This window comes from Spodoptera frugiperda, chromosome 15 (assembly GCF_023101765.2).
Source record: "Spodoptera frugiperda isolate SF20-4 chromosome 15, AGI-APGP_CSIRO_Sfru_2.0, whole genome shotgun sequence".
Taxonomy (NCBI): Eukaryota; Metazoa; Arthropoda; class Insecta; order Lepidoptera; family Noctuidae; genus Spodoptera; species Spodoptera frugiperda.
Window position 1 is genome coordinate 7,108,588 of NC_064226.1, and position 288,358 is coordinate 7,396,945.

The 288,358-nt window shown below is 36.5% G+C and overlaps 17 protein-coding genes and 3 long non-coding RNA genes across 49 annotated transcripts; 11 read left to right on the forward strand and 9 right to left on the reverse strand.

Annotated features, from left to right (window-relative positions):
* Window positions 1-15,855: 15,855 nt before the first annotated feature.
* Window positions 15,856-19,878, reverse strand: LOC126911513 (G2/mitotic-specific cyclin-B). Its single transcript, XM_050699029.1, has 7 exons — window positions 19,661-19,878; window positions 19,361-19,572; window positions 19,001-19,142; window positions 18,153-18,575; window positions 17,718-17,840; window positions 17,144-17,364; window positions 15,856-17,021 (listed from the first exon to the last, which is right to left on the reverse strand). The coding sequence occupies exons 1-7, from the start codon at window positions 19,688-19,690 to the stop codon at window positions 16,637-16,639; spliced, it is 1,536 nt and encodes a 511-aa protein (XP_050554986.1). The 5' UTR covers window positions 19,691-19,878; the 3' UTR covers window positions 15,856-16,636.
* Window positions 19,879-20,462: 584 nt separating this feature from the next.
* LOC126911516 (guanylate kinase) lies at window positions 20,463-25,363 on the forward strand. Of its 7 annotated transcripts, XM_050699041.1 has the most exons (6): window positions 20,559-20,726; window positions 20,812-21,079; window positions 21,355-21,578; window positions 22,204-22,311; window positions 23,144-23,165; window positions 24,900-25,363. In XM_050699041.1, exons 2-5 carry the CDS (start codon window positions 20,823-20,825, stop codon window positions 23,149-23,151), a joined length of 597 nt encoding a protein of 198 aa, XP_050554998.1. In that variant the 5' UTR covers window positions 20,559-20,726; window positions 20,812-20,822; the 3' UTR covers window positions 23,152-23,165; window positions 24,900-25,363. The 7 variants fall into 7 exon arrangements, with proteins under 7 accessions (XP_050554994.1, XP_050554993.1, XP_050554995.1 ...); XM_050699037.1 differs by lacking the exons at window positions 23,144-23,165; window positions 24,900-25,363 and adding an exon at window positions 22,570-22,713 and having other exon boundaries at window positions 20,463-20,604; XM_050699036.1 differs by lacking the exons at window positions 23,144-23,165; window positions 24,900-25,363 and adding an exon at window positions 22,570-22,713 and having other exon boundaries at window positions 20,472-20,613.
* A 459-nt stretch (window positions 25,364-25,822) lies between these two features.
* LOC126911514 (uncharacterized) lies at window positions 25,823-27,707 on the reverse strand. The gene is made up of 2 exons (XM_050699030.1): window positions 27,403-27,707; window positions 25,823-27,266 (listed from the first exon to the last, which is right to left on the reverse strand). The coding sequence occupies exons 1-2, from the start codon at window positions 27,529-27,531 to the stop codon at window positions 26,136-26,138; spliced, it is 1,260 nt and encodes a 419-aa protein (XP_050554987.1). The 5' UTR covers window positions 27,532-27,707; the 3' UTR covers window positions 25,823-26,135.
* An 806-nt stretch (window positions 27,708-28,513) lies between these two features.
* Window positions 28,514-37,110, reverse strand: LOC126911515 (uncharacterized). Its single transcript, XM_050699034.1, has 6 exons — window positions 36,871-37,110; window positions 31,312-31,351; window positions 30,312-30,694; window positions 30,020-30,228; window positions 29,741-29,939; window positions 28,514-29,062 (listed from the first exon to the last, which is right to left on the reverse strand). The coding sequence occupies exons 1-6, from the start codon at window positions 36,908-36,910 to the stop codon at window positions 28,851-28,853; spliced, it is 1,083 nt and encodes a 360-aa protein (XP_050554991.1). The 5' UTR covers window positions 36,911-37,110; the 3' UTR covers window positions 28,514-28,850.
* A 320-nt stretch (window positions 37,111-37,430) lies between these two features.
* Window positions 37,431-39,449, reverse strand: LOC118277476 (sperm mitochondrial-associated cysteine-rich protein-like). The gene is made up of 3 exons (XM_050699042.1): window positions 39,291-39,449; window positions 38,507-38,745; window positions 37,431-37,953 (listed from the first exon to the last, which is right to left on the reverse strand). The coding sequence occupies exons 2-3, from the start codon at window positions 38,683-38,685 to the stop codon at window positions 37,758-37,760; spliced, it is 375 nt and encodes a 124-aa protein (XP_050554999.1). The 5' UTR covers window positions 38,686-38,745; window positions 39,291-39,449; the 3' UTR covers window positions 37,431-37,757.
* A 376-nt stretch (window positions 39,450-39,825) lies between these two features.
* LOC118277471 (small proline-rich protein 2H-like) lies at window positions 39,826-40,737 on the reverse strand. The gene is made up of 2 exons (XM_035596287.2): window positions 40,402-40,737; window positions 39,826-40,085 (listed from the first exon to the last, which is right to left on the reverse strand). Exons 1-2 carry the CDS (start codon window positions 40,633-40,635, stop codon window positions 39,891-39,893), a joined length of 429 nt encoding a protein of 142 aa, XP_035452180.1. The 5' UTR covers window positions 40,636-40,737; the 3' UTR covers window positions 39,826-39,890.
* Window positions 40,738-41,005: 268 nt separating this feature from the next.
* LOC118277470 (keratinocyte proline-rich protein-like) lies at window positions 41,006-42,114 on the forward strand. The gene is made up of 3 exons (XM_035596271.2): window positions 41,006-41,478; window positions 41,561-41,866; window positions 41,950-42,114. Exons 1-3 carry the CDS (start codon window positions 41,137-41,139, stop codon window positions 41,995-41,997), a joined length of 696 nt encoding a protein of 231 aa, XP_035452164.1. The 5' UTR covers window positions 41,006-41,136; the 3' UTR covers window positions 41,998-42,114.
* A 1,550-nt stretch (window positions 42,115-43,664) lies between these two features.
* On the reverse strand, window positions 43,665-46,341 carry LOC118274489 (uncharacterized). The gene is made up of 5 exons (XR_004783483.2): window positions 46,175-46,341; window positions 45,658-45,819; window positions 44,936-44,991; window positions 44,180-44,322; window positions 43,665-43,861 (listed from the first exon to the last, which is right to left on the reverse strand). It is a non-coding gene; the product is annotated as an uncharacterized LOC118274489 (long non-coding RNA).
* A 484-nt stretch (window positions 46,342-46,825) lies between these two features.
* LOC118275196 (uncharacterized) lies at window positions 46,826-47,733 on the forward strand. Its single transcript, XR_004783549.2, has 2 exons — window positions 46,826-47,224; window positions 47,389-47,733. It is a non-coding gene; the product is annotated as an uncharacterized LOC118275196 (long non-coding RNA).
* A 2,645-nt stretch (window positions 47,734-50,378) lies between these two features.
* LOC126911481 (uncharacterized) lies at window positions 50,379-51,514 on the forward strand. Its single transcript, XM_050698773.1, has 2 exons — window positions 50,379-50,396; window positions 50,783-51,514. Exons 1-2 carry the CDS (start codon window positions 50,379-50,381, stop codon window positions 51,512-51,514), a joined length of 750 nt encoding a protein of 249 aa, XP_050554730.1.
* A 92-nt stretch (window positions 51,515-51,606) lies between these two features.
* Window positions 51,607-52,398, reverse strand: LOC118276447 (uncharacterized). The gene is made up of 2 exons (XR_004783667.2): window positions 51,908-52,398; window positions 51,607-51,832 (listed from the first exon to the last, which is right to left on the reverse strand). It is a non-coding gene; the product is annotated as an uncharacterized LOC118276447 (long non-coding RNA).
* Window positions 52,399-53,176: 778 nt separating this feature from the next.
* Window positions 53,177-55,426, forward strand: LOC118276435 (uncharacterized). Of its 2 annotated transcripts, XM_035594747.2 has the most exons (4): window positions 53,177-53,621; window positions 53,697-53,751; window positions 54,180-54,600; window positions 55,249-55,426. In XM_035594747.2, coding segments are annotated over exons 1-4 (567 nt in total). In that variant the 5' UTR covers window positions 53,177-53,619; the 3' UTR covers window positions 55,338-55,426. The 2 variants fall into 2 exon arrangements, 1 of the variants encoding a protein (XP_035450640.1); XR_004783666.2 differs by lacking the exons at window positions 54,180-54,600; window positions 55,249-55,426 and adding an exon at window positions 53,829-54,097.
* A 7,111-nt stretch (window positions 55,427-62,537) lies between these two features.
* Window positions 62,538-64,906, forward strand: LOC118274143 (uncharacterized). Its single transcript, XM_050698606.1, has 3 exons — window positions 62,538-62,908; window positions 63,541-63,642; window positions 63,974-64,906. The coding sequence occupies exons 1-3, from the start codon at window positions 62,738-62,740 to the stop codon at window positions 64,133-64,135; spliced, it is 435 nt and encodes a 144-aa protein (XP_050554563.1). The 5' UTR covers window positions 62,538-62,737; the 3' UTR covers window positions 64,136-64,906.
* Window positions 64,907-78,702: 13,796 nt separating this feature from the next.
* On the forward strand, window positions 78,703-116,482 carry LOC118272660 (myosin-IIIb). Of its 5 annotated transcripts, none has more exons than XR_007706015.1 (22): window positions 78,703-78,911; window positions 103,257-103,448; window positions 104,554-104,709; window positions 104,790-105,071; window positions 105,251-105,553; window positions 105,641-105,922; window positions 106,245-106,433; window positions 106,616-106,818; window positions 107,161-107,341; window positions 107,602-107,752; window positions 108,196-108,406; window positions 108,595-108,890; window positions 109,069-109,361; window positions 109,548-109,822; window positions 109,905-110,070; window positions 110,181-110,394; window positions 110,779-110,919; window positions 111,422-111,570; window positions 111,992-112,167; window positions 113,301-113,387; window positions 114,316-114,562; window positions 114,854-115,002. XR_007706015.1 is itself a non-coding variant. In XM_050698875.1 (22 exons), exons 2-22 carry the CDS (start codon window positions 103,284-103,286, stop codon window positions 115,206-115,208), a joined length of 4,383 nt encoding a protein of 1,460 aa, XP_050554832.1. In that variant the 5' UTR covers window positions 78,703-78,911; window positions 103,257-103,283; the 3' UTR covers window positions 115,209-116,482. The 5 variants fall into 5 exon arrangements, 4 of the variants coding, with proteins under 4 accessions (XP_050554832.1, XP_050554833.1, XP_035445225.1 ...); XM_050698875.1 differs by having other exon boundaries at window positions 114,316-114,423; window positions 114,854-116,482; XM_050698876.1 differs by having other exon boundaries at window positions 106,254-106,433; window positions 114,316-114,423; window positions 114,854-116,482.
* Window positions 116,483-116,631: 149 nt separating this feature from the next.
* LOC118274938 (alpha-catulin) lies at window positions 116,632-192,491 on the forward strand. Of its 6 annotated transcripts, none has more exons than XM_035592738.2 (15): window positions 116,632-116,865; window positions 121,866-122,043; window positions 175,621-175,763; window positions 176,852-177,061; window positions 179,978-180,115; window positions 183,261-183,290; window positions 184,174-184,431; window positions 184,499-184,685; window positions 184,823-184,905; window positions 184,996-185,274; window positions 185,408-185,577; window positions 185,664-185,817; window positions 185,890-186,096; window positions 186,621-186,680; window positions 187,868-192,491. In XM_035592738.2, exons 1-15 carry the CDS (start codon window positions 116,647-116,649, stop codon window positions 188,003-188,005), a joined length of 2,454 nt encoding a protein of 817 aa, XP_035448631.2. In that variant the 5' UTR covers window positions 116,632-116,646; the 3' UTR covers window positions 188,006-192,491. The 6 variants fall into 6 exon arrangements, with proteins under 6 accessions (XP_035448631.2, XP_035448640.2, XP_035448674.2 ...); XM_035592747.2 differs by having other exon boundaries at window positions 184,499-184,673; XM_035592781.2 differs by lacking the exon at window positions 186,621-186,680 and adding an exon at window positions 187,065-187,164 and having other exon boundaries at window positions 187,868-188,015.
* A 62-nt stretch (window positions 192,492-192,553) lies between these two features.
* Window positions 192,554-218,645, reverse strand: LOC118274980 (septin-7). Of its 11 annotated transcripts, none has more exons than XM_050698887.1 (12): window positions 218,598-218,645; window positions 200,790-201,116; window positions 200,150-200,309; window positions 199,788-199,998; window positions 199,317-199,572; window positions 199,010-199,205; window positions 198,728-198,896; window positions 197,621-197,662; window positions 196,575-196,653; window positions 195,527-195,747; window positions 195,194-195,234; window positions 192,554-194,130 (listed from the first exon to the last, which is right to left on the reverse strand). In XM_050698887.1, the coding sequence occupies exons 1-12, from the start codon at window positions 218,628-218,630 to the stop codon at window positions 194,090-194,092; spliced, it is 1,776 nt and encodes a 591-aa protein (XP_050554844.1). In that variant the 5' UTR covers window positions 218,631-218,645; the 3' UTR covers window positions 192,554-194,089. The 11 variants fall into 11 exon arrangements, with proteins under 11 accessions (XP_050554844.1, XP_050554841.1, XP_050554835.1 ...); XM_050698884.1 differs by lacking the exon at window positions 218,598-218,645 and adding an exon at window positions 217,437-218,257; XM_050698878.1 differs by lacking the exon at window positions 218,598-218,645 and adding an exon at window positions 212,241-212,801.
* On the forward strand, window positions 217,831-226,814 carry LOC118274990 (regulator of microtubule dynamics protein 1). Of its 2 annotated transcripts, none has more exons than XM_035592825.2 (4): window positions 217,831-217,978; window positions 225,095-225,280; window positions 225,471-225,725; window positions 225,817-226,814. In XM_035592825.2, the coding sequence occupies exons 2-4, from the start codon at window positions 225,146-225,148 to the stop codon at window positions 226,165-226,167; spliced, it is 741 nt and encodes a 246-aa protein (XP_035448718.1). In that variant the 5' UTR covers window positions 217,831-217,978; window positions 225,095-225,145; the 3' UTR covers window positions 226,168-226,814. The 2 variants fall into 2 exon arrangements, with proteins under 2 accessions (XP_035448718.1, XP_035448711.2); XM_035592818.2 differs by lacking the exon at window positions 217,831-217,978 and adding an exon at window positions 224,693-225,003.
* A 1,620-nt stretch (window positions 226,815-228,434) lies between these two features.
* On the forward strand, window positions 228,435-231,157 carry LOC118272372 (uncharacterized). The gene is made up of 3 exons (XM_035588822.2): window positions 228,435-228,695; window positions 228,952-229,753; window positions 229,876-231,157. Exons 1-3 carry the CDS (start codon window positions 228,493-228,495, stop codon window positions 230,101-230,103), a joined length of 1,233 nt encoding a protein of 410 aa, XP_035444715.2. The 5' UTR covers window positions 228,435-228,492; the 3' UTR covers window positions 230,104-231,157.
* Window positions 230,394-237,961, reverse strand: LOC118272381 (phospholipid scramblase 1). 3 transcript variants are annotated; one of them, XM_035588834.2, is made up of 6 exons: window positions 237,794-237,961; window positions 237,035-237,362; window positions 234,796-235,061; window positions 234,080-234,304; window positions 233,769-233,930; window positions 230,394-232,824 (listed from the first exon to the last, which is right to left on the reverse strand). In XM_035588834.2, exons 2-6 carry the CDS (start codon window positions 237,354-237,356, stop codon window positions 232,765-232,767), a joined length of 1,035 nt encoding a protein of 344 aa, XP_035444727.2. In that variant the 5' UTR covers window positions 237,357-237,362; window positions 237,794-237,961; the 3' UTR covers window positions 230,394-232,764. The 3 variants fall into 3 exon arrangements, with proteins under 3 accessions (XP_035444727.2, XP_035444737.2, XP_035444748.1); XM_035588844.2 differs by lacking the exon at window positions 237,794-237,961 and adding an exon at window positions 237,471-237,607; XM_035588855.2 differs by lacking the exons at window positions 237,035-237,362; window positions 237,794-237,961 and adding an exon at window positions 235,342-235,620.
* Window positions 237,962-238,537: 576 nt separating this feature from the next.
* On the forward strand, window positions 238,538-240,152 carry LOC118274275 (ras-related protein Rap-2c). The gene has a single exon (XM_035591727.2). It carries the CDS (start codon window positions 238,884-238,886, stop codon window positions 239,427-239,429), a length of 546 nt encoding a protein of 181 aa, XP_035447620.1. The 5' UTR covers window positions 238,538-238,883; the 3' UTR covers window positions 239,430-240,152.
* The last annotated feature ends 48,206 nt before the right edge of the window (window positions 240,153-288,358 follow it).

Genomic DNA, 288,358 nt, shown 5'->3' on the forward strand with positions numbered 1-288,358 from the left:
ATTTCTCTTTGTATGCTTAAGCATTACAGTATCTTTAATAGTACGCATCGAATTTTGATGAGGTTTTTTTAATAGATAGAATGATTCAAGAGGAAGTTTTCCATGTTTGCATGCATAATATATCACCATTGCACCCATGCGAAGCTGGGGCGGGTCGCTAGTTACTTATAATTGCGGAAGTGTGTGTCTATTTGTTTGTTGGTTTGTCCGTCTCTGACGATAAAATGAAGCGAGCAATTGACGTGATTATTGAAGTGGAGATATTTGAAGGGATGTAAGAGTAACATAGGCCTATAAAACGGTACGTCAAGGATCAAATGGAGGGGAGCCGCGAGTGAAACCGCGCGAGAGTAGCTAGTATTATGTATATGATACGATTTGTAGTTTCCGACTGATCGAAATCAAGAATCCATCTATAAAATTGTTTACGATCTTTCTGATCGAACACCGTCATTGGAGATCGTAAGAAAACTTATGCATCTCATATATATAGAGACGTTTGTTTTTCCGAAGATATAGGGGGATAAAATCATATTCAAATTGTATGCTCCTTCTATGCAAGGTGCTATGTATTTAAATGTACAATTTATAATGTTTTTGAGTACTAGTTTGTCAACGGCTTCACCGGTAGTATAAAAAGTATCCTATCATCCAAGTCAGCTCATACCCTGTCTGTATACCAAATTTCATCAAAATCCGTTCAGTAGTTTCAGCATAATTGACGGACAAACATCCAAACAAACAAACTTTCACGTTTATAATATTAGTGTAGTAGTGTGATTTATTAATTTTCCACGTAACTGTAGTAGTTCATTAATCTAACTAAGCTATCTAGCACTGAATTATTAAACTTCATTAAAACTAAATTATTGCATTGAACTTTATACTTTATAATAGAACGTCATGTTAGAACCTTTGTACATTGTAACTTTAACCGATAACTTGAGTCTTCTGACCCTATGCCCAACGCCCGAGGCACTGGCGCGAAAAGGTGCACAAAGCACCTTCTGATTGGCAGATGACAATCCAAAGATTATTTCGAACATTCTATTGACGTCAAACACTTCGGTTCACAAAACGTTATTTTATTATGAAGTTCAATAAATAAGTATTCTCTAGTAAATCGCTAAAGTTTCAAAGAAGTTGGGAGTGCTTTTGATAGCTTCTATGAATAGTTTTGAATTGAAATCTGTATGTTATTATAATAACATTAGGTGTCTAAGCGGCGTGGGGTGATTTTTTTGAAATATTTTATCTCATTCTTATCTCTTTAAGTACGAATTGCTTACCTCCTACCTACCTATATATCCGGAGCTGCGGACTACCTAGCGGGTTTACCGGGGCTCCGGCTCAATCACAGGAGAAGGAACGGGTTGATTTTTAGTCAGTAAGAGTCTGACACTTTCTATCGCCTCATCCAAGGCGGGAAAAGTCATTGGATGATTTTCCCCCTCACACGGGAAAAAAAAAAAAAAAAAAAAAAAACCTACCTATATATGGAATTTTGACAGTAAAACATACATTTTTTATGTTGTTATTTTTGTTTAACATAAAATAATATGATCCCGATACTGTAACTGAAAATAAGTTCACATCTGAACCCGAAATGTGCAAAGCGATTATTGTAAGATTGAAATCCATTTCACAAATCACGAATACGATACCAAAATCCAAAACTAAAACACAATAAACATAGCAAGCTAGCATTTACTAAAGCATCAGAGAAAATTATCTTCAGTAAGCAGTACCAAGAGCAAGCACTACTACTAAAGCACATCAAAGCTATTCTAAGTACAATAGACAACAATACAGAACATATAACCATCATATTTAAATATTGACAACAAAATCCTTACAATAGCGCACTATAACTTAACTGGACCGCACCACCACACAACAAGGATCTAATCAGGTTATATACTGCAGCAATATTTACCGACAATTTAAATATTGGACACTGTCCAATACACTCAGACACGCGCCGAGATCCGGAACTAAATTAAAATGTATCGTATTTGACGTTTCGTTGACGTTTAGCGAAGAGAGCAGCGCCGCATTGGAGGGTCGTGTTATGTTGGACAGGCTGTAGGCTTGTGGGTAAGTTGCGGACAGCGATGGGAGTCCGAGGGTCCGCTGACACGGCTCTACCCCTGACTAATGCGAGGCATTAATATTCCCGGTAATTAATTGTTTGCATGTCCGCCGAAGAAACGTCCCGTCTCATGAATTTCTCTCGTATAATTTAAATTAACGGACTTAAGCTAGTTCACACGGTCGCGAACAAAAATGATGATCTAACTGTCCTGGAACAATTGTTTGTAATCCGTGAATAAAAGGGGTAAAGTGGTTATTGTGTTTTTGAAATAATGAATGGGTAGCTTTAGTTCTAGTAAATATACTGAGGTCTGTAGATAAAAGCTTTTCTAATGGAAATACACGTTGCAAAATATTTATTTCTAGTTTAGATGACAAAAACTTCATTGTATTCTTCATTCAATCTATAAAGCACTATTTATAAATACTGCAACTTTATAAATACTTTATTTACCAAAGGAATTAGCCAAAAATGTCCAAACGGTAAAACAAGACGATTGAACTTGTAAAACACGATGAAGGTAATTTTGTCCACTCGATGCGGATGTTCGCCCATTGCCCCCGTGGAAGCACCCTCGAGCGGGATGGATCGTAAAATATACGACACTTCAATATGTATGGGTGAAAGCAGCCCGTTTACTGCCCACTTAGAAAAAAAATGCCGGCTTAATTCAGCACGTCATTTTACTTCCCCCTTCTACCATAAATACGGGCGATTCATGCGATTTGATGGCGGAACACTTGAACCGGTAAAGACTCCGAAGGGGTAATTAGCTTTTACCTCTGTTTTTTTTATTTGCAAAATAAAAAGTTATTTACAAATCATTCGATGCGCGTCCGCGATCTCGTCAGCATATTTTCTTTCGTCGTACGATGTTTGCGAAAAGGGGACTCGCGTTTCTATTAACATTAGCATAATTTGAAATGGAAACGTTACGTCTTTGATACTCTCGTTTCTATGTAAATCGTATAATCTTAAAGCTTTTAGTATAACATTAATTCTTGTACCTACTTATTGAACCGCACTAAAGAAATAAAGACCTATGTTCCAGAGGACCTAATAAAAATAAAATGGCGAAGTGATGTGAGCCAACGAGGCGATGTTCCTTTCAATAACACGTTATATTCGGTACACGTCATCGATTTCCTACTCGAGCGGCGATCTGGACAATGAAAGGAAGAAGTGTGGTCCCGAGGCGAGCGGGCACAAAGGAGTACATACCTGTCGTGGAAAAATAGTGGCAGTATGAAAGTCTACATCACACGGACGATCATATGCGGCCTCTATGCGGCCCTTTGGCGCACCGTCCGCAAAAACAGCGATGTAATAAAACTGGATCCTTATTTTTCTGTTCGTTTTCTAACGGTGTTACGTCAACATACGAGGAGCATCGAATATTTGTGGTCAAAATCTGTGAACCAATCTAGCTCCAGTGCTTTTTGATAGTCAATGTGTACTTTTAACCCTGAGTCTTATATCGCTGTGGGTATGTAAAATGACGTCACAATATTTTTATACGACTTAACAGCTTGTACAGTTTAAAAGCTGAAAGTGAGCATTCAATGTTTGTTCACTCGTCCCCTAAGAGCTGTTTTGTGTTCATACTAAATTTACGAGCTACCAGTGAATACTGCGCTCTAGTCAACAATTTGATTTAAAAAACCAACTTAATATGTGTTTAATAATGAGAACTGTTTCTCAAGAAGCACTAATACTCGAATTAGATTATTGCCATAAAAAATAAATTAAATAAAAATCGTTGATTTCCAGACAAAACAGTTCATGATAAAAATTAATTAGATGAGAACAATATTATTACTCTGCCATGTTCTGCCTGCCATAAATGTTCTCAAAAAGTTAAACAAAAAAAAGTCACCCAACTCTGCAACCACAGCCTTATTTTCCTTCTTTTTTTTGTATCGGTGTCTGTGATCGGCATCAGAACTTAAAAGCCTCGATATAAAGCGAAACACACATCCGGCCTCAGGACTATTGTAGTCCGACCTCTTCAGACCTCCTCGAACGATGCCGCGCACTCCTCAACAGAGGTTTTTATTTAGAAAAAAAAAACTTCGGTCAAGAAAGAAGTTTATTAGATTTTAATTAAATTTTTGTTTCATTGGAAAAATTCTAATCTGGTTGCTTCGAGACCGAGTTTTGTGGGCGTAAGATTTATAATATTTTATTGAATGGTTAGACAAGAAACAATCTCCATTTATTTAGGATTAGTACTAATAAAACTCATTCATAATAATATATAACCACTGAAAAAAGTCATTCAAATTGATTGAGATAGTATCCTTATCTGTTGCACAAAAACAATTGTATATTAACTATTAACTTTGAAAAACCTAGATAGAGATTTGATATCTAATAGAAAGTAGATATCTATCAACACAAATTCAAAAAACTTACCTTAGAAATAAAAATAGGAACAAAATATAACCGGCCACGTACCAGCAACTTTTATACATTCTCCGCGTATTAATTAAATACGTCCGAAACGTTTGGTAAGCCACTAATAAAATTCATATTAAAGCACTCACGGGAGAGTTACAATATACATACATACGGTACCTTGTGTCAACCTCAAATATTAACATCGAAAATATTTTACTTTAAAAGCAAACGCTTTTTATTGTTCCAAAAAAGTTGGCAAAGCATGTATACTACGTGTCAATAAACATAACAATCGCTAGACCCTAAACAAATGCCAAATAAACTCAATTAAATAAACATCACATACACTTTGTGCCCATTGAACATGAACTGGCCCGCGTATTTACAAAACTCGACCTCATATGAGTATAAATTCATTTCAAAGGAATTTCTAAACAACCGGATCCCGAGTTCCCAATGGTATTCCAACAAAGCCTGGAAGTTGTAGAGGTATTCCAAATTGTTTACAAAATTCAATCCTAAAGCTTCGAGCCAGATTAAATCTAATTTCAACTTCAAGGTAAGTCTGAAATAAGTCTTCATAAAAGCGGAACCCTTTGATTTAACCCTTCCCGAAGTTGAGCTCGCTGATTGCCCGAAAGTTAGTCTCGCTTGTATATTTCACGTTGTCTTTTTTCGCAGGAGAAAAAACAAATCGAAAACAAGCGAGTAAGTAATGGCTTAAAAGTGACTTCTGGGATCGAGACCGGTGCGTCGCCGATCCGGGGTTTAGCGGGTGCCTTTCGAGACGTCTTAGCGTACCGATTACACGCTGCCACTCGCGTAATCACTTTTCCTTGTTTGTTCTACTGTTTATCCCTCGCTAAACCTGTTTGACACTTTCCGACTGGATATTGACACCCTTGTTGAATTATGTTGCCATTTATGAATGAATAAGGAATCATATTTCAGAACAATTAAAGTTTATATGTAGTGTTCATTTGATAAAGAAATTATTAATTTATTTATCAAATGAACACGACACAACCATACAGTTCGATTTATTAATAAACATTTTTTTTACATAAATCTACTTCTCACTAATAAAATCGACAAGCGTTCGCTTTCGAAAACCCTGGGTTCCGCGCTCCAAATAGGACCCGGAGGAGCGTTCATTTTTGTAACGCTTCATTTGCAACCCAACTTTTAAGTAGTTGAAGCTCGCCCGCTACCTGTTTCCTCAAAACAAATACTAGGTAGGCAGCTTTCTACTCTATCCTCAACTAAATGTTACAGGGGGAAATGTTGCAAACTTGTAAATAAATTGCCAAGTTAAAAATGAGATGAACTGAATACGAAACTAGTTACATGAACTTTTTATGTACAGTTTTACGGTTTAGAATAGAGAGTTGTCTGAGTAAAAGCAATGTAAGGACGGAAGCAATTAATGGTTTTATTAGTTATTGTTTAGCAAAATTAATGAAGTCTTACAATAAATTAAAATAATTATATGTATAGTATTGTATAGACAAGGTTATCTGTACAAGTACACGTTAATTTTATTACAACATTAAGTACACTGTATTTAGAACTAACACCAATCAAATAATTAATCTGTCAACATTTACTAAAACTAACAAGTACATACTTACATAGTGCTACAAAATTTCATTCAACAGTAAGTCAAATATCCGACAAAACATCGCTGCACTATCAAGAAACGCTGAGACGACAATCCAAAGACAATTCCTGGAAAAAAAGAAACAACAATGAACCTAATAACACAGGAACAAAGAAAACTAGCAACATAAATATTTGCGGAGTGTGCTCGTATTTTACAGTTGAACGCGGGCCATGTTCTAAGCATCAGGAGTTATGGATGAAAACCGGTAGTCGACTGCTGGCAGTCCGGAAAAGGAAGGGATTCAGCAATTGACGCGAGAGGCCCCGTCGTGTCGTGTCGAGACTCTGATCATACCACCCCCTGTATTTTTAAAAATATATTGTTATTGACACGGCGTTTATGGGACATCGCTTGAGGAATTCTAATTTTTAAAATTAGATTTTTTTATTCTCATTTTTACAAATTTAAAAGTCATTTTGAAATTAGAATTGATTAATTCCATTTTTGCAAATTAGGATTAATTTATTGTGGTTGTTCTAGAAACATGTCAGGATCGAGTGATTTGTAAAAATATGTCTATAGATAGACTATGTGTCAGTCAAAATTATCCATAGTTTAATTATCGATATTGAGAAAATTATAATAAATGAAGTAGGTACGTTTACGTATATGAGCTAAACAAACTTTTAAATTTTTACCATGCGTAATTAATACAATAATATTTAATTAATCAAAATAACCTTTAAAAATACCTATAACATAAAAACTTCAATTAAAAAAAAAACACTTTTTATTTTCCCGCCACAGATAGGTAAATAATGGCTGGCAACTCGAAACTCGCAATCATGACGCACGGACGGAAGAAAAGTTTATTTATGACAAGTTTATTGCAAGCTAACATCTATTTGATGACACCAACTTGAAAGTAAGTAAACGTAAAAAACTTTAGTAATTTTACTTTCAGACCCTTTCTTATAAAAAAGTATTTTGGACGGAATATAATTTCTTTTGTAACGAACTTACTAAGAATTGTTACTAACTGACAAATTATATTATTTCTTGAAATATCAGTACCCTTAGTACGAGTTTACTTTGCTCTGATTGGCCAGTTCGAATAAACCAACCAATCAGAGCGCCGAACGCGCTCTCGTTTCGATTACTTTAAACGTAAAGCAAATTTATACTAAGGGTACTGTAGTATTACAGTACCCTTAGTAGGAGTTTACTTTACAAACTTTAAACATCTATGTGTTTCAGAAAAATGGAGGCTTTTGGTATTAGTTTTACACCCTGATCATGGTCATATCGGCTAACAGACAAGAAGTCCATTGCTGAACATGGGCCTCCCCCAACGATTTCCAGGTAGACCGGTTGGAAGCAACCTGTACTGAACTAAACACATACTAAAGGTACTGTATCCAGCAGCTCCGTACGAACTTAACTAGGTCGTCGGCCCATCTTGTGGGTGGACACATCCTAATGTTGTAGTCAAACTGATGGTGACTGTGTTAAGTATGTATGATATCCAGTTCACACTGTCCGCAAGACCGAAGACTTAACTTAATAATTGGTTGGTTTATTCGAGCCGGCCAATCAGAGCGCCAAACGCACACTCGTTTCGATTACTTTTAAACGTAAAGCAAACTCATACTAAGTTTTCGGTCAATTGATCCGTGCAGACTCTTACGCATTTTTATCTTAGATAGATGTAAATTTTTATCATAAAACTCAGACGCAGTAAGTAGTTAACCAGTATAGAAAGACATCTCTGTAACAATAGCATTATCCTGAGCCCATGATCGCGGGCATTGAAACTGTTTGCACGTACAACCATAAAGTAAATAATCCTGACAAGTGCGGCTCGACGGCCCGCCTTTACGGTTCCGTAGTTATAAAACTTACTTTGTACGACTAAAGTTTCTCTTATTTTTTATTTTGCTAGAAGACAATGAAAAAAACCGACGAGGAATTAATTAAGTCTAAGGCTCCTGTTAACGGGAAGCACTTACCGTTACCGTTTTTCACGTAGCCAATATCTGTTTTTGTATAGTAACTACCTATTCCTTTTTGCATTATCTATAAAAACAAACATCTTGAATTTTTAATATTTTCTGCTGTTCTGTCTACTAAACAGTACTGATGAATGCAAATACATTTGTAAGACATTTTGTTTCATAACTTTCGATTAAAATCTTGAACTTATTAATGATTTGTACACAATTATTGCAATATTTTAAGTAATACACATAAATGTAGTTGTTATAAAGATCTTTATCTCTTGAAATTATATCTTCCGAATTTAGACCACATACATAATTACCTATGCCAAATAAATACAAGTTCCTAACTCAAATAACCAACACGTTCCTCGTTTTCACAGTACATTTCGGTACCCTAAAAAAACAATGCGGTCGGCTGGCTGTCGTATTGCTCCGTTTTACGCGACGCATTTAGAATCGCTTTCAGTTTAATGTAGGCTTTGCAATGTGCATCGACAATAGGTAATTTTATCGCTCAGGCTTTTGAAAGAATGGTTTTCGAACAATACTTAACTGATTCGGTCTGCCACTTAATGTTATGGCTTAGGCACGTTGATGGCTTCTGGTTAATGTCCTGTTCTGCAGTTGCGTGTGCCAGACAAAAGAATTTTCAATAAGCTATACCTAGTAGGTACATAAAACTTAATAACTTAAGTGCTCGTTGGTCTAGAGGTAAAAGGCTATTGCTGCGATAATATTTGGTGCAATTTGCACGTTCGGTTAAAGTTTTGTCCACTGAATTTACCTGTTGATTTAATTAATTTTAGTATGTACTTACATGAATGGTATAATATGCCTGGTTCAATCTATCGCACCCTTTTCCGTGTAGCTAGTGATAAAATTGATGAACTATTTTGGAGTAACAATCGACTTCTTGTTTAAACATTGTTCAGTAAAAACAGTAACCTATGTTACAAAATAAAGCTCACTGTGAGCTCAATGAATTTAAGTTTTATTATTAGAACTTATAACGGGATATTTACCATGTTTATTCATTTTAGCGAGTGTCCGATATTTCGGCACTGTTTCAAGCGCCATGATCACGGATTAACTGGATTAAGTTTTATTATTTAGATCATATAAGATGTATTCACCAAATCTATTTTTTTAACTTCTCGAAAATTTTATTAGGTATATGTTGACAAGACAATATACCATGACAACGTAAGCAAGGAAAAGGCACAAAAGCTGACCACAGCATCAACTACCGTATTTCAAACGACTTATTTATTATTTCTATAAACAATACCCCTTTCTGACGGTTCTGCTAAAGTCCAAGCGCACCTCCCATCAATAAGGGCCGATAATTTGCCCTCTTATTTTATTTGCAGGGGCCCAGTTACGGTCTTGTTCTGACAGATGGGGCAATCAGCCGGCCCTGGCGATGCTGACGTAGATTTTACACTAAGGTCCCACTGACAAGGGAAAGTTATTTATCACGATGCGAATCCCCTCATCTTGCTTATATGTTAAGCTACATCGGGGTTCCTATACTCATTTTTTAACCATTACTTGTAAACACACATTAGGTATAGTCAAAAAGATCGGATGAAGTAAATCTCGTCCTTAAATAAAAGATAAAAAAAAAAAAAAAAAAAAGTAAATCTCGTAAGCAATTTTAGTCAGAATTAGTAATTATATTAGGTAACATAAACCTATACATTAATTGAATTAACTCTAAAATCCATATTTGTCGTTTTAAGAGAGATAGCCAAAGTAAAACGCATCCGAGTTATAGCTGAACGTGTGGGGTGATGGTTGCTCTACCTTCGCCCTGCACCTGACAAGCTGATTTAAAGCCGCGGCTGCTAATAAAATCAGCCGCCTAATAAGACCACGTACATACCATTTCGTTAGAGCTTCCTATTTCAGCGTGAATTTAAATCGATATTTTTTTAATAGTGTTAATATGAATTGTAAATTTAATTGTACTTAGACAGAGGGGGCATAACTAAATATAATATCATGTTTGTGATCTGGAATATAGTACCGTTTTTGCTTACTGTAACGTGATTTCTTTAAACCTAACTTACTATTGGAAAAAACCAAAGAAATACCTAGCTGATTCTAGAACCTACTAAAATACCTTCATTATCTTACTGCCGCACTCAGAGTAATTTAATGGTTGCTTACGCTTAGTAATTGTTTCCGAACAAAATCGTTACAAAGGAATAGTTTAAGTAATCATTACATGTCTCTAAGTACGGCAAGTTAAACTTATTTACAACTTACACAAGCCAAGTTCACACAACTAATGACCGTGAACGGCTCTCAATATTCACTTAAACCAAGAACATGGTTCTCGAATGTTCGATATCGACACGGCTCGTCACTTGCGAGCCCGGGATCAGACGCACGTCGACAGTTTTCACCCCATTCGGGGCACATTTACGACACCCACTTGCCCGTGGCCCTTCCACAACAAACATTGTACATTGCGATCAAACGTTTTCGTTTCAACCCCGTGATTATTAGGCCCTGTGACTATTGTCAGTATTGTATTATGTGGTGGTTTCTAAGCGTATGAGTTTTACCTTAAGTAAGGATTTCTTGGGTTAAGTTTTGGAGTCTATCTAGTAGTCAGAACTGCTTGCAAAGTTAAGACAGAGCTTAATTCGACTGCACGATTATCGCGGTAGCTGAGCAACCGCCACCGCATAACGTGTAGCGGTTTCGATTCCTGCCCGGAGTAACTCTGTGTGTGATCCTTAAATTGTTTTTTCGGATTTTGGTGTCATGTTCATGTGTATGTGAACTTGTATGTTTGTAAACGCACCTACGACACAGGAGAACATCCTAATGTGGGGCAAAATGTTTCACTTTCATCATCATAAGCTTGATTGATAGTTTCGAGGACTGCAATCACATTAGGTCAGCTGAAATTTAAAGACCACTATACCACGTACTCCAGGATAGAACCTGATCCTTTATCATTGCAGAACATTATCAGATCATCACCTACTAGCTAAGTCATTTCAATGACCAAATATTATTTCTTTAAAGCAACAAAGCAATTTCTATAAAAGCTTGGTAGCAGCATTGTAAATTACATTGAACTCTATCAGCTCGCAAGGACTTTACAAAAACTCCTATTAGCCATAAATTCAAAACGTTTCATTTCGCCGTCGCCACAGTCTATGGCGTGAAATACAGCATAATGCACGCCCACCACATATTTCTATCGCAGAAACAACAAAAGAATAAAAGTTATGGTCTATGTATGTGTCGTATACGCATTATCGCTGTTATAGAAATTATTGCAAATATTAGAACTTTGCTGATTTACCGAAAATTGCATAAGTCGCCGTTGACTAAAATTGCAGTGTAGTGATTGGACTGAGAGTGAAATATTGTCTGATTTAACAATTTTTAAATGCGTAATTACAATGTTTCCGTCGTTTTTATTCTAAACGAACATCAGTTCATGCCTTTTATTGAGTAGGTTTTCTTATTTGACCGGTTAAAATAGTAAATGAATTATCTAATCAAATATGTAATTTAAACAGTCGTTAAAACTTCTTATTTGTTTTTTCTTCGTATTTGGAACTGACGCCATGAAGGCATGAAGGTGTTAGTGGCCAACCGATGCTGGTCCAAACTGTTCCAAATTTAAACTTATAAAATTAATTTCTAACCAAACAGAGACAAGCATTCACAATTCATAGCCATTTAGATCCATGATTAAGATATTAAAACAAAAAGTGTTCTTTTTTTAAATAAACATCGATTTCCGCGATTCTAAAAATTCTTTACGTAAGTACATTCCGATTGAATTTTCAAATGGAAATGAATGAATATCGTAAAATATCGTCGCTAACGTAAATGCTGTTGGTTGCGTTATTTATACCTACGCCGCTTTTGAACGGTACCCCTTTTAACGGCAGTTTTAAGTGCTACCTATGGTCCGACAGGATCGCTGGTCGCAGTAAGTGAACTGCTTTGAGCGACAGACAATGGTCATTTGCATAAAGGGGGTATAGATAGAATAGTGCATATTGGACCTACTCGATGTTTGATGATTGAAAGGAACTTTGAAGAGTTTAAATTAATTTAGGTAAGTATATCGGAAGTGTTTGGAGTTGACTTATGCTGAGTTTCGTCTTAAGCATCTAGTATCCTTTAAAGAGGAGTCAGATGCCACTGATTACTGAAGATTCTTATTTGTATTATCTTCACGTACGCAGAAAATTTAGAGTTATAGATAATTTGTATGTACCTAAATGCTAAAGATTTTAGAGCAAAAACAAAAAAAGAACTCTGAAAATTTTGATAGACAGCAAGCAAGCTTGTGAATGTAGCAAGTTAGCTACCTACCCGATTATGAAAATGTTTATTTTAAAAAAGGAAAATATTCAAATTCGCTAGCGTCTTGTAGCTTGGACTGCCCGCTCAATTTGATGGAAAATGTTGTAAGTACGAATAATACGTGAAGTTGGTAGGTATGTATATGCCTAGCATTGTTGTGGATTTTGTAAATAAACCGAGAGTGAATCGAAGGTATAAAAAACACCGAGGTACCTACATAAGTATTAAGAAAAACCAAAATGAAATACAGTACAACTTTTATAATTATTAGCTTGTCTTCTTAACATCTAACAACAATGTCAGGGTTATTTGGGAAAAATATAATAAAATGTCTGTAACATGTGGGTGTGGAGTCTCGCCACCGCGTCGACGGCGGCGGCACTTCTGCACTTCCAGTCGTGTCCGACAAACTCGTTAAAAGTTGGCGAAACAACGGAAGCACCGTTACTTGGAGACACCGAGACACCGACACACTTGCGACTCGACGTTAAGTAGAAAAGTATAACACGACAATAATATGAAACATTTTGTTGCCAGACAAAACTAACGCCAGGATATTTAAGCTGATATCCACAGTTCAAGAAGTTTGCACTTTTGTATTTTTCATTTTGTTCTTGTGTTGCTTTTGTGTTTAGAGTTTTATGACGGGATACATTATCGCGCAAAGTGGTTTCTTAACACGTAGATTAACACTTACACCACACACTAACGTTTGATCAAACTACTACAAAATGTTTGAAAGGTCCAACCATAGCCACTAGCCAGAAGGGGAAAAATACAGACACTTCAATAATGCCAGACTCTTACCTACTTAATTGTAGATAGTGCTCTACGTTCAATACGCACTTTGTAAAGAAAATATTTTAACGACGCAAATAAATGTGTATTCCAGCAGTAATCTAAAGAACAATAGCGGTTCAGTGTGGTCGTCGTTAAAATTATAAATACCCCCGGCTCACTAACTGCCCCTGTATTCCGTTAAGAGGATTCCCAAAGCTGTAAATTGCGTGCGCGAAATATTTACGAGACAGGCTTTCGCGGCATTACAACGACTATGTGCATACATTTCGCAGCGCGCTTGTTGCAAAAATGCAACAACATGGACCGGCTATTGCATTAACAATCCGCCACCAACTAGATAACTGCGCTGTTTATTGCCCATGACGCTTTAGTGCGAGTTTGCACCAATTGGCACTTACCTTTACGATAAATTCAGTTAATAACTTTACAGGACTATCGCCGGTGAGCAGTGCCGAAACAATTTCAAAAAATCTAGTTCATTTTTCGTGCCATTTCAATGCGCTTTCCGCGTTTCATTAGTTAAATAATAAATTCTTACTAATAAAAGCTAATATCATCTGCATACGCTATTACCAACACACGAACGAACTCGTGAAAGCTTGCAAAAAGAAAATGGTTTGGAATAAAAAAAAACCTTCAGATTTTTCTGTTTTTACACTAGTCTCGCTGCAGCAAGAGTACGGTCAGTGAAAAAAGGTGAAACAAAAACGATTCGGCTAACCGCCAAGCGTTAATAAATTCTTCGAATTTGCGGAGAGAGGGCTGCGCTGCGGAAAACGCTGTGTCCGAGCACGGCCGGCTGTCCGCCAACACTGGCACACAGGACACACCACAGCACTACCATTTAAAAATGCACGTTTCACATTTTACTCCTTTTTGGAATGTGGTATAAACATTCCTTCTTACAAACAAGCCTTAAAAATATTGTTTAATTAAAAAAACAGTAAGTCGGAGGCAAGTAGGTACCCTCCTACATTGTTTAAGCTCACGTTGCTTCTTTTCCGATACCTAGTTACATACATATTTCTAAAATCATTTTACTTTCACTAAATATCAATTTCGATGCGACGAGGCATACCTATTATAATAACGTTCTCAAATTTTGCATCTCTTATGGCTTCTTTGCTTCTCAACTCTCTTTAATCCTAAATATCTTGCCCTCCAGCCAACACTGAGCGCCGTCACTGAGATTTGTTCTATCAGTTTTAAGATAACCAACACCCACTTTCGTAACGCAATAACTCAAAAGCAAGTTTGTAGCATATTTGAAACTTATTAAACAACTGTTTAATGAGCGCTATAAAAAGCTACAATAAACCTTCAGTGTCGAAGCAATCATCTTTAATATCTTCTACTTTACCATTAGAAACTGTCCAACTTTAATGAGACCTGTCAATTTTGTTCCTCTTGCGGCGGCGTCAAAAGATCACAGATTAAGCCCAGGAAATCTGCTCTCATTTCCTATTAAATCAGGGCATCGATTAAATTTAAAACTTCATAAGAATCGTCTTGGATTCACAGAGTATGGAAACAATTTTTAATTAAAATTTTAAGCTGTCAATTCTGTTCAGTTTACTCCGAAATTATTCTATGGATGCAGTTAATCTGCTGTTATCCTTTCCAGGTTATAATGGGTGATTTTTTTGATGTTAGGATTTTCATGCATCAGTATTTGACAGATCACGCGGGATTTCAGACATGGTGTCAAAGAGAAAGATGCTCAGTATGCTTTGACATTTCATCATGAATAGACTTACTAACGAGCAACGCTTGCAAATCATTGAATTTTATTACCAAAATCAGTGTTACTTTACGCCCGATTTATGGTCTACATAATCGACCAAGTGAGCAAACAATTAATGCGATTGTGACCAAGTTTCGCACTCAGTTTACTTTATTGGACATTAAACCAACCACACGAATGCGTACAGTGCATACAGAAGAGAATAGTGAAAAAGTTATTTGCTTCATATAGTTGGTAATAAAGCAAGACGAGTCAGAGACAAAAGGATTTTTATTGAATTGGTTTTTAGTATCTACCATTTATGTGAGCAGGCCTAGCAGTTTGTGTAAGCAAATAGCCTCGATACAACGGGTAATTAAATAAGAAATAGATCTTTCAATAATTTTAATGTTCATTGTAGTTCATAAGCATCTTATTACGCCTTTCGTTATGACGACAATGGTCTTGTTACTTGTCATAAGTGATACAGACATTCTATGATACAGACTACAGTTGTTGAGATAACATCGTTTTTACAACTTTTAGAAAATTCCATTATGGGCGCATTACCTAACATGCAAGTTCAATGCACATAACATCGAGTCAAGGAACAACAAATTGTGGATCACACGAGTTTTGTGGGGGAATCGAACCCGCGACACGTCTTGCCGCCACGCCGGTTGCCCATCTACAGCGCTAACCGTAGTTCCGTTAATTTAGTCACAGGGCATAAAGCTTTGCTTGATTAGAACACTTGATAAGATTTTAATTTCCTATCTGTACAATGCTTTAGGTTTCAATCCAATCATTGTAAGTTAATGAAACTGGGCACAATGTCACATTTTAGAAATTCTGCTATTATTGTCAAACCAAATATTAAAAACCAAAGTATTATAAAGCTCGATTTATTTATCAACAATTACATCATATATTCTAATCACAGGATTATCAAATTACATTCAATCAAAATATTCTATCAATCACAATACAATTATACAAACTTATCTTAAAAATATCAATACAAAGAATTACATGTCCGAAAATTTATATACTGTCATAATCGTGGAAATACAAGTATCTTACTATAGTCCTGTGAATAATTAGAATATATTATTCTAGTATCTTTACATCAGATTAAAATACGGTGATTCGGGTGTATTATTCAATGTCACTTATCAATTTATTGCTTCAATATTGTCAGGCTTGTGGTCTAAAACGAAATAATATTATGCTACGTAAAATCTACATATTTGTTACTTCTGCGTGAAAACCACCATGTTTATAATCAGAATCAAATATAATGAGGAGATTTTACAAATCTCAATAAATTAAAACGTCACAATAATAGCAAGTTACAATGTCTGTTGCTTCTACACCTTACATACACACTTCATTGGCGACGAAGACATACATATAAAACAAGATTACTGTTCAAGATATTGGAAAATATAAATACACATAATTACCTCGTCAACAACATTTAATTAGTCTCATTATTACAAAGTTACGTCTAAAAATTAAACTATATCTAAATTAAAACTAGCAACAAACCAGGTACCTAAAACAAACCTTATATCAAATTCAGTCCGCCGTCACAGAACACTGCTTACAAAACGTAGTCAAAACACGACTTGCCACAATATACTGCGACAATACAATACTAGTATGGCTTAGGAACTCGATGGGATCTTGGCCAGTTCATAGATTGCTTCTCCTCTCAGTTGGTGTAGGCTGGATACTTTAGCTAATGATGTGTCCAAGTACTTGTTATATACAGCCTTATATCTAGAGTTATCTATATTGACGACGATTTTGGCAAGTTTCCTAATGATAGGGTCAATGTGTTCGAGGCTATATCCTGAGTAGTACGACAGTGTTGGTGTCCACACCTCTTCAAGCTTCTTGCCCGACAGCAGGTGCAGAGAGAGGCAGATGGCGGCCGCAGCTAGTTCTGACGGTCTGTAGTGCGCCATTGTATACTCCACAAGGCTGAGGTCTACTAAATATTTGGCTAAATGATGATTTTTGGATGTCCCATGAGCTGCTTTCACAAACCTAAAAAAAGATAAAACTAAGTTAGAACCTCAAAGGCCAGTTACAAAGTTTTCAAGTTAGCTTTAAATTTATTAAACCCAGTCCAATTTTTTTAAGTACAAAGTCTATCCAAAATAACTTACCTCCTCAAGAAGCTAAGTGGAATAGGTCTAGCCAGGCAGAAGCCTAGTTTAGACATGATTTCCCTCTCACACTGGAACACGTCAGCTTTGGTGTACGCGTGGTCAGTCACATACACAAAGTCGCCGACATCAGGAGCGTAGATCTCTTCGTACTTGCTGGCTATGAACATCGCCGTCACGCCGACGAGCTGTAGCTGATTCCGTTGAACGTTTGGTACCGCCTGTAACGTAAAATGGAGTATGAATGTTTGTCACTCTCTCAAGTCAAAACAACTGAAGGGATTGGGATGAAATTTTGAACAGGAGTAGATAATAGATTATACTCTGGAATAACACATAGGCTACTTTTTATTCCACATAAACACGGGCGAAGACGCTGGCAGAAGCTAGTAATAATAATAATGTTTATAAAGCCGCCAACATTGATTAAAATATAATAACATAAGAGCTATGATAAAATTAAATATGTAGTGTCAAATGAAAAACATCCTTTTTTCTATACTGATTTACATTACCTAACAAACTTAATTTAAATTCAGAAATTGTAACAAAGTATTAAGTCAAATTTGTTTACCTGTAAGTATCGGTCAATGATTCCAACAGTCAAGTGGAATGTCTCCAGCACCAGAGAAAACTGCCTCTGTACTTCTACCAGCCAGTCAATAAGAGTTGCCCTCATCTTCCCAGTTATTACAGTCTGGAAGAAAATCACAACAAATTAAGTATTACAAATATAGATGAAATGGTATGTAAATATTAATAATATATATAACTTCTTAAAAAAGCTTGAGTATCTCAATTGGGATGCTGTAATATTATGTCTTGGAGTATAAAATTATCAAGCATACACTCCCTGAATTAGACTTATGATTGCATGATTGCAATTATTATCAGATAGTTACTGAGACTTTTAAAATAGTTAGCCTAGTGAGTAATGAAGTGGGATTAAATCATTTATCTGTTACTGCTGAACATTATACATGTTAATTGAGATACATGGAATACAAACCTGTTTCCTCAAATGGTCTACTTCAATAGGATACTTAATCTCCAACTCAGTCAGATAGTTGTAGATATCCTTAATGTAGATGGACATAAGCAGGGGACTGTTGTTGTCTCCAGCATCAATGTCTTCTATATCCTCAGGCAGTTGCGGGGTATCATTCAAGTCAGAGTTCAATAAGGCCGCATAGCTTTCAACCTTCTTCTTGTCTATGATTGAAGTCTTCTCATAAGCCTCTTCTAATTTCAATTTCCCGAGTGATTCAGTAGATTCCTTGAGAATTGGCTTCAATGCTTTGATTTCTTTGTTTTCCTTTAGCGTTGGCAGCTTGGATGATTTCTTAGCTTCTTGCAACTTCTTAGTTTGAATGTAAATGTTTATTGATTCCTTGACCACAGTTGGTTTGTTCTGGGCGTCTTTCAAGATTGCCTGTGGACACATTTTTAATTTAGAGAAATTAACTTCCGTTAGATACTCAAAAATATATATGAAATAAAACTGAATTATGTCATCTGCTAGTAGCAATAAATAATTAATGTTAGATATTATGTTATCACTGAACAAGTTTTGTTACATGATACAAAAAACAGCGACATTGTATGTTGACATCGACACAATTTTGTCCCAGTCTTACTGATAACTAAAATGGTGCAATATTAGGATAGAATAATATTATTGAATTTAAGACATGTTTCTACATGTACCATAATTTTGAAAAGTGTTAAGTGCAGTGTAATGTTTACCCATAACTTTATTATTTAAAAGTTTATTAATTTGAATCCACTCTATTAATCAATAAACAAGAGATTTTGGAACATAATCTGCAAATAGAATAAAATAAAATGCTAACTTACCCGGTTGCGAGCTGCAGCTCTGACAGCAAGACCAGCAGTGCTTTCCTCACGGCGCAGTGGAGGTCTGGATGACGGCTGCACCACAGGCGCCGCTTTAACAGCCAAACCAGTGTCCACCTTCGACTGAACATGGCTATAATTGCTGAAAAGTAAGAAAAAATTACATCTACCTACTAAAACATAAATTATTTTATTGTTCAAGATAATTAAGAAATACAATGTAATACAACAATAACAACCCAACTCTATGAAAATCAATAGTTCTGGTTTTAAAAATATCGTTACAAATAACACCATGCAGGGCACAATGACCAGCTGATTATAATAATAATATTGTATAGTGGGTAACTGAATTTTTACCTTCTTAGAACAGCCCGATTTAGCGTAGCTTTCTTCTCAAACTCTGCAGCAGCAACAGCAACTTTACCACCGATCTCACGATGAGTTTGAACGTTGGTGTTTATATCCCCCAACGCTCCACGCACAGTCAAACCTTGCTTTTTAGCAGGAATCGCCACATTCGCTTTGCCTTTTATATTAGCATAAATATTTTCCTGGTCCTGGATCTGCGCCTAATAGAAAGAAACCAATAACATTCATTTAAATCAGCATTTGGTTATAAGTTAACAATTAAATAACGACAATTCATTTGATTGGTACCGTTCGGTGTCTTCTCATCTGAATCTCCATTTTAATGTTTTTTCTTGATTAACTTGTCTACAGATTAATAACAAATCCACCAACTGATATTATCCTGGCACAGTCGTTATATTTCACCCAGCTGTGCCACTGTTATCCAAAACTCTTGATATATCAATTTTTGCTACGCTTGCTCAACTCCGCTCAAAAATAACGGCTGATAATTCAAAGACCAAAACAGTTTGCTACTATTGGCTAAAGTTTTCTTAGTTCTGATTGGCTCACAACTACCAACCGGAAGTCATATTGATTACTGATATAATTGATTAATAAATTCAGCAACTTCAGCACAAAATTATTAATTTATTATTCTTATGTTTTAATTAAATTAAACAAAAATTCCATTATATTTCGGTAAAAATGTAATACATCTTTACTGACAAATATACATTTACAATTTGACCAATATCCGTTTTCATTCTGTTTATTGTCTATGCTGGTTCGGATGGTATTCTCAACATGCTTACAAATCTATCAAAGGAACAATTAATCAGAATTCCCATTATTGTATTTTATGTTTATTTAAAATATTAGTCACAGGAATAAATTATATACAATTACAATTTTATCAAGCATAGACATCTATCGTCCTGTTTTTTTTATTATAGCATGAACGTTCCATTCTTCAATTTATCCATAAAAAATGTTGTTATCGTGATAGATTTAGTTTTTTATAATGCATTATATATTGAGATAGCGAAAGTTATTAACTGTAACCATTTAACAATTTATTTATGTCAAATATTCTATTCTTGCTATACGGCTATTGTTTTATTTAATATTGTCGCTATTTTCTTTTCATTTACTTCGTTTCACGCTACTGTGTTTGACTTTTGACAATCAAGTGGACGTCAAAATTTCAGAATTTCAGAACACATAAGTAAAGAACTCGTTGCGCGATAAATGTGAGCATTGTGAGCACAGATTTTGTTCCATTTAACTATTAAATTATAAACGGGTCAATTAGCCATCAAAACCTATTTAAATTCACATTTAGTTAAATTTACCAAGACGATTCTATTCAGATGTAAGATCATCTTTAACATATCCATTCAACATTAACCTATGCGGCTTTTGTAATAATCATTAATTTTATTAAATTTTGTTCTTAGTTTTATCAAGAATGGTGCAGAAAGGTCCTCGTCCTTTGGTGCTGTGCGGACCCTCGGGGTCTGGCAAGAGTACTTTGTTGAAGCGTCTTCTGAAAGAATTCCCGGATAAATTTGGCTTCAGTGTGTCACATACTACAAGGAATCCACGTCCAGGCGAGAAAGATGGTGTGCACTACCACTTTACTACCAAAGAGGAAATGAGCGCGGCTATAGGTCGAGGAGAGTTCATAGAAAACGCCACTTTCAGTGGCAACATGTATGGAACAAGGTAAATTAATTTGTTTTGTGAAGAATCTGAGTTGGCCATGTGCTTGTTGTTTTGGGCGTATTGGCATATTGCCAAAAACGAGGTGTTCTTATTCATAAAGTCATTGTTTTGTTTCATGATTTTTTTGATATTCTGCTATATTTTTTAAATTAATATCATGCTTTAAGTTGCATTCAAACTTGTATGTGTGATGTATAAGTCAGGAGACCATGATCTATGTTTACCCTCATTATATGTGCTTGACCTACTAACCAAAGCTATTTTGAAACTTTCAGTAAACAAGCCGTCAATGATGTGCAATGTAGTGGAAGAATCTGTGTGTTGGATATTGAAATCGAGGGTGTTAAACAAGTGAAGAAAACTGATCTCAACCCACTGCTGGTCTTTGTGATGCCACCTTCCATTGAGGAGTTGGAGAGGCGACTCCGTGCACGCAACACTGAGGAGGAAGAAGCTTTGAAGAAGAGGTTGGATACTGCTCGCAAAGAAATCTTATTTGGTAAGTAAAAGTACATATCATTATAATTCAATAATTAAATTCTATTCAGGAAAGTAAGTGTAGCATACTGAGCTTTGATACTAATACTTATTCAATTCAGCACCTTGAAACACGTAATTTTTAAGTGTTACATTCTGTAGCAGTGTTGATAAAAGATCAATAAAGTGCACCACTCTAATTGGATTTACTTGTTACTGCTACACACTTCTCTTGTTTACATAAGTAGTTATTTGTGTTTTTAACAATAATGCAATATATTGAATAAGACAAAATAAAAATAATTCTAATTTCTCACATAACTAGGTACTGATAAACAATTTTATCAATAACTAGCTACTTCTGTGCGATGTATACCCTCTCTGCTTAGCTCCTTTTGATAGTAGCATGATGTTTGAAAACCCTTAATGTTCCTCGATTAATGGACTATCCAATACAAAAATATTTTTTTCAAATCAAACTAGTAGTTGCGGTAATTAGCACCCTCTAATAATAGTATGAGATTAACAACATATTGTTTTCAAAGAAAATAAATAACAGTTACTTACGCAATTTTTGTTAATATCAACACAGTAATATGTTTACAATGAGTGTTAAAAATATAACAGATCTGATGCAATGATTACAGGTCAGGAGCCAGGAAATTTCCACATCATAATTCTGAATGATAATCTGGACAAGGCATATTCAGAACTGCGTGATTTCATTTCTCAAAACATGGAAGAAAAGGAGCGAGGTATGTTGATTTTGTATAATAATAGTACCTATTCAGAGAGTGTGCATTTTGTCCCCCTTATATGTATAGCTAGATTTCATTATTATTATTAAAATTAAATGTCTCTTGGTAGTTATTTTACGTAAATAGTAGAGATGCGCCGAATGTACGTTCAACTGAATACGGCCGAACATTCAGTCCAAAATGTACCGAACCGAATATTCGACCCAATCATTCGGTTCAATTCTACGATATTAACAGGTTTGTTTACATATACAGAAACTACCTGCCCCTGTCCCAGTCCCGGTCCATGTCCAAATGAGACCCGGGGATCAGAATGACTATGCCCGAAAAATAAGTTTTTAAGTAAAGCAAGTTTCTCAAGCTATGTAGAGTAAATTACACTTTGATCATGACAGTGTATTTTTATATGTAGTTTTTTTTTTATTTACAACTATGATTAATTTTCATTTAATTATACAATTCAGCCAAATCATTTGAATATTATCATATATGCCAAATGTACCGAATACGAAATTCAGCCGAACATTCGGCGTATCTCTAATAAATAGTTACATGTCTGTGTATTTGCCTGTTTATATATCATGTATCTGTGTGTATCATATTAAGAGGATAATGAATGAAATAATAACAAATGGGGTTGACAACACATTCATGGATTATTATCTCTAAGTAAAGTATTTAAAAAAGCAGCAACAGGAAAGAACTCAAATATTTCTACTTTATAGTTTCATGCCAGTACCATTCGCTTATCAAAATTTGTTTCAAAATTTATAAAATATGCTTGATTGTACTCAAATCTACAAGTTGAAACTGTTATCATATTTTTCAGTATGGTGACATTATCAGAAGAGGTAATCAGAAATATTAATTAACTAACAAAGCAAATAGAGTGCTTTATCAATTAACCTCTTCATGAAGTAACCAGATAACATATTACAGATAGGGATACTATCAAATAGTTATGAATTCACATGTAATAGATAGGTATAGAACATTTTTTCATATAGCCAAGTTAAACTGTAATGTAATAACAATCTTTTGTGAAATACTTTATTCATGAAATTGTATATTGAAAGTCTGAGCTTTTAATTATGCTGTAATCACTATTTTATGAATGCAATGCTTTTGATGATTTTTGTTTGCAAATTATTGACTTGTTGATATGCAAAAAAAGTTATTATTTCTTATACTATCTTTATTTTTAACAAAGTTTTGAAGTGAAAGGGTGACCACCAGATAAGTTCCCGCTATTTTAACATTCATAGACTATAACATGTGTTGTGTTGTTTTTTTTTGACGTGTGTTTATAACCCAACTAACATTATTCCTCACAGATGCGGAGGGAGACTCTCAGGCAGACAAGTGAACAATCTGCATGAAGCATGATATTACCCCCCAATGCATAATGAGCATACAATGATATCCTCATTTTATAATATTGTTAAATTGGTGTTAGTTGTGTGTTTAACACTAATATTTGGCCCCAATATACATATTGAAAACAAATCTATAAAAAAAACTACCTCCTATTAAATGTTTAAGTACCCAGTATTGTATTGCCATAAAATGGTGAAGTTTATTCAAAATGATAAGGTGTTTAGAAGTCACATGTTTATCGTGGTTGTTGTTCAAATTTATTAGATGTTATAAATGTTAGATGGCAATCACTTATGGCATATATTTTTACAAATTTTCAACAAAGTTGTGTCTTGATGTGTCTAGACTCATTTTGATTAGTGAGTATAATAATGCATATAATATTTTGATCATAAGAAGCTACAAAAGCTTCACTAAATAAATTAGTAGAATTTTGAAAAAGAATCTTATTGTCTGTAATGTATGTGTATTATTACTATGTGGAATTGCTTTTACAAAGTCCCAAATTTTGCCATCCGCTTTGGATGGGTATGGTACCTAGCTAAAGCCTAGTCTAAGCTTACCATTTAGTTTTGTAAGTGTGTAGTTCAAATTTTAATGTTATTTATGTTAGTGAAACAATTCCATTCTCAAATTTACCCATAAGCATTTATAATAATTATATAATTTTTGTGAATATTTGTAGCTTCATTGACATGATAGCTAGACTTTCTCAACATTCCATAATAAGTCATTTAAAAAATGTAGTCTTGCGATAATTTATTACTTTAATAGACCCACCATCTTTTGTGCCAAATTTTATACAATTTGAGCTATTGTTTTCATTAAAAAAACTATCTTAAAACTAGCGTGCAATTTATTCTATAGATAAGATGTACTTAGAAACTTAGAAAAAGTAAACTTATCAATTATTAAATTCATGTAGTAAAAGGGCAATTATTCTCAGATTTATCGATTAAATTTTAAGTTTCAGAATATTTATAAAACTATTAAGTACATATGACTTAAATGCAATCGAACTTAAAAAATACCTACTTAAGTATGCCTAAAATACTAAAACTTTTTTAACGAGATATACTGCTTCCTACACATGAACTGCTTTATAATGATAATAATTTGGGCTTTACTTATAAGATTGTAACTCCCTGTAAACTGAAATCATTCATGTAAAATGTACAATAATTATATTTTTATATGTTTGCTTATAGCTGTTCTTCGAGGATTCTGAAGAAAAGCAGAGCTGAGAGGTTCTTCTATATTTAAAGATATATATTTTTAGTACTATCGCTAATAAATACTCGTCTATTAGAATATAATATCACCTTGAAATGATGATATACACTTTCTAAGAGCCAGCTTTTTAAAATATTTATTATTTTTTGAATGTATACTTTGAGGAATGCATTCTTATTGTTATATTTTTTTGGGGCTTTTTGTGTAACTACCAAACCATCTCCATATTTTTTGGTGTTCAATTTTAAACCATTCCAAGATACTAGCGTTGCTGTACTGCTATATATGAAATTATTGTGATTTGCATAATTTTGTTATTTATATACCTAACTACTATTTATTCCAAATAATGTGTTGCGTTTGCAATATTCTTATTTAACGCAAATTATATGTGTTAAGTGTTGTGAGAATAGCAATTAAAACTTATTTGAAATCATAATGCATTTTTTATTTTATTGACTGACTTCTAAACAGACGAAGTATTTTTGTCACTGAGAGATGTGTAAGCAGTGTTTAACCCATTTTGATGGTTATGACCACTGAATCTGTCATATTTTTTAAAAAAACGTCGCCCCACTAGGATTTCCTCCTGTGTCGTGGGTGTGTTTACAAACATACAAGTTCACATACACCTCACACCCAGACCCGAAACAACAATTTGTGGATCACACAGTTGTTCCGTGCGGGAATAACCCGTTGCGCGGCAGCCAGTTTCCCAGCCACCGCACCAACCGTGCAGTCATAATGAAATGAAAATGAGTTAAGAAACTGTATCTCAAGACAATATTGTAGCTTCTCTAACATGTGAACTTGGGAACAAATACCATGTCACCTTAATGTGGTGATAATTTTAAATTTATTAGGAAGTGGCTGTTACTTCTAATTTAAAAATAGTTACTATTTTCAATGTCCTAAATATATTTATTTCAAGTCTCAGTATTCTATATCATCACACTTAATTCTAAGAAAAGATAACATTACAAGATATGTTTCTTTTATTGAAGATCAATAATAGTTAATTACTTATTGTAGACAATAGTGTCAAATTTTTCAAACAATATTAACCAATCATGATATCATTTCAAGAAAATTATTCATTTTGAGCAATGTAATAATTCAAAAGTCACATGTCACAATAAACATAATAGTAAATATAAAACAATTTCAAAGTTTAAAGAATATTATACAGCATGCTTGCTGTTGGAATAAGTTCAGAGTACAATGCTGTTGTCCTTGTCCCAGCGATCACGGTGAGAATGAGGCGGGGTGTTCTCACAGTCTCCACTTATTGCTGCAGCTTTAGAGATATTTTTCAAAGAAACACTACTTCCTGCAGGTCCCAAGTTAGGTTGCTTTGACAAACACTTAAGTCGAGGAATATGTGACACTCTCTTAGGAATTTTAGACAATACATTCTTCTGGTTCTTGGGGTCATACAAAGTATTTGCTGATTTAGATCTAGTGTGTCCAACATCAGCTTTGTTCTTCATGCAGGACAATGGAGTCCGGGACCCGCTATTACTGGCAGACTTGGATTTCTTTGGTGTATCACTGAGTTTAGGGGTATCATCTTCATAGATAAGCAGCCCATCATTCTTGTCTGATTTGATACCGGTTTGGCGCAGTTCTACATTTGTATTTTGTAGGACTTTGATCAAAGTATCATCGGACATGGTCTCAACATTTGAGACATCTTCAACTTTAGCAACAACTATAGGAGTCCTCTCAATACCTATTGATGGAGACCTGGGATCATTGTCAAGAATCTGGAATACTGGAACATCAGCATCATCTTCAATGCTATTTATAGTTTCTTCACTATCTTCAAATTTATCTTCATTTTCTACATAATCAAAGTTAGTTTCCAAAAATGTGGGTTTCTGTTGACATTCATTAGATATGTTGCTCTCTATGGCTTCATTAGAAGCTGTGGATGAACCAAGGGGTTCTTCAGCATCTTTAATAGTGTCATCTAATGAAAAGTTATTAAATCCATCACATAAGTTCCGTGTGACCATTAATTCTGGACTCTTTTCACTGGCTTCAGCACAGCTATCACAACTGTCATCATTTTCAGCCCTTAGTACGGGACTGGCACAGTTATCACTTTGCAATCTTAGCAATTTCTTGTCATTAGGAACATCTTCTGTCTTTGAAATTATAATAGGCGTGCGTTCAAAGTCCTGAGTAGGGGATCGCGGGTCGTAGGATTGCAAGTGATTCTTTATAACAGCCGAGAGAATGGGATTATTGTGTATCAATTTTTCTTCGCCATTAGCGTTCTCGAAAGTCTTCCTCAGATCAACGTTTTTAGTAATGTTATGTTTACCGGTAGACTTGTTCTGGAATTGAAAAGGCCAAAGTTAGCTATTTATAAGTATCAGATGTTTGATCACAACAAAAAAAAAATGGAGGGAACTCGCATGTGTTATTTTAAGAATTTCAGATAATACTAAACAATAATGGTAGAATACTTACATGGAGAGGAGTCCGTGTGATTTCTGGTGTCGGAGATCTGGGATCAGAACTATCACCAGTGTTCAACTCCTTTTTTACCGAAGCAACTGTTGGTGCTTCATTACTGGGTTTACTAGTATTGATACCCATTGTTTTAGTAAATAAAGTACTGTAATATATTTAGTGAAGTCCGCTACAATTTTACTAAACCAAAGTAAACATTTTAATCTCGCAATTAAGTCGTTTCGACAAATTACTTCTTTTTTTCTTTGAACAATCCGGTTGACGAACTCAAAACATCTAACGGCCGCAAATGTCACACCACGAATTCTATTTTTAAAAATGTTTCATTCGGAAACAACAAGAATGGGATCAACCGATCATTTCGAAAATTCGGATACATTTGAACTTTTATTATATAATATGATTTGATTATTATTTAGTAAAGTTTATGAACATGTTGAATAATTTTATGTAATAAACTTATTATAATTTATTAAAATACTTCACTACCTTTTTATTTTTAAACTGAATAATTATTTTGATTCTGAACGAAATCATAGTTAATTGTTTGCCAGACTAAAAAATTCTTCATACCGCTAATTTTAGTAAAGTAGTGGTTTTGGTGGTGGTCATAATAAAATTATTAAAGCATTTTGAAAAAGAGGAAAAAAGCTATAACAAATTATTATGCTGTTTTCACAGATTTTGTTATTTTAAGAATTTTACCTGTAATGTTTGTGCACAACTTCAACTTAGAAGAAAAAGTATGCATTAAGTAAAGGTTTGCCTAAAATTACTAATTTTATTTGTAAAATTGTTTTATAGAAGAGTATTTCGGAATCTTTTCTGAAGTTCGGAATGGGAACGTTATTCTAGCGGCGCCACTGTGCTTTAGTTCTGTTCCTCTTTCTTCGCGCGTTCCTTTAAATTTTGATACCCTACTACATTTTGTTTAAGCTTCAGCTTTAGTCTACGTACTGGACCCTGCTGATTATTTGAATACACTTTTTTAATTTAATAAATGTTTGTCTTTTTTTGCTCACTTAAAACAAGGAACTACAAGATTCGATATTTATGTTCGAGTAGATGCGTAAGTTTGGTACCTAAAGCAATTAAAATAAAACAATAATTATAATTTTAAATCATTTATTTTATTAAGTTGGTACTTTTAATGAGTATCACATAAAAATATTTCTACAAGAAACATGTTCATGGTAAAGTAATAAAATTATTCAAAAAAGGTACCTATATAAAATTTATTATTTCTTAATAACATATTCTTAGTTCCATTAATTAAGTAATTACGTAGCTGTATCGAACTTTATACATAGGTAGGTACAATACTAACAATACAAACACTTCACATCATTATTAAATATGGCACGCCCAATATTCAAAGACATATTACTAGTAACCTAACCTACTTAATCTAATCATAAAGTTAAATAATTAAGATTTAATTATTTCTATTTCCCGCGCCTAGGCGAGCATCCTAGATGGTAAGTCCAAGAACCACGTCTGCACACTGCCATAGACCGGCTGGTCCATTTCCAGCCGCGTGCACACCGGACTCGGCAAATGGCGCCATCATTGAGCCCCCAACCATTCGGTGACGTCATACCTTTGCAACTGACTCGACCATGTTCAGGGGGCGGCGGTGGCTGACACCACGTGCGAGCTGCAATGCATAAACACAATATATTTTGTAAACACTGAAATATGACTTAGGTACTGAAGTCGCATTCCTTTCCGCAAAGGAGCGTAAACAATCAGAATTTTCCGCAGCGCCGTCATGTTATGAAATCTATCGTTTATTAGCGGAAAAATGAGCACATAGTCAAGAATAGCAGGAATATGTTACTTACGACTAGGTACCACTTCATTTGTCGTTTTGTCAAATAAATTCGGTTCATATGAACAATATATAGTGGATAGAAAGCTTAAACGTTAACAAATAATGTGGCACAATATCAGATATTATTTTGTTTTTGGCAAGTCTTACAGTAATCCGTACACCTACCTGTACCTGTTTCGAATAAATAATAATTTATCAGAGATACCTACTTACTAAACTAAACGTTTGACTACTTCCTAGATAATATTTTGGCTCATTTTACAACTGAGATTTGCATCTAAACAGTTGCATCCATAATGCCGACTTAATTGTTGCAATATGCAAAGTGCACGTGGTGTGAATCATGGTGATAAAAGAACATCTAAATGTCCCACGGCCTTGCTGTGCGTTGTGACTCGGCGGTAATGTTCATAGTAAAGATATTCCCTTTGTTTTTCTGATGCGTCTGTACAATCTAATTAATTTAATTTAACAAAGTGTGTAAAATGATTAATGACTTACTGTTGCAGACTGGCAAATGTCCCGACCACCTCATGTCGTCACCACATGTTAGTGTCCTTTGTCCTCGTAATTCAGCTTTAGGATCGCGACATGTAAAGTTGCACACTTTATTTTCAGCTCCACAATGAGGCACTAAATACTTGGGTACCGTACAAGATTGTACCAGAACATGTATCTGCATTTTACATGTTTGGAGAATCTGGAACACACAGATTATTACATTTATTAAAAGATGTGAAAATTTATTGTAACGACTTTCATACACAAAAATAAACTGACTTCGTCTTTATGCATGATTCGTCCGACGATCATGTGTGAGCCCTCTTTCAGTAAAGAACCGAATTTAGGCCCGTACATGTGGACGAAACGGACATATCTAGGGGCCTTTCGTCCAGAACATGACAATAGCCTCGGGTGTTGTAACACTGCACGATCAACACCAGGTTTTGTAATCAAGGTTCTGTCAGGAGGACACCGCACGCAGATATCTGAAAGCATTTTCATTTAATTTTTACAAACTGAGACCTTGAAACAAAAGTAATTAGGTATGAAATGTGTTAACAACAAAAACCTTCATAGATGCTATTTTGCTCATTATCTCGCATGCGAATTGGCACCGATCTTCTACGATTGACTTCGTCGGCGCGCACTACTCCCCGTCCGAGGTAGATGGAAGATACTTCATTGCTCAAGTTCTTCCTATTAGTTTCTTTAATATATGCATCAGACTGATAGAAGAGCCGCGGGTCTTCTCTTGGTTGGTACACTTTACCCGCCTTCTCTTCGGTAAGTGGCGCGGTATCGTACCGAAAGTGCACCGACGGCCGTAACTTGGTGAACCGGCTGCTATAATAGTCATAATCATTTCTTCTGTTGTGATCTGTTATTATGGAACGACGACTGTGATAATTTGCTGGTCGATTGTGAAACCCTTCTTTCGGTAAAAGTCGTATTCTGAAAATCGGAGACGATAGTTAATTTTAAACGATGCATGATTTATCACGTGCGTGCGAGGTGTGAGTTTGCTAATGAGGAGTGTAAATAAAAAGTACATTGCTACACCAAGGTTTCAAAATTTTAAATATTTACATGAAGGAAACAGAAGTATTCTCAACAAGAAAACTGGGGCTTGTAATCAGTCCATGGGCTAGGCCTAAGAATTATTATGCTATTCCTAATATCTATTCTTAGGAATCGAATTGATGTAAGGTTATTTGCTATTTCAGGAAGCCCTTGTTAGAGTCTGCGGATTAAATATTTGGGCAGTCATTCATCGATGGTTTAATGTTGGTAATAACTTACAGCTGTTATTACTTCGTAGACCAATTCCGAAGGTTATTAGAAACAATTCTAAAAAAAAAATATTCAAGACTATTTCCAAATCAAAATGTATATCTAGGTATATCGAATATTTTTCGTTCCTGCACCCCAGTGCAAAAATAGTGAGGAGCTACAAACGCAAATGATTTTTTAATATCAAAACAAGTCGATCACATTATGAATGGATCTTATAAAATATTATGGTTCATAGTTTGAGTATAGTGCCAAAATATCTGCGTCAATTCACTAACCTGTTGATGTCTATGTCCGGCTGGCGGGCTCTCAGTGTTCCTAGAAAAAAGTACATAAAATGTTACGACGATTTTATTTACAAACAACTAAATCCAATAAAACCCAGACTTCCTTATTATATACGAAGGAAAACATTTTTAGGAAAATATAAAAATGTTTTCTAGATTATATTGGATTCTTTAAATACGCAGAACTTTAAAGAAAAGATTTAATGTGTAAAAGATATTAGGTACTAAGTAAACAAAGTTTATTTAACAACAAGCTGATGCCGGTAGCTTCGCTTCCGTGAAATTACAGACTTTGTGACTTCATTTTCTAAAATAAAAAGTAGCCTAATTTACTCCATAGTACATCAGCTACCTCCCAGTAAATGTACCGTCAGAATCAGTTCAGCCATTTCAGAGATTAGCCGGAACAAAGAGACAACCAAAAATTTTAAAAAATATATTAATCTACTACATACGAAATAGCGGTTATATCTTACAAACAGACACTCTAATTTTATTTATTAGTCTAGAGTACTAAGTAGCTTGTTTAGACCGATCTGTTATACAAGAGTACATTTACCTACATGTTTTAGTTTACTATGTCATAACGTAAGGGATATGCAGAACTGTACATTACAATGTAACAACACCCATTTTTCATCAGTTATGTTTTGAATCATATTTCTTAGGGATGAGGTCATTGAAATACACCGGGCACAGTTCCAGACTCCATGATAATACTGAATACAGAATTTTCGAAAAATAGAAGATCCCCAGTATTATATTCCCACTGCTGACCGAAGGCCTATCGTCGCATATAGAAAGTTTGAGCATTAATCACCACGCTTGCTCAATGCGGGTTAGCGATTTTAAACTTATAATTTGAAATAGTAAGCCCAGGTTACCTCACGATGTTTTCCTTCACCGTATGTCAGTGGCATCTAAATAATTTTGGAAAGTACATATAACTCTGAAAAAGTCACATTGGTACTTGCCGTGTTAAGTCTAAAACCTCCGGGCCACCATGTCTATACAGCAAGCCGGCACACAATTTTATTTATTAATATTTTATTAGATTTACGCAGATGTCTTAGTTAGTAGGTAATATTAATAATATGTACATATGTAAGACATTTCATCGACAACAAGATGAGATGTGAAGTATCTGGCACTAGTCCCACATTCCAATGCATTTGCAGGTACATATTTGATTTTTGTTTGATATTATTTGTGTAAACATGGATCTGGAATGACGTAGGTACTCGCTGGAGCTAGGAATAAATCACTTCATCATTATGTTGGGACGGCGAAAAGGTGACTTTGGATTAGCAACAAATCGTAACTATTCCACATTAGATATGGTTCGCTGCATGGAGAACTTTCAAACGTTTAGACCGCATTTTTGTTGGAGATGTTCTTCAAAGGTTCCCTTTATTTGACAGGTACTAAAAGTAGTAATAATAAAAGTCCCATTGTAATAGAAAGAGAGGTTGTGAAACGAAACTAATGTATATTCTTTTTATCTATAAGTAGAGAACCTTCTCTCTACTATTGTTCAGTTAGGGAAATCTTGTGGTTGATATTATTATGATTATGCGATGGGTAACACCTGCTGAATGCAGTAAGATTAGTCCTGTGAATAACTCAGCAAAGGATGGGGTCAAGCTTTTCTTCACGTTAACCGTCAGGTCGGTCAGTGGTACAGGCACACTGGCATGACGCATAGCGGAGGATTTCCTTTCAACTGTTTTCTATCGGCAGTTACTTAATAGTTTAAATGCCATTTCGGGAAGTTCAGTATCATCTTTGTTCTCAAACTACAAATTACGCATCTCAACTGACGTCATAAGGATTTATCAAATCGTAAAGCAATATTTGAGACACTGTAATACACGCTTTGTAAGTGGGAGCAATAAATTATATATTAATAGACCACCCGGACTCTGTGTTGAAACTATTGACAGTAGAATAGTGAAGCCGCTATCTATAGGACAGCTTCCAATAATTTATCAAACTATTGAAGATGTGCCGAACAATCCTTTTAAGGTTTGGCAGTTCAGAGATTACGTACATGAATTCGAGGAACTGCTTAAACGGCTGCTGTTCTAGGAGATTGAAATAAGTATAAGCGTTTAAAAGGCTTTCTGTAGCTTTGGCCAAAGTAGGAGTAGAATCGGGGTGGTTTTTAATCAGTCAGTCTGACACTGGCTCTAGCTTCACCCAAGCCAGGAGAAGCCATTGGATGATTATCCCCTTCAAACAAAAGGTTTTAACGATTTAAAATTTTGAAGTTGATGCAGCGGATTGCAGTTTCAATTCAATTAATTCACTAAATTCTTTACAAGAAGGTATTTTCTGTAACCCCGAAATTGTAGACACAGGTCAAATTGTATAAGCTTACTTAACTCGGTACATGCTGGGAACTTAATCTGATGAGGCGCGCGCGGAACGCAACGCGCCGCACGACCCCTAGCCAACCCCTGACAAGGCAGCAGGTATTTTTAATACTTAATTTATTTACTCTTGTCATTGGCAACTAATGCGTTTCATTCTTGTTATTTCCTAGTATTTGTAGTAATTAGCTAATGGCGCCTATACCATGGCGCCTATACCTAAGTACCTGATACTTTAGTTTACCTGTAGGTAATCATAATTCCAACCTAACAGGTAAAGTAGCTGAATACATAACATAGACATAAAGACACTGGACCACTCTAGTCCATAGGCAGTATCATTCTTAATACACACATTAATGTGAACATTACCATTAAAGAACTTCTATAAATGCAAATTGATAAGCTACAGTCAAGTATTAGGAAGCATTTGATACACGTATTTAAATTATAAGTGTATATTATTCCTACGCAATTGCATTCAAATCGTTTGCAAAATGATCCTTATGTACTTACTAAGTATAATTCAGTATTAAGTCGTCATATGAATGTGTTTTATGTTTCTATCTCCTTTGAATGATGTCATGTATAAAATAATAGTTGATGATCTAAAAGTATGATTCTGTTTGTTTTCTGCCTCGTATTTAATTGATCGTAGATATTCTAAGCACTGTGTCTCTACTTGAAGGTATCTTGATCATATTATTATGAAGTGTGGTTGACATTTTCAAGACTTAAAGCTCCACAGGCCAAAAAATAGATGATCCAACTGAATCGTCACTTTTGCCCGATCCGAATCATACGATGGTTGCAAGGCTAATTGATCTACACGACATTTTTTGTGATATTATTTTATATACATACTAGCAACCCGTCCCAGCTTCGCATGGGTGTAATGGTGACATATTAAACATCTCTTGAATCACTACCTATTAAAAAAACCACATCAAATCCGTTGCGTAGTTTTAAAGATTTAAGCATACAAAAGGACATAGGGACAGAGAAAGCGACTTTGTTTTATACCATGTAGTGATTCGGAACCACCGAATTTATTTTCATCGAATGATGTATATAGCTCAATATCGCAAAAAAATGTCTTCTTAGATCAATTAGCCTCCTAATCGTCGAATGGTGTGTTCAGCGATTTGTCGCACATTTTTAATGGAGACTTCCCAACCCAAGAAAAGGTGATGTTTTGTTGCGTTGTCTATCTAATTTCTGCTTTAAGAACTGGCGTTATAAATTGATTTAAGATTCAGCATATCAATTAAAAACAACTTAAAATTGTTATTTAAGGAAGTCTAATTTTGCGTATTGATATAACTTCCATTAGTTGAAAAAGTTCAAGCACGTCGCTATGTCATGTCTAGAAGAGTTTTTACAATTGCTTCAAAAAACTTCAATTCAATCAAAATTACATCTTATTAAAACGAATCATACCGTTCGTTTTTCTTTGATAGTTTGTTTAATTTTGTATAACTATGAAGAGGTTAGTTAGTGGCTCTTATGATGATACAAGTACCTACAATGTCAATTCAGAAACCGACTAGTCATTGGATTAGTCAACACTTTTTGTGCAGTATTTTAATTTAGAGCTGTTAGATCTATTTGTTATTCATATTATATCATTGCCTTGTATGAGTATCATAGGTGGAATTCATTAATTATAAGTACGTTACGTATAATAAATAGTAGTTATCAAAAGAATGCATGTAACTACTCAGAGTTAAATCAGCATCAAGGTATTTGTCTTTATGATTTTCAAAATGTATTGAACTGTATCGTCACACCTTTATCCCCGAAGGAGTAGGCAGGGGTGCACATTACGTAACGTACTTAATGCCATTGTACAATGTAAACCCACTTTTCACTATTTGTGTTATAAAGTCCCATGTAATAGGGGTGAGCCTTTTACCATTATACTGGACAATAATAATTCCAGATTCCGTGCTACTACTGATAAATAAAAAACCCTTAGTGATTTGCCCGATGCGGAAATCGAACCCAAGACCCCTGACCAAACAGTCGTACTTAACCAACGAGACAATGATTTGTGTATTTGAAAAATGATGTATTGACAAACTACCAATAAATATGTCAATCATCATCAGTATATAATTTTAAAAAACACCTTTAAATTAATTCGCTCTTGAAACATATTTGCCTGACGAGGGCACATCAAAAATTATATCAATGACGTTATGCACACACTGTCGACCCAAATTACCATCCTTACTAGCACATAGTGATAATTTATTACGCGTCGCAAATGAATTTATAGTATTTTGCCCTGAACTTGACCAGTCAAACCAGTAGCCATCTTGCGACGGTGATTTCTCATTTTAAAACGTTATCTTCATATTTATTAGGTCAGGGAGACAATTTGTTAGGTAAGATTTATGTCTAGACAAGATTCAGGGGACCTACTCCGGTTCTCAAATCTGAAGTTTCGTTTAATTTTATATATCGTTTAATATAATTACTTGAAATAACGTTTTATTTTTAATTTCGTATCAAAGTTATTTATTTATCTTCATTTCATTCGTTCATTTTTGTCAAAGTACGCAATAAATAGAATTGTAGTATACAATCTGCGAAGTTTCGGACGAAACTTCGTTTTTCTTTAAATTAGAGTAGGCCCACAGTTCTCTCTGCAGTGTTATTAAAAGAAAGGGCAATCAACTGTTTTGTTTTTGAAAAATATAATGTATTTTTTGCATCTTTTGGCTGTGTATTTGATTAATGGTGGATACAATCTTTGATAGTTTGCAGCTTTAATGCAATGATGTATTTATGTTCATGATTTTTAAGTGAAAACAGAGACATGTTTTGCATTCACTGTGACTGTAATGTAGATCATTTTAAATTCTGAGACAAACATGTTATTATCATTTGAGAATTTTCCACACATTCATGTTTGTTTTCTTTTTAATTGAGGACCAAAATATTTATTACGCTATGTGATGAATGATCGATTGATTTATAAATAGCAATCAAAGGGATTGCAGTGTGTGCTTCCGGGTTACGGCGTATGATAAAATATAATATTATGAATCATCTGTTTAATTAAATGTTTTTCTATCAAATATCTATCGATATATGAGGGGTTAGTAGTCACACTCACTTTTAAAATTATAATGCAAAATTTTAAATATTTATAAATAAAAAAAAAACTTACCAATCAAATTAAAAATTAGAAAGATAAACACAATTGACATCTTGAGGCAAACATTCGTGAATCAATTATAAAAAAAAATAACAAAATTTAAAATTGAATAAAATATATCACACAAAAAAAATAATATGCACAAAAATTCGCACGTATGTGTACGACGGTAGTGTTGTAGCCAAAACGCACAAAGGCAAGTGAACGCGAAAAGCGCGCGAAAACCACTAGTGTTGGAAGCTCACCGCGTACGAGAGCGTGGGTGGAGACTCGGAGAGCTCACACATGCCAGAATACTATTAGAAGTTTATAAACAGGTTATTGAAGTTCACAAATCATGTTCTGCATACTTGCGAATTGATATCAATGTCACTGTTACTTTTGTTACGCGAAACTACCGAAATTACATTAGCATCTGCGTTAGTTAGCATAAGAACCAAAAGTTCATAATTACATTGATTTAACCATTAACACGTTTGTTAGATCATGCTTAAATAACCTTTTTGCGAAGTCTGATGTTTTAAAACTGAATCTGGGCCAAACGTTTTAATGTATAAAAATAAAAAGCAGGATTTTTATAATATTTCTTTTATTGGACAATACAGTTTACGATTCACAAATAATGATGACGCCACGATTTCACTACCACGAACTCACAAAAACGAGTGTTTGTGCCTTGTCTCAAAGCTTCGCGACAGCTTTGAGTCAAAGGGACAAAATTATCTTTTCTGAAAACCACACTGCAAATTCTTCTCATAGGTTTTAAAACAACAACAACGTCAATTTCGCGGAGTTTCAAAGATATGCTCGTAAAATGACTAGTTAAAAACTATGATTTTGATAAAATTTACGTCTTTGTTTTAAAACCTTTGTGAAAAACTCATGAACATTGTAGCAGATCAGACGTGTTTATTGCAAGTGTGGTAGCAGCAGGGATGGTACGGTGGGTTGGGGCAGGTGAAGGCTTGGCAGGGTGGTACACAGGGGCAGCACTCGCCAGGGTACCACACTGTGCGCGCGTACCGTCCGCTTGGCCTCGTGCAGGCACCGTGGTTGAAGCAGTGCGCTTTGCAGGGGAAGTCGTAGCAACACGGTCTATAACAATAAAATATGTAGATTTCAGGGATTTGGATATAGGTACCATTAAAATTCTATCCAAACTCAAGAATTTTAGTTGATCGGTTGATCAGATCTAAAGCTGAAACAGTCACAAATATCGATCTCTAAATAACAACTAACCTATTTAACAAATCTTAAACGGGCCATTACAGTAGCACCGTGGTACCGGACTAACTTTGTTTCGGTCAGTTTCAAGATTTCGCACGCTCATTAATATTTGACAGTCTATAATGTTTCAAGGGATTTTCTAGCTCACCTGGTCGTTTAATGAGCGCGGTTATACGTTTTAAACCTGTTTTTAAGATACATGAGATAATACTTAACACTAAACTTGATAATACAGTACAGTAGATACAATCATGAAAATATCGGAACACTGAAGTCCGGCGCGTCCCAGGGACATGAATGACTGTCTTGGATCCCACAACGAAATAAATCAGAAGATATTATTAGGGCAGAAGAAAGAGAAAATGATAGTTTACACTTAAGATATAACATAATATGTACTTGAGTTGTATTGGATGTTTACCTTTCCATTGGAGCGTTACTTGGACAGCCCCAATAGTAACCAGGGCATTCTCTTTGAAAAGGCTGTGGTCTCGGTTGTCCACAACGTGGCCTTTTGTAGTAGATGCTGGGCTCTCCTCGGACGCAGCCGTACCTAGCTGGTGGACGGCAGCATTCAAACCCACGGGGCAGCACTGACATTTTTGTGAATCGTAACCCTGCTCGTTTTGCTTTGCGACTTGCAAAGTTTTCTTGGATTATCTGCAAATGGCAATAAGATTCTTAATTTATACGAATTAGATGCCATGAAACGTAAGACTGATCTAAACAAGTTCTTTGGGTCTTTTGGGACTTTTGAAGTCCTTAGCCCACACAAGAACTATGGATAATTACGTATTTTACAAAGAAAATAAAATACCTTATCCACCGAGTTGGTGGCTAAAAAGTAATATATTTGAAACACTACTTTATACCTAAGTATACCTACGAAGTAATCAAACCATCCTATTTTTCTAGTGCCTCGATGTAAAAATGCGGTCAGTAGTTTCAGCCTACTTTGATATCTGGCTTCAGTATCAGTAGGTAGGTGCTGACTAAGATCTGAATGTTTCACCAGTACAGCGGTACCTACTTAGCGTATATCAGTATCAAACATTATGTATGTATGTATGTATGTGAGATAAGTGTGATGGCGCCATTTGTATCTATTCTCATGACTCATTTGAGACTTTGTTCAGAAGTCAATTTTTGTTCCCATTTAATATTGATCTTTAATATATTAAAGTAATAAAGAAATATATACTCACTGATGCTTTTTATGGGTTATTGTGATAAATTTTTCCAATTTTTTATACTTTTCCAAATTTTTGTTATTTTTGTTATTTACACGATTTTCATAGAAATGGTGACAGTAATGTCAAGTGTTATTTTTTTATTTGGTTTGAATGCAGAAAATTGATCATGTTTGGTTTTTTGCTCTATGATATATTACGATAAATGCCAGTTGTTAATCGATGAGGTATGAGTTCTGTAGTTATCGAAATAATCTTTGGGTGTCGTTTAAGTAAGGAGCTGTAATGCACATCAAACATATTTCATAACAAGGACGTTTAACATGATCGTTTGTTACTGTGCAATAGCATAAATCATATACCTAATCATTATTACTAATGTATTCCAGTTAAGGATTCGAGAGTCATGAGTCAGGAGATTAGTAAAATTAATCGACTTGGCGAGGGCACTGCCGTGCCCCCAGAACTTTCGATTTTTTTTTAAATATATTAATATCTCCCACTCGTTTCATTTATTGTTCAACCAATTGAATAGGAAATAAAACAACAGTTAGGTACAAACATGTTGTATTCTTACACGACAAGGTTCACTTCACACACAGTTTTTTAGCTCCATTACCAAACGGGCATGCATGGTCCACAGCAGCCGCAGCCGCAGACGGGCACTCCTGGGTAGCTGCATCTTTTGGGAGAACATATTCCAGGCTCCGTGCAGCAGTAGCAAGGGCATGGCTTACACCTGTTCGGTCGACAGCAAGGAATCGCCACCGTCTCACAAAGAGGCACTGGCTTCGGCACTGGAGTCATTGGCTAGAAATAAAATGTCATTTTTAAAGTCTAGTCTAGAAATAATATTAAAAAGTTTGAAAGTAAACATTTTGACAGAATGCCAAGAAACATATTTGAGAAGCAAAATGGGAATTAATTTTGACTAAAATCAGATTTCAAGGTTATTTGTGTGGCAGATGAGCAAGGGGCGTAAATAAAAATAGATTCATTAATTTCGGAAGCGTAATGAAGTAATGAGGCAATGAACTGAAACAGATGGTGTAAGGATGAGGAGACTTGAAACCAGAAATGGAATGGTGAATTAACAAGCTATGTAGAGACGACAATTTTGAAGTACCTTATCACACGGAGGGCAGGGTGGAAGACAAGGTAGAACTGGACATGGTGGACAGGGAGTGGGACAGGGCCGCACAGGAGCCGGACACGGAGAACATCCTCCACCAGGACACACAGAACACGGCCTTAGATCATTACACGATGCTACACACGGCTTCGTCGAGTATGGGTAACAAGCACCGCAAGGCTGCCCTGTGCACACGCATGGATCATAGCTGTAAAATGGAGCACTCATTTCGATTTTACACTTTTTATTTTAATTTTAATATATGAAATTGTAACTTAAAATTTCATTCGTCTGTCATGTCAAAATGTGATAGAAATATTTTGTTTCTAGATGTTTTTTTTCTTTGTGGTGGATGTCTTTATGGTTATAGTCCAGAGGAAAGTTTGGAATAAAAAGGTTCAAAAGTTTAATGTTTAAACTAGTGTTTAAACTTTAAAAGCTAAAAACTAAACCAAAATATTATAAATCAAATACATAATTATTGTGCCAGAACTAATATTCTTTCTATATATTTAGATCAATTAAAATCAAAGTACGTACCAATAATCATAGTCTGGCTGGTATATTAATTTGTAGTTTTTGGTTTGGTCAATAACTCTTGACACTGAAAAAAAAAACACTTTGAAGTTTAAAATTATAGTTTGAAGAAAAGTGCTAAAAATAAACTAAAATCAAAAAATTACAAAAAACGTAAATTTTAAGTAATACATTTTATAAAAACTTAAAAAAATGTGCGCGTGCAGCTTTTGCCCGACATGTCCGGCAATTTTGCCATGTGGTACGGGACCGTGCAGGTACTCGTGTCCTCCACCGTGTCCATGCTGTCAGCCATGCTGTCCACCACCAGTGCCATGTACTCCGTGTCCGCCATGCAAGTGCTGCCCAGTCTTCCGACAGTGTCCAGCGCCTGTGATCCCTGACTGTGTGCCACCTATTGTGCCAATATTACCGCCCTGTAGACCTAGGAGATGTCCACCGCCTGAGCCGTGCCCACCTCCTCCGCCTCCACCTGTTTGCTGTCCACCTGTTTTGCCTTGCGCTCCTCCGCCACCACCTTGTGACCCACCTCCGGTATGTTTAATTGGACTATTGGCTACTAAAGTTTATTTTAAGTTTACAGTGAAAGATCTAACATGTTTTTGTTTACATGCAGGTTTGCCCGTGTCCCGAACCAACACCGTGCTATCAGCCAGTGCTGCCGTGCTGTAACCCACAGTGTCCTCCTCCTATAATACCTAAACAGCGTCCTATTTGTCCTCGAGCTCCGCCTTGTCCTTACCCATGTCTTCCAGTGTGTCGAAGCTGTTGTCCGCATTGTGAACTTGACCCGGTGACACGTCGCCGACCATTGATAGTTCATGACAGTGTGTTCCACACTAGAAAGACTGGATTGCCTGCCGAGTGCTTTACAAGGACTTCGCCTAATATACGATATAAAGTGGAAAACTATGTGAGACAGGTATGTGCTTTATATTCTTATGTTATTGTGCATTTTTTTAAATTATTCTTTAAAACTTATGCTGTGTCTGTTTTTTTTTTCAGGGTCCTTACTCGGGTTGTTGGCATCCAGTACCGGTTCCCTTGCGCTAAAGAATATTTTGCTCATATTCAATGTGCCTTGTGATGTGTACCCTGTATCATGTTGAATCGAATCTTAATATTGAAGTGATGTTGGTGATAGTTACGAAATAAAAATTATTATTTTAAGATTTTTGTTTGAAATAATTTAAAAAATATATACTAATTTATGCCCTTTTAGAAATGTAAGATGCCTAATATTATTTTGTTCGATGAATTTTCAAATCTATGCTACAACTGTATTCTATACCTGAGAATGAAAAAAATATATGTAAGCTATTTGTATTTTAGAAAGTCTAAAATAATTGTATTTGAAATATCACATAATAGGACAAGCAGTATTATTTTTCCTATTAGTCAAATTTCTTTCCAAATTCGTTTGTATTTCGTTATAGTTACCTACATGCTCGTTTATGTAACTCAATGATCTAGAATTCACATTTTCAACAAGACTTACCAACATGGTACAGGGAAAATAAAACTCCGTATGACTAGTAGCTTAATTGAATTTATTTTGTTCACATCACTATTATCACTAAAAACTTCAGGTTTCTTCACTTACAGTTACATAATCTGCGTGTTGCAGCTGTATATGTTTATACAAGGATTTACTGCGTAGCATCTTGGGGTTGGACATTTTGTTTTTGTTTCGCACATCATGGGCATACAGGGCCCGCAGATGTTCTGAGCGGGGCAAGAAGCCAGAGGTGCGCTGCAATGTACGTGCCCCATTTTTTTCTGTTTTTTTAGTTATTTTCACTTGAAAATTTTGCTCAGGATGAGTTTGGTAGACCGAATGAAAGCCGCAACTGGTGTGCGCTCACATTTATAACCATCGTAGAGCCTACTAGATTTAGGAGTGAATTATAGATTTTTCAGAAAAATCTAGTTGGTTAAATATTGATACAATGTCGTACCACAAAAAACTACTCAATGAATCATCAATGAATTACACTGGCGTGCAGATTTGTCGATTTATAATAGAGAGAATAAAATAAGCTCTATTGGTTGGTTCTGGTATGAAAGGTACTACTAGTACCTTTTACATTGAATCATCATTCAATGCTATTTGTATCTATTTATTTCTTATGGATCCGTAAAAATCTCCTGTGGTATTGAAGAAATAAGAAAAAAATATTCTATTTTTTAAATTTTATCCCACACTAGGCTTTTCTGCTGTGACGTGGTTCTGTTTACAAACATACTGGTTCACATACACACGACACTCAGACCCGAAACAACAATTTACGGATCACAAAAATGTTTTTCCATACGGGAATCGAATCCGTAGCACGTTGCACGGCAGCCGCCGGTTACCCATCGTACCAACCGTGCAGTCATGTAAATAAATACCGTGATAATATTCTATCTAGTTTGACTGCCAAGCAAGGAGTCTCGGGTGAAATCTCAGGTCAACTAAATATCTATTTACATGTACTAAATGTGAATGTGAATTGGGGGACCAAAGTAGGTACTCTTATAAAATTGAGGAATGTACCACGCCACATCATAAAGAGATGTAAGTTGTTTATGTTTGATATGGATCAATAGTAAGAAAATGTTTTAATAAAGTTCGACTTTCAAACCTATTGCACAACCTGATGCAAAACGAGGGTGCCATGGAAAACAATGTGACAAGACTGACATGTCAAAGCAAAGACAAAAATTAAAACCACACATAAATATAACAATTTTTATTCACACTTTTACGTAATACAACCACTTTATGGTACGTGACGGTACAGAACTTTCACCGGACGAAAAGACTTGAAGTCAAATCCTGACTCAGTCAGCATTTAACGATGACCAATTTGAATGACTGCTTTGTCGAATGCTGCGATCGGTCTTGGCGGCTGGCCCAGCGCTAGTACAGCATCTGTAAACATAAAATTCGTCAGTTTGTTTGACCAAGAGACTTGCTCTTGGTAAATGGAGAAATGTCAAGGTTTTCTTTTCAAGAACGTTTAGCCTCCTTATGCGCTAACGGGCCAACCGCGAGGGTGGACGCAAAGATGGCCGCTCTTCTAATTTACGAATGCAACCGCTATGGCAACTGCGTTATGCGATATGCCAATGGTCAACCGATGGTGCGTAAGGAGGCTTCCATTCCAGTTATTTTCAGTTCAAATATTTTGTAGTGATTTTCTTTTTTTGTTCGGCCTAAGTGAAGCTATTGATATGAAAGTTAGGTGACTTAGTAAGTGATCGCGAGTGCGGTGGTGCGGCACTGGTCACTGGATATGTGCTACTTGACTGTATACTGTGACGAGGGATCCACCGCCGCAGCAGGGTTTGCACGGATGACAACACGGCGCTGGTCGACAGCCGCCACAGCCCCTGGAAAATATAACAGAATTTGACTTTATACAAATATTAAAATTGGCACCTACATCATTGAGTCATTGTTGTCTTTTTTTCTGTGGGGACAAAAGTTGAGGCATTGAAATGTATCAGTGGATCAGTCGTTAATATTCCGATCTTCCAAACGCCTCTCTAGGGTCAGTTGGTCGTTTTAGGGGTAGGTCTCGAGATCTAAGAAGTATAAGAAAGCCAATCCCAGTTTCGATGCACATTGTAAAAAGTCTGGTAGAATTAAAAACTCACTGAATTGCAGACATTACTGATTGCAATCTGTTAATAACACCCATTCGATCACACATTTTTGTGAATTTATAATTTAATATATTTCACGCTGTAAAATTTTGATAAGCCAAATGGATTGATAATTATAATGACTGATTGTCAACGTGACACTACGTAGCATTTAAAAAAGTGACAGTTCCTTTTTCAAAAAAATTTTTTTTGTGTACTTTATTTTGTGCCTGATATTTTTTTAGCAAGAAGTTTCAATACCTGTGTGACTGTCTCATCAAGTTCGAAAATGTATTGTATGTAAATTATTGCGGTTGGGATTGAGAACAATATTAATTGAAATCTTTGCTATATTTACCAATTTATTTAACAAGTGTTGTACGAAGGAGCGCATGTAGGGTAATGTGATTTCACCTGAAAATAAAAACACATTATAATTCTTTCACGAAGTGATGGTTGATTTTACCACTTCTGTACCTATAACCCTGAAAGGCGTTGAAAGAAGTTGTAGGCCGTAACACAAAGCAGATACTGATTAAAAAAATCTGAACTGTGGTTCCTTACACATTAGCTGTTTTATATTACCTATCTAAAAACATCCGGCTAGATGTGTCAGTACAGTACCTACATTGTTTACTAAGCGCGGCTGCAAATTAGTAACGCCTGAACAAATACCACAAATATAATTAAAAACGACTGCCTCGTTGGCCGAGTGGTTGCAAGTACAACGGCCGGGCAAGGGGGTCTCGGGTTCGATTCCCGGGTCGGCCGAAGTATTTCTGGGCTTTTTTCGGTTCTTCGAAAATTTATCACCTTTTTTATGTTAAATGGGCCGACGTTTGGCCGCTATCTCGCCTGATGGTAAGTGATGATGCGGCCTACGGTGGAGCACGTCTGCCCATAAGCAACCTATTCACTCGGGCTTTGAAGACACCCAGGTTATACCCATCATCACAACCTATTACATGGAACTTACTATATAAATTATTAAAAGTGGATGTGCAGTGGCAATCCGTGGCATAATTTGCACCTTTGGGGATAAAAGGCGTGACGGTATAATAATTTAAAAAATATGCATACCGGCCGTTCGTAATTGATGAGTTGGTACCGAACTTTCTTATCCTGGTTGTTGAGCACCATACCGGGCCAGCTGGTAGGTCTGTAGTCAAACGTGCTGTCATGCACGATCAGCGGCCGGCGGACCGTCCAATTGTCCATCCCACAAGGAAGACATGACGGGCCCTGAGATCAAATTATTTAGGACGTAGATGAAGAAAGTGAAAGCTACTTCTTTAAATTTTAAACAGCAGAGACTAAAGTTAGATGGCTTAGGAAACCAGTAATTTGGTAATAAATCGGCTTCTTGGAAAGAAAAATAGCCGATTTACTAAAAAAGCATATTATTTCTGTTGTACTGTATGTCACACCCTGTGAGTGAAATTACCGGAGACAAAGTCCTTCCATCTCCGATATTGGTCTGAATTGGTGTCTGGTGTTGCGGGTGTCCTAGGGCGGCGACTGCTTACCATCCATCTGTTCGTTTGCCCATAAAAATAAGGAACAATACTTAAAAATATACATTTATTATTAAACTTACTCTGATGGGGATGCAGGGGATGTACGTTGGGGGTTCCTTGTAATCCGGCAAACATTGGATTGGGCTGCACATTGTTTTAATTGTATTTAATTTAAATACTTTTATAAAAAAATATTTTTCGTCTTTTCCCTATTTTCTCGTCAAAATGATTGATTTATTTTATAATTTTTATTTTATGACATTTGTTGTCAATTTTAGTTTTTTTTTTCATGCAGTTATTCCAGCCAGGTACATATCGAGTATGAGTAGTTATTAAGCCAAGAACACAGCCAGGTACATATCGAGTATCGAGTATGGTCGCTCTTTACATTAAGCCAAGAACACACTTGCCTAGTAAACTGAGCAGGAGCATTTAAGCTTATAGTATGAATAATGAAAAGCATGCAGAAGTAACGGATCCTACAGTTGCAAGTCTATAATTTATCGTATACATATCATTAAAGTATATCACATACCTAATTATAATAATTTTAGTTAACAATATATAAGCATCAACGTTTAAAAATTAAATCACATATATAAAAGTATATCACATACCTAATTATAATAATTTTAGTTAACAATAAATGACATCTTCTGAAATAACGTCTAAAAATGTAATGGCTACTAATAGACTTGTTTGTATACTATCCAAAACTCGGTCTATTTTCTAAAAGTCCATAATGACCGTTCTGTGCAAACGCAGCTTTATCTACGATTTTTATATAAACCTTTTTACCTCCCCTATTACAGACTGGCCGAATACAAATTTCAAATAAATGTCAAATATTGTGGAATAGAAGTCAATAACGTAAAAAGATGTCAAATCAGGTCAGTTTTTATAAATCTATCGTGTAGTTAACAGTAAACTTAAAAATTAAGAAAAAAAAGTAGAAAATACGCATAAAGTCCTAAAAACAGTATCTTCTAAGAAAAATATTTTACAAATATTTTAAACAGACAATCTTTTGGACTACACAATATTATTATCAATTGATAAAACATCATCACCGACGGTGAAACCTTACCCATTTCCTTTTGCAATAGATAATTTGAACTACTGACGAAAATGTAAGTATTCCATACTTATTACGATTTGTAGGTAGATACAGGTTACTAAGCTCTACAAGAAAGTAGGCTATCAACGGCGATATGTCGCCAAGAAGACTGTCCACAGGACAGTCAACTGCTCGTGAGTTGCTTAGTAATATAAAAACAATACCATTTGAATACAGGTGTGGTGGTTGCGGTGGATGCGGTGGCTGCGGCCCTTGCGGCGGGTGCTGCGGCGGCTGCGGGCCGTGCTGCGGCGGCTGCTGCGGCGGCTGCTGCGGGCCGTGCTGCGGCGGCTGCTGCGGTGGATGCTGCGGCTGCGGCTGTCCAAAGATCACGATCCACACCCGTTGTACGAAGATCTGTTAATTGTGAGGGACTGTGAGCAAACGAGCAACTACGTCAACACTACGATACGACGTCAAGTCGTAGTGTTGGCCGAGTACCGTACTGCGTCTTACTCGTGCCGTCTACACATTTGTGCTGTCAACTCAGTGATGTTCAAATATAATTTGGTTAATTTACAAGTTATTTTATTTTAGAGTAGTAGCTTATAGCTTAATAGCGTAGTAACACGAGATATGAGACGAAGTTGATAGAATTGTCTCGAAATATAGTTCTCTAGTCTCGTATTGCCTATGTGTTAGTGTGTTTTTCCACCAGAGATGTGCTATGCTAAGTTACTGTGAATATGTTTGGCTTCCACCAATCATATTTAATGGTACACATAGCTTAGCACTGTTGGAAACGAGCACCTAGCTGCTCTGACGGACAGACTAACAGACTATTATTATTTTATTTTTCTTTGTTGACTTGTTCGTAATAACTATGTAACATTTATTATAAGCTACCTATACAACTTGTTATAGGATAGGTGCCTCTGGCCTCTGGAGGATAGCGTTTATCAGCTATAGGGTAGGTGCCTCTGGCCTCGGGAGGGAGGATAGCGTTTATCAGCTATAGGATAGGTGTTTCTGGCCTCTGAAGGGTAGCGTTTATCAGCTATAGGATAGGTGCCTCTGGCCTCGGGAGGATAGCGTTTATCAGCTATAGGATAGGTGCCTCTGGCCTCGGGAGGATAGCGTTTATCAGCTATAGGATAGGTGCCTCTGGCCTCGGGAGGATAGCGTTTATCAGCTATAGGATAGGTGCCTCTGGCCTCTTGAGGGCAGCGCTTAGGGCCTATGCACACTATGTTTATTAAACGCGTCGTTGTCGACGCGCGTTTTGGAAACGCACGTCGCCGGCGCGATTTTCTCCTGCTGAGCAGTATGTTGTCGTTTGTATCGATACAAACGCGCGTTTGCATCGCGTGGCTCCCGTCTGTATCGTTTAGGTGCTCCCACACAGCAGTTAAGGCGGGTCCAGACATGTATCATTTTCCCGATCCGATCACCGTATCCGATCACCGTATCCGTATCTGCGTTTGTATCAAGCCCCGTATCAAGTTTTGGACGCCTCCGATTTGCTCCGTATCCGTATCTTCACAATAGTCATGATCGCGTATCAAATTGCTTAGTTCAGTTTCTGCTCTCGATCAAACATGTCGTCGCAGTTGGTTGAAGTGTACGAGAATTTAGCAATTTCATGTGCCTGTTTTATTGTCATTCACAATATTCTAACTTCAAAACCAAAACAGAGACGATGGTGGCAAACGGAATTATTTAGAAACAGATACAGACTTGGAGGAAGAGCTTTGATGAGAGACCTAATGACGCGTCCAGACTGACCCACGTCCGTATCTGTATCACCTTTGATGATCGGACAAAAACCGACATGACATGGGACGGGCCGTATCATAACAGCGTATCGAGATCGCGTATCATGATACGCGTATCATTCCCCGTCCACATATGCGATCATGATACGCGTCGACGATACGGACACGGTGATCGGATCGGGCAAATGATACATGTCTGGACCCGCCTTTATATAACGTTAGAGACTGATTTAACATTTGTGTTTAAACAAATTATAACAGTAATTGTAGAGTATGTTACACGCTATTGCAAATGTTATATTGTTACACATTGTTGTATAACCGCTGTGTGGGAGCACCTTTACAAACGCGCGTCGTCGTTTGTTTAAACACAAATGTTATTGGTAAGGTGCTCGGCCACACAGCAGTTATATATGAAAATGTGGGTGAACTGAGGGACCACACTGGGAATTCGCGAAATTAATGTTCTAGGATTTAGTAGTAGACTTAAAACAATTGTAGAACGAATCTGGGAATTTGTAAACAAATATATTAAAAACTACGACCCATAAAGTGTGGTCCCTCAGTTCTCAAAGACGATCAGCCAGATGTCGGAAAGTATCTTATAAAAGAAGGTTTTGTGAATACAGACATTTACAACAATGTGTAACAATAACATTTGTGTTTAAACAAATTATAACAGTGGTTGTAGAGTATGTTACATGCTGTTATAAATGTTACACAATGTTGTATAACGTTATATAACTGCTGTGTGGGAGCACCTTAACGTTATATAACCGCTGTGTGGGAGCACCTTTATATAACGTAGCTGATAAGCGCTGCCCTCCGAGGCCAGAGGCACCTACAGCTGATAAGCGCTGCCCTCCGAGGCCAGAGGCACCTACAGCTGATAAGCGCTGCCCTCCGAGGCCATAGGCTTGGGAGGATACCTACAGCTGATAAGCGCTGCCCTCCGAGGCCAGAGGCACCTATAGCTAGCTGATAAGCGCTGCCCTCCGAGGCCATAGGCACCTATAGCTGATAAACGCTATCTTCCCGAGGCCATAGGCACCTATAGCTGATAAACGCTATCTTCCCGAGGCCATAGGCACCTATAGCTGATAAGCGCTGCCCTCCGAGGCCAGAGGCACCTATAGCTGATAAGCGCTGCCCTCCGAGGCCATAGGCACCTATAGCTGATAAACGCTGCCCTCCGAGGCCAGAGGCACCTATAGCTAGCTGATAAGCGCTGCCCTCCGAGGCCAGAGGCACCTATAGCTAGCTGATAAGCGCTGCCCTCCGAGGCCAGAGGCACCTATAGCTGATAAGCGCTGCCCTCCGAGGCCAGAGGCACCTATCCTATAGCTGATAAGCGCTGCCCTCCAGAGGCCAGAGGCACCTATCCTATAGCTGATAAGCGCTGCCCTCCGAGCCCAGAGGCACCTATCCTATAGCTGATAAGCGCTAGCGTTTATGCCTCCGAGCCCAGAGGCACCTATAGCTAGCTGATAAGCGCTGCCCTCCGAGCCCAGAGGCACCTATAGCTGATAAGCGCTGCCCTCCGAGCCCAGAGGCACCTATCCTATAGCTGATAAGCGCTGCCCTCCAGAGGCCAGAGGCACCTATCCTATAGCTGATAAGCGCTGCCCTCCAGAGCCCAGAGGCACCTATCCTATAGCTGATAAGCGCTGCCCTCCGAGCCCAGAGGCACCTATCCTATAGCTGATAAGCGCTGCCCTCCAGAGCCCAGAGGCACCTATCCTATAGCTGATAAGCGCTGCCCTCCGAGCCCAGAGGCACCTATCCTATAGCTGATAAGCGCTGCCCTCCGAGCCCAGAGGCACCTATCCTATAGCTGATAAGCGCTGCCCTCCGAGCCCAGAGGCACCTATCCTATAGCTGATAAGCGCTGCCCTCCGAGCCCAGAGGCACCTATAGCTGATAAGCGCTGCCCTCCGAGCCCAGAGGCACCTATAGCTGATAAGCGCTGCCCTCCGAGCCCAGAGGCACCTATAGCTGATAAGCGCTGCCCTCCGAGCCCAGAGGCACCTATAGCTGATAAGCGCTGCCCTCCGAGCCCAGAGGCACCTATAGCTGATAAGCGCTGCCCTCCGAGCCCAGAGGCACCTATAGCTGATAAGCGCTGCCCTCCGAGCCCAGAGGCACCTATAGCTGATAAGCGCTGCCCTCCGAGCCCAGAGGCACCTATAGCTGATAAGCGCTGCCCTCCGAGCCCAGAGGCACCTATAGCTGATAAGCGCTGCCCTCCGAGCCCAGAGGCACCTATAGCTGATAAGCGCTGCCCTCCGAGCCCAGAGGCACCTATAGCTGATAAGCGCTGCCCTCCGAGCCCAGAGGCACCTATAGCTGATAAGCGCTGCCCTCCGAGGCCAGAGGCACCTATAGCTGATAAGCGCTGCCCTCCGAGCCCAGAGGCACCTATAGCTGATAAGCGCTGCCCTCAGAGCCCAGAGGCACCTATAGCTGATAAGCGCTGCCCTCCGAGCCCAGAGGCACCTATAGCTGATAAGCGCTGCCCTCCGAGCCCAGAGGCACCTCTAGCTGATAAGCTCTGCCCTCCGAGGCCAGAGGCACCTATAGCTAGCTGATAAGCTCTGCCCTCCGAGCCCAGAGGCACCTATAGCTGATAAGCGCTGCAGATTATAGGCAGACGCCTAGTAATTTAAATGAAACTAGTTGATACGCTTATTTATAGTAGTTTATTTCCACAAAACGGCACGGATTGACTTCGAAGACAAACATGGAAGGCATTCAAGCGCCGATTTCGACACAGACACCATGGCTTGTCCGCGCGAAATCTCGGGTACGACTAGCAAATCTTCGTGCAGCAAGTGTAGATAGTGATGCATGGGCAACAGCAACCGCCGCAGCAACCGCCGCAGCAACCACCACAAGGTCCGCAACACCTACGGACAAAAATATCGGAATTACAAACAAGCCTCACTGAAGATCCGTATTTTAACCATACGAAATTTACTTACATTTTCTATTGATTGTAAAGAGTACTTTATAGGGCCTAAAACAGGTCAAAATGGACCGGCAAAGTTGTGGAAAGGAACTAGTTTTTTAAAAGTTTTTGGAATAATTAAAGTTTTTTTGGGACTTTTTATTATTGTGTGAATCACGCAAACGATTTGATTGTACTACCCATGTCAACCAGCTTACTTCTACAGAACACCTCGGATTGTGTTTGAATGAAGAATATGGTTTAAAGAATCAATAGAGTTTTTATGTTTGCATCTAAATATGATAGCCAGTATTTCTAATAAGCAGTATTTTTTATTGACAAAAAGTTCGTATATGTATGGTTTTGTAATTTTGTAATCAAGTTGGTCGAGGGCGGATTTTCCAATAATCTTCATTTAACAAAATAAACAAGTATGGACTAATATTTCACATTTTTCATAATTATTTTTCAGTAGATTATAAACTAAATGAAAATATTTAAAAATATAACTGAAACACGAAGAAACTTAGAAAAATGAAGCACAATTTTTGTGGTACCGACAATTTAAATAAATGTCCTGTTAAGTGCGTGGAGTTTGATGGTGAAACTTCGTGTTTTGTATTAGGCGAAGTACCACCAGCTCCAGACAATCCCAGGAACCTTAATATATTTTTTCCATGTTGCTTAAAAGAGCGGTTAGCTGCCAAAACAACAAGCTATAATACATCAAATAAGAAACAAAAAGAGCATGCCTCTACATCAAATAAAATGCAAAATCAAAACATGAAAGTTGTAAATGCTATGCAATGCTCGTCTCTTTCGAAATTGCTGAATAGCGCAAATCAAAATTGTATCCTTTATGTTTTTGATAAAAGTGGATTTAAACAAAATATTGCTTTTACCAAAGCGAATATAGAATGTTCAGATTCAAGCAGAGTGGACAATTTGCTTGAATCTAGACATTCTACACATAATACCGAAAATAAATGGGGAAATTTCCCAGGTAAGACAATAAAGTACCCAAATCAAAATCAAGGAAAATCTCTCCGTCCATGTAAAAGTCGGGAGTTGAGGGGTGGTATTCTTTCTACCGATTGTTTTTGCCTTCGAAGAAATGGATTACAGTACGACTGTCGTAGAACTGGATGTCAGAATAGTCCACTGTGTTCCGCTCTCCCAGGACCACTCTGTGACCCAGCACGAGTGGCATGTCAAACGCATTGTGCCAATCCACACGCCGAAGAGTTGAGCAGTATTTGCAAGCTACGCGGTGGTAATAGAAATTGGTGGAATAACTAAAGTTAAGTTAAAAACTTAAGGAATCAATGTACATTTCGAATGATCTCAAGGAGGGTAGCAATTACTCAGACTGCTGTTTTGTGTGCACTGAACGAACACGTTGGTACTAGAATCTACTCAATATGAATTGACTCTTCAAGAAGTCTGCACGCAACCATGAGGACTTTTTCACAAATTTAGAAATTGGTACTGGTATGAACAGAATATTCAAAAAATTTAAAAAAATCGAAAGACAGACAAAAGAAAAATATATTGACAGACGAATTTTTTACTTCGCCTAGTTTAGATGTAAATTTTATAATAAAAATTTTGTAAATTTTAATAAAACAAAAAGCCAAAATTCTTGTACTAATTTAATGAACTACTAATTATTACAAACTTAAAATACTAAAAATATATAAAAACCCTCCTCCCCGTTGTGCTGTAGGAGAATTATAATCTTTCAAAATGTAAGTACTTTCATTAAAAGGCCTATCTTACTTGAATCCTTATTCAAGTTTGATTCATGACTGTTTTTGTTAAAGGTGTTCTCCGTGTGGCCCTATGGTTTGCTACAAATATGAAGACTGTGGTCCTCCGGTAAGTTAGAATGTAAAGAAATTAAATGTCTAATAAGTATTGGTGATAAGAGATCTAATAGCCATGTCGATGTTCAGCTGCAGTGTCTACCGCGATCTGCGTTCAAGCGTAATGGACTGCAAGATTGCCAGTTCTTCCAGCAGGGCTCAATACGGTACCTGTGCCGGGCAGACTGCTGCTGCCCCAAGCCGTGTCCGCCATGCTGTCCGCCGTGTGTGCGACGCCCACCACCCGGCAAGACCTACGTCACACGCTTCAGTGACTTCGACCTAATATCGCAGTGGTAGTGCTAGAAGGCTTTTCTGCGTCGTCGTCCTCCTCGTCGTCCTCTTGTCTCACAAGTTTCGGTAAATTACTATTCAATCACTCACGGCGGACAGACAGTTTTAATGGTCTAGTAGAGTTACGAATTACTATTCTCTTTTCAGAAAGGCAAACCTTTGAATGATGGTCCTGGCCAGCAAATGGTGGAGGGCGGCGGGCAAAAAAAAAGTGAAACGGAAAATCAGTTGAAGCGAACCAAAAGTCGTGAGTTGCGTGGTGGCATCATGTACTACAGTTGTCATTGTATCAAGCGTAATGGGCTCCAACACGACTGTCGCCGCACTGGATGTGGCGGCGAGCCCGCGTGTCTTGTCTTGCCCGACCCATTGTGTGCGCCTAGCCAGTTGGCTCGTGCTCGTGGCCTCGCCGACCCTGGTGTCCTCGCAGCCCACACTAACCCTCAAGGCAGTAGTGGCGGCTCAGGTGGACCGACAACTTCCAGTTCCCGTGGAAAACGTTTTATTGTCTGCGAATTAAAGGGTATCATTCCCGATGCAGGTGTGGATAGAAACGACGGGAAATGCTGTAAGTGCCCAAACAAATTTATACCTACACAAGCCCCTGTAGGTAGTGGAATGAATCCTCGTACATGCATATGTCCCGGTGGCGCATCTGCAGCACCTAAACAACAAATGCAAACCCCTTCAGCTGGAGTGAAACCGTATGCATGCATTTGTCCCGGAGGCGGTATAGTTAAACCTTTACCAAATCCCCCAAATACTCCAATCACATCTTCATGTCCTTGCAAATGTAAATCTGGTTCTAGTTCACAAAAAATGCAGTCGATTTGTGACTTAGATGAAAAAACACTCAACCAAATATTAGAAAGGTTTGAATCTAAAGAATTGAAATTAGACGATAAAAAGGTAGCAGGATTTAGTGGTCGACAAAACAAAGTCGCTAAACCTGCTGCTAAAGAAGAGTGTACTAGACCTGGGTGTGTACACTGGAAACCACCGCCGCCCTGCGTGTGGGACCTTCCGTGTAAAGCTGACTGTTTCGAAACTCATGCATCAGCGCAGCCTGGTCGCAATCCACTCGCGAGGGGCGGCGGTGGCTTTACTTGTGTGAGAGAATCTAATGATGGACGAGAGTTGGTGTCACAAGGCACACAGAAACAACAACTCCACAATACGACTATAATGAAAATCTTGACACCCGAATGTTGTACAGGTTGCTCTGCGCCAAGAGACGGAGGCGGCATGGCGAGTGGGGGCGCGGCAGCAGCTGGCTTGCCTATGTTGGTGATGAAGCTCTGCTGAACGAGTGTTGTCTTATCCTGACTGATTTCCTGAAAGCTTAAGAAAAAGTGCAAAATAATCCGAAGGCATTAATTAAATGTTTAATTGTACTTGTTCTTTTATTTGAAGGGAAAATAGTTGGAAATCGTAGTTTAATGACAAACATGGAGACTTGATTTTCATCGCTCTTGCTTCTCGACAGGCTTCGCCCTCGTTCCTATAGGATAAAAGTAGCTTATGTATTCCAAACCGTCTCCTTGTTCCAAATTTCATCCTGATTGGGTAACACATACAAACTCCCGAACTTTCGCATTTACCTATATATTAGCAACTAGCTTTTGCCCGCGACTTCGTTCGCGTGGAATAGTGACTTCCGGCAAATTTTTGGTTTTCACCACATAGTTCCCGATGTCCGTAAGGATTGAGGAGCCACATCAGATTTTTAAAATCTGATTTTACCATTATTTAGCAGCAAGGAAGCTGATTTTGCAGCACGAATTCTAGATTTAGCAGCAAGATATATAACTAGATATATTAATGCAAAAGTGGCTCCTCAATCTAAACGTTTAAATTGAGGAGCCACCTATAACTCGTTAAGTAATAGATGAATATTTTTGAAAATTTTGTATCATTTAGCAGCAATTTTGCATATTACCGTCTACAAATTTCGCTTCTGTGGCGCTAAAATGTAAGAAAATACAATACTTTTAGTATGGCTCCTCTATCTAAATTTAACAGGTGAATTTCTACTGGATATGAGCGATCAATTATTATATTCGACATAATGATCATTTAGTAGGTGTTGTGTTTGTTTTTGCAGTATAGGAATAAAATAGTAAAACAGAGTAAATTTTGTAGATGAACGCATTTTCTTTGGCTCCTCAATCCTGACGTTCTAATTATATATGTTTGACTGTACCCACCTGATATGACAACGGAATCTAAAGCCAGAGATACTAGCATTTATAGGCCAGTGCAGATACCTCTAATAAAGGTAAAAAGTAAAAGAAATTTATAGTAGAATGAAACCTATTGGAAATGGAAGAGAATATGCTAAAAATGGAAAAAAATAAAAATTCCACTCCATCCGAGTTCGGGAAGTGGGGGGGAGGGAGGTTTTAAGAGGAAAAATCGGTTTATCGCAATTTTCGGCGAAACTACAAGTCCTATAAAAAAAAGTTCAATGGCAAAGTTGTAGGTAATAAAAAGATCTACAACTTTTGTATTTACACTTTTTTTGTATTACCTCAAAATTTTGTGAAAAATTCAAAAAACTACGATTTCGGTTTTTTTTTGTTATCTTCGACAAAAATATTTATTTTTTACCGAAATTTTGTGAAAACGTGCCTTTATATGTACCAAATACATTGTATTTTTTTGGAATTGAAAAATTAATGTTTTTACCAATTATAGATTAAAAACCGAAAAATTATCCTAATTTTCAATCGAAAATTCACGCGTCAAAATATCAGATTTTTTATAAAGTTTCGTGGGCTTTTTGTTCGTTGAAATCTCTACTTTTCGATAGTGTAAAAAAAATAAACGTGGCTATGGAAAATGTTCTGAAAAAACGCAATAAACTAAAAAAACTCGAATCAAAAAATTTGTTTTTCATCATTATGCACAATTTTGAGCTATTTATTACAATTAACTCATGTAGCGTAAGATTTAATGGTACATTGACAATTAAAAAAAATATATAAATTAAAACATTCTACTATGATTAACAATCAAATAAGTTAATAATGTTTATATTTGATAAGACATCTACAATGTTATAAGAAAAATGTAGAATTTTGTTTTAATTAAATACGTAGATACTTATATATTCTTATTTGAAGATAATTTATAAACCTTTTTTATTTTTTAAGGTGGCACAAACATCCAATCCAATCCAATGACCTCTCTCGCCTTAGGTGAGGCGAGAGGGAGTGTCAGACTCTTACTGACTAAAAACTACCCTGTTCCTAGTCCTGCTTTTCGAGCTGGAGCCCCGGTAAACCCGCTAGGTAGTCCGCAGATCCGGATCAGGCATCAGCCATACTAGACACCATCTGAGGTATTCTGATGGCTCTTTGAGGCGCGCGCGGAACGCGATGCGCGGCATGCACGGGTCTAGTTCTGTTCGGGCGGCGAGCTACCCTTGCTCGCCGTCTACAGACCCGTACTTACGGAGGCCAGAGTACTTTGCGCGATCCCCGACGCCCGGAGTATCTCTCGCGAAGGCTGGGGGGTGAGGAGGTTCGTTCCCTCACGTGCCCCGCCTCCTTCTTTGCTAGCATGACTGCTTCGCAGAAGGAAGAGACGTCATCCCAGTCTCGCTCGCTCCTCCAGAGACACTCCGGGCGTCGGGAATCGCGCGACGATCTTCAGCCACCGTTCACTATCACCTGTTTTTTCAGAACATTTTCCATAGTAACGTTTATTTTTTTTTACTCTATCGAAAAGTAGAGATTTCAACGAACAAAATGCCCACCGAACTTTATAAAAAATCTGATATTTTGACGCGTGAATTTTCGATTGAAAATTAGGATAATTTTTCGGTATTTAATCAATAATTGGTAAAAAAATTAATTTTTCAATTCCAAAAAAATACAATGTATTTGGTACATATAAAGGCACGTTTTCACAAAATTTCGGTAAAAAATAAATATTTTTGTCGAAGATAACAATAAAAAACCGAAATCGTAGTTTTTTGAATTTTTCACAAAATTTTGAGGTAATACAAAAAAAGTGTAAATACAAAAGTTGTAGATCTTTTTATTACCTACAACTTTGCCATTGAACTTTTTTATAGGACTTGTAGTTTCGCCGAAAATTGCGATAAACCGATTTTTCCTCTTAAAACCTCCCTCCCCCCACTTCCCGAACTCGGATGGAGTGGAATTTTTATTTTTTTCCATTTTTAGCGTATTCTCTTCCATTTCTAATAGGTTTCATTCTACTATAAATTTCTTTTGTTTCAAAACCTATCTGCACTGGCCTATTAGCAGAAATGTCTGCTAAATATATCTGCACAGTTCAGCAATGTATTTAATTTAGATTCTGAAAAAAACAATACTTAACTATTTTCTTGTAAATTCAGCGTGTAGGGTGACCACAGTTTGAGGGTATCTACAAATTATTATTTCTCTTACCAACCGACAATAATATTTATTTAACAAAGTGTTCATTAGCAGTGAAGTATTCTCTATCTTCGGAAGAAGATTTTTCTTCTTCTTCACTATCTTACACCGAAAGATGAGATATTGTGTTACGATGATTACGATTCTAAAATTCGTATAAGCACTGATCAACCAATATTCATTCATTCTATAACTTATAGCCACATTGATTGCTAAATAATTAAATCGTAGGTACAATAGATATAACCAGTTATGAAAATATAAATTTAACAAATTACTTATCTTGGTTTCATTTACGAGTATATGGTCACCCTACACGCTGAATTTACAAGAAAATAGTTAAGTATTGTTTTTTTCAGAATCTAAATTAAATACATTGCTGAACTGTGCAGATATATTTAGCAGACATTTCTGCTAAATGCTAGTATCTCTGGCTTTAGATTCCGTTGTCATCTCAGGTGGGTACAGTCAAACATATATAATTAGAACGTCAGGATTGAGGAGCCAAAGAAAATGCGTTCATCTACAAAATTTACTCTGTTTTACTATTTTATTCCTATACTGCAAAAACAAACACAACACCTACTAAATGATCATTATGTCGAATATAATAATTGATCGCTCATATCCAGTAGAAATTCACCTGTTAAATTTAGATAGAGGAGCCATACTAAAAGTATTGTATTTTCTTACATTTTAGCGCCACAGAAGCGAAATTTGTAGACGGTAATATGCAAAATTGCTGCTAAATGATACAAAATTTTCAAAAATATTCATCTATTACTTAACGAGTTATAGGTGGCTCCTCAATTTAAACGTTTAGATTGAGGAGCCACTTTTGCATTAATATATCTAGTTATATATCTTGCTGCTAAATCTAGAATTCGTGCTGCAAAATCAGCTTCCTTGCTGCTAAATAATGGTAAAATCAGATTTTAAAAATCTGATGTGGCTCCTCAATCCTTACGGACATAGTTCCCGATCTCGCGGGATCTCTTCAAAAATGAGATGTGGAAGATATTCCAGGGAACTCTTCAAAAATCAACATAATGAGCTCTGCGTTTGAATTTAATAGATGTATACTCACTTAGGGCATTGAAAAAATATTTTAAAAACGGACTTAAACTAACTAAAACACTAACTAAATAAAAGCTACGAATTACGAAATTATAACAATTAAAAAAGAAACTATATTACAACCTATCCTCTATGCTATAATAACCAAGCTTAAACTAAATAATTTAAAAGAAACGACTTAAATCTAATCTAATTAAAAAAAAAATTAGACTTACAATTTTATTAAAAAAACTAACTACAGTAACTACTAATACTCGATATCAAACTAAACCTACGTTAAATAGTTTAACCAAAAAACCAGGAAAACCCAACAAATAAACTTATTAATTGACAAATACAACGAAACCAATTTAGAATATACGACCACTACAGCAGGACCACTACAGACAAATCGACACCAGCAATTTATACTGCGCTAACTCAAAAAGCGTACTTTACAGTAGAGGCGTTTAAAGGGAAAAATGCGATAACTTTTACATTAATTAAGATACTTTTTTGAAATTTGGTATGCTTAATATTTCATTTATTCATTGTAATATCTCATATTTATATTTTCTTAATTATTTCTATTTTTCAATTTAGCGCAAGTTAGCCGTATATAAACGTAATTCATCAAAAAAAAATTACATCTTATACACGTCTAACTAATGTTAGCGTAGTGTAATACGGGACGTCGTAGTGCATGATCAATCATCTGATGCATATTTCAATATTTTATAAAGAACATGTACTTACTCACAAAAATAATAGTCAACGTACCATTAATAAACTAATTAATACGTTAACACATAAGTATTTACTATGTAAAAGTCGCTAAGTCGTTCATTTTACAGACGAACAAGTATACACACGAACGCACTAAACTACGCTAACTATGAGTTAGCGCAGTGTTGCACAAACTTTGACCAAAGTGATCCCCGCGCACACTCCGCTAATAATAGTTGGCGTAATATAAATCGAGTGATTTCAAAAAGTACCTTTACTTAGCGTTTTATAAGATTTGTAACTTTCTTATTTTTGCATATTTCTTCTCAATTTTTTATGACGTATGTAAACTCACTTTTTAAGCAACTTGGCATAAAAAAGTTTTTTCCAAATTTCGAGTTAGCGTAGTATAAATTGCTGGTGTCGAAATAATCATACGACTGATAATACACTTTTTCTACGATAGTACCGAAGCGCTCGGCCGATACCCAACCAAATGAATGTAACGAAACCATAGCGCGATCTATTTCGATCCCAACGCCATCTATCGAGGATAAAGACAACTTGATTATTTATTTATACTCCGTTCGGGCATTTTCTTTGTACTAAAAGTTTAATTATATTGATATATTTTTTTTCATACCTTTTTACTATTTATTTACTTTTTTTCGATGAATTTTAACAATAACATGAACCGAAGTCGTGTAACGATCGACATAGAATTATCTATACTCCGTTAGAGCATTTTCTTTGTACTAAATGTTTTATTATACTGATATTATTTTTTTCATACCTTTTTACTATTTATTTATTTTTTTCGATAAATTAAAACAATAACATGAACCGAAGTCGTGTAACGATCGACATAGAATTATTTATAAATAATTTATTTCTTATTTTTATTTTTTGATTTTTGAAATAAAAATACATCTATGTCCTTTCTAAGGTTCTAAACTATATCTGTACCAAATTTCAAACAAATCCGTCAAATAGTTGCGGAGATTAATGGTATAAGCATAGAATGTTCGACGTGATTCTTTAATTTGACATAACTTTTTTATTTATGAACCGATTGACATGAAACAAACACTAAATGTAAATTTAAGCATCCCACAATATATTCGTGAAAACCGCATCCAACTCGGATCAGCCGTTTCTGAGATTAGCGCGCACAGACGCGCGCACAGGCGCAAACAGACAAACAGACAAAAAAAAAGTTAATTACATTTTTGGGTTCGACATCGACATAACAATAACCCCTGCTATTTTTTTTATTTTTATTTTCAATGTACAGACAGCACTTTTCTACGATTTTATTATATGTATAGATTTGGTGGTCTCTTGTACCTCTACCATGAGTTTAAAGCAAATAGTATTTGTCGATAGTCATAGTCAAATAGTAAAATTTTTTGTATGTCTTTACAACGCCTCTACCGGTCACCTGTGGAATTAAAAAATTGCCATACATAAAATTTACGCCGTCCTTAGTGACCATTGTCAAATACTACTGCTTCAAAACTCATGGTAGAGGTACTCAGTTTACACGTGGTTAACACACACCTTTTTTGTGGGGAGAAAATCATCCAATTATTTCTCCTGCCTTGAGTGAGACGAGAGAAAATGTCATACTTAAAAACCGCCCCGTTCCTTCTCCTGCTTTGAGCCCCCTTTAACATATAACATTGCTCGTAGCCCTACTGGGCCCAATCCTATGGTGGTCTGGCTCTTTGAGGGGGGCGCGGACACACACATCCTTTAGTCACTAGTGGATAGAAGTATTTTCTTTACTTCAAAAATAAGTAGGTACCTACCTAAAGGTCTGGCGGCCCTGTCTTGGGATCTTAGTCCACTACAAGATTAGATGAGACGCAAGTGGTGAAAAGGAATTTGCTTTGCTAGAATAATCAGGCGCTTAATGAAATGAAAAGCATACTTTTCCATATTATCAATTGCATAAACGCACTTGGTTTAAATTACACAATATAAAATTTATAAGTAATTAACTCCCTTTAGCGTTTGCGCATATGTAAGACGCCCGCTTCTCATGCATGAGGGTAGGCATTGCTGAGTTTCTATACAAGACAAACTAAAATCCGTTGCGTGCGGTGCGTGCGATGCGTACGATGCGGGCCTGTGGACCTTAATGCTCAAACTTTCTCCGTGCGAGAAGAGAAGAGGCCTTTGGTCAGGATCAGGAGTGGCCACTTACAAGCTGAGGATGTGATGTGAAAACAAGGCAGTTTGCAGCAGTGAATAGATACTGCTGGCAGTTCCCGTCGTCACACTTCTTTTTTACATCAAAATAATGATCAAATTCTGAAAGATGTCAATATGACCGTTAAGTTGAAATATAATATAATATAAAATTTAATAATATAATATAGAAATAAACACAAAAAAAAACTCAAATAAAATGTAAAACAACTAGTACTAGAATAATATCCAGTAACTTGCCATCCAGAAAATATGAAGTAAATTCGTAAGATAAGTACGCTTGAATGAAACCTTTTGGCTATGGCGGTGATACCCAAGTTTGTTCGTGGGGTTATGGTCCCCAGTGTGATGTCGAAGGCCAACGTGTTACGTTACTCTTATGGGCTGAGTGACGTGTCAGTGCGGTTCCAAAGCGATTGTTGTCCAGATAGCGGCGGTGATAAGAACCAGGGAGGTCCCACCTTGTACGATGTAAGAATGTTTAAAGTATTACGTGTCTACTGATTTGAAAGTCATTGGCAGGCCTATGTACAGCATTGGACGTCTTGAGATTTAGATGGCGATGATATAACATCCATTTGTTGCCAGTATCCTCAAACTTGGTTGGTTTATTCCAGCCGGTCAGTCAGAGCGCCGAATGAGCTCTCGTTCATTATTACTTTAAGGTAAAACAAACTCATACTAAAGCTACAGTTATGTTAAGAGTGTTATGTGTAGAACGAACCTATTGTCATACACCAGACTCTAGTTCTATATTGATACTTCACAGAGTAACCACGGAGTTTTGTGCTACCTCGTCCCAATAGGAATCCTGACTTTAGAACGAATTAATAGCTTTAGCAGATACTGAGGCATGATCCGGAGTTGCAGACTACCTAGCGGGTTTACCGGAGCTCCGGCTCGAATGGCAGGAGTAGGAACGGAGTGGTTTTTAGACAGAAGAGTCTGACCCTCCCTCTCGCCTCGCCCAAGGCGAGTGAAGTTATTGAATGGTTTTCCTCCCATAAAAAAGATTTTGACTTCCATTTTTAATATTATTTGTAGAGTTTAGTTTAACTGTTTTAAATTAATTTCTGTTTAAATATTTACTTCATCATTTTCAGTGTCGCAAGTTAGGTCACAATCTTTCAACCAATAATGTGTGTCCCGGTTTTGAAACTTTGCGCAACATACCGACTGGAGTCTTCAGGAACACGACAGGAGAGGTATTTTCATCTTATAATGAAGTATCCTATCCTAACTGATAAATATGTGTTTAACAAGCTTCTAAATTCTTAACGTTGCCCTACCTACCTACTGTGTTACGGTGCAAATTAACTGTTTTTCCTTCTTTCTTTTATATAAATGTATTGGGATATTAGTGATTTCAATACGAGAGATAATTTAATAAATTGCTTTTGTTGATTTCCACTTGAAATTTATTTCTCTTAGGTATGTCTTTATACTGTGTACTAAGATAACAATTTCATAGTTTTGTAATTGCTCACAATCACTGGAAGTGAAGCAGATCTATCTTTATTATATCTTATCTTACAGATGCTCGGCCGCAATGCAAGCAAATGCCAATGCTATCAGAATCCAGAATACTTTTCCTTCCATCATATGAGTTTTTATGACCTCAACCTTGGCTTAAGACAATACCGCAAGGCTATACCCAAGACTAGGAGGAAACCTATTGTTTATCGACCACCCTGTTGATCATCATGTTAGCAAATCAATATATCCCTTAAGTCAACCCCTATAAGGTAGTATTTACAATTTTTAATTTTTAGAAGAAATATTTTTACTTTTGATAATGACCATTTACTTCTACTCCACTCTTACGGCATTCTATGTCACATTTCTTCTAGCTCTATTCAGTATACTTACACTCGAAAATGAATCTAGTTCCTAAATGTGAAGACTTAATTTAGATTAAGCCTTTGCATGGGGAAATATGCGAGCTGAGTTTTTGTACTCTAGACTTTAATGTTTAGAGACATAAGGGTCAAAGTGTGCTTAAGCTGTTTAGTATTTTGGCCCTTATGCCTCTAAGATGCAGATTTGAATATTGATTCTAAATTATTTCTTCCAATATCAGTTCTATAAGCATTTTTATGATCTTCATTTTCTTTCTCCCGAAGTTATTCAAGGTTGGTGCTATACGTTGTATTTTTCCATTCTCCTATCTCATATCTATCTACTATCACAGACTCGTAATTTTCTCACACAATCTGTCCATATTCTTTTTAAAAAAATATAAGGAATATAAAAAATAAAGGCTGGATTTCCCCTTTATTCTAATCTTAGTAGAAACACAATTATAGAGATTTCGTTGCCAAAAACATTCTTTTAAAATTAATAATGAATTGAAAATTATTTGAGGAATGTTTGAAGTGACGTGACATTTATTTATTTGTCATTAAGGTCTATTCTCACTTTTCTTGGAAATATTCAATTGTCAGCTAGTTAAAAGATTATTTATAGCACTTATTAGAGGTTTTACAAAGAAATAAGGGCCCAGTCTACGTTCAAAACTTACCCACATTAAATTGTAAAATATTCGAACGTTGGTTGAACCTATTTACTTGGAATCAAAGACTTAAATTGAGAATAGACATGTAACTGTTTATACCATCATACCTAGTGCTTTTTTATAATCAACTTTTTTTAAATCTGTAATTTAATAAATATTTGTAATATTACGAATGTTAATCAACACGTAATTACAAACAAAAAAAAAGTATATTACAAATTGTTAAAAATAAAATTATAGAAGAAGCATATTTTTTGTTTTATTTTTATGATTTTGTAGTGTTTAACCATTCTAATCTAATCAATTCTTCAGAGTCCATACGAGTATACATAGATATATGAATTGTGAACAAAACATCGACCATAAAAACCTCTTCAGAAAAAGCTAAGCACCGTTCTCTACACATACTTGATGACTTAATCACTTTATTTATCATCAATCTTTCGAAACCTAATCTCAGGACTTAATGGAATTCCATCGTTATTTACACGTAATTTGCTTACATTAAGTAAAACAAATAGCGGGAATATGATTTATGTGTGTTAATAAGCATGCTGGTGCAAATTACTGCTCGTTACACACTGCTGCCTTCGAATCTACATACTTGACCGACTACACGAAGAAAAACTTTGATTTTAATATCATGCATCATTTAGCTTGAACTTTGAGAAAATGTTTAGACAAAACAATTTATTATTATTCTAACTAAACAATTTACCTAAGTAAATCTCGAAATTATCTATGAATAAAAAAAAATGTAACTAAAAAATCTAGAGACATCTAGTTTTTCGGGCGGGAAGTTGTTATGTAGCGCTTACTGTCTCCAGCTGTCAACTTTCGAAGGTGCGTGTCGCTATGACCGATAGATGGCTCTGAATGTCACAGTTTTATAAAGTTCCACAGTTTTCCTCCGTGGCGCCACTTTCGGTATGAATATTTTTAATAGGCATGTTTCCTACTAGTCAAATTCAATACTTTTTTCGAAACGTCAAAAACTATATTTTCTATGAACTTTGTATGAAATACTCTATTATGACGTCATCAGATTTTTACGTCAAATAGCAGACTTATTTCTAGAAATGTAGCTAGAAAAAATCGAAAATTAAGTAGTTCATCAAATTTATGAATGAGATTGAGATTATTTTTGAATATTTTATTATATTGAAAAGTTGTAATAATTTATTTTTGACCCAGTCATCATCCCTATTGTGTTTAAATTAAAATTATACTGATAATCATTTTTTTCGTATCGTGGCATGAATAATAACATAACTGAAATATTTTACTACTACTACTTGAGCATTGACTAGGTGACTACCTTAGTACTGTGATAAACTCAGATTGTAATGCCTGAAATGTTGAATACAATGTCATACTGTAGGTACAACACATAATATTATCGTCTGTTGTTTTATTTAATAACATTAGAGAAAAAAACATCATTATAATAACCATTAAAAATAAAATAACAAACACTAAGAATGTGAAACCGAGACTTCATTATGCATAATTGCATGTCGTCTAAACATAAACACCACGTTTCTTTGCACATGGCTTGTTAATTAATATATAAGAAACTGCGAAAGCCATACATACTGCAATCAACAGTTGCCATGAAATACAACGAGGCCACGACATGTGTCAGACAGATCAAAAATGCAAAGGAAATTGATAAAAACGCATTAATTGCACTCAACAATAGTCTGTTTAACAGCACAAACAAGAACAAGTTCACATTATGGGTGTAAAAACATTAAATCATCGGTTATACCAGTTTTTGAGTAGCTCTCACTACGCCGTCGCCAGACGAGCGCGCATTTGTTTGTTCACATAAGTGTGGCACGGACGGTCTGGCATCAAATCGCACCCTTAGATGAAGACTCCGTTAACTCAAAAAGTACCCGTTTTGAGTTAATGGCATTTTCAAATCCTCGTATCGAGTTCCTATACGGACTCACGTAATATAGTATTGTTAGATTTTTGATATATTTTCTTAATGTAGATATATTAGTTTTTCTTTATTTCTGAAACAACTGGTGTTTTGAATTACCGGAGTCTTCATTTAGGGGGGTGCGAAATGTGAACACTTATTCCTACCGTTGCAGCTTAGTGTACAGTTTTCTTTGCTTCCAAGCAAGATTGAAGCATTTTGTCATTTGTAGGCCGTCAGACCACCATAGATTGGGCCCAGTAGGGCTATTGCAAGCAATACCAAGCAACACCACCATCCGGAGTTGCGGTCTACCTAACGGGTTTACCGACTCAAAAAGCAGGAGTAGGAACGGGATAGTTTTTAGTCAGTAAGAGTCTAACACTCCCTCTCGCCTTGCCCAAGGCAAGAGAAGTCATTGGATGATTTTCTCCCCTAAAAAAACGCCGCCTATTGTTTGTGTAGGATGCATGCATTCGTTAAAATGACGCTAACGTGGGTATTTACCCTTATGTGAACAAACAAGTGCGAACATGTCTGGCACCAGCTTTACTGTCATATCGAATCTGTTACAGGTGTAATTAAACCAGTACTCTTTACGCTTCATAAGGCACTCAAAGTTTGCAGCCAGCCTATAATTCATAGCTATCGACAGTTCCCGATGCACCAGTGTTGCAAGGCACGAAACCAGATGCACCGCTCACTATAATGTACCGTATCTAATATCTATGAATTAACATGCAAACGTGTGCGTAATATATTTCAATTACAATGCAACTGTTGTTCTTGTTTATAATTATAAACTCGGATGGTTTAATTTAACTTGCGACATCCTGAAAAAGATGACGTGCGACGTGGTTCAAAAGAACGGTTTCCAAATCATTGAGTAGTTAGCAAAAGTAAATGTTTCGATTTACTGGTCCGACTGAGAAAAACTTGAGGTCCTTGAAGATTAAAAAAATATTCTTATCATTTTATTAATCCGACCCGGAGTTGTGGAATGCCTAGCGCGTACCGGGGCTCTGGCTCGAACAACAGGGAGTAGGTACCTACGGGGCGGTTTTTAGCCAGTAAGAGTCTGACACTGCCTCTCACCTCACCTAAGGCGGGAGCAGCTATTGGATGATTTTCCCCTGTAAAAAAACAGCCTAAAAATAATCTAAGCATTTTATTATTTAATTTTTTTTTTTATTTTGACTACATATTTCTCTTACGAACTACAATTCCCTTTTAAGCTATTAATAGCTTACGAAATCCATTTTATTACAAAAATGCATACTGCTTCAAGATGGAGAATCACAGCTCGACCTACCAAGTAAGAACAATAGTAAGTGCAGTCACGCATCTTACTGACTTTTCCAATTTCCCACAGCCTCGACTTCAAAGTGCGGGAGCTTATCTTATGCCACCTCGCTTGTTCAACTACTGCACATAATGTGTTTATTACTTAACAGCGTTCTACTTAGCCATAATTAGCGCCTTGTACATCATAATGATAGCTGTGTTCAGCAAAACTGTTGATTAAAGCTTTTGGCTTTGTTTGGTAATTGTTGTTTGTGCTTAGGTTCACAGTGGTGTCTTAAAAGAGATTGAGATCTCTATATTTGTTTCGATGTTTTTCTTTAGTCAGATATGTAATGTCTAACCATGCATTCGAAGCTACCCGTTGGAATGAACACCTAGTTTCACTAATGGACAGACTAAAAGATCTTCTTTATTTGTTGACATTTCAAAAATACAAACTTTTTAAATCGATTTAATTGAAATAAATGATTTGACTTTGACTAATTTTAAAATGTATGCTTAGGTGCTTCTTTAAACACATAAATAGATACGACTTCGTCGCATAATAACAGCTCTATGACTTGTCATTTGATTTATGTGATTATCTCACGGCACATTTTTCTAAAAATACTATGTATGTAGATTTAATGGTAAAATTATAAAGCTACGTAGTTTTATTGGTTTACATTATCATTGTTGACTTTTTTTAAGAACGTTTCGTTGTTTCAATGGTGCATAAGAGCAAATGCCGATCTCAAGATCTTTGATCTTGTGGGGGTCTGCGGACGGCGAGCAAGGGTAGCTCGCCGCCCGACCAAAACCAGACCTGTGAGTACCGCACGTCGCGTTATGCGTGCGCCTTATAGAACCAGACCACCACAGATAGGGCCCAATAGGGCTGATGCCTGATCCGGAGCTGGGGACAACGTAACAAGTTAACGGGGCTCCGGCTTAAAGCAGGAGAACCTGCACCGTTAACACTGTGGATAGACGATCAGTTGCAGCATAACTTGTCATTGGTAGGTGCTTCAATTACTTCTTGGAACACCAATGAGTTTGTAAACACACCCACGATACAGGACAATTTCTTGTATGTGCTAACGAGGACTGGAATGACTGGCAAAAAATAATAATATTGCAAGAATAAAAAATGATGTAATTATATTTATCTACGCATTAATCGCGAATAAAAATAAACAAAAAAGCGGTTTACACTGGTTATGTTTTCCGCATATTTCTCCACACACATTCTCATACTGAAGTTGTGTAAATATCAGAGTTCACTAGTTTACTATGTTAAATACTACGCTAATCGATGAATCTATCAATTTGCGGCCATGTTGTTAAATGATGATGTGTAGCACATGGCGCTCATGTGTGCTTCTGTTTACAGAATCAGTCTAATGTTGTTAGTATTTCAGATTTTTGAGCTAGATAATGAAGCAATAGGCCTTTTAACTGGTGGTCTGCTTTATTTTATCGTAGTACGCTTGTCTAAGTTATAATCATCTTCATCTTCGTTAGGGTGCTTTTCCACTAAAGATGTGCTATATAGCTATGCTGCGAAGATGTAATAGCTAAGCTGTGAAACTATGTGACCATTTCCACTGATACTAAGCTATGTAGCTGTGAGAGGAAGATGCGCAGCTCGAGTATGCAATGAATCGATAGTAGGGAAGCCTCCATAGCACGCATCTTTCCATATAAAAATATATCTTAGTTGAACCCGTTTCCACCAGTGCTAAGGCAAACGAAATAACAAAAAATCCACAGCAACGTAGCATAGCACATCTCTTGTGGAAAAGCAGCCTTATTGTTGCACGTGTCCAGTTGTTCTAATTAGCGTGTTTCCATTTATTTTTGAGTACTAGGATAAAATTTATGAATATGATAGTGATGAATATGGTTGAATATGATTGCCCTAAATGATAGTCCAAAGACTTATTGTCTTATTGTTTATCCGTATCTGTGCTTAAATAAAATACGATTACTTCATCAATAATTCTGATTTACTTTATATTATTAAGTATAAATATTTTTTCGATGATAAATTCCCTAAATAGAAAGAGTTTTCCATGACTTATGACATCATGCTTCACGTTTTGTAAACGTGGTTTGGCTGAAAATTGTAATTTTCAAGCTGATAATAAATATTTCTATACAAACGCATCCATCATGCTTATAAATCGCTTTTGATATGAAAATGATACGAGAAAAAAGATATCCGTATCGTCACGCCATTTTTATCCCCGATGGGGTATTAGGCAGAAGTGCACAATACGGCACGTAATGCCACTGTATAATATACACCCACTTTTCCCCATTATTTTGTGGGTGAAGATATCGCAATAAAAATTGTAGATACCAAGAATTAGGTTCTCCAAACTGAAAATAATAAGGTTGGAAATCTATTAAAGAACTTTTTTGAGTTGACGATAATTATTGATGACTAAAATAAAATAGTATACCGTACATAATTAACTATCGGTAGAGAAAACATGAGTAAAGTCTTAGGTATTTTAACTTAAAAAAAATCTTGCTATAGTAACAGAAGCAATTGACGTAGAAACACAAGAAATATTACAAGAAATTCTGTAGTTTTTAAGACATTATTTGCATGGCAACAAATTGCAATTGCAAAACGTGCAAATACCGCAGCGTACGCATGTACTTACACCTGACCGTTTCCAAATACCGTTATTCATTACTTCATACTTCATGTGTTATATCGCAACTGTGCCCAATGAAATAAAATGTATTACGACTTACGAGATAATTCTTCGAAGTAGTAAATAGAACTGTCTGTACAGTCGCAGTTTTTACCAGTTATATGTAATTATTATGTCCCATTGTGAACAAACTTATTGTCAGACATTGGATACAATTTTAAGTTCGAGCTTATCTTCAGACTTCTTGGACGTGACTTATCTCTAAATTATCATACATCGTACTTTACCCGTTCAACAATTTGCTGTAAATCACAAAAAACATTTTACATATTAGACTACCATCTGGTCTCTACACTGGACTGGGAGCTGCTAGTGGGTTACCAGGCCTCCTGTTCAAAACGCAGGAGTAGAAACGGGGTGGTTTTTAGTCAGTAGGAGTCTGACACTCCCTCTTGCCTCGTCCAAAGCGGGAGTAGACGTTGGATGAATTTCCCAATGCAAAAAAGCCTCTACACCAACAGGACTGTCAAAATAATCCAACAATACTTTATCCAATCTAAGAATAAAACCCAAGACTTCACACTCAACTGCGTTGGTAACTATTGAACCAACCACCCAGTCGAAGTCATTTGGACAATGATATAATGTAATAGTAGAGAAATGCTACAACCGACCAACTTCCAAGTCGTGTGTGACAAATGATGGTCATACATGTGTTGTTACCACAAATAACTGTTTATTTGAGACTTACGTGTCTATCATGTAATAATGTGATTATTGTAACAAGCATTTTTGCGCTGTGTTGCTTATTTATTTACTTTTTAAATTATTTTCTTGTTTTGCCTGCAATATTTTATAACGGTGCAAATAAACTGTTTTTCTTTCCTTTATTAGTACCTAAGTAAGTATACATACTACTAGTACCTCAAGAAAATATTTCCTTTTAAGAGTTTGCCATAATCCCCTCCCAGTTGGCAGCCAACTTGGGGATCGCAGTTAGGTCCAGACTTAGAGAGTCATGTAATATTAAGAACTTATTCGAGACCCATCTTTCACTTGCTTATTTCCTTTTTATTACAGTTTAATTATGTAAAGTGGTATTTATTACCAAGTATTAATTGCGAGGTACTATTAAAAGATCAAAAGTTAATCTGTAGAAAATATGGAAAACTTGTAACTTTAAAACTCGTTACTAATTCACTTCAAGTAACTTCATTTGACCTCTACAACCTTTAGGGAAAGCAGAATTTTCGCATTTTGTTGTTGCGATTGTTACTTCTAACGGCGCAGGCGTGGGCGACACGTATGCGCACGAGTCACATCTTGCGATATCCTGTGATATGTGATAGGGTGTGGTGTAGATAATGTTACCTACTTACTTATATAAATGAGGTCAATTGTTTTCTTTGATAACTAAATATAATAGGTAAATCTAATAATAACTTAATTTAGAATGTTTATTTGGGGTAAACATACTCGAAACGTTTTTGAACATGTAACATAAGGACTTGGAAGTCGGTTAATGATTTTCAACTATAGTATAATAGTACATTTTCAAAGATTGACTGTATTCACTTTATTCTAGTAACAACATAGATTCGTCTTCATTATCAGTATCGATCTATTCAAGTCCATTGTATTGCATATAAGTTCTCTAATTAATACTTTATTGAGAGATTCACTAAGATTATGCAATCATGCGTAAATTTTTAATAATTTAATTGTCGTGGAAACACGGTCTGCCTTCAAACCTTTAAGAAAAGAGCGTACTCCTTTTTAAAAGTGCGGCAACGCACCTGTGACTCCTCTGATGTCGCGGGTGTCCATGGGCAGCGCTGCTCGCTTAAAATCAGGCGACCCGCCTGCCCTCAATTCTATAAAAAAATGTGATGTTTTGTATTGCTTACTTTGTTGTGTATTATGCTGTGTTTCTGTTTAGTATACCTATGAAATAAAACAAAAAATAAAATAAATCATCCTTTCAGCAGAGCTAAAGAATCCATTGCTATTATTTTATATGTATGTATCTATCGTAAATGTAAGAGATACCAGTACCTAAGTACATAACATTTCCTAACAATAGAGAGGTGTACCTCCCACTTGACACCACGTCTTGCACGATTGGTGTCGAAAGAAAATATTTCAATCACGCAATACCTATTAAATTGTGATTAAAATTCATAATTGATATCGAACATACTCTTAACCAACATCGTAAATCTCAGATCAATGGTCTCTTTTTGTTGCATGCAAATAATTATACAGAACCCGTATCTTTGTTAAATGATTTTTTTATTTGACGTCGTGCTGTGAAACTCTCTTAAACGCTACTTAAAGAGGAGAGTTAATAACTACTTTGTTGTTTTGTGTAGTAATTCAGTTGGAAATTGTCGTTAATTAGGGTCATTTATAATAACAGTGGTCACTGCTGACTAAGGGCCTCTTCTCGAGGTTTGAGCATTAATCACCACGCTTGCTCAATGCGTGTTGGCGATTTCAAACTTATAATTAGAAATACCTAATAAGCTCAGGTTTCCCCACGATATTTTCCTTCGCCGTTTGTTTAAATAATCTTAGACCATACACACTCGTTTATCATACACACAATATAAATCATCTTATTGATTAGGTAACACTTTGCCGAAGTTCTTTGAAAGTTACTGATATGTAGATATATCTTTTTCGTAAACTAGTGTAAAACTAATTTTCTCTTAACTAACGTCGATGTCCCCGGGAATGGAACGAAAGATCGCTAGTTTGAAACAGCATCATCGATAACATTGTATTAAATGAATTATGTGTACGTACCTACATACGGTGTGTAATTGATTTCTTTCTCAACGGTGCCAGAGGTGTACAAGAAATAACCTATAAAGAAGATGATAGATAGACTCTGGGAAATAGTTTGTAATTAAGCCTACATTAATTATTTTTTGTATAATATTCAGTGTTATCGTGTGAACTATAGGAGGTAGTAGACATTCAGTGCTGACTGTCTATCACAGAAACAAAGAAAAAGGTCTGAATATGGGTCGGCTACATGTTGTCTTATATTTATTTTACAAACGACTTTCAAAGTTGATAATGATACTGCGACTAGGAAATAAAAGACTATAAAAAAAATTGTGGTCTTACAAAGGAACGGAACCAATTTAATAGTTCATAAAAAACTATTTGTAAAACATTTAAGAAAACATACATACGTATTATTTTTACGCGAAACTAATCGAATTCATTCCAAACGTGTCCAAACTTTTACTTTTCACTCAAACAAATGCCGCCAAATTTGGCGTACACATTATTTTCTGTCCTACGTGTAGCTTTTTCACGAATCCTTTTAGTACTTCAACTTAACTAACTTAATCTGCAACTCAATTAGTAATACTTATTAAGTTTGCTAACCAATAAAACGATTTGTTTTTATCTTTAAATTCATCTGCAGCGTCTCTTGCCTTTGTTTTCTACTTCTTTAGTTCGATCTATAGCATTGTTCCTCTATTATTATCATCAAACAGTTCAATAATGCCTAACGGGCTATCTTTAACTTGTCGTGCACACAAAATAAGTTGTTTGCGGTGAAAATTGAACACCGCTTTTATATTGTCGACCAGTTTCTAGTTCAGAGTTTCTATAAAATTGTTACCTGTAGATCAAATTTAACACGGATGGAGCTACAATGTCGTACTCTAGAAATGTCATGGAAATTTTCTTGCCAATGAGAAATTGAGATCACTTGGTTTTGGCTCTACAATGATTGATTCGATCCACGTATAGTTTTTGTTTATTCAAATCGGCGTAAATAAATATTTCTTAGTCGTGATATTGACAAGGGGACCATGACTCATTTTTTTAAATGAACCAAGGCTTGCTATCAAAAAATCAATAGTACTTGTACTAGTGCTTTAGAAGTATTGTACACACGGCTGAACTGAAAGGAGCCGGCGGCGCTGGAGGTCAAGCGGTATGTTCTGTGCAGTTTCGTGCAAAGATCAAGGTGACTTCTCAGATAACATCTCAGCCGCAGGCGACGCAACAAAAACCTTTTTAGTGCTCTTTGTGTGGTTCGGAACTAAAACCACTGCGATACAAATTAAAAACGTACAAAGAACGATGGAAACCAGTTGTAGTGTTTATGTTTCGTTTTGTTTCCCCGCTTAAATGAAATTTTAATATAATGATTCACGCCCTACTGACAGAACACCTGAAATGATGTCATCGGTGATGTAAATTAGTTTGCAACGTATTGCAACACTTCCAGCAGAATCAAAGCGAGTACAACACGATTTAGAACATTTATTGTAACCATATTAAAATGGAATGCGGTTGCATGTTTGAATGGGACGGGAGAAATTTCTGATACAAGTTTAGAAATCTGGTGTAGGGACAAGTACTTGTGTGCCTAGATAAGTTTGCAAATACGCATGATAAGTACTCGTAAAATCTAAATGAGTTCCTTATTGATTTGTAATCCAATTTCTAAACTACATAAGGATATTAGAATGAATCACATCTACGAATGTTAGTTATGTTCCGTTAGTTTGATAGGATGGCGGTACCGAAAAAGGACTTCGGCTTTTGTGCCTGTGTTGCCTTCATGTGCCAAGCCAATTGTAGCGACATTTGCCTCACGACTGCGTTTACTTTGGTAAAGGCAAGATAATATCTAAGTGCCACCGATATTGCGACAGATATTTAGTATGTTTACTACTACGGACATGTTTAAATATCGCAGGAAAATCTAGACCATCGCGAACACGTTTATGGACTCAATGCCTCTTAATACCTTATTAGTAGATATTAGAAGTGGATCTTGTATTATGTAATGCTGTTATTTTAAGCTAGTTTTGCATACAAATGTGAGTTATAAAAGAACCGATACAGGAAGTAGGACTACTTGTTGCTCATTTAAAATTCTAGAATATTTTTAGATATCTAAAAATATAATGGTATATTTTTAGGAGGTGATACGTAACATATGTTATTACGTAATTTTTTTATTGTAGAATGCTTTAGGTCACCTAAAACCATCGTCCGAAATCTACATTTAATGAATATGCAACTTAAATGAATCATGGTAATATGTAAATTGTTGCATAAGACTCGTAAAAAATGGTGTTGCATTTACTGTGTACAATCTGCCTAATCTTTTGGAGATTAAAGTCTCAACGTTATTTACGTATGAATGTCGTTTTTAATTGATAAAAGTAATCAAGGTTTTAGTAGTCCTTTCACAGTGTAACAACCTCCTAAAACCAAATTAAAAAACACTTAAGCTAAATGACTGAAAGAAGATTTACAATACATCACCTTTGCACTCAAAAAAGCGGTCATATGTTCTTAATGATTTATAGATTTAGTTTCGCAACACAACATTAACATCAAACATAAACCTGAATCACATAGTTCCGATTATTCGCTTAAATCGAGTTAACAATCGAGTGTTATTCAATCAAACGATGAATCGATTTGAAACAACAATTTGAATTGAGGACCGTATATTGACACTAGTGCAGTGAGTGGGTCTGAAGTAGGTTATTTGGAAAGTAACATGTTTATTTTAGTTAGATCCAATTGCTGGTGGCTTTGTTTATACGTAAATGTGAATACATTCCCACAGTCATCGTTAATGGTAAACTGTTTGGTACATGACGAGAACTAATGAAAGGATGGAAGATTGGATGTTGATACCAAAATGGGTATTACTCACCGATGTAGTATATTAGTTTTTTTTTTGTTAATCCTATTGTACGTAATGATAATATTAATTAAAAACTAAACACAGGTCCAGAATAGATTCTGTGATCTCATAGCTACTTAGTAATCACTTATCACTATTCACGTCACTCGATCAATCAGATAGACAAGAAATATTTAGGATTAAAATAAAATGCCAGCCTTTTGATGATGTGGCCAAGCACGACTTTCGAGTAAAAGGTCTCGGGGTAGAATCTCGGATTGGTCAAAGTATTATTAGATTTTCGATATGGAATTATATCATAAAGTCTGACATTAGGTGCGGCATAACATATAAAGACTATAAAAGATGAGATTGATGATGATTGAGGTTATTGATTAAGTTGTAATTTAATGTTAATTATAATTAGATGTATTTTTCAAAATCATTTTAGAAGCAGATTGTTTTTTTAATTATGCAAGTACATATGTGTTTTTTTTTTTTTTTTTTTTAAAAAACGTTGCCCCACACTAGGATTTTCTCCTGTGTCGTGGGTGCGTTTACAAACATACAAGTTCACATACACATGACACCCAGACCCGAAACAACAATTTGTGGATCACACAAAGAGTTGCTCCGTGCGGGAATCGAACCCGCTACCCGTTGCGCGGCAGCCAGTTGCCCAGCCACCGCACCAACCGTGCAGTCGACAGTATGATACTTAATTATATGAGACGTCGCGTCGCGTTTAAAATAATATAAAATGATATTTAATGCGTTTTTGCATAATGTAGATAGACGTATTGATATATAATAAGTATAGGTATGTTTTTAAACGCTTTTCTCCACAATTCGTAAGCACTGGAATTAAAACATTTTCTGTATTTGAATGAATGTATTTAAATCCTCATAGCCTTTCTAGAGAAAGTAATACATGTTGAGAATTTAAAAACAGTTTAGCTCTTTAGTGCGTTTCCTTTGACAAACAATTTCTTCTTAAAATTGCGTCATTTCTTTTTATTCCCAAAGGAAGGTGAAGGGATACATATATGTAATATAAGATCTACTTCTCTCACAAAATACCATATGTAATTAGGATTTTGCCTATTGCCCATATACATCGAACACAACTGCAAACTCCGTGCTAAAATTAATAAATTTTTTGACTGTTTGTAGCATCATCCGAGATTAGTCTTGTGATTTATTAGATATTTAAAAGGTGTTAAAGAATTATTATAAAAATATTAATTTTGTCACTTGTCACACCTCTTTTCAATTAATCAATTATACAACTATAATTTCGATATAAATCAGTCATCTTAAAACCACATATTCCGGCAGAACTTGAATTATTATTTCTTATGCAAGTGTTTTATGTGAGTTTAAAAACGATTATTCAAATTAATATTGACGTGATTGAGGTTAAAATCTAGGTTTTATCAATTTACTATTGGACTACTAACATTTCTACAATTAGAATATAGATGCACATAACACAAAATGTTATCTAACATGGAAGGAAATGCAATCTGTATCCATTTTTAAATGCAGTTAAGTGTACAATAAATATAATAAAAATTTAAATAATCCGAAACGAGACACATAAATTAATTTAAACTAGATTAAATTTAATATTCATAAAATAAGTAATAAAGACGATACTTATTCTTTTTTTTAGTTTCCAACGTACAAATCTTGTGGGGAAAGTTCGTGACAATATGTGCAAAGAAACTCTTGGCTGTAATTTTCGCCGTGGACTTACAGCAACAATAATTAGTAGTATTCATTTGACATGGAAACATTATACATTACGTGTTAAGTGCGTCTGTAATAATATTTTAAATAATTTCTCCCATTACAACTCGCTAGTGCTATAGAAGAAAGAAAAGGTACTGTAGTAAAAATGGCGTGTTGTACATTAATAGATTTTCTTTAATATAATAGCCGTTATCGATGTGAATGAACCTTTTTACTTTGATCTAAACGTCCATTTCGTAATCGAGTCACGCATTTAGCACGAATTTCTTATAATTTATCGGAATTGATAAGAAATGGAAGGAAACATCGCGGTTTTTTTGTCGTCATGTTCCCACACAAGTGCAATTTCGGGGTTTGTAAATAAACATGATAATCTTATCTGGTGGTTATCTGTAGTATGCGGGGTGGGGAGGTGGGGGGCGTTCCGTTAGCAGCGACGAAGCCACAGCTGATTTCACATGCGTCTAACCGCGACACCGCGCGCCCGCTGTGCGTTCCTCTCGTGAAAATGCCGGCAACTTAATACTCCGAACAATAAAGTTATAAATAATTCTGAAAGTGAATGTGTTATTGATCTTATATGGACCATTTGTTTACCACATAAGGATACTACGGATTTACCGTGCCGATATTGTTTTTAGCGGGTAAGTGTCGTGTTGTTTACTTATTTGGAAATAATATATTGTCACTCCTTTTTGTTCGAGAAATTGTGTATTGTAAAATATGAAATAAGTTTCACTTAAGATTTCTTTTCCATACAATGTTAAGTGGTTTTTTAGTATTTCTATAATATTTGTTTGTGGAGTTTAAGTTTGTCATAATACCTGCCTAATATTCATAATATTTATAAGTCACATGTAAACAGTGGTCACATGAATTTTAGAAACTGAATTAATAATTACATTTATTAATAGAAATTCATTATGTAAATCACGTTTCAAACAAATCTGTGTGTTATACATAAACATTTCCATAAAAAATAATAAATATTTTGAAAGCTAAATAAAACTGAACCATCGAATTCAATATTTAATGTTATACCAAACAATAAAATAAAACATCGTACTATCAAAGTTTTAATCAAAAAGTCATTACCGTAATAAGTAATTATAGTACTTTTACTTAAGTAATAAAACGTGGAAAACTGTTTTATTTTATTTTATAGGATAAACGCTTAGTCACTTTAACTTTAAGCCCATGATGTGTATGTGCTCACATATTCTCAGATATAGAAAATATCATAAGAAAATAAGACTGACAACGTCGCACACACACACACACACACACTTTTCCCCAGTTATGTTATGTGTCTCATATGTAATAAAGGGTGTTACTCCTTATTCAACAACACTTATAACCTCTCGGCTATCGAGGTACTCGTAATAATATAAAAGTTTTTAACATTATACAATAAATATTTTACTTATATCGATAGGTGATTATGTTAAGCCTACATAATATTCTTAGTTATTATATTATAATATGTTCTGGACATCAAGGTTGCTAACTGAAGAGCTTATAAACATAAACATAATTACATTCCAATAGTATTACACTGTAATCACGATAGTTTCAGTGATTAAATACGATGACGTAATTAAATTAATATATTATCAAAAAATTACATTACATAAAGCAAATATTTTTGATATATTTTAGTACATAATGAGATTTTGAGACAATTATTTTGGCAGACTTAGAACTAGATTTTTTAATTGTTTCTTTTTTGTTATTAATAAGTAGGTAATGATCAGATAGGTCAATATTATCTGCATAATTTTGTCACAAAAAAGTTACATATTTGAATTTTACATGGAAAATGTGCTATTATAAATTGCATGTGCCTATGTATGTAAAAAAAATTGTTTATGTAAATGAAGATGAAGCTTTCCAAAGGTGAAATAATTTTTAATGATTTAGAAGACAGCACTTTAGATAAGAGACTATAAATAGGAAAATAATAATCAACTAAGCGAAATCGACTGAATGCGAAAGTATTGTTAAAAATGTTATAGGGAATTTTGTATTAACACCTATTTACAAAAAGAATTGGTACAACCTACTTTTGGGAGAAACAAATGTGGTTCTGATTTTTTTGTAAAGAGAACAAGAAAATCTTTTTTAGCACGCACAGGAAATTAGTGCTACCTTTTTCGGGTCGGGTCAGGCTGTTTTAGGTTGGCTGTATAAACCAATGAAATGTTCTAACATTTCCAGTCACTCAGTTATTATATAAAACCTCTTTGTGAATATTCATTCCCTTCGTCTTTTACATCCTAAGCGATGATTTCGATGATAAACTCCGTCATTAATTAGATGTTAATGTTCTAACTATTGCAAAATACTCAAAACAAATATTAGATAACCATTTTATACTTTAATTTGCATACTTAGGACTTACATAGGACTGTTTCCTGATAATTAATACAATTGGCATAGAGCAATATTAGGTACAGTTCCACTTTTGTTTTATTAGTGCCTTTACAAAACTCAAGTGTGTATTTTGAATTAAGTTTTGAAATCCTGTTTGAGTTTTATTACACATATACATAGGGTACATATTTATTTGACGTTTTCTTTTTTGTTTTTTAATTATGAATGTTTGCTTTGTTTGGCAAACCTGTTATTATCTATTATTGCTACTTATAAGTACTTTATTGTTGCTTAGGACACTAGCAAATTAAAAAACTAATCGATTTTTTTGTAACACAAATCAATTATCTACTTCTTTTCCTAATTCCACGCTGAATATATTTAATTAAATCATTTAGATTCTTTTGTTAAGGATTTTATAAAGTAGGTAATACCTACAATAGTATTCACATACGAAGAAGGAAGTAAAAACAAAATCTACTTAATATGCTACCAACACGATATTCCTCAATTAATAAAGGAAAAACCAATGTAATTAAAAATAATAAATAGTCAGGTACCTATTATTGAATACCTTCCTTACCTTCCTAACAATAATTGGTATGAACTCTTAACTCAACAAAACACGGAATAAAATAGTATCTAAATACAGAAAGAACAATTTTGTTAATTGTATAAACGGCCATTGCAGCATAATTGTCGGAGTCGAGATGTAAACGTTAACAATAGTTATTAAACGATTGATTGCGGTTTGTTGATAGAAGTACACGACTGTAAGACTTTATAATACAATACTTACTGAGGACTTATTAGTTTGTTTTACGTTTAACGAGATCGAAACGTTACCGCGTTCGGCTCTGATTGGTGTACTCCAATGAACGTACCAATCAGAGGGTTAAGTACGGTTTCGATCTCTTTAAACTTGAAACAAACTCGTACTAGACCCTCCGATGACCTTGACTCGAGTAATAAATAAGAGATAAGTGCAATTTACCGGCTCCTCGACGCTAACACGTATGAGTTGCGTAAACAAATAATTGCCGTTATAAGAACCGCATCGGACTGTAGCAGACGCAGGGTTGCCGATCAACATTCTTCTAATCACTATTGCAATATGCAATCCTAATCACAATAATCGATACATGTGCTACTCGCAACCACCAATTACACTCACTTGTTTGGTAAATATCACCAAGGCATGCACAAAAAATTGCTATCGAAATAAACTTGATTTCAAAATTAGTTCCTGCAAATTGTTGAATTTTAAGAAGTAATAATGATACGCAGTCAATTGCAAAAATAACGTTACATCATTTGCGTAGATTACAAATAAAAATTCTGCAATAGTTACAACAATGCAACCCTGGCGTTCTCTAGATTCTTCTCCGTACATCGCGTTCAGGAGATCAGTAAACTCGAACAAACCGATACAATTGAATGCTCATCCCACTTTTTACGTCTCGCACGTTACCATACGTGGGAGTGTTTTGTATAATAAATCATTGTGCCGTATTCGCATGATTTCATATAAAACAACCACGGTATTGTTCGATCAACTGGTGCATTGGTGCCGGAAACGCAACGAGAGCATTTCATTTGTTCACGATACTATAGAATTTATTGCGTTATTATTGTCAAATGAAGCCACTTACAAACACGGACACAGTTTACTGCAACAGATGTGCTACAAATATACAGTTTGTTGCTTATTTTGTAATGTGGTTTTGTTTAGTGTTTGTTTGATACGACAACCAAAAAGTTTCTAAGTAATTATGGTACTGTTATTTGCAGGAGAAAAGACTTTTATTTAAACGATTTTTTTTTTGTTGTCAATTTGTTGAACAATCGCAGCAGCGAGCATTAGTGACGGCTCGTGGTTAAACGCAGGTGAGATTCTTCCGGATCTAATTGTGAAATGGCGACATCGGCCAACGCTCGCTACGTGCTCGCACTCAATGGGAAACATTTCAATTTGTTTCATATTTTGCTCGGTACAGTCAAGTTATTAATTCGAGTATTGGTCGCGGTCGGAAAGTGTGACGCCGTCGATACGTCACGCCGGTTGTCAATCAGAACGGTCGGAGTGATGCGCTTACAATTGCATGATATCGACCCGGTTCTCGTCAGATTTCACTACAGCTCGACAGATTAAAGCAACAGTTCAATTTGTTCAGTGTCGAAACTTGTGTTGCGCCGGATACTTGGTTAGGACTAAAGTTATAGAGTTTCCGTGTTACCAACATATAAATTCTGGCAAAAGTTTCACGTGCAAAGTACTTTTTGTACATAACATTAAAAGGCTTTTAAGGTACCGACTACTTTCACTTTGTAAGCTAAAATAAGTTTAATAGGCTGTATATTTAGGTGTTAAAATCGGATATTACAGAGACTGAGAATGGGACAAAAAGCGACTTGAAACAATTTATTGCGGAAATGTCGTGGACAAAGCGTTTGGCTTCTTCGAAACTACTCATTTCAGTTCACTGTTTCTTTTTTTGTCTAAACATCGTTCGATTGGAGCTAATCTCCAAATTAACCGTTAAAACCTGACGAGGTCTATCAAAGTCTAACACCACTCATCAGTTCTACAATATGACTAACATGAATTAAAAAACCGTCAGCCTTAGTAGACAGGCTACTACTTTCTTCTCATTAGCACATTCAATAACTTTCTGGATTAAAGATGATTGGCTAGGTTTATAGTTATCAATATGCATTGAAATATTATTATGAGTTATATTAATACCGCGACTTCCCGTACTGAGTACTTATTCACTTGATGAAAATCATAGCTTTCGTAATTGAACTTTTCTATATAAATGAATGTAATAGATGTAAAATTTATGGCTGAAGAAAATATTATAATTTCGCACTCAATGAATATGTCGGTACGCCTTCCTAATACTTTTTAATTGAAATCGAAGTGTTTGCTTTTATTGATAGTCTATACATGTTTGAGATTTATTCACATTTATGAATCAATTTATGTCTGTTCTATTGCTGTTTTTAATTTCAACACTATGTATTTTATTTGACCTACCTCTGTAGTATGTTTTCATTCCAAACTGTTTCCACCTTTGTACCTTCGAGGTGGCCATGGTTGTTAAGCTTAGGTTAAAGTGTATTCATTACGCCTCATGCTGTTGAAAAGCTCCATGCTAGAAGTAGGGCCTGCATTTCGAAACCTCTTTGTTCACGACGTAAAGGGTATCTTCTGAACCAGTTCTCCAATTATATGGGCAAATCTAAATCAAAACCTAAACCATTTACTTAAGTCAAAAAACTGTTTTTCTTTCCAAACATGATCTATTTGCCATTCCATTTACATGACAGGGACAGCAAATTGCTAAAAGCTACCGACAGTCACAAATTACCTACTACCAAAGAATTACGAGAAGAATTAACAGCAATTGGAGTCACCGCCGCCATTGTTGGACAATTGAAATTGATTGCTGATGAACAGTTCAATGAGTAGATCGACTTCAACCTACAGCCACACTAAGCCAAGATTATTTAGGAGATTTCCAACTTTAAAATGAAGGGATAAGGTTGAAAATCTATTGTAAACTTGACAGAATCGGGGAGCTTGATGTGCTGGCGTCTTTGCAATAAGTACATAAGGTACCTCTTAAACGGTTTATGTTCGAACCGCGGAATCACGATCGCTATGGTTTCTAATTTATGGAAATTATCTATAGGCCCATTGTTACCGGTAGTTTTGTGAAGATTTCGATTGAACTCGATCGTGATTATCGAGATAGCATCTCTAGTTATACAATAGTGTTGTTTTCTTTTACCGCAGGCAGTAGATTTTTATCGAGCAATAATGAACTGGTATAGACAACAAAATTGAAATCAAATTATCTATTTCTTCAATGAAACACATCAATTTTCTTACTTCAATAACTAATGATTTATTATTGGAATAATTCCTCTATTATTACGTATCATTTTTGGTAATCTGTTCATTGGCCCAGTCCAGTTGTGTTCTTGAAACACAAGTACATAGTGCTACTTCAGTAATCTCCTTTATTACATTCTATGCATAGTTGTGTTATTTAAATAATAACACGGTACAAGGTATTAAAAATAAAACATTCTTGTGCTTGTGCCGTACAAATTGACATAAATGTAATGAACAATACAATAGAATTACCAGAGCGACTGCAACGTGCATTTTTTCCTAGAATAATACGGAACACTAAGGACATACCACACAGTTTGTTCAAAGAAAATAATACAACATATTCTCTTACAGTTTACATTTTTATCCGTTAGAGGCGCTGCTTACGTTTTGGGCCACGTTTGGCTCTGACTATGCAATCGATAAAATACTCTATTGCCGAAACAAACTAATCAAGCCAATACAAAAATAATAAATTAATCAGTTTTCTTTCACTTCCAATTACTACAGATTCAGAGTTAGAAACTCAATTGATCCGAATCGAACGTTATTTTATGATCGCATAACGGACCTCGACTCCATGTTATTAATGGTTGTGTAACGGTTACAAAAATGGTGATGAGTATGGAATAGATGTAAATTCTTCTATACATACATTCATAAACACTTTTACATCATTTGCAATACCATCTTGGATCATGTAAATGAGGTTTCCAGACCTATTAAGGTCTAAATTACCAGCTCATCTGTATACATATAATCAGAACCGCACTACACCCAGAAGCAATCAACTAGCGGTTACGTTAATATCCATCAGGAAACGATATGTAACACTTCTTATAATTTTCAAAAGATTTCCTTTCTAAAGTTACATAGTTCTACAAAAAACTTCTTTTCAAAGCTGTGCCGAATATTCAAATTAAACAAACAATTTGTTTCCAATCATTTTGTATTTAAGTATGATGTAAGTCTTGCTAACTGTGTTAGGTCTTAACCTATTGTATGACGTAAGATGTGCATCGAAACATTAGGCATACCAGTTTAATGGAATCGAAGCCTAATTGCTGTACTCAGAGACATTTAATGATTACTTAAACTATTCCTTTGCAAGTAACGATTTGCTTCCGAAAACAAATACTACTGGACTGGGTTAAGTAATCATCAAATGATCCGGCATTAAGTTTTTTTTTTTTGGTAGGAAATACAATCTCGTGATAATTTTCTGTTAGACAGAAAATGGCTTTATATGGACTTTCTCTTTCTCTGTTCACATAATGAAGGTTTACCATAGCCTCCATGCTTAGGATTAGGGATTACAGTTAGGGTTTATCAGATAGCATAATAATGTTTAATAGTAATTACTTAATAGTAAGAAAAAAAGGTACACATCGCGAAATCGCCCATATATTTGTAGCAAGTTGTAAACCTACAGTATGCTTGAGTGGTGAACATGCACTAAATGCTTTGGCCACAGAACAATAACGAGACAACAATCGACCGTTGGGAATTGTCATTGAGGCGTTTACGAATCCGGCTAGAGAGTAAAGGGGAACGTTTGTCATTGTCTATTGCTGAATGACAAATCCTCGACTACGAAGCTTTTACATAAAACTCTACACATAATCATGTTTGTTTAGTTAGTTGCGAATTTAATCTGTTGCATAAAAACTGAAAAGTAAAACTTCACTGTTTGTGTATACAGCCTAGTCTTTAAATAGTGTGCAATTCACGCATATGACTTATGTACGAGTATTCTAAGATTGTGCGAATTACCCGAAAAAGTATTGGCTACAAACAGACGTATATTAAACCCAACGTTAAGATTCTTAAACAAATAGGTTAAGCTATGTTGGAGGCGAATCAAATTTATCAAGTGTAAAATGTTCCATTAATTTTTTTCTTAAATTCTTCATAAACCAGTCAAATGGTAATTAAAACATCTACGTCTCGGTTCATCTTTTATGTACTGTTTGTTGTGACTATTAATGGCCATTGACTTTACATTAGTAAGTAAACACATCGAGCTACATAAAACCACTTTATCATAGTCTCGCTTTGTATAATCTTTCCGCGCATTTAACGGTCAGTTTATACTGGTTATGTATACCTTGAGGTGTACAATACTAATTAGTTATGAAATACAATAGAGTGCCTGAGAAAATATGCTAATGATCGGTTATATTTATTACGTATTTACTATTCTCTCACATCTTTAGTTGAATGCTTTTCTACATGTAACTCAATAAAGAAAAGTTTGCAGTTTATTTGAAGGAAAAATAGTAAAATTAGTAAAAAATACGGCTTTTGTAATATTAGTGTTGCTCATTTACATACCTGAACATGGTTTTCGCTTGTTTATGACGTATATTAAAGGCTAGGTAATTGCAAAAATACACGCATTGTGCCGCTAACAATGTTAAATCCTATTTCATAACTTAACTTTAGTTAAGTCTAGTTGCCTAAAACAATAATTATAATAAGACTCTTTGGTCATGAACTTCACGGTAACTAAGTACTATCAATTTGTTAGGTACTATTAATAGTAAATCTAGAATCTAGATCATAACCAATTTACCTATATTGCATAGCTCTCACGACTTTTCATAATGACATCAGCCATGCAACAAAAACTTGATTCATTATCTTTCCTACAAACATTTATGGTAACTTTAGTCTAAGTTTAGCGGTATTGTGGGCGCGAATCAAGTTTCTGGCCATACGGTCTATGCAGGTGGTGCAAATTAAATGGTCTAGCAATTATATTTGACCACCTGACTATACAGTTTGGGCTGATATGACCTAAAAATGGTTTAGTAGTTTAGTATTTCCTCATATTGTGTAAATGCAAGTAATATTAAGGTACTCGTAAGATAGCGTAAATTGTTCTGTAGGTCACAGATTACTTTCCAATAGTAAGATTGATTTTAGGTATGTACCTAATACGTAATTTAATTTTGTGTTGGAATCGATATGTCAAGATTACATAAAAAAATATAGGGCGACTTGGAATAGACCACAAGCTTGTTACATATTATATCATTGCATTGGTTATTTTCATTGTCTTAATAATAATATGTAGGACAGAAGTATATTGTATTGTATACTTTACTGCAAAATGCATACAGTTATGTAACCAATTTTCATTGTCACAGGATCGTCAGTAAACAATAAGTAATATATGTGCGTAGTAAAGAAATGTTTTGAATTCTTCCTTAATTTTCCGTTACAAATAGTTGTAATATACATTTAAGGCCAAGTCGAGCGGGAAGCTAACGCTGCCGTACCACTTTACTGGAACCATTTCGCTGCATTTTCAGACCTCTATTTGAGAATCATAAGATAATACTAGAACGCAGAAATCCGCTCCGTCGAGACATGGCTTTTTTTTTAATTTTATAGAATGTTTTTAATTAATACAAATAATAATATCTATCCCGTATTGCTATTTGTATTTTAACTACACCAATACTTCAATAGTGCCTTCTGTCAATTCTAATAAAAAAAAATCGATTTCTAAAAATAAAAAATATCTATGAGTGCCTAATATTATATTACAAAGCAATCAGTCGGCTTCTTTAAGTGAATTTCTAAACTAATTTTGATATATTACTTACTGTACTTATTTAGCCAATCATATTACAAATTACAAACTTTTTTACTTACACTTTCGCTAAAATTACTGGTTCATGACATAATGGATTCTAATGAAGAGTAATATAGAGTTGGCCAATTATTTATTTACATTCAACACTCGATAGATACTATCAAAATCAGATTAAAACGTTTATGAATAAATAAGCCATTGCTGAATATTAATTAATGGACGATTTCTTACATAACATGGATAAACTGTTACGATTTACATATTTTTAATTAGAAAGTTTAAAAAATGCAGTTTTTGAAAAACAAAGTTTAACTCGATAATCAAATGCGATTTTGTTTTGACCCATGTGCATTTAAAACCAAAATGTATTAAAATAAAATTATGTAATTATCAAAATTATATAAGTAAAACTAAAAATGCACTCGTATTTAAATGAAATTCTTCTCACATAAATTATTTCTTTCAGGAATATAAGCAAAACGCCTGATCATTATTTTTTTAAGCATCATAACCAATACCAATTTTAGTAACCAATTCTACGTAACCTAACGACCTCGGTTATTGATACATGTAATTATGACTAGAAATGATTGACAGATGCACTTTTGAATTCCGAATTATCGAACACCACATAATCGAATATTCAAAACGTTGATGGGTCAAAATTATAAATCATGCTTTTTTTTCTTAATATTCAAAAATGGAAATGCACTTCCTAAAGTGAAAGACGCTGTTTGACTGGTTCCAAAACTGGTCAGGCTGCTTGATGTCTCATTAACACTTTTTTATTTTCGTTTTTTGCAGTGTTATTCACTTGTGTGCCTATGTATGTAGGTGCGTAGCTTGGAGTGTATTAGCTTGGCATATTAACATAATATTGGAAGTAAATATGTGCTTACTACTTTTCTATTGCTTCTTTAATCTAATGACTGTTTACGAGGTCATGAGTGCCAAGGTTTTTTACTAATACGGTTATCACTCCAACGAAATAGAGGTGCTTAAGTGATTAAAGGAGCATGAACTGACCTTTGTGCTACCTCTGGCTGAATGTTAACAGAAGATCGAAAACTGAGCACTTTTCCCTATACTAAAAAACTAACTCATGTGTTAAGTTCAATACTAACTGTCATCATTTCATCACTTTCCCACGTGAATTCCAACTTACCCCAATCTTAAGAGATATAGAAACAACATACTGTTAGGGTTTCCACGTGTTTCATGTTCAAGGCGATGTTGGATTAGCCTTGCTCGTGACATTGCAGACGTGTCCGTCACGTGACAAACGCAGACAACCAATTAAGAAACCTTTCGACTGCATCAAACAGTCGTAAAGCCAATTTCTATAATTTCGTCTGTTTCTTTAGGTACTTGATAAGCTTAACATTTTCACGGCTGTAACCCTGAAAGGTTTAAGTGTGTCCTTATTGTAAAGTCAATGTCAAAGTATTTACCCGCTCAAGAACACTTAGTCGAGGTTATTGAATACTCTGCTAAAAATGACACACCACTGTAACTTCATTGGTTAACAATTATTTCAGTTTCACAAGTGCGATTGTTGGGCAACCCTATTGGGATTCTCAATTTCGAAATAGCGATTTATATCGCAGTCTATAATATGCTAAGTATATGGTAACAGCTCAATTCCCTATACGGAACTTTAATAACATAATTGACGAAAGGTGGATGAACCTTACTGAAGGCGGATTAACGTGTGCAAACATAAATGATGCAATTTCAAAAGCAAAGTAATATACTGTAACTGAAATAATGTACCGCAATATTATAACGATGTTTCCCATCTATGTAGACATAATTTCAAGTTACAAGATCATTATCTGGCCTTGTGCAGAATCTTTACACGGTCGCAATACGTGACAGATGGTTACAGGCTACAGCTCGTCTATTATCGTGCACATTCTACCAAATTCTCTATTAAAAATACATTAGGGTCGTTGTTTATTTCGAAAGCTGCCGGTAACATAGAAATCTTTGACATTTGATCCCCTTTTAAGGTTGTGTTGCTAAAAAAAGAAATCGTCAAATTTATTTGTGTCGTCAAATTCGCTATGGTGTAACTTACAAAAGGGACGTAAAATATTGCTTTTAGGTACGCTGTTTTTGTGATCGCAGCGTTCTAGATTATAACGATTATTTTTTATTTTAGCGTTGGATTTGTGACAAAATTCATCTCGAAGATTATATTTTCCTCTTACCTTTTTTTTTGAAATTGTTTGTGTCGATATAGAAACAAGAATAATCGGAAGTGAAACTTTTAAGAAATGGATTGGTTTTGGAACTTTCCCATAAGTAGTATTGCCTCAAATGGCTCAATTTAATCATTCGCTATAAATGGTGTGGTTGTTGCTTTAGTTCATTGATTTAGTAATAGTATCAACATAATTGTTGAATGTGAACGTACATTTCATAAGATAAAATAATTATTACCTTGGAATTCCGAGATGTAATAATTCTATCCTTCACAATCTTTCTCTTCACTTAAATCTTAGATAGAAACTGAATCAAAGTATTTAATCGGTCACACTACAGATCCGAATCGCTAAAAAAATGTGAACTCTTGTGTCCTTGCTGGTTTAAGCACTATAATAAATTATTTTGTCATTTCAATATAATAATATATCCCAAAATAATCTTACTTTCATTCATTAATTTGACGATATACTTATTTATTAAAATTTTCTAGCTAATTTTAGAGAAGTAAGTATGCTATTTGACGTAAAAAAATATGACGTCATAAGTTGCGATCTCCTACAAAATTCATAGAAAAGTAACGTTTTTGATATTTCGATAAAAGTATTGAATTTGACTAGTAGTAAACTACCGTATTGATTGATAAAGAACAATTTTATTTTTCGAATTCAACATATTATTGACAATGCACGCTTCATTATACATCTGCGTACATTTTAGTACGGTTTAATTAACAGAAACTCTAACAACGGGAAGCGCGGCTCAACGACCACTATTGTGCACATAATGCTTGTAATGGACAATCACACGGTTGATTTGAATGTGACGGAGATAACGATGTACTCCTATTGTACCTACATTGTATCAATTGATCAACAAGTGCAGAATAAATATATAGAATTTGTTCTTTATCAATCAATGGTTGAGTGCTTACAACAAGGACCCAAGGACGATGAACAAGGAGTTCACATTTCCTGGTTGGGTAAAGGAATATTAGATTCTTAAAACTCTCGGTTATAGTAGTGCCTTACCATGGACACTGCAGTTGTTAAAATACTCATAAATATCAATACTGCTGCTTTTAAAATTATTGCCTAATCTCACCTAGAATTTTTATTTTGATTCGATTTCCAAAAGGAGGATGTTCTGCATTCGAATTTCATGTTTTTGTCCCATGTTATAATATAGTATCTATGCACACCGATTACGTCGCGATTTATGATCCGATTTACGTGATCCTTTTGTTCGATGCAGATCTGTAATCAATCGGAAAACAGGTAAAGAATTTGTGCGTATTTATTTATCTGTCATAAAGTCATAATCTTGTCGTGATGCAATCGATTGTGTTCGTACATCCTGATATTGTATGCACATTGAAATAAGCCTTGTTTGGTTTTATCTGTATGTCGTGAGATATGAAAAACATTTTATTTCTTTTACCTACTTTGTTTGGCGCCAATAAGAAAAATGTCTATCCGATTTTTCTTTTTCATTTTTGTGATATTTCCAGCCTATATTAAAAAAAAACACTTTTGTCTTTGAGACACAAAGGGCGTTCTTTTTTTGAAACGTACTTTCTACGTTGCTATTGTACGACCACGTAGGCACGTAGTCATTAAAAAAACTTTAACTTATTTTATACTTTAAAGAACAAAGGAAAGTAAGAGTAAGATTGATTGAGAAAAAACATAAAATTACGATAAGATTGGTGTTGAGGTTTGATAGGAGCCAGTTTAAGGTTGCTGCGGAATGATACACGGAAATATTTTACTTTTCATAAGTTTTTTTTTTCTTTTAATGGCAACTGAGTCTCCAATGTTGTCGACTATACTGCCAGTGTCGAAGTATGTAAAACTGAGTAACAATTTGTTGATGAATGGCATAGAACAAAGACAAAATGAACCCTGTAGGTACTTTTTAATCGTCAACAACTGGGTTACGTTAAATATTTTTTCTTTATGAATCAAGGGAGAAATTCAACATTCAATTCAATGTGTATTTGTAACAAGAAAGTAATGAATGGTACCTATTTAATAATAAACTTACAGTATAAATCATTCAACACTTTCGAGGAAGTATGTAGGTACAGCTAACAATAGTAACTTAAACTTACAATAGTTACCTAAGCATTGCTATGTGCATTGTAATTAATGCCTAATGTTAAAAATGTCATTGTTGTATGTTCATGAAGCGGAAGGAAGCATTAATAACTATTCTTTATTACGAGGATTTCTATCGGTTTCAAATGGTATGTAATACGTCGTTAAAATATTTGCTTTTCGAAAATCAACCCTATTGTTTTGATATAACATTGATGACGTTATTGGTGAACTGTTTCTGACGTAGGCTTTATTATTCTGTGCCATATATGTCTGATTTATTCGTTCAGATGCACAAAATTGGAGCCAATAAAAGTGTTTGAACAATCGGTTGGCTCCGGAACTCGCTTCAGACAATCAGGTCATCAGATCATTGTGTCCAGGATAGGAGGTTTGATGACGACTCGAATGTTGTGAATCATTACTTCTTTCTTTTTACCTTTTTAGAAAACTTAGCTCCAATTTAGAATTTTATCACGTGTCGTCTTGGCGCGTGGGTACGTTCAAATATTCGAATTTCAGATGCACATCTGAATCACACCCGGACTTGTATCAGGAGGTACCAGTTTTTGGAACACAGAGATTTAAACTTACCGCCGTACTCAGAGTCATTTAATGGTTACTTAACCAAGTCCTTAGCGATTGTTTTCGATACAAAATCGTTTCTAAGGAATAGTTTAAGTAATCTTTAAATGTCTCTGAGTGCGGCAGTTAGTAGGTACAACATACTACAACAAAATATTTTTTACTCTAAAGTGGTTTTTATTAAACCCTGTTTAAGGTCAACAATCGATTACCATAAATGTGACCATTCAGGAAGTAAATATGACATCATAAATAGCAAAAAATGTTGCCAAAAACATGTTTATTTATTGTAATTTAAAACTGCAAGGTCGTGGTCATTGAAGCGTTGTATTTAGCGGCGACTAGTGTCTAACTTCCTAAATTTGTCAGTTCTATAGTGCTGTATACAATTTAGTTAATAAATTAGTTGATAATAGACTATCATCCCATTAGTTCATCCATATAAATGTTTTTAATAAAACAGAAACTCCTTGTTTTATAGGAATTAACCATGGTCTGTGATGAAATCAACTGAAAACTGCTAACAAATCTGCAATACCATTAACTTGATAACGTTGTTTGTTTAAGCAAGGATTGCCGTTAATCAATTCAATGACACAGATAATAAAACTTGTACTTTATTGCCATTGTCAAATGCCTACAACTTCATTATACATCAACAAAGCTTATATAATTCAGAGAAACGACGCCGTCTCGAAACACGTTAAGTTACTCATCTTTAAGAATATGTTATATTGATGTGTAGTAGTTTCGCATGTCAATGGCACAGTATCGGCGAGTCCGTGACACCGAACACCGTTACTAATGATCGATGCACAACCGCCACGCTTTAATAGTAATAAGCGTTACTAAGCGATTCTATCCACACGATAAGATAAACCGGCTAAATTAAAATACCACCTTTATCACTACAATAATAACCGACTAGATACAAAAGAAAACAATAAACTATCTCCCGCACTAAACAGCAGTTCACCATTGCTCACGCTTTTGCCTTAATGGCTCATCAAAAGTTAGTGAAGGGTCCATTACAAATCGGCCATTAGTTTCGGAAATAATCGTCTACATAAAGTCAAGTAGCTGCGCAGTTACTGCTTAATGTGCAATAATTTTGGAAACTCCGTAATGTTTTATGAAGTTGAACTTAGGGACTGTAGGCTGTTGAATGGATCTACGCTATTATGATTGTGCGAAAATGATTTTTGAGGTTAACTATGTAGCAATAAAACTACTATGTACCTAGGTTTAGCTACTAATCAATGAGTATACAACTGTTTAAACTCGATTTAAGAATATTCCCCGTATCAAAAATCCGCAATATTTTGAACCGATACAAAACTTTTTGATACCTAAGTGCAAAGTTACTCGTTATTTTCTTTGCACTTTCTACGTGTGAAAAAAAAGTTCCGTGACAAAAATAGTTTGTATACAGCCAATACTGGCTGGAAAGAAAAAAACAAAAGAACAAAAAAATATTTGGCGGCAATTTTGACGCGTAGATAATTAATCATTCAGTTTTCTTTTGTAGAAAAGTTGAACCTGTGCTTTATTTATTTTGATGAATAAAAATAATGTATTTTCATGGACATTGAGGTACGTACAAATAAATCACATAATGTGTATTTTCATACTTTTTTTTATTATTAGTTTTTTTTTCACGTTTCAATATGGTTTAAAATGGAATTGTTATTATTGATTATAACAGGCATTTTATTTACACTTGATATTGCTAGAAAGCGTAGCTTTCTCGTCATGGCTTACAATAAAATAATGTTATTCGATACATCACGTTTGTCAAACTTCCCTTGTCGATATTTTATTGTCAATATTAAAGTGGATTTTCTTGAACGTACTTTTTTTAGACGTACTATTTTTATGTTGTACAATTTAACTACACTGATACGGCACATATACAGTCATTTCTTTTAATTTTTTTTTTTACGAGAAATGTCACGCGTCTTTTGTTGTTGTTCCAAGTTCCATTAATTTTACTTCTAGTCTAAGCTTTGTTCGTGGCATTGTCTGACGATGTATTGCCTCATTATTTATAGGTCTAGATATTGTATTCTAGGTGAGATCCAGTTAGTTTTTTGTGATCTATTGTTTAATATTGTCTTTCTTTCTCTGCCTACTCACGAGACAATAGTGTTGTTTGGAACGGTACCGTCACAATTTCTCAACCGTATCTAATCCGTAGTAAACTTTAATGGTCTATTGAATTTGCTGAGTATCAAAATCAGTAAAGTAATTGGATTTTGTTGACTTTATATAAATCCTATAAAGATCAATATTTATTTAGTTTTTAACAATATTTTGTTATGTATTAAAACTATCACAACCTACATATAGTACGTCATCCAATAAAAACAGTAAACCGCATTATGACCATTTCCTTCTTGTTTAGTAACTGTTTGTGGCAACCTTCTTGTTGGTGGCAAAACACATGTATTCCGATACATATACAAACTTCATGCATCATATTACCGACTCGGTTGTCAAACAAGGAAGTTTGGTAACACGCAGTGTGTATATCGCACGTTACACAAGTACCAATATGATCTCAATTTTGTAATTTTTTACTTGTGAATTTTCGTAAACACGTTATATTAACTTGATAGGTAATTTATCAATATGAAAAATTACTTCGCGCTAAAACTGAATTTATGCAAACGTTTAATAAGAATATAGGAATATTTCATTAATGAGGTTATATAACTTTTTTGGGAGCACATTAAAGGTTCGTGGGCAATAAATTTTGAAGAAGCCAGTAATTAATAAGTTAGTTAATTAGAGAGTTTTAATTTGAAACGGAAACTTGTTCGATTAATTTTAAGTAAAATCGTAATAGGAGATTACATAACTGATGCTTAATAATGAGCTAGATTCTTTGATTGTGCTATAATTCTATTTCAAGAGTATAATACGTAATATGTGTATCATACTTGAATAAACAGGAAAACTAAAATTAATATTTCATCTTAGTTAATCGCTTTCGTTACATAGCATCATCTTATTTTGGTTAGGAATGATATTCTAAAACTGTACAAAATTAGCACCCTTGCCTTGGAACATTGTCACCTTATATTTTGCACGTGTGTCAGCACTTTACAGGTTTGAATTCCAACGTGTGCGTAATGTCCACCGGTCAGACGGTCCGGCCACCGACGGCCGTGGCCAAGCATTATGAGGTTCACTATAATGCCATGAAAGGATTGCATTATGCACATCTACGGCTTCGTTGTACTACAATATTGAATAAACAGAACTAAATCCATTGTCTTACATTTTGTAAGCATCAGTAAAGGTCAGCTTATCTGATGACTTCATATCTAATGTAATTCAATTTGTTCCTAATCTAGAAAGCTAAAATAACAAGTGGAAAAATAATTATTCTACACTATACCGAGATTTCAATAGAACATGAAATGAGATAACCAATTAGTGTAGATTTCTAAAGATCAGCAATGAATTTAGTTGTACGCATTCTTCATCCACGATACCACGCAACCTCCATAGACGCAACACAATCGGCTCAAACAAAATATTAACAAATTTTCTTTAACGCTTTCGCTACAATTACGAGTGTAAAATTGATTACCCTACACTATAAAAGAAATGTCAGTTCACGGCAATGGACTTCACTATCTCGCTGATTGAAGGTAATATTTAAAATTGCCTATCAGCTTACATCGGCCGTTGGACCAAAACTTAATGCTCTTATTCCCGCCACAGAATGGCGGTCATTATTGGCTTGGCACGTCATTATTTTTAACATCTCTTTCACATGCTTGACCATAGAAAATTATTTGTTTTATAGTCGGAGCTTAGTAAATGACTTGTGTCTAATGTAATAGTTATGTTATGCCATTTGCGTAAAAGAGATATGTATCTATTTCACGCTAAACCGTTGATGACAGGAACACAATGTGTCCTAGTTACAGCGTCGTAGATAACTTCAATTTTAATTTAACATGGTGTTTATTGATAATAGTCGTTTCTTTTAATGAACAGATAAGTATGGCAATCTGATGATGTAACGTAGTTCTGATATTCAAAACAGAAAGCATTTTGTAACTTTCTTTTATTCATTTTACAAACAAAACACCATATAAAAAAATATCAAGGTTCCCCTACTGCCGACTTGAAATCAATCCGTTTTATCATCGCAAAAGGATGCCTCCTTACGTATTCTGTGTCTTGCTTCATACCATATCAGATTTAATACCGTTATTGCCGAGGCGTCGATAACAGTTCCGGGCCTATAAAATAAATCTATAGATTTATAAGCACCTACTATTTCGTAACCGTACAAAAACAAATAAATAAAACATTTATTACGAATTAAGTACTTAAGCTATCAAAATAGAAAGTGCTCCGCAACAGGAAATTCAAATGCTATTATTAAAATACAATACCCGCTATTGAACCTGAGAACGTTGAGTCTAAAATAGTCATGTGAACACATTGCCCTCTCATGACTTGGGATCGTTCAACACATACTGAAATTCCTTCTTATTAATTAATGCTTGTAAGGTGCAATTAAAACTGGACTAGATTTAGAAGAGATTGGTAATGTTATTGTTCACATGCAGGAACGAAACCAAACAATGAGTTGAAACACGCGGTCCCCTTCGTCAACGTAATAAGAAACTCGGAAAGCTATGTAATTCAAGTAATTTCCTATTTATTGAATCACATTTACAACTACCCGAGTGCTGCTTCCAATTGTGTGCGGAAATGTAGGAAATAGAAGAAATAAGTGGAAACGTTTTTATTTGAACTATTCAGTTGATTTTACACATTGCACCAATCAATTTTTAAACAACCACACGGTAATACATCACTTCATAATATAAAACAAAGTCGCTTTCTCTGGCCCTATGGCCCTTTGTATGCTTAAATCTTTAAAACTACGCAACAGATTATGATGCGGGTTTTTTAATAGATAGAGTGATTCAAGAGGACGGTTCTATGTGTAATGTATGCATAATACATCACCATTGCATCCATGTGAAGCTGGGGCGGGTTGCTACTACAACATAACTAAGGTTTTCTGTTTGACCATCTACTTAGCTTTATCTTCCAAATCGTTAAAACTAAAATAGTTGTTATAGAGTATAATAGTCATTATTGCCACAAAAAAAAACAAAATAAAAACTTCTAATTAGCTGAAACTTAATGTTCCCCACTCGAACTTAGGTTGCGTGATAGCTCAGTAAAAAAGTTGTATCTATATATTTTGGCACACATTGTTGTTTCAATGGTCTAGTGATTATGTACAATTAAAAATGCGAGTTCTACTTTTTTAATCAATAAAATACAAGTAGCTGAGTATTATACCGATGAACAAAAACTTTTGATATAGAATGACTAAGGTCTTAAAGATAATCTTCAAAAAATCTCAAATTCCTATCTTCTCATTTAGATGATAGAAATTTCAGATTTTCGGACTACGCACTTGTAACGCCTCTGGTGTTTCGGGTGTCCATAGGCGGTGCCGATTGCATCTCCTCCATGACATTGGTGATCCGTGCGCTCATTAACCGATTTATCCTATTATATAAGCTCGTAGAAGCGTCAAATTTGATTGACGGTCAAATTAACAGATTATACTTGGAGCAATAAAAATTTAATTAGTTAATTCTTGTCAGGTTAAGCTATTGTATCGCCTGATACTGTCCTCATTACCTAATGGGGACGTTCAAAAGGAAAATCGTAGGAGTACGTAATGCGTGTCAAAGCAAGTTTCCAACTCCGAGGTTGCGTTTAACGTGACAACTGCGTTATACCATATAATTATCAAAATGAGCCCGTCAGGCCATCGCGACGTTAGTCTTCGTGACAAAAACAATCAGTGAAAGTGTAGATTCAGTCTCGGCCGTCAGTCACAGTGCGCAAGACCTCTTTTTACTTGAAGCATTTTTTTATACTGTGCACATTTATGATGTGTTGTGTTGACTAATTGCAGACATTACGCAGTATGCAGTTATAGATGGATTACCATCAACTACAGATTCGATCTCATCATGATAAATTCGGTTATATAAGCGTTTTTTAATGATCTCGACAGGGCTCTTGTCTTCCACGCGAAATTTGTTCACTGGAATTAAATATAGCCTCTGTTACTCAGGGTCATTCGTTTCTAATGGCCAATGTTTGACTGATAATAAAAAGTAAATCTCATACACGTTAGAATTTAGTCTGAAAATGGATGCGGACAAATTTCGTCTCTTCACTTGTTTCCTTTTAGCTGTTGTATGGGTAGTGTTAACACAAAATAGTAAATTTAAAGGCTAGATGTTAATAATGTTATGCATGTATGTACATAATCTATGTATGTTAAAGAGACGACTGAAAGTTGTCATATCCCAAAGGCCGTTTTTTTAAGGATGGCAAATCATCAAATGACCTCTCCCGCTCTGTTATACCATATAATTATCAAAATGAGCCCGGTGGAATCGGAAGGGAGTGTCAGACTTTTACTGACTAAAACCCACCTCGTTCCTTCAGTTGCCCTTTGCGTTTTGGGCCACGGTATCAGTTTAGCATCCCGCAGCCCCGGCTCAGTTTATCCCGTTTCCCCCCTGGGGTTGACATTTCCATCCCTTCTTAGTGCTCACTTATGTCACTAAAGGAACCTCTGTTCAAAATCTCAGACTCCTATACCGAGCGGTTTCGGCTGTGCGTTAATAAAGGAGTCACCCAATCGCACCCCTAAATCACGATTGGAGGGTAGTTTGAAAAACACTTATAATGTCAAACATATTTACTTGCCTATGTACGTGTTCATGCCAAGTTTCAAGTTTATAAACCCAAGGAATAAGATTTGGCAAATAGTATTAGACGTGATATGAGCCTGTTCGAAAATGGAGGAACTCGTGGATATCACTTAGAAATAGCAAATAAATATCTAATGTCTATTCCTCCAACCAGCGTAGAACCTGAGCGAGCGTTTTCAGCTGCTGCTTATATTGGCAATAAACTACGAAGCAGGCTTGGAAGTGAAACGTTGGATGCTTTGATATTCCTGCGATTGTATTTTCGAAATTCTAATTAGTTTTGTTGTGTTGTCTTTTAAATTTCTTGCAAAAGTATTTTGATTGTTTTGTCAATTTTCGTTTCGTACTGTATTGTGTTGTGATGTGATTAAATTGTGCAACGATATTAATATCATTTTTTTTAAATAACTCAAGTTCTGTTTTCATTTGAGCCCAATTAGAAACCACAAAGTCTAATCTGGATAGCCCCGGGATCCCGGGATTACACATTTAAAATCCCGTAATCCCGGGATTGAAAAACATGCTCGGGATTGTATTCTCTAATTGACGCTAATTATGCTCGTTGTTTACTGAATTTATGAGCTAATTTCATAGAACGTATTATAACGTCATTGGCTGATCTTATTTTGCGGTAATTCTCGTTGATTAATTTATAATTAAAGTATGACAAACTAAATTGATTTCACGTAAAACATCTTGGGTAGTATTTATTTTAATAAGATGCAATATCGGTAGTTTAACTTACGTTAGTTTGCAATGCAAATAAGAACTGTAATACACCAACTATTACAGTTATGAGTTTGCTTTATGTGTTTGTACTTCTTGACATTACCTGATATTAGGTTGAGTGGTGTAAAATAATTCTAAGTCATGCAGTTTAAAGTACCGCGTGATGTCATACTACAGTCATAGCCCATATGCGTAACCATTTATTTGTATTTGGAGAACTCAAAATATTCCTTTATAATACGTCTAAGAGCTCATGAAACTGATAAATATGTTATTTACAATAATGACTGTCCTGTACGTATAGAACTTCAATGCAATAGGTAGGTACCTACTCCTAAGTTAATGATTCAGAATCGAAGAAATACTTGAATTTTGATATGTATGTACTATTATTTATTTACTTACTCAATACTAACACAGTAAACACACTAACACAATTCAAATGAGTCTTATATACCTAACTAGTACAATTTCAACAATGCAGCAATCAATAAAACTACACAAAAGTAAGTATTCAAAGAGGCATAACAAAATTACGACAAATCAGTATAGAATAGGAGTACATCTGTAATACGAGTATCATCTCGAAGATACAGCCAAGTCACTGTTCCGTACAAATTAGCTCAATCGTAAATATTGTTGGTTCTATTCAAATATTGTCGACTCATTTTAGTGGTAATTACGACACCAATACTACAAGGTTGACCAATTTGACACCGCAACTTGTGTACATAAAGGTAATAAGTATGTTATGTTACATCGCAATGTTACCGATATGGCGGCATTATGTGACTGAGTTCCTCAAATCCATTAAAACTATGTTTTGAAAGTTGACATGTAATTGTATAGGTCTATGTAAGAAGTTAGAACCTTTACGGAAACCAATCAATATTATGTCTTAACTTGTATTGAGCTGTAGTATTGAGTATATCTTATAACTTGTTACGGAATCGTGCGATATACAAGAATTAAGTCGTTTATAATAATATAGGTTTCTTCTTATTTTACAGCATTGTTCATTTTTGTTTAATAAACCTTTTTAAACAATTGTTGCATTGTGTAACAACAGTGCTGTGAGATATAACTTGAGCAGTAAATCCTATCATTAAAATAAAAACACACATAGAGACGTTAATCCACCACTTGATAATGTCCCGTTAACCCAATAAATCAACATTGTATGATTATCAAAAAAAAAAAACTTCCATGTACAGCTATTTTTATTTGGGTAAATCCGTCCAACCAATATGTTCGTGATGGAGTAACAAACATCCAATACTTTCACGTGTGTGATGTTTGGTACCAGATTATAATCGTCCTATTATTTATAATCAAATAATTGCTGTGCAAGTTTATTGACAATTGCATATAGCACAACATCCTCCATCGAGCACGCATGATGACCACGCGATGGTGCATGCGGTGGCACATTCAATTCATTAAATGCCTTTCCTTTCCTTTTTCGGAAGCCCCTTAATATTCTTTCGTACTAAGAAATAAACTGTCGTGAATATCCACAATCGTATTGCCTATTCTGCAAACCAAGCAGAAAATGGTGAATAAAGAAACACGTTTATCGCATAATTTCGTCCGTCGTCGACTCGTTAAAATTATCATGAATTAGAATATATTATAATATATTATCCAAGTCCGCATCATCTTTATAGTATTGAGAAATATTACTTATACATTTCACTTTCTACCAGTTTCTACCAAATTTAAATCAATCTATAATAAAAAAAAGTATATAGAAAGCGGCCGTCTGTAATTTACATATAAATATTTCACAATTAAACTGATGAAGATGTTATTATTTTTATTAGAAATCAATAAGTTCCGCGGATGCGTTCGGTTCGGCCGCGGTACAGTTATTTCTTGCCGGATGTTTCAACTGTTTCACGTGCTAATTACTAGATTTTTTATAATTAGTAACGATGCATTTTGTGGCTACTCTATGACTATACAACGATATGAAGTGATTGTGACCACAAACTCTTTATCAACAGTGAGTCACTGCTTACGCATAGGCTAGACGTATCAACATGTTAGTGAGTTATCTATCGCACTCAAATATTTATCTCGCGAAACATTCTATGTGGATTAGGTAATTCAAATTCCTATAGATAAATCCAATTCAACTAAAATAGACTGTATCGTTTTAGTTAAAGTAACTTAAAGTCACTACTATTGCGCTGTTTTAACAGATAATTCTAAAGCAACTAGCGTCCATGCATAACCGAACAGAATTAAAATAGAAGTGGTGTCGACACGTTACATTACTATCGTATAGATCTCTTAAGAAAATGTACTGTAGCGTGTAAATACCTATGTAGATAAAATTAATTTTACGTACTTACACAGGATATTGATGAAACTTTTCGAATTCCCGAACTCGGTTAACTTCGCTTCATTACTCCAGTTAAGAATTTAACGCTGTGTTGCTTCAGTTTGATAACTCTTATCATATCCTGCTTAAAATATATTTATTCAAACGAATAATAATTTTATTAGCCTAACCCAAAATCCTCTCAATGTTACAGAATGAAAAATAGCATCCGTACTACAGATAAATCATATTATTAAATATTTACTGGTATAAATCGTGATATACCAATGTTTTATATGTTTTGTGGCAGTGCATTGATCACGATATGATATTAGAAACTTTGGTATAGGTTTTTATTAAGCTGATCTTTCTTCATTCGCAGATGGTGTCTCAATGTGAGTGCTGAGCCATGCGCAGCGACGTGGCATACCGCGGGCTCTCGCAGCACGTGGAATTAGACCGAGCAGCCGACCCTCGGGACCGGTTCACATTACAGGAACTCATCGGAGAAGGCACTTATGGAGAAGTGTATTGCGCTCGGGATAAGAAGACAGGCAGAAGGGTTGCAGTAAAGGTCAGTAAACCCATTATCATCAGCCCAATTCAGATTTTTAAGCACTAAACTGAACTTGAAGCTAAGCAATCTTTTTGGATGTCATCACCCTTTTTATCCGAAGGGAGTTATTCAAGGAATATATTAAAGCCATATCCATGCAGTTTATCATCACTCCTAGAGTCAATATTTACAAGCGTCTTGACGACAGACAGTTTTTAAGGCCAAGGAAACCGGCTGAGAAATAATTAAAGTAATAAAACGACAAATATGATTGTAATAACCTTGTTCTAGGTCACTTTAAAGATCTAAATATCATTATTATGTCACATTAGGTACCTATTCTAACATGTAGTCTAAAATGTCTCGCCCGCAGTAAATATCTAAGCTACAATGCTGCTAATAGGAAACCTAGACTGGCTGTATCGGTATTAGTCACAATAAAAGTTGTTAACCTTATCTCAGGTTTACACTTGACGCCTGACGTCATTTAGGAGCTATATTGTCGAGAAAACTGCGTACCTGCGATTATTTCCACATGTTATTTTAGTGTGCACGACTAAGGTCAACAACATTTATAGGGCATGCACTCGTAAACTGTTCGCACGGGTGAAATCCGAGAGAAACTGGCTCGCAGTCACTCTAGCCCTACGAGTTTTAGTTTATTAACAATTCAATGTAATGGGTTCCCTGTTAAGGCGCAGTTGTTAAATAAATTTAATTTGAATAAAGATTACTGTAATTTACTGATAAGTGACTGCTCAAAGCGGTACCTCTTTAAATTAAGTAAGTAATTGCTACAATTAAGAAATGCTGGGAAGAAAATTTTATTAACATATTTGTATAAAACATGTAACTACTATACATGAGAATGCTGTGTATACAGAATAGGTCAATGAATTTTTATGGAGGTATTGTTAGCATACGCATGTAATTGATTGCATAGATGTTATCTCAAATGTAGTATTGATGTCAAGGCCGCTGAACAATACATGACATGGCTTGGCTCTGCCGGCACTCGTTTGGAATACAATAACATAACTGGATACCAATTTATGTGGCCAGTATGAATAAATTATTTTTGATTACTTAACGCTCTAATAGTTTCCTTTTTATTGCTTTACAGATATTGGAAAACATCACAGAAAATATTGAGGAAATAGAAGAAGAGTTTCTCGTGTTTCGTGACTTATCAGGTCACCGCAATATCCCGGAGTTTTTCGGGTTGTTTTTGAAACGCGGCGTGTGTCCAGATGACGACCAAATATGGTTTGTCATGGAGGTCGGAATACGTTTTATTTATAGACTGCATATTGTTAGCTTTACGTGGAACATAAATCAATGTGACCTTTATATTTGCAGCTCTGTACCGGCGGTTCGGTGACTGATTTATGCGCGGGAATGCGGGCTCGCGGTAGCAATCTCACCGAACCACAACTCGCGTATGTGTTGCGAGGAACCGTTCGGGCTTTGACACATCTACATGCTCACCGATGTATGCACAGGGACGTTAAAGGGCATAACATTCTTCTTACTGAAGATGGAGAAGTTAAGCTGGTAGATTTCGGAGTGTCATCGCACTTGGCTGCCACAGCAGCCAGGAGAAATACGTCAGTTGGCACTCCTTACTGGATGGCTCCGGAGGTAAAAACCTTTATAACTTTTTCATATGCAATTACACACTAGCTGTTGCCCGTCTGTCCCACATTATGAGAACGATATTCGTGACCCCGAAAACAATACCAGTGACGTTTTGAAAGTAGTGTAATGATCTCGCATTATAGCAACGGTTTAAGGTCACACTCAATTGTTTTTGGTTGCAGGTCATAGCGTGTGAACAACAGCTGGACGAGTCTTATGACTGCCGCTGTGATGTATGGTCGGTGGGCATAACGGCCATAGAACTGGCTGAAGGTGAACCACCACTATCAGGCTTGCACCCGATGCGAGCACTGTTCCAAATACCTCGGAATCCACCGCCATCTTTAGCACATCCGGAAATGTTTTCACCGCAGCTCGTAGACTTCATAGCAGACTGTTTGATAAAAGATATGAACCAGAGACCGTTCGCGAGAGAGCTTTTGGAACATCCTCTACTACTCGCCGTCAGTAGCTTTGAGGATAAGGTATTTACATAAAATTATTTATACCATATTTAAAAAAAACTATTGACATTGATACTTCGATATGACTCATTGGTTTTAATTTTATAGATCCGTAAAGAACTTCAAGCCGAGATAAAACGACAGAGAGCTGAAGGTCGAGGTTCTCGGGCGCCGGAGGCTACGACCAAGAGAGGGAAACTGAAATCACATCGAAAAGCGCGACCAGAGAAAATGTACACTGATGACCTCGCGACATTAGAAGTGTTGACTGAAGACGCTATCGTAGAACAACTACATAAAAGATATACACAAAACCAGATATACACATACATCGGTGATATACTGGTCGCTGTGAACCCATTTACCGACGTGGGAATTTACACCACAAAGGTAATTTTAATGGCGCCAAAAAGTAACCACAACATTAAAAATGTTCTCTTTGGACAGAGCGAAGGTGTTTAACTAATTCGTCCTCACACATTTGGACTTCATTATTAATGTGTGGGTTACTAAGCGGTGCTTTGCTTTGCTGTTTGCGTTAGATAAAATGTAGAACGGGATTTTCTGACACGTCATTTAGATGGTATAACTGATGATGATATCATAACTTTAAGACCTTTAAACTTGAAGAATGTATGAGATCAATACTATTACAAATCCCAGCTTAATTGCTTCCTACCACCTATTATGTGAATTATTCTAATTGTTCTAGACTCAACAGATTTACCAAGGTCGGTGTCGGTCCGACAATCCGCCGCATATCTATGCGGTGGCGGATGCTGCTCATCAGGCTCTGATGCATCAGAAGCTGCACCAAGCCATCGTGATATCTGGAGAAAGTGGCGCGGGGAAGACTGAGTCAGCTAATCTCTTACTCAAACAACTTGTGTTTTTGTCGAAGGTAAGTTATCGATTCGTGTTCGTGAACAAGTTCTTCTTATAAAAACCCAAATACCTAAATATACATTTTTACAATTAGGTGTAAAAGAGCACAATGACAGCACCATTAAAAAGTGTAACGAACTTAATTTAAGTTTAAACTAAATCCACCCAAGTAACAAAATCAATTTTGTACCATTCCAGACCCAAAATCGCAACTTGGAAGAAAAGATCCTCCAAGTGAATCCAATAATGGAGGCCTTCGGCAACGCTCGCACCGGCATCAACGCCAACAGTTCTCGTTTCGGCAAATATCTAGATTTGTCTATGATGAGAGTTGGGCGCATCTCCGGAGCAAGAATATCAGTGTATCTTCTAGAACAATCCAGAGTGGTACATCAAGCATTGTAAGTTTATTTTCATCGTACTTTTTTTCTTCAAATGTAGAACTTTCTACACTGACCCGCAAAACTTCTGAGTATATTGTAAGAGCCAATTGACCTAGATCGATTTCGAGTGTCGATGAGTAATAAGCATTTAAATAAAATCTTGTCAATTGATATCAGTTTGATTGAAGAGGTGTCTTATTACTAATTCAAATCAATGCACGTCTTTTTGAAACGCTGTTACAATTAATAGCTCTTGAATTATTCTCATTAGTTGATACGTTTTCAATTACCTACGTGATTTCAATTGCAACCTCATCGTAATTTAATTTAGGATACATCACTTTTTATTTTATATTTCAGAGGTGAAAGCAATTTCCACGTGTTCTACTACCTATACGATGGGTTGGAGAGTGAAGGTCGATGGAGGAAGTTCTACCTGGATGAGCAGCTAAAGTCCAGACATCGTTATCTGCAGCCTCTGTCCATCGCACACAGGGAACACAACGTCCATCGCTGGAGACAACTCAATCAGGCCTTCAAGGTGACGCAAAACATCTTACCAGTACTTGTACTAAACTTGCACCGTCATCGTCATTACAATGCAATTCTAACAAAGGCGATTATTCCAAAATTTGAATTGCAGTTTGGCGAACCATTACATAAAGATGACCAAATCCATACTGCAATCCGAATTCTGATTTAATTACGTAACTTGACCGATAAATCTAAAATAAAATTACTTTAAAGAAGATCAGAACTCCAAAATATTTAGTAACAGTAGAACATTTCAATGATTTCCAGGTGGTCGGTTTCCAAGAAGAAGAGGTGCTAGTTATCTACAAGATGTTAGCGGCTATCCTTCACCTAGGAGATATAGAATTCGGTGAAACAGCTGGTGAAGACAATACGGATAATAAAGCAACCATCATTGACACCGCACCGCTGCACAGAGGTAAACTAATGACCAGATTACGACTTTATAATGAGGACCGTTTAACTGATGCCCGTACAGATAAAGAATTTTGCTTAAATGCTTATTTTATTGTGTGTCTAGACGCCATTAAAGTCATTGAATATTTTAAATAGAAACTTCTCTTTACATGTTTGGGTAATGTGGCCATGTGAAAATGGTAGTGAGTTACTATTATGGTAATAAAACAAACATCACGCCACGCCAATTTTCAACACACGTTTAAAGAAACATTTGCCAGATGTTGAACTAGTATTTTTTAGATTCATGTCTTTCACACGTCATTTTAGAATCTCGCTGCGTTATTAATCTAATGGTTAACACCCTTTCATTTTATGAGCTATTGATCAGACAATTTTATATTGCTTATTCTTGTGGTAGTAACAATGTAAGATTATTAAACATTGTCATTTACCTGTCCTCAGCCTCCTGTCTCCTTGGAGTAGAAACAGTGGACCTTCGAGAGTGCCTTACAAGTAGCAGCGTGGTGGCACGAGGAGAAACCATCGCAAGACATAGCTCTCCCACTGAAGCCGCAGTTGCAAGGGACGCTACTGCTAGAGGATTGTATGCAAGAGCCTTCGACAGAATCGTTGAAAGGATCAATGCATTGCTATGCCAAAATAGACCTAATGTGTAAGTATTTGACTATACAATTTCTTCTGATAACTTCACGCCTTAATAACTATAAATGTATACTCATGGGCGATTTTTTCGACTAAGTATGTATCTAAATTCCTGTGCTGGCATTACAAGATACACTCTTTATTTTAAAAATAATAACTTTAATGTCGTCGTAATAATTTTTCATTTTTCCGTTCCAGAAACGAACAGCTCTCCATAGGCATTCTGGACATTTTCGGATTTGAGAACTTCAACAACAACTCATTTGAGCAGCTTTGCATTAATATTGCAAACGAACAGATCCAGTATTACTTCAACCAGCATATTTTCACTTGGGAACAGCAGGAGTACATGGCTGAAGGTGTTCCAGTGGACCTGGTGGAGTTTTCTGATAACAGGCCAGTTCTGGACATGCTGTTATCAAGACCTATGGGAATGCTGGCACTTCTTGATGAGGAGAGTCGATTCCCGAGGGCCACTGATAGAAGTCTGATTGGTAAGTGTAAATAAGAACACAATAAAATAAATACAATGGTTTTTAATTTACTTTGTAAAATGAGTTTCTTATTAAATTTGCTTGCTAAAAATAAAATAACGGGTGCCTTTGAGGATTGAATTGATTTAAACTTTTCCGTACTTTAATCTTATTTAATTATAATATTTCTCATTCACAGAAAAGTTCCATAACAATATAAAGAGCAAATACTACGTCCGTCCGAAGTCTGATGCCATTTGCTTCGCCGTCCACCACTTCGCTGGTCGCGTGGTGTACCAAGCCGATGGTTTCTTGGAGAAGAACCGCAACTTCCTTCCTCCTGAGGTCGTTCAGCTCATGAGACAGAGTCAATACGACATCATCAGGTTCCTGTTCCAGTGCCCCATCACAAAGACTGGCAACCTCTATTCTCCACTACAAGGAGATTTGGATTCAAGGAGTTTAGAGAGTCCTACGTCTAGTGAGATTAGGGTAAGTGTGTTCACCATACTTTGATGATTGAGGTAATTTTAAGTAGAATAATTAAATTTTCATGTTTCTAAAGTACGTGGATGGATAAGGATTACTTGAAATAAATCGTGACCTGTGATGTAAATATGAGCACGAGTGTATAGTATTATTATTTCTTATACTAATAAAATAAAATCTTATTTACAGGAGCGCTTCAACAGCCGAGGCCTTGCCTCCCAATCCCGGGCACAGCAGACAGTCTCCACATACTTCAGATACTCCCTGATGGAGCTACTTCAGAAGATGGTGAGCGGAACCCCTCAGTTCGTGAGATGTCTCAAACCGAACGACTCTCGCTCTCCAAAGCATTTCGATTCCGCGAAAATATTGAAACAACTCCGATACACTGGAGTTTTGGAGACAATTAGGATAAGGCAAACTGGATTCTCACACAGGCTTTCGTTTGAAGAGTTCTTAAAGAGGCAAGTATTTTTCCTCAATATTTATAACGATTTATGAATCACGTTCGTGTCAAAAATTAACACTTTATTCTTTTGTATTTAGGTATGCCTTCCTAGCGTTCGGTTATGATGAGGAAGTGAAGCCCAACCGGGATACAAGTAGAATGTTGCTGCTAAGGTTGAAGATGGATGGGTGGGCACTCGGAAAGTCTAAGGTCTTCCTCAAGTACTATCACGTTGAAGTTCTCGCCAGGATTTATGAGGAACAGGTAAAAGGAGATCACATATGCTAACGTTTATTACGATTATATTAACTACATTTTTCTCAATTCCTCTAGCATTCCGATATTTTGTTCTAAAATCTCTTATACATTTTCAGATAAGAAAAATAGTGCTAGTCCAAGCATGTGTCCGGGGCTGGTTGGCCCGGCGTCAGTTCCAAAGACTGAAGGCTCAGATGGCGATATCAGTACTAACGCTACAGAAACACGTGCGAGGCTGGCTCACACGCAAGAGGCTGCAGGAGAGACAGAGACAACTGGCCAGAGAGTTCCAGATGGAGCAAGAGAGCCAGAGGAAACAACATAAGTCTGGTGAGTTGGCAACACAAGTTGTTGAGAAAAAGTGACAGAACAGAGTGCCTAGTTTAAAGAGACAGAAATATCCAACTAATCCTATCCTAATATTATTACAACGATGGTTTAGGCGATGATGGATGGATGAACGTTTGTTTTCATAACGCAAAAAATGTAAACGGGTACTAATGAAATGCACAGAGTATAAGCATAAGAGAAGCTATCTAGTTTCTCTTATATGGCTAAAAAGCTGATAATCTAAAAGAAAATCAAGAAAATTACCTATATAATGTAGTAAATTAACATTCTATAATATCTACAAAAAATTATGACCACATCTTCATAAACAGATTTCTCCTTTAATGCAAACAATTTCTTATATATACTTATTTTCTGTAACAGGTGTCCCTAGCAAGAACAAAGCTATGATGAAGGCGAAAGTGTTGAGACGTATGACGTCAGACGACAGTGACACCAACGAAGCTATGTCCGGGAACAAAGAAAACATCGATACTAATAAAGCTGCCGTTGTTATACAAAGCCGTAAGTATTAGTATATTAATGACTATTACCTACATACTCTGCGCCAAATTGTAACTTACTTAACAATTGGCAACTTGACAAGATATCAGAGAAACAAAATCTGTAACATGCAACAGGCCTTTTAGGAACAGATGCCATTTTAATTTGTCAATATTTTGTTTTTAATCCGAGGGCTTAGTGTGACGACGAGTAATGTCAACGCGATCGAAACGTTAACGCGTTTAGGCCTCTGATTGGTTATTTAATTGGAACGGGTCAATCAGAAAGCCGAATGTCATTAACGTGTCGATTGCGTTAACGTATAACCAACTCACCATAGGTCCTTTCCATATGACTTTCACACCATAAGAGCGTCTTCTATAATACATTTGAAGGCCCGATAAATATTATCAAATTTGAAATTGTTCATTGATTTTGAGCAAAACGATAAAATATTAGAAAAGACAGTTTCTGTGAAGTTTGTTATCCAAAATAAAATCAAATGTTTTATTGTATTTCATAGATTTCCGCGGTTACACAGCGCGTCGCAAGTGGGCGAAGGGTCGCGCGCCGCCGCCCCCGCCGCAGGGCGCTCCGCCCTCGCCGCCGCTACTCATGCAACACTACTCCGCGCAGGAGAGGGCTTCGCAGCTGCAGACATTTGCAGACCAGGTAAACTATCTACTTACCAAACTAAAGTATAATAAGTCAAGCAGATGATTGATAGACCATGTAGAATTATAGATGGTGATGAACTCGCCTGTCAAGCGAGGAGAGATTATGGTAAACACCTTCTATTTAGAGGAGGTTCATAGTCATAGTAAAGCAGTTAGCTGTCACGCGTATAATGTTATCTAATGTGATCTAATATTCATGTAAAGATTATGTTTTGGACAAAACTCTACAAAATTCCATTACAGCAATCAATCTTAATTATTAAATCATAGGAGCTCGCTTTTTAATCTCGTTCAAAAGCAAACATTGGAAGTCAACAACATTGAAATAACTGGTGTTTCTTCTTCATAATATTAGCATAGATAGAAGAACCTGACTTACGATTACTAATCTTATTTATTTAATAACTTTCGACCAGGTGCACGATAAAAACCAAGAAGTACATAAGAATCTAAGACGCAACAAGCCAGGCATCAGACTGGTGGAAGTCCAACGAGCTGACGAGTACAGGCAGCCACCAGGGTTCACACTGGTACCTGCCATCGTGCGAGGACAACCCACCCAGCTCGAGAGAGACGCTAGTAGACTGTCCAGGTAAATACATAAACACTTTAAATAAAAGAGTTCAGGCTTTAATATGTATTAATATACTTCTGTTTCCCGCGACTTCATCCGCGTAGAATAACGATTGACAGATTTTAGGTTTTTCATAAAATAAGTCCGTTATATCGGTTCAGCCATTCTAAGATTTGTTAAAATCCCGAACAAAATCCGATTCAGATAACACTCCAGAAATTAGTCGGAACAAACAAAACACGTTTATCAGACAAAAGATGTTAGATTAAAGTATTACAGATAGTTTACGTTTATCCTAAAGCTGAAATGTCAGTCTTAAATTAATTTTATATCAGTTTATATCGTCAATTATACAATTAAGAATTCGATAACGATATTAACTATCATTAAAATAAAATTACTTACGTCACGATAGCATTCTAAAGACGCTGCACGTCGTAAAGATGAGTACGTAACATTTAAATATCAATTAAAATTAAACATGGGATCGCAATAAAAACGCAATGATAAATATTAATGGGGAAATTAATGGAAAACAAACATTAACGTATGTTTATACAACTTCAGCTATTTAAGAGCCGTCTGCTGAATAAATGGAGATGATTACTGAACATGTTTTTAATTAAGCGAATTTAAGTTCGTTAGTCTCGCTAAAACTCGAGAACGGCTGGACCGATTTGGCTAATTTTGGTCTAGAATTATTTATGGAAGTCCAGGGAAGATTTAAAAGGTGAGAACATAATGTTTGAGGCAGTACAAAAGAGTAAGGTTGCCGGGTTACCTAGTATTTGTATATTAATTTAAAAGCCTTATAAGGAAGATATTATTTCAAGTCACGAATATAAAATGCCATATTACAATCAATATAGACAAATCAGAAGTCAAAAAATGTATATTGACCAAACTAAAGAAGTACCGAAGCATGTATGTGTAAGAGACTCGTGAGCGAGTCACTTTGTTAAATTTATGTGGCCTTATATGCATAAAAATGATTAAGACTAAAAGACGGACAGAAATAAAGACGTCAGTAACCTGTCTTAACGTCCATTATACATATAAATTGTAGAATATATTTTAGTCACTATGAGTCGGCTTAAAATGAAATAATTTGTATACAATTGTTCACGCTTACTCTAATGGAACGGATGCAGTCCGTCGCCCGAGTTCCTCGAGAGTCCCGCTAGGCCTTGGGACGAACCGTTGATATATAAGAAAGAAATTGAGATCAAAAACCCCAGGTTTGTTAATAAACATGCCTTAGTTTTAGTATTCGTTTCATTAGTTTAATCCATTTCATATGAATCATCTGAGACAGATACAGTATGTCCAGTAAATATCACAAAATAATGCAAAGTAAATTAGTTAGACTATTTTAACTTTCATTATAACAGAGTATATTGTCATCGATCCGAAAAATAACATATTTTGATCAAAATAAAAACCATCCCTTATAAGACAAAATAATGAAACGATTAGTCGTAACGAATTTTCTATAGCTTTTCATATGAGGATTTGTCGTATTCTGTCGTCGTTCAATAGATAATCAACTAGTTTTGTACGAACCTTAATAAATTCTTTCATTCATATTGTATTTCATCCGTCTTCGTCCGACATACTCATCTGGTTTTATTATCATCATAAAAATTGTAATCAAATTGTAGTCTTTTCAGTCCGAGTAATGTCTTAGCAAGATACTGTTATAGCTTTTGTGTTAACTATAAAAGTTTACTTGTTTGTGTACATCCGTGTTTGTAAGTTTCACCATTAATCACAAATACAATTTGATAAACAGACTAGACCTAGAAAAATAGAAAGAAACAACAACAATTATTGACTTGCCAGGAAGCACTGTAGCATAGAACTTTGTAGTGTGTTGTGTGTAAATGGCTCTGTCAATGAGGATTTACTTAATAATATCGACGGTTGAAAGTCTATTTGATTTAAGCGACATTTTATTGCGCTATTGAGTTATACATACATATATTCGGAAACAGCGATTTTTTAATGATGCGTAAAACAAATGTGGCTTTGATTAATTAGCTTTTCAACCTTCGATATTGTATTCGTATTTAGAGGTATAGTGAATAGAAAGATAAGATAGTACAAAACCAGTTTAACCTAGTGAATGTAGATGTTCAATTTTAAGTTTTGTACGATTTTCTATAGATACCAACCCACAAGCAACGGTCACGGGTACCAGGACGACAGACATGTGCAGAACAACTGGCAGAGCCAGAACCTGCCGTGCAGCAGACAGTGTGGCGGACTAGTCAGGTACGATCGTTACGACAGGGAACGTCAGGAACCAAGTATGAAGGATTACAGGGAGAGGAACGATGCCAGATTCTGGCCCTGAACTAATCGCTTTCATTCTGTCGCATGCGTCACTCATTGTGGACAGCAGAAACAATGGGTATGGTTCTTGATAGTTGTGTGACTGCTAGACTGTAGTTTACCACCTATTTGTAGTTAGTTCATGTTTGATCCTACAAGGTTTAATAGTAGTTCTTTATGAGATACCACGTAGTAAATTCATTTATAGTGTTTAATTTTCATGAATCAGCAAAAGTTACATCTCATAGTTTTTGTTACATTTTGGGGACTAATAGTCTTGTTACTAGTAAAACTCAAGTCTAGTCGTAGTTCATCATCAGATCATTTTGGTTTTATCTCATTATTAATATAATATTTCTCTTCCCCACAGCAATAAAATCAACGAGTTAGTGCGAAAATCACAGAAATCGGAACCACCACCGCGGCTCGCTTACAACCCCACCTACGATCCGGAGTCCGACTTTAGGAAGATTCTGCGGAACTCACCCGAAATACTCGCCACGCCTATCTTCAGCTCCGACGACGATTATACGGAGGGTCCCTTTAGGTTCAAACAATTGTTACGACCTACTCTAGGTCCCACAGAGAGCCTTCGAAAAAGAAAAGTCCGCAACTCCTCAGGCCAAAGTCCCTGGATGTCGGATAGTTCACAGGACAGTACCAGCTCGAAGCAAGCTCTATGCAAACGCCGTCCACAGATCAGTATGGGAGTCTTCTACAATTGATAGGGTGAAGGCAACTTAGAAAGTTATGAGCAGGCGAGTTCCACCTCTACCTCCTAGAGATAAGGTGCTCCTTCCTAGAAGTTTGACTGTAACAGTCACCGAAGTTTCGCATGGCTTGTTGGAAACATGTTGTATATGATAGTCAAGTAATAGGAATAGTTTCTCTAGCTGTAAGCAATTAGACAATGCAAAGTGTGTAAAGCGTTCTCACAAGTCTTCAGCTCTTCTCAATACTTATATTCTTAAACTTTTTAGTGCGTTTAAGAATCAAATATGGCGGCGGTTACATTGTTGCCGTCTATTTTGAACAATGCTGATTGTGCTTGCCTCACAGCCATAATTTAGTAATATTTAAGAGCACTTAAAATTTATATAGTCTATAAACTTAAAATTATTGGAATTTTGTTCGTACAGCCGACCTAATGAGAACTGTTGTTTGAACTATTTCAAAGAAATGTAAATTCCATATTTTAGTTTATGTTCCTTTCTAAAATACTCAATCATTTTTATTTTCTAAGCCAGTTTCAAATGTTCTGAAATTCTAGTTATTCACCTTGTAAACTGGAATAAATTATATAATTAGAGTTTGACTTGTACCTTTTGTGTGTTCGTATTATAATTATTTCTAAATATATTCCAGTCATTGGTTGAATTCAGTTTGTTAGTGTAAAGGGCCAATTCCTTAGATGAAAGAGGAAATGAATCAATGTCAGTCTTAATTAAATTACAATTTTGAAGTCGCTCTAATCAGTCGAAAATCGATTACATTTAGTTCACTGAGTCAGAGTCAAGTACAGAAATTTACATTTTTGACAGCAAATAAAACATTGTATAACTTTTTTACATTTTCTCCTCACTGTTTAAGCAATTACCAAAGCCCTAAATGTATAATTTTAGTTGTTAAGCTATAACGATCTTACTATGACTTCACTGCGTTAACTTTGTATAATTATTCAATGAATTTTATTGTAACTATCAGATTTGTCTTATAATATTTATCAGTATTATTATATCATATATCTACTCGTCTTTAATACATCATGTATATGGAAAGTAGGATCTCACCGGTAAAGTGATTTTGAATAAAATTACTCATAATTGCCATCACAGTAACAGAGAGTAAAACTATTGAAATGTTATCATAATGTAAAATTATTATTACAGATAAATCATTGACAACCTTTGTGATAATGTGCCAATGATTAATAATAAGTTAATTAGTCGTCTATTTGGGTGGTCAACGATATGAAATAAAGTTTGTGCATCAGTCAAAAGTGTTTTAATTACTTTGTCCTGTGAATGTCCATGCCAAAATCAGGCCATGAACTTTAGATCTACTCACTAAATAGCTACCTTGCCAACTTTTTAAAACCTGCAAATTGCTCATAGAAGCGAACAGTCGTAAAGCAGATTTTTCGTTAGCAAAAGTGTGTGTTAAATGAAAAGCCGCGGCCGTGTGTCGCGCGGGGAGGCGCGGGCGGCTGTGGCGCCACGTGACGGCGCGCGCTCCGCCAATGGCGGCGCCGGCCCGGCGTGCGCGCGCAGCCGCGCAGTCGCGCCCGCGCCAGCCATGGCGGCCACCGGCCTGCCCGACGTCGACCTCTCTCAGATAAAAACGCGCTCCATCGAAAGAACTCTGCTCCCCCTCATCAAGCAGGTATGCAACCACTGCTCCGGCTCTCGGACTGCACTGCCGAAATCAGGCGTCAGGCTACGACGAACGGCGGACGTGTGACGTCTCGCCGTACGGGTTGCGTAGTCGGCGCCCCTCTGACGTATCAGTCGACGGGAACATCGACGATAATTCCCCGCTTTTACGTACGCGACTAAAACCGTACTTTTATTTTCGTAGTAGCTGTAATTTCTATTGCGTCGCCGGTTTGACGTCCGCGATTAGAATTTCCCGCCCACGACAGCAATCTGTTGCGCTACGGCCCGCGCAGCCGCGTCGAGGCATCACCGCGCGGCGGCTGTTTTGAAACAAATGGCTTTGTTTTTGTTAATGAAAAGATAACATAAGTTGTCGATTAAATTTTAAATATACTCGCTTGTCCACGTTTCTTCAAGTTTATCGTTATCAAGTGAAAGTAAAGGATAAGTAGGTAAGTTAAGTCGCGGAGAAAGTTTGTGGGGGCATAGTAAGCACGAGGGGCGGGCGGCCACGTGGACTCGTAGCGGGTGGTGCGCTGTGGGGCGGGCGGGTAGGTGCGATCGATGCGCGCTGGGTCCGTCAGTGCCGCGGCGAACGCGGGCGGAGCGGCGCGGTGCCGCAAGACACAGCGCCACCGAGCACGTGCGCGCGCCCGCGGACTGCGCGCCGCCGAGCGCGCGCCCACCGCCCGCGCGCCACGCGCTCCAAGACATGGACGCGCTCTCCGATGACGATGAGTTTGCGCGCCGTGAGCCTCAGGTACGTGCTCACCGTTGAGCTGGACCCTCAGTGCTGCACAGGCTCCCGCACGACCAGCCTTGCCCAGGCCCTGCAGATGTACAAAGCGCAACAAGTAGTGTGGGCGCGGGGTGGTAAAGAAGCTCGCGTGCAAGAATGACCTTGATCGGAGCTCGCGACGCGCGGGCTCGCCCCGCGTCCCGGCCGATGACAATCAGATCACCTTCCAAAATAAGATTAATTAAATAAATCTCTTAGACTCTTACGTGGTTATGAAGTAGCCTATAAGTGGGCAATAAGTTGTGTTTATCTCATATTTTTATTGTTTTCTTTACTTTCAATGAAGGTCAAGGTTCGTAAGCAAACATTGTTTTTAAACCTATAAAAGCAAGCAAGAGTCGCCTGTCCTAGATGGGGACTATTAAAAATTGAAGGGCCAAAAAAGTTGTGCAGCAAACTTTTAATTGAATTTGGGCTGGTTCTGTATTTTTTATTATTGCCGTAATTAACTGTGACGCATGCGGTTTATTTATTAGAGACACATACTGTCTTTATCATTAGATAATTTTCGTTGTGATTGATGTGAAAAAATAGTAGACATAGTGAAGTTTTCTTTAAAGAGAGATCTGTAATCAACAAATTTACAATCCACTTGGGTCTGATCCGATTAACCTTAGAGCGGGTGGCATCAGCAGCGGGAACACATTGATTTAAATTAAGTTTTCCGTTGCTTATGTAACGCTCCACTGAGTGGAGTTGACATTGTGCTTGTTCGTTCGACTTATCTTGTCCTCGGAGTAATCAACATCAAACAAAGACGTAGCGTCACAACTTAACGTCACTACAATCCCGTGCGTACACACGTACAGGTGGGACTGGTGTACGGTCCGTAATTATCTGCGTTACATAAAAGAAGAATAAATTTTAAGAACCTACCCTTCTCAACTTGAAGCATTGTGTAACGATAATAAATATTAAAAGAAAAACCATCGATGCCAGGTACCGCAAAATACCCCTCCTTTTAATTAGAGGCAAATTAATTCCAGACATATTTACGACTCACAAATTGCTCTCGATATCAGATTTTCTAAAATAAGCAACAACCGAACATTGATTATACAATAAATCTTTAAATTTATTCAGAGGATTGCATGTTTAGGAACTTAAAGCGAATCGTTATGTTTTTACTGCTTTTGTTTATTTTTGCTTTCTTTGTGTAATCGTGCGGGTTTAGTTTAAACAAGATAGTAAGACAATCTAGTAGTCTGCATGCTATGATGGATTACTTATATTTAGATACAACGTTCAAACCATTATTTACATAAGAAAAAGTAAACGTGAATGCCATCGATGTGTTATATCAAATATCTTGCACGTCGTTGAATTCTAAGAAAATTTCCGTTCCCTCGATCTCGGCCATATTTAACTGGATTTAGAAAATCCGTCGGCAGGTATTCTGATTGTGTTAGCATTGTTCCTCCTACACACCGAATCATGTTTTCAAAATAGTCAATCCACTTTTTGTATCATAAATCTTATGTTCATCCTGAGCATTGTTATGATTATATCCTTAAGGTTCATCCTCAGTTAACCTGTTCAGAAAGAAATCATTAAAAGACCTTGAGTTCAAAGCTCCAGACGTACATTTCAATCCAACAACTAGAAAAATACATTGATTAGCTAGACCAGTAGGTTATAATATGGTATAACATCTTTTCACATTAATTTTCTATAACAGCTAGTCCTTGTCGTCAAATTACAGGCAGAAAGTGGCCAGCTATTTACTCGATCACAAAGAAAACCGTACTTATATGAAGGTCTTCATTCCATTATTAATGCAATAACCCACACGTGCCATTTCTCACACAAACAATGTTTGCTGCGGGCAAAATTGCACTTGTATTATCAGACTTTCAGTATAACATATTTTCTTAAAATGAAAATGAGAATTTGGTGAAAATGTATAATTTGTGCCTTTAGAAAAACCTTCTGTCCTTCTACAAAACAATGGGAGTTAGTTGATGGCCCAAATTATTATCATTAACTGAAGTTTCACAGCTTCAGGGGATGGGATCAAAGGAACAGTGTAGCGTCCAATCTAAATTGTCATCTCACCCCTTTATAAGAGGGTTGTAATGGACAACTAAAGGATTATCCAGGCTCTATGGGGCATGGTCAAAGACGTATTGAGGAAAGTATGATCATTACTACGAAGTTCTATTCTATATACTGCTGTGTAAGCAAATATGGAACAAGAAGGCTTATAATAAGTTCAGTGATGGCAAGAAACAGATTGATGATTATAAATATTAATATTATGTGTAGTTTGTATGCAATGATAACAATACTTTTATCTTAAAGATTGGCTACAAACATGATCTCCGAATTAAAAACGATTCTCCTTAGCTTAAATCCAGTGAATCAGAGTATAGTAAAATTGCCATCAAGACCATTTTATTAGTAGTAAAATCTGAAGTTGTAAGAAAAAACTGGCGTAGTAAATACTCAGTAGTAGTGAGTGTTCACGTAACCTCACATTATTTGCAGACGGCCGCAAGTTATGTACGTAGCAAAATTGTTTAGCCTCCATTATATAGAGTGTATTATATGATATTTATACCCAGGAGCCCGCCGCACTGGATGCGGCGACGCGTGGCAAATCAAAAAGTTGCGCGGTTATTTTCCTTATTCAATATGTATCTGACTTTTGGAGTTTTCCTCTCATTAGCTTCTTGGTTAGAGTAACGGAGATCATGATATACGTTAAATAATGTACAAACATAAGTTTCAAACGTTTTTCATCATAACTTGTTTTTTCTTTGTTTCAATAGTTAGGTTTAAACGCAAAGCTAATAAGAAACTGTAACTCAATAGTAAATTACCTTACTGTAATCAAGTCGTTATTTAGCAAACGAACCGGTATATAAAGTGTATGAACAGTTAGTTAATAGTTATAAAACTAACTTACAACTTGTCTAAAAACTAAAAAATGTGTAAGAGTTTTGGTAATAACATTTTACCTAAATTATCACAGCCATGTCGTAATTTCAGGACATATTTTAGATCGTAAAAGTCATCCTACGATGGTACCTAGCTTACTTGTTTATGCTGAAAGCATGCTTTCAGAAACGGTTGTCAGTAACAATAAAAGATAATTTGCATATTTTATATCCAGTACTATACTATGAAAATGTTCATTATTTTACTGTAAAACTTTTCATAGATACGTAAAGATCCCTAGATCTTTATCAACGATATTGTAACCCGAACCAATAATAATAAATAGGAATCCTACGCTTATAACGTAGAAAATAAAAATACAGTCTACTTAGGATAGTCTGGTCTTTCTTAGCTAAACTTGGAATGCTCGATACTTGATACTTTTTCGTAAGAGCGCTTAGAATATCATTGAGTATGTATACTTATATAATATCACATCGGATTTTAGCTTTCATAGCTTTTTGCGGTGCCGGACATCAGCAGTACTTGTTATCAATATCTTATCGATAATGAGCTACACATTTTCTGCATTACGATTACGATAATATTTAACATTTAGATTAGATTAACATCGATTTTTAATATAGGTAGCAAACTAAAAGAAAACTAAACGTGACAACTGACAAATAGCAAAGCAACCCCCATTTTTCTCTCTACCATTTCACACGCGATACTATCGTTTAAAAGAAACGTTAGTTTTCTACTACTGTTTACTGTTTATTCTACTCGCGACTTAGTTTTGCTACAACGAAGCTCTTCTCAGAACTGAATCGCCACTAATTGTCGCCAATTTACCGAAGCAAGTTTACCCCAGTTACGTTGCGGAGTGCTAAGAATATTGTATTTATGCTAAGAGGTCAACCAAGACAAATATACTAAGACCCTATTGTTCTGAATCCGAGAGGACCTTAACTAATTGCTAACTCAATTTTGAATAGGAACTGTGTAACATCAGACTCTATTTACATCGTTTATGGGTAGTGGAAGTAGCTTTGTATATGGGTTGTATTTACTTTAATTATCCCTTCTAATTAATCTTTGTTTCTAAATAATAAGACGTTTTATATATAGGTACTACATAATTATACATTCCTTTAATTAGATTAGATTTGATAGCTTCCAAACATACTTCAAATACCGGTTTCAACGGTTAGATCTATCTAGACATGCACATAGATTTACTACGGAATATATGTAGATTCACTGCTTAAATAGATAAAATTTTACTACCAGCTCAAAATTAAATAACAAAGTTGTATTTATCACAGATCAGCAGTCTGGTGGCGTCGCGCGGCGAGGCATCCGGCGGGGCTGCCGTCCAACGGGTCGGAGCCGCCGTCTGTTGCGCCGTCGAACGGTTCGTGGCCGTCGGCGAGACCATCGCCGATGACAACCCCGACGTGCGACACAGCATGGTGCTCGCCTGCAAGGAGGCACGAGCCGCAGGTCAGTTAAAGATGAAAATCAAGAATATTTGTGTATCAAATGCAAATGAGGTTCTATAACTATTTTGCTGCATTAATACGGTTTAGAATATACTAGAATTAATTATCACTCTCACAATAATTAGCAAACGCCATAATGTACAGTGTTCACGCGAAACAAATATGCAAATAAATCCTCATTTATATTCAAAACTACTAAACTGCGTTAGATTTCCAAATATGTAGATGTTATAACGCATGTCGTAAGCAAATACTACCCCTATAATATTATCGGTGTTTTCCAAGCCGATAGCTTACTCGTATAAATTATTTTTCATGTAACACACCACCACGTAAATAAACTTTACGACACTTATCAAAATACGGAATCTATATTAAAGCAAATATTAACACTGTATAATTTTAACGGAATTAATATGGCGAAGCTATTATAAAATTCAAATTAAATCGTTCTTTCGTTTTATTAACATTCAAAGAGCACATAAATTTTCATGAAAATTGAACAACTTTCGGGATAGTTTTCGTTCACTCGGTGCCATTTTGTCGAAATAGTTTCTTAGCTATTTAATTAAAGCTAAGTCCTTTAATAATGACGTCACCCCACGCCGACAATAAAGTTAAACTTAGGTATACAATCAAGTTGCTAATGTGTTTAAGCTAGGCAAACACCGCAACTAAACTTGAGGCGTCAAATTACTTGGCTATGTACGGTAAACAAACCGTACATTAAATGCTGCTTAATTATAATAATTATTTGTGCAAACATGTCAAGTGCTGTACGCACAAAACCCCAAGAGCCTTACAAAGCTGCGGAAATGTTTAATTTCAGATATTATTTTAATAACGTAAAATATATAAATGGAAAACGGTGGGATTAATTCCACCCTCGCATACAAGCATTCAGAAGGTTTTAATCAAGGCTTGCGTGACCTATAAATCTCTCCGATATCTCTATTGTGTATTTAAGGGGCCGTAATGTATTCGCCTGAATGGGTATGCACAGTTAAACGTTAAGAAATAGTTGGTATGAAGCAATTGAGTCGCTGCGACAAAAAGTGGATTTATGTCGGCTCGCGATTGGCTCCTTAATTTAAAGCTTAACTGCTACATTTCACTCGGGTCGTCCTCCCTTTGTTCCTGGTGACGGGGACGCACGAATTATTTCTGAATAATGAATCTATTTAAACGTTGGGATTTATTGAAATAGTACATTTGTATATATTTTCTCAGCAGAGTCTGACTGAAATGTGTAAGTGTATAACACATACATTATGCTCACTGAAGCACTGAAACGTGGTTGTTTCTTCCATCATGTCATTCCACTACGTACATATTCGAATTTCCTAGATTTTGATAAATACTTTAGACATTAAATGCTAGTCAGCTGGTCTCATTTCAGCTGTAAAAACCATCTAGTACAAATGCTACCAAATTAAATAACAATGTGATTTATGTAACGACTGAAGTCCGCTCTCAATGCATAATATATCCTATTCTATTTAAAATTACGTTCACAATTCCATGTTTCGTTTTTTACTTTTTTGTAGCAAACGTGTCGCAGATAATACGGGGAATCAAGGCTACCCTTTCTAACAGCCCTCATAAATTTGTGTCAACAACCTGACCCGAATTTTAATGCTTGAACGTTATTACCGGTTCCAGCATGCCAACAAACAAAAGATGCAAACAATGTCCGTCCCTAGTCCCTGCCCTTCAGCCTGCGGGAGCACCGATCTATGGGCTTACCACATTAGAGCCAAACGTGCTATTTTCTTAATTAAATGTGATTTACCACCCTGATTCTGACAACAATGAGTATACAATTTCCTATCTATAATTAATCCCAGGATTACATTACTGTGGCTTGTACTACGGACAATAATGCTAGTAGAACGTACAATTTTCACGAGACCACTGAACCGTATCAAAGTCCTCAGGTGGCCCGACTTGATAACAATCGGTGTAACTTCGATATAAATCACTTTCCTTTTATTCCACGTTTTATGGGGTCAGTTTTACGTCTTCTAAATTATTTATGTGCCACTAAAACCTCATTTCGTAAGTGTTTCGTAACATTGTGTTTTGTCAAAACATCCGATTCTAACTGAATATTGGTCAAAGCAGTTTAATGTAATGTAAAGTTACGTAAGGCAAACATATAATTTAAAAATAAACTCATTTATATTTAATGAGAGGGTAGCCACCTCTTAACTCTTTCAACCCAGCTTACCGCACTTCATATATCATGTTTGACACCACTAGAGTGCTGGTTCAAAACAAATGATTCGACACCCTCATTTGCTAAAATTGTTCTCGCGGTTTTTAAGACAAGGGTGCAGACCGCTCGACCGCATTACCTTCAGCGAATACAGAATGGACTACAAAACACACAGTACCTACTGATAAATTACCTTTAGCTGGAGATCCACATGAACGATTTCAATATCCTCTCAAATCCCGAGCCATGGACATTGTATTCAATTCAAATTGATATCACGAAAGTCATCAATCATGGATGCCATTGTAATTCAATCTACCCTTATCATAGCGTTAAATTCCTTAATGATTGCTTTAGGTGCCAGTTAACTTTAGGCTCGTTCATTTTGTCAGTGATATTGTTTAGAAACTGTAATATTCAAAATTAGATGATGCTAAAATGCCCCCGTATTGCTTAAAATTATTTCATAAGTAGTATATCGGAAATATTCCATCCCCCTCAAGCTGGACGTTATTAAACGTTGCTGGAATGACATAATATCAGAGCCCCGAAGCGTTACAGATGAACGGCCATGTAATTACTTACCATTAGGAGCACCATCAAATTTGTAATGGCCCTCCCGTGAACATTTTTCACTAACCGAAAAATGTCGTCCGTTCATTGGGTTTGCCAAGGGCGCGCGCAGTGGGTCAGCTGTAACGAGATTATCCGGGATCGAAACAAATCTAATAAATAACAGGTGTCGACTGTGACCTTCGCCGGCCACTCCCATACTTCGAAGCTAATGGATAGCTGTCCTAATGCTGTTCTTGTCCAGCTATTGTTTACCAAAATGGCTATCACAAATATAAGTTATTTGCTGATCCATCGACACGATTAGCGGGATACCTTTTCATTAACTCTCAAGGATGGAGCGTTGTTTTATTTTAAACTAGCTCTATACTCGCGACTTCGCGTGGTCATTCGTTCACTATTTTTGTGAGAATTTAAACTGTTTGTTTTGCTTTCTCGCGTGCGTAGGAATTTTGTATGGCATTGGTCTACTTTTAAAGATTGTACTGTGATTTCTTTCCTTTATTTACACTTTCGAAAAGTATTGTGAGATTTCTTACCATAAATTAGGTACCAAGAGAATTAGGATCTTAGAAGTTTAGAAACCCAGAACTCAGTGTCGCAACCAATTTCAAAGATATTATTTTATGTTAGGTACGTGCTTAAATATTAATACACAATTTCTGTCAGGCTCGTAATACATATGTCAAATCATATAGTAGGGCGTTAGATGGGGTTACAGTAGAAATTGTGGTGACTAGTCAATTTGTTTCGGGGCTCAGGTGATCTGTAACTAAGGCCGGGGTCCATAAAGGCATAAAATGTATTCTCCTAACTCGTACGACTCGTACCTCACCTTGTTTACGACCTGATAGAAACGAGACCTGTTTTAAAGTGGAACGAAATTCAATTCTGTTCGTGAATTGAAAATGGGTAGATCGGTGGTTGAGGAAAGACAAAGTAGGAAGTTTATTCAGATGTAAAAATTTAGGACAAAATAATTCTAACAAGAATGGTAAAATAGGAGTAAGTATTTAAGTTTAAAACCTAAACACAATTAAAGCTGATATTTCAGATAGTGTAGGTAGAATGTAACGACTTTCGTTTTAATAATAAGTCCAAATTTAATGATAAAGATTTGCAACATTTAATTTCTTTTAACTTAAAACACGTTTGTATTCATAAATCTTTACAATAAATACAAAAATAACGGCACTCTAAATACCGAAAGTCCATACAAAATCTCGACTTAGATAAAAATAAATTTCACCGCAGCGGTTGTTAATGTTGACGGCAATGCACACTTAGATAGCATTAAAGTAAATATTTACGATTCGGTTTCACACCTACCGCGGTGGCTGCATAGTCTGTTGTTATTAAACATTTATATAGAGACTGAGGTTGTGGACCACCCCACCTGGGTTTACACGACAATGGACGGATAATGTACGGACTTATTTTCTCGGTGAAGAAGTTGAAGAGGAGTTCTTGTTCTTGTATTGTTTTCGAAATTGAATGTAGAACACACACTTATAAAATAAGAATATGTTATGTATGTCCAAAAATTGCAACTGGCCACCGTTGGTTAGATAAAATGTGTCACAGAAAACACATTTTATAAAGCTAAATATGATTAAAATCTTAAATCAAATACCAAAGTAATAAATAGAAACCATTTTATACACTTCCTAACTCCACAACGAGGGCATAGAAAAATATTTTATTTATAAACAGAAAGCGTGCACTTACTATATACTTTAGAGCACAAGAACTTTCCGATTCAATGAGCCATCGTCTCGAGCAATTTCAAAGATCTGTTCTCTGCTAGCAATACCCGCTCGTGTTTATAACAATAACCCACTGAACATTACATTTTAAGATTGCTTCAGCAGTTGCATCATGAATACTTGAGATGATTTAAAGCCTTACGTTTTATGACCCGGCTTTGTCTGCCTAATATATTATCCAGAGAAAAGTTTAAAGGATTATCTGACCATTCGTATATCGTATATTCTCTATAGAAAAATTGGGTGGTTCATTAAATATTACGCATCTATCCGTGCATAATAAGGTGTAATACTATGTCTACTATGTCTACTATGTTTATATTGAAAATACTGAAATTGAATGTAATATTCAAACCGGGAGGCCAGTTAACCATCTTCCCAATCCCGATTCTCCAACAACCCTTAAATTCCTAACCCCAAAAAGCCAGCAACACACTTATAACGCCTCAGGTGTTTCGGGCGTCGAAATTGCTTATCATCAGATAATCCATCTAGTCGTATACCGGTTTATACCATAGCCACTACATCCAAAAAACCCAAAAACGTTACATTTTACCTATTTATACACGTTTAGTGAGTTTGCAATCAAACATTAATGGCGTCGTTAAATTTCTTATCACGCCAAGCTTCACAATGAGAGTTCTTTGTTTTACTCATCCTTCAACCTGTATCTGTCCCCTACAGCGGGCACATTGTGTGCATTATTAAACAAATAAATTTCGCTCGTGTTCCACCGTATCTGAGCAAAGCCAATGAACAGGTAATGTGGGGGATATGGGAATATGTTTAGCAATATTTTGCTGTATATAGGTTGATGTTCCCTGCGTGTACCAATCAATAAATTTGTAATAAATTTCATACACATTTTAATTTTTGAAATGGAATTTTTCGGTGATTCACATTTACTTTTTTTATATTTTTTCACATTCACATTAACTGCGTGAAGAGTAAAGCCCTGTAATACTTCTCAATGCCCGCTTTTTCATTTGCAATATTTTCATATTTAATCTCAATTCTGCGTCACGTTCCACATAAAATGAATCAATCTTTACATTCCAACACACGCGTAAAAAGCTACACGCACAATACACCCAGTAAACGCCGACTTCAAAGAAAATTCTCAAGCACCATAACACACATTTATGCAACCTTCGCCTCCCAACCTTTGCACGGTAGATAAAAGAAAGCAATTTCCCTTTTGGCCCTTCATTCCTTTTCTTTTTCAGAACGAACTTAATTCAAATTGGTACCGCCGCTGATGGAATTAATTGGTATTCATTAAAAATTTCCTTCACATCAATAAACTCGTTGAAGAAATCTAAGTATACCAATATTTTTTAATAAAAGATTCAATTCCAAAAGACCGCTTCGTAATATTTGTGAAATAATTTTAATGAAAAATCTTACACAAAATTATATATCCAGCAAGAAGATATTATAATAATTGTATCGAGCTACAGGCACGTCAATGTGCCCTGAACTTGCTTACACGCCTCATAAATTATGCTTCCTCTCGATTATTTTCCACAACGATGCCACTTTAAACAAAAACGATAAGATTACTTAAAACCTTCGACGTCATGATCAGAGAACCGTCAACCCGACGCCTGTTAACAGGATAAAGTGCTTTGAAAGGTTACTTGTTGAAAATATTACAAAACCTTTGAGAATCGACGTTGTAATATTACACAAAGTAGTTAAAAAAAGGAAACAATGCCTCGCCAGAAGGAATATTCAAAGGGTCTTCAAGTGGAAGGACGAGATGACAGGTACGAGTGGCGCCTTTGAAAACAAAAACTTCACAAGAAAAAACATGTAATTACTATCTTGAAAGTACACTGGAGTAATAGACGGTGAGAAAACAAAGTATTTTTTTACAATGAACTAATTAATACATCTTGTTACACAGCAAAATAAAATACCTTTCTCTATGAAAGAAATGTTGCAATTATATTTTTCTGTGTTTAAATTATAAAAGGCCGCAACTAAAACCTCTCGAGAGGAAAGCCACGGTTGCAAGTTAATAAATAAATAACATACTTAAAAGGAATTTCGCTGAGGAGAATGAAGAAATATTCTTTTATTTAAAACATTTTTCTGGGATTTTTCTTTAAGATTGCAATAAAGTACATTTGGTTTTACTGACAAGCAAAAGTTTCTACACAAAGAAATTCGTAGGACGTGAATACCTTTGTAACCTACGCTCACTCACTTTTGTAGAAGTAAAATTATTTAGTTTTAGTTTGACCTTGCATATGAAATACTGTGAGAGTTTTACTATATTCCAACTATCACGTACGTCCATATCTCTGAATTTAGTAAATGTATTTGGTCCGTTTTGCAGCTATTTCATACCGCTACAAACAATCTGTATTGACATTTTGCTAATTATTTTCTCTCCGTCCATGAACAATCCGATACGAATCTGGATACCCTCACATGTACCTGGAATGGAATCGAGAACGCCCGTGGGACGTTTATGACGTTTTTACAGTAGCAGAGAGGCTGTAACGATTACGGCATATAACTGTGTTGTCCCTGATGAATCGTAAAAAGGAAGTTGTGAAAGCTTTATTGGATGGCGGCCCTGCTTACAGCACTTTTAACTTGGAACAGCTAAGTTGGCCAAGAAAACTTTTATATCGCGTTTAACATCATCCTCCCGTCCGGCCTCGTTTAGATACTGTTTTCCACTCAGAGACTCGGAGGTGACTTCAAAGCCTGTGGGAATGTCTCCATGTGACAAGTCCTAACAATGTTTAGCGCGCTCCAGTAACTTCTGAAGGCTTTTAAAATTAAATACAAATTGAGGATGAGTTAAATTACTTTTGACGTCAACGAAAACTTCTTCAGACATTGCATTTCAATTTCATCTTTAATTAATTTTGTTCGTTCACTCGTGAAGCTTCCTAACAAAAATATCATTGTCCTATAAAGTAGATGGGCCGCGACCTCAGCTCTCGTTTCCCTAAGTGTCAAGCGAGTCACTGAACAAAAGTGCGACGAAGTCAACGACGCGTGACTCTCTGATAGAGACGCCCCTAAGACATAACTTTCGCTCTTTTGAAGCACTGAAAACGGTCCTGTCCTTAAAGACAAAAAACACAAAAGTTACTAATAGTTAAAACTTGTAAAGATGACCGCGACGGTTCTAACATAAGGTTAATTGAACTTTGGAGGGGTTCAAAGTCCACCTGATGCCCTTTCGACAAGAAAGACATTCTGCAAGTCCATTGAGCGCTCGCTTAAATATTTTAATAAAAGTATAAAGGGCAGAGAATGTCAGTGATCCTCTGTTTCAATGTCACTGCTATCGTTAAATATGTTTATGCAAACTTGGTACTTGCTTTGTTAACTTTAAACTTTAAGTATCTGCATGGATAAAACCTAAAAGTGTTAAGAAATTCAGTTGAGGCTTTAAATATTGTTATAGCTTGGCTCGATATAGTATCTTTTAAAACAAGTAGCGAAGGTACAACTTTGCACATAACACTTAAGATAAGAAAATGTACTAAAACCAAAGTAACTCATTCTGTAGAACAGAAATATGTACTTGAGGTAAACATTTTACGAAAAGTTGATACATTTCGCTTTATCTCTGTTACCACAACCTAAAAATAAATAAGTATAAAGTATGTAGGTACAAAGCTAAAAAGATTAACAAATGCCTCACTCATATTTCATGTTTATTTTCATGCAAAAAACTACTCCGTCGTCATTGTACCCTCGACGTGGTAATAAACAACTGTCTGTGGCTCCGGTCAAACATATTAATACTAGCTAATGGATCATCGCGAGGATTATTCGTATTACAAACAAATAAATATACCAGACATTTATGTCGTAAATCACTACTTTTATTTACCGTTGATACTACTTGCTTCACGCAAATATTTACATTGTACTACGTAAAATATTACACCACGCCTGGTTTTGCCCAAAAGGGGTTAACGGACAGAGATGTTTTATTATTTAATGTCAGCGAACCATAATGTTTTTACTTGGCTTTTACCAATAAATACATCACCAACTTCTTGAATCACGAGCACTAAACAAAAGGGTCTTGCTATATTGACAGAACACAGACGTAGCTTCAATAAAAGTCGCTCGAGATGACGATTATTGGCATAAATCCGCCATAAATGTGACGTCACGGAGAAGTTGAGAACTCAGGCACGCATCAGCATAATACCGTGATAATGCGCCCCTTGAGTGCGGCCTAGATCCCACACCCTGTGGATTATGGCCAGGGGCTCCACGCCCAAATAAGATCTTTTATGCTTGCCTGGCCATCTTTTGTGAGAAATTGTGATCCCGCTGTATTTTATAAGTGCGAATATTCATAGAATGGCTGACAATCATTGCTTTGTCACAGGGACAGCGGAGACTGTTCAAATGCTGTGATTAAATTCGTAGATTTTGATTGAAACTCCTATTGTAATGAGTTTCCTTAGTTCTTACTTCTTAAGTGAAAATACTTCTTAGCTTACAGCGATTACTACAAATCTACCGCTAACTATAATATGAATCTACCGCTAACTATACAAATAATATATGTATATCAGTTCAGATTAGTGGGTCATAATAGATACCTAATTATCATATTGTCGTCATCAGATTCGTCAACTTCATCAGTATTCAACTTGTAGGGTGATTAGTGAACGATGTTCAGTCATTTTATTTCAAACTTAAATAAAGCAGACAATCTTACTCAAATAGTAAACTTCAAAAGAGAAACATAAGTTAAATTGTAACGAAACTAAAATGAATTCACTTAAACTGGTCAGCGCGACGAAATTTAATTTGAATACTACACCGCAATGTAAACTAACCACAAAAGTATATTTACGTTATAAATTCCCACCAAATTGCATTTCACAAAATGCAAAACTCAATGTCAAATTGTAATTATAGTTAATTGAATATTCAGCCGTAAATTGACCGGTTAACCGATATAATTTTTGATACTTTAAATGAATGTTTATTTATGCTGCAATAACATTTATCGTGTGATATGAAAATGAGTTTATTTTATTTCCAATTTTCGCGTCAATTTATTCATTTGGTAGTAAGGCCGCGGTTTCACTCGCGTGGTCGAAGGAAATGTTGGCTATCCCGTTTGTGTTTTAGAAAGAGGTAACAAACCCTCAACATAATTATCCTTATTTATCACTTAATACAAACGCCATGGGGTCATCTGTGACCAATGTTATCGAAGAATTTTGCCTTCAAAAGTTTTCTATTGGCTGTGAAAGACTTAAAGAAATAATGCTCTTACACTCATTATCACATGTTGCTGTTGTTGTGGACAATAAATAACACTAATAACAAAAAAATATTCAATACTTTTGCCACTGTGTTTGGAACACATAAACATCAATAAAACCCACAACCTTCAAAAACGCGACATTCTATATTACGTAATGAAAACATCAAACGTCAAAATTGAACAAAACGAAATTGACACTGTTCCCTTTGGCCTGTCAATTACAAAGACTTTTCAGTTAAAATGTTGCCCCAAGTTGGCACATTCATTCGCAAGGCAGATCTTTGTTGGTACTTGTGTAATTGGGAAACCAGAATGTGAATGTATATTTATGTAGGAAAGGTGTTATTGATAACGAAATAAAATTTGATTTTACGGTTGTACGAAGTTGTCGTGTAAACTTTAAATTTTATTGTTATACATAGTATTGTAACTTGTAAGTAACCGATAAGGAACTTGAACTAGTCGTACTTTCCTACATTATAAACCTTGTTTGTTAATAACCGCAACTTTAAGTATATGTATCTGTCAGCCAACATACAATTTTACGTCATATTAAAAAAAAACTTGAATGTACAATAACAAAACGAATACAAAAAAAAACAACTTGAAAAACATTTTGATGATATCAATATTAAACACAAAATTCCCCACAAAAAGGTGCAACAATCTAACCTGTATAAAATATGGGAAACTGATTTCACCCAAGTCACGGGAGCCACACGGCGAGCGCTAGGAAAGTAAATATACATTGAAGTTTCAATTTGTACAACGCCAAAGTTTACAAACTGTTTAATGTTGAATGTAGAGCAATGACGCTCGTTCAAAAATTTATTACTACATTTGGCTCTAGTTTGCTTCAATATCTCTCTTATTTGCGTTTCAATGCCAACTGCCGACCTTTGTGGGGCTGCCAACGACTTCCTCTTTACTTTTTGACGGATACCCTTTCTAGGAGACTAGGTCATACGAACGACGTCCTGGATCAAATGGTTTGGGTCGGAAAAGGGTTATTGGAGTTTTTGTGTAACATGGCTTTTTTGCTTAAACTGTGTATATGCAATAAGGGGTTATTCTATTGGCACACCTGGCACAGATAATACCAGATTCCATACTGTTATTGTATTGGTTAGTTTAGAATCCAGATCCTATCATGCTTTGTAGTTAGGTTAAAAAAGTAATTTTGTAGAATTTCAGACTGAGAGTTAAATCTCGTTACACGAGTATGTATTCAACCCGCTGGTAACCAAAGGGACGTTCAGTCTATTCGGTAATTTGAATAAATTGTTTGCTTCGTTGCCTTACGTTGGTCGCAAGAGTGGCTACTGAGTTACGTTACTCGTCTCAACGCGGCAGGGGTTTATTTACTGTTTTAATTTGAAAATTCTCTCCAGAGGCTCTACTTTGCCCCGTTATATAGTACACTATTAACATAACCAGTGAAAAGTGTATTATTATACACTCTACAACTTCTTCAAGGATAAATATGCATAATATTACGTTATGCGTACCCATTATACCTCACAAACTTCGCCAACAGGCTAACTTTCCCATAAATTGCTATTTATCGAGTTTACGTCGGCAATAAATGGTGGTTAAATAGACGAAAGCACGCGATTCAGTATTTTGTCATTTAAAGCGAGTGCTAAACACTTATCGGGGAAACACATTAATCTGGCTAATGTCCATCGTTTCCGTGGCCAGGTATCTATTAACGTAGCCGGCAAAATTTTATAGCCTACGGAAAAGGTTATTTTTCAATGAACCGTCACTAACAAATGTTTTCAATTTAAAACTTTTAAGGGTCGATGTACTAACACTTTTGTGAACGATCAGATCAGGTTGTTGAGTTTTGTTCTACGTACAGAATTTTCTTCTGCGTCTGATTGCTTCTTTGTTTTGTTGTAACATTTGACCTATTCGAATAACAAGTTATGATGAAATATTTGTACCTATACAAATACAAATACCTATCATACAAATATTTGTACCTATCATACAAATATTTCATGATATGACAATATTTTTACTAAGTTCTGTATTATATATTACCATCAACAACAAAACTTTCAAAACATTTCTTATTTTCTCTCTCTTTATGATCTCAATAATTATGATGCTTTTCATCCATTCGTCCACCATGCCTCATCCTTCACACTACTTCTCACAACCATAAAAATAAAAACATATGAACATATTCTATCCTCCTACATCCTCTATGTTTCTAGATACAAATAGCCCACGATATACATCTGTACACTTCCCAAAGTACGTGAACACAAGAGGTAGTATCGAGCAACACATCCGGACTGAGACGAGCCCAGCCACGTTCGGAACCACTTAATTCTGGAACAAACGGCTCCAAGAGAAATTACCCTCGTCTGAGATAAACTCATCTCTTCGACCCTGTTAAATTACCTAGATACTTCTACTTGAGTATGTATTTTAAGACAAAAACACTCTTTTATAAACATCTTACGCCAGTTCTTTTTTAAGTCTCATTTGAATAAAAATTACATTTGCTCGGGTTTTATATTGTATGTGCTGCTTTTCGTCCTTAAAAGGTCTGTTATCTAAGAACGTAAAACATAATGATATCATAATTTCGTGTCTGTAATTTGTATCTAAATTACAGTTAGTTACACACATACATATACTTCACGAGGATGTTGTATCTGATCATTGCTGTTCATTGTAAAATCTAATAAAATCAGTCTCATTCAAACTAGAGCTACGAATTCCTCAATCATATGGTTGCTCAAATGCGTATACGATGATACTAGTTACAATACGATAGACATTTTACAAATAGTTTGTATTCCATAATTAATTACCAAATAATAGGTCAATGAATAAATCAGAAACTCTCATTCACAAAATATCACGCGCAATAAATGAATAACTCACTAAAATATGAATGACGAACACTTTCACTATCAAGCACATTTCATTGAATAAGCCGAGCGAGTGCAATATTCATTTGAAAACGTACGTACGTACAATTCCAGGAATATTATAAAATCCATGTCGATGCCAGGTCAGCGTTGCAGACTCCATTCCAACGTAACCCGTAGCAGTGACCTACCTTTGCTATAAATAGTAATTCCCGTCGCTTTTACAACTTATTGGAAACGCTCGGCAGACGGCTTTCACTGTGACTGAACTTGACATAGATAGCTCCGGTTATTTTTATTTACTACTATTTTCTACAGACATAAATAAAAATATTTCCACGCGTCTCTCTGCTCAACTGTTTGGCAACGAAGTTAGTTTTAGCCACGTGCTTAGTTTACATTTTAAAATTGCATTCAAAACTGAAAAATTCCGTATATCGTATCGGATAACGTAATAAATACACCGATGCAGCAACTCCCATCAGATTATATCGAGATCATGTTTACTTACAGAAATACACAAACAATGCTGTCGTTAACAGAAATCCGTTACGAAGAAAATCAACAAAAACATCGCGTAATAACAGATGGTTACCAAAGAACTGAACGTCTCTAAAGACCATCTTTCATCAACTCCAATTCAACACTCTCATTCGAAATAAAAATACAGACGTAAAAGCTGAGCCGAAAAGAAAACAAATCGACGCGCCGGTGCGCGGTGTGTACCACGGGATATTGCAAAAACCTAAAGGGGCACAACCAGGCAACACATAAATCTTGACAGACAAGGCCGAGAATAGAAAATCCGGCATTCGCTTCAGCACCGCGCTATATTAAAGTGCAACTCCCGTTTTCTGGGTCGCAGGGGGCTGAACCGAGGTCTTACACGCACTCATTATGAAAATGTACGTATCGTGCATTTTTTATGATGCTATTGTTTTTGTTTTTTTTTTTCTATCGTGTGAAATCGATTTGTTATTGTGCTCTCTGCCATGTCATTTTCTAAAGAATAATGTGAATGTGTTCTGAATACTATATTCAATTTGTACACTATTCAGTGGGTGGTATAGAAATTGGTAGCTACATGGATGCGACAGCTGAGAACAAAGTCAGCCTCAGTTCATACGGCTAGCCGGTATGAAGTCACTAATCCGACCAACAATGAGCTCTAGAGCACACAAAGCCACATACATTAGTAAAAACAATTCGAGGAGAGCCGGCGTCATGCGCGGAGGAGTATCAAAAGCAGGACGCAACAGGCCTAAGCCAGGGATTACCGCCCTCAGGGGCTTCACGCTGCAAATTGAATGAACGCAAACATTCCCCGCGTATAGATACTAAACACACAAAATAAATGCAATTACTTGAAGACGACGTCTAAGGAAGCCGGTCGGTGCTGCGTAATAGTGTCATACCCACACGTTATCTCCTAAGTTTACACATGCTAGTTTTAGTTGGAAACTCGTGGAAATTGTGGCGCCGGCGCCGCGGCGCGCCTTTATGTTTGTGACACAATTTGTGGAAAACATGTGAGTACTAGTACATCACAGTAAATCGCGATGGGAATAGATGAGAACAGCTCGTAGGCACTTCAAAAGACATTTTATTGCAGCATCAAGAATGTTTAATGAAATAAACTATTCTGTAACATTGTTGAATGTAGGGAATGAATGAACCAGATAAACGTAGCTAAGCTTGCTACTTCAGTGAGGCAATAAATAATAAAATAAATCTGTTATGTAACATGTTTATAATCTAAATGTCGGGCAGCTCTCACGCGAACATAGATGATACCTGTTTTATTGGCGGAATAAAAAGTGGCGTGTTGACATGTTTACAGCACCGAGCGCGTGGAACTTTTCAAGACAAATAAGTTATCGCTGTACTATCGTAAATACTTTCTGACAACTTCATAAAATTATATCGAACACTTACATGAAGGTATACTCTACGTACGTGCGTCCGTACTCTACTAATACTTATTATATTTATCTCAATTCACATATTTCGTTTTTACGCAACGTATTAATTCGTAAAGTTTACAGACATTATTAAAAGTCCTCGTTTGTCTTGAAAAGTTGCCTGAATATAAATAAAAGCTTGGATTTATGATATCCCCTAAACTACTAAAAGAAAACCTTGAATAACAGGGAAGTTATATAAATAACGTAGCTAACATTAAAAGAAAAATAAATCATAAGAACAAGTATAAATCGCTATCATAAACCTGAAGAATAATTCCACGCGAGTTGACAGGACGTCATCAGTATCGATGACAGTGTTGGTTCAGAGAAATATTCATCGTCATCATTTATCCTAAACATATTGAGGGGTTTGGTCCCCCATTAATATACGAAGGTCCCATCAGGCAAATACGGCACATGTGAACACGCTTCGTCATTTCCCGGAAATGTGGAGCCGGCCGCCGGAAATTCATCGGAGGCTCGCCCAATTGGGAGTCCCGTTTGAAAATTTTCAGGAAACTAGTGCCATATAGGTAGGTACCTAGCTCAGACTAACATGCTTATATCACACCGATTAGTTCGTTACGAAGTATTATTCGGCAATTTGACGCGATGGAATGTTCGAATCTCTGTCGAAACGACAATTAAACCATCCAATTTCATGCAATGTCCAAATCCGCTTCGGAATACGCTTACCAAAGTTAATTTTCGAATAGTACGTACCTTTCCCAGGCGCTAGTTTTATCGCTTTTAATCTGAGCGCCATGTTTTATTTATGAAGGCCCGTATTTACTCTGAAAATTTTAAGTCAAATCTTTGTCTTTAAAATTCAAGACGTTTCTAGATCTTTATTATTAGTTCCGTTGTTGAAATTCTCTTTGTAATATAATAATGCTTTGGAATTAATAAAAAGCAACATACTTACAACAAAAAAGCAGTTACCACTTTAACAAGATCGAGGGCGAACAGTTTTAAATTTTGCAGTTTATCGACTGCTAAAGTGAAACATCAGAAACACCACTATAATTTATTCACACTAAACACAGGCTTAGCAAGAATAATTATTATTTTCCTATGAACGAAAGTTGTGCAGTAATAATACTAAGAGTTATCGATAAAAAGTTGAGGTAATTGTCAGGTACACGGCTACATCGGCCATTATATCGTTACTCAGACCACATTACTCAACGATTAAATCTAAAAAGACATGCGATGCACTAATGATCGCAGTCAATTAAGCAGATACATCGGCAAATTGCTAACTCATTTAACTCGTTAGTGGAATGGGGGCTCCCTGCACCTAACAATTACGGCTCCCGGGCACAGCAACACTGCTACACTTCCAAACAATATTAACGCAAACATAATTGAACTTAATTTCAGTTTTACTCTGATTGCTGTGAACTTTTTTAGGTCAAATGACAATAAAAAATAGTTTGTCGCGATAACCTAGTTTCGATGGTGGAATATTTACGTAAACATAAAGTTCCAGCCGGCTCTTACACTATATTAAAACTTAGCTACCACGGTGCGCTAGTTTTAAAACAATACCTTTGTTGTGACACTGTCCGTATAATTTATTACCTATCCGGTTTAAAGAATATTCTTCGCTATAAAAATGATAGTTCGGTTCACATTTTGTTTGAGAAGTTCGTCTGAAGTCGCATTAATCTATGTCTACGTTGACAAAAGCGAGCGGTCACAAAAGAATCACGATCCACTTTGTCCCCCTTACACAATATTATGCGGTTTCCGTGACTTCACACCATAATGATGTTAGCCTAATTGTACGGCGGCGACACACAGAAACATCACGGATAAGTATACTAACTCCTTGCTCACATAACTTAATTTCAACAATGTTGCTCGACAGTTACAGTTTATTTAAGTAGCTCGGAGCGGGGTTAAGAGCAGTTATATTCAAACCATTTTTCATGTAACACTGAATTGTTGGCAGTAACAGAACAACTTAACGCAACTACAGTTTATTATTTACGAGGAACAAAGTTGAAGACAAAACAGTTTAGAGAGAATTAGAACAGAGAATGTTACTGAAAATATTGGAGCGTTAAGGAGTTTAAACTTAAATTGCTCGAACAAACATTACTAAAAGTTGTTTAATGTGTTAAGTACTGGTGTGGCACGAGTGAGTAGTAAACAAGTAATTTCCGCAGTAACGTCAGTTTCAATTACATGGCTGGGTCATTTGGAGGGTTGTAGTACTTCGGCCGCCAGAAAGCCGGCTTGGTGATCACTCAGTCACTATCGATCGGCTTCTGTCGAGCCGCCTCATTCATGCGGAGTCACTCGATGATGCAGCCTCCACAACCTACATTAAACCCGACATTTTAAAAGTCATTACTTATTTAAACACCGCCCCGTATCCGTCCGTTCCAAAATAAATTAACTTTTAAGTTAAACTGACAATTATTTAAATACCGCAACTTGAATTAAATTCTGGTTTATTTTTATTTATCAATTCGAAATACTGAATGTTGCATCATTGGTGTGTTGATAGCCAATACGACCGCTGATCAATAAAGACCTTTTTGATCTCAATATTTTTACTAAAATATTATTTTTAGACCACAATTTTAAACATGTTTTATTACCGCCATAAAATCCAAACATAGTTTTTACACTATCCACATTTATCACACTCGGGCTAGCTCTGTGGAGCCAGCACCCGCTAGTTCCACTCAAAGCCACTTCGAACCCATTTGATTACAATTCTGGTTTTTATTACTAACTATGACACCAATTTAAGCACACTGTGGTCTCTCTAATATTCCCTCTACCCGGTAAATATCAAATGAAGTGTGAACATGAGCTGGGTTGAATTACGAGTATGTACATTAAATTAGGATCACCGCAGCAGTCGTCCCCATTTTAGTTTTACACTTACTAATAAAATATCTTTCGTCCTTATTCTAGCTATCCGGTAAAACTTACAATTCTGAATATTCTGAATATACTGCTGCTAGTCAAATAACAGTGACTGACGTGATTATATATTTGTTGTCTAAAAACTATTTTACTCGTTCTTTTTTTCGACAACATGTTCCTCAATTTATTGTAACAAAAATACACTTTTCAAATAGATACAAAAACATATAGAAAATACTGTGTGAACGTTGATTTGCAACAACACTGCAATTTGTTCGACGGAAAACGTCAATAATTTTCCGGGACGCGGCAAGCCCGACGGCGACACAACACGACGCGACACGCTATTTATTGTTCGGATTCTACAACAATTATACACTATTTTTAGTAGTTCTATATTTCACGAGAACTTTATAAATATTTTACATAGTAGCCGCCGAAAGCCACTTTATGACCAAAATCCTATCCTATGATTTACAGCCTTCGTATCTGTGCGAATTTCAGCAGGGAAATCTGGTAAATAAATCTTTTAGGACTTAATCGGCAAACAATACACTAATACATATTTATTGGCGAATAACTTGTACTGGATTGCTTTATGAGAAGTTATTGTTAGCCAAACAGCTCCAGAATATGTATAGGGCAATTATATGAGTTAGTTGTGCAATTAATTCTCGCAGTCATCTTGAATCGACATGCGACTGCCTGTGATTAATCGTCAATCGTAATTCCTTCTGTCCCCTGTGTCATTAGCAGAATATGAGCAGTTTTCTTTCACACGTTTCCCCCGTCGAAAATGATGATCCACAATCGTACCTACTACATATAAATATAGTTAGGTATCACAATGAGTTTTTGATGGCTATGTAACTCGGCACAAATGTTCGCAACATACACAAATATAAACGTAGGACATTTAAGAGAAAACGGAAATAAAAGATTCTTTTTATAAGTCCTCAGACGCCCATGAAGGAAAAGAATGAATGGAAACGATTTACATTTATCTACGAAAAGTCTCGAAGATTAAAGTAGGTGGCTCACAGCTCGCTGAATAGTATTTGGGCCACGAACAAGAACTTCTCGATAAGAGACATGAAATAACATTGTACTCTGCAAGGCAAGTTTTAGTTTGAAGAAAAACACATTTACGTGTCCGGAAACATTACGTAAGGAGCCATACAAGTTAAGTAGCCATATTTAAGCCGTATTTTACTACGAAATAAGTTAATGGTCACGCTACCACAATTTTACTTTACATTCGAGACAAAAGAAATTTCAAGTGAAGCCAACACACAGCAGGCACCCAAATGGCTCGGAAAGTTTAACTGGATAAGTTTTCCTTACATTACTCCCGAGACAGGAGCGTCTCCAGACGTCGCTTGTGTTTTATAGTCGCTGCTCTAGCGGGGCGTATGCAGGCAATGTTTCCCGCGGTTCAATTCCCAACTGTCAAGGACAATGCTGGGGTAATTGACGACGTATCGGTACGTCCCCGCATTATCGCACGGACAACTTTATTACTCCGCTAAGAAACAACCCTTCCACACGCCACACCTAATAAAATGCCGCTTCAGCCTTTACAAGCTGAAATGTACGTTCTATTTATATACGTTCGTTACGTTTTTGATTGCAATCATTCTTTTCGCTTTTATTCGCAAAACGAAAGCGTCTATTGCGAGTGTAATCCGATACTGCTACAATAAAACTGCAAAATTGTGTCAGGGAACGGAAATAAATGTCCTTAGGAGCAGCTGCAAAAGAAATTAAAAGTACTAAATAAAAGTGTTGGTGTAGATAGAATTAAATTGTTTGCTTTGGATCTTACTATGTAAGTTAGGTAGGGGTTGTATGGAACTGTAAATATAAACATGAATATAGGAATGAAGGCGATCCCTATTTGCGAAGCTCAAACAGATTGTGAGTGGGTAAACGAGTGGACGAGTGGACTTTGCTAAGCAACGTGGAGATGACCTGTATTATAGTTATGAATGGTAGATTGCATTCGTGCCTACTCCATCCAGTCTTCACATAGAGATTTACGACGGGACCCATAAGAATACGCTAGGTGACAAAGGAGAAAGTTAAAATTCCCTCTTTCTCTACTACATTCCTACATTTTAAGTATACCTATAGTAGAACGCCTCAGAATTTTTAATAAAGTTACTGAACTTGATAATTAACCTAACTTACAACAATGCTTTTGAAGTTCTTAAGTGTTGAAATTTTCGTGCTCGGCTAAAGATAAAGAGGAGATTAAACTCACGATATCATTTTCTTCCACATCAATTTGCTCTGTGTTCTCCTTTATTAAGTAACACAAGAATTACGTCATTTATAAAAAGAAAGTGCTGTGTTGCCTTCCATATATTTGCGCGAAGTTAGACATTGATATGTCTAATAACTTAAGCTATTATAATATATACCTATACATAAAAAAAAACAACAAAAAAAATTCGTTGAAGAAAATACCATTTGTGATTATTTTACTATTGCCTATCTAACCTATGCTTACTAAGCTATGCTTACTAAGTAAAATAAAACCAGGAGTAAGGGGGAGGCCTTTGTTCAGCAGTGGACGTCTCTCGGCTGATGATGATGATGATGAAGAAGCATAGCTTGGCATGGCATAATATCCTAATCATGACCCGAGCATTGTTACAAAATTAAACTTTAAAATTCTCAGTAATATTAAGGAATCTAGATGTATATGTCGAGATCACCCTCCTTCTCTTTCACAATCAGGTATAATTTAACTGGTTGTGAACCTCAATTTACTACTTCAGATAAACCGATGCGACATTACGTACACTGATCAGATTATTATGTTTTATTGGAAGCACTATAAAGATAGAGAGAATACGAAAATATTTTTAAAACAAAACTAGAAAAGTATTGAAGTGAAAAATATTGGAAAATTATTCTTGCAATGAAAATTCTCGAAAGGAACCATTTTCTGCATCAGTTACTAAGAAATGAAACGAATATATGGCATCTATCGATTGGCCTTATGATATGGTTCGATAACCTATAAATGATAATGCATTCGCTTAAAATGTGTGCACACTAAGTCTTCGGCTTCGGCTAGAACTTTCAATATTTTCCACTTTCCCTAAAAAAAAGTATTATCATGCAAACAGCAACAAAGTTTCCCTGGCCTGTGATGGAGCGGACACATGAATAATGTATCAGGTAAGACGGTGGCGGCCCGGTAACCGCACCGGCAACCGCAGCCCCTGCAATAATGCCTAAACTGTAAAACCAACAAACTAATCATACACATACACGCGCACACCTCCCTACTTGCGGTCGAGCCTGCCACAAGCCACTATTCAAATGCTAACCATTTCTAAACCGCTGTGTCCTTGCTTTAATCTCATGTTTGGTCAGCGCATCGCCCAACTACAGATTTGTTATGAACGTGTGATAACGGCCAACGAGATTACCATTTTAAATTAGTTGGCGACTCCGACAATGAAACTGAACTAGCACAGATAGTCTAAAAACGGATTACACACTTACACCTTAACTGCCTCACTGGCAAAGTTAACTAATACCCTAAAGTTGTAAAATACTCTAACTATTCACCCCTTGGCGCTGATTACCGCACCTTAACGATCTAATCCTTGAAATAAGCCGTGTTTTACTTTACAAACTATGCTACTCGTAACTATCTTGCAGTATCAAGGCGAGGGCATCGTGGATTTATTAAAGGCAAAATTCCCAAGCGCGTCGTTTTTATTTACAAAAATAAGAAAAAATAAAATTTTGTGAGATATTCACATAACCTGTGGGATACGCGTGAGTCGTGACCATCACGGTCGAGCGAATACCAAAAGGATAAGAAGGAATATTTTGTATCTCCGGACACAAAATGTATGTAGGTACGAAGTAAGTTATAGTCGCCAGGTGTTCCGATTTTTCCAAGACGTTCCTTATATCGGAAACTTTATGTGCGGGGAAAATGTTCTATCGTTCATATGAGCAGGTATTTTATCGGCATTTTAAAATATGGTCATAGAAAGATAAAAATTTCTTGGTCTAGTAATAGAGTTGTTCATAATTCGTGTTTAAACTTTTGGAGCAGTGTTCTACAAGCGTAGTAGAGAAGTCGTATAATTAATAGATGTATATATCATTTTAAGTGGTGATCTCGAAATGTGTCGGACTGGATCTTGAGACACTAGCATGATGAGTTGTTGGCGAGCTGCCGCGACACTGCGGCGACACACAGCCCTCACAAACATAGCCTTCGAAAACAACTAACACTAGGTTTTATACGTCGCGAAAACATTCACTTGGAATAAATTTTGTTAACGGACCAGTAAACCTGTTTGTTCGTTCCTAAAACCTTTTCGACACTATTTGCAGATGTCACGGAAGGCGACATAAAATAAAACGTTTTTCTAAATGTTAACCTACATTTTCCTCTAATAGTAGGTAAACATATTCAAAGCGTTGATCCTGAATAAATATCATAGAACAAGTTATTCTTTAGTAACCGTTATTCATTAATCATGGTATCGTGGCTGTCTCGTGTAAGACAAAGCGTTGTCTCAGCTTTACGGGCAACTGTGAGCTTTAATGACTTTCTTAATGTTTTAGAACGGAAGATAAACACTAATTGTGTCAATTGTTAATGCTTTATTTGCACTAAAGTTTTGAGCTGACTCCCTACTTGTTTTTAGCTCTTATCATAGTCGTTAAAGTTCTACTTCATTTATTAAATGTGCTACGAAGTATGATAATCTATCTTTGTTATTAATAGTAATAATTATTCACAGATAACCAATGTCGTCTTCAATAAAATGGTTTAGAGAATGCAATCAATGTCTAAACCATTTTATTTCACCGAGCCTACAATTGGCACTTTTTATTTAACATTAACGACCCAACAAAATACGCGTTCCGCAACCACATTAAATAACATTTAATTTGATTAAAACTTGGAGGATAGAATCTCCAAACTGTATTAAGTTGTACTTTATATATTAAAAGAAAGGGATTAGGATGAATTTTAAAAGAAAGGGAAGAAGCTTATTATCGTGCCACTCGGCCGTATACAAGAATGCTTCGGTTTTATTACTTTGGACCCGTAGACAATTTCGCTCCATAGAATAAGGTAATCTAAAGGAACACACTAATTGGAAATAAGGGCGCCTACGTTCTTTTCCAACTTTTTTCCAATTTCGACTCCTGTATAAGCGAAAATTATACGTTATCTGCGCCAACGAAGGACCGATTTGGAGCAAAGTTAATTACACATTTTCTCAATAAAATCGCCTGTACAACGTGCTGTTCAAAAGATTATCTCTAATTACCTAAAATTTCTTTATTCAACTCAGAAAAAAGAATTGACAAAGGTGTAAAAATATTTAAATGCAAATGAAGCTATTTACATATCTTGTTACTCGGCGTCGCCGCGCGGTCCAAATTATTATATTTATATTTTAGTCCGAGCATTGTCCTTACTTCACAAGTAGATAAATCGTGAAAGTAATTTAAAGTCGGAAAGATCTGGACGCAAAATGAAACAAATTTAAAAACCTCGCTTTATATAATTTAAATCTTTTATTTCAGAGTTTTTGGAGCGAGCCAGATGTTTAGATAGCAATGTTTTTTCAGTCAGTATTATTCTTAAATCATTGCTATTGTTAAAATCTTTTTAAGTAAGAACATTTCTTTTAGGTTAAGTTTGAATCAACGTACATTTCCACGAAAGAAACTACCGTCGGAATATCTTCAATATCCCTAATGATATGTGCCGCCGAAATTCCAATTTCCATATAAAACTGTATTGGGCTTCATGAAGTCAATTTGCAGATTATGTAAGCTTTATTCCTAGATTATGCTAACATTCCCTGTGTTGCAAACCGTAATATGTTCAATAAATATAACCATTTGAATAATAAATCGCAACTTCTATCTTTATATGAATCATGTTGCGAATAAAATCATGCAATATATTGGAAAAAAAATGTTCAATTGTATCTTGTTAAAATGACAAATAATTTCGTTAATGTAAGACAAAAGCATATCGGTATCGCGTCATCTTTTTTTCTATAAAACATCAGCGATACGACTGAGGAGTGTTTTACAAATATTTACGTGCTTAGAAAGACATTTTATTTCAACGGAAGCTTTCGATCGCGCTACGAGTGTACTAGGAAGTATGATTGACGGGTGAGAACATTCCGTGGTAGTCATATTTCAATTACGGTACCGAAATTTATTAACTGACAACACACTAGATACAAACGTACCAGAACATAAACATTTTTATTTACACGCGAAGGAAAATGTCAGAAGGATGCGGTAAAATTTTATATTAAGAACATTTTATGACCGCGTTAATATTTAACGTGGCTCGCTACGCGCTACGGCGTAGTACGTGCGTAACACACTCGTTAATTGTTTAACATGGAACATTAAATGAGTGTAATCAGTTGTAATTATGTAAGTAGCGTAGCATGTGGCGTGTGTGGGGGCGAGGGGAGGCTCATTACCGCTGCACTCTGCATCCACCTCATTAACATAAGGCATATTGCCCTCCCTAACGAGAATCCTCGTTCAGAAACAACCCAGATGCTTTTTCGCTGCGAAACTCACCGGATAATTACTGCGGCTGGTACTCATCTATTGTTGATGGTAACTCTGCCGGTGGCACCAATTTATGCCGTCGAAGCTTCAGCTCCGAACTAGAAGTTTCGTTTGTCAATTCGCCATTCCGTTTTCTTCGAGTTTTCGGTATAATTTTTCCTTGTTGTTTGTTTATTCGAGTGACACAAAGCAACGGATGTGATAAAAGCGAAAAATGTTCACGTGCACGTATTGTTTGTATGTATTTGCAGTAGTAGATATTTACGAAAACTTTTCGGATACATAAACTAGTTTGTTCCGCGTGAAATAGTCGAAACATGTGAGCAATTTTATGAAAGGAAGAGGGTGTACTATTTCAAGGATACAAGGAACATTAAAGTGTAGTAGGTACGTGGAAACGGGAGATGTGGTGGGTAACGGGATTTTAAAACAAAACACGTATGAGCGAGCACATTATCGTGCTCTTATGAGCTCTCGTGCAGTACGGCGCCGGCGCTTACTTCATATAAAACCTTCTTGTGCACGTAAGCTAAATGCCTCTCCGGTCCCGTTTTTCTTTTGAATAACGCCAACGTCATTGAGACTCTTTAAGGGGCGAAAAGGTGTTGAAAAGTAGGTCTTAAAAGTTGTATAAGTTTTTTTGTCTGAGAAATAAAGAATGATGTTTTATTTTTATGGATAACGATTGAAACTTTGGAAATAATAGTTATTGTATTCTTAGATTAGAGTAGACTAATCTTTCGAAACATCAATTTCAAAGGGCATATGAAAATGACCTCCTATTCATATAAAACAATACTGCACCTACATCTGCATTGTTACCGCAGTACGTGTGCCTATATACATGTTACCTGAAACTAGTTTTGCCTGTGGCGTCAACCGACTAATGGTAAGCCCGAATATTTAATCCCCTACTCCGTTGTTGTTTCTTGCTAAGACCTTTGACACGCCTTGATGGCCTTACACCTCGCAAATTAATTGACTTCAGTCCGGTTAAATTAATTTGTTTATGGACGGGAAATGTTTGATGGATAAATTGCTCTAGAATATTATGTGTCACAGTGATTTAATTAAGGCATACAGTTTAACTATTGCCAATTTATATTGAACTATGAACGGACTTTATTCTTCACATCATCAACAATCTATAAGTGGCCACTGCTGACCAAAGGAATCTAGCATGGAGAAGGTTTAAGTATTAGTCACCACGCTTGCTCAATATGGGTTTGCGATGTTATATAATTGGAAATTAAGGTTTGCTTCTCCGACGTTTTCCTTCGTCGTTTGCTAGTGGTGTCTAAATAGTCTTAAAAGTTGATATAATTCAGAAAATGTCGATTATTACTTGCCAGGTTCAATCCCGCGCCCTCATGCATGAGAAGTGGGCGTTTTACGCCTCCACTATAGTTATACCTAAAAGAGCACCCTATTACAAACACATCTGATATAACAAAATGTATAATTAATGTAACGTAAAGTTATAAGAAGTGTTCCACATGAATCAAATTAAAAATAAAACCGCGCATAATGTACCCACAACGTTTCACAATACAGTAATCCAATCAATTACAGATCCACGTACAAAAACAATGTCAGAATACAATTTGCATAATTGTCGCCGAACACGTTTCTTTGTGCCGCATGTTTATATATTACAATCGTAATTTAATCTTAATACATTATTTGTTGTGACAGTTACGATATTTCGTGTCTTGTAAAAAAGACAGCTGATACATGACTCTGGTAGGTATTTATGTATCGGTTGTATCCCAAAATTTGTCGCTGCGGCCGTGCGATCGCTTCGTCGCGCTCTCGACCGCCCTCCGACGAACAAAAGAATGAATACACACACAGGTGCTTGCAAAGCGCTTTTTCCTTTTCATACCTCCGGCGAAAATGGCATTCACCGCCTCTCAGACACATCTAGTGGATGAATGCAGCTCTCTTAAAAGCCCGAAGGCTTACAACTCGAAACTGATCATTGGTTCGCTTTGCAAAACTTCTATTTATAACGGTAAAATATTAACATTAGTTTCCAACACAAAGTTTCCGCCGGTAAACTTACGAACTTCGCAATTATCTGTTCATATATCATCGCGGGGGTCGAGTAATGACTGTTTCGCACGGAAGGCAAGTTAAAACTATATTAAATAAATTTCACATTAGCCCCAACTTTTTAATGCTACAACCGATTTAAAAAGTTGACTAGATAATGTGTCACATTCTACAGTTTTACTAAGAACGCGAGGAAGTATAATTTATACGTTAAGGTATGAACTTAATCTCGCCTTTGTTTCTAATTTGTTACAAGTTTCACGTCCCTAACCAAGACTCGGTGGAGACAAATTAAAAAACTCAGCCACTCTTAGCACAAAAGCTGCATAATTAAAAAAAGGGTTGAGCGTCGTTAATCTTGAGGCAGTGAGAATAAAATGCGACCGTCATTAGTGTGAGCGTTTCACTCGCTCATTCACGCCATCCATCAAACTCTACGTCTTCAACTTAATATGTGAAACCTTAATTAACTTGCAAATTAACAATTTTTACGGTCAGGAACATAAACCCGAGTGTAGCACAAACAATTGAAATCAAAAGTTATGCGACATGTGAGAAGGAAACTTTGCCGGTGAATAAAATCGTTAATACGCTGTAACAAGTGTAGAACATAACGAACAACAATAACATCGCTTGTTAATGTGCGCTCCAGATTACTCAGGAGCGATCGTATTCTCGGATGTATTTGCTATGATATTCAGCCCGAAACACGAATCGCTAAGAGGCGTTTGAGATTTTCTCTAAGTGCGTCTAATCCAACACTCGAGTGAGCTCGCAGATACGCTAAGATTAATCACAAGGATGTTGGTAAGCCGTACCTGTGGGCCGGGTTAAGGCGCCCCAGAGCTTGGCCTTGTCCCACTATGGCGGTCGTCTATTTTTAGCTCTCTCCCCCCGCACCGCAGCGTCCCGCCTCCAACACCCGTCAATGATGCTATTTAGAGCGAAAGTGCCTCTTTACGTGGGATAGAAAAATAATAGTTACTGAAAGGTATCGGAAGTCATATCGATATTGCTCCTAATCCTAGGTATCGAGATACCTGCGAAAGTGATCGCGGATTATACGGTTTAGCAAATAGAGGGGAGCGCTACCCAGATTTAGGCGTTCATATTTTATTTATATTAACTCATACCAATGCTATTACTTAACGAGGGATTATCTTTGTAGAGATAAGCCCCAAATAAATGTGGATATTGCATTGAATAAATAAACAGGTCGGATCAAATTAGGTTTTATTTAAATAATGGATGAAAGGACGGGTGAGTTAGTACCTAATTAAAGCGGTACTTGAGTAAGACTTACGAAGATTCAGACATAAATCAGTGCCGTTAATATAGAAGAAACCGTACTCGTCAAAGTCTATGGTTTGTACGCTTAGAATATTTTTTAGCTTATAAAAGCTTTAAAAGACCATTCTCCGTTCCAGTTGAGTCAGTTTAACTGCGTTCCAGACAATTTAGTTGGTTCTCAAGGCACGGCAAACGATTCGTAGTAATTTTCACCTAGATCTTTATCAAGTAACACCATTTGGTCGCACTTGGTATTCAGGCTGAAATACAGTAACTATTTAACATAAACTTTGGCGCGGAAGCTTCGTGTATTTTCAGTTAATTCCGTCGAAACACTCGGCTGCAACGATTACAGTTCTAAATCAATTTATTTGGATTGTCTTAGTTTCGCAGTCAGTTTGTCGGGAAATCTTTCATAATACTCGGAGAAATTGCTACTTTAATGCAACGATCTTCATAACACATTTAATTTCCTCCAACGATTAATCATGTTATATTTTTAAAGTGATTCAACACAATAGATAATTCAACCACAAACACTAAACTACCACTAACTTAGCTCATTTTACATTTAGGTACTAAAACAAAAGATTGTACTCCAAACAAAACATAGCACATGCACTACCCAATCTCCATATTCATAACCGTTGCCGACAGCGATGCGGTTACAAAGCCCTATATCGACATGTAAACGGTAAATACCAATACAGTGTTACGGTGTTATATTCCACTCACTAGCGCCTATGACTGGCTCCTAAATACAGACGACCGCAAACATAAACGTTAGCTGCCTCGCCAGCCTCGTCTCGGAAACCCGGGACCCAAACCAACCACAAACACACAGAATCCTGCGAATATAGGAGATGCAAATTGAATTTGTGTATCTAATGACATTAGCTTATTTATTCTGTTTGGTAGAGGAGTGTCTGTAAATACCAAAATTTATTTATTTAGTTTTATGAAGAAGGTTGCCTTAAAATCATTTTTGTGCTACATTAGTAAGGTTTTTTAATATGTATTTAAACTCATGTGATTTAAAATTAAGTTTCCTCAGCTGCAAGAAACGCAGACTTCACAAAGAAATTAACAAAGTGAGAAAGGAGAAGTAAGGGAAATCTTATGATAATCCTCACAATAATTACGTAGGTTATACTTCAAACCAAGCTGTCATTTACTTTATTTGCTACTGGCTGGTGAGAAGCCGAATTGAATTCTTAATCACAATCGTCGGTGGCACTGTCGACCCGCCCCCTACTTCCCGGCTGTCAGGCTCCCTCCGCCGGGGAACACTTCCCTCTCCTTTGTACACACGCTAACCATGTCGCGGATCTGCAGATGTAGCACCTGTCTTCCAAACCTTCCTTCATTACATATTCTGAGAGCTTTTACACTCACCCGTGTCTAGCCGCAACCCCTTAATAATTGACGAGCATCTCAGCCAATCTCCCTAAAAAACTAAGTTTATGTGTTTGCCTACAAATGAACGGGGTACACTTCCCTGGGGAACAAATCTCATTCACCTAATATAACACTAGTTGTTTAGCGACGAAACGACACTCGGAGCCCTCGTTAGCAAATAAATAACACGATCTTAAGGAAATAGGCTGCTTATTTCTGCCCTAATAGGCGTTTAACTTAGCTCCCGGCCTTATTTCCAGACAGCCGAGGATTCATTGCCAACTTTCAGTCAATAACTCTTCTTATTCTAGGCCCTGTATAAGTTTGTTTACGTAAGTATTTTGCTTCCATTGATCTGTATTATTCGTAGTTGAACGACCCACTGGGTAGCTATTTACTTTCCAGGGTTTGATTACGTCATGCCTTTGTACCGAGATGAACTTCTAGATGTTAATTGAACAAAAATATAACAAGCGAATAACATAACCGCAGAAGTGAAATTCTCGTTCTTTAAATTGAATCCTCTTAACAAAATTGATATCGTAATAAAAGCGCGCGTCCATTACAGTGTCGTCGAGGTAATACGCTGTAACTCACCTTCCACAACGTCTTCCTGAGAGCTATCTATTCATAATTAAATTAAGTCTTGCTCTTTTCTTGACGTTGTACTCATTCCGGGTTTAATTTGTTCTTTAAATGCAGTTTGTCTGTGCTGAGGAGACTTTAATTGACAAATTAAAGATATTAGGAACAGCAGCGGTTTGAAATGCGGACGTAATTATTAGAGCGTGCGCGTAATATCTGCTCGTAAGGGTCTATAGATAAACATAGAATGCCATTATCATCGGCTATACGGCAGCGCAGGGTTATTTAAAATAAGTATGGGGTTGAATATCTTTGTTATCACAGCCTATATAAGCAGTTAAGGGTTTAGAAAAGCTGCGTTTCCCTTTAGGTGTGGTGCGGTTTTCTGTGTTGCCGGAAGTTTTGGAGAATGAGTGCAAAATCAAATTAATCATAACTATATTACGGAAAAAGATCATTAAACATATTTGTAAGTATAATCAGCTGTAGGGAAGGCCGGCTACGCCGAAAAAGAAATGAAAAATGATAGGATATGTGAGTGGATGGAAATGTTAATAGGTTTAATGGAATGTATTAGCATAATGAGTAGTAAATCCACATTATCCTTTACTCATGTTTGAGCTTACATACAAACACCACTATTGAGTACTTACAACTATTTGTAAATTTTTGAGAGACACTTTTCCCAGGTACCGGGTCAGTCAAACCCCGGAACTCCGCATGTATTTTATTGCCTACTCACCTTAAAATCCCCCAATAAAATAGGTAGTAGGTATTATTTGTCACGTCTTCAAATAGCTTGTTAAATTTAGTCTGTTACTACCCTACATAAATAACAGATGTCCCACTTCTCCGCGCCGAATACAAATGAAATAAATCCAGAGAATTGTCCGGGCTCCACCGGCTCAAACGTGATGGATATTCAATGTAACTTGTTACATATAGTACACACTCTAAGCGTCTTACAACAAATTGGAGATATACAACACATGTACAATGTGTACATACAACTCTTACGTATACTGTGTCGCTTGTCTTGTTTATATAATGGTGGCAACGAATGTTTAGTTCTATTTGCAAAATATGTATGTTTTTCTCTATTGAAATCGTCTTGGTTTCTCCCTATTACTACTTTTCTTTTTCAACGTTGCGCCTTTATTCCCGAAGGGTACTTTAAGGCATGTAATGCCGCTATACGACTTTTCACAATTTATGCTATAAGTCCCATGTAATAGTGAGTGAGCCTATTGCCATATACTGGGCATAATTCCGGGCCGAAAGTTTCGAAAAACCGAGAAATGCCCAGCAGTACTTTGCCCGACCCGAGAATCGAACCCGAGACCCCTTGTCCGGCATTCGCACTTACGACCACTCGACCAACGAGGCAGTTACTCCTTTTTCTCCAAAACAACAGTCATGATATATATATCTCCCTGCTGCCTACACATCGAAAAGCTATTTCCGTATTTGCACATCAAATAAATGACTAAACCACATTCCAGTAAAGCGATGCAACGCAATCAAATTCCATAGTGTGACAGTGAATTGGATTAATACCGATGTTTAACCAAGGATTACGTGCGAGCTATGATTAAGGCTTGATTTACGCCAATCAACATTGTTATTCATGGACTATTATCTGCTCTGAGCCGGTCCACGTTAACCACTTAGCACAATGGTTGAACTCTAGTTAGGACGATATACTACTACTAATAACTATTGGTTATTGTCAGATTTCTGTGGTTTATGCTATGACTGTGGGCCAATTTTTGATGATGAGTGCTACAATTCTACAAATTTCAGGTCCCTTAAGACTTTTATACAGACAATAAATTACAAAACTTTGGAGCTATAAATGTCAATGAATAGTTCATAGAATTCCAGTGTAGTCACACGCTCCTACCAATCGCAGGTTTAATGGTCCTTGTATCCACTAGCGACCTCTTTATGGCTATATACGTCAACTATACCACGCACAATGGCCACTATGTTCCTGCTTTTGGTATTCGTGTCTCGTAAATTTTCAGCACGTAACTGAGTGGTTTTGTATGCATGCCTGAACACTGCCTGCCTAGGTAACGGGTACAATCACTTAATGTAGTCACCTTCGAAGCCGCGATGACAGACATTTGCATATACAATTACATATTCCCTGAATGTTGTTTACCTTCTTAGTTTAATGACACTATGTTGTGTCAAAGAGATTCCTCAGTAGGGTGTCGGAAGTCGTATCGTTTTTTATTGAAATCGATTTATTTCCGATTCAAGATTGAGTCGCTTCGAGGGAAATTGTAGGATTGAATCGACGCGTTTTGATGGGGAATTTATACTTCCTGATTTGTTAAATTTTCCCGAGCTGCCGTCGTCGCCTAGGGAATGCATATTGATGAATCTCAGTATGATAATGGCTGCGAAGAAAATTTACTTTAGTATTGACTTGGAAAATAATATTACGACATTCAGACGGGATGGCTCAGAATATTTAAGTACTTTTGAAGAGTTATATAACTTTTTCTTACCCGTCGTCGCAATGTAGATTATTTTAGAATTTGTTGTAGGCTGTATCTATAACATTAAACACAGATAAAGTTGGCTGAGCGCCATTTTATTCAACTTACCGCTGTGTACATACCTCACCTGCATACGTTTTGGAAGTGTTTTATTTTAGTGTTGTTCGTGACATTTGCCTGGCTTAACGTCACATATGTGCAAGAAAAAAAATATTTTAAAATCTAGCATTTTAGTATGGGTGCAAATGTTTTTATAAACAGTGAACAATATCTTAAAATCAATAGAGCCTACTAAAGGATAAAACTTTCTTAAAAATCAAAAGATTGACACAAAATATCTTAGCCAAGAATTTGTTTTTTACTTCGAATCTCAAATTCCTCTCCAAATAATTACTCTCTTTACTACGACCTCATTACCTTTTTTATTTTTACAAAAAATTTCTACATCAAGACCATATTTTTAAATAGCAATGGTAACACCACATCGAGGTAGACTAGTATCCAAAATGGAAGGTGGCGTGGTACACGACACATTTGATTTATGTGCCACACTCGTGATTTGCATGTGACGCTACGTGGCTTTAGTGTGCGAACACAGGAAATTGAAAGCTATACGTAAGCCAAGCCATTCCAAAACGTCTATTCGAAACACCGGATTGTGGCCAGCAGTAAATTATAGCCAGTATGCAATATCAGACCTACCTAAGTCACTCAGCTCTCAAACTTTGCTTTTCACATTTTCTTCACTTTGCTACAGAATATCTTAGTAAGGAGTTTGGGATCGTGCCAGATATTTGGACACAAGATCGCCTCTTATTACATAAAACCGGCCGTTAATAGAAAAAGTTGTGAATATCTCTCTGCCTACCCATTCCAAGGTTACTAAGCGTGACGTTACATTTTATCCGGAGGTTAGTTGAAGTGAATACTTACACCCACTTTTCCCCATGACGTGACTAGCAAAAATAAGTGGCAAGCCTATTGCCATACATTATAAAGTGAGAACCACCATAATATTTTTTTCCGAACCCCTTAATTGATTCCAGGCTATTATAATGCTGCAAAATCCCGCTTGTACCTGCTACTAAATGTTTCGTGTAACATTTTAGAAATAAAAAGGTATATGTAAAAGAAAATGGCAGCTGCAGCAATAAGTTCCTTATCCACGTTGTCGAAAAATCTTTTGTTTTTCTAACAATATTTCTGAACGCTATACAGGCATAATGAACCATGTTTTCACTTCTTTCCCCGCAACGCTTTTTGCAATACAAAAACTAATAAAGTACGACAATATTTTCCTCTTTGGATTCTGACGAGTATGATTTGATTTGCACACGAGAAAAATATATTTTGTATTTCCTTTCTGTGACGTAACAAAATGCAATTACTTTTATGTAAAGCACTATTTTAAAATACGACTTCTGTTCTTGAATTTCGCATTTCAACAGAGGTCATAAACAATTTTCCGCCGTTTATATCCTCACGGAGCAGGCTCCCTCATAAATTCTCTTCCTGCTAGCCAACACCTCATGCTATAAAATATTCAATTTATTGTCAAACCCAGCTACAAACCCGTGCCCTTTCAGCCCATTCGTGCTTTAAGATCTTAAAGTAATAACGCTTAATACGAGGCTCAGACTGCCTCAAAAATTATTCTGTCAGTCAACGTCAGTTGTGACTGACAGTTTGTTACAAGTTGGATATTATACTTATTCGTAACATAAGGTTATTTCAAGAATTATATCGAGATTCTCAATATTTTTTGCGGATTTGTGGGCTGTGCGTGAATTATTATTGTCACCTTAATCAATATTTTAAAGGTCGCACTTGTTGAACACATGATCAATGTGACAGGGTTTTTAGATATTGTACTCAATTTAGTCTGAAAGTCTGTTATGCTCAATATATTGAAATTACTTATAGATTACTTATCCGCCTCCTATAGAATTCAATAAGTTAAAAAGAGTACACCACATATCCCCCTACAAAGTACCATGTCATTATTTATGAATGCACTTCCCTGTTCACACGTACCCCATGTAATATGAATTTGCTCGTTACATTATGTCATTGTGGTGACGCGAGTACACGATGGGGGCGTTGTTATCGATATCCTATCGATACGTTATCGGAAGTCGGAAGGCGTAGTAAAACATCGTTTTGATACAAACCAATATATGTTGTGACGGAAAATAAATCTCCCGCCTTCGAAGCAGAGTAGGGCAGAATTATTTATTTCGTTGTAAGCTTTGGAAGTTAGGAATAGCACTTGTTATTGTTTAGTAAGCACACTAGATTTGTAGATAGAATCGTAATCCAAAATATATTTGAAAAGGGACCATTTAGAAGCGGTTGTTGAAATGATAAAATCTATAAATTAAAATCTGAACTAGAATTCTACGATAGAATTATAAGAGGTGCCTATAAATTAATTTGAAAAGGTACCTATAAATTAATTTGATAATATGCTTGAATAGATTCTATTCCCCTATGTCACAGACAAAAGCAGGTTGCAAACTCAAAGCTAAGCTAAAATAGTTTAGCTAAGCTCACAAAGCTAAAGTATTCAAGTATTAAGCCAACGTTACGTTCTGCACACAATAGTTTGAACATGTATCTCAGCTATTTGAGCCACTTAAGCTAAACCAACTTAGCTTAACTTTTGGTATGCAACTGACTTTTGGTTGGACATCCGAATATTCCGAATAGAATAGAATATAGTTGGTTTAGTGTGCTTTTCCACCAGAGAAGTGCTACGCTACGTTGCTGTGGATGCGTTTGGCTTCCACCAATCATATTCATTGGTACACCTAGCTTAGCACTGGCTGTCCTACTATCGATACATCGCATACTCGATCTGCGGGTCTTCCTCGCACAACTACTTTACGGCGGCGCATCTTTATAGCACATCTTACTCGTACAGCTATATAGCTTAGTATCAGTGCAAACGGTCACACAAATTCACACAATTTCACAGCTTAGCTATTACAATTTTATAGCATAGCTACATAGCACATCTCTGGTCTAAATGTTAAGAATATATTAACAAGCCTCATCACTTATTACTGATCTTTACGAACCAATCTTGGAATGAAAACAGAACATTAGCACATCATACGAGTCTTTGTGACAATCCATTTAGTATTTAATTAGCTGCTGCATAACTTACGAATGTTATTTGATGTGGTAGTGACGGATTAATTGATCAAAGGATTAGTGTTGTGTCTGCAGACTTGACGACAGCACGAGTACGATCTTATGTGCGTAATAATAATGTTTATGTAACAGATATTTGTATATAGGGATTATTGTGTAGGAAAGACTGTTGATTGCCTTGCTTGTGATGACTAAACTAGCTTCACTGACGGACAGACTATTGTTTATTTCTTTCTTTCTTTGTTCACGTTTAAAAAACCTAAGTATTAATGGTTTAATTGGAACAAATGATTTGACTTTGACTTTAAACTGAGCGTCAAGTTTCATCTCTGGTCTGACCAAAACAACCCATTTGCTTTGGTCAGAGCTATCTCAAAATTCCGTTCATCTAAAGCCAGCCCCAATTTCAGCTCGGTGCACTGTGTATGGATATAAGCTTATCCTCTATTACTTGGAACTAACAATTTCACCGACGAAAACTGTATGCACAGTATAGTCTCCAGCTTTATCTAAGCAGGGAAAGTTATATAACCGTGTTCTCGTTGAAACATTTAAGGCTTTTAATATTACACAAGAAAAAGTGTTAAGATGATTTATAATAGGTATGTTCTCCGTTTCAAAATTGCCTTTTTGAAGGTAAAATATTTCCTCGCACAGTACCTGTTCTCTCAGGTAATGAGGTGTCGCTATTGGCTAGATAAAGCGAGAATAATGTGCCGTGCGTGCTATTTCTCGTAGGTACAGCGTATACGACATGAACAGCATAAAACTTGGCGATTTTAATAAAGATCACGTTTCCTCTTTGAGAATTTCCATTAACTTTACTGGTGTTTTCGTTGATGGGGAAGTTAGACGTGAGTGTGATGAAGAAAGTTAATGGTCCCATTGCAACTAATGTTGATATTTATGTCTCTAAATGCAACAATAATACGGACTTTGAATTAGACTTGTTTCAATCTCCATAACCTCTAACAATAATGTTATTCCAAAAGTATACCTGGAGCTGCGGACTGCCTAGCGGGTTACCGGAGCTCCGGCTCGAAAAGCAGGAGTAGCAACAGGGTGATTTTTAGTCAGTAAGAGTCTGAACTCCCAGCTAAATAGTGGCACTTCGTAATAAAATCGTATTATGATCCAAAAAAATTGTCAACTTACTTAAAGAGCGATATAGGGTTTTATAAATTAAAAAAGCATTCATATCATGAATTCCTTTCAATTTGTCATACCAGACTAAATTCTTACTATCACTAGTTCGAGCTCACACGAGACGTGAAGATGACATTTTATTATAATTACGAAACGGCGGGACATTCGAAAAGTTCTTTATCATTTACTGCCTGGCAGCTAGCCAGCGTTCGACGTAATGAATCATTGAACTCAAACAGTCACTGGCTCATAACATACATAGGTCTTGATTCTCGTGTTCACATCCCAAAGTTGCGTCACTAAGTTAGATTTCTATACTTAGGTAGTCATAAAAGTAAGGCCTTGTTCCCTTAGTATGAATTTGCTTTACGTTTAAAATAATCGAAACGAAAGCGCGTTCGGCGTTCTGATTGGCCGGCTCAAATAAACCAACCATATTATTTTCTTTGTGTGTCTTTTTGATAATTTAGTGAGGAATGAGCTGCGGTCTGCCTAGCGGGTTATCGTGGCTCCGGCTCGAAAAGCAGGAGTAGAAACGGGGTGGTTTTTAGTCAGTAAGACTCTGACACTCCCTCTAGGATAGATATACTATCTAAGATATTATTTTAGCTTTAACTGTAATAATTGGAAAATCTGTTTATGGACCAATATCCAAATGAAAAGTAAAAGGAATTCCTCATATAAACTTTCCTCTCTTTTCTCCAACCGTGTTTCCAAGCCAATAGAATAAAGTCTACTATTTGAAACCTGACAAAATCTATCATGTATTTTTTCGCCGACGCCCACCAAAAGCGTGCCAAGAAGTCTCTTACTTTCTTTGAAGTTTCATCCAAAAACCCGTTATTACTCAATGTTCAAGTTTGAAAAATGCTCTTAGAAGTGCAAACTGCACTAAATTCCACTCACAAGTTTGTGCGACGTGATTCAAACTTTGTTCCCAGTTGCAGTGATGACGTAAATTCATTACAGAGGGCGCTAGGTACGTAATGGCGTAACTACTTCGCCACCACGTGAGCTCTGAAACTTTGGTGAGACGTGACTGTATTTATTTATAAGTAAAGCTCTTAGAAATAATAAATGTGATGCACATGTTTCTTGTATGGGATCGTATGCTATTTCTTTTCAAATTACTACCGAAACGGTGTTGCATGGGCGGCACTGATCGCTTACCATCAGGTGAACCGTCTGCACATTTACGTATTTCATCAAAATAAAAACGATTAATTCTCAATTAACTAATTTCATCAAAAACTAAATCATTGCACGCGGAAATCTGACGTACAAATAGGATCATCATCTCTGTGCAAAATAGTCATACGTCCAATCCAAATACACGCTTGCAATAACGGGTTATCAATATTTATGTTACAAAGCATTACAACCTAATAGCGGCTCACCGCTTACGCAAGCAAGGTAATAAACCATTACGCGCGTGGAAATAACGCACGAATGTGTTTAATATTTTTTATCAGAGAATTTATGACGACAGCGGCACGTCATTACTTTCGGGGCTGCCACAATCCGCAATGCCGCGGGACACAAATGGCGTCGGTCCACAAATGCGGATTTGCTCACTTGCAGCGTCCGCAAGCCACAGCTGTGCGACCAGCCTTACCCACAGTGCCACGTGACGCGTATTAGAAAAGCCTGGCTTTGCGATATATTCCCGATCGTGTGTTGTATAACCAGCACGTAGGTAGCTGTTGCATGATTTATCCAGGAAAGAAATGTGCCGTTTTCTTATTCATATGATACGCCAGTTTGTTATATGCTCTGTATTACGTCTCACATACTTTGGTGACGTTACCTATGAAAGCTTTATCATTGTAAGGGGACAGTTGCCAGCTGCTTCGCCGTCGATCCCGTGAGATAAAAGGTATCCTGTGTGTTATTCCAGACCATAATCTATCCCTGTTCCAAATTTCATCCCGATCCCTTCAGCCGTTGTGACGTGATTGAGCAACAAATATCCACACAAACACATATATTTAAAAACTTTCACATTTATAATATTAGTAAGATTCCTGAGTGTCAGCGTTGGTCTAATCAGCCATTCACATAATTTGTCAAAATGTCCGAGTACATCCACTGCTCCCCGGAGACCAATGACATGCTTGACAAGCGGAACTGATACAGACTCTGACAAATTAATGAGCTCTGCTGAGTACGGAAGCGGATAGGTGTCACATCTAATAATAATCATTCCTCTCACCCGCCCTGTCCGTTTATTTGACACAATAAATCAAACAACGGGGGGAACTATTTAATAATCTCCCAAGCCATAGAGAATTTACTTGACAAATAGCTTCGTTAAAACTGATTAGTAATGAATTCATTTATATTAATAGTTCGTTAACTATTCAGTTTCGTATTAATACTAATTGGCGGCGGTTAACCGGTGATGAATTATGAACCCTTTGCTACGTTTCAATTGTTTCAGTTTATCCTGTTAATGTGATTAATGTTAAAGTACTTTGGGTGTTTGTTTCTTAACCATGCCAAAGTAGCTAGAAATATTTGTTACGATACAATATGTATTCCCTAACAACCCTTAAATTCCTAACCCCCAAAAGGTCTGCAACGCACTTATAACGCTATTGGTGCTTAGAGTGTCCATTGACGGCGGCGATTGCTTACCATCAGGTAACCCGTAAGCTCGTTTACCGGCTTATAATATAAAAAAATAACACTATATCCTGGTATAGCAGTAATAACACTAACCGTACCTAGCACAATCTTCACGGCACTAGATTTTCATTAATTAAAAAAACTAGACTTTATAAAGGTTTACGGAGTTCATAAAAATGTAGGAAGCGTTTGCTAATGTTATGAATAGTCCATTTTCTTACGCATCCAGTAGTCGGGCGGGCAGCATATACCGGTGTATTAACTCGAGTCTGTACAGATTAACGGTTTACGAGCAAATTTATGTTTATGGCTTCTTCGGCTCCGTTTTATAAACATTACACTAACCGCTGAAACTGGATGTAACTGATTCAATGTAGGCGCAAACTGTACACTAGATATACTTGTTTGAGTACACAATTAATGACAAATGTTAATTGGTATTTATCTAGATTATAATTTAATATATTAAAATCAATTGCATTTCGTTAGTCGCGCTAAAAGAGAAGGGTTGGACCGATGTTGCAAACTTCTGTCTTGAATTATTTGTATAAGGTGAGAAAAATATATTTGAAGCGGTAAAGTTTGCCAGGCCATCTAGTTCATAAAAATCTTAAAAATCCTCAGTGCGCTGAACACTTGGTATCGATCTTCAAATCGGAGATACTTTTCCGATTTTGGTTAAGTATGGGATGTCAATGAGATCTGTATATATTCCACGTCCTAGATTCTAGATGGAATGTATCTTCACATATATTTATAGTCGTCTAAAATACTTCTACGAAATACACCTAATGACTCGTAATGTTAAAAATATTCAACGTAAAGAATTATCTGGTCGTTTCTCATGTCACACTAGCGACAACAATTTACTCAATAGCTTCCTGTCCGGAACATTTTCGGGTTTTTTTCATAAGTGTTACGAAGATTTAACGACTTGTCTCCATTATCCTTCACCCCGGTGTAGGGAACCAAACACTCATAAAACATACTAAATGGATATATGATTGTGTTCATAGTTATACGATATCTTACATGAACGGGAAGTTTGTGAAAATATTATTTTATTACCATTCAGTTTGTTTGTTTGTTTGTTGATTTAGTGTGAGATCTTCTTGTAGGAGAGAGTATTATTCTCACTCAGAGACATTTAATGATTATTCAAACTATTCCTACTTATGATACTTTTTATCTCACGGAAACGGGGGCGAAGCTTCTGGCAGAAAGTTTAAAATATTACTTTAATCCGTTCTATAGTTTATGCGACAAAATCTCGCATATGTAATGTTAGTAAGATAGGACAGGATGGGATATAATATACACACAGACTACATGTGCGATAATAACTTAATTAGGACAGGATGGGATATAATATACACACAGACTACATGTGCGATAATAACTTAATTAGATTTCAAGTCACGAACTCATAATACGTAGGGCGGATAAACTTAGGGTGACCATCGCGCATCCCAATCAAGGCAGTCGTTCCCCCCCTAAACGGTCCAATTGACACAATTAATTTTGATTTCACAATGCCTTCTTTTAAGGCTAACGACGGCCATAATTACATTTATTAAAAGTAATTATTGCTATTCTTTGTTTTAAAAATTGTAAGGAACTTTTTTTACGTAATATAACATTACGTCTATTACTTTTAAGGGGATAGGTAGAGATAGAAATTAATATTGAAAATTACACATTTTTTCTTTTTAATAATTTATCCCAATTTCCTTACCTCTATTGGGATAAGTCAAAAGGCTTGTTTACTATGTGCTTGTATTCTATGTTTGAGGCGAGTTTTACTTTTTCATTTAAATAAAACCATAGCCCCAATAATAGGTACCTACATCACTTAACTAACGAGTCTTTCCATTAATTTTATATGTAATTGAAAAAGAACTGTAATTAAATGTTGGCATATTTTTCCAGACGTGTTGACAGTGACAGTGACATTCGTACTGCGCGTTTTTTTAAAATATGCATAATTAAATACATATTTTTCATGTTTTAACTTAATATTCTCACTTCCGCACGAAGCTTTCTTGTGATCGGACGTTTTACTAATATTTGCTATATTTAACTAAGCGCTTATCGCGTATTTTGTTCACGCGCGGGCCAACCGGTTTCTCCGGTCGGGCCTGCAGCTGTTGCTTTGTGCATATGAGTGAATTGAATTTCACCCACACATTGTCGAGTGCTGATGAGTTAGAAGACGGTACAAATATGGAACTTGAGGACAATACACAACAAGGTGAATCGGAGTTGATAAGAAGGAAAAGGACAAGAGATGAAAACTCTTCAGAAGAAGGATGGAACGTAGTTAATAGAGGACGAAGCAAACTCATATGTAATAGGGAACAACAAGTTGAGAATAGAAGAGAAGAAATGATACAAGTATATGTGACGTGTAAAGAACCTTTGCCGAAACAATTCGCTTTAGCACGACTATTTAAGACACACAACATTGCTAGTGACAAGATCTATAAGATTAAATACGTACATCGGAATAAAATGTTAGTTACCTTTGATAATGATATCGGCGCAGAGGAATTCATAAACTGTTCGGTGTTTACCGACATGGGTTGGTCTTGTCAAAAAACATCGGAAGTAGGTGTATCGTATGGACTTATTAGAGGAATGGAACTGGATATCTCTGATGAGGATCTTAAAAGTAATTTATCAAGCAGTGCTGAAATTATATCGGTCAAGAGGTTAAATAAACGTTGCTCGGATGACCCTGAGGGTAACGGCTGGACTCCGAGTGAAACCATTCGGCTAGGATTCAAAGGTCCTTCTTTGCCACCTTATGTCTATATTTACAGCTTGAGGATCCCAGTGGAGCGGTTTGTATTCCCAGTTACCCAATGTGCTAACTGCTGGAAATTCGGCCATTTAAAGATAAGTTGCCCATCCAAACAACCTGTTTGTCCCAAGTGCTCACAAAAACACCATAACTGTACAGCCACATCATTCACGTGTGTGAATTGCTCGGGTGATCATATGGCGCTTGATAAAGCATGCCCAATATTTAAGAAGGAAAAGAAGATACGAGATATTATGTCACAGTTTAACTGCACCTATAGGAAGGCGCTGACCATGTACGTTCCTCCTTCCCCTGTCCAAGCTCCTAGAGTGGTTGCTAATCCTGTCTCCGAAGATGGGCCGACTTATGCAGAGATTACAAAAACCACTCCAGTTCCAGTGCATGGAAATGACGACACAGCTTATGAAATGGACTGCCCAGACACAGCGACAACAAATATACTACCTAAGCCCAAACGGAATTTGAAGAAGCCGCGCCGACCAATGACTCCCACGCCTACAAAGGACATACCATGGCATCATAACCCCGAATCTTCAGATTCCTCAGAAAACCCGGACGTACCATTAGTAACTAGGAACAAACATTCAGATGAATCTTTAAATAATCTAAGTTTTTGGCATTTGATTAGTAAAATAAGAAATATTATAAAAAGCAAAGAATCACTTCAGATTAAAATCCAGCAATCAATTTCCATATTCACAGAGTGGCTGAAACAAAAAATTGTAAGTAGCTTATCTATTGACTCGATATTTCATTTAATCGTAGGAAATGGCTAATGATAATAATTTTACGAACTTAAATATAATACAATGGAATTGCCAAAGTATACGGCCCAAATACCATTCACTTGAATTATACCTAAGTCAAGAAAAAATACACATTGCCGTGTTGAGCGAGACCTGGTTGGAACCCGAGAGTTCTTTTAGAATCAGCGAATATAATACGTACAGGTTAGACAGAGAAGATGGTTACGGCGGTGTCGCCATTATGACCCATCGCTCTGTTAAGTCTATTGTTTGTACTACACAAAGTCGTAATCCTGGTATAGAATTATTACATATTAAGATTCTAAATTGTCAGCATATTGAGAACATAATTTCCATTTATTGCCCGTCGACGGTACACACCACGCAATGCGATTGGGACACAATCTTTTCTATCGGTAATAGTAAAACTCTTATCTTAGGGGATTTTAACGCTCACCACTCTAATTGGTCTCGAAGAACTGATCGACGCGGCTCAGAAATATTTGACTCCATGTTGGATTATAATTTCATTCATTTAAACGATGGTAGCTTCACGAGAATCAGGATGGTTGATGGTGTTCTCCAGCAATCTAGTCCTGATATCTCATTTGTTTCTGTAGATTTGTCCTTGTTATTTACGTGGAAACCAACAAACGAATCACTCGGCAGTGATCACTTAATAATTAAATTGAACTGCTTGCTTAATACAAGCCGTGATTATCAAACGAAAAGAAATTTTAAAAAATCTGATTGGACTTCGTATACTACATTTATAGATAATGAATTACAAAACTACATAATTTCCCAAGATCCTCAGAGTTCATATGACCAATTATATAATTTAATACAAAAAGCCGCGGACAAGTATATTCCAAATATAAGAATCCCTCAAAACATAAGTAACTCATTCAAGCCAAAACCATATTGGTCTTCAGAATTGTCCAGGGCTGTTGCGGAGCGGCGTTTGGCTCTTGCGAATCTGAGAAGGTGTCCCTCTTCAAATAATTTAGATATTCTAAAAGAGAAAATAAGCACTGCTCAAAGGCTTATTCGTATAGCTCGGTGCAAATCTTTTCAGCAGTTTTGTACATCTATAGACGAGACCTCTTCAGCATCCGAAATGTGGCGTAAGATGAGGTGGCTAAAAGGCCGGCAAGTCCCTAACACCAGTGTAGATAAAGAAAAAGCCGAGCGTCTGCTTAAAGATCTCACTCCAGATTTTGTATGTCCTTCGCAGCCTGCCTTTTATTCCAATAATGCCCTGTTAGAGTCTCCAATCTCAATGCCAGAATTAGTCAACTGCATTAAGACTACTGACACAGCCCCTGGGTCAGATCAAATTTCCTTCTCCATGATTAAACACCTCCCGCCTTCCGGCAAACAAATGTTACTTCAAATATATAATCAATGTTTTTCTGTAGGTTTTGTTCCCCAACAATGGCGTCAAATTAAAGTAGTCCCAATACCAAAACATAGTTCATCTTCATCTCTTCGCCCTATCTCCTTGATATCATGTATCTGTAAAATTCTTCACGCCATTTTGGCTAAGCGTATAGAATGGTTCTTTGAAAAGCAGTGTCTTTTCCCTGAGGACATGGTAGGTTTTCGTAAAGCACGATCTTGTCTCGATAATCTTTCGCGATTGGTTTCTGAAATTCAACTAGGGTTCTCAAAAAATTGCGTGACAGCGGCATGCTTTATAGACATTGAAAGCGCTTATAATAATGTTGATATTCCTTGCCTGTTACGCATATTAGATCAGTTTGGGGTTGGATCAAAAGTCTGTAGTTACTTGTGGTCCTTCTTATCAAATAGGCATCTGCAAGTGGTTACGTATAATTGTGAGATTGTTAGATCTACTGGCCGCGGGTTAGCCCAAGGAGATCCGTTGGCTCCACTTCTATTTAATATTCATACATTACATATATGTCAAAATATTACCCAGGTTAATATCTCTCAATATGCTGATGATTTTGTGTTGTATTCAACCAAAAGTAATTTAGATTTAGCATTTGAAGAGCTCAGGTCTGCTTTACGATACACTAAAATGTTAATTGAAAAATTAGGTTTAACGATGTCTTCAAGTAAAACTAAGATTTGTGTTTTTAAAAAAGGATGCTTTAGAAGATTAATTAATTTCGATTTTGACGGCACTTCGATTGATGTTGTCAATAATGTAAAATATCTAGGTCTCTGGCTGGATAGCTCATTAAGATGGGGTAAGCATATTAATGAAACCTCACAGAAAGTCATAAAGTACATTAATTTACTTAAAATTTTATCAGGTCCGGGATGGGGAGTCCATCAAAAACATTTAAGACGTTTGTATATTTCCATAATTCGTAGTAGAATTGATTATGCCAGTTTTTTATTTGATAACAGCTGCAACTCTAAATTAATTAAATTAGACCGAATACAAAATCAGGCGCTACGCGTTATCGGCGGATTTATACGGAGCACCCCAATACATGTAATGGAAAACGAGTTATGTCTACCACCACTTCATATTCGTCGTAGATACCTAGCCAGCAAATTCATTTTAAAATCAAAATCTCTTGTTAACAATAAAACCTTACAATCGCTAGAAAATCTTTCACTATTCACAGGTTCCAACTATTGGCAACACAAAAAGTTGCCGTTACTTATTGACATTCTTTCACAGTATAACTCTACTCCTATACACTCTAGTACTCAACTTGGAATGTTTTCCCTCGATAAGTGGATTAGTAGCATAGATTTGTCCCATATAATCAGTGATAAAATTCCTAGTATATCTAAAGCTAAACGTCATTACAGTATTATACAGCTAAAACAATTATGTACTTCATATATACAAGAACAGTATCCAGATTATCATACAATTTTTACTGACGGTTCCAAAGATAAAGATTTGGGAGGCGCAGCCTTTTTGGATCCGATTCTAATAAGTCATATGAAGATTAAGATTGATTCAGATATTTCTATTATGCATATTGAACTGATTGCTATATTGGAAGCCTTATCCTATATTCTATCAGTCAGCGGTGATAAATTTGTGATTCTGACAGACTCCAAAAGTTCGCTGCAACATTTGGCTCGAAACACTTCTCACATGCGAGGTATTCCGACAGCCTACGCCATATATGAATTAATCTTAAAACTTCAATCTAATTCCAAAATGGTACGTCTCCAATGGATTCCGTCACATGTTCAATATGAAGAAAATGATGTGGTAGATATGCTTGCCAAACAAGCGTGTGTTGATGGTGTTCCCATGAATATTACCCCACTGTTTTCGGACTATTTTGGAAGAGCAAAAAATAAGTGTTTCGATCTTTGGCAGGAGTATTTTGATGAAAGATCAAAAGAAAAGGGGATCTGGTATCGAACTATACAGCCAGAGATTTCTCGGGTTCCGTGGATTGACTGCGACCTTAATAAAAATTTAATGACTATCGCCTTAAGACTCCGTTCCGGACACATTCCATCAAATAAGTTTAATTATTTAATGAAAAAAGTTCCGTCACCATGCTGTGATTCATGTGGAGTGGTTGATGATGTCCTTCATATTTTGATGGAATGTGCCCGGAATGAAAATACTAGGGTTAGTATTTTTGGTCCGCAAAGAGTGAATGACATTGGCCTTTGTAACTCCATGCTTGCTTTTCCAGTGTCCGATAAAGCACAACACTTGTACAAATTAGTGATAAGTAGATCGTAAGCTAGTAATAAGTAACCAAACTTTGTTTTTCCTGCACTGGGCGATATGGTCGCCAAGCGACAAAGCCCTTTAAATAAATAAAAAAAAAAAAAAAAAAAAAAAATTCCAGACACATTTTGTACCATAAACAGTAGCCTCTTAAATAGAGGTTGTCAAGCGACACGCTCATTAGTGAACTGATTCGATTCCTATTGTCCAAATTAGTACCTAAATGGCCTACTCTAGTTCCCAAATGATGAAATCGATACTTTAGGTTGCTAAAATGTCGAGATTCATTGAAGTCGCGTGGGCCGAATATTATATAATAGAAAAGGTATAAAATGAAAATACAATTTCAGCGTTTTTTTTTTATACTTATATATAATTATGTACAATCACAAAGAATCACAGTTCTAAGACCGCAATATATTTTTAATCACATATTACACATGAATACACCTATTTATATTTACAACGCTGATCAAAACATATGGACTCACGTTATATACATGCCATCTTTGAACAATGTATTCACATACTTAGTGAAGGAAAAAAAACATTAAACCACACAAAAGAAACATAACCTCCGGAACTATTGAAAAGCTCTAACGAGCTCCATAGAGGTAGCAACACAAAGAAACATTCGCTCCATTGTTTCGTGAAAGTACAGTAATCGATTCGGACGATATCGATTAATTAAATCGATGTGCATTGCCGGCCGGCGCTGATAAATAAATAAGAGCATTCCGTTACACTGCAATGTAATTAACAACAATTGTTGGTTGAAAACTGTTATGAAACTGCGATACTTTAAACTGTTTCGAGATAATTGAAAGACAATTGTACGGTAGCTTTTGCATTTTACTATTCATATTAAAATTGATAGCCACTTCTGGACGCGAAATGTCAATATATTTTTTTTTATTTCAGCCACGTTACATATAAAATCCGATTGGTATTAAGAGTTTTGATGGACATTTCAGCTATTGAATTTTCATTTTATACAGCTGTGAAGAGGCATAAACGTTGATTGTATCGCGGATATTGCTTGCTAAGATTTCTTATAGGTTTTACAAAAATACATAGTTGTGGTAACACGGAGTTTAGAATTTGCTCGATAGCTGGCAACATGCTTACCCCCCATTATGTACACAACTGGTGCAATGTACATAGGTGACATATATCTACGTCCTATCTCTTCGGGGAATAAAAGACGTGATCTCCCGTACAAGCTTATAGAAAGTTAATAGTATATGGGCCCACGTATAATACTGACCCAAACCCCATTGGGTAAAGGCCAGGAGGACAAAGCCACGTACAACAATAGCCGGTTATATTTAACACATATAAATAACCCAAACGATAAATGCCACCATCCCCCATAACCTTTTACCCTTTAATCCATTATAGATGTTACTTGTCAGACTACAGATATCAACAGGACATCTACATTAACTAAAAATCACGGTTTACTACACGTAAATTAATGGAGAAAAGCTCTACTAGTTTCTGCGCACGCTGCTCATGATGAAGAGTCCCTCTGTGACTCGAAATTAGTAGAGCTTTTCTCCATTAATTTACGTGAGTAAACCGTGATTTTTAGTTAATTTAGTATGTGTTACGATAGTTATTATAAAAATATAACACATTTACATATACCTTTACAATATAACATGACCTCTAATTGCATAAAAAACCTATAGAATGAGGATTCATTTTAAGCTGGATATTGTAGCTTATTGTACTCTCTATAGACCATGTTTTTCCCCGGTTTTCCCTAATTAGGACATTGCCAATCTATTGATTCAAGGGATTACACTATCTGCTATATACCCATTAATCATCACACTACTTATAGATAATTTGGATTACTGTATGACAACATTACGTGTGACAATAAATGCTTAATCTGTTCGTGTGTGGGTGTACAATACACTTGTGTGAAACACGTAGGTACTTTGGGGAATCGAAGTAAATAGAAACCAAATGCTGTCTTTTAAATATCAAAACAATCTTTCTGAAAAGCTAAATTCATTCTAGGTAATATCTTAGACACTATATTAGATGAATGATCATTCAAAAGTTCACATTATTTGTAGAAATATGACTATGCTGTACGTTGCAAGTACGTCAACAATACTGCGGTTCATTTGACGAATCGTACCCATTTTAAAAGGCCCATTATTTTGTATATACATAGACTATCAATCTACTGGAACCGGAAACCCCAATTTACAAATTGCTACTCTACTGAATGAAAAACTTTACTCTCCAGGTTTTATGACTGCCTGGTAGCTCCAGTCGTCGAAACGGGCAGGAAGAAGATTTTGTTTCATAGATTCTTAGTAGCTTGAAACTTTGTAACATTTAGCATCGCTTTCTGTAACATAGGAGCGTTTGTTAATATAAAAGGCAATAAGAAGCCACATTTTCATGTGTTTCATGTGAATTAACCAGAACGTTATCTAACACTAACGTTTCAGAATATTAGACGATACAAAAATTCCCGTCAAAATAACTATTTACCAGTTTTACTAAACATTCATTAAGCAGTTTTAGCATTTCAGTCATTGTTCTAATTCGAAACATGCAAAGTTATCGTGTTAATAGTTATACTCGGGAGAGTTATCAGCTAACCGCTCGCCAGGCGGCGGTCAATTTAACAATAAGCGGTATGTTGACACGCAATTAAGCCTGCACCCGCCGAACAAACCTTGCGTGCCAATGTCGCACGCTAAAAATCACACACCGAACTTTGGTTTTATTGTTAAACAACGCCAACGGACTAAATAACAACGACCTTTTAGTGCTAAAGCCAAAATAAACCTTTCGGCGTTCAAATTCCAGCTGTGTTGTTTTATTTACAAAACAGTAAATTCACTAGTGCATGTGGGTTAACAGTATTTTTGCTAGTCGTTTTGTTTAGTCTCCAGACTTTATATTTATCTCTTACTTGGATAAATAATGTAATTGTAAATAGTGCGAGAGTTTCTTTAAATAAGTCTGCACTTTAAATGAGCGTGTCAGAAAAGTTGTAAAACTTGGTCGGAAGGAGTTAGCGTACTTGCTGGGACTTTACTTAGCACTCTGGTCGAGCTAGTGACCTATTAGAGTAGAGCTGTGGCCGTATAGCCGATGACCAATACGTTACTGGCGCAACTATTTAATCGAAGTGATGGCCACGTGTCGGCATTCTGCAGCTCATATTTCATGGAAAAATAATTAAATAGCAGAAGCATTTTATATGGTTTTATACACGGAACGTTTCATAACCACGACATACGACTTTAATCGTATGATCAATATGTGTGGTTTTTACCAAACGTTACCAAGTAAACATTTGGTAGCATATTTGTGATAATTGTGCACAATTTGTTTTAGGTTCTAACTGTATGTAATTCCTAATGAACAATTTACAAAAACACATAAAAATCACGTACACATTTACCCATATTTCACAGGAAAAAGAAAAAATATAAGCACATTTTTTTCGTACAAAACAAAAAAATGCTGGAATCAAATTAACTCACAACCTTCCCATGAAAGGCGAAAAAGGTATTTTTATTTTCGGTGGATGTATTTAAAGCGAGGAACACGACCCAAATAGAATCAGAGGCGGGAGCGTTAGCACGAAAGTGTCAAAGACATAATAAATTGTAGGATGTAGGTGCACACTCGGAGCTCCCTTTATTAATCTCATTTAAGACCGATTGCCCCTCCAATCGCCCGTGAACAATTTTCACAGTATTTCTGAATTACGAATGAGTTTGACTCAGTAGGTAATGGGTAACCAGTTTTTCTGCAAATGTTAATGTCTCCATTTAAGTGTGGATATCGTTTTCCGATATTGGTTGACTAAACGAACAACGCGCTGGATACTTTCGTAGCTTCCGCTCGGGATTCACGTTTTGGTTGTTTTTTACTGAATGTTGTGATTGTTAGATTTTATTTAGTTTTTCTTTAGTTAAGGTTCTTTTTATTCAGTATTAGTACGTAATTAGGGTTTCGTGCTTATGTAATATAAAAAAAGACTACCAAAACAATTTGAAAGATCTTAAGTTTTCAGAATTAATTACTTTACATTAAAAATCATAAAAGTCATGCTAGGTATTGTTTTTCATTAATAGATTAAATAAAGTATACATGTTTACAATACACAATATTAATATGATACGTAGCCATGCGTAGCAAACTAGGACACACCGCGTAGCATTTTGCTACGAACAGACACTGCCGCTACGTCGGTACTTTAATTACACTGGTTGTGCGATATTAATTATTTATTATACATTAAGAATAAATAATTATTTTAAATGAGGATAATACAAAAAGATAATGAACTAAATATTTATTTATTTATTATCGTTACGCGTAGCCATGCGTAGCATGTTCGCTACGACGTAGCATACTCGTACAAGTATAGTTTATGAGACAGAGCAAGACAGAGTTTAGTATTAATACAAAATTCAAACTTAATGCAAATTAGAGTAGGAACTAAATTCAAATAGCTTTGCACAAAAGCACTTCAATATGCAGAAACTTATGTTTAAAATAAAATCACCATAATGTTCGTTAGTAACAGTTAACGTTAACATTTTAATCCGGGAGCGAGACAGTAAATTATGCGACCGCGGTAACAGCGGGGCTAAATTGCTACAGTGAAAGCACTAAATACTAATATATTAAGCAAATTGCTCATTAAAAACAACAATGGAACACCTGCGTTTTGTGACTGTGTCCTACAACACAGCACAATATAGAGGGTGGAACTATACAGCGCTGCTAATTACCCCCCCACTCCTCCCAGAGCTTTGTCAGAGAAACAGTTTGTGTAATCTCAAATTGTAGTTAACAATTGTAAATTATATTTTTAAGTTTATTATGAATTCATACTTGTGTTTGTATAAAGTGACCTGTGTTAATTGTGTACTGTTTTTTGATTGGTTATTTTATTTATTATTCGTATGTAGTGCTAGCCTTTTGTCGTAGTATTTAGATCAATAGAATAATTAGCTTTTTTAGGGGGGAAAATCATCCAATGACTTCTCCTGCCTTGGGCGAGGCGAGAGAGTGTCAGACTCTTACTGACTAAAAACCATTCCGTTCCTACTTCTGCCTCTTGAGCCAGTAAACCCGCTAGGTAGTCCGCAGCTCCGGAGAATAATAGGCTAAAAGTCCAATATCAGATATTACTTTTTTTCTGAATAGAACGTAGGTAGGGTTTTTAAAATATCTCGAATATTTTACATAAAACATTGGCCAACAAAAGTCAGGCTAAACAGGAATGGTTGACGCCAATTAACCTTTGGCTCGAAGCCGCCGTTAAATGTACGAGTCGACGCACGCACGTACATAAATACTTATTTCGTGGATTGTATGTAACTTAGATTTTGATCAATACAGTAATTATTGGGAACACACGCAACTCATTTAGTGACCTAATGTACTTACTTCGTTTAATATAGTACCTACTAATGTTTCGTAAGGAAAGGAATCATTAATTAACACATACTTTTTACATTTAATATTTTAACTAGTTTTCACTACCTATAAACTGCACGGTTGACTCGGAGGCTGGGTAACTGGCTGCCGTGTACGGGTAGCCGGTTCGATTCTTGCACAGAGCAACTCTTTGTGTAATCCAAAAATTGTTAATTCAGGTCTGGGTGTCACGTGTATGTGAAATTGCATGTTTGTAAACGCACCCACGACACAGGAGAAAATCCTAGAGTAAAAAAAAAACTATCCACGCATACTCTTTTTCGAATATCTGGACCGTGTTATAAATCCCAATAATACAACGTCATGGATTACTAGTAAAATATCGGAGTGTTCAGTGCATCCGAGTCTATTCGCCACATAAACTGGAAGACTTTCCCTGCGGTCGTCAGAAGCTCGTTAGGGTGCAAGGCATAATACCGCTTGCATCCTACCCAGATGATAATAATGTGTATCATGCTCTACGTATAAGTTATAGAAAGCTTTACTCTAATACTTAAACAATCCAATATTACGTGCAAAATTATATAGTCCTCCTTACCGATTTCGGTAACGGCGACCTTAGAGAAACTATTTACTGTCGTGGGCCCTGATATGACTGGCCAAACCGAACTTAGTTTTAAAAATCCGATCACAATTAGAGCAGTAAAGCTGACCAGCAGAGTTATATGTATAAATATAGGAGGGCTTGGGTCGGTCTTTACGTAATTGACGCTTTACGTCTAACGTATCTAAGCGTTGGTTTTCGTACGCTTTAATATTTTCATTGACAGCAATGCGCCAAGACTGAAAAATTACTGAGTAATTGTATCTACAATTTGATATTAGTAACTTATATATTTTTTTGCAACGTCACGCCTGTTATCCCCGAAGTGGCAGGCAGACGTGCAAATTACGGCACATAATGCCGCTATACAATGTACACCCACATTTCGCCATTTGTTACCCAAAATAACCTTAAGTCAAAATGAATGAGTAATTGATATTTTCGAGCTAAATTCAAACTTTCTATAACGTTCTGAAGAGATAACTGTTAGTCATACTAATGGCTATCAAAGTTTTATATGTTTGTAGGTCAAACGTATAAAGTTTTAAACTCGCTTCATATGAAACTGTAAGAATTTCAAATGTACATAAGTGCAGCTCCATAAGTAATAACTTATTTCGATTCAACTTCGGTTAACCAGATATTTTATTGGTATTTGTCCAAATGCAAGTTTCAAAAAGTATGATAAAATTTCACTAGTTGCAATGCAAGCAACAGCTAGACAATTGTACACATAATAAGTGCACCAATAATTTAATACCTCAAAATGATTCCTGGTCGGTTGCCAAGACACATAAACAAGGTGAACTTAATAATAAATAAATTGATAACTGCTATCTGTATAAGCTTTCCAATTAATTCCATTGCGATTCCATTTCATTGTTTGTTTCAAAAATATCGAAATACACTCTCAGAGTTATTGTGAAGATGTTTCGGCGGATACTGGTAACAAAAGGCGCGTGATATTTTTTTTGTTTGAAAATATTTTCTCTTAACGAGAGAGAAACAGCTTTCAAAATCAATTCGGTTACTCGATGATTGTTTTAGATGTGGTTTTATTATCTTTAATGAACGTCGGAAGACAAAATATAATTTGGAGAAACAATGTTTTAAGAACCTCAATTTTGTTGAATGTATTAATTCAGAAATGTGATACAAATTGACTACCGAATTTTAATTTCTTTAGCAGTGATTTCAGCAGCAGTGATTTTAGCTTTGAAACAAATTAGTGTGTAATTTGTTTTGAAATCACTACTAAAGAAATACAAATACAAATACTACTATATACATAATTTTGTATTACTCAGTTCTTATACTGGATATTTTAAATATGTTCTTTATTGTCACGCAGGTCGCGCAATCGAGCGCGTGTGCGCAGGAGCAGACGGCGCGGGCATGGTGTCGGCGGCGCGCGCGCTCCTCGCCGCAGTTACCAGGGTGCTACTACTCGCCGACATGGTCGTCGTACGACAGTTGCTACTGGCTAAAGATAAGGTAAAGTTTTCCGCATTAAAATTAATCAAAAGCCCTAGGTTAAGACCTAGATTACATTGCTGAAATGCTAATCCAAAAGTCTCTTAATACAGGCATTACTTGCTTAAAAAGAGGCTCCTATCACTAACTTTGTAAAGTTTAATGGTTACGCAAATAAAGATTTTGTATTTGTAAGTCTTTCAGCGTCTAATACCTACCTATCTCTAGAGTAACTATTTGTAAGTGTACCTATAGTAATTTTATATGAAACAAACAAGATAACTTCTGACGATAAAGCTATTAAGTTAATCATACACCGCTGTCCACGTCTGAGGGTGTAAAAGCATGACATTACGCTCCATAGTAATTACAAATGTCCAATCTATTTGTATTGCTCGTTCTACTTCTACGTCGCCCTTCTTACGGCTGTTTTATGATGTTATTTAAAGGCTACGAGATGTCCGTTTTATTGTGTGCTTACCCAAAATACACACTTCTGAATAATACCCTACTGAAATTCAATCTACTACGTTCCCCAACAACGTTTATATGAATATTTTTAGCAACTTGATGAGACATTTAAAAATAAAATTTTGTAGTTTATTGAATTCAAGCACAGAATAGAACAAAGTCACTAAACTATGGAAATCGAAATCTAATGAAACAGATTAAATTGTAGTTCCGATAATGGCTCTGTAATCCTTTGTCTAACTATACCTAGATTTATATCACCTCCCTAATCCAAGGGTAAGCTATTAATGGACAAAGTTATATGGAAATACCTTCTACGTAGATCAACGTTCTCTGTGCCGAAGTAAGGCCTTGACCTATTTGACGGGAACGACCGACAAGTGCGGATGTATTTGTAAATACGACGTCCCATAATTTCGTGAGCCAGTTGGAGTGGCGCAGTGCACGAACATGTAGCAAATTCTGCTAACCGTTTCAAATCCCGCGCGGCAGGTATCTATTACAATATTAGCAAAGTTCGTGGGATAACTTTGTCCTTGCGGTCGTAGTTTCCCAGTTTGTGTATGTGATGTTCGTTGTTCTTTGTCTCGAATATTGTACGTGCAATGGCTTCGTGACAGTTTGCATGTGTGCGACAGGTTGCGCGTTCCTTGGACCGGTTGGAGTCGGTGTCGAACTTCGCGGAGTTCGTGCGCGCGTTCACGGAGTTTGGGGGCGGCATGGTGGAGCTAGCGAGGCTGACGGCGGAGAGGCGAGCAGACCTCCGGGACGAGAGGAGAAGAGCACAAGTAGCTGCTGCCAGAAACGTCCTCGAACGATCCACACTGATGCTACTCACTTCCTCGAAGGTAATTACTACCATCAACATTTATTACTCATTCGCAAAAACTCATTAACGTTTCTCACAAAAAGGTCACGGAAAACACACGTTCAAACTAAATGCAGCCCCAGAAATAGGTTAACTGTGTTTTTTTAAGGTTTCTCTTGAAATTCGTTCCGTACATACAAATTAAACTAGTATTTGGAAATACTAATTACAAGTCTGAAATGTAAGCTCGTACAGCTGCACAAACAAGCTTTTGTTTTGGTCTGCGAATAACTTTTAATGTGGTTCAATCAGTCTTCCTTGGTATAGGTAAGTGGGTAGGCAACATTATTTTGCCGAACACTCTCACGTATAACATTGTACAAATGTACAGCCCAATCCTCTTACCAAATGTATTGGTTACGAAACCGTAGTTGCTTTATTATTTATACATTTTATCAGTAGCAAGGTATACCTTTCCGTCTGTTAGATTTATTCGCCTGAGTGCTAAATCCAATCACGGTTGTGTGCACAGTCATTGAATTGACAAACCCTTAATAAAGCACCTTGATGTGCCGAGGGCATGTTATTAACACCGATGGACAGTAATAAATTTTCAATCCGAGTGTCCGGTGAGGCCCGTGGCTCGCGTAAATTAGCCCTGTCGCTTGACCGCCGCTCCTCCTATCAATTATGTAGGTTCCAAACCCAATTCAGACCACTCGGCGTTTGTTTGTGACATCACAGTTTATGGCCGACCATTCCTCATACTAATTCTATAGTCAAAACTGCATTAGACAATGCCAATAACAAGCCCTAATATATTGCTAAGTTATGACTTGGCTTCGTCAGCAGTCAGCGGGTTAGTTGACAACCCGTTCACAACTACATATTGTTGTGTAAGGGTCATAAATTTCTCTTGTTGATTAATATCTCTTACTACGGTACACTGCTTCAGAAAATGCTTTAAAATGAAACCATTTTCTTGAAAAGAGATAAGAATTGCCATCTTGTTTTAAAGACCGAACTTGCTCAAAGTAAACACGACCGGGCACTTTTATTTGCTTGGGACTTAAGAAATGAAATATCTTAAGTGCCCTGATAACGTAAAGTTTTGAGAGCGATGTTTCATAACAAGGATCCGTCTTTGTCCAAGGTATAGGTCACTTGCTAAACTGAACAAAAACTGCCAAGGGGACGATGTAATCCAGTTAATGGCCTCGTTATGTGGAGTGGACAAAGATCCGTATCGCATCAGCTGTATTTGATGTTGACATGACCGTCCAATCAACTACAAAGAAAAATATTATTAGCAAAACGTGTGTCCTAGTAAAAATAGTTTCAAAGACATTTTTGTAAATGTTTTCTTGAATAGTTTCTGCGTATGCATATTTATTATGTTGGTAGTGTCAAATGTGTCATGAGTAGGGTGAGTGAACAATCGCAGTCAACTGTGTGATGGCAAAGCTAGCAATTTGTCAGCGCTTCCGAGCGTCGAGCGTGCGGCACGCCGATGCCTCCCCCAGCCATTCACATGACATATTTTACAAGACTTTTCATTTTTTCCAGCGCTCTACATAGATGCAAAACTTTGATAAACAGTTTAAACAATTCGCTTAAAACAGCAGTGTGCTATTATTATAATTGTGGTGGAACAATTTAATCGTTCGTAACTACGTGCACAAGTTTGCAGCACCTATGTGGCAGTTCCCGACGCCTTCCGCTAACTCAGACTGGGAAGCAGAAGTATGCACAAACTTCGCGCCAAGTGATCGTATAGGTAGTCCGCAAGTAATTTATATTGAGTGCAAACTATTCTAGCGTAATAATAACGGGTTTGTGAGAAGTATGTGCAATTATAATGTTCGTGCCGATTTTCGATCGCTATTCGCAGAAAGTCGACCGCAAAAATGTAGGCCGCTACAATAGCAACTGACAATTTGCCATCGTTGCTATTAGCCACTAAACGATTGTGTGGTACACAAGTGCTATTTCGATTGCAATCGTTACAACCGCAGCGGACACGAGCGACGCGTGGACGATGTTATTATGTGATGCTCTTTAAACTGTCTCATAAATTGTCGTGATTTTTCTTTCATTTTTGAACTGAAATTGTATTTTACAATAGATGTTTTTAAAGCTTATAGAAATAAACTATTATTGTCGGGACATGAAAAGTGTATTGAAACAATGTCTAAATGCAACTGTTCTAATGTAAGTAGCAAGTATAAGCTAAGTGTGAGTGTCCCAGAGACACATCTTAAATAGTTTCACATAATATGAAGGTATCTCATATATCCCTCGGAGTGTAACCCTTTAAGCCACACTGGTAACTGATGGGTCTTCATTCAAGTCTTCTACTGCAGTTGCTTTGTCTTGAGACTAGCTAAATATTTGTTCTAGAAAGGCTTGCCTCGGGCACCCGAGCAACGCGGACGGGTTGACGCGAAAGTAACACGAAAAAAGAAAAAGATTTATTTTAAGAAGCTGTTATAGGGGTTTCTTTTAAGAGAAAATTATGCATTAAAGTTCCGATATTGTATAGTATAATGTCAGTTTTCAGTACTGTTCAGAGATTAATTTAAGATTTTCAGTACCCTTAGTACGAGTTTGCTTTACATTTAAAGTAATCGAAACGAGAGCGCATTCGGCGCTCTGATTGGCCGGCTCGAATAAACCAACCAATCAAACCAACGTAAAGCACACTCATACTGTACTCTACTGTTCAGATACTTGTTTTGTTTAATTGACGTAACAGATACGAAAACATATGGCTTTCAAAATAAAGTTAGAGAATTATCTTCCCAGTTTTATACACACAAAATGAAATTATAGTCATTAGACTATGTATACTATATAGATATAGACTGCTAGATAGATATATACTATATAAACTATTTTTGCGCACCTAAAAGTACAATTCTTCACATAAAACTAACAGAACATTTATGTTTCCTAGACGTGTATGAGGCATCCAACGAGCGCATCGGCACGCGAGAACCGAGACACGGTGTTCTGTCAGATGCGACGAGCCATGGATCTCATCCACTATGTCGTGAGGGACGGCCTGCCCGGTCACGAGGAACAATCCCATGAGGTTTGATGTCACACTCCAATTACTCGGAATATTACTCTACATTTATTTTTCGCCCTAAATAATTTTCCTTTAACTAAGACTTTTGTAACGAACAAGTCTTATGATTGTAAAGAAGTTGTCTTAAAATAACTAAAATGAAATCTGGTTACTAACTTCAGGCGTTATTAACATTCTTTTCATATAACAATTCAATGTCTACAATAAAATATATAAATATAAGTACGAAATACAAAATCTGTTTGCTCGTACCTGCGTAACACATTAATGGCTTCTTGTAATTGATACGTTACCGAAATGACGGTGAAAAGTTTGACAATATATTCGAGCTATCCTTTAGAAATTCTATAGAAACCCAATAAAACCGTGGCTTCTACGCATATTTATATAAGGGTATAAATTGTGTGGCACATTTAGGCGTCGGGTAACAACAATAGATGCAGTAAATAATGTCCCACAATGCGTGACTCCGAACATCGTATAGTTGGCTTCGAGCATTCCCGCGGGAACGATGTCGATCCACGAATATATTTCACTGGCGAAATTAATTTAGTTTTACGAGCATATTACCTACGATTTTACAGCTTTATCAGGATACACGTAAATATTGTTTATAGTATTGCGTACCATTCATTCATATTGTGAATATTTTGTAGGGTTTACTTACGATTTCTTTAGAACTGATTCCAAAACTTGTTTTAACATTCTCTAATATAATCACATAATTAATCTGTCTTAATTTTTTCAAAAAGTTATACAAACCTCCTAATTTGTTCCTCTCATGAGGTACGGTCCGGTACGTCTAATCTAGCTTTGCCTTGAATTTTTCGGTTGAAAGGAAATAATGTTCCGTCTCATATCCCAGAGCAATTCCTTATCCAACCAAGTGAAGTAGCCCATATCCTTTTCCGAGACATAAGCTTCCTTTATGCAAAGTCTCTACGTCAATCGATGTATACCTTCAGGAACATCAGATGGACAGTTTATTTCGGGATCTACGTCAGATTCCCTCGAGTCTAGCTAGTTTTAGAAATACCCTTCTCTAAAGAAAATCTACTTTATAGTCTGCTATTTGGTAGGGATATAAAACTTATTTTAACTTCTCTTTGTAAATAGAAAAGTCGAGTTAAGAAAATAAGACATCGTAGCCAACTATCATTGAAGTTTAGCTGCATTTACAAACTTTGCTTTGTAAAAAATAGAACTTTAAAAACGCTAGCTCGCAGGCAGTATAAAATTTCACTGTCGGACTCGGGGTGCCCTGTATTTGAAATGTTCCACGAAGAATTGGCAGATTTTCACAGATGACATTTTTTGTGAACAACAAATGCGAACAAAAAGCTTCGGTGAAATATCAGAATATCTGAATTTCATGCCAGCAACACTACAGCGAAAAATGGGGGCAGTAGCTGCAGTGTTTTTATTTGTGATGTGTAGCGCTTGAAGCGATGTAAGGCAAGAAACCATTAAGTAAGGCGCCACAAGTGCAAACATTTACCGACTAGTACATGTCACCGTCTAAACAAGTTTAGCGGGGCGACGCGCGCCACTAAGCACGTTCCGGTACTAGGAAATTGTTGTTATACCGTCTCACGTCACATTATTGCTAAATGGATCATACGTCTTACTGAAATATGGAACATGCAAACATCATGTATGTAGGTAAGGTCACTGTGAGGCTTGTGTCGGTTTACACCTTGCAATCGGTAGAAACACATTTTCTTCGCAAAGTAACCTACAAATAACAAACTAAAAGTCAATCAAATAAATAGTAATATATCCATATATTCTGAAAATATGACTAAATTACAAGACCCGTTACTGGTTGCACGACATTGTAATAAAAACCTCAGAGATGAGCTGATACAGCACTAGTCCGTGATATACTTATACGTATGACACTAGAGAGGCTTCCGTAACTCCGTGACTCTCCGGAATCCGGAACAGATATGTACAAACTAATGGGGAAAGTGTCCGCAAACTTTACCCGGCTGATTACTGATATAAATCTACCGTATAATGCGAATATCTCTTTGTTTAGTTGACATTATTATTCTAGATATTGGAGCAACTTTTTATGTTACTAAAATAATAAGTTCGTCCCAAACTACGATAAAATTCAAATGACATAATCGGCGGTCTAAACCCAGCTCACGTTCCCTTCTGATGGGTGTACAATCTAAAGCGTGGCGAGCAAATGACCCATCAGAATTCTCATTCCTACAAATTAGATAACAGTAATTTTTAAATCCAAAATCAGACTGCCACTACAGAAGCTAAGTTATATCAGTTGAAACAAAACTGTTTTCATTACGATAAGACGTAAGATCTTACGTATCATGTGTGGCTAGGAAAACGAATAGAAAAGTAATTTAAAATTGATAGTATCGATGGCTTATCATGCCGACTGCATCTAGTGATCTAGATCAACGCGCTATCTCGATGGGCCGTCATCTCTCTAGCCGTAGTAAACTGTCTACCAGTATATCTAACCACAATTACTTCTTATACTTACGTATATTTAACATTACTGAATTGTTTTATTATTTTTTCATAGCAGGTGTACTTATCATTTTAATTTTAATGGCAATTGTTTTGCTTAGTTTACTTTTTCTCCCAATTTTCTTTGATATGACTAGAAAACTACTAATTGGCAGAACCTGGACATTCATTTAATGTATAGTTGTGGAAAATTGTGACGAAATATTCTCACATATCTAGTAAATCATGAAAAATAAATTATAGAAATATGGGAACATTTCGTCATATTCAGAACTATACATATATCTAAACGGCGTAATTATTATTTACGTCCTTTTTATAAGTTTTTTAAAGTACGACTATTAAATTTTTCCTATTGTCTTTATAAACTTTTAAAATAAAATATTCGAAATTAAGTATTACAAATCATAAATAGGTAAGTGGTTATTCCGAACAATTTTACTGAAACTTTCAGCTTTTCACAACCACAGCTGAGCAAGGCATGGAAATCTTTCTACTATTCTATGTTTATCTAGAAACTAATAATAACTAACTACTTACTATTAATAATTTCCTTCACTGACTGCTGAGTCTCTCAGTGACTCTGTGACACTTTCTGATGCATATTCTTCGAACATAAACACACTTTTATTTTCTTTTCTTGTAGATGAAACCTTTCTCGGATAGTCATGAACAGGTATAACTTTATAGCAAGCAGGTAGTCGAGTGCATTCAGTTTTATGTAAGAATTTACTGTACATAATAAGCACTAGATTATTCTCTTGTATGCTTTAATTTTTAATATTTTTTCGTGTATAATTTGTATGTTTAGTACCTATGCAATTTGCTTCCTCACTTTATTTATAAACTTCTTTATTTATCTATAAACTATTTCTATTTTTGTCACTGTCAATTTTTAAATGTATATTTAGTTATATTGAGCATTATTAAATTTAGTAAATGTAATAATAACATTCAATCGCTCTCAGTGCCCCATTGATCTTGTTTATATTTCAGGTTTAATTATATTTGAGGAAGCATTCCGTTCTGTAAACTCGTATTATGTAAAAAGCACCAGTATTTTATAAAACGTAGTTATAGATTTTACATTTTTAACGATCAAAAAGATTTTTTAAACTCGTCACAATCTCTGCTAATAACCACGCTCCAAGCAGCTTAGCTATAGCGGCCTGGCTAAGCTTCCCGCTACCTAACTAACTTTATAGGTATGTATAACACTTCCTCCCATTAGGTTCTCAAAACCTAAGTCTTAGAGCTGTAATGTGGTGAGTAAACATTGAGTAACGTCTGTATAAATAATATATGACCATAGGTATGTGATGTAGACTTCCAAACTGTGATAGTCATTTACGCTTATTAGATAACTAGCACTAATTTTATTTCACTGTTACATTCTTAAAACATATTTTTCACTTTTTTCAAGGCTAAAGTGTATCACATATTTTCTGTAGGTATTTAGTTGTCCCGTGATTAGATAAGTGTAAGGTAGGAATCTGCTACTTTTTTACATTCTTAAAATTGGATTATGTGTGTTATATTAAAATGCAGACAATGTATAGGCTGCGCAATGGGAAGCGGGCACGGCTCTGGGCGCGCTGCGAGGTCTAACGGGGCAGGTGAGAACAGCGCGCGCGCGCGGCGGCGCCGACATCACGCGCCGACGCTCGCTCGCCTCCACGCTGCGCGCGCTCGTCGAGCGCACGCACGATTTTACAGACTCCGCATATACCTCGCATGAACATAGACAACGGATACTTGCCCTCGCTGAAAGAATAGCTTACGAATTGGAGAGACTAGTAGCCGTCGCCGTTTCACTGGTAAGCTACCACTATCACTTCACATGATCGACTTATATAAAGATTTTATCAAGTGTGCATAATTCAGGAAGAGCAAGGCTCCAGTGGTACTGCGACGGCACTCGAGAGTGCTTGCACGGGCGCGACCAGCGCCGCATCGGAGCTTGAACGCGCGCTAGTTGCTGCAGCGCGCGATCAAGCGCGAGATCTCGCCCCCCTCGCGGACGAAGCGAAGAGACTCGCCTCCGACCTAGCATATATAGGTAAACAAGCAGGTATACAGTATTGTACTAACACTAACACTTAAAGAGCTGCATGTACTTTCACGGCTTCTGGGTTTCAATATTGATCAGTAGATGTGCACGTCGAACTCTAGCCAAACATGAGATTAACGAAGTATTTTCACCTACAGCTAGTTCCTGTGGTGAGAGAGAATCAGAGAGACTGCACAATATAGCCAGCCGGCTCCATGAACAATTAGATCACATTATAGAGGTAACTTTTCACATTTCAGCCTGTAATAGATAGCTGCTGGGGATGTTTCAAATCTACAATGCCCTATACTGATATTATGTTTTCCAACAGGTTTGCAAATTATTAAGGCATATAGCCTTATCGGAAACTTTGCAAGTGAGTGCAAAGTTTGCAGAAATAAATCTTAGGATATACGGTCCGCAAGTGGTGACGGCTGCGCGGACGCTGGCGGCGCACCCGGGCAGTGCGGCGGCGCGGGAGAACCTCGACGTGTTCGTGGACATGTGGGCGTGGCTGCTGGCCGACGCAGCTCGCCTGGCGCGCGAGCTCCTCGACCTCACCGATGACAGACCCGACAAACAGCAGTATAGCAGTTTACCGAGGCCTGGGGTAAGCTGAAACCAACATACTAAACATGCCAAATTGTTGTAATTAAAAGCAACCTGGAATCTCTGGAAGACTTTTTAAACCTGAATGCATGCAAAATATAAATCTACATAAAATGATGTTCATTGCTTCATAGAAACACGGGACTACAAGCAAGCCTCTAAAAGCAGTAAGATTGGATTCTGACGAGCAAGCAAAAATAGCAAAATCAGGTTTAGAAATGAAAATGATGTCCTCTGAAATGGATGCCGAGACTGAAAAATGGCAGGGAGCAGCTGCCGACGAGAACAACGACATTGTGAAGAGGTAGCTACACACTGCTACGAATATCGATTTTTGATACATACATATAATTTTACACTTTAATACCAAATGTTCTTAATAATTTACAGGGCAAAAAATATGTCTTCCATGGCCTTCGCTATGTACCAATTCACAAAAGGTGAAGGCCGTCTAAACACTACTCAAGACCTCTTCACACAAGCGGAATATTTCGCGGAGGAAGCCAATAGACTTTATAAAATAGTGCGACAATTTTCTTATCAGGTAAACTAAAATATATAAGTGACATATTTACAGGTTACTGATAATGGGTCTATCATATGAATGTATTTTAAGGTGCCTGCGGGAGCAACAAAAAAAGAACTGCTAGAGCACCTCGATAAGGTGCCGACGTACGTGCAACAGCTACAGTTCACGGTGAAGGAGCCGACGGTGGGCCGCGCAGCCACCTTCAGCAAAGTAGACAACGTTATACAGGAGACCAAACATCTCATGAACGTTATTAGTAAAGTCGTCACTACATGTTTCGACTGCGCCAACAAGGTGACCACTTATTCCATAAACCCATTTGACTATACAATTACATTTTTAAATTTCTTTTTCGAGCAACACATCGCACTTTTTGACAGATTAGTAAATTTTCTAGGAAATGTAAAAATTTTAGTGCATTGGAACATAATGTTCCATAGGTACCTTTGCCGTGGGAGGCCCGTGTGGGAGTGGTTAAAAGGCACCAGAGTGTTGCACCTGTTAAGTACTTTAAAGATTATATTTCATTCGTGATTGTTAGAGTTTCGGGAAAGCGGTGAAACAGTGTGATTAAAATTACGAGGTTTATTCTTGAATGCTATTTATACATAAAATAAACTGATATTGTTTCTGTAAACCGGAAAATAAGCTTCAATAACAACAAGAATAAATCTCATTAGTTTATTAGATCATAGTTTTATAAATAGTAATAGAGCAGTTTAAATATGAAGAATCCCAGTTTTGTTTACTTATTATTGTTGTATTTATTTTGTATCTGTTTCCTTTCTTCATGCACCGGGTGGTTCCGTCCACTCCAGGGTCTTATTCCGCTGGACAAAGCGATAAACAAATCTTCAGCACAGACGAGGGACGACTCGGTCTGTCTCTACTTGCACCCCCTATACAGTATCACTATGTTCACGTATCTATATGTGTATCGATGTATATGTAGAACAGCACGTTAATTATAATCATTCGCATACAGACATATTTGTTTACACGTACCTTACACTTACGCTAACAATGAAATATAGGCTCCTCTCTATATACGAGTAAGAATATTCTATTCGCTAAATCCTATTATGTTACAATTACAATTATCGCTAAACTCGCCTACGTTTATAATTCCCATTTTCCTGTTTTGTATACCATGTCCATGCAAACATGTCCAGTAAATTCTGATTTATTTACTTTATTTTTGTTTAAGCTTCTTCTATGTCTCATTTTGTTTCCACGTGTTATTTTGTTACATTTATTTTCAGTATTCCCTATGTATGCCTGAGAGAGTTCCTATGCATTGGAAGCCAAATTTACAAAAAGCATCCACGTATAAGAGTGAAAATAGTGTTCTGAATGGTTGATGTAGGTATTTGTGGATTCAGAATTGTGGTTTTGTTTCGAGTTCAGTTTGTACCGAAAGCAAATCATTAACAGACTGACCAATGTACTAACCGTGGATTTAGTGTAGCATTGTTTGGTGTAACCCATAGCTATTCTTAATGTTGTTGGTGTGATGTTGCGATTGATAACTTATTATTATAATTAGATTAGTATCTGTGTGGTATTTTTTTAATTTATTCACTTTAAAGTTCATAAACCAAAAATGAACTTAAGTGAATCAACTTTTTTTCTATTTTAAGTAAATTTTGCTCCAGTTTAATCTAATGTCCATTAACCAATTCTTGTACTTGAAACTAATAATTAATATTAACATTGCAAATATATCAATTTCCCCTTGCGCCTAATTTCTTATTTCAATGTTTGAATGTAAGTACTAATTCAAGGATGTAATTTGATTTTAATGTTTTAACTATTTGAAACAAATTAATTCGCGAGCATGGCGTTGTTGTAACTGTTAGTGTTGTATATCATTGAGGCTTGTTGAGTCTATCAGACATTTTATAAAGCATATTGGATCAAAACGATTGAAATGGAACATCTGAAAATATGCGTTTTGCGGTCCCTAGTTATCGGACTAGGGGCATTCTAGTAAAGAATTTCCTATGTGTAATGATCATTGTAAACTCGTACAATCCTGCTAACTGAAGTTTTGTATGACGTACAGTACAACCTGGACTTCACGGGTCTCACGGCGGGCGGTGCAAGCGCGGGCGGGCGCGGCACGGCACGGGACGAGGACGCAGGCGGAGGAGTCGGCGGCGACGCCAAGCCGGGGGGGAGTAGCTCGGATACAGCCATGTGACAGTACGGCATGGGCCGGCGCGGCAAGGGCGACGCGCGCCGGACCAGGGTCAGCTTCCTCTTGTTTTAAAGACTTAAACGTCTTGGAACAACTCGTCGCCTGAGGTCGGAAGAACCGGCAACGTGCTGATATACATAAAACTGTGCTTCAATGCCTAATTAAAATGGACGGGCTGGATGTATCAAGTAAGCTTTGATTAAATAACGGTTTGAGTGTTTGCTCATAGCAGCTTAACAGCTGTTTATGAACAGGAATGTATGTTGAAATTAGAAAGGTATACTAAAAGAAAGAAAATGTAAAGAAGTCAGAATAAATGTGGGATTAAATGAGGCGTATACACAACGAACGGCATTTCGTGCAGCTTTATGGATGTCCAGCACGGCGCCGGCACTGGGGACCACATGCACTGATGTGTAACTGCGACACAATGCCTAACGAATGCATTTAGACGTACGTGCGTGTGGTACTCGCAATCCGACAACCCTTGCTAACAAATGATTATAACTCGCATAAAGAGGCCGTTATCCAATCGTTTGTAGCAATTTAATTAATTATAAGATGGACAGTACGATATACAAAGTAAGTTTCTGCAGAGCACTTGCGACACACAAAGCGTCTATTCAACTCAACTCTTAGTATTTTACTCTTTAAATGCTAGATCGCAAGCGTGCGGACGCAACGCATTTGGCTGTGGATCGAAAGTAATAAATAATTATAAGATAATACTTTGTTACTACTTATAATCAGGGCCTTCATTGTTAACACCACAATATTTAAACATATTTTCCTCGAACGTAGTATTCAGTGCTAAATTATATGATAAAGTAGATAAAACATATACAGACAGTTGCAGCCATTATATGAATAATGCCTCGAATAGAACAATTTGTGATCAATAATTAAGAAGAGTGAAATCGTACAATAATATAATACTTGTTACACTTTCATAATGTTACACATTGTTACAATTAATACGTAAACTACACAGAGAAGCATATTTTTTTAAGTTTCCCTCTCTTAAGCCTGTTATTATAAGTACTTCTAATCCTACTAACTTATATTATATGTATGTAATATACTGTCCTCTACTATTGTTTACACCTAAGCTACCTACTTCTCTACGCACCCTACTGCACTCTCCGTGGTCCTGTTGCACTTTGTTTTGCGTTATGCACGACCGCTTCCTCACTTTCATTTGGCATCGGTGGCGACATCTATCAGAACATGCTACTTTACCACATTATACTTCAGAACGACACAGTGTTACTCTTGCATTCGATGTTATCGCATTCTAGTCATTTCTCTTCGACGACTTCGTGTACATACATTAGAATACGGTCATATTGACATTTGTGCGAGCTGCGCGTGCGGCTGTTACATTGCATGATTGTGAAACGGAACAAATAGATGTGTGTTGCATGTGTGTACCGTGGTTAATGGATGTCGTACGTCATCTTTCCGACGGGGAGGATGTTTAATATTAAGATGAGGGAAATTGACTCTGGTGGTTGCCCCAGCAACTCCCACGTCGCCCTGAAACGCAGTGTTATATAGACCTCGGCTACTGACTCACGCCGGCGCCGGCGCAGAACGCGGGCACTCGTTCTACAACCGCTCATGCATGCTGCAATGTGACTGCGCAGGGCTGGCATTGCATGTAGACGCGCATCGCCCGGCATGCGGCATGTAAAACTGCAACACCGCTGATCAAATACATGTCACGGCAATAATGAACATATCAGTTTGTAGGTTATAGTTTCAACTGCCTACAGACAAACGACAAAGTCGTTATTTAGTGTTTAAGAGCTTTATTGTTGTAATAGAAATATACGAAACATACGAGCGTGCCTACTTCTGCGGTCAGGTTCAGTAGTTTATTGTTCGTACATAGAAATATATTTTTATAACAGAACGAAAGGAAAGCAGCATTGTGTTAAATAGGTATCTAGTACCTACTTAGGTGAATGTAAACCACAGTATTTCACAATGACAGGACATGAAGGTAGGTAGAAGGTACCTATATCAGTATTGTAATTGCACGAATGCACTCCTGTGTGAGAACATGTGTACTGTTACTTAATACGTTGGTTAACTGATGCAATATTACGTATGTAAGTAGTTGTTAAGCCAGCTGCAAGTTAATACTTCACTGTATTACGAGTACGCAGTAGAGTATCGCTTCGCCTCGCGCCACCGCTACGACGATGTCACTCTGTGCCTCCCGCCGACACAACGGTGCCTGTCTTCTGTGCTCGAACTTATCTAACATCGGTCTATATAACACTTTGCTTGTTTCACACATACTATTAGCATTTACTCTTCTAAACTAACTATGTGAACGATGTTGGCTTTCGTATTATCTATAGTTACTTATATCTTACGAAATTGTTATCTAATACGATACTGACTACTTTAACTAATCTTTAATCTTGTTTATTGCCTTCTTAGTTACTTTATAGTACCTAATGTATTAATCTAGAATACTAATAATTATGTATAAGTCAGTTTCAATTGTAATACGAGACGAGATTAGACTAGTTACCCACAATATTATAACTAATGTAAAGAGCTTGATAAAGCTTTATAAAGAAGAGTTGTGAATCGAACATGTGGCCACGTAACGTTAGAACAAAGATTAGCGTAACTGCTTTGACTGTTAATAACAATTAAGTTTATTAAGGATATTCACTAAACTTAGTGAAGTGACATGTTTCTGAATCATGGGCTATTCATTAATTATAAAATGAAAATTGCTTTTATACGAAATATAATAAATAAAAATGGTTGCAAATGCTCTATTCAGAGCTCTTTAGGGTTATAAAATTAAAGTTAATTGGCGTTATTGTATTGCTAAATATATCTAGCATAAATTCACAATACTGTTGTGTGTTCATAAATGAATTGTGCCAAAACAATTCTGGATCAGGCATTAGCAATAATCATCAATCAAGTTATTCCTTTAGGAGTCCGAATAAAAGCCCAATTTCGAACGGTCAGCCAACCAAATGAATGATATCGGAGAAGCCCGGCGCGTCACTACAATTAACAGTCACTGCTTGGATCATGGTCATTTCATGGTATAAAGTTAACGAATACACGGTATTATTTACTTGTCATAGTATCATTGGAGTACATACGTATATTTGTAGGTGAATACAATAGCTGTGCCATTGTGCCTCCTCGCTTAGAATTTAGCGTTTAGCTAATTAGCACCGTTACAGAAATATTCCAAGAGAATTATTTTATTTATCATAAAATAAAGTAATAGTGAAGTACACAAAAATAATCGTTCATCACAATAACGATATCATAAGTAATCGATTAGAGTATAAGTAGAGTTAGCGATACAGTGATTTGTGATATTACAAGATACTTATCGAGATTTAGTACAACGTCCTTTAATTTCAAAGTTTTTATAGTTATTAACTTTAGTAACACGAAAGAACACCAAGATAGTTACCAAATAAATACTAAATTATTATGTACTTAATAGTTAAGTTATACTATAGACAAGGTATATAGTTCGGGACCTCGACGCAAGAGACCCAGCAAGAGATTCATCTATATAATTAGATATAGATAAACATAATGCTAAATTTGAAGTTGCCTATATGCAAATGATCACTTAGCAGGGGACATTAGAAGCGCGATATATTAGTCATATAGATAGTGAACGAATGGCCTGTAAAATAAACTGTTTGACCTACCTCGACGCAGAGCAATCTAAAGCAAGGATACATTTTAGGAATAAGGGAACATTAAGGAATATTATTTGCACTTCAAGAGAGTAGTACATTATTAGATCGTTATAGTTTCAGACTAATTAAATGAATAAATGTAATCTAATAAAACTGAGCTTCCGATTGTTGAATGCCTAATACCTTATCACGGTTTTGACCGCGCGAATACAATAAAATGCAATAATAGATAAATAAACAGAGCATATAAAAGTAAATTAATGAAATAATAATCACATACCTACTACACTAGTGTAAGAACACATAAAATGATGTGCAAAGTACTTAAGTGTAATATCTACATATATTTTCTATTATTCTCTTACAAGTAATGTGTAAATTGATTACCCTGAAGGAGTAAAACCCCGATAAATGAATAGGTATTGTAAATAAATTAATTTTGATAGAATTAAATTTAGTGAAGATGTCTTAGTTAACACGTATCGTCGAATGTTTCAAATCAAATTAATGTTACTTTGTGTATAAAGATTGTATTGTCGATAAACTGTTGTGATTGTTATAATATATTTGAAGTTGCATTTTCATTATTATAAGTAGAAGTATATTTTCCATAGTGCTGCCAAAGATATTTAATATTATATTCTAGATGTAGTAACGTTGTTTACATAACAGAATATTTTGAGGTTGTTCGTGAATTTATGGATTGTATTTTGATGTGGTCGACGAATGTAATAACACTGTGTACGTGATCTATTACATCACCAAATAAAAGAGAATTCATACGAGAACTAGTGTGTTTTATTTCCTTATGGTAATAATGGACGGTTGGCGTTTAAATAAAACGATCGACTCCTATATATTACGTATTTATTTATATTTATTCAAAGGTACAATATATTACATCGTCTGAACTTCCTTCCTCTCCCAACACACATCACAAGTCCATCGTACTGACTAAGCAAATGATCTGTATGGTAATGGGTCGTTACCCTACACAAAATACAAAATTAAGCATAATCTTATCACCTAAATTACTATATTTAATGCGGAAGTCAATACTGTAGTGGAGGAAATAATACAAATTTATTTTAACATTGCATGCTGGTTAAATAAGGATTATGCATGTCTCATAAATAACGTGTCATTTAGTAACAAAACCTGATAATATATATTTTGCTCGTAAGATAGTAATGACTAAACAAAATATTTACATAACCTAACATAAATTGCTAACTTATAAGCGGTATATTGTTGAATATAAGTCTTAGAAGATATTAAAACAACAGTAACTTTATAGCATGTATTGAAGTCGATCAAACAAGTATATGCACGTATTCAAGTGTGACAACATAACATAATGGATTTAATACATAATACTAGACTGCTCCATGCGTTCGCCTTTGTTGTTGGTGAGAGATCCTTACATTCCCTTATCCGTTACTATAAAGAAACGCTAACAACTAGCTAGAGCTAGATTCTATTTCACAACTGAACTATGAGCATATTTTAATATCACTAAGCACAATATAACTTTGTATAGTTATAACAAACGCCGTGCGATCAAACCTCGGACTGGTGTACGAATGCACCGATAAGCCGAAACCGTATTACACTTTGTAATGATATAGAAGTAAAAAATATTATTTTATTATCTAATTCACTTTAAAATTTAGAATGGTGAATTACCTAATGCGAATTTTTCGAATAGCTACAGTATTCTCTCTCTACTTATAAATATAACAAGAAATAAAAGCGGTAAACATAAATATATCTCAAACATTATTATTTTGTAATTTTATTATGCTATATTTATCAGTAAAGATATAGATTTAGTGCCTATGTATAATTTCATCCTGGTATTGAGCTGAATCGATCACGTTTCTGGTTGAGTTGTCTATCTAGTGTTACTGAACATAGTACATTATAAATACAATAAAACTTGAGACATTCGTCTTCGATTAAAGTATACCGTTATTATAAGCTATTTGGCATCTTTATGGACGTAAATGTCTACTCATAAGCTGTAGTATTGTTTGTGCTAAATCCAACGCTGCTAGCAGCTAAACAGTTTCAAATACGAAAAATAAAAAATAACCATATAAAATATGTTTTACAAAATCCTTTGGAAACACAAGAAGTATAAAATTAGGCCTCACTTATCATAATAAATGCTTTGTCATGGAAAAATCTTATAAATAAAATACATACAAAAGTAATCTCATACAATACAGAATCGTGGCGAATTTTGCATTAACTCCCTCAACGCATGTCAGTTACATAGTTATTACATCCTGTAGTCTTCAATAATCGTTGTCTCATTATGCTAAGTCCGTACAACTATAAGTTACTAATTATTTAAGTGCGTCGTGTGCGGACAGTTGTCCATCTATATTACTATTCCAGTTGCGACACTCTTAAAAGACCAATCTGCAAATGACGTAAAAAATCTCAATACGTGACGTAAAATTACAAGAATATTATAAATTACAATATTTTTGGCAAAACATTTTCAAGTGAGGCTCAGTGGCACACCCTTTTACTTATTACGTTAAAATGTTTCATGAATTTGCTTGCTTTTGTGATATATTTATTAAATAACTTTGAATAGATTTATTAGAAGTAAAAAGGTCATTCACTGTCCGATTTCGGAAAGAACAGTCACCAAAAGAGTGATTTAGTCACAGAGATACCTCAATATACAAAAGTACAAGTTTGAAATAAAGTAATTAGTGAGACAAATACTTGTGAATACACATTGCTGGACAGAAGACAGAAAGCAATTTTCACTTGACAAATATTTGTGTTTACGACAGTCCAACCCGTCACAACACTGAAATGGCACTATATAACCCAGAGTTAGGTTCACAAATAAACACTTATGTAACAAATCTCGCTACCCGAAGTCAAAACCAGATTGTTAATACAAAGTCAATCATGAATTCTGTTTTTCAAACAATCACGATATGTACAGTCCCCGTAAAAGAAGGACTTGTCAATGAATTAGTGGAATTCATACAGATATATTCTATTTTACAAGGCAAATAGTATTTTAATACGTAAAGTATTAATGTAATGTTACTTTCAAAGAGTCACAATATTCTAGAATTTGGAATGAATTTCATAGAGTAAGTTTCGTCACAGAACTGGAGACTGCAGTAAGAATGCAGTCGGAATCTCAATTAGCATTACAGCTATGTACTAGGAAATCATCGATCGAAGCTATTCGGGTAATTCGGTACTGACGAATAAAAAGGCAGAACGCCAAGGCATGATTCGTTATTTTTAAAGTTTAAAACGCGATTTTAGGAATCAAATTGTATTTGTACTCGGACCTCGTTTCTGTCGATTTGATAATGAATATTGGAACGCAGTGTCGACCGAGGGAACCGACACTCGATCGATGAAGTGGCGCCGCGCGCGCCGCGAGGTTAGTCACGCAAGTAACGGTGGGTGCGAGGCCGACGAGACTGTGGTCGAGTTTAGAACAAACCTTTCTTTTTCTTGTCCTTCTTATCCTTGCCGTCGACGGTCCTGAAAAGTTAATTACAATAGATTAGACACTACACACTAAAACGTACGTGCGATATAATTAAAGGGCTTGCTGTCGTACACACAATATTCATTATACACGATTAAGAGCTTCGGTGTGGTTCGGAACTAGTCGGACCTCGCTGAAGAATGTTAAACTATATACTGTGTAGTTAAGCTGTACAATATGACAGAAAACAGTTAAGCCGCAAGATTAAATAGTAAGTAAAACAAATAAGAGTGGAGTACAAGAGAAATGCCTAGTGAGTAAAGTAAGTGATAATGCAGTACATACTCCTTGCTGTTGGCCTCGAGCGAGCGTCGGCGCAGGTCGTCGAGCGAGAGTCCGGTCTCCCGCTCCCAGGCGAGTCGCTCGGCCTGCAGCGCGCGCTGCCGCTCGTCGAGCTCGCGCGCCTGCGCCTCCAGCGCGCGCCGCGTGGCCTCGTGCCGCCGCGCCAGCTCCGCCTCCGACTCCTTCAGCTTGGCGCGCTTCTCGCGTACCTTCATCTCGAACACCTGGAAATATATTGGAGAATATTGTATTTACAAAACATAGTGGTATGGATCGCCTACAGCACGGTAAATGTCATATAACATATGTTAAAAACCTAAACCAATCCTGATACAAGCTATCAAACGATATTACAAACTGTAGAATTTTAGAGATATCTATAGTACTCATCTGACCTGACCCGGAAACCTTGTTCCCTGTTCGGTAATAGCCCTTATAACAATTCAGTCAACGAGACAATCTTAGTTAATTCTATCTGAGGGAAATCTATAGGAGGTTCCTAAAAAACTACCTAAAGAAAATATGTGAATATGTGCTAAAATGTAAGTGCATTCCTCTCTATTCTCGCATTGTAATGAACTAGTTTCATTTATTAGCTATGCAGAACGACGTATTTGTTTAATTTCCTCACAAAAAATATCACTAGCGACCGCTCAACCAAGCAGACACGCAAAAAACGTTCGTATCAGTAACAAACATATTATATTTCATTATTGCATTTCAACGATAAATAAATAAGCTACCGTTATTAGATAGCGTACTGACTACACATCGTTAGCAGTGGCACGCCGCCGGTGATAGCTATTGGAAAATGCCCCAGTGTACGTGTCACGAACATACTTCCTTTTTGATAAATATAATGACGGACAATTGACTTGCCCATACGGCCATACGTGATTGGATTCATCAAGCGTATAATAAATAGCTTGTCACAAAATTATTTATAGTACATAAATTAAATTTGTCACTAGGAAGAGTGATGTTGTGTACTATTAAACATTATTTATGTATCAACTACGTAATTAAGTACACACGACTACAGGACACTGACCTGTTCCATTTCACTTTCCATTTTCTTCATCTTAAGATCGTGCTCTCGCTTCTCTTCCTCCATTTGAGCCAAAGGATTCCTGAGAACAAATATTAACATTTAAAACCATCTGAAAAATCAACCACCCGCAATAGGAAGTAAAAGAAATGAATAATACAAAAGAAATATCAAAAAGTCATGCATAAACTAAGAAAATGGTATGTGTCCAAGTGTATTGTAACGTATTTCTTTAATAACATACATTCATATCATGTCTAACAATATATCACATCAATAGGTACTTCTAAAGACAAAGGAGGGCAAAGCGCAATGTGAAATGTGGGACACAGTTGGCCAGTCACGTTTAAACGACGGCCAATTCACCTAGACCAATTTGTCAATTGGGTTCAGTTGACGGGAACAGTTCCTTCGTTTCTACAATAAGGATAAAGTATTTAACATGCCAGACGATAGTACGCATTCCTGAACATCCGCTCAACTAGAAAGTATGAAGCTGACAAATAAAAGCAAAAGCATGCATTAGAACCAAAGCGAGAACAACTTAGATATGTAAACTACACATTTATAAACGAAGTACATAAATAAAAATACTGCTTGTAAGCTTAAACTTCATTTAAATAAACTTCATTGGCTACATAATCAATGAGCCGTAAAACTATTACTAATAAAGGATGTTTGCAATTCTTTTACACAAAAACTACTGAACGGATTTTGATGTAACTTGGTACACACCATGATTATAGACTAACACACTATATATACTCAAACTGATTGCTAGTTACTAAGTAAACGGCTTTAATGCAATTTACTCGCAATCTATCAAAGTTTAAACTTACAGGGCAAAGAAATTGAAGCATGGCAAAGGAAAATGTATTCAGATCTGTGATCTTAAGAGTGTGTAATACTCTCACCATTGTTTTGAAATAGAGATGTTCAATGATTGTATCACAGACTGAATGTTTGGCAAGAGATGGGCCACAACAATTAACACCGTGCTATGTGTACAAGCTGCAGTTATGAAAATACGTCAGACGCGACGGACTTACCAAACGGTCATGAAACTGTTCATCAATCCTTGCGGGCACAAACTGAACCAACACAACCAGAGTTAACGACACACGGCTGTGACCCGCAAACACTTCACAGTGGCATTAACAAACAATCACAACAAGAAAACACATAAGCAAAATATGCGGCTATTGCATAAATACTTAATACTCCGATTCCAATACATATGCATTAATGTGCTGCATTCGTTACGGATAAAAACACAAGTTACGTTTTTTTTGTATCCCGCATGACGTAAGCCTACATTAATTCGAAAGACAGTTTACCAATACATTCATGAACTTATTACACAAGTGAATGACTGAGAAATCAATGTGCAGCAGTGTGTAACGCACGCAAATTAGTTGCAGGCGACACTGTCTCCGTAACAAACATAAAGACAAATATATTGTTATTAATGCCACTGTGTAAGCGCGTGAACTGCAAGTTATTATGATATATGATATCCATCATGGTTATTTAAAAAACAAGCACTTGTTATCAATTTATTACGTTTGTGGTTTTTAAATAACCCATGAAACACAAAGATTATGATAGACATTAACAATTAATATTTCATTTCTGCATGCCCAAGCACAGAACGTTCAATAATTAAAGAATATCAATGCAGAGCTATTTAATAAAATGTATCTAAGATATTAAAAATAAAATAAAACTCTGTAGCACACAACTGCGACAGTAATAGAAGAATTAATGTTGAAGGTGACCAGACATGCAGCAATGAAGAAATAATTAAATAAAATCACTTGATTAATGTTTCAATTGCTCGTTAAATGTTATTATTATTGTTAGTCCATGAAATTCCAAAAGTGAGTCTGGTCACCTTAAATGCGGTGACAGCAGTAATAAAATAAACAAATGTTAGAATATCGTTACATATACGTAATACGTATGTTCCAGCAACCCTGTCTACTTAGGTTGTTAGATCTAATCATGCCTGTTTCAAAAACATTATTAGAAGATCTACTGAGACCAGAGAAACAGGTAAAACGTTTGGTTGAAAATGTTAATTAGTTAGCACAACATGGCTGTATGGACACGGAGAGCGGAATGAGCGACAGATAGGTTAGCAACGTTCGTCTTACTTGTTGGAGTTGATCCTGTGCGGCTTTCCATCGTGAGACAAGCCGGCCAGCTTGCGGCACCGGTAGTTCTCGTAGTGTACTGAGCTAGTCACGTCCTTCAAGTCTTGGAGATGCGTCCTAATTACCATGTTGCGCAATGCTAAGAAGTCGCAGTGCTCCAGATTTTCAACTGTAAACATATAAAAAAATGTTTTAATTTAAGGTGATAAGCAATATTTTTCAATTGCATTGTAATATCTTGTGTATGAAATACTTAAAAGTTTAGAAATATCGAATAGTTACCCTCAGCGATGCCCCAGGGGTACTTGCGGCCGCGCACCCTCTTGCCCTCGGTCTCGATGACAGTGTTGGCTCCAACCACTGCGAAGGGCACGCGCATGCGCAGCGAGCGCGCCGCGTCCGCTACCTCGCCCTCCTCGCCCGTGCTCTCGGGGAAATCGTAGATTTTGATCTTATGTTGACTGATTTCTTTCATTATCTATAACACATTGCACGGATCATTATTTTACAGCACGAAATAATTCCGCAGGAAAGATTCATTCAAGCACAGTATAAATAGTACAACTCTGTTTCTGCCCTTAGTACTCACCTGTTCTTTGAAATCTTTACATTCCTCCGGTGTCATGGTATCCGCCTTGGCAATGACTGGTATGATATTCACTTTGTCGCCGAGCCGCTGCATGAATTCAACATCGAGCGGCTTGAGGCCGTGTCCACTGGGCGCGATGAAGTACAAGCAGCAGTGCACGCGAGTGTCTGGCGGCGCCGCCTTACGCGTCACCCGGGATTCAGCATTCAGGAACTCTTCATACTTCGACTCAACGAAGTCAATGATAGGTTGCCAACTACAAACAAATTATAAATAACTCAAATGAAAGTCTTTTAAGACACTATCTTTAATTATGAAATCAATCTATTGTGAAAACAAAAAAAAAATGTGAACGATAATAGTAAACTGTTTAGTGAATGTCGTCAGTAAACAATTTTCGCGTGTTAGTAGTTGATTTACAACAATATTATTGCATGCAACGTAATCGAAAGGATGTTTTGAATCACGCACCAATTACTGTTGTCTACGGCATCGCCGAAGCCAGGTGTGTCGACGATAGTTAGTGTAAGGTTTACACCGTTCTCTTTGAGAAGCACCACGCTGGTCTCCACGCCCACCGTCTTCTTGACTCGTAGTGACGGGCCAGGGTGCTTGTCCCGGTCATACACGTCCGTCAGGAACAAAGAGTTTATTAGTGTTGACTTGCCCAAACCAGTTTCACCTGCAAATAAACGAGTTATACATCAGTAAACTTTACTTCTGAGACAGTCGCATACTGGTAGCATGAGTAATAAAGCATTCAAAATGTGTCATATTTCGTTATCTTTTTTTGACCGCAACTAATTTATGTTATCGATAGACTATGATCTTACCAACAACCATTAGCGTAAATTCAAATCCTTTTTTCACTGCTTTTCTGTATACTTGGTTTGGTAAATTTGCAAATCCGACGTATCCATCTAATTCTTTGGTTTTTGGTTTTTCTAATTTAGGTAATTCCGGTTTTGGGGCGACTGGTGGGTGATCAGGCTTCTGAAAATGATAAAAAATAGGATTAAAGTTGAGTCGCAGACAAAATATCCTTACAAGTAATTCAATAATCTACACCAACTTTTTAATCGCATTGTTTGAATGTCCTCTAACCAATACAACACTGTTATTGTACTGACTATACGATTATAATGAACACTGTTATGAGATAATAATCGTCGTGATTGTTTCCAATATATTATTAGCGCGACGAAATAGGTAAGCGATTCTTTATGCTCCACGACACTCGTGACAGAAAATGGGAACTAGGTATGTGTAGTTTGACTGTAGATATACATTGCAGTTATTCACATTTTACAACAATAACTGTAATTTTTGATTGAATATCACTCGGAAACTATTCCGCATAATGAAGTAGTCGAAAACAGAACGAATAAGACAGGAAGAGGAAACATTAACGCGTGCTCACCGAGTTAGCGGAGAGTTTATTCAAATGCATAAGTAGTATGGTGACATCGTTACCTTGATAATGTTTTCTGTACTCCTGAGCGGGGGCGGCGCTCCCGGAGGCGCCGAGGTGGGCACGGGGGGCGCGGGCGTGGGCGGCGGCGCAGCGCTGGGCGGCTTGGACACGTCCGCGGAGACGCTGTTACTGAGCTTGGTAACAGTCCCGTTCGACTCGTGGTGATTGTTCTCGAGCTGGTCGGGCAGCGTGGTGGCGCGCTTGGCCAGCGCGTCCTTCAGCACGGAGGGCGGCGCGGGCGGCGCAGCTAGCGGCGGGCCCGTCGCACTCACGCCGCCACCACTCACCGAGTCCGATTTGAAGAACAATTCGCGTTTACTTTGTAACTGAAAACAAACATAATTGTCTTTGAGAGAACGTCTACGTGTTTATTGGCAGATTAATAATTAAAAGAAGTTCATAACATACACACAGGCTCGGGTTGTGTTACCTTTTCATCAATGGAATAAAGAAAGTGATTCTACTAAACGACGTAACCCAGCCAGTGTTAATCTTAAGGTGCTGATTACCTAACTTGAGCATTCTTGCGAATGTCACATTACAGAAAAATAACGACAGCATTCTATCAAGGGTTCTAGCGAGTATTGTAGGGAAGAACAGTTAAGTTCCGTCAAGCAAGTCTGACATCTTCGTAAATAATATACATGACGAGCATCGGCATCGACTAGACTAGAGCGTTCGCTAGAATGCTCATGATTTTCGTAGCAATGTTTGGCTCAACTCTTATTTTGGCTCGTTTTTCAATTCGACATAAAAACAGCGATTGCTTAACCTTCTGTTACAAGTGAATGCTCAGCACTTTTACAGGCTCAAAAGTATTAACAACTGGTATTATCGTCTAAGTGACAATCTTTTCATTGAGTTTAGATTTATGATCATTTTATTGAATCTTGAAGATTTAGTTCTTTTGAGTTTTTATCGAGCATGAATAAAATGCACGGTACGCACCTAAATAGGATAACTAAAAAAATATTTCCACTTTTATAATACAGTTTTAGATACATCGTTTTTAATTATTTTTAGATCTATGCGAGAACAATGCCTATGATAAACTACTTGTAGTGATGTCAACTTAGCAGATTGGCACATCTACATAGGTGTTATATGGTTACAAGTTCCCTTATATTCCCTTAGTTACATGCGCAGTCCTATTAAACAGGCGTGCACTAACGAGATTCCCGCTGCGAAATCTCATAAATTCACCATCAAATAATGAAGAGAGTTGTATGTATCGCAACATCGTCGCAGTAAACACAGACATGTCAAGTATAGCTGAACGAGTCGGTCTAGCTGGCTCCATGCGAGCGTCAGATGACTCACCGATTCCAAGGTAACGTTAGTGGACAATGTAGAAAATATACCTATAAGGCATAATTAACTAAGAATAGCTTGGCATCTACAGTAGCAAGTATACATCGGATACTGCTTGCGAGATAATTGTTCAGGTACAGAAACCTCAGAATGTTGTTAGAAGTGCCGTATTTATCAGCAACACTACATAGATACGACGGATATTTGAAAGAAAATAAAATTGTGTTCAAACAAAAATATGTAGTTTCACTGCATAAAACTAATACGAGCACACGCATCGTTGCGTCGATCAAGTAAACCAAGTCGTAGTCGTACAATAACTAGTAATTACGTAGGTGCGAAGAACGAAAGCGGTGACTCACACAGAGCAGATCACAAGTGTAAGTACTTATATTGTACCCCACTGCAACGCCATAACAAAATATCAGAGGACTAGTCGATATAATTGCTCTCCTAAATAAACTGAAAGAAAGTTGAGAATAATAATAAATTACGAAGAAAACTGTAGTACAATTGAATACTTGTAATTCTTGAATGTCTAGTTCAGAATCGCACCGCACAAGTCAATAAGATCATTAACGAATTCAGAGCTAGAAAGACAATAGCTGCATGACACAATAACAAACACTCATAATATTATAGACTGGAGTTACTATACTACTGCCTTTACACGCACATACGTAAGTACACCACTAAATATTTATAAATAAGATACCCGCATGAACGTTTAGGCATACGCAAAACGAACAAGAAAGTGGATCTGTGGATATGCAAACACGTATGCAGTTTTACGAAGTGCGACGACCGTAATGCGTCTGTGACGGTTGATTCTAATTATATCCACAAACGAAGTTCCAAGTTAACAACATCCTAACTATCACAGTTAACCTTAAACTTACAGCGATATCGTCGTAGGAGTTGCTTTCATTAACCATTCTTAAGTTTTCCCCACATTTAACACAGAAGTTTAAAAATAATGTTGAACATTTATAACCATTTTCTTAGAAATTGTGAACCAAATTGGAGAATACAGAGAGGTTTCTGTCTCCGACAGCTGCCAGTTATATTCGCGCAGTAGTTGCAACATCGACACGCGGCGCATCACGAACAAAATGCATTTCACCATTTCACATGACACACTTTATTGTGATGTCAAAGACCAGTTCACTTTATAAAATCGGCAGCCCTCTATGAATCAAGTACATGACGACAAAGTACCAATGAAGCACTGAATGCGTTCTGCGCTACAGCTAGACTGCCAGCGCCATCCGGCAAGTGTTTACAACAGCTCGGACATTGTACGGTAACGTAAATAATCAAGCGGACTCAACATCGAAAAGGAATTTGTTTGTTTGTAGAACAAGCACGTGTAAACAATGTATACCAAAAACTGGAAACAAGTGTACCACCACTCAATCGTGAAATCATTCAATTGCCAACACTAAACGTTACGTTGCATTGAGTTACTCAACATTCACAATGTTCTACTCACATCTTCACTGACAATATCCTTTCTGGCGGCTTTTTTCTTGTATTTCCTTAAACTCAATCTTTTCTTGAACGTATTTAACATTGTAATGAATCAATGTAATTGTTATAGGCACTGAAATCATTCGATATCTGGAGGACACAAACACTCGTCACTGCACAATCAACTACTCGCATAATAAATGTACCTATGTATCACGAACTCGAATAATATTGTAATAATATATTGTATATTATTTTTAAACAATAAAATACAATTCAAGCGAATAGGGATAAATATTATCACATAATCCACATGGATATAGGCAATTAGCCAGTACAGGCTCCACGGTCGTCGTTTACTCAACTGACTAAAAATTATAATACAGTATTGTTTGTACGAAGCAGTCACGCTGACACACTGCTGAAAACATCGCTGACTAATATTAACTAGAGATTAGGTATTGTTTAACGGTGAAGCAGTATGCGTAATTACAAGTACACGTATTGTCATCTAGGATACTCAGTTATCTTATTAACAAAGGTCAAAACTAGACAAATATTTGGGTAATATAGTAAATTAGGTCCATTACTAGTGATTACAAACGACTCGATCCCTTCGTTTTAATAGAGCAATTATAACGGCTCTAAATAGTAAGCTATAAATGCAGCAATTACACGAGTGATTGGCTAGCGACAATGCAGTATTGTCCTCTAGTCGAAACGTCAGGCGTCAATAACCAAAATATCGGGTGTACACAAAAGATCATTCATTTGTGACCACCCATAGAACGTGATCTCCATTCAACATAACCGTTACACTTTCAACAAATCTGCCCATTCATTTTGTTCTTATAATTCTAATGTTTTGTTTTCTAGTCGTGTTGTAAATGCTTGTATGTTAACACTAAGAAACATAGGAACGGTATCTGCGGAATCGCGCTTAGAATAACAAGCAGTTTCATCTGGCAGTCTGTGGCTCGACAGCTACGATGTCGGTATTTGTCCTCAGCCGATAAAAAAAATGTCTCTCTCAGACATTTCCAGAATAATTGCAATGCTTTGCTCGCGGCGCCATGCCACGGAGACATGACTCGTTCGCTGAGAAATCACGATGACTCTTCCTGGCTGTATAGTCTGAGTCATTAATGCCTTGTCTCGCTTTTACACTGCCTAAAGAAATTATTATCCGTTCCTGATATTTATATAAGTGTCCAATTAAGAACCAATATAACGCTTCATGAAATAGAGGTTTACAAATCATAATTTTAATGCCTACAAACATGAAATATGAAATATTTACTTTCTTGCTAGTAATAATAGTTGTAGACAACATTGTCGGTTCATTTAGTATGAATAGACACGGTTGCGGTCAATGTGCACAGGTGTGTGCATGACTGCCTCATGTCCGTCCTCGTCGCGTTGGATGTTGCTAGTGGAAACTTCATAAACGGGTTGTGAAAATTTGTTATAAGTAATGTTTCGCTTTATTTGTATTGTACTTTCTAAATATTGGTAGGCACTGGACAAGTGTACACAGTCCCACAATATTATCAGTTATTGATTGAATACGATATAGTAAGCTGTATAAAGCCTTTATTTCATAGATGACATTGCCATTACCTAAACGGTTATCAGCTTATGCTAAATTTACTCGCACAATAATATTCATTTGATTTCCTTTCTGTACAGATATGACACGTCTGTTCATAACATCTAAATTAACATCAGCATCAGGTAAATTGTTCCGAAAGATAAATACAGGTTTCGTGGAAATACAAGTCTTTTGATTGAACATAACATTGCCAAGAAAGGTATCTTAATAAACTTTAACAATATTGTTAGTCTCTGCTTTCAAGTACTATTTGAAAGACGCAATGAGAAAATGTTAAAGGATTATTATATGCAGGTAGATATTCACTCTGAATTATTAAAATTCGATAAGCACCTGCGCACTGCGTTGCACTTGCACAAACGCACACAGGTACAATCATAAGTGCATCGATTTCACTGCAAGTACCCAAAAAAGAAAATTCGGGTCATAAGTAATGCAGTCTTTAAACTTTCTCCGTATATTACAATTTTACGTACACTAAAGCAGAAATTATTTTTACAATTCTTACGTTTTTTTTTGTATTAAGCCTGCAACCGACTCTAGTATTTTTATTTTCTTAAACATCGATGCACCTAAACACTATTAGTACAGTAACAATAATTATTTTTTCAGTTAATCTATATAGGTTAACTGAGTCAAGTAAGAATGGATGTGTTAATGATGTATTTCATAAGTACTACGTACCTTTATCATAACTGGCTTTTGTTTCATAGCAGAAGCAGTGCAGGGTCATCGACAGTTTTATATAAAGACAGATTCAAAGCAAATCCATTCAAAGCAAATCAATTCAATGACATGTTAACAGCGTGAGAATCCTGAATACAATACTTTGCCTGAATTTGTTTCGCAATAATGGATCGCTGGCAAGCCTACGCTCCATAGAATAACAATTTTATTAATCTTCTGATGTACAGATTGTAAGATATACGAAAGTGGGCGGAGGATCTTCGAGCGTAGGCAAACCGGAGTAGACAAAACTACGAGCTCATTGAGACAACTCGTACGGAATACGCATAATAATGCCTGAAAGTATATCAATACATTACACAGACTAAACCCCATTTACATAAGTCGTAAATCAAATAAAACAATCTCCGTATTTTGCTACTAGTGTAGTTATCTTAAATGGGTCATTTTCTATATGAGAAAAACTATGAGAACTAAGAACAAAGTAAGTAGGCCTGTGGATAAGAAAGACTAACATGCACATCTATCGTTCCACGCCGAGGAGCAATATTTCAACGCGCAATCAAATTGTAGGTTGCATACCTACATGTAATCACGAACGAATTATAATCATGAAGAAAGTAGATTAACTCGTACGGCCATTTATGACTTTCGTTTGCACTTTTTGGAATATAGCCTTCGGATCCATCGGAAATGTTAAAATACGTAGAAGTCTAAAAACTTATTTTCTGGAATAAAGTAGAATGGCGCTGTAGTTACTGACTTCTGAATAATTCATGCGAGGTAAGCACCAAGACAAGCTCGACTAGTATCACTTGATATAAATACTTCTGTCCACACAACTATATTTTCCTTCTGCAATAAACGTCCAAAGAATATGGAAGATACGGAAGCAAAAATCTTTCAATGAAGAATTTGGGAACCAATTTCTAAATAGATTATTAAGTTATTCTCAGAAAAAACCGGCCAAGTGCGAGTCGGACTCGCTCATGAAGGGTTCCGTAACAGCAAGTAGATGACATAATATAAAAGTTGTAAAATAACTTGGTTTTACATAGTGTTTGTATGAATGACAAAGTTATATTTGCGGTTTTTGAAAATGTTTTATTTCTTAAAAACTAATAATGATATCTGGTTCAAACCAATTTTCGTTGTTAGTTTCCATTGAAATCTACAGCATATATTTTTTTCAGTTTTCTCACTCTCTTATTTTAAAAGTTAGAGGGCACACATTTTTCCACTTTGGAAGCTTCTTTCAAACGATTGATTTTGTTGAAAAATGGTTTTAGAAACCTTAATGCCTTTTTTAAAGACCTATCCATAGACACACATCACGGATATGTCAGCTGAAAAAATTTTTTTTTGGAATCAGTCCTTTAATTTTTAAATTTATTAATTTTTAATCAAAATTCGAATAGTGGTTACCGAAATACACCATCTTACAAAGTTTCAACTATGTAGGCCCAACAGTTTCGGAAATAAATGGCTGTGACATACGGACGGACGGACAGACAGACATGACGAATCTATAAGGGTTCCGTTTTTTGCCATTTGGCTACGGAACCCTAAAAAACACATTGACATGAATGACAGTGTACACAAACGTTGTAATCGCACAAATGACTCAATGACACAAATCACAACAAAATTCTTTAACCATTACTGATGCAACGACGAACATAAAACCATTACAATTAGGAAGACCTGGTTAACTATAATTAAAGGAGGAAATGGAGCATCAAGCATCGTGTAACTAAAAGAAAGTCATTACATACATTAGAGCTGATTACCACCTACAACATATTTGCTCTTGTTCTTAAATGCCATTAATTTAATGTCCTTGTAAGTTTTAAATGTGAAAAGTCAAGCAAATTCCATTGTGATGATTTAATATTCTAGGTAGAAGGACTTATACCTAGAAATGTGAACGTGTTGAATGTTATATTCCGATCGATGTCATCGATGGCGTCCTGATGGCTGTTGAACTAACCTGCTTACTTATGAACTCAACATCTACCTCACTAACGCATGGGAACGAAGCAGCACTCGTACTTGAATCTGAAACTTTTTGTCGTGGGTTTTACTTACAAGTGCTGCCAGATTGAGGTCAATGGTTTTGTTTTTATATCTATTTTGTTTTTAGCCTATTATATAAATTATAAATATTGCCTTGAAGTGGCTTTTTGTACATCTAGAATCCAAAAATAATAAGCAGTATTGTAGAAGCATGGTCATTAAAGAATTAACGATAATCCAACACACTGGGTTAAAAAATACTGGGTTTTCCAGGGAATTAAGGTAGACTATCATCATGTTTTGTTCTCATTAAGCAATATATGCCACCGGCCATGAAATTATTTAATTGAGGTTAAATTAATTGTCACTTGAATTAACACTGTGAACTTGTGTACAATATGCATACAGGTTATTACGCGCATATTGCCAATTAAGGTAGAGGGTCTACGTTCAATAACAACATTTTAAATATGTCTTTATTAAAAACCATAAATTAGAATATGTATTATGCTTCTTATCCTAATTTATATGAAATGAATTAACAATCGTAATTTAAACTAGTGACAGATTTCTTTAAAAGATACTCGGTGAAAATAATCACATACTTAAACTCTGTAACTCTTAATAGATTTGTAACCCGACATCATTCCAATTACCTTAAGAACTTCTGACAAACCCATAAAGTATAAATAGCCGAGACTCCAGTCTCCAGAAATGGAAACATTTGTGATAAAAGTGGCACCAAACGACTCGACGTTCGAGATATTATCGTAGTAAAGTATGTAATATATTTAAAGTAATAATTAGATCTTCATTACAGTTAGCGCTTTACACGTGTTTCGATATTCTAAAAATAACATAGCTTTTGTATCCCCATGAAATTTGAACATTCTTATACCAAGAAGATTAATCCCGGAAGGAAAAAGCAGACTAAATTATAGAATGAGAAAAATAGAACGATAAGAACTCGGTACATAATGTGGTGATTGTGTTTCTAATTTGACATGGTGGTAATTTGAAACCTTTGACGACTAATTTTAAACCCTTCCTTATTGGTCTGCTTTTAGTGTGACCCTATTAATTTTAAACTTTGAATGAATCACTTCTCGTTAAGAGATCAGATTCTGGCTTTATCCGTCTATTTAAAATTATAATTATAAGAAAATAGTTTTAGTTCGTTATAATTGAACCCAAATTGTTTTATCTATTTTAAAGCATGTTATTTATATTTTGAATTGATTTTTCTACTGACAAATTCCATGCCTATTTGTTTCAAATGTTTGACAAGATTTATTGGTTCCACAGTGTCTTGTTCTTGGAATCTATTATTAGCTTCACAAAAACAACGACTTGTGATTAATAATAATGTGGCAATAATTGTTGAAAGTTGAAGATTCAGACAAAAACCCATAGTTAAATCATAGTCTACCTTTAAAAAGTAACTGTATCTACATCTGGTACAAAGATAAAACACACAACTAAGACGTCGAGTGCGATTGTGTCTTATTATGTTATTGACAAGTCATCGACCCCAGAATCGACGGGGATTAGGAAATAGTTACTTGGATCTGTTCTGCATGAAGAAACGGGAAGTCAATCAAATGCGTATTGACAGCTATAATATAAACGGATAGCATAGGAGTTGCATACAAACGACATTCTGTTCCAAAGGTTCAATTAAGTGACTCCCTTATCAACAGCAGTTTATTTATACTGAGACGGCAATGCAACAGGGTATTAATTGATGGCGACAATACGTCAGTACCTACTGAGTGATAGTACTAGTTCTAAAGGAGCTATTGTTTGCTTGATCACTGTGGAATTTTAAGTGTGAAATAATTTACATTGCTATCGTTTCATTTACCTCGGCTTTTCTGCGCAATGATAAGTTTCTCCAGATATCGCGTGGACTCGTCCATCCAACTTTGCTTTTATCAGTTCCACTGTCACCTACACTACTGGAACATCTTGTTAATTTAGTTTGGTGCCCGTTGACGCTATTTAGTGCTCGGTTTTCCATGTTGCCTGCATTCGAATACTCCCCCAACGGTTGAAGATGGCAAAAAAACAAACGACGCCACAGTCTTTCTTTACGCACACTAACTTCTCAGATATACCACGCACATTAAAAAGCCACTTGTTTAACTATTAACACAAATATCTTAAACAACAAACATTTACTATCACAATTTTACATTGTATAGACCTTTTTAGTTGTTACGAACGACTGGCCTCATCGATTTAACACCATTGTTCGTCTGTTGCCATATAAACACAAACTGATCACAATCACACTATTTACGTGAACAAATCGCGGAAATTTTAAATTAATTACTACAATATGAACGTCTGTTGCTAATATTCGAACACAAATAAACTGTTGTAATATGAAGCACCGTTCACGACTGTGTCAGTTTGAGGTTAAGTTACAAGCGATACCGGCTGCCGGTTGGCGCGCCACACCAGCGCACAGTTTGAGCCTGTCCTACACGGGGTGATTCTATCACCAATATTTTATCTACCTCATACCTATATGTATAAATATTCTAATCAGCTAAATGTTTTCAGAAAACTTATCACAACTCCCGTACAATTTATACTATCTTCTGAACTTATCTTAAAAAAGTATTTCCGGACCTTCTTAAGTTCATAAGTATAAAATATTTACAAGATATTTTTACCAATGTTACTTTATCTTTACTCCTATACTTCAACTTAATTACTCACTATTACTTGAACGCCGCCCGATAACAACGGTCAGGAAGGACAATGAAGTCTGTTAAAAATAAAGCACCACGTGTGTAAAGGCCTCTCCATAAACTCAGGTACCGCTGAGTTAATTATGACTATATCTATATAGACGACGCAAAAGGATCCAACCCGTCACACTTATGCCCACCAGACACACAAAGGCAATGAGCAATCGTTCCAAGGAGGGTTAAATAAACAGTCGATAAAACGTAAAATGAATCTTGTGCGATTGTATCAAAGTTGAAAACATATTGGTCACTCAATGGTGCTTAGCTTCTTATGAAGTGGGCTCAACAATGCAAGAGGAGAACGTGCCCCAACCGCTTTTGCCGGGTCATGAAAAAAAATCGTTTCGTAAAACAATGTTGCCTTGTAATGACAACCATTTTGCAGCACAGATACAGGGTTAATTAAGTGTATAGATACTATCGCGATATCCTAAGTTATGACAATTAAATATTTATTTAGGTAGGTACTTCGATCTCGATGCACACAAAGCCAGCCGCGATAACTTTCGAACTGATAATAATTCCAAGAAATTGGAGTTGAGTAAACATAGCGATAAAGAAACCTTTACAAATATAGGAAGGAATAACAAGTCATGAATGATCCTTTTATGTCGCAACAGTTGAACAAACTATTGAGGTCTGAAGTCTATACGATTATTTTCTATAGGTACTGATCGGATACAAAGACTGTATTTATTTTTTAAGTGTATACTTTGCTTTTGTTAAATCATTGTTTTAATAAAAATAAGCATGCCTTCGAGAAGTGTTTTGAGTATTTAATGTTCCAAGAATTTTCAGGTCAGGGTGCGACCGTGAAACAGTTAATGTCTGTTTAGTAAATTCGACACATGCGAGCAGAATGTCCGCCACTGCACGAGGTTATTTTTAACCCTGTAGACACGGGGTCAGTCACCCGCTCACCCCTCCCGCACTCCGAACCAGTCCTATCACATGAGGAACTGCGTGGGAATAGGTTGGCACCATGTCCTTACCCAGGACAGAAAAACACAAAACAGCAAAAACAGTTGGGATCGGTCACGACCACCATTCGAAGATGAATCACGGGAAAAACTTTGGAGACTTTGCGAGTAGTTAATTTATTTGCCTTCTTTCTATCGTTTAATTTGTACTGTTTGCCTTAATGCATACCGAAAAGATAACTCAAACTTGCATAATTTTGCTTTTAATCAATTTTAATCTTTATTTATTATCACAAAACTACATTTCAAATACAGAGTAATAAAGTTACTGTACTATATACTGTCTGTTTTATGTAATACAACACCTGACACGGTTAAGTATCACTGTGGTTATGGTATCGATATGTCTCAATGTAAACAAACTAGTTTCAGGCTTGCTGCACGTTACGTATGAGTGCCATCTTTTACATATTTCGGTATGCTACACCAGACAGAACTAAAATGTCGACTCTAATAAGAATAAGAACTAATAACTATTGAAATCCCTTTGATAAAACATTATAGATATAAGAGGGAATGAACTAAAATAACATCCCTTTTCGGGGTGCGCTAACTACGATTAGGGGACATGTTGAGGGTGCACATGAAAAACGGCAAGGGGACTCTGACACTTACCGTTGCCGTGTCGGTAAGGGTGACGGTAGCAGAGGTAGGCCCATTCGATGGTGGATTGAGTGAAGAAGTAACGGACACTTGGTTGTTAGAATTTTGTTCAATGATACGCTGCCGTAGCGCTAATCTTTCTAGACTAGCCAGGCGGTGAGATCCACCAGTTCCCTCTCTGTCTCGTTCCCTAAGCCCAGTTGTACTGCCCGCACTGAAGGAGCCACTATATTTAGGCAATGTCGGCGGTGGAACTGGTCTAGCCGTACCGCTGCGACCAAGCAGCGAACCGCTGGAAGTATACGCATAACTGCTGGGAGTCCCAAGTGTAGCCGTACGTGGCGCGGCACCAATTCCATTTAGGGCACCTGTGGTCCCATTGACGGCGCTGCCATTCACCGTCGTTGTGCTGCCGTTCATCTCCTTAAATTATTTTCCGTCATACGAGTATTACAAAATCACACACTGAGTCACTGGCTGCGTACTACGTTACGATCGCGAATTAGTGCGGCGATATGCCGGTGCGTTCAAGCCGGGTGCCCGACGGAGGCGGTTTGACAGCTCGGCGGTGCAGACGAGGCGCGCGGGCGGGTACGGCGCCCCGCACTCGACGCCTCCGTCGTCGCGGCTTGCCAGTGCTGCCGACCCCACTACATCTCAGGATTATTGCCATAACACCGTCAGGACAGAGGGTTGAAAATGCATTGTTGCCCGCTCTCTGTCAAGGTCAACACATATAACCTTAACTTACTCTATTTGGGTATTGTATTTTCCGACCAGTTTTGATTGGCTATTATTTTCATGATTCAAATGCAGCTTATTTTAAAATACGAATTCATAATAGAAACAATTATTATAATAAGTATTAGGATATTATCCTACCCTAATATTACCCATTGTAAAAATAAAACATCTGCTTAAAATATTATGAGTTCCTATCTACAAAGACTTTCTCTTCCAACGGGACCCGAGCCAAATGTCACTTTCAACGAAAAGATAGTAAAAAAAGAAAAAGTTTTAATAAGTAAGTACCGACAGATTTTACTGACGATATACGATTCAGTATAACTAGCAAACATGAAAGGAAGTGACGCTGTCTAGTTCATCGGCCTGGATCCAAGAAGCATTGAGGCGGCTACTAGCGGAAGTACATTTAAGGTACAAAGAATGATTTGATAAGTATAAATAGGTACCCTTATCGTTTATTTGTAAAGCGTACTCCACATAAGAAGTATAATGAATCCTCAAATAATCGAAGCTGAACGTCAAAATACTAACATAATGATGTTGTTTTTAAGCACATGGAATCAACAATTTGGTAAGGAGTAAGGAACACGTGTTAGTCGCATGTTTCAGTGAGGTCCAGCCATCGACCGCCTCATGGCGCATGCGCGTCCTCACCCCAATCCTGCGACCGTCTCTCCTTGCACAACCCCTCGCTTCGGTGCATGCAACACCAACGTGCTTCCCGTCCTCGTCTTTTCTATGAATGGACTATTGCAATAATTATAATTTTATTATAAATGCAATCACCTAAAGAGTTACTTTCAATTTACACCAGTCGTGATAGAGTCAATATTTACCTTGCGAAAATAACACGAGTTACAATATTCTATGATTTTTTGTATATTAATGATGTTTCTGTTATTACTAGAGCAAGCTTTCAAAACTCATTAATGGATTTAAAGACGGAATTGACCACCAGGATAAGAATTAACATTGTTCTTGTCAAACTTTGTAAACAAACAAGCGCCATCTAACGGATGTTGTCGACGTTGGGTATTTAACATGCGTATGCTGGTAACATTACCTTGGTATATATTACCGCTAGGCGCAGCTTGAAGCGAGCAAACGTAAACATTGCACTCATATGGACGTGATGTTATTACTCAGTAATCACCAGGTGGCGTTGTTTCAATATAAATTCTAACTTTGTAAGGAAATGTCGCCCGAAAATGGTCCTGAATCATCCGTTTTGATGAAATAGGTTTTGGACGACCAAGTGAAGTTATGGGCCCAATTATGGACAAAAAGTTTTCTAAATGATGGCGTTATAATGGTTTGGTTTAATTTGTAAGAATGACAAGGAATTCTCCGAAGGAAACAACTTCCATTCAAGGAGAACTAGAGCTCATCGAACTCGTTAAAAAAACACATGTTAATGGCATGTATAGTGAATACGATGCACCGTGACGATGTATAGAAATCGTATATATTAGACATTATAAAATGAGAGTATGAGAGCGCTGTTTCAGCAGGCTATTACCGACAATCTCATTGAGGTACGAGTGCGTAGGGAAAGTATGTTGAAACGTAAACATATTGAAAGATACTATAAAGATGCCTATACGCATGTAATACAATAAAGTGAAATAAAACAGGTGCTCAAACTCGTGTAGAGATACAACATACTACCTCATTCTATTCAGGAAAAGCCATGGATGTAGCTGAAGTATCATACTTCCTTATTTTAAGCAAATGAATTAGTATAGTTAGGTTTATGATTGGTTTGCTTGCTATACACATATGCACCGACGACGTAGAGGTATGTCGAACGTGCACTTGTGTTGCGGTCTGAATTGATGCCGTCTGTTTAGCAACGAACCTACAGCTAAATCAAAACATATGACGACGAGCTCGCCATGCCGCTGCCATATTCATTAAGTAATTTATATTGGAACACACCAATGATCGTGGAACTTGCACAAGGCAGAACAGCCTGCGAATATGTTTGAAAGACCTAATTCAATTGTTTCTTGGTATGAACTTGTTTCGAGAACATACATCAGAGTCGTTGTGATAAAGTTTTGGTTTTGGTTTGGTAAAAATATTAATAGCCCAACTAGTGAGCAATTGAAGTCTGAACTTCACACTATTTAAAACATTCATAAGGCAACCTCTCTACTAAAGTTTTCTACTAAAAAAAACTACTAAACTTTGGAAGTGTCACAAAGCTTCTAATCTTGAAACATAAATCACTTTTAATTTCACATAGCCTTCAATTTCTATAGTAGGTACCTATAATTATGGTCTCGACGTTACACACAATACAGAATGGTGTAAATTTTGTGAACGTTAACTATACTACGTTAGTCTGAGCTTAGGCAGAGAGATAAGAAGCCTAGCAAGTCAATAATACATGTAGACATTAGACGTGATAAAACTATTGAGGTTGGTAATTACCCAGTGAGTGCGCTTAACAATCATTAGTAATCAGCCATGACTGCATGCCTCAGGCGGTTCACAAGAAAATGTAGTTTCCAAATAACTATACGCCTTGTTTGGATTTACTATGAATTCAGAAAACTTAGTTAATAGACACGAAATCCACAAATTAATTATTTACCATCAGTTATAAATATATCAACGAACGTGCTGCTAAGCAAAACAAGCACGTGCGATCGCACTAGCAGGCAATGTTTCTAAAACAAACTCCAATACACAAAGCATGATTACGACTCAAACAATTCGGCGAAGTCACGCTGAATCAGAAATAGAACGAACCATAGAAACTCGGCTCTGTAAGCTCTGTTCAATGACCAGCCTGTTTCGAAGACGGCTGCTAGATGTTAGCTTTTAAATAGAAAATTATTTTTTCTACTAGTTTAATGCGTAAAACAATTAGTAAAATATAGTTTTGGTATATTGTTAAACTGGTAGAACGTAAGAGAAGTCGACTTAGGCCTTAACCAAATTTTAATTCTGAATACAATGAATACGCATTCACATAATTTCAGTTCTTCGTCTACTTTTTAACTTCATTAGCATTCTGCCGTCTCTCAACAATATCTCATTATACGTACTTCATCTTGATTTGAGACCTTGCAGTTTCAATGCGGCTTTTTATATTTACGACAAGAGATCGTGTTTACCAGATTTTAATGTATTCAGATATCATCACAATAAAGAATAGCGAGCGTGTTGGTGGAACTAAGTAATCGCATCAACCTACAGAGTACACCAAATAATAAATCAAAAACATTGATGATGCAAATGATTAATTACTGTTCAGTGAATAAACCAACGCAAGTAATTATTACTAGGTATATTATCTTTGTTTAAGTTATTTTGGAGAAACAACCTACGATCGTACATAAACATACGAACAAAGCCGTCGCAACCGCGAAAACTTGCGGTACTCGGTACGAGTATAAACAGTGTACTTGACGGATAAGCATCCATTTGACGGGTATTTAGAACAAAATATATACCATCAATTAGCCTTAACATTATTACGCTACTGCTCTACTAATGGAAGTCAGGCCTTAAGCTGATGCATTCCAGTTGCAATTTACACATATCTATGTGTAATGAATGCTTAAGCTAGAACTGCAGAACATCGTTGGGATTTTTCCTTTATACAGAGATCACAAGAGTATTTCATGATTTTGTCCTGTTTATTGTGAAATAGAAATACATATCTATAGTACAGATTTAGAACTTATGTTATAGTCATTGTTTTAACCGTTTGTTATACTGATACTCCGCTCACAATGCATTTGAACATGCAAAGCTTAATATGTATACTACAACGTCATGGACCTAATACACTTTAGAGTAGTTTCAACTAGACCTAGTTTAAAGTATTTGGTTCGATAGATAACATCGGTTACTGAATATGAAGATATAATAAATATAAACATCCCAAAAGTGGTAAGTATCTACCTTATTTTAATGATCACCTTGCGATTCCTACTAAATATTACGATTGTTTTCCTTGTAACAGTTTATTTATAAAACTGCGAGAACAATACAATTTGTGCTGTATAATACTTTAGCTCTGTAGGTATTTTTTATTGATTTTATGACTTATTTTTAGAAATTAATTGGAAGGCAATGTTTGTCTGATAAGATACTTAAACAAATTCTCACGAAAGTGGCTTGTAACAGAAAGCATAACGTTCAAGACCGACGACATATTTATAATTAAAATCCTTCGCTGCGAGCAAATGTCATGTTTTAAACCATTAATGATATCACGAATGACCTCTTTTCTCTGTTCAAATATATCATGCTGATAAGCGACATTAATATAGCCACTGCAGAAGTATTTTAGTGTTTACTATCAAAGCTATTATATTAAATTACTCGATAATTGAATAAAAATCTATTGCAATGTGGCACATTTTTGAAACAGCGACAGCAAATGTTTCCCTTTTATTAGGTCATCGTTAATTTTATATGAACAGGAATGTGTTGCGACCTTACCTGGTCTGTAGCGTCCCCACAGGGCTTGTAACGAGCCAAAACAGGTCTATTTCTTGATCTATTCAGAGGTGAATCCGATACGGACGTCATTGTATTTCACTGACGAATTTCACTCACACAAAGTATTATAACGGTTATTTTATTTAACTATTAATATATTGCACACCCATATGCCGCTCAAGAGGAAAACATACTGTTTTAATTACAGCAAATATTGTTCCACTACTCACTAGCAAACGCGATACCACATTTTTTCGTCGACAAATCACATCCGGAGAAGAGTCGAGTGAAGACCGTGTGTGTGGGTGATTCAACCGATTACGACAACCACTTCACCTAGAACTACCACTGATAAAAGTTAATGTTGTTACACTAATAAACACACCCTAAGTGACTCAGAAGTTATCGGATACCATAGAGCTAAAACTGTCCAACGAACGACGCGAATAGTTCAGTCATGTATAAGTAAACTTTACATTGTAAAGTAAAACTATACATTTGTCACTAAATGCCGCCAGAAAGTTTATTGCAACGGATCACTGGTAAGTAGTCTTTTTATTTTTTTAGAAAGCAAATTAAACAGTTTGTGGCTATAACTTCATTAGCTTTATAAATGGAGTTAACTACTCGATTTATCATTCACTTTTACTAGCTCGATAAATATTATGTTCACAATAAAATCACATTGCAACGACCGCTCCACGATTACAAATTCACTAACTGAAACAATATACGCGTCGTGGATAGCGGACGGGTTCGTCACTGCAATCAGTAGTGATGTGTGTAAGTGTGGCCCAGCTATTGTTCAAGACAGTCCCCATAGGGATTTGGTATCGGTGTCATGGTGCTTGCTGCACCCGACGGTCGACGCCTGAGGGCCGAATAGCGGTCGCGAATTCCTACTCGTAATTCAAATGACGCACGCAAAGCATACGTGCCCAGCGGACAAACGGTCCAGGCGACCTAATAATATCAACTCGATATCACTTCATTGCTTACGATATCAATACATTTAATTAAATAAATGATTGATTTCAATGTGTCCATAACTTTCATATGCTACGGTCAGGCTTTATAACGTATTTGACGGAAAGTACCTATGTAAATAATAATTTAAGGCTTAAGTAGCTTATCAAAAATAATAATTAGGTATGTACTCACCGCTGTTTTCCAAAAGTAGATAATGCAGCACATGAAACAAATAAAGTATTACTTAGTTACACTGCATACTAATTGTTACATCCAAAATGATGAATGAAACGATTTGCGAAAATACACGAACATACAAACACATTGCTTTTTCATGAACATTTATATTAACTTGTCCACTTGTTCACTTTTGATATTAACACTCAATTATTTTAATCCTAACTGACATACCTAGACAAGGGAGACAACAAGTACCGACATCTTCGAGACTTTCTGTGCTCATGAAATCAACTTCCATTAACAATTTTTATCCTCCTATTTTGTACTATTTTATAAACAAAAATATAATTAAATGTGCTAAATAACACGCAACTATGTGTGGCAAAGCGAGACATACTACTTACTCTGTATAGCTAAAGTCAACGCACGATTCAGTGAATCACTGGACCTGTATGCTAGCATTGTTTTGAATCCCGATTGTTTTCACGTCGTCATTGATGGACATGTTAAACAAATGACGCGACCTATTAAATATTAAAATCAATAACAAACGGCTTTTTCTTCACTTTCATCTAGCATTGTCACATTGTTACTCTTTGACTGCTACACGCGAGGAAAATAATCCTTACTCACGATCATGACACATGGAAATTATGAATAACAGGGAAGTAGGAAATTACGAAACTTGCCATTTACTTGGTCAGAATTTGACAATTATAAGATTTCGATTGCTTAATTTTAGTTCATCTAGATACCTTGTGATTAAACAGGCGATGTGTGCTCTTAAACAAATCTTTTAGTTCAAACCATCAAAACGCACTTCTCGGAAATAAAAGTTGCTTCCCACATTCACAGTAGCTATCCGTTATTATTTATTCATCTTTGTCTATTTATTGTTTCTGTACAAATTAATAGAAACAATGAAATCAAATTAAAATAAACAAATATATTATAAAATAAATCCCAAAAAAGCTTACACGACAAACATGAAGTCTCCATTGCTTCCATGATTACTGAATATTTTCTTCAAGTCTTCTTTAAGTCAATTAATTTCGAATACTTAAATGAAAAATCATGATTCCCCAGAAAACCTCACATCATATTGGAAAACAAATGTATCACTACACTTCTCGTTGTTGTGTATGATAGACCAACTGTTCATTGACCTGATTGTTACCAAATATTGACAATGTGACAAAGTTAAGTGTCAGCTTAGAGTACAACAATATACGACAGAGACGTTACTAGATGTTTACGTATGTGAGATAAGTATGCGTTTTGCGGCGGTAACGAAAAGCAGGCGGTGTGCGCGCTCGTCAACAGGGACTGAGCTGGCAGACGCGATACTGTACTGCGCGTGCAATTGCATTGCAGTACAAGCTATTTCAATACATGCAGGGAATTCGCGAGTCGGCGGATTCCAGCCGCTCGCGCCGGGGTGGCCGCCGTGAAGCGTCGCGTGCCCCGTGAGGTCAATCTGCTTATAGAAACTTAACTACGGCAGCGATGAGATACGAAAGCGATGAATTGTTTTTGAAGCTTCGTCACACAATATATCAGAAGACTTAAGCCTATCGGAAATGCCCCAATTGATATCAGTTTGATTAAACTCAATATTTATAAATTAATGAAAGTATCGTTTTATTTTCATACGAATAATATTTTATTGTAGTAACGTCTGCATTAAATTGCACGGCAATCAAATGAAGGTCATTTCCATTAATGATGACAAGACAAGCATGCAATTCAATAATACGTGAGGACTTTGAACCGTTTTGTCTCTAGATACTGCCCAATAATTAACCATTATTCCAGCTAATACAACATTTGATCAAATAAAGGTATTTCTTTCTGGACTCAGGATATTTTTGCGGTTAGTATTAGTTATATCGAAAATATTCTGATATTTTTGCTTTCCATAAATACAACAGGTATTCTTCAGTGAAATGTTGATTAGTGGCTTATGGTTTAGACGGGCGAGAGCAGCCGAGTGTACCGGGTACGTGCGGAAAGGTGTGGATTACAGTGAGGGCGATATAGTGGTCAGTTTCCGCGTGAGGGCGCACATCCTGGGATGAGGTCACACGCTCTGTGAGCACGACACAATACATCTATCGTATAAGAGCACACATTACTTGTCCAGGTACAGGGACAGTCTACATACTCTCACACGTGTAGGGATATTTATAAATTCTCAAAATTATTACATAGGCCTTTATAGGACCAGACAAACATTAACAAAATCGTACATACATTATCTGAAGCAGGCATAACTCATAACGCACATTACGCATTTTCAGAGGATGTATGAAATTTGTAATATGACTGTACAGTACATGACTTTGTAAGTCATTAAGGTAATATTAACAATATTTAGCTGTTTTGACTTTTTTAAGATCCATCTTTTGAATAACAACAATGAAGACTTTTTTATGTTTAAAATCCGTGCGGTTCATCTGCAAACAATGGCTCTCTCGGTGAGTTATTACTGTTTGCCAAATCTCCGGACTTCGTTCATGAAAAGTTTGAAATAATTTTCAACGCAAACATTTTTGCAGTTCTGTTCAAGCAATAAAAATGCCATAATAACCGCAGAAGGACATGAACAAGATTTATCCGTGTCCAATCAACCACACCATAATAAATTTATCATTTCTGTGATAAATCCCGTGTTTATCAGTGCACTAATTATCTTTTGTTTATCTTAGCATTTTCCTCGTGCATAGCACATTTTGACTGGACATATTCGCTAAAACAACTGTTTTTCGACTATCTTCTTTGGCAATTACGATAATCCTCGTGTGTTCATTCATCACATTATGGTTCTTGTTCTCACTTTCATAGGGACTACAACGGCTCCAGGTCATGGTACTTTTAGTCTATATCTCTATATTAAGTTGGAGTCTATTATCTGCTTAAAATACGTTCAATAACCGATAAAGTATCGAACGAAGTTATTAAATTTTTAGTTAAAAAAAAAAACATTCCTCCTCGTTCTATAAAAAAAAACTTTTAAAATTAATCTGGAACTGGGTAGAACGTGACTTTACAATAGTCTCAAAATTCGTTTATCGGGAAAAGAACAGCTTTCGTACGTTTGTACCTGGATCAAAAAATATTTTAGGGCACTTCTTTTCAGAATTTTCTGTATGAAGTTCGATTTGAGGTGGTCTTTTATATTTGTATGTAATTTAAAGCTCGAGTCACTGCTTCGTTCGTCGACGCAAGCGTGACTGCAGGTCAAGGGGTCTTGAGTTTTATTTCCAGGGTGGGCAAAGAGTGATTGGATTTTTCGTAATAAAACATCACCATCATCACTTATTCCTTATTACGTGGAACTTAATAGCTTAACTGGTGAAAAAGTTACATTAAAATCTACACTTCTACGCCTTCGTGATCCATAGCCGTGCCATTATGTATATCATATAATTTTAAACAAATATAATGAAAGACTTATTTGTTCCAAACAACAAAGATAATATTACAGTTCATAACAGATAATAAATTATTACAAGGGGATTGTTTACAAATGGCGGAAATGACGGAAAAATATATTTATTCTTCCTCCTACTTCCTAAGGGGAATTACTAATGAGTAATGACAATATCATGTAGTGTTAACTAAATTTTATGAGCAGCGATTAAAGGTCTTATGCCTCTTCCATGGTGTACCATCTATGGTGCATCACAACATACAATTATAATTAAACAGGTATGTCTTCCGGACCCACCATTCTCCAAACACACTCTCAATCACATTAGGCAGGAGGCAAATTAAATATGCAATTTAATTAACCTAACAAGTTATCCCTCTGAATACATATTACAGAGTAGAAAATAATATCAGTAATTCTTTTATCATATTTTATTACTGATAACAATATCAATTGCAGAGTAATTTAAACTGGTACAGAGCAAATTACATCAAAATTGATAGTATTTCATTTATATTAAATTTTATTATTAAAGAAGTCTTGTACAAACAGGCAGATACCCGTAACAAAATATACAGCTGCATCCTAACATTGTATGCAATTGTATATTATCATAATACTAAGACGTACCCCTGCTTCGTACAGGTGGCAGATATAAATTCCCAACCTCACTGACATCACAAACATGTCATTTGTTGTGTCAGTGGCTCATCAAGGCATTAAAAGAGCCACTAGTTATGTCCCAATTTTCCTGGTGAGTTTTGGAAATTTCACCAGGAAAATGTATTTATCCTCTTGACAACAACATCTAGAATTGTCAAACTACATGATACAGCCATTTACATCAAGATCAAGGATTAATTTTTATTAAGAAAATACATCCCATCCTTTTTACTTTTCACCAGTTAATCCTTTAACATGTATTGTCCCTTTGTATTATAACATTTTAAATTAAAGTTTTACTGTGATACTTTTATCAAAAAAAAGTAAAATTTGTTTGACAATTCAATTCAAAATTTATAATATTAAATTAGGATGCTTCACAAAAGATGTTCTATGTAATTATGCTACGAAGATGTGATAGCTAAGCTGTGAAACTACATGATCATTTTCACTGATACTGAACTATGTAACTGTTGAGGAAGATGTGCAGCTTGAGTATGCAATGTATCGATGGTAGGGATAGGGAAGCCATCCATAGCATGCATCTTTCCATATAAAAATAGCTTAGCTGAGTCCATTTCCACTGGTGCTATGCCATGTGGACTAATGAATATGACTGGTAGAAGCCAAACGCATCCACAGCAACATAACATACCACATAACTGGTGGAAAAGCACTCTTAATGTAGTTAACTGTCTCTCTGAGGAGAACTATCCTTCTTCCTACCATTATATTAAATGCGAATGAGGATGTATGTCTATTGGTCCGTATACACAGACCGGATCCTTTTAAAAGTAAAATGCGCGCCGATAGTCTCCGAACCAGATTTTTATGAAAAAAATCTGGACAGATTTGGATGAAATTTGGTACAGAGATAGATGACAGTCTGTTTCTAACAATTTTTTGCCGGGAATGCAATCGAAACCGCTGGCAAAGCTAGTAACTAATATAGGCATGTGACAGTGAACAAATTAACATACCTAATTAGAAGCAGTGTTGCTAATAAAGCTAAGTATTGGCAAGCCAGTTTAACGTTGGAATTTTGCTGCACATCGTAATCTACACTATCTGTCCTCACATTCATGGAACTCGCTAAAGATTTCGAGTTTTGATAATCGTAATCTATTAAGAAATTATTACTGAGTATACGAAATGAAATGAAGAAAAACTTGCACGTTTATCGCGTATAATATCTGTTGTACATTTTTTCAGAAATCTTTACGGTCGTATTGATAATCTAAACAAAAAGACCTCCTATGTATTAGGTATGTAAGGCACTCACACCTAATCACTAGTGATGCGAATAAGGATGTATTCTAAAATTGTTATGTAACACTTACACATGGACATATTTTTTTATTCTATATGCTATTTTTTATCTAAATGCTATATACAAACATTTAAACTAATCCTCAAACCGTTTGAACAGGATTGTGAATACGAAATTGGCGCGAATGAAGAAGGATGAGAGCCATTAATCTACATAACAATTGAAATAATCAAAGCGTATTATTACCTGATCTCTGCATATTGAAAATGCTAGTAATCCAATATTCAACCCAAAAACATTTCTTGAAACACCAATTCAACACACACTCTCAACGAACTGTCAACAATCTCACCCGCCCATGCACCGCGTAGAAATTGATTTTTGAATATTGTTGCCAGGACGAAAAAAAATTGTTATCATAATGATCAGATTACTGTAAATGTACGATTGTACACTAAAATATATAGCAAGAATATAGTAAATAGGTACTCAAAGGAAAACGCGGTAATGTTTAATTTATTTCTTATTTTTCATATAATATGAATTAGGTGTGCGTATCTTTAAATGTAATAAAAATATATAAATAATTTAGCAATATACCTACTTCATATTATGTACCTATTTCCTTATCGTCATATTTCTCCTATACTTATTATATATCTTTGCCTTATATTCCGTAATTTACATAGAAGTTTTTTGTGCTTAACTTCCTGATTCGTTCGAAACCAAAATGACAAATCAAACCATGACAAATGATTTACTGATTACGAAGCCAGCAACACAGCTATTTATGTCAATAAACAAGAAAAGTGTTTGTTGTTCTCATTTCTATATAAAAATAAGTTTTTTGTATTAAAATAATTTGACCAGAGGAATTATAAAAACAAAATAATACTAAAATCAATTATTCTTCAAGATTTAGGAAATACACGTACTCGTTTCCGAAAATGAATATTTTTTATAAACTGCGCCCTATATCTTACAAAGTTGTACAAAGAATTATCACTCACAGCAAAATAAATATTACAAATAATCCCAAAATTATAAATCAGGTAAATAAATTTATTTATTAATTAAGAAACGTAACGTAATCTTGCTGCTACTGTTTCTGTTATTCGACTCACATATTTGTTATTGTTTTAGGATATTAGCTTACCTAATAAAATAATAACGCTACCTACGACATTATCGTTTATGTTATGGCCTGTTAAAAGTAAAGGTGGTGCTGAAAAAAGTCCTGCTCAACAAATTTTACCTATAGAAGATGCAGACAAATTATTTGAAAATGGCCACTATGAAGAATGCTATAAATTACTAGCTGAGCATCAGGTACCAGTATCATCCAATATTCTATTGAATAGTTATAATATTATACAATATTTAACCAAATTTAACCTATTTTGTGACACACAAACTTTATCAAATCATTTGATACATGGTTACTTTTTATGCACTCTTTATATTTGGTGATCATTTATATAAATAAAGGCTGTAGAAAAATTATTTAAAACATTTTCAGGGCGAAGGCAATGTAGAAGTTCAATGGCGAATCTGTCGAGCCTTGTACAACATGTCAAAGGAATCAAAATATGACAAGCAATACAAAAACAATCTTGTTGTCCAAGCATATGAAATAATATTGAGAGTATTGAATGATACCCAAGACCATTACGCTGTACACAAGTGGTATGCTTTACTGCTGGATGCTAAAAGTTCACTCATTGGCATCAAAGAGAGAATAAGACAATTAGAAAATGTGAAAAAGCATATGGATGTAAGTTATTATTATGTACTGCACTCACATAGTTCTTATTTATAATTCAGTTTAATTATATTCCATCCATTGTAAATGTTTCTATTTTCAGATTTCAGTAACATTAAATCCTAATGATGCTACAATATTACATATGCTTGGTGAATGGTGTTATCAAATTGCTGAAATGCCCTGGCACCACAGAAAAATAGCAGAAGTGTTATTTGCTTCCCCGCCTTATTCAACATATGAAGACGCACTGGAATATTTCTTAAAAGCAGAAGCAGTTCAGCCGAGATTTTATAGTGTTAATTTGTTAAGACTTGGGAACTGCTATCTAAAATTACAAAAAGAAGATCAAGCAAAATATTACTTGCAGCTGGCTGCAAGTTATCCAGCTAAATCAAATGATGACCACAAAGCTAATACTGAAGCAGCAGAATTGTTAAAAAAACTTAAATAGGCTTTTTGACTTGTTAAAAAAACATAAATAAGCTTTTTGACTGTTTATTACCTAGTTATTTTTAAGAATATTTTATTTAGAATGTAAACATTTACATGACATTTTTTGTAAGATTGACCTATTTTATAATTACAGACTAATGAAGCTTAACAATTGTGATGAAATTTGTAAAATCTTTATAATAATCCACAAAAGCAGAAATTCACAGAAATACCTAATAATAAAATTTTGTGTTTAGTATTGATTGAAGATTTGATTAGATATGTTAATTTTACAATTAGTTACATAGTTATTTCTACTTAGATTATTTTAGTTTTTTTAGCACTTATAACTTATATTTAAATGTGAATGTGTTTGTATGCACTTCACATTAAAACAGCTGAAAGGATCGAGATGAAATTTGGAATAGGTGTAAATTATGGTCTGGAATAACAAATAGGTAAAATTTTCCACAAAAACGCGGGTAAAGCCACTGGCAGATGCTAGATATAACATAATTATAATGATTTTTCTACAATTCTTTAAGTTAGAGATAAAATAGTAGCTATTATTTAAAAACTATATTTTTATATCCATATATCGAATATATTTTGTATTACACTTTAATATAGGTATTTAATCAAGATATTAAAACCTTTATCACACTACATACTATCTTAAAATTATTTCGAAGCTTACTTCGCCCCTACTCTTGGACAGAACTACTCACTGTATATCTGCCATAATATACCTACTTATTATAATTATACTCTCTCAATGCTAATAACGTAACAAAATGGGAAAAAAGTTAATTTCGAGTCTTGATAAAACATTATTTTTTGTGCATAAAACTTAACGAAACAAAGGCTTGATAAATATAATGGGTACTGCTCCGTCGATTAAAATGGTTTACGAATATTTAGTATGGTCGGGTCGTACAAACACAAGTAATGCTGAACGCACAGGAAGCCTAGCTTTTTTTTGAGGGGGGAAAATCATCCAATGACTTCTCCCGCCTTGGGCAAAGCGAGAGGGAGTGTCAGACTCTTACTGACTAAAAACCACCCCGTTCCTACTCCTGCGTTTTGAGCCGGACCCCGGTAAACCCGCTAGGTAGTCCGCAGCTCAGGACGCCTAGCTGAGGTCACTACTCCAGAGATGATCGCTAAGATCCATTACACAATGTTGAACAACCGAAGAGTAGAAGTGAGAGGGTGTGATAGCTGTGGTGATAGTAGGTAGGCATCTCAGACGAACTTGTGCGCAATATCTTACACCTATATTTTGACATGAACAATCTCTCCGCACGATCGATGCCACGCTTACTGACTATTGATCCCATTTTCCCCAGGCTTGGCCCCTTGCTATTATTTGCTGTTTCCGAATTTGAAAAAGGCTCGGTGGAGAAAGACTGCTTCTACGAGGAGATCATGCTCGAAACCAATGCTTATTTGGGGTGCCTAAGTTGTAGTTTAAGGAAGGGATCGAAAAGTTTGAGAAACGCTGGATGAAATGCATTGAGCTAAATAGAAATTACGTTGCAAAACAAATCATATTTTTTTAAATAAAGTTGACTCCTTGTTTTATCAGAGGCAGATTAATTAAACCTAGAGAGCATCCTTGGCAAGCATTTCCTAAAGACGCCCTAAAGAAGTAGGCCATATAGGCGCCTTTAATTTTTTTTTTTGACGCAGCTACCACTCGGAGCAGATTAGCACGTGCATCTCGCGGTGCCCTTCAGCTGTAACCTGACCTGGAGTCTTGTGCACTTGCCTAGCTTGCCTAAGGCCAAAGGGATACGAAGGCGCTGGTAGAAAACTACGCTAAGCTGTGGCTTCAGACCAAAGAGTTAAGAGACTGAAGATTCAAACTTAAAATATATTTATTAAAAAACATAGAGGGGATTTAGTAAAAAGTTCTTTGAGGTTGCCTAGTATTTTTTTTTACTCTGTGCACTTTATTTTCGATATCCTTCAAATAATAATTAAAAATATTTCAAACAATTATTAACTTTTTTATTAAATATCTCTAATGGCAACAATTGCTATTTTTAAAATCAAATGTCACTTTAGAGTTTTTAGATTACATTTCTTTTTTCAAAATAAGGTAAAATTAAAATGAGTAGCAAAAATATAAAAGCTTTGTTTTGTTGTTTCCTGCAATGGAAGGTTAGACAATTCCCAACAAAGATTCTTAATAAAAGTTATTCTGAAATGAATTATCCTAAATGGGTCAACCGTATGAATTTATATTGATTTATTTATAATAGTGGGGAATTTTTCGAATAGTATGGTAACCCTGCAAGTGCAAAAATAAATGGCTGATGGCATTTGAAAGAAGTTCGTTATGTGTTATTTTCTGTGTGTAAAGTATTATTTAATTGTAACAGCCATTATTTCATTTACTATTGTTTACTTTATTAAACGTTTGTTTTCCGCTAAAATGTCTTTGAGTCATTCAGATGAATTAAGTGACGATGAAGTGTTTTTCGGAAAGCTGACTTTAAAAGAATTAAAGAAACATATATTATGGGATAAACAACAGAAAACGTAAGATACTTACACTCGATTCTTATACGTAACTACTTATTTAGTTTAATTAAATTACATGCGTTCAACATTTCAACATAACAAGACTGTCTCATAGTGTTTCAAAAGTTACTTACTACATGATGTACATCACTTTTTGTGTTCGGTTTATACTCCTTACCTTAAATAGCTAGCTGGGTTGCTTAACACTATTGTCAATCCTACAAGTTATTCAATGTTATAAACTCACCCTCATTACATCTGCTTTTCATTTTAGAATTCATCCTGCAACTGCAATAAATAGCCCGATTTGTCCTGATGATCTCAATGAAAGTTTAAAATTATTACAAGCTCATTCACAACCGAATTTACTAAACCACAAAGACACATCTAATTGTAATGAACTTGATGGATCTGGGTGGGATGTAAAAGCTGTTGATGACAGTTTTATTAAAATGGAAGATATGGTGGCAAAATTATGTGTATCACCAAAAAAGAGTGGAAATGCTGGGGAACTGAATAATACACTAGAAGTTATTGAATATATCTTAAATAATCCTCCTAGTAGTACTAAAGATAAGACTGACAAAGCTGAACTGAATAATAAATATACTTCAACTGAGAATGAAGTTAATAAATCTCCAACAAAAAACCACAAGGAAGACAAATGTAAAGAAGCATCTAAACCTCCAGAACCTCCTCAGAACACCCCTGTTAAAACTAATCATCAGATCCATAAACATACTGAAGGATATTCAACTCCAAGAGACATGAAACAAAAACCTATTTTTAAAACACCAGCCCAACCTACATCACTTAAAAAGCCTTCTGCTACTTCATTGAAGAAGACTCCTAGTCGATCTAATGCTTATCAGCATATTAGCAGTCCAGTTGCTTCATATATCAAAAACTGTCCTATAGTACCATTAGTTAAGGATGTCCATCCAAAAAAACCATTGCCTGGGACTTCATCTATTCCAAAAATTGTCAAGAACACTTTACCAGTAGCTAAACCAAGCAATAAGGAAAATGTGAACCTGCCATCAGTTGCATACAAGAGTGCTAAGAAAACCAGAGTGGTAAGTTGAAACAAAAAGAAAAAAGATTTATTCTTGTAAACATTATTATACTAACTAAAGTCTCCATTTTCATCACTATCATTGAAGTTACAATTTTCATCATAAGTTTTCTTTTTTTACAGATTGACATGCCAGATGATCAGAAACTGCCACAGAGTCAATGGGCAAAGAAAATAATGACCAGTTTACCAAGACCACTAGTTATGAAACATGATCACCGGGAGTTGAATTATGCGAAGAAAAAACTTATGCCTCAACAAGAAGACAGTTTTGCTGATCTCTCGTACCACCAGGCTGAAGTCTCTGTGTGCACACAGAAGTCTGCATTTAAGTCTAACAAAAATTTTTGAGTTGTGTTGACTTAGTCATGTCCTATTATTATACTATTGACTTAACATTATGATATGTATTTTATTATTAATTTCAAATTATACAGTGATGTTTTAATATAGTTTCTTGTTTTATTACACTATTCACAATGTTATGATTTGACTCAGTATCCATCTGAGGTATTTACATTTATCCATCTGAGGTAGCACAATCAGTAGTATCTACCGATTGTATAACTATTGAATCAACCAGGCGAAGTTACAAAGCTACCAAGGTTTGTTCAACTGGAAGAGTATTATAAAACGCACAATTATAGTAATTAACACTTTTATTTCATAAATGGTAATATCAAGTTCCTTGTATAAGTACATAATAAGAGTTGTAAAGGTGGTACAGCATGTGAGGCTGCATACAAAGAGAAGAGCATTGTATGCTCGAATTACAAACAATGTAATATTATTGGAAATTGTATAATATTTGTGCCAAGTCTCATTGTGCAGGATTGGTATTTACTATCCATAACATTATTAGGCAGAATAAATGCATTTATCTTAAGGTTATGTACTACATGTTAACATTGTATATCTTTAAATATGTACTAAAATAGTAAAGATTAGTTGAATAGAGCAGGCACGTCCTATGCGACATTTCTTATTACATATATTTGGCTCTTACTAAAGAGTATATTTTGCTTACGAGCCTTTAAATATATATAAAGCTACATATATTTTTTAAGATCTATACGTAAATAGTATACCAAATAGCATTTTTAAAAACAAATTCATAGTGTGTAATTGAAAATCCTGCATCAATATTTGAACTCATGCATACTGGGCTACTAAATTACACCAACAGTAATAAGTTACAAGTAAATAAATAATTGTTTGTTTTTTAACATTCCATTGACCAGTGTAGTTTTGTTAGGTCTATATCTGAACCCATATTACACACATGTATACATATTTGTGCGTGCCTGTAAATTTTAATTATCTTACGTTGCCGGCCATGTCTTTTACGTATAAAACAAGCCATTGAGACTTTGGTTACGAACATTTTACCAAAATTATATTATAGTTCTAGATAAATAAAAGCGTGTTAAAAAGGCTAGTAATTTTGTTGTCCAGTATGTAAAAGCACTCATCCAATTTCGTACTCATCTCTTTTATGACAAATACAGATAAATAAATGCGTCCTACGTCAAAGTACAATAGTAATTCGTTTAGCACCTGTATAAAAAGCAGAAGTTACACTTAATTTTATATAATTCTTAAAACTATTTCTAAGAAAAATGAACGCCGGTTAACACTAACATTCCGCAAAAATACACCTTTGACATTAAAAGTTACTATAAACTGTACTGTAGTACACTTCTTTATTATATTAATAATATCTAACAATGCAAGAAACTACAGTATAAAGCTTCACTTCGTATTGCAAAATACATTTGCAGGCACAACTTCATAAGTTTTATACACTGCTTGTCACAATATGGGGTTATTTGATTCCTAACAATGGGCTATACAATAGTGTAGACACGGTGCGTGCTTATCATGGCTTGACTCACATGAGTGGCCTATTATTCAACATATTAATTATACAGGACACTAGGAAGAACAACCCCTGCTTATTCATTGTTAGGAATATTACACATGACAAAAGGGACAAAAAAAACAACGTAAAATGCAATCCACAGCACAAATTGTAAAAGGACTAGAATAATAAAAGGAAGTTGCTGGAACATTGCATAACAGATACGTGAATAGAAATAGTTGCATTGTTTCAAAAAAGATAATGAGTTGCATAAATCATAAGTCATTTTGTAAAATATTAAAATTCTAACTAATTCATAAGATTCTCATTGTGTGATAAATATTTTCAATAAATCATTTACAAAGTTCTATTGTAATTATTGTCACATAAAACCACGCTTATGTTTCTATAAATTGGGCGAGCTGTCCTGCTTAACAATGGATTCATAACAATGATCCATACATCCACTAATTTGATTAGTGGACTTTATCTTCGACTAGCAGCATTCATACCAAAGAGACTAAGCTCACTACATGAGATAATGTATTCGAGATAGTTCTTGTGGTTGTATCTTCATAAGTGTGACATTATGTAGTTACTAGTTACGTATACAGAATAATAAAATTTGCATTAAAAAAAGATCACAATAACGTAAATAATCACTTTAAGCTTACATAACTATTTAGTGCGTCTATCTCTAACATAATACACACGAAATTATAATATTCTCATAACTTTTAAACACGCATGCTTTTAATATTAATATAAAAGAGTGGCGACGCAGAATTGGTATCGGTATTGGTATTTTCCAATTTCCAATATCATTTCTTATAGTGTACACATACACGTGTCTGTTTCACGCATATAAATTGATGGATGGACGGTTCATAAGACGAATCAACTCATGGAAGAATTATATTAAAAATAAAACAGCGCGCTATTTTAGTCAGATCTTGCGCAATCAGCCATACCAAACATCGGCATCGCCACAAACTAAAAGTACTATGTTAGTATAAGAGTTAGAGATTCTTTAACTCGTAACAATATAACCAAGTAAATAAGTAATCAAAAAATAAAAACAATTAAAAATATAGACATATCAAAATTTCACAGGTTATAATGGCGTCTTGCCAGAGTGCGCATCCTTACATTTACAGCATACCAGGACGGTCAGACTCCTGGTTTCCAGACTTCTCAAAGAACATGAAATCCTGAAAAAAACATTTTACTGAATAAGAAATCATTAAATGGTGAATTAATTGTAATGTTAATGACTCAACACCCTTTTTTGAGGGGGAAAATCATTGGATGAGACGAGAGGGAGTGTCATTCTTATTGACTAAAAACCACCCAATTCCTAATCTTGCTTCGAGCTGTAGTCATGGGAACCCGCTAGGTTGTGTGCAGCTCCAGAACTTGGGTTATGGATCATTAATAATATAAAATAACAAAGAAAGTGTGGCTGAAAGAAAAATGCCAATACTTTAAAAACTACTTCAATAACCTAACACACATCAATTACTGCCTAGGCCATCTGGTTGTTTTATCATTTGAATGACATGATAAATGTCTTTCACTATACACAAAGAAATTCAGAGCATTTGGCATACATAAGGTCTTTTATCAATCAATGTAGGTATGTTAGTTTATCAAGCCGCTTAAATCCATATAATAATGTAAACATTGTCAATGTACACAAAACTGCACTTTAGTCTAGTGCTTATTGATAAACCTCAGACAAAGCAAACTACACTCAATTGTTTTCTTGTTTAATTGTAGTTGTACCTTGCCATTAAGGCAAACAATTTTATTCAAAACCATAACATTAAACTAGATATCACCATATTTGATGACATGTTTGTACATTACACTATCATTAGCCAATTAACTTGAGGAAACTTGGTGATTAATGCTTGTTAAATATTGACGACACTATTATTATAATGGTATTAGCCACCTGACCCTGACTTCATACAACCTCAATCAATTAACTTGAAACTTTGATTAGTCACAAAGGTCTACCTTGTTTTTGAATCACTTATTATGTTTATTGGTAAATCCAGTATGAAGTTTTGTTCTGTATTTTTTCACGATATTACTAAGTCTAATTGTATTAAAAATTATTAACAAAACATAAAGAGAAGTATATACTTACAATGAGGAAGCAGGCTCCCAAAAGAACGGCCTTTATTTTGACATCCAGATCCATTGGGAAAGTAATTCCGAAGTAATCTGAATCGGTAAATGCCTCGCGTGCCAATCCGGACCATTGTTTCGTAATCTTGCCAACTTTAGTTTCGCCATCCTTGGAGTATACCTGAAATTGGAATGTAAAGGTTTTATTGTTTTTGTAGAAACAATTAGATAGATGATTAGACTAATCCATAAATTCATAACAGACTAATCTACGTAAAACTAAATTATTTTTATAATTTTCTCCCAATCCTGAATGTTTAAGGTACTTACATGAAATTCGACATCTCCACAAATGGAGAATGTGCAAAGCGGTCCCTTGATTCTTAGCACAACGTCGCCTGCTGCGTTTTTAATAACGTAACAGGGCTTGCAAATAGACCATTCCTGTTCAATGGAGCCAATCACAGTGCCTGGTGGAGCGGAGACCTCCATGCTTTGCAGCCAGCATGGACACCAGCACGAATCACAAGCCAGTGGACGATGGAGGTGAATGACCTGTTTATTTACAAATATTATGATTATTAATTATTGTGAAACTGTTATCTGAATCCTCCAAGCTGTCATGATTAATATCTAACACTCCAATAAAAAGGGCTGAAATCAATTAACATCACACATTTTATGCATATCTATTAATTTTGAACACAATAAATTCGTGCACTATTGAACTGGCACTAGAAACAGGTCGGAACATAACTAATAGTAGTCAAGGCCAGTCAGTAATTGTTATTTGAATTTAGCAAACCATGACGAGATAATTCTGACCTTGAGTCTTTTGCAGTAAAGAGAAATAAATAGTGTATGTTTGAGAGTTATCTCTTCAGTACGGCGGAGATAACACAGTAGGAAATTATTTAATAATTCTCTTTTGAACAAACATTGTTTTAATATTTTAGCTTTTATGTACATACTATGAAAAAAGTGTTATGTAAATTCTATTAAGTATGCAAAAATAACATGTTACTTGTGTAGTTGTGAAAAATTACCTCATTCCTGAAATTATCCATGATTTTCATGTCGAAAGGTCGCATAGGGCCACAGCAGTTTCTGGTACAGCAATCATTGTCTTCCACAGCATAGTAAACCTTTTGGCCAACACTATTTTTCACTGTGTACTTATTGTTGGTCTCAAAACCCACAAATGCCTCCAAAAGCTCAACTTTTTGATGTACCAGTAATCCATCAATCATAGAAAGGTATTCCAAACCTGGCGGACAGTTGCTGAGCCCTTGAGGTACTGTCATCCATCCACCTGGAGATAACAAATTGCAATGTAAGAAAATATTAGGGAGAATAGATAACAAATAGCCAATAAGCCAATAACCACATTTTTTACTGCATTGTTTGTCAAAGTCACAAGTGCAACTAAGCAATTAATAAACTATGTAAATTAGGTACCTGTTAGTTTTTTTTTTATAAATATTTTACAAACAACATATGACAAACATAAAAACATATATAGGTATTAGGGAAGAATTAACATAGATTAGTAAACACCCTCCACCAAACTACGATCTGTAGTAAAATAAAACCTTTTCTCCTCATCTGATAGAAACTTTTCATAACCACTTGTGGGAGATTTAAACAATTTTCTACAAATTCTATTCAAGCTTCTTTTAACACTAGAAACACTCAGTGTTTCGAAATAAACACTTTTATGGCGGATACTACCAACAGCTACACACTTCTTTTTGTTTGAATAATATTTGCTTTTCAACCACTTTATACACTTTTTACTATTCTTATTATCAGAATTATCTGAGAATAAATCTAAGTTGTTTTTGTTGTCTTTTGACATAGTGTAATGTAAGATATTTAGAAAAATATATTTAAGAAGTAATAACCACTTGCTCGGTACAATACCACTGAACATAATGCAGCCCCAACATTTTATCAATAGTCTTGTAGCAAAGGTATCATTGCACAAACAGTAAACACCCTTATCTGAGTAGAAGTCAACAACTTCTATGTGTAAAGAACAAATACGACATATCAAATACAACAATAAATGACAATATTAAGAAATTATTATTATTTATTGTCTTTATGTAATATTAGATGCTGTGTGTGTCCTTTATGAAATATATTATGTACTTACTCTTCAGATAAGTCTGTAATAAAGCTAAGCTTAGCTTATTAATGTCCCAAAACTTTGAATTCATAGAAAAAATTACAAAAAGTTATTTTAAGGAAATGTATGTGCCCCACCCATACAGATTATAAATACTGCAGTAAGTAATACATTTTTAAGTAGTTTGTTTGTTTACATGCACTAATCTCTAGATCTGCAAGTTTAAATGGAATAATTATTTTTGTGAATAGTCCTTTTATTAGGGAAGGCTATTGAGCATTGTAGCGATAAATAGGAGCCAAGCAGACGGTGAAATCATGTAGGAGTAGCTAGTATTATATATTACTGATAAAATAACTATATAATAACTTGTACAATGTACATACTAATTCATTACTACTACTATTACCAGCATTAAGATATTAATGTATTTTGTTATCTAAAACCTGGATTCATGCCAAATATGTTTTAGATAAATAATTAGGTATACCTACTTACTTTAGTACAATATAGTAAAGCAGTAATAACAGTGTTGAGTATTTTGAAAAGCTTTTATTTTTTAAGTGCCATATCAGAAATATTTAAGTGCATAGTAGTAGCTTCATTTAATATGTCGCATTCTTCACTTGCCTCTGATATTTTTTTTCTTTATAAGTGAATAAGTAGTAAGTATTAAATGAAGAACAGACAAATATGTAAATAGTGATAAATGCTTTACATAATATGGATTTATCACAATGTTTGTATAGAGCAGGGGTTCCCAACCTTTTCATGATCAAGAACCACTTTTTTGATTATTAAAATGAGTTGGGCCTCTTCAGCTTCTCCTCTCCTTTTACTGGTATAGAGGCTTTATTATTTCAATAAATTGTTGACTAATTCTCAAAAATATAAAACCTTGACAGACAGACAATAGTTCAGATTTTTTTGTGGTTTACATCAAGTTTCATAGTGATTGTGGTTTTAATAATTATATATTTATCAGTTGAAAGTATTTTTTTATGTATATAAATTAAATAATAAAGTTTTATGAAAATAACTACAACTACTAAATCTTATTTTAGTAAAGATAGTATAATGATGCGAGTCATAGATATAATGAAAGAAACTTTTAAGATTTCCGTGGATATTAATATTAGAGTAGTATATCTTACCTGGTGGCACTTGAGGACCAGGCTGTTGCACTACTGGTCCAGGTGGACCATATCCTGGCGCTACATGAGGGTAGCCTGGCTGAGGATATCCTGGTTGAGGATGAGGGTATCCCGGTTGGAAACCAGGTTGAAATCCAGGTTGGAACCCAGGCTGCATTCCTGGCAAAGGCTGGGCTCCAGGTGGAAGTTGGGGCCCAGGAGGTGGTGGGCCAGGGTATCCTCCTTGTGGATTCATGGGATAACTCTCTTTACCGTCAGGAGGCGGAGCGTAACCTTGAGACGGTGGGAAATTCGGAGAATAAGGTGTTTGTTTGTGCGACATTTTTATCTAAAAACAAAAATATTTTTTTAATTAAACTTACACATTCATATTACCTATATTTTATTTCTACATCACTAATTAATTCGAGTAATTCTTGTTAGTGCCCCTAATGACCTTTTTAATCAACTAATATTAGTTGTTGCGAATGCTATATTACGGCCGGTGCCGCGCCTATCATGAATCGGTGAATACTGTAAATGAAAAGCTATTCATATAATACTAGTCTAAATTAAGCTCTATGAAGCGAAACTGAAAATAGTAGCCAATAGAATAGTAAAGTTATAAAGCTAGCGCGATTTGCATTTTTTATGAAAAACGTCTCGTCTGTAATAATAATATATTAACTCGATGAAATATGATATAGGTTTGAAATGAATATGAATAAGAATGAAGATATGGCTACAAAAATATAATATTTAACAATAATTTCAACTTACTTTGGATTATTCAGAACAAATTGTTTATTTTTTGGCTTGATTTGTCACAAAAATTTGTGACCGATATCGTAAATGAGATGGCCATAGATTGTAGGTGTAGTCAAATACAGAATAAAAATAATTAAAATATTTCTGCATAAGTCACAAATCCTTATTTATTCTTAATTACTTCTTTATTCATGTCGTTAATTTTCGAATTACCTAGATGACTTCATTATAAATAAAATAAAAAAATCATTGAAATACAATTTGAGTTGAACTATTTCATCATTTTTTACTTTTGTCTATGCATATAATGAATGTTTTCGAACGAAATGCAGGTTGGACAACCTAAATATAAAAACAATATCCGGTAGAAAGTTGCCATAATTAGTCAAACTTAAGAATTAGCAGAAAATTCTATGAAATGGTTTTTATTTTATGAGCTCTATTTCATATCGTTGTTGCAAGTTGAAACACTTTTACACCAACTTACTAATTTCTTGGCTTTGAACTAATAATTTGTAATATTTTTTTAGACAGTAATACCAAGTAGCAACCCATTGTAATATTCCTTGATAAAGATATGCAGTGCTTTCCGTTGGTAAAACTAACACAATAATTCATTATAATAAATACAAACAGTTAGTTATAAAATATCAATGAAAGAAAAATCAACACAACATAAATACGATATTTGAGTATTTTTTTCTACTTGGTAGAATAAAAGAAATTGTGCTGGCAACATCAGTATCCGTTTGGTACTATTTTCCATTCACCAATCAAACCATTGCAATAAGGTGCATTGACCAACCTGCTGCTGCTGCTGAACCTAGCCAGCAGTGAACAAGTCAGTTAGTAGATGTTTGCTTCCGCGTTTGTATCTTTGAAGTAACTACCACCGCGATGCAGTCGAAGTTGTTTTGCCACTCATCTAACTAAAATGGCGTCGCTGTTTATCAATTAGCTTGTTCTATGTGTACATTACTCAGTGATCGTATCCGAGTGAGTCATAAACCAACATAGCAATGACATTTTTATAGCACATAGTGAGAATACGTTTCTAAAACGTTGTGTGTAGACTGACAAGTGTGATTTGAGGAACATAATAATGCGCGAATTCAAAGTGGTCGTGTTGGGCTCGGGTGGGGTCGGAAAAAGTGCTTTGACTGTGCAGTTCGTGTCAGGATGTTTCATGGAGAAATATGACCCCACAATAGAAGACTTCTATAGGAAAGAAATAGAAGTGGACAATTCACCATGTGTTTTAGAAATATTGGATACCGCCGGCACGGAACAATTCGCTTCAATGCGAGACCTGTACATAAAAAACGGACAAGGATTCGTCGTAGTATATTCATTAACGAATCATCAAACGTTTCAAGACATCAAACCAATGAAGGAATTGATAACTCGCGTGAAAGGATCTGAGCGCGTGCCCATTCTGTTGGTGGGCAACAAAGCCGACTTGGAGCACCAGCGCGAGGTGTCGAATGCAGAGGGCTCGGCGCTCGCGCAGATGTGGGGCTGCCCCTTTGTGGAGGCCTCCGCCAAGAGCCGCACCAATGTTAACGAGATGTTTGCCGAAATTGTGCGTGAAATGAACGTTAGCCCTGAAAAAGAAAAGAAAACTTATTGTTGTTGTACAGTGCTTTAATATTTAGAGTGTAATGTGGCATTTATTTCTCGTAAGACTGCAAAAGCGAGGCAGGATTGTGCCTGCCTCCGCTCGACGGCCGATCGCCTCCAGTGGGGAGCTCGGCGACGGCGCGCCGGCCCCGGCCGCTGGGGCTCCGGCGGTCGCGATGCGCGTCATATCACATTGTTAATATCGTTGATACATACCATTGTCCAATCAAGGTGCTTTACTTATATTTTCATACTTTATTACTGGTAGATACTCCCGCAATATGGTTATAACGTGAACAAAAATCCTTATTGGAAGCATAAATAGCTATTCAAATGCAAGTAAAACAAAGCTTGATTTTGTTTGTGATGATATTTTGCAGACACTAGCAACAGCCGTGTCTGTACCAGAAACATGTATTGTAAAGTAATGTTAGTCAACTTTGTATATATTATAATTTCATGAGATTAATGATGTTGAAGGGCAAGGACAATTTAGAAAATTAAAAAGCCATCCAATATGCAATAAACTAATGATTGTGTAGAGTGGTGTGCGAGAATGAGTAAGAACTTACACCTAAGTGATGTCGCAGATTATATTTTATTGTGTAAATTATGTTTATATGAAAATCAGTAATCAAGGAAAGCAGTATGTTTTGTCAGTTGCGTGATTGTGTTTTAAAGTCTACCAGGATTTGTGATAATACATATAACAAAATACCTATAATAAAAGTTTTAAGTGGGAGATTGAAAAGTGAAGTTTTATTCTTCAGTAAATAAGGTAACCAATCCATTTTGATATTACACAATTTACATAATATATTTTAGTACAAACAGTGAAATAACACTTGTATTTACATTCTAGAGACAACTTACAAACATAAGTTTATGCAATTCTATAATAATCAAATTGTTCTTTTTATGTGGTTTAACTAAATGTTGTCTTGGTAGCATTTTGTATACTAGGAATACTATTTATAATAATTATACCAATAAAATTTGTGATATGAATAGAATGCGAATAAATTACAATTGCATTTCAATTTAGTCATTTAATGTACTTACATATTTTCATTTTTATCTATTGAAACATTTGTTTATTACTATCTTTTCTCTTTAAAGTTATTGTTTTCTCTTTAATTTAATTTTATGTAGATAGCACTGGTCAATTATAGGTAATTAATTGCCCAGTGCATACCGAGTGAGCACTCAACTGTGCTGATCATATCATCTATAACATGGATTGAATTGCAGTGTGTGCAAACTAGTTTGACATTGTTGCTGATTGTATACAATCTCACTGATAGATTTCAATTCGATGAATTATTATTATTATGCAATTTCAAATGTTTGTGGGTACTCAGAACATTTCGTCTTCATGTTTTGTAAGCAACAAGTCAGAATCATGCTTTATTCTTTTCAATTGGCTTATGCTAACTTTTATAGAGCAATTTTTTTGTTAGGCTTTTCAACAAGCTGAAATATGCCTAGTGCACTCGGCGTTAAGTGCATTAATTAGTTAGAATATGGTTGCATTAAAACACGATGATTCCTTGTGGCAATCGCCAAGTGGCACGGGTAACGACTGGGTTCTTGGCGCGTGCTGTTAAACGGTAACCAGCTGTTGGACCGTGACGTACGGTGAGCGCAATCATCCTCGTTTCTGCAATAACTACTCATCTACTTTGTTATTGCCTTAATATTTACGCTTAATTAATTGTTTCCACTGAGGCTGTTACCCGTATTTAATCGTTACTTTTTGGCTGTGCAAGCATTAGCATTTATGTTTATATTTCTTATTAAGGTTCAAATGCATAGATTATTGAAAAACGGCACGATTTGAACCTTTAAAACTGCGATCTCTAACCCAAACGTGGAGATCGCGGCAAACTTTTTGTAAAGGAGTTCCATAGTTCAGGAATGGACGCATGCCTCAAATAATGTATTTTTTGGGATTACTCATTGGAATGAAGTTGCGTAATTGAAATTCGGAAATAAATCAATTCCTTAACTAGTGCACACCGTCACAATCTGTGGCTCAAGTGGCACGTTATCGAGTTTAAGGCCATGCTTCGATTACTTTAGTCTTTTCGTGCGCTACCACTGGTGATGTGCCGTTACTGGCCCAGATAGGAACTAATTCGCCCGGACGTTGACGGGAGGGTGTTGTAATATGTTTACTTCCTCGTGAATCGATTAGTTACAAGCCAATGAGTGCATCTCCATCTTGAATGGTGGAATTAAATAGGACTTGAAGTTTTGTTGAGATTGACCAGGGACTCGTTTGTGCTATTGTTGGTACTGAATATACGAATAGTTATGTATTTTCTGCGACTTTATTGAGGAGGTAAATACAATAATTATACTGGAATGTAGATTATCCTTGATGGCTGGTGTATTGTTGATTTGTTGTGTGGTTTTTTTCCATTAAATAGTTTATTACAATTCCCTTCAATAACAGCCATAGGCAGGATAGGCCATTTAGGGTTATAGGGCACTCATTACTATGCTCTATGCAGATATCTCGTTTAGCAATGAGTTTATGACGTTGAGCTAATAGGTGGATCGTTTTGTGCAACTGTTGAATTACTAGGATGCAGTTCATCGTCACGTGTACGTGACGCAAGTAATTGATGCCCTGAGAAGATACGTAGGTGCCGTTGGCTCTATCTTTTATTACCGTTTAACGACTCTCTGCTCGTGTCTCAGGCTTCTACAAGAGGGTTTGTTACACCTAATACGACTTAAAACGTACTGACTTTGTTTAACATGTAGTTTATTGCAACAATGCTTAACATCATCCTGCGTACATTTAGGAAACTAGGATCTGTACGTTTATAATTAAAATCAAGCAGAAAATACTAGATTTAAGCTAATAACGTAAGCCAGTATTAAATTTCATTATAGACATAGTTATCCGTAATAACCCAAACAACAAAATGGTATTCAAAGAGGAGTTTCACTTAACGTGTTACAAACATCTATTACTTAACTTTGTGTCATTATTTAGACTGTCCTCTTAATGTCCTCGTAAACACTTCGTAAAAAAGGATCATCTCTGTTAGATTATGCTTAGAATTAGCGATGAACCGGTAGCTAAGTATAACTACATACGATTTTAGTTACACTGCCAGACGAGTCGCAAGTGCCGCGGGGCGCTGCGTTATTGATTGCATTACACAAAGGGAAATACACATAGTTTCCCCTCGCCTCGCCTAGCTTGTGTACCTTTACAGTTGAATGTAAATTAATTATCAAATCAAAACAAAACGTGCTGTCATTTATGTATTCGATCCCAGATATATTATTATGTCCAAAAACGATCATTATTTAATCTAAATCTAAATGGAAAATGCCACTTGGACGTTTGGCGTGGAATCTAGAACCGAATATTTCATTGGAACATTAATTACCAAACTGCAGTGCCAAGGAATTTATAGCTAAGCATCAAATGGAACAGGTAGAAAGAACCTCTAGATCAGGTATAAAATACGAACAATTCGACGAACATATTTCGACCGTTGATCGCGACCAAACTTGAAGGGATCTGTGGAGCGGACGGGGCTCTAATAACCTTTACATAATAATATACCTAGTGCACTTGAGCTCTACACTTGTTTATTACTCTCACTTTGTTTGTTAATAAAACTATATCTTCATCAGAAATCCGCGCACTAACATAGCCCAGTGCATTAATTCAGATCTCAATCATGTTTGAGCCTAGTTTCTTATAAACAATGAAAGATCAGGTTGAAATGAAAAGTTAATTAAATAGACAGATACACTTACAAAATTTTAAAATCGAAACCCACAATAACTAGATAGGTAAGTAGTATCTATACATATTATAATACACTGCATTTGTGCCACGCGTGCGGGTTAAATTTTTAAAACATTTTGGGAGCGTAGAGGAAAGTAGACCGATACTCATTGTCGATTTAGTATTTATATATTAAGTACTATCGGTAAGTATTCAATCTGAAAAATCCTTTGAAAGGATTATGCTTTCTTGACTTGAACATATTTCCGAGGAGCATGCAAGGTCTCGCCTGGAATAGATGCGTCTCGGCGAGTCTCCCGCGCACCTCGCGCGTTGCTGCTGCGTGTGGGGCGTCTATAAATACTCTTCATAACATACGCTACGTCCGTTCAATAAAAATTATACTATAACGTTGAGTAACATAACTCAAGTGCTGCGAATATAATAACTGGTCCCTTCCATTCCCGCTACACAAAACGAATCCTCTTGAAATCTGTTACAATACCAGAATATTGTTAACACCAGCAGAGCATGCAGGTTCAAATAATGAAACCGTTGTTTACTTACACAGTTCGTACTTACAAACGACAGAATGGCTGTACTCCACTGTTCTCATGACTTGAACGTTCTCATGGAAACAATCAATGCGGGTGCGGAGGTATTATTACATTGAATGCTTTTAATTTAACATCAAATATGTGCTTTCATGTCATGAATGGAATTTATAGTCTGCGTAGCGTTTGTTTTTTCACAACACGGCACCGTTAGGAATGGGCTTATTTTTATAAGATAAAGCAATTACTTAAATTGTTGTCAAAGATGCACAAGTTCCAGCGAAGAGACATTCTACGTGTACAAATTGTGCAACGTGCGTAGGCAGAAACTACCTTGACTGAGCTCCTAACATGGTTTGTCTTGTGCTGTTATGCAGGCAGGCTGGTCGCAGACTCTATGGCGCAAGTTGCGTCATTGGTTAACCTCAATGACTTACAATTTACGTAGTTAAATTAATTTTTACGCAAATTTATGAATTGCAGTTCAGTAAAAAATCCAATAAATACTTAATAGTTAGGCTTGTGTTTAGAGATTTAAGTAAGTTACCTAACTTACTTAAATCTCTCTTCAAGTCTAGAGTAGCAAATTACTAAGCTGATTTGGATAAATTTCTGCTATTAAAAAGAGTTAAGTGTGTATAGGTAGCTATTGCTGTCATAGATTACGCTCCAATGACCACGTAGTCCTTGGCAAGTTGTGCAAGCGCACCTTGACAGGCATTTCTTGCACCCAACATGGCCAGCTGGCCCGCTCGTTCAATAGGCATGACATTCCACTACTATAATCTATACAAAACGATGACATCTACACGGCTAACTACGAGTTCACCACCCACGTTACATTCTTTGACATTTGCAGATTTCAAATTGATAAACCCAGCAAGTAGGTAGCTACCTACCTACCTATGAATTTTCATAGATGTTTACCTACCCTACATGTTTGAAAACATTTACATTCTACAGATATTCTCTATTTCTTCACAGAAAAAGCAATTCATTACCTAGTTACCTACATTACATACATAAATAACAATACTAAGTAGTTTTCAAAGTAAAATGGAAGAATGCAATTTTACAGTTCCTTGATTTATGCCGCCATACTGGCCAAAGAAAGCTAGTTTGTAAAGATTGATAGGAGAGACAGATATATTATGTATTTTATGACTTAGTCAATAAGATATAATTTGGTGTAAAAGATGCAGGATGCACAACACGTGTCTCGGGAGCAGCTTCCGAGACATCGTCACAATAACAAAGTGAGAGACGTCCATTGTTTGTCCGCCCTCTGCCCAAAATGTAACCACGTGTTGAACAGGTTTTAGTATCCCTTCACAACTTCCGCTGACATTGCATCCTTTGACTGTTCTGTCCGTGACGTTATCTGTTAAAATTACATCACTGTTATCGTAATGGCTTCTTAGTAAATTAACTAATGGGAGTGCTTCGTTATCTAACTCTAAAGAGTTCGTTGAATCCTAATAAGTATTCAAATAGCAATCCTTAGCTCTTTAAAAATCCTTCAACGAGACTCTATTGTCATTGGTGTGTTTAACGTTTTCCTGTTTGAGAACAAAACAAATATAAATGAGTCGGTACGTAGGGAATTATAATTATTGCAATTTATTTAAATGTCTATTAGTAAGTATACATTATAGTAATTTATTTATTTATTTTAGATTAGTAGGTAGGTGCCTAATTAAGTAAGTATCCAATTAAGAAGTTATAGGTACATGCTTTGGTAAATAGGAATTAGGTAATGATGGGCAAACGTACACCAAGGATATTGTTAGATCAATTTTATGACAGAGGATAAAGTAATATGATTAGCAATATTTAGGTATATCAGCTACTGAAAGCGGCTTTTTAAGTTTTCGCCTATGAATTTTCGCCATTTAAGTATATAAATATTTTGATTAAATTACAATCAAATACCTATGATTAGAAAAACCACCTACTTATCCACCGTCAATAATTATGTTTCGATGATCAATGGTTCTCTTTCAAATGAATGACGTGCTTTAGTATCAATACGATCAATCATAACATCACCAATGGAGGGGTGTGCTTATACACTTACTTTCGTCTGTTAAGTTAGATAGGAGGGGATATTCTATTGATTGGAAAAAGTTACAATAGGCACACATTTAAGTTGATAGTTTTGCAGCTTTGCTTCTTAACCTAGACAACACGTGGAACTGCATGGTAACTCCAATCATACTCGTGACTACTTCACCATAGAAGGCGATAACACCTATCAACTTGTTCCTGCTCCTCAGCCACTCATCTTGAAGAGAAAAAACATGCCTAAGTTTCGCTGACGACAGTTAAACGGTAGGTATTAACGCAATAACAAGTTTAATATTGAATTCGATTTCATAGCTGGTGGTCTGCATAATGGATCCGAGCGCAATGTTAATGTTTTCATCATTTCGCTAATCGCTAATAGAGAACACTTATTATTTGGTTATTTGATTTTGTAATAAAATCAGTCTTGTGAAAGACGATGATAAAAACTGTGAGTTAACGATCTGAGATTTCTATTTATTATATTAAATGCACTTACTTCACCGGTCGGTACGCTTGTTACTGTAATTCTGAAAAAAAGATATTCCCAATTCGTTTACTGAACCGAAGATTTAAGATATAAGCGCTATTAACCTAAATCCAAAATGCAACTACTAGACATCAAACAATCCCAGTATATTTCCTATGATCAGAAAACTAATACAATTCTGCAAAAGAAAAGTAGGCACAGCGTAGTGCGTTATCTGAGTCCGCAGAATGTACTCATCAGAAGTGAAACCATATCGAATTGAATATCACGAGCACTCGGTTGGTACGTGTCCAGTTATTATAAGACTTCGCGTGCGTGAATTAGTGGCACTATTGTAACATGCGATGTCGATACGACTAACTACCGAACAAGCCCGAACCAATGCAATGCTGTAAAAAAGTGAAACTTTGATATCTGTCTTTGAATAAATAGTAAAAGTAAAGAAGTCTTCGATGACAGTCTCTCGAGTAACTTGACACTTGTAGGTAAGTGCCTACATTCTTTCTGAATCGGTCTGGCTTTGATTCAGATTACTATTAAACATTTAAAAAATGTTTTGAAAAGGTAACCTTGCATACATACGAGAGAACTTTAACCTCATTACAACTGTCTGGTTCAGTTTAAATTTACAATTTTCTGGTAGAAAATGTTTATGTTACAATTTTGAACAGCACTCTGGAAGAAATTTTCACGCAAACATTCTGCATTGTAACAAATATCAAAATACCTAATAACGTTCTAACGTTCTATTTAGATTATCAACAGCTGCAGAGAGCTTACAAAGTATTGCAATATATTAAACGTCCAGAATTACCCAACTAGGTACAATAAAGATGGGATTATATCTGTGAATGTAAAACCATTATGTTACCATTGCTACAACCGACCCCAGTGGGTCAAATTTTACCTTCGTTTACACAGGACAATCTATTGTTCTTTCAATTCAATTGTGTTGAGTCATATACATTAACATTAGATAAGGCATCACACTGATTAGCATTTTATGTTTATTGGTTCGTCGTAATACTTACATATTAAATTATCTTTCTAAGTTTTTAACATTATCATGCTTACGGTACTTTTATGCCTATGGTACTTGTCTTTTGTGATTTGAAGATACAATATAAATATTTAACAACCAGGTTCACATTGTTAGAGCTGTTGGAAAAGTAGATTTATCGAGCAGTAAGTAGATTCTTATACATAACTTTTAGTCTTTTATGTATGTTTTTAAATCTAAACGGCCCTGTACTTACTGCTTCTGGAATAGGTAGCTTTTAGTAGGTGAGTTTTTAAAATTGTATTGTTATATTTTATGATTATGGCTTTAAATAGTATGGTACCGAGATAATTGTGTGTATGTTTAATACACACATTACCTCAAAACTTTGTTTCACCTTGATAGTAATGATTCACGATGCAAAATCTTCAAAGTTCGTCCTCATCGATATTCCGGAACCGTGTTTTTTGTAATAACCTTTCTGTTTTGTTTCGAAAGTAACGAAGGGAAGTTGCAGAAATTGTTAAGCTCATTCATAAAACATGTAAAGGGACGCACGTGGCTCGAGGGTGAGGGTCGCATTGTCAGTTCCTTCACAGTTTCTATGCCTGTTAGCAACTACACCGTTATGATCGTATTACATTTTTCACGCTAAACATCGAGTCTCTGCCTCTGTTAGTATTTCATCAAAAAGCAAGAAAAAATAATCAAAGTCTCAGCTCCCCCACGACTAAGTTTCGGCATTTGGTCCTGTGCCAATTTCCTTGCAGACACCACAAAGTTCAATGTCGGCTTGAACGTACGAAGGAAATCTTTTGTTATTTTACTACGAGCACATTTGTGTATTCTAGTGTGGTGTGGGATGTTTAGGCATGGTGACTTATTTTCAACACTGAAACATTATTTCACAAGAATGGCCCACGCCGGCTGACAGACCAATGTTTTCTAGTAAGTAGCTGTTGTAACAAAGGTCATTGGGAAGTGGGACAACTGTTTTTGCTGTTCTTTATCTGCCGTCGAATCGAGCGAAAGGTATCATCACAACGCTGTTTCCCGGTGAAATCGTGTGTATTCTCACACGAGACTGGCAAAAAATCACTGGTGTAGCAGCTACAAGTCGTTAATTGTATTGAAATATGCGAGGCGCGTCTCACAACCGCCCGTCATAGTCAAGAATCGGGTGTGTTTATATGGTTGAGTCACGGTTACTGCGATGGCAAACCGCCAATGCTCCCGACACTAACACGCAGTAGAGAAGGAATAAACCGAGATCAATGAAAATAATCGATGTTAAACCATGGGCTGCCCTAAATTGTTTAATTATACTCTGACACAAACAACACAGATAGAATAATGAAACCAAGTCTCAATGTTTATTGATGCAAATGTTTGAGCACTTCTTCAATTTAAACTTATTCAATTGCAAGAGGTTTTCGAAACAAAGCGTAGAAAATAACATAAACGAGGTCAGTAGTTGTGGTAAGTAGAACTGTAGAATACGTTTACGGCCATAACGATGATAGTTTAATCTCAACAATCTTTATTATTTTGGATGAATTGGGCACTAGAGCCAGTCGTAATGATGTCCCCGGCGATGGCTCAATAGAAAGTGAACGTGGGAGCAGCACTGGTTGGGTGAAGCTGCGCAGCGCAGCGGGGCGCGGGCGCACACAGGGCCGCGGACTGGTGCTAATACATGTGACGTGACGTCACGGCCCCTTCTCGTCTCGTTGCCCCCGCAATCATCAATATCTCTGATATAACCTTCATTGATGATTGATGAATCACGCCGTTCAACTACCCTATTTTTGTAAGATTACGGAAGACTTAGATACGTATTTGCAGTTGCGCACTGTCATACATATTGCCTCACTTTATTAACGTTAGATGATTTTATTTATATTCATATCAGCTGTTCTTTAATGGCGTGCTTATGTTGAGCCAACAAACAACGTTATCGTTTAAATCATAGGAATTAATATACGGACAACAAAGTTCTAAAGCCAATAGAACAAATAGTATATGATCCAGTAGCTGTTGTTTTATGATATTTTTTCTTTATAACTAAGTCACTTTGGACATCGATGACGGTAGTACACACACGGAAGTTCGGTAATTTGGATCACAATTGTAATTAATTTAGAAGCGGGCAGAGATAAATTGTCTCGATGCATTACGGGATGGGAGAGTCACGGCCAAAGTCGCCATTATAAGTGGCTTTGCATACATTTGGCTATCAATATCACACACATTTGTTGTAAATACACACGTAGTCACATACTACTATGTTGTTACGTATAAACGTAATCATAGGTGCAGGTGTCACTTTTGATTATAGTCTATGATTCAGAAGTCGTCGAAATTCTCGATGATTAATGTATTTATTTGACAAATAAACGAGTGTTCATGACATCCGTTAGACACGGTAATATAATTCCACACTTTAATCAGCATCTCCATCACTTGTTTTCAAGGTTACGCAGATGATATTAATTTCGGGGGTCATTGAAATACTCGTGACTTTTAACTGTCTTTTCTTTTGTAATTTTCTATTATTTTATTGATCGCTTCTCTTTTTCATCTTTTGTCTTGCAAGCCATTGTCATACGTGCTCATTTAACATGTCTTCAATGGCCTGCAGATATTTCAAGTAACATTCATCATTTGAGTCAATGGGAATCATCATTGGGTATCACATGCGGGCACTAATGTGCGAATGTGGGCTAGTTGTACACTGATCAGACAACATAATAAATTAATTTGGATTATTCCAGTTTCAGCATTGTTCTCTAAATGCCTGTGACTGTATATTTAGTCTGATTAGGTGATAATATTTATTAGCTATCTCTATGACATTTTCACGGTTACATAATTTTTTATTTCAAACACGAATCAAGGGATCAACATTGTAATTATCAACGTATCTATAGCAAAAGGCATTGTAATTAGATGATAATTAAATTCCATCTGACTGTACATAATTGAAGTCTACCTGTTTTCCGTTGTTATTGTGTTTACGGTAATTAATGAAACCTATTGGCATCAGCCCGTTCTTTGTTTCAATGTCACGGACTGCCGGTAAAAACGGTGCGGATGCAGTTCTCGCAGCTACTGTGAAGGCAAGGTAAGGTGTAAAAGTACTTTAACATTCAACAATTTACGTAAGTAAAGGTCCGCTTATCACAGCGTCGACGTGACGCCACGTAGAAAGCGATTTCAAGAACGTTGACGCAATACTTGGACGAAATGGTTTCATTTGATTAACAAAAATATTATTATTGGAAACTCTTAGTTTGCTGTGGCTCTGTGACTGACGCGTGCAGCATAGTTGGCAAATTTTATCTGCAATGAACACGTTCCCCTGCATTTTCATGTTAAAAATTTAACTAGGCAGCAATACGCGTACACAGTGCACAAAACAATAGAGCGTGAGAAATCAGTAATTGGTTTTCACCCAATTAACTGCGGTATTAAATGACCTTTCGTCTCAATATTTCAACCGTTGATTTCCAATTAATTCTACGAATAATTAAATAGTTATCGAGTGTGCTAATTTGTGGACGAGATTCGACTGACATTGTTGTGTAATTAAACAAAAGTCATCGAGCGCGTAATTACGAAATTGGGAGATGATTTTGATTATTTAATTTTTGCGACACGTTTTACAAAATGAAGATGGTGTACGATAATATTATATGCTATCGATATCTTTTGATTTATGGTGTGGTAGATATAGTAGTGACAGTAGCTTATACATATCAACGTGATTGGAATTCTGATAAAACTGTTTGTAAGTTTGTTATTGCATTGCACCAGATTTAGTCTGTACCAAAACAGATAAAAATCAGCCTTGTCTATATTCGGCTAATAATGTACCGACGTTGTGTGGACAAATAACTGTCTGCCTTTTGTTTCTTAGGCAAGTGTAGATAAAAGGGAAATGGGTGTTTCTTGTACCTTGAAGATAATGACGCCGTTAACTTTTTGTGTTTTATTTTGAAGAATCGTCCAAATATGTATTAATCAGATTGATACACAATTGAGGTTATAAGTACTTAATATTGATTAGCAGTATTAAATTTTGTCCACTTCGCACATAGTAAACAAAGAAGTACATTTTTATCAAATAAGTACGTACTTAGTAAGAGATCTGTGTTACACAGAGGATTACAGAGCTACAAGTGCAGCTTACAGTTGCCGCGCGTCACAACATTTAATAGTAAACGAGATACGAGTCGAGCCGACCCATCACTTGTATTCCGGCTCTTAACGCACCGCTACGTTATCTGTATCCACCATAATTGTTGTGTGAGCGAGAGAACAGCTCACCATGTAAGTAAACAGGGTTGCGACTAAAAAAAGAACGCATATGAAAGTTATTTATGAAATAATTTAAAATGACACCTATTCGCACAATCTGGCTGTAGTTATCTCTTTGTTTATTGAACAATGACCTCTATTTCGGCCTCCATGATGGTTATCTGATGGTAGCCCTACGGTTCCACAGGCCACGCGTTATACGGGCGGGTGTCGTCGTACCCGCTCGGGCTCGGGAGAGCTTGCTTGTATGCATGTGACTCATTTTGCGCTGATTGGCTCATCCGGTTCTCTGTAGACATTTTAACTCTTTTAACTAGACATGTGTGTTTTATTTTTTAGCCTACAGTTGTGTGGTCGATGTAATAATTTGAAAAGTAATTTAACATGTGATTCATCAGAAAATTGTTAAATTAACCGTTGACGGTCTGTGTAATTAGAGACTTAAGATTTTGCTCGCATAAAATTAATTTGAACAAGGTTAGTTGGTGTGTGTTAACAATTAGAGTCGTTTGAAGGGCACAGTGATCCGTGATGGCGCATAGCGTGCGCGCGGGCATCTCAAGTTGCGGCTGCGGGCGCACTAACTGCTCCTCTTATTTATTTTTATGTTTTTTGTCGTACACATCCCTGCTAAGTGCAAACGCAAATGGTTCTCATCTCGTTTACAAAGATGTTTTTATACACTTGACTGGCTATTTATTGAAGTATCATTATTCTGCGCTTCTGGGAAAAGTCATAAAAGAAACAAGACAACGAAGTCCACAGATGTCACAGAATAACGTTATACGCAGTGGTAGCGTTGGATCGGTAGCTGGTAACAGTGAAATGATTTGGTTCTTCTGTTTATTGTATAAACAAATGATTAGGTACCTACTTCGTATATTATCATACTTTATCAGTACTTACCTATTATTGCCACTTATCATTATTATACTAAGTAAGTGCTTACTGGTCACCTCATTTTAAATAATCAATTGATGACGTTATTTGCAATTTGTTATGTAAAACACAATTCATTGTTTTAAGAAAATGTTTTCATTCGTAAAAACGATTCTGTAAAAGATTTCTTGAAAGCAATACGATGTGCTATTTACATTGAAGTAAATGTACAAACATAAACGGTATCGGATATCGTTTGCGTAATTTGACAGATTGTAGAGTTATTTTTATGGGCGATTACACTACAAGGAGGAGGCGCTGGTATCTCGAGTCGCTATTAAATCTTGCGGTAGGGTCTCAGGTAGCTGCAGATTCAATAAGAAAGTGCGGCGTAGGTGTATTTCGCCGATCTGGCTACATGTTTGGATCAGTAAGGTGAGTGGTTGACCCGCGGTTGCACGGAGCACCCTGCAGTCAAACCAGTTGGCCTGGGAGGCCGGCCGGCGCGGGGAGCCCCGGCTCGCTCCACATACAAACTAAACAATAAACACTGTAATCACTCGATCAGTCTCTCCTCATTTCTTACTGTTTATCTATTTTTGAAACGGCACTTTGTTTCGAATCTTATCTACCAGCCTTGATTGTCAAAATTGGATAAGATTTCGTTTTTCAGTATTTTTTTATTGAGAACACAGAAGTACTGTGATATCAACTAAAATGTTTTAATAAATAAATAAATATAAAATTACTTACAAGTTTTAGTTCCTATGGTATTTTTATTTATAATCTTGATTCCCAGATCGATTCATCCGTTCATTGGATCATAACACCATCTGCCAAGATGACCTAAATAAAAATTGGGATTTTCTCCAGCTATCTATGTTCTATATTGCATCACTTGTTTGGATGTGATGATAATCCCGATGGTACAGTAATATTACTATACCATTATCCTTAATATACGATATTAATAACATAATTACCGAAAAATTTTGGCTGTGTGACTGACCTAATTTGTTTAATCTCATGTTATTGTTGAAGATAAAGTATGTTTAATGGTCTAGAATTCTAGATTTATTTCATTGTCAAATGTGTCTGTAATACGATGTGAATTCTCCTTGTTCCACCAAATTATTGTGCTGTGAAGAGCACAAAATACATATTTATCTTACATGGTAGTAAACAAAATTTTTGCAATGAAGTTGAAATGTAATACTTAAATGTTTTGGCACACAGATTTGAAACTTCAATTATATTTTAATAAGGTACCAAATAGTACCAATGTACAATATTATAGCACCTTCACCATTACCTTGTATAGGTAGATATAAATGAAATGGGTAGATAAAATCGTCGCCAGAAATAGTTGTCTCTCAAGTCTCCGGATTCGCCCTTCATTGGACTGGAATTTGCTGATAAACAGATAAAGGAGTATATTGACTGGCTATAAATAGATCATCAATACCTTCCACGTAGCTTTCAAGTAATCCCATTGAAACAATAATATAATGACATATTTTTATAACTCGAACATATAAATTAAACATAATTGTAATTGTAATAAAGTGCATTTTGCAAAGCGATTAGGGAAACAATGTTGAATACAATTCCAGGTATCAATTAGTGTGGTCTTTATTTAAGGCACTGAGTACATAGGTATCTTTAATTAGTTTCTTAACAGGGCCCTTTGCTAGAGAATAGTACACAAAAACGTGGTTTATTCCCCGGGTCATACATTAACATTTGGTAAACTATTGGTGTGTGAAATATGTAGGTGTAGGAGGATGTTTTTAAATTTTTTTTACCTCTGCTACATTACTGCTTTCAATAAAATCCAAAGTTTAAAAGTATCGCCGGATTATCTGTCGGACAAGATCGATTTGTTTATACTTGAATCCTAAGTAAATATTAGTTCTGCAGACATAATGTACACACAGACAGTATGTTACCCGTCTCGTAAACTTATAAAAGTGACATTTGCAATTTATGGACCTAAGTATAAGGAGGAACACAAGTTTATCTCGTACATTTTCCGTTTTATCTCAATAGATTCATGGAAACCTATTTACAGAGCAACCGATAAAGCGTTAACGGCTGATTATTTCTTATCTGCTTAGGACATGTTGTCCAGACGATAGTTAGTCAATTTCCTAGTCAACATTTCAATGTCCACAACTTCCCAGATAAGTACGATTGATGGAGCCGCCTCGTTACACTATTTATATTCCGCGTATCAGCCCGTGCCGCGTACCACTAGCCACCACTAGGTACCTAAATGACATGTATGATTTTCTCAGTTAATTAAAGATATTATCTGCGTGGTCCGTTAGTGTCGCCCTGGGTCTGGTTGGGGTAGAGGCGAGCAGGCGAGCAATTATCCCGGAGCGGGTCGGTGCGCCTGCGCCGCGCCGCAGCTCGGCCGTCCGCGTCGCGCACGCAGCCGCATGATGCACGACACGAATAATAAACCAAGCCACTTCCTGCCCAGCGATAAGCGCTTCATACATACATCACATCACATCACACAATACTACGCACACACACTGCCACAACACACTCATATACATACTATTATGGCAACCTAACTACATACATTAGCAGTGACAAATATATACTACGTTATATCTGTACGTGTTTTATGTTCTTTGTATTCAACACATTATTGCTTTGTTCACTACATTTAAAACATTCTTCATACACACAAATAGCTGCGCATTATGTGATTATAACGTCATACAATCATACAAAGTAGGCAGTGTTTGTTATTCAAGTGAATTACTAAAATATGGAAAAAAAGTAATTGAAAATAAATCATCCTAAACTGGACACTACCTACGTGCCCTTTCTTTATGACTCTATGTAAATTGTTTGACTATACCTTTACAGCCATACCAAATAGAAGAAGTAAATAAGCACCAAAATCCATATCATTAATATTTCATTATTAGTTATTATCGAAGATCATTAATTTGGAATTTATTCTGAAATAAATGTTTATTATTATTATTATGTCTGTTCTTTACATAATCTCGGGACCACAGGGTCCCGGACCTTTGGAAGGCGTACGAGGGGCCGAAGCCAACTCGCAGAGGCCCGTTGAACAATTTTGATCTAAATGTAATGGGACATCAGCCGGCGATTATCCCTGTATGCACTATGGAAGTACACCAAAGGACAATCCCCGGTTGATGCAGGACTATTGCGAGATATGGTAAAAGGAAATGATAGGGATATGGGTGTGGGTAGCTGTGGAATAGTTAACCGGTTAACTATGGGGACTATGGCCCCTGCCCCTGACCAATATTGAAAAATACGGATAAACAGGCAGGGGGTGACTCGCAAACTCAATAGTGGGCCCCGGAAACGGCCGCTAGCCTGTAGCGACAAGGGAAGCAACATCCGTTGAGCTGCTTGAGGAAGGGGGGGCATCCCACGGCTATCAGAGCAATCCCGGAAGTACGGTCAAGACCCCTACCAGCATCTTACTGGGATACGTCCTTCCCCCAAGTGGAGCTGAAGGCAACTCCACTCTTGCGAATCTCCACTCAAACCAGCCGATTAAGGCAAGAGTGAGGTAGGAGAGGCCACTCCGGATAGTCACGAGTACTAACCGGAGTTCAAAAGTAGGGCCTCTCCCGGGAGTCAGGTCCGTGGGGTCGCCACTGCCCAACAGCTCGCCACAAGCTGCCTTGCGGACTTATTATTATTATTATTAATTTACATAATCTGATAAAAAGCTGCAAGGAAACTCAGTACTTATTAAGATAATTTTATTAGAAAACATTTTACAATACGCAATGGGTGTGTGGCAATTATAAACACTACTATAACCACTTCACTTATAAGTGATTTAACCTACTTATGGTATTTTAGCCAATGACTGGCTTCGACATCACAACGACAACGACATACGAAGATGCTTTGCTTGACCTTTAATCACTTCCTTGAGAATATAATAGAGACAGATAGACGATGGAACACATCGAAAACCTAAACCACACAACACCACATTATGTACTTAGTCAATACTATAGTTTACATTTCAATCCTTTACAGTGTAGGGGTCACTTTACAAGCAAAGTGATGATTAATCGCCTTACAAATAAATTTGAAAAACAACTAGGTCATAAGATTGATCACTGGGCTTCACATGAGTCATTTCACAGACATTTTGCATTTAAACATTTAATTTTTATTCGAAGAGACTACTGATATTGCCAATAATAAAATGGCAGAGGAAACAACGATTAGATAACAGACATGACTCAGTTTAGCTGGAAGCCTATGTTTACGTAGTATCTGCATATTTCTGTATTATGCGGATGTGATTGTAGTCGGTAGAACCCCCGCACCTCATTGCTAATCGCTCAATGGAATTCCAAATAAGGAATTTAACTAAATAAAACCTTTTTTTTGACTGCCAATATCAATGATGACTAATTTTAATGTTGAAATGTGTCCTAATACACAAGTTTCTACATCGAAAAATTTGCCCCAGTACTGAAGATAATGAAAATACAGGGATAACAGTAAGTACTTAAAATATGTAGATATCTAAAGGATAACGGCAAATCCCCTAGTTCGTGAGGGTCTCCACCAAAATTCTCATCTCGAGAGCAAGTTTCTTGAATACTAAGTAGTCACGAGATGTTGCCAACTTGTAACTGCGTTGACTTGATCAGATTGGAATTGATGGGCGAATGATTACTGAGCTCCAACACGCGTATTATCTCGTTCATGATGCATGATTCAATGGGAACAGATTGACTGACTTCGATCTCTTGAATACGGAATCTCATGGTTCAAATGTTAATTATGTAAACACTCAACACTTGTTTTTACCCGTTTACATTCGGTTCTGTAATGACGTCACCTCTGTGATTATCTCGTCAAGGAAAAAGTAATATGCCTTGTAATTGCTTGTAAATACGTAGTAGGTAGTGCAACTAAATGTTTTGAAAGTGCAGTTATAATTCTATTTCATTGAACTAGAACATTCCGGTAGCCGAAACAACGATATATATTAATTGTTATTGCTGTTGCGTTTAGACTTTACTTACACGTCCGGGTGATGATTAACTTTTATCTTTAGAAAGTGACTATGGTCGGTAAATGGTACTTTTGTTGTTCCAGCGATAAATCGGTGTGCTGCTTAATCACCCTGTCTATTTACCTTGGAAGTCCAGCGTCTCCAGCGTCATTATGGTTGAGTCATAGCTTGTCATTTGTGCACTTCACTGAATAAATAAATGACATACTTCTCGGAAGGGTCACCTTGTTGACGTCGGCATTTACTACCTCTTACTACAGTCATTGATTGAGGAGACATTTTTACACTATTTATTATGGCTACACTGGAATGACCCAATATTGTTGTTTGTTTCTTGCCGTGAACAATCATGTTTTATAGAAATACCATGTCCAGTAATGCTAAGGTTTCATTGTCTCGTATACTCGTAGCTATTCATTTAAATAATATGACTGGAGCATGAATGATTGATGCCAACGGTCGTTTTTAAAATAAAAAAAGAAATAAATCGTTTGGACATAATACGGTGGACTGTCCAACTGATCCACTGACTGATATAATTAAAATATGAGAGGTACCTTATAGGTTTACCTCCATTTTTAAATCCGTGGTCCGTAAACAGTCATATTAATTTGAATAATCCGCGTCATATCTGTTTAGATACAGTGACTAATAAAATGGTCATTAAAAACAGTTGACTTCGATAAATTACCTTGCCTTGGTAAGTATTATGTTTTTTGCTGTTTCTATCTTATCGTCATTGATTACGTATCTGCAGATCTGATTGTCGTGCAATAAGAATTTCTAGAACGTACCAACAAGATAGAGATTTATTTGAGTCTTGGTCTAAGACCTAGTGATGGTGCCTACGTCAGGTTTGGCTGTGAGCTGTGAGTAATGTGAATAGTATTGTCGTCATGGCCGACGTACGAGTACGGGTCAAACGAATCTTAACTGTAAAATCCGAGTGTTTCAACTTGTAGAGGATATTATAGCGTGGAGTTTCGATTTCCGCTGCAACGTTTATGTGGAACCGGCTTCAAATATCGGCTACTAGAACGAAAGTATAATGTACAGGGAAAGATGCACCTATCCTGTGCCTCTTTAATATCCGTTCTGTGATTCATATTTTAAAATGAGTACAATTTGAATGACCTGGTATAGGTACATATATTTGTATTATACGTCATTTGAGTATTGAACATTACCTCGCTTAAAATTTATATTATGTCACTTTTAGTTCATAGGAAATTGGGAACTGAATCAGAAACGTTAAAACCCAACCTTTTAACGTTGGCTAGCGTAATGTTTGAATGTTTGTAATAGGACGCCATTAGACGGTTGTATCACCGTTAATTCAACGTTAACAATAGTAGGTGCCGCGGCCGGCTAGTTGGCACGGGCTCCCACGTCTGCATCTGCTCCATGTCCGCTCTACTCACGTCTCGAAACAGATGATACATACATCTGTCGCTAAATACACCATCTCTGTAATCATCATCTATAATTTCGGTTTCACTGTTCCACAACGATTCCATATTTCAAACACAACACCTATATTTATAACCTATATTAATTATACTTGTGTCCACAAGTAATGGCTTGTAATTGTTAAAGGAAGTGATATTCTGGTCTCACTTTGAAAAACAGTCTGCAAATGTAGTTCTTACATGTACAGAAACGTCTTTGTCCTCAAATAGAAATAAGTATCTTATTCAGTTCAAGGTGAAATCAATGACAATGCAGTAAACTCGAAATGTTAGTCCTGTTTACAGGTAATTTCCATTCGATGACAATGGCAAGAAGTTTACCTAAGTTAAATTAGCATGCGTCGGTAATGTTTATCCATGACTTTACGCAGCATTATTTTGGTTTGCGAATTCGGTAATTGTACCATACCATAATAAGGGTATGAGTGCAAGAACAGGTTTGCCGCAGAGTGCTTGCGGCCGTAAGGAGGACGCGATGACACACATGTCTAACGGTAATTCGATTTTTACACGGGCCGAGCGCGTGCGCACGTGATATTCAAAAGGAAAACCATAAACAAATGGCTGGAAATGATCAGTTGTTTGTATATAGTATCGGACACGAGGAAGTGGCCAAGGGCGTTCTGAGTATAAACATATCTACTCAAATGTGTCACATTTATGAAAAAAATACTACATATCAGTCCAACTTGTTAGGAAACGTTAACTGACCTAAAATCGTGACGTGTCCATTGACAAGTTCATGAATGAATTTGGAAACAAACCAAAGGTTGCATATTCAAATCGATTGTGGCTACCTGCTTGTCTACAACTGGTATATTTTGGAACGATTATACAACATTTTCAATACCAGTAACTTCGTGAGCTGTTATGCAAATAGTCAACATAAGAACGGTGTAACATGATTCTTATACTAAAAGAATATTAGCAGTAAGTAATAAAGGTTTGATGAGAGTTATTCCTGCGATGGGTGAGTAAGTGTCTTGTGACCTGTGTTTAAGAAATGAGTACTTGGGGATGGTACAAAGCATGATTAATAATATTATAATGAATGATGCGGTGTAGCGTGTAAGTGGAACGAGCTGTAGGTCAGGTTGCAGTCGGTGCGGGCGGCAGGCGCACGGCCGCGGCCTGCACGGGGCGTCTGCTGGCGACTGACAAACTGTCATGTAACAGGCTCGTCGCGCCGTGTTGCAAGCCTGAGCTGTACAATAACATTATACATGCGCCGAGGGGCGAGGGCTTTCAATTGATATATTTTCGAAACCGGTCTTCGTTTTCATAACATGCTCCGTAAGTAAGATTCAATCTCGAACCTCCTATATTAAGTAAGCAGAAAGTGAGCAAATCGCATAATAAAGCAAATATTATACAGTAGTTAATAGAAGATTAGTAGCATATTTAGTTTACATTAATGTAACGTATTTTATTATATTCTATATACCTCACATTAGTTCCACAAAGACAACACGTTCGATAAGGCTGTTGATAGTCAATGTGTTGAACTAATGCCAAGACAGATATACCTAGTTGTTACTTCACAGGTGTTCTTCTATATCTGTCAATGTGAGTAGTTAATAACAGTCGTAATCAGTCACACGATTAGAAAGTAGACAATACAAGACAGGCGACGCTGTGTAGAGATGACAGGTTATTTAGTGTCCATGCGCAGTGCAAGTGCTCGGTGTCGAATGGCGCTCAGATAGTGTCATAAAAGGCGCACGAGTGGAGCGGGCGTCCCACTTCAGCGAATCGAAGGCCAGAAGTCAATTTGGGGCGAAGCTGGAGGCTGTGCGCAGTGCGCTTCGCTCCCCGGCCGCAAATGTCACGCGTGCTATCTCACACAATCACGTTACATAACGCAGTTGCAGCACTGAGCAGTGCCACCAGGGCGCAGTGAGGCAACCATCACCGCGAACCGGTCCGCGAGTTTCTTCTATGGAAATTCTAATTAAATGACGGATATCACCAACTTCAAGAACCCATTACATCATTGTGATCGATTTATGGCTGATCCAACTTGTACACGCACTAGTTCTTTATAGCGCCATCATCGCAAGCCTAATGTAAATTGATTGACACGCTTTTTAAGCGGGTGTAGCTCGCGTGGCGTGTATTTCGGGCGTAATGGGCGCACTGACGTAAACCAATTCAGCGGACGAACGTGGGAAGCTCGGCGAAATCCTTGCGTTTGTTGCTGAATAGTTTTACACTGCATTAACAACAATTACGACACTTGCACGCATATTATAAGAATATTTAATTCGAAAACTTTACTGGCCTATGAAAATCCTTGGAAAATTGTATGGGTGCGCATAATGGCGCATGTAGATTACAATGGAATAGGAATGCGTCAATTGCAAAATAAATGATATAAAAATCTCACGCTACATGATTTCTTTCATTAAAGTCGCGATATTGTTTATTATCAACAAAGGTCGTCTGAACGAAAACAAAAAGAACGTAGAGAGTCATTGTATTTGAACAAAGCGTGTGAACCCTGAGTTGAAAGTGTGCGTCCGACTGCTACTCCGAGCAGTGAGCACTACTGAGCACGCTCCCCATGCCGACTGCGACGCGCCGTACTGTATTTTATATTGCAGTTATGTTTCACAATAAACAGTTCTAGATATTGATACTGATTGACAAGTTTCGCGTCCTACATATTGAGGTGCTGCATGTGTAACAAACGACTTGTGGAGGCGTCTCCAGCGCCTATTGTCTGCGGCTCTGCGACTCGACTCGACTTCGATCTAGTCTAGTATGTAAGTGAATATCTCCAATCATATTCATGAGTAAAACAACGTCCTCGTCCTTCTTTTGTTCATACTTCATTAGTCAAGTGAGTAAGTACTTCTACTGCTTGAGTGTCAATTGTGTCAGTTTTAATAGTTAATTAAGAGTTGAAGAAATCAGTTGAAGGTTTTGTAATGTTTAGCTATTGTACCGAACAATTTAGATTACCAATATTTTTTATCATGCAAGAAACAATGACTCAATGGGTCCTGGTGTCGTGTTGGTTATACGGTATACCCTTACCACACTCGCCATGCTGGCCACAGGAACATTACCATAAGCCGGTATTAGGCTCGGAGCGCACAATAAGGGTTGCACGAATGGGATACGGTTCATTATGCAACGTATTTCCTCTCCAGTTGTAATGAGAGCAAAAAATAGGAATATGCACGGTGCACACGACGGTGGAAAAGAAATATTGCGACGTAAAAGTTTCATTATACTCTTGAGCTCTTAAACATTTCTTTTATTTATAGAGATAAATAAATCAAACGGATTCATCTAGCGTAACGGAAGAATGAGCGAACTTTCAAGTACCTTCGATCTAAATATAAAAGTAGGTTGATGTGTTTATAGGCGCATCCGCTATGTGGGCCGGGACGGTAGCGTTCAGCAGAGGGAAATTACGTGCGGGGTTCCGCAAGGATCGGTATTGGGTCCTTTATTGTGGAACCTCGCTTACGATGCCGTCTTGCGTGTCGATCTTCCCGCTGGCGTCCATGTTGTGTGTTATGCAGATGACACTTTAGTTATGGCCAGTGGGAATACCTTCGAGGAGACCATCCGGCTTTCAGAACTCGGTGTGGCAAAAGTCGTGGCCTCAATCCACGAATTGGGCTTAAAGATAGCGCCTCAAAAAACGGAGGCGCTGTGGTTTCACAAGCTGCCGAGGACCAGGGAGCCGCCCAGTTCGTCGGTACGAGTCGGAGATGCGCAAGTCCAGGTAGGCAGGTACCTAAAGTATCTAGGCCTAACCTTGGATAGTCGGTGGGGCTTCGAAGAGCATTTCGAACGCCTGGTCCCCCGAGTCGAGAAGGCAGTGGGTGCTCTGCACAGACTGCTGCCTAACATTGGGGGACCTCGAGAAGAAGTTCGCCGCCTCTATGCGGGTGTCGTGCGGTCGATGGTCCTTTACGGGGCGCCTGTTTGGTCAGCTAGACTGTCAGGCGTCCGACGCTGTAGAGCGAAAATATATCGTCTGCAGCGGAAAATGGCCATCCGGATCGCACGAGGATACAGAACGGTGTCCTTTGAGGCGGCAACTCTCCTGGCTCGCTTTCCGCCGTTGGATATCCTGGCGGATATGGACGCGAAGGTTTATGACCAAAGTCGCACTATCCGCCAAAACGGCGGCAGGGTGCCAGAAACGGTGTTCGTTAGGCTAAGGCGGCGGGAAAGGCGACACGCGCTCGAGCGGTGGCGTGAGCGGCTAGAACAGCCGGAGTACTCACGCAAGCGCGTTGTCGAAGCCATTCTGCCGCACTTCGAAGCCTGGCTGAAGAGAGAGGAGCGCGTCTCCTTCAGGCTCACTCAGGTGCTCACCGGACATGGTTGTTTCGGTGAGTACCTGAACAAGATTGGGCGAGAGGCCACGGCAAATTGCCACCATTGCGGAGGCAACTTGGATTCCGCACAGCACACGCTCGAGGAGTGCCCAGCATGGGTCTCAGAGCGGCGGGTCCTAGTTGCCAGGATCGGGCGAGACCTGTCTCTGCCAGCAGTAGTTACAGCTATGCTGACAGAGGCAGAAAACTGGAGAGAGGTGGCCTCCTTTTGTGAAACTGTAATGTCCCAAAAGGAGGCAGCTGAGCGGGATCGTGAGAGGGCCGATCCCACCCGTAGAAGGCGTCGAGGTGGTAACCGCCGCGGCACCTAACATGTCGATACCTTGCCTACGATATTGGTACAGGTAAACCTTTGGGGTCATGGGCGCATAGAGTGGGGAATCTAGGCGCCCACTCAATGACCTCAAGGAAGACGGCGGCACAGTGGTCACGTGTCGCCGTGCACTAAATTGCACAGAGAGGTATAAGGATGACACATAGGTCTCCATAGGGAAGTGCCATAACAGGCGTTGCACCACGGGGGCTCCGGGGTTGGTCTATTAAGAGGGCCCGGTGCCTCCTTTAGGTGCAGATGGTGGCCACCGGGGAGGTTTTAGTGCGGTAAAAATCCCACACTCCCTAGTTTTTTCCCCAAAAAGCTAGGCGCCTTTTGAAGGTTTCCCCCCGTCAACAAAAAAAAAAAAAAAAAAAAAAAAAAAAAAAAAAAAAAAAAGGTTGATGTGTTTGTTTGCATGGACCATGAGGAGCTATTTATTTTCATTCGGCAGTGGCCACAATTTTCACATCTGTTTCTGATTAATGGTGCGATATAATAATACTATTACTTGCATGAAGTTTTATGCGTATTTTGATCAACTAATCTATTTTAGTGTAGCGGCTTTTGTTGTTCACTGAGTAACAGAATTAACACTGTATCATTGTAGTGTGCAGATGCTCGCTTAGGACCACACAGCTGTGGTACTAGGTCATGTGAAAGTTCATACATGGTTGAGTACTGAGTGACTACAGTTTACAGTGTGTACGGCACTGAGGCGCGGATTCGGGAGTGATGCGCGTCCTCAGCCCTCCTCTGAACTGGAGTAGTGGGACGGATTAGGATAAACCGAGTCAATGGCCGGGTCACGTGGCTATTTGCGTTCCACTCCTTTCGCGCCGCCTCACCGCCCCTCGTCTTCCGTTCCCTTGTTTAAACTACCCGCAACCGACTAATTTTGGTCACTAATCTGTTGAACAATAAAGACGTTCAAAACACGTTCAAGGGTTGAGTTTTGTTTTCTTTTAGTCAAGCGTTTACTGTGCGTTAAACATGAACAGTCATTGCTTCGTGTTGGGGGAAGCTGTTATAAAAGTTATCAACAAATTGTTCCTCATTACTAGTTAGATACTTATCCTTTGTCCATATGCTGTTGAGTAGTTAATAGTTACAAACAACTAAGTTTAATTACTTCATCTAATTGTATGTAATGTGTTTATACGAGTAGTGAGGAAAACACAAATCCATACCCGAGCCTATAGCTAGGTAAACAAAGGAATACTCGTAGGTAGCAACTGACAATATAGCGAACTGTTTCACCACAAGGCGATGTTACTAGGCCAGTGATATTGTTAGAATTAGGCGATGTTTAACTATGATTAATTAACTCATTTATGAAGCTGTGTATAGGCAAAGCGTGGCGGGCGCGGCAGGCGCGGCGCCCAAACAAACAGAGCGACCTAACATGACGGCGTACTATTACCTACGTGCTTATATCTATCTGAAGTTCAACACGCGAGTGTTACGTAGATAGCGGTAGGTACTATCATCCCCGAGGAGTTGATCAGTGTTTGATGTACAGTCAATATAAGTCATGTTTGTGTACCATGTTATTGTAGGAAGTAGTACCTACCTACTTGCATTAAATTCTGTTTACAACGTTTAGTTAAGTTTATTCTATTTCCTCGGCTCGCAGTAGGTACTGGTACTGTTCTGTTCACACTGATTAGTTAATTACCGTCTCATTAGTTTCCGTATCACTGACTTTTCCTCTTGCTGCATAGATACAAGTAGGAAGCATTATTGATTATTACCTAAGTTTAGTCATTCAGCGCATCACGAGGTCTTGAGTAAAAAGGCTTGATTGGAAAATGTATTCTGGCCATTTACTTATACAGTTTTTATCACCATAAAAAGAATCGATTTATTATCTACGATGCTCATAACGGTTAATAGTATTTCATCCTTTGTTGTTTTGCAGCACAATGCCAGTAGGCACCTAGCTCAGTGCAAATTACGGACATCTCCGAAGTCGACGGTGACGCAAAATTAGTCGGAAAATAAGTCAGAAGGAAGGAAGGAAGAAAAAAATACAAGGATGATTGTGAAAAATTAGTAAAACAAAAATACAACAATAATTACTGTAATTGGTTTACCTCGATATTGTATTATAGTTATCGATTATGTTAAAAAGTGAGTGCACGGCACTGTAAAAATAAAAACATAATCTAAACACGATGATATGTAAGTAGTCTAATAGGGCACCTGAAGATAGGAGAGGTCGATAACCTTCCACAAAGAGAAGGGTAAGATATCAGGTAGATGACACCAAATTTTTATATATGGGACCTCGATGTATTATATTACTTTTAGATAAACAGTAGTAGGACATCTAGAGATAACATTTATGGCAAAAATATTGATCGGTGTGTTTTTAGTACATTTTTTGATAATTAGATAAGTACTTTTACAGAAAATAAAGTATTTTACTTTTATTTTAAAAGTTGTAGTTTGAAAAGATGGTTACATCAGACTAGCAGCTAATACACAGTCAGGTTTAAATAGTAGTCTAGTACTTTTGTGTAGTGTCTTCATCTTACATCAGACGAAATAAAGCACACATTAACTTTCTACTAAAGTTGATTTTGATTGTGTACCGTACTCAAACGATTTGTCGGAAAGTTTAAATTGTTGTAGTACATAGTTATGTATGGTGTGTAAGACAAGGAAGAGCCTATTGTTAGGTGACGAAGGTAAATAATAGTCTCAATTTCGTACTAGGAAGCTTTCACTGACACTATCATAATGTTGGAGTTTGTTGAGATCGCGGGAATTGGCGAGAGGTAATGACTTATTGTTTGAACACAATCGACCTTATAATAAGGTAGAAGACGGGTCCCCTTTGTAGATCAGTGGTTGCAGTTGTATATGGTGATAGAGCCGCCTCCACCCGCTCGCCTGACGCCACTATCCTGTCTAAACCGACGGCTGACTGCTGAGACGCGGAATGTTGACAGACTAGTTGAAGACTAGAACAATGCTAGGCTGACTACACAGTAGTGCGCTATGCCATGCACATGCCGCTACACCACATGAACGTTTGTGTTCCATGAAATGATAAAAGCTAGCTTTGTAAAGAATGTGTAATCAAAATGATGTCAAGAGCGAGTTGTTTGACGTTTTGTCACAATTTGCGCTGAAAATGTTCTGAGAATCAACATGAGTCGCGATGTCTGACTGTAATTGCTGCAACGCCATGACAAAGACCACAAAGAACGTCATTCATGTTCAAATTTGTGACTAGTGAGTGATGCAAGCCCCGGCTGCAAGCTCTGCATGCATGGGCGCCATAAAACCTTGATGAGTCAACTGAAACTTAAACGAAATTAACACAAGAATGCACTAGACAATATACAGATAGTTCTAACTACCCGAACGACAAGTACTTACCATCATTAAAGGATGTGCCCATATCAGCACATGTCTATACGATTCCTACTTATAAAGTGATATAATTTATAATTATAATATGTAAGTAATTATGTAGCTAGAGCTAGATATTCATTATAAACAAAGTACCTAAGTACATCGTTTCAAAACACTCTCTGCACTTTAATGGCAATAATCGCCATTAACAATGACATATTACGTGGCTAACATAAATAAGGGTGTTTCAACAAGTTTTAATGTTATTGCTTTGTTCGAAAGGATATGTCAGTAGGTGATTGTTTCTCAATTAGCATATTGCTTCACTGACTTGTATAAAAATATGAATATTATTGTGCAGTTGAGCGCCGAATACTTTATATGGGTTTAAGCGGAGAGTGGGCGGCTGTCGGCCGTGAGCCGTCGACTTGCGCGATTAGCCGAGCGGCAGCGACCGCGCGCCTCGCCCGCCGCCGCCGGCCGCGTTGCGACACTATACGCACCTACCTGAATAATTACCTATTATAATATCCCTATCACACACTTGCCAATCCGGCCATACCACTACATATGTCCTAGATCCCGGTTCTCCTCTTATATTGTGACAAACCTTTATATACCGCCTTCGACCGGCTAGAACGCCGCAGAGCCATGCTAGTGGAAAATTAGCCGTACCTATTCTAGTGTAAAAGGGTGCATCCCTTCGACGACCTTACTATGGACCCAACACCTACCGAATAGATAAATAAAGTAATTTCAATTTTAGACATTATTTTCTAATTTCGTTTCAAAATAAACCTGAAAAGCATGTTACACCATTTCATAAGATTAAAAAAAGTAATCATTGGTACCAATTACCAATACCCTGATAAGCGCTACTGACTTTCGCTGATATAAACTTTTGCAGTTTGTACATCAATATAGGGGTGGTGTCGATGTGTTCTACTATTACATTACAACAGCAGGATAAAGAATAGTGCATCAAACCCAAACAAAAAGTAAGAAGTAAGCCACGAGGCCCGCGAGAGATTGATCAATGTGTTTATTAGGTATCATTGTGCGAGACCGTGTATCGCGGCTGCGAATGACATGAAAACCTACTAAGGACCAATTACGAAGTTAGCGTCGTCGTCGGTTGCGCACTGTGGCCGTGTACCGAGCACCGGGTACTGGCGCGAGTCCGCGAGACGAGTGTATGCGTGCACTCGTCCCAGATTTGTGATAGCCGCGGCGCGATCCCGACAGTTGAGTATTGTGCGACCCCTGGGGTGAACGATCTCCTCAGAGTCGTCGACACGGCCGCGATAATTACTGTCGCTCCGAGTCTCCGAGCTCTGAGCTCCGACTCGTCCCTGCCTACGCCCTGCGCCCTCTGAACAGCTGCTGCACCTAACGCTAACCGCTAATGTTACTAATTGAAACACTTTTGCTTACCTCTCGCCTTGACCACGTTGTTGTCGTTCTTGCGACAGATAATTGCAGATGAACTGGAATGCCATTTAGAAGTTTGAAACAGGCGCAATGTACCGAAAAGTTTGTGTTGTAGGCGTTTGTTTATTTTCTTGTTGAAAATCCCTAATGTTTATAATGAAAATTTCAATTCAAGAATGAGATGTTATTTCGAAATGATTGTATTTTATACTCGTATTTTGTATCACAGCTTTTTACGACAGCTGCAGCCGTAGCTGCGTAGCCGCAGGCAGAATGTATTATGATTTTAAAACAAACAGAATTTAGCCCAGTTTATCAATTCTAACATTGTTTTTACACGTTTGGCCGCTTTTTAGCCAGCAGATGATGAACATGCTGTGGCCTAATTTCGTGGAGTACAATGGATTATTATGCAAACAGATCGTTTTGCGGAATATGGGTCTCAACCGAATCAAATAAACAGATGCAATGTTAGTTTCAGTGGTCTTACTCGCGGTTTGTTTGCGTTAAAACATTTAAAGTATTTAAAATCCTAATACGGATCGATAGGTATGAGTGCCAATGTTCAAAGGTTAACGGGGTATTAACAATTTAATATAACGTGACTCCGGTGACCGGCCCTTCATTGTTTTCAAGGTGAAACGTTAAATATTAAGGCGAATGATCTTTGTCCGTTTGTTAGTGAATTAAACGGATTTAGAATTGTCATTACGTATGGTGATTTTATGGGGGCACGGTAGCAGTACCTCATATCGTGCTTACTGCTTTGTTTATAAATAAGTAGAAAGTGCTTATGATCTCTATAAATTCAATACTGTTTTTTTTTTTTCGGTAAGTTGGTTGCTGTAATCCATACCTCGATGAAGATTATCAAAAGTTTTATAATAAATTTGTTTATAGCCTCAATGAAAACACAAAATAATAATTAATCCAAAGAAACAGTTTACTAATTTTAGCCAAAATGCAGGGCTCCACGATTTATACCTTCGACATGAATAGCAAGAAACCGCTGCTACGCGTTACGTGCTACGGCTGCTACGGGCTACGGCCGTAGTATGGCTTCAACTTAAGCGTAAAATGTTAAATTATGACTTATATATTTAGGGATAGGAATGTACAGTTAGAACCTTTGCTCTACATAATATCTGATTACTTTTTGACAGTGCCCGTCTGGGTAATATTTTACATGATTTTTTTACGGCTACGAGCGACGCCTTTAGTGTTTCGCCGCAACTTAGGGCTTATACATATATGTATTTAATAAATTTAACTCTATAAGAGATCCAAATAAATTTTAGACTGTGCGAGCTATACATTCTCGTCTTAGCAAATGTTTACAAGAAATGATTCTTTTTGGTACGGTATAATTAATTTTGTCTAATTTGGATTTAAAATAATATATTATACGGTGAGGAAGGTATATTAACTGGTAAATCATTATAACTACCAACATATTGACATAGGTAATTAATTATTATTGGTATCACCGATTATGTACACTGTAACAAATATGTACTTAGAGGATTTTATTTCATATACTTGTTTCCTAAATTTAAAGTGTGTTTTCGATCATTAATCCATTCTCGCTCATATTACCGTGGATGTATTTGCGGTGGGTTCCCATTTGTGTCATCGGGACAGTTGGAAATAACTTTACTGTTACACGTTTACCTTCCTCAAATACATGTACATATAATATAGGTATGTCTATGTAAGTTACATCTATAAATACAACTAAACGTTACGTATGTGTATCGTTCATTGGCACACAATTTATGGATAATAATACATATATAAATTAAATTCTACGACTTTTCAACTTGTTTCTCATACGCATATAATAAGATTGTAAGTACCATCCTAATTAAAAGGGTGATTACTAATTGTGTTCACTAATTAGTAGTGCAAGTTAAAACTTTAACAGCTATTTCATAATTTTAAAATATTCCCAGAATAAAATTAAAATAAACAACAAACTTTCTAGCATGCATATTTCTTTCGTCCCTTCTATTTTACCTTTTTTCCCGTGGCCACGAATTCTTCAAAGGAAGTTGTAAATAGAGTCGGTCTTCATTCTACACCGCAGCGACCGTTGGACCGTCAACTGATTAATTATTACAGAGGCCCATCAAACAAAACCCTTCAAAGTAAATGACAAAACGTCTCCGGACGACTTCGTTCACAATCCTCACAGATTGTATGTTAAACAATGTGCATGCAAATTCCGTTTTTCGTTTCGACATTTTCCGACCGAGTATAGAACCGTTTACAGCATAGTGGCCATGCCGGAGCCGAAAGGGCTATTTTCTTTGTTCATCCACATCGCATTTGCCGGTCCGTCATGTCCACTCACTCAAGGGCTAGTGCTGGCGCAGGGGGATAATGGAACTCACGTCCAAAGGGATTTAAATAATGGGCCGTGGGACGGGCCGCCCCGTCATCCGTCTCCGCTGTTTACGCGTGTCAGTGTAAACCGATGTGAATCCAGTTCGTTTTGTACACAGGGATCGGAAATAAAATCGCGATGTACCTCTGCTGAATTTAGATGCGGTTTGGGTCAGGTTTTAAGTAAATATAGCTGAAAATAGAATTGCTATTAGATGTTTGTTACACGAAATGCTGCCATGTTGAAGTTAAAGACAAAACTTATAAATGTTAAAACACATTAAGTTTCACATTAATCAAATACTTTCCCTTCTGCTTGCAAAAAGAAAAATGTATCGAGAGGAAGTCCACATGTTTATAATAAGTTCTCAAGGTGCGCCGAGAAACACGAAAGGTAGCACCGCCTACCAACTAAGGTATGAACTACCGGCGCAGCGTGGACACAGTACCAATACGGAGCCTACACTACTCTGCGAATATCCTGTTCTTACTTGTAGGAGCGATGTCACGCCACTAACTATCAGAATTACATCATGAATTTCTGACTTTCCATTCCATCGAATCACAGGTTGGTTTAGCTCTAGCTTTTTGAAACTGTCGTATCGCAATGTCAAAGCTCGTTTATACTATCCGTGTTTAATGGTAGTTTGGGGTTCAATTATTGGAAAATCCGTTAGCGCACGGAACTGTTAGGCCTTGATCCATTTGCATCACGTCGCTATGCGTTTATTCAATTACAGATTCACAATTTGATTCTGTCCTGATGTCGGCTGTTGCTGTGGAAAATTACGTGGAATGTGTACTCAGCGAGAGGTTTTTAAATCAATTATTAATAGACATTTATAAACAACGCGTACGAGTCCTCGATATAATACATGTATAAATTAATTCTGCCTTGAATTATTATGCAGAACTGCGCCGCTACCGTCGATGGTGTACTAAAATTAATCCTGTTCGACCATATTTGGTGTGTTTGCTTATGCGGTCCCTTTAATTTATTCTTCTTATAAAGTTCCTTTGGAACCGGGAGTGTCCACATAGAAAGTTTATCTACGGTAAACATCTTTTATCGGCGGTCACGATACTTCCACATCACTTTGGTGGCTTCTTGGAGAATAATACGAGCAGGAGACCTTACATGTGTGTGTTGAAGTTTACCCATAAATCAAAACCAATAATGAATTGGTGCTTTTCAATAAATAAAAGTTTAGGAAATACTTGGACTACATCCATAGCTCTGCGCTAATTTATTGCGGTGGGATATTTAGTAGTAGCATAAGTAGTTAAATATTTTCGCATCAATATCTTATTTTAGGTAAATTCACGCCTGAAGGAACTTGGTTGATGTCCTCGTAACCTAGATTGGCAGCAGCCAGATGAGTGGTCAGTGGGGCCAGTGGCTGTGCGCTAAGAGTGCGCGCGCGCCTCACCCGCCGCGCCGGCCCTCGCGTCTCAGCTACTGTGACGCAAGCGCGCGTGACCATGACATCAGCTCTTCGGCGCCACCGCCGCGACACCTATGATGGATCGACCAACACATTTTCCATTTTTGTGTGTGACAAAGAAAGCGGATACAATAGGTACGTATCCAGTATGTAGAGTAGCCGGTGTGCTAGCAAAAGAATAATGATTCATTATTGACTCTTGATTCGTAATTTGTAGTAGCTGACCAATGGCGAATAAACAGTCTGCATACGAAATGAGATTTGTAAATTTTAATTTAATTATTTGAATTTTATGGTTGAATTGCGTTATTAAAATGGATCAGTATGTTATTATAAATTGTGGTGTGGTAAATGAAATCCAACTCGATCAACGAAATTTGATTGAAATACAATACATAAAGGCACAAGGCATGTAGATATGGACTTTGTTATACAATGCAATGATACCAACCCGAACGTTTGGTGCGGAAAACCGCAGCGTGGCGTGGCGCGTGGATGAGTAATTTTCAATTTTTATTGAATGTTTTGTGTAAAACGAGAATTTGGAATATTCAGTCATATTTTTTATTCGATTGAAACAATTGTAACTGAACAATTGTAGCTTTTTATAAATTGCATGTTTTATGTGTATGTATTGATAAAAGCCGTTCCATGGACCTAGGGTTGCCAACTTTTTTTACAAGAAATAAAGTATATTTAGGTCTGAGAAGGAAAGTAAACAGTATTTTAGAAAAATTAACAGTATTTTATTTATTTTTTTAAATATGTGTGAGCGTCTAACATTTAACACTGTGTAGTGTTAAGCATTTTGAAAACAGTATTTTGTATACTTTATTATTGTTCAACAGTAAAAAGTATAATTTAAAGTAAAATCTATTGTAGTATTCATTTTACTAGGCATAACAAGCTACAACCTACGTAGGTACTTACTGTTATAATACCGTTTTCCTTAACACAAGTTTATGAAGAGAATCGTCTCACCTACACCCTCTTACTTAATTTACTGGTTAGATGCAGGTGAATAAAAACCAGTTTTTGTCTATATCTAATATCAATCAACATACAGACGAAGCAGGAAGCATCATTGGAGATAAAAAAAAAGAAGTGCTCGATGGTTCACGGTGTTACGGTCGTTATAATAACATCCAAAGTTATTAGAGCTGAGATTGGACTCATTGACGGTAATAATAGCTTCTTTTTGTACTTTTTACAATAGTTATTCTTGAGGAGTATGGTATTATCAATGAAGTTTTTGCTTCATCATCCGACTGTTGGTTTAGCTTTACAAACGATCTGAAATCATCATTATTATTGGAACGTCTGAAGATGATTTAAGAGATGTGATTTTATGGGATGACTTATCTTCTATATTTATCATGTTAATAAAATTGAAGTGTCTGTTTTTACTCCACTGCTCTTACATACCGCCAAACAGTACGAGTCTTCACATAGCTTCTAATAGAAATGGTGTCACTAGCGATAAGTTATGTAACGATAATTTCCATGTTGATATAGACATCGTCGGTAGCACACCAGTTTAAATAGTGTTATCAAAGACTAGCCCAACACGTATAAGGCAGGGCAATTGACCCTAATATCGGATGACATCGCATTATCGCCTCTCGACATTACTAGCCCACATGCTACGAGACTGTACTCTCAATTATTTGCGACCAATTTCAACTTCCTTTATTGTCTCGAAATTGACTATTTCTGTAGTTATTATGTTAAGTGTTAGTACGTCATAAATGCTCTTGAATCCTGTCTTCCGTGTCTTGTTGTGAATATTATTAGACGCGTGACTGTTTCTCTGTCTACTAGTCACGAGTGCAACTGGTCAACTGCTGAGCATGGTGGATTGGGTTGAATTCTGGAGTAGAAAAGGTCTTATTGAACTTATTTCAATACTAACGTACAGTTTGCAAATGTATCACATTTATTAACTGCTTCTACAATGAGACTAAGAACAAGTCCTCGGTGTTGAAGGAAAAAAGTGTTTATAAATGAGTAATTAAGTTACGAAAACTGTTTTGTTTACAATTTTAAAGTAACTACAACTTGTTATTATTTGGGGTACTGGCGTCACGAGGAAGCGTGCGCGTGTTACAGAATATGCGGTTGGAACGAGTGTCGTTGGAGATGGGGCATCGGGCGAGGCGGAAGTGAAGTGACGAGCGGTTATCAGGCAGCCCAGCCGGCCACTGCACGCTGCGGGCCAGTATCGCAGTATCACAGGAAACAGGGGCCAGCCCCTGGACTCCGACATTTTACTTTTATATACAAACGTGCACTATGTGGTTACGTTGACGCACATTTAGATGAGTAATTAAGCTACTTCTTTTTATTGAATTTACCTGTTTACGTAATTTTCCTACTACCTACTTTTCAAAAACAATGTGCACAAAATACCTATACATTTCGAGTCAGCTTAGACTTAATTGCCTTCAAAATGAGCTAACGTCTCGCCACTACAGTTGCTTGATAGAAAAACCTCATTAATTTTCCTTATGTTGAGATGACGAACGTATATTCTACGATTGGTTTGTGTAGACGGATGAACTCTATTCAACTTATACAATGGATTGCATAAACAAACAAAAGATCTTCAAGCGCAGCTATTCTGATTATCCATCTTTATTTCAAAACTGCGCCACGTAATGATTTAGTACTTTTAGGATTGTGCAGTTGGTTCTATTTCGATTCGCTTCGTCGACTATTAGAGTAGAGCATCAAACACTAACGAGGGGTCAGAGGTTGCCTTTACGTATATGATTTATAATGATCGTGGAGCGAGTAAACACGGCTGGCGGCTTATCGGCGTCCCGCGCAGGTTCTTCACCCCTGTGGCCCTGTGGTCGCCGCCTGCCGCCTGCCGCCCGTCTGCCGTCCGCTCCACGCACCACGCGTGTGCCGCAACACTGCTCTAATGATCCTCCACGACCACGTTCATTACACCTTACTCCAGTCTTGTTTGGACATATTGATTCACCGCTGCAAATATATTTTTCCTATACGAGAAATTTTTGAAGTCACCCTTTAGAATTTAATGTGAATACAAAAGAAAATGGAACGGCCGATGTGAAATACCGTGTTGTTATGAATAATTATGAACGGTATCATAAATGTATATTGGAAATCCTACAAAAACTCTTGGAACCGGTGCGATGCGGTGTTGCCGTGTGATTCAGTGATTAATTTAACGTCCGTGTTGCTGCACGCTTCAAAATAATTCGACGAAGTCGTCAAAAAAAATAAGGAACCTTAATGTCCGAAACGAATTATAATTATAGCGACACGTTTATAATTTACACACTGAAGTGGACGATGATTGATATATAGTTGGCAATACAATAACAGCTAAACAGTGATTTACTGCTGTAATATTTGCACCACAGTGAACCTTTTATCACTGGTTTGATTAATGCTTCCATGGCATGTGCGACACTGATATTACTTGCACATTAATGAACAGGATGCGACGTCATTGTTTGATATATAATGTCTCATTTCTATGCAAATAAAAGGGCGATGACCCGGTCGAGATTTTAAGAATCTTGAGCGTTGTAGGCATCTACAGGTTGCGACGAGTAGGTAGGTAGAATACCTACAAGCAACGGTTCAATCAATAACAATATTGAGTTGTCACGTTGTTGAAGGCTTTTTTTAAGAATATGCGCGCCGGATGGCCATCGCGCACCTGACGGACGTGCGCGGCTTTGCAAATAAGAACAGAATCATGGTTATCATTAGTAATGTCTGGGACGTAGTGCTGGACTGCTCGCTTGATGACTACATCGCACCTACTTTGATTCCACTCCGAAATGCTGTTCAGTGTTAGAGAATTACACAACGTTACACAGGTGCAGCTGTCTTGTCATTGTCATTCCGATACTCTTACTCACACACACACACGTCTTGGAGCTATTTCTTAGGTATTTCTGATACCTAACTACCCACGATCTTTGTTCATCGATTGAATATTTAATTTTACAAAGTACAAGTTTTGTAATGCGAAATATACATTTCCAATATTGTTTCCTTCGTGTTCATGTTTCAATTTTTATTGTCTTTATGTGGGCAGATTAGAATTGCTATGCATTATTCATTGTTAGTGTGGTCGTTATTGGTAGACGAGGCTATAGACGATTTGTTTCGAATGCGTAAGCGCATCGATGGACGGCCAGGCGACCGCAGCGCATCGCCTGCGCCCGCGCCGGGCGTGGACGCGGATGAATGAATCAACCGGCCTGCGCCGTGACGTCACCGAGAAGGCGCGTCCTTCTCATCCTTCTATAACGTTCCATCACATTGTTACCCATTTTGTTAAGAATCTAACGCTTTGTATTTCATTTGTGAAAGAATGCACACCCTTTTTGTTTTATTCGGTGGAGCAACGTCCAATAACAGTGTTACACCAAGTATGGGTGTTTGAAATAGACAGTCAACTCAAATAATAAACATTGAATTAGGATAAAGTTTACGATCGTTGCGTTGTACCTACTAGAATTATTAGATACCAAATACATATTTGAAAATAATATTTATGGTATAATATTTGTACATAACAAGAACAGGAGTGCCTAAAGTGACGCCCACCACTGCTACAGAGCAGACACTGATGCAAATATCACAAACGAAGCTAAAACGGGAGTGTTAAATATCATGCCGTAATATGGCTCACTTTTAACAGCGCCTTAAGGTGCTAATTATTCAACGCGCCAATAAATATCGGGTTACGTTAGCATACCTGGTGTAATTATGATTAGATCCTTGATAACAATAATAAAATTACCTGCAGCGTGAACTATTATGAATCATTACACGAACAACGAGTACATATGTGTATCAGTGAGTTGCGCAACGCGAAGTGATCTATCCGAAGCATAATGTGCGCGATTTCCTAAAACCTTGTGCGTTAAATCATGGAGTGATAACATCGTTAATGAAAACTGACCTCTCTACGTCCGACCCAGTTATTAATTACTCGCAACGAAGCATTCTGTATTCTTATTTCTTGTGCACTTCTATCAGAATGCGTTCATTATGACATAATGTTAGATAAACTAGCGAACTACACATGTACGTTGTATTAGATTACGTATTATTAGTGTCTTGTTTATTATGAACACAGATATCTAATAGATAAATATGTGGGAAAGTCAAACTTTACACATTCTATTGTCGTTAGTTACAAAATAAATAATTGTATTATAACTAATAACTTATCATTATGCTGTTGGCTCAGCTACGTTCCTATAGCTTTTTGTTTCACACATAGATTGGGATTTTCTCTCAGTAACTGGTACAACTTCTTGTACCTAAATTATTATCGATACGATATATTAATTTAACAAAGATCACAATAAGAGAATGCTTTAAAAAGCCACATCGGGTTCAATTAATTTACATAGGGTTCTTGATTTTGTTTGACTTAAATTATTTCTCTATACTTCTTCATATGTCTTTTTAGTACCCAAGGTTAATAAATGCATTAAATTCGGACAAATATATAAGGAAGTAGGCTGGATGTGCAATATTGTTAGTAAACTCATTTTGGTAGTCACACGTGGCGGGCACACGTATTGTCGGGCATGCTGCCAGGAACTATAGGGGATACAATACACCCCTCTTTTTTCCTTTATTTACACTGCATGTATTATTTGTTGCAGGAATAAAGATATTACGAATTATAGCCCTTTTCAATGGGGGTGGCGTGGATTTTGATGTGGTAGTAATAATAAACGTCACATCGTTACAAAATTACCTTCAATATTCTACACTACAGCATTTACCGCCGTACTCAGAGTCATTTAATGGTAACTTAACTAGCAATTGTTTTCAGAACTAGATTGTTACTAAGGCATAGTTTAAGTAATCATTTAACATCTCAGAGTGCGGCAGTTAGTGCTGAGAAACTAACCTTTGTTCATTACACTCAGCTTTCAGGTGCGAAATGAAGTTTAGTGTCGTTTTTGATATTCTGATTTCGTATAGAATCCGTCTGACTTGCTTTATTCATCAATAACCTATAATCGGCCACTGCTGACCAAAGGCCTCTTCTCACACGGAGTAGGTTTGGGCAGTAATCATCATGCCTGCTCAGTGCAGGTTGGCTACTTGGCGATTTCAAACTTATAATCAGACATTATAATACCAGGTTTCGTCACGATGTTTTCAAATTTTGAAATGAGATGTTTTGTTCCACCACGAATTACGAAGATCAAGCTCAGTGACGTGCTGGAAATGACGATGATGAACACTTCAATAATAAACAAGAGTTATTACAAATACAATCTATTTATCCTTAAAAGTGTTACCTAAAGAGTTTACTGTTCAGTTAGTTTTTTTTTAAGTTACGCTGTCTGTATGACGGATTCGTTGTGATTTAGTTATTCGTTCTCGCTTCGATTCCCTTTCCGTGCAAAGGTCGACCGACCACGACCCCATGGGAACCTCACTTGAAGCGATTCCATGGGAGACCGCTTGCAAAGCGTCATTTCGTCAATGGATACAAAGAAAATGATTCATCGTGTACTTCACTAAATAGTTTTAAATGTAAAGACTTTTGTTGCAAAACTGTCATTAGTACTAAGGAGAGTATTAGTCAATGATGACTATGACACTATTTAGTGGTTGGCTTAGCTCCGTACTTAGTAATCGTTTTCGGAACAAAATCGTTACTAAGGAATAGTTTAGGTAATCATTAAATGTCTCTGAGTATGGCAGTTAGTGGTTAAATACAACTATTAGTTTAAATACCTAGTCAGATTTTTGTCAGCATAATAATATTATAAGGAACATCTGTTACTTTTTTTATTAAACTAGTTACTTCCGCGCGATTTTACCCGTTCTGTTTGGCTCGTAACGTGATGTTTTATAACCTACAACCTTCCACGATAAATGTGCTATTTAACACAAATTGGATCAGTAGTTCCGGAGATTATCGCGTTCAAACAATCTAACTCTTCGGCTTTATACATTTATTTGTATTTTATTAGTATAATATAATAATATAAATCCCACCCAAAACATAAATGTGAAAGGATGCCAAGTTCGATAATATTGGAATGCTTCGCCTATAAAAGAAGTGAGATCTAAATAAGTACCAAGTTCCATACACAGACCTCAGTTAAAAATGATATAACAAGTTGGCAAGTTTTCACACACTTTGTTATAAACCTACAAAACGCAATGAGGTATATAATTTTCTATTAAAACTTGCCAAGTTATATCATTTTTAACTGAGGTCTGTGTATGGAACTTGGTACTTATTTAGATCTCACTTCTTTTATAGGCGAAGCATTCCAATATTATCGAACTTGGCATCCTTTCACATTTATGTTTTGGGTGGGATTTCATTTATTTTTGTAAAGTTTATTTTCTTTTTTTCTTATTTTACTTTACTTTGACTAAATACAAACCTTCGTAACGAATTTTAGGTCGGTACGACCATTGGAAGATATAGATAATTTTTTTGTTTTAGTTCCTTAGGGGTATGAATTTACACCTTCATTATTTTTAAAACCGACTCACACTTGGCCATTTTCAGATTTTTTCCTTTACCTTGACTTAAAGACCTACCTCCATGCCAAATTTCAAGTCAATACGACTATTGGAAGTGGTCTAGGTTTTTGATGAGTGAGTGAGTGAGTCAGTCAGTGAGTGTATAGTAAAAATAGCGATTTTCTGACGTCAATATCTCAAGATCTACAATAGGTACATTAATGAAATTTTGTATTTTAGATAAGTAAGTAGATCTCGATAGATACTAGAAATTTCATATGCGTAGATAAAATAGATTTTGAGTTATAGGTGGGTCGAACTTGGCCCGAAATGGTTCGTGTAATATAACCCACGGCCGGTGTGTCGGTTTTTTTGCTCGAACTTGGCGGACACACTGCCGTGTGTCTAGATATCCACCATAGTTATTACAATACCTATCAGTTAAAGAATAGCTTACACAATGAAACAATTAATTTATTAAAATAAAGCTTTATTTATATCAGTCAGTAAGTACATAATAGAAGTGTCTCAATAGGTACAATACTATTGTATGTACATATTTATATTATTATGTCCATTATCCTCGTATATAATGTGTGTATATACAATTATCTAAAGTGTAAACTAATATTGTATAACGAAGAAAGATTTCATTGTTTGCTTTTTTCATTAGCAAATACTGGATCGATTTGAAAAACTAACTTTAATTAATGGAAAGATTACTGTTCAAGAAGTATTAGAGATTAATATTTATCTCAACATTTTACAGGTTCGAGAGTTATTAGAGAAAAATGTTCTATGTTCCAGAGGGGTAAAGTCGGAGGCAGAAGCTAGTACTTACTAAATATGCTACGTAGGAGGGCTATATACATTGTAAAATAGGCCATATTTGATATGAAGCTGTATGTAAACCGCTGTGGACTTTGTATGTAATGTAAATTATCTGTCTCATTCATTTCAATGTAATTTGCACCCAAACTGATAGCGTGGTAGGTTAATAATACTATTTAATTTGTATTTTTTAACACATATTGTGCCACATTAGCATTTTCTCCAATGCGTCTACTTGTTTATACATACAAGTTCACGTACACATGAAACCTAGACTCGAAACAAGAATTTGTGGATCATACAAAGAGTTGCTGCCGAACCCATTATATGTTGTCCGGCAGCCGGTTGCTTAGCCACCGCACCGGACCAACAGTTCAATCAAAGATTTGCCTTAATATGTTGGTTTTCATTCCCAGATCTGTCAAGATGTGAAGTTTTTTAAGCAATTTGCAGTTGTACCACGGAGTCAGTCAGTCTGTCTCTAAGCAATTGTTTTCGAAACAAAATCGTTACTATTAATAAATAGTTTGAGTAATCATTAACTGTGTCTGAGTATGGCAGTTAAAACATAATCGGCTATAAGTGGATGTTACATTTAATATACACCTCTATCTATTTCCAGCAGTCCATTAACGGCGTGATGTTATTCGCTTGACTAGTCTAGTGGCTACAAGCATGACTGCAGATCACGAGATCATCGATATAATTGATTCGATTATTCGGTTTTCAGTTCCGAAATGATCACAGAGCGCAGTTGGGCGCTTGTGTCCGGTGCATGGCAAATGGTCGCTTATTACATGGGTTAACGACTAAGAACTAACAAGCCTTGACGGTGTCATAGCAAAAATGTAACTGTATAAATGTTTTTCCCGATTAACATCCGTATTTCGGTTGTTCGAGAATGAGTAAGTACTTAATGTCATGTACGAGTAATAGGGGAGGAACCTATTCCATAGCAACACCGAATGCAGTTCCAGATTTCATGGTACTAAAGAGAATTTCCAGTAATCCTATGTCCTATCTAGGTGTTGAACGGACGTCTACACTATTAGCTATCAAATTTTTGAACATGTACTGTAGGTACGTACGTAGGTACGTACAGTTTTTTCACAAGTTATTGTCACCTCCGTGTATTAATAAGTTTAAGGTGACACTCACTGTTAGCTTAACTGACACATATTTTGACTCATTTCATAAAAACATCAAATTATCGGTCAATTAGATAGTTAGATCGACATAAACTTGATCAGACATTGTGAAACAATAAGCCCTAAGCCTGGGTAGGTGCTTGATAACAATGTTTTCTGGGTACATTAAGTCAAGTGTAAATCTAAATACGTACAATTTAGATACATGTTTGATTCATCATTGCTAAAATGAACAATTATTACAATAACAGTGAATCATCTGGCTTGTATCTGTGTCACTATAATTGATTAGTTAGATTTGTTATAGATGATAATATTGGCTAGATACAACACAAATAGCTGTTTGTTGCTGTACCTGAAATTGGTTACATAATAAGTCTTACTAGACTAGCCATTTTGAAATTATCGGTGCCGAGCAGCAACCGGCTGACGGCTCACGTCATTCTTTGATACAATTTCGAAAGCCTAGCCAAATATTTGACTGTTATAACATCATGACGCCTGTTAAACTCAGGAGGATTATAGATAGGCAGGCGCAAGTGTACTTGTTTACTAGTCTAGTACTTATAAATACAGACTTTTCACTAGTGTCGATTATTAAAGCTTATGTGATGGGTGAGTCTATTTCCGTATTACAGGTATGATTCAGATGATCCCTTAAAGATTTTTGACGTGATAATTCCTTACTGTAGTTCAGACTACCTTTTATCATCATAATTTGGATATCAAACAAAACACGTCTCTCACGATCTCTTCCGAACACTAGAGGTAATGTTGTTTAGAAAACCAATATTAGACTACATGTTTTCTTGCAACGCGGTCGTGTCATCAGTGTGCTTGTTATCTCATTATCGTAGTGATTATCGTGGCTGACCGTGCGGTGCGCAAACACCATGATTTACATAATACCAACCTTGGCCTTGTGGCAGCCTCGCCATGCGCCCGTGTCATTCGTCATGCCAACATTCGACCGCACGCAAAATAGACAAACAACCTTTTTTTGTTGAGATTCACCCATTAGTCGAATGCTTCAAACTATGGACCGTCCGGTCAGTCAATTATCTCAACATACATTCTTTGACTGCTTCATTGGTCGAGTGTTTGCAAGCCCAACTGCCTAGCTGGAAATTCTGCATCCAAATCACGTTTTAAACAAAGGGTTTTTAGATTTTGAAATATAATAAATAGTACAGCCTGGAATCTCGCTCGGAGATACGTTTTTAAAATCAAAATATTAGCATAATAATCGTATATGAGGACAATAAGGATATATTATGGCCTATAGGCGTCTTTAACTTTGGGTGATAATAAATTGTGACTTTATTTATGTTAATCATGTTGAGATTTCAAACTAAGATTACTACGTAACACATGACTGTATCTACGTCACCTAAAGAAAGTAAGTTATGAATGTATTTTGCAAGGGCGACAAGCCAAAATGTATGAGTAATATGAATGCAGCACCACTAGTGAATTTGCATTCTGAGACAGTTTCTGTCTACCACACTATATTAATGTCGCCGTATTTTTACAGCGGAAAGTCATTTGATAAGGAAATCTATGAAATTGTTTGTTTATTATACATACGGAACTGATTAAATTAAGAGTATGTTTTGATGAATTCCCATTAACAAATGGGTATGTAATGCTAAAGGAGACCTACTTTGGCTTTTCCTTAACCGTTAATTGGTTCATTTAAGTTTTCCTTGAACAAAATGTCACAATCATTGTATTTGATTTCTTTATACTCATTTTCCTTTTAAATTAATATAGCCGTACCTAGTACATAGACCGCTATATTATGTAGTACTTCATAAAACAAGTTTCTATCCGTTTATTTGTAAGTTTTTGCGGTAGCGGTCTCCAATTTCAATCGCGAAGTCAAGGTTTTTATTCTAATGAACTATTATAGCGTAAACCATTGAATAGGAGACCTCCATACGAATGAATAGTCCGCAGTGTGACGTCGATTCATCATTATGTAGATATCTACGCTAGTAGGACAGTAGTACCTACCCACTTGCCATTTTTGTATAATAAATCTATAACATACGAATATAATATGGCTGATATTTCCACGAAACCTACATAATATGTAGTATTGTAAATACTTCTGTGTAAGTTAACGGTTCCATAAACTCCGGTACGGGCTGCAAATACATAGGTAAGTATACGCACATTCATTTTTTTAATAAAACAGGCGAACTGCATGGAAACGGCTCCGCAGTGCCGTGGGCGATGTGCTGCTAGTTTTTTGTTTAATACAAACTTTTTAATTAACATGCAAGGTCTGTCAAAGCTCATAATATCGGGAATGTGCAGCTACGCCCCAGTACGGAAGTGCGTCGCTGCAGCGCACTCCGCACTCCACTCGTACCCATTTCAAAAGGTTCGCATTGCACATTACAACTGTTTAAAACACAAGCTCGTCAAACAAGTTTGCTAATTATTATTTTTTGCAATCATACATTTGCATGAAATTACTAGTAGGTATTCGTTTGTGGGTCAGTAGTTTCTAAGATATGTATTTAAATGTTGTCAGAAATATGAATGAGTCGGTCGTTGATGTGTTAATCTGATGTTTGATTATTATTTTTAACCTTTTATGTATGACGTCGACGTTTGGGAAAGCACAAAAATTATACGATGTCGAATTTCTGCTTAAGTATTATCATTATAAAACTATATGTTAAAATCAAAATATTAAGAATTTGTTTAAGGAAAACCCTGACTCATCGGCAATAAAGAAAAAGAAGTTTCGATAAAATACAAGTTTCGATAAAATATCTCCATGTATGTAGTACCGAAAACTACTTGAAGTCAAATTTGAGTTTGTGCTAGTCTCGGAGTTCACGTAAACTATCGGCACTAATGTTCTCGATCTAACTCTACTTCAAACTAAGTGCTATAGTATATAGGTAGACTTGTAAAATATTATGCAATCTGCTTTCAATTGCAGACCTTTTTTTAAAACTAATTTATTGATGAAAAACGTGCTGCATTTCAATAGACAAAAAAATCCTGAGATAAAATCATTTAATTTCACTCTACAATCTTTTGAGTAGCATTCCTTTGTTTAGGTACACCTTCAATGATGGTACCTGTGTCTGTTACAGTTTACACTTGAAACATAAAACTATTTCCAATAAGTTTCCTTAAAGTTTGTAAATTCACTCTACGTTATTATCACAAGAGCACCTCCATTGCTTCGACATTCCTATAGTAAGTGAGTATTTGAACAAGTAATCAACGTCTTCATATGACCAGCGATCTGTTTTACAAACAGTAGAAACTCACGTACCGTGTACAATCGAAGAAATAAGTTTTTATAACAGTTTTTCATTGTTGTCGATTTCATTTGCGGATTCCCGTCAATCAATGTATCGGTGGCTCGGAGTCACGTACACAGACGTCAGCTCAGTGCTTTGTACGCGATTGTACTTTAACAACCGTTTATTAGAGTAGATTTCTTTTTTTTTATAGAATTTTGATTTTATACAAAACCTTGGATTTAGAAATCCTGTTTTTCAAGAGGTTTAGCAAGGAGACGTGTTATAGAATCAATGTAGTTTCTGTAATGTTAAAATTTAAATGGGTTTTACTGGATTGTCGACTGTGTATAGGTAATTTGAATAAACACAATAATTATGCCTTTTGTCATCAATGCGCATTACTCATGTATGTATTTGACAGTTAATTTGTTAGTTCCATGTAACTACAGTCTAACCACAAAACCCAATTCAGTGTTAGTATCGACAATTTCCCTATAATAACGTGCCTAAAGGCTCATCCCAGCAGGCTCATTCGTAATTGCATAATATACTTAGTAAACAAGCTTTATGTTTTATTATTCATACGAACACATACAGAATAAAATGTTTAAAACGACTAGGACTCGGCATGAAACAAGTATTCCGATTTTCAGCACAAGTACGGAACATTTACAATTATATTTCAGTTCTGCAGTTTGAAGCGGCCGCTTGTAAAAAGCAGAGCGTTTAATTAAAGGCTTTTAACAGTTTTTAAACTGAAGCTGGACAGAATGTAGAGCATTTTATTTGCTTGAACACATTGTTTAATCTATGTCATTAACAGAGTACGTACGTTTTCAATTGATACAAAAATGTGTCGTATTTTGTTATTTGTCTAGGAACACTAGCGTAGGTGACACTCATGAAGTCAAAATAACATGAAGTCTAAATACAGCACTCTTGTCAATATTAGAGATGATTAAAAATGCTTTAAAATGATGTATATATATATAGTCCTCCTTACCGATTTCGGTAACGGCGACCTTAGAGAAGCTATTTCCTGTCGTGGGCCCTGATGTGACTGGCCAGACCGAACTTGGTTTTAAAAATCCGATCACAATTAGAGCAGTAAAGCTGGCCGGCAGAGTTGTATGTGTAAATATAGGAGGGCTTGGGTCGGTCTTTACGTAATTGACGCTTTACATCTAACGTATCTAAGCGCTGGTTTTCGTACGCTTTAATATTTTCATTGACAGCAGTGCGCCAAGACTGTCGGTGAATAGCAAGCCTCTCCCATTCGTTCACATTAATGCCGCATGCGTTGAGATGCCTCTTGAGCACATCCTTATAGCGGAGATGTTGACCGCCATGCTTTCGTTTGCCCTCCATCATCTCAGAGTAAAATACCTTTTTGGGCAAACGGTTTTCTTTCATGCGAAGGATGTGCCCACACCACCCGAGCTGGCGCCGCATGAGCAAAGCTTCCATGCCATGTATTGCGGCACGACGCAGAACCTCGGTATTAGAAATTCGATCCATCCATTTGATGTTAAGAATGGATCGAAGACATCTTAGGTGAAACGTGTCAAGTTTCTTTATGTCTGATTTATAGAGACACCAAGTTTCTGCGCCGTATAAAAGTACAGGTAAGATTAGTGCCTTATAGACACTAATCTTTGTCTCTAGCCTTAAGTCATGAGATCTCCAGACACGGGCATTGAGCCGCCCAAAATTTGCAGCAGCATTTGCAATACGAGAGGGTATCTCTGCAGCCAAGGTATTGTCGTGTCTAATGTTGCTTCCAAGATATTTAAAATGCGTAACTTCTTCAAGTGGCTTCCCACCCAGACGAAGAACGGATCCATCAGCCACGCAACCTCGTGGTGGCTGTTTTAGGATTTGGGTCTTGGAAGCGCTGATCACCAAACCAAATCGTTGACAAGACTGATGTAATGCGTCGATATAACTCTGGAGATTTGCCATGCTGTCGGACATAAGGCATACATCGTCAGCATACAATATCTCCAGAATTGATAATGTCTGTGACTTGGATTTGGCTTTGAATCTTGAGACATCAAACACGCCCTTATCTGTCCGAACGTTTACTTGTAATTGGTTACTACAGTATTGCAGGGCATCTCTTACAACTACTGAAAAATAAATGGCGAAAAGTGTGGGTGCCATGACACAGCCTTGTTTTACGCCGCTTGAGATGTCAATCTCCCCTGAAAGCTCGTTTTCATGCCGGACTTGCGCTTTCATGCCAACATGAAATTGGCGTATGAGGTTGACAAACTTGTCAGGATAGCCATATTTTTGGAGAATGAGCCATAGGGCCTCCCGCGGAACTCTATCAAATGCTTTCTCTAAATCAACAAAGCACATGTAGAGAGGCCGTTGATGTTCTAAGCTCTTCTCCTGGAGTTGCCTCACGACGAATATGGCATCAATAGTACCTCTGCTCGGGCGGAAGCCACATTGGGTCTCAGGCAGGTATTCCTCAGCAAGTTTACTAAGGCGCATGTTGATTATGTGGGCAAGGATTTTACCGGCACTGGACAACAGTGAAATGCCTCGATAGGATCCACAATCTGAGACATCCCCTTTTCCTTTGTACAATTTGCAGATCACTGCATCTTTCCAGTCCTGTGGGACTTTCTCGACTTCCCACACCCTTTTAATGAGTTCATAGAGTCTGTTTACAATATGCTTCCCACTGTATTTGTAAACTTCTGCGGGTAGTTGGTCCATACCAGGTGTTTTACAGTTTTTAAGGCGTTTTACTGCTCGTACAAACTCATCAAAATCAGGTGGGTCGTCCAAATCCTGCCTAACTGGAAGATTATCAAGGCTATCTATATACGACATATCAGCACTGAGTACAGTAGGGTTTAGGACGTCATTAAAATGTTCCGCCCATCTCTTTATTACGTCAGGTTTACTCGTAACTAGGTGCTGTCTGTCTTTTGTGTATATGGGTGCTATCTTCCTAACTCGTGGGCCAAAGACGGCCTGAATACCCTCGAAAAACCTACCAGTCTGGTGAGTATCCGCGCAATGTTGGAGTTCCGCAGCTTTCTCCTTCCACCATTTATCCTTCAGTTCACGAACTTTCAACCTTAGTTTCTGCTGTGTGTCCTTGCCGCTACGTGCAGTCGATGAGTTTAGCTCATGCCTGTGTCTGTCCACCAGTCTCTTAATCTCTTGGTCATGTGCATCGAACCAATCTTGGTTTCTTTTATGAGGTTTTCCTACTATTTCCAACGCACAGGCATGCAGATGTTCAGCAACACATCCCCAATCATCATCAATATTTGATGATTTCGATTGCAGATCACAC

Coding starts and splice junctions, on each gene's coding strand:
- LOC118274938 (XM_035592738.2), top strand. CDS start 116,647: ATGAAAAGCCGCGGCCGTGTGTCGCGCGGGGAGGCGCGGGCGGCTGTG. Junction 185,818..185,889: donor TGCGACAATTTTCTTATCAG/GTAAACTAAAAT, acceptor ATGTATTTTAAG/GTGCCTGCGGGAGCAACAAA. Junction 186,097..186,620: donor GTTTCGACTGCGCCAACAAG/GTGACCACTTAT, acceptor CGTCCACTCCAG/GGTCTTATTCCGCTGGACAA.
- LOC126911515 (XM_050699034.1), bottom strand. CDS start 36,910: ATGTCAATTGTGTTTATCTTTCTAATTTTTAATTTGATTG. Junction 31,352..36,870: donor TCTAATTTTTAATTTGATTG/GTAAGTTTTTTT, acceptor ACTTTTTTCTAG/GAACACTGAGAGCCCGCCAG. Junction 30,695..31,311: donor CCGGACATAGACATCAACAG/GTTAGTGAATTG, acceptor TCCGATTTTCAG/AATACGACTTTTACCGAAAG.
- LOC118274980 (XM_050698878.1), bottom strand. CDS start 212,648: ATGAACGGCAGCACAACGACGGTGAATGGCAGCGCCGTCAATGGGACC. Junction 195,748..196,574: donor TGGAAAGTGAAATGGAACAG/GTCAGTGTCCTG, acceptor ATATATTTCCAG/GTGTTCGAGATGAAGGTACG. Junction 194,131..195,193: donor GAAGGACAAGAAAAAGAAAG/GTTTGTTCTAAA, acceptor CGTCATTTGCAG/ATTGGTCTTTTAAGAGTGTC.
- LOC118274143 (XM_050698606.1), top strand. CDS start 62,738: ATGGCGGTGATACCCAAGTTTGTTCGTGGGGTTATGGTCCCCAGTGTG. Junction 62,909..63,540: donor GAGGTCCCACCTTGTACGAT/GTAAGAATGTTT, acceptor CATCATTTTCAG/TGTCGCAAGTTAGGTCACAA. Junction 63,643..63,973: donor TCAGGAACACGACAGGAGAG/GTATTTTCATCT, acceptor CTTATCTTACAG/ATGCTCGGCCGCAATGCAAG.
- LOC118272372 (XM_035588822.2), top strand. CDS start 228,493: ATGTGTTATTTTCTGTGTGTAAAGTATTATTTAATTGTAACAGCCATT. Junction 228,696..228,951: donor TGGGATAAACAACAGAAAAC/GTAAGATACTTA, acceptor TTTTCATTTTAG/AATTCATCCTGCAACTGCAA. Junction 229,754..229,875: donor GTGCTAAGAAAACCAGAGTG/GTAAGTTGAAAC, acceptor CTTTTTTTACAG/ATTGACATGCCAGATGATCA.
- LOC118272381 (XM_035588834.2), bottom strand. CDS start 237,356: ATGTCGCACAAACAAACACCTTATTCTCCGAATTTCCCACCGTCTCAA. Junction 235,062..237,034: donor TGGTCCTCAAGTGCCACCAG/GTAAGATATACT, acceptor TGTTATCTCCAG/GTGGATGGATGACAGTACCT. Junction 232,825..233,768: donor TGGGAGCCTGCTTCCTCATT/GTAAGTATATAC, acceptor TGTTTTTTTCAG/GATTTCATGTTCTTTGAGAA.
- LOC126911516 (XM_050699037.1), top strand. CDS start 20,823: ATGGTGCAGAAAGGTCCTCGTCCTTTGGTGCTGTGCGGACCCTCGGGG. Junction 21,080..21,354: donor GGCAACATGTATGGAACAAG/GTAAATTAATTT, acceptor TGAAACTTTCAG/TAAACAAGCCGTCAATGATG. Junction 22,312..22,569: donor CATGGAAGAAAAGGAGCGAG/GTATGTTGATTT, acceptor TTACATATACAG/AAACTACCTGCCCCTGTCCC.
- LOC126911514 (XM_050699030.1), bottom strand. CDS start 27,531: ATGGGTATCAATACTAGTAAACCCAGTAATGAAGCACCAACAGTTGCT. Junction 27,267..27,402: donor TCACACGGACTCCTCTCCAT/GTAAGTATTCTA, acceptor TTTCAATTCCAG/AACAAGTCTACCGGTAAACA.
- LOC126911513 (XM_050699029.1), bottom strand. CDS start 19,690: ATGGAGATTCAGATGAGAAGACACCGAACG. Junction 17,365..17,717: donor TCATTGACCGATACTTACAG/GTAAACAAATTT, acceptor TTTACGTTACAG/GCGGTACCAAACGTTCAACG. Junction 17,022..17,143: donor CCACTTAGCTTCTTGAGGAG/GTAAGTTATTTT, acceptor ATCTTTTTTTAG/GTTTGTGAAAGCAGCTCATG.
- LOC118277471 (XM_035596287.2), bottom strand. CDS start 40,635: ATGAGTGCTCCATTTTACAGCTATGATCCATGCGTGTGCACAGGGCAG. Junction 40,086..40,401: donor CCTGCCCTCCGTGTGATAAG/GTACTTCAAAAT, acceptor TTTTATTTCTAG/CCAATGACTCCAGTGCCGAA.
- LOC118272660 (XM_050698875.1), top strand. CDS start 103,284: ATGCGCAGCGACGTGGCATACCGCGGGCTCTCGCAGCACGTGGAATTA. Junction 105,072..105,250: donor CTTACTGGATGGCTCCGGAG/GTAAAAACCTTT, acceptor TTTTGGTTGCAG/GTCATAGCGTGTGAACAACA. Junction 105,554..105,640: donor TCAGTAGCTTTGAGGATAAG/GTATTTACATAA, acceptor TTAATTTTATAG/ATCCGTAAAGAACTTCAAGC.
- LOC118277476 (XM_050699042.1), bottom strand. CDS start 38,685: ATGTCAGTGCTGCCCCGTGGGTTTGAATGCTGCCGTCCACCAGCTAGG. Junction 37,954..38,506: donor AGTAACGCTCCAATGGAAAG/GTAAACATCCAA, acceptor TTATTGTTATAG/ACCGTGTTGCTACGACTTCC.
- LOC118276435 (XM_035594747.2), top strand. Junction 53,752..54,179: donor ATGAAGACTGTGGTCCTCCG/GTAAGTTAGAAT, acceptor TTCTCTTTTCAG/AAAGGCAAACCTTTGAATGA. Junction 54,601..55,248: donor TAGAAACGACGGGAAATGCT/GTAAGTGCCCAA, acceptor AATGTTGTACAG/GTTGCTCTGCGCCAAGAGAC.
- LOC118274990 (XM_035592818.2), top strand. CDS start 224,899: ATGAATATTTTTTATAAACTGCGCCCTATATCTTACAAAGTTGTACAA. Junction 225,281..225,470: donor AATTACTAGCTGAGCATCAG/GTACCAGTATCA, acceptor AAACATTTTCAG/GGCGAAGGCAATGTAGAAGT. Junction 225,726..225,816: donor ATGTGAAAAAGCATATGGAT/GTAAGTTATTAT, acceptor TTCTATTTTCAG/ATTTCAGTAACATTAAATCC.
- LOC118274275 (XM_035591727.2), top strand. CDS start 238,884: ATGCGCGAATTCAAAGTGGTCGTGTTGGGCTCGGGTGGGGTCGGAAAA.
- LOC118277470 (XM_035596271.2), top strand. CDS start 41,137: ATGTGCGCGTGCAGCTTTTGCCCGACATGTCCGGCAATTTTGCCATGT. Junction 41,479..41,560: donor CACCTTGTGACCCACCTCCG/GTATGTTTAATT, acceptor GTTTACATGCAG/GTTTGCCCGTGTCCCGAACC. Junction 41,867..41,949: donor TGGAAAACTATGTGAGACAG/GTATGTGCTTTA, acceptor TTTTTTTTTCAG/GGTCCTTACTCGGGTTGTTG.